Below are 272,353 nucleotides of genomic sequence, written 5' to 3' on the forward strand. Positions count from 1 at the left end.
GGCCTTCATGATTAGGGCCTTCAAAGATGAGTATAGTTGCTCTTTAAATATCATGAAAAGGGATCATCATCAAGCAACAAGTTCAGTTATCGGAGACATCATCCAGCCAATGTTTGATGGGATTTCAAGGCAATACAAACCTCGAGATATCGTGCATGACATTCGCCCTAATTACGGAGTAAACATAAGCTACAACAAAGCATGGGCCGCTAAGGAAGTTGCACTATCAGGTTTGTGGGGCACGCCAGAAGATTCATATGCAAAACTTCCTTTATGGAGTCATGTTTTGAAGAGCAAAAATCCGGGCACGTTTACTCGAATTGAAACTGATGATCAAAACAGATTTTTATATTTTTTCATGGCACTTGGAGCTAGCATTAGAGGGTTCCAGCATATGCGGAGAGTCGTAGCTGTTGATGGAACTACACTGAAGAATAGATATAGAGGTTTGTTATATATTGCATCATGTTTGGATGGGAACAATCAAATTTATCCACTTGCTTATGGAATAGGCCCTGGGGAGACGGATGCGGCTTACACATGGTTTTTTGAGAGCTTTAAAGAAGCATTTGGGGATGATCCGAATATAGCTTTTATATCGGATAGACACAAGAGCATTGCAAAAGCAATACGTACAGTTTTCCCTAATAATCACCATGGCCACTGCACATATCATCTTGGTACAAATTTATGTGCTAAGAAGTTTAAAGGTAATGTCAACGCGATTATATCAACTTTTAATGATGCAGCTAGAGCATATATTGTTGAGGATTTTGATAAGGCCATGCAGCTTTTAGAAGGGGTTAGTATTGAAGCTGTACAATATCTCAAGGATGCAAGTCCTTCAAAATGGGCTAGATCACATTTTCCGGGCAATAGATACAACATAATGACAACTAACATTGCAGAAAGCATGAACTCTGTGCTTATTGATGCTAGGGATAAACCTGTTTTGCCATTACTAGATCACATTCGTGATGTCTTGCAAAGGTGGTGGTATGAACGTCTAACTAACGCTGCTGCAATGCAAACTCCTATTACTAATTGGTTGGAAAAAATCATGCAGGACCGCTCAAATAATGGCAGAGGCTTACGTGTTATGCCAATGAACTTATATGAGTTTCAAGTTTTTGGCCATGGCATGTTCGTTGGAGTTGTTAACTTAGAAAATAAGACGTGCTCGTGCAAGGAATTTGACATTGATGGATTTCCTTGTGTCCATGCAATTGCAGCATGTAAGCATCGACATATTTCTCCATATTTCCTTTGCTCGGTGCATTACTCAGTTGACTCACTCCGTTATGCATATTCGGAAACCATATATCCACTTGGAGATAAATGTCAGTGGCATGCTCCAGATGATGTCATAAACCAGGTTGTACTTCCATCTCAAATTGGCAAACAGTCAGGAAGACCGAGAAAGAAGAGGATTCAATCTCAAGGAGAGGAGCGTCATTAATATAGATGCGGGAGGTGCAAACAGGTTGGTCACACCAGCCGATCATGCTCCGCCACCGTACCTCTTGATAGCACTAACAACCAACAGCACCACTGAAACGAACGCCCATCAATCGCATGATGCTATATTCAGACAATGAGGCCATGTTATGTGGTATGCATGTGTATGAAATGTAGTCAGGAATGCAATTAGTTGGTCAACCGCGTAACATGTGTTTTGGCGTAATAGACGTTGGCTTTATGTGTTCTTTTATTGTCAAATTCATCTGTCATATTGTTTTGATAACATATCATTCCGTCTTCAATTTTTGGTTCAGTTTTTTGTATGTTTCTTACTATTGCATGGATGATATTACTGCCCAATGGTAATGACCAATGCATCATCGGTAATTGACATTTGTACACCGTCGTAAAAGACTCAAAACAATTCCATCCGGCAACTTCAATCATGTGTGTTCCAACCAATAACATGCTAAATGTAGCATTATTAATGATAAATTCTGGCAAGGTTAGTGATCAAACGGCATTAAAAAATGAAAACATTCAATTTGTTTTCGATTCTAGAATTACCGAAGGTTTCGTCGGTAATTACCAAAACCCTATAGCAATCACATTTTACCAATTGTTTGGGCCCCACAAGTCCCCTAAGGTGTGTTGAATGCAAAAAAATGAAAAATATGCATTCTAAAATTATCCTAAGGAGAGAAAATCCCAAAAGTCCTTAAAAAGTTCTCAAATTTTGCAAAAAAATGGGATGACAGTTCCCCCTCGATAATTCCCGAAGAAACCGTCGGTAACCATCAAATTCCCACTGGAATCATTACCGACGGTTCCGTCGGTAATTCCCGACGGTGAACAGTACATAAAATTTTACCAATTTTTTGGGCCCCACAAGTCCCATAACTTGTGTTAATGCAAAACCATGCAAAACAAGGATTCTAAAATTGTACTAAGGAGAGAAAATCCTAAAATTTCATAAAAATGTATCCAATTTTGCAAAAAAAATAGGATAACTGTTCACCCTCGGTAATTCCCGAGGCAATCGTCGGTAAACACAAAAATGAACTCAGGAAAACCTACTGACAGTTTCGTCGGTAATTCCCGAGGGTGTACAGTTCAGTATATTTTACCAATTTTTTGGGCCCCACAAGGCCCCTAAGGTGTATTGAATGCAAAAACATGCAAAACAGGGATTCTATAATTGTACTAAGGAGAGAACATCCCAAAATTTAATAAAAGTGTATCAAAGTTTGCAAAAAATAAGCTAACTGTTCACCCTCGGTAATTCCCGAGGCAAGCGTTGGGAAACTACAAATTCCCTCTGGAAAATTACCAACAGTTTCGTCGGTAATTCCCGAGGTTGTACAGTTCATCATATTTTACCAATTTTTTGGGCCCCACAAGGCCCCTAAGGTGTGTTGAATGCAAAAACATGCAAAACAGGGATTCTATAATTGTACTAAGGAAAGAAAATCCCAAAATTTCATAAAAGTATATCAAATTTTGCAAAACAATTGATGACTGTTCACCCTCGGTAATTCCCGAGGAAATCGTCGGTAACCACTAAATTCCCTCGGGAATAATTACCGACAGTTGCGTCGGTAATTCCCGAGGGTGTACAGTTCATCATATTTTACCAATTTTTTGGACCCCACAAGGCCCCTAAGGTGTGTTGAATGCAAAAACATGCAAAATAGGGATTCTATAATTGTAATACGGAGAGAAAATCCCAAAATTTAATAGAAGTGTATCCAATTTTGCAAAAAAATTGGTGACTGTTCACCCTCGGTAATTCCCGAGGAAAGCGTCGGTAAACTACAAATGCCCTCTGGAAAAATTACCGACATTTCCGTCGGTAATTCCCGAGGGTGTACAGTCCATCATATTTTACCAATTTTTTGGGCCCCACAAGGCCCCTAAGGTGTGTTGAATGCAAAATAGGGATTCTATAATTGTAATACGGAGAGAAAATCCCAAATTTAATAAAAGTGTATCCAATTTTGCAAAACAATTGGTGACTGTTCACCCTCGGTAATTCCCGAGGAAAGCGTCGGTAAACTACAAATGCCCTCTGGAAAAATTACCGACAATTTCGTCGGTAATTCCCGAGGGTGTACAGTCCATCATATTTTACCAATTTTTTGGGCCCCACAAGGCCCCTAAGGTGTGTTGAATGCAAAAACATGCAAAATAGGGATTCTATAATTGTAATACGGAGAGAAAATCCCAAAATTTAATAAAAGTGAATCCAATTTTGCAAAAAAATTGGTGACTGTTCACCCTCGGTAATTCCCGAGGAAAGCGTAGGTAAACTACAAATGCCCTCTGGAAAAATTATCGACAATTTCGTCGGTAATTCCCGAGGGTGTACAGTCCATCATATTTTACCAATTTTTTGGGCCCCACAAGGCCCCTAAGGTGTGTTGAATGCAAAAACATGCAGAAAAGGGATTCTATAATTGTACTAAGGAGAGAAAATCCCAAAATTTAATAAAAGTGTATCCAATTTTACAAAAAAATTGGTGACTGTTCACCCTCGGTAATTCCCGAGGAAAGCGTCGGTAAACTACAAATGCCCTATGGAAAAATTACCGACAATTTCGTCGGTAATTCCCGAGAGTGTACAGTCCATCATATTTTACCAATTTTTTGGGCCCCACAAGGCCCCTAAGGTGTGTTGAATGCAAAAACATGCAAAAAAGGGATTCTATAATTGTACTAAGGAGAGAAAATCCCAAAATTTAATAAAAGTGTATCAAAGTTTGCAAAAAATAAGCTAACTGTTCACCCTCGGTAATTCCCGACGAAATCGTCGGGAAACTACAAATGCCCTTTGGAAAAATTACCGACGGTTTCGTCGGTAATTCCCGAGGGTGTAAGTGCATGACATTTCGTCGGTTATACCCTCTAGAAAATTTGATGTACTGTACACCCTCGGTAATTACCGACGAAACAATCGGTAATTTTCCAGAGGGTATTTTTGGTATTACCAACGATTTCCTCAGGAATTACCGAGGGTAAACAGTTGTTAGTTTTTTTGCAAAATTTGATATGCTTTTATGAAATTTTGGGATTTTCTCTCCTTAGTACAATTATAGAATCCCTGTTTTGCATGTTTTTGCATTCAACACACCTTAGGGGCCTTGTGGGGCCCAAAAAATTGGTAAAATACGACGAACTGTACACCCTCAGGAATTACCGACGAAACCATCGGTACTTTTTCCAGAGGGAATTTGTTGGTTACCGACAATTTACTTGGGAATTACCGAGCGTGAACAGTTTTCAGTTTTTTTGCAAAATTGGATATACTTTTATTAAATTTTTTAATTTTCTTTCCTTAGTACAATTATAGAATCTCTATTTTGCATATTTTTGCATTCAACACACCTTAGGGGCCTTGTGGGGTCCAAAAAATTGGTAAAATATAATGACTGTACACCCTCGGGAATTACCGACGAAAATGTCGGTAATTTTTCCAGAGGGCATTTGTAGTTTACTGACGCTTTCCTCGGAAATTACCGAGAGTGAACAGTCACCAATTTTTTTGCAAAATTGGATACACTTTTATTAAATTTTGGGATTTTCTCTCCGTATTACAATTATAGAATCCCTGTTTTGCATGTTTTTGCATTCAACACACCTTAGGGGCCTTGTGGGGCCCAAAAAATTGATAAAATATCATGGACTGTACACCCTCGGGAATTACCGACGAAACTGTCGGTAGGTTTTCCTGAGTTCATTTTTGAGTTTACCGACGATTTCCTCGGGAATTACCGAGGGTGAACAGTTATCTATTTTTTTGCAAAATTTGATACACTTTTATTAATTTTGGGAGTTTCTCTACTTAGTACAATTATAGAATCCCTGTTTTGCATGTTTTTGCATTCAACACACCTTAGGGGCCTTGTGGGGCCCAAAAAATTGGTAAAATATGATGGACTGTACACCCTCGGGAATGACCGACGAAAATGTCGGTAATTTTTCCAGAGGGCATTTGTAGTTTACCGACGCTTTCGTCGGGAATTACCGAGGGTGAACAATTAGCTTATTTTTTGCAAACTTTGATACACTTTTATTAAATTTTGGGATTTTCTCTCTGTAGTACAATTATAGAATCCCTATTTTGCATGTTTTTGCATTCAACACACCTTAGGGGCCTTGTGGGGCCCAAAAAATTGGTAAAATATGATGGACTGTACACCCTCGGGAATTACCGACGAAAATGTCGGTAATTTTTCCAGAGGGCATTTGTAGTTTACCGACGCTTTCCTCGGGAATTACCGAGGGTGAACAGTCACCAATTTTTTTGTAAAATTGGATACACTTTTATTAAATTTTGGGATTTTCTCTCCTTAGTACAATTTTAGAATCCCTGTTTTGCATGTTTTTGCTTTAACAGCCGTTATGGGACTTGTGGGGCCCAAAAAATATGTAAAATGTGATGGACTGTACACCCTCGGGAATTACCAACGAAAAAATCAGTAATTTTCCGAGGGAATTTGGTTGTTACCGACGTTTTCCTCGGGAATTACGGAGGGTGAACAGACATCCCATTTTTTGGCAAAATTTGGTACACATTTATTAAATTTTGGGATTTTCTCCACTTATTATAATTTTAGAATCCCTATTTGCCATGTTTTTGCATTCAACACACATTATGGGACTTGTGGGGCCCAACAAATTGGTAAAACTTGATGGACTATGCACCTTCAGAAATTACCGACGAAACCGTCGGTAATTTTTCCAGGGTTTATTTGTTGGTTACGAAAAAGTGTTTCTGTAATTACCGATGGTGAATCGGGAATTATCGATGCACCATCGATAATCATCTTTCCTTTAATTTTTACCACAACCGAGGGTTTTTTTTATCTTTTATCTTTTTCTTTTTTTTTCAACGGTTGTCATTAGTAAAGATAGGTTCAGCATATTAAGATAACATTAGTATAACATTAGTATAGACCATCATAACATTAAACATACGATCTACGTTGAAAGTTTATTAAAGTACAAATCAACAGCATATTTGTTTCTAAAAAACATAATGTCTTGCGGACCAAATGAAGGGTTCTCCTCACTACTCATGTATTCAATAAATTTCAGAGCGTAGACGCCACAATCACCCCTGCAGAATAGCATTAATGATTAGCATTAATGAAAACCAACCACGTGTATTTTCACACGTAACCACAATAAAAAACAGCAGCAATACAAGTTGTTTGAAATGACAACACATTCATACCCATTATCTTGGCGGGGTGCATCTTTGATCATGGTCATCGTGAATGGATCTAAAGTGGGAGACACGTCCGGATTCTTTCCGTAATATCCCCCATCCCTCAATAGGTAAGGCAGCATATACGTAAGGCATTCCGCATTCTTCAACTCTCTATTCTGGACATATTTATTTCCCATATTTGGATCATATAAATCAATATGCCGGGCCTTTAAGTCCACACATGCTGCCAACCAATGAGCGCCTCCATTGTTGACAAGGATGTACACCTGCAAATTAGAACATAACCTCATTATCCACAAAATGGGAAACTTAGTGAGAATTTTTTTCAATATATGTATGGACTTACATAATCACATATCCGCCACGACACGCTAGGTTTGGGTGACCTCCCAAGCACATAGTTACAAAGGGTCGCATCACATGAATATGTGCTACGAGATGCCCTCCATATGGGATAACGCCCTTTGATGGATGACTGCCTAATAATGAAATATATACAATATAAAATATCATCAATATAACATTAAGCAACGCAGTAACATCCCATCATCTTACCCAAAATAACACGTCTAATATGGCACAGGTGTTGGTGAACATCTTCTCATTATCAAACCGCCTTTTTCGTATGAAATACAAAATAGTATCAATATGCTGCAAAACCACATTAAAGGAAATAAGTAACAAGTACGAGGTGATAAATAAAACATCATTCCAAACGTAGGACCACAATGATTTTACATGAACATAAAGCATATAACTTACATCGGAATTCAACCATCCTTCATCGGTCAGTAGCTCAGCAAAAAATTCCTTTCCCACCGTCATATAAGATGTACACACGGTTGCTTCCTTCGGTGCCACCCTATACCACTCATCGAACGCCTTCTCCTTTGATGCATCAATAGGTCGAGTAAGATTAAATTTGACCTTCTTTTTACACAGGTCGGTATAAGGAGAGATGACGTGATGTGACTGGTGGTAAACTCCACCGAATCGCATTGTATCACCAACGTTATGCTTCCGATCTTCCACCTCAATCTCAGCTGATTGGTCATGATGTGGACTGTCAGCTGAAGCACCGATATCCCACCCGAAATGCAAAGGCCGATATGGCACCAAAGCCCAGGAATCCTCCACATAGGGTCCTCCACATACGATATGCTCAAACGGTGTAGTACAATCATCATCCTCCTTCCTACCATTGGAACCGTCTATGGGTGCATCAAATTCTTCAGCTTGCTCTCCAACAGACGGTGCCACAGGGGATGATGGTCTAACCGAAGATGACGGTGAATGGCTATGCATATGATGCTCGGCCTGCAAAACACAATGATTATTTTTGCAGTTCCCAAACTCTAACAACAAATAATTGCTGAATTACAATATGTAATTTAATAATGCTAAAGCACTAAAGTAAAGTATACTAAATTGTCTAAATGATACCTGATGCTTTTGTTGGTCAATAACAGAACTAAGCATCTTCCTTAACGCTGCCATCTCTTTATTTAATTCATCAACTTTTGCCTCCAAGCAAGCAAGCTAATCAATATCAATATCCAAAACATAAGTCAACATATATTAGTACAACATATGAAATACAAATTTGCGTGCAAGTAACAATTGCATACCCTGAAATTAGCATCTGGAGGGCCACTAGAATGCTCCTCAGCTTTGGACGCATCTTTAGAGCTAACATCTTTAGCGCCAACATCTTTAGCGCCAACTATTGGTGCTACAATTGGAGGTGACGTGTAGCAAACTTCATGTATGTCAACTGCTATTGTTCTCCAATAATCCATAGTCTTCTCCTCATCGGTAGCATCTAACCTCCAGTGCACAACATACTACATGCAATGAAGAAAGGAAAAAAAAAGTAAATTTGGAAACTGACTATGGTAATGTAACTTGAATGTAGTCGTACCATGTAGTCTAAACAAAATTTGCCTTACATTGCTATTGGAGGAGAACCAATTATGGACAGCAAAATGGTTCGGTTGCCTTGGAGTATGCCATCCAAGGATCCTCGGACAACGGGTTTCCAACCGGTCGGCAAATTGGTTACCAAAATCAAGGATTGCTTCAAACCCCCACACCTACAAAATACAAATTATAGGTTATTAAATATAAATTTTAAGTAAACGCTACATGTATTAAATATATTACCGTACCTGAAACACCAATGGAAAACCTTTTAGGTCATAATACTGTGATATATTCTTTACTGCACGTCCTCGTCCTCATTGCTGGAATGCATTGTGGAATGAGTTGATCGTCTCCTTGTAGCTCAGAATGCCCCAAGGGTAGGAATTAAACACGTCGAGATCAGCAACCAAATCAATGAATTTTTTTTTTTATTTGAACCTTCGGATCCATTCCGAGTACACCATAAACTAAGAAATATAGTAATGCAATTCTAACAGCATCCCAATCATCCACAAAAAGTGTATCCTTAAATAGTCGTTCCAGTTCGGGCGGTTTCAAGTCACTCCTGTCATCTAGCAACCTCGTGCGCAGCTCATTTCCTTTGGAAATTTGCATATCATACATCGAAGGGTACCTACAAAACTTTAACCCACTAATGAGTGCGAATTCCCACTTCGTAAATCGCACTGCAGATCCGCCGAAGTTAAACTCCAGTACTTCTGGATTGTTGGACACAACTTGTCTGCAAAGCAGGTGATGCACTAACTGACCAGAGAACCGGAGGTTCTTCATGTCAAGTAAGTGTCCAAAACATGTTTGTCTATACTTTTCGAGCTGCTCACTTGTGAGGACACTTGTAATTACTTTGTTCGCCCCTATTGGATTCCCGAATGAATGTGCCCTAACTTTATTTATATCGGCATCCTGCAACATCCGTTCCTTTGGAGCATCGATGGGTTGCAATATGAATTACATAAATGGAACTGACATCAACGATTTAATCATACCCTATTTTTCCACCTTAACTTGATAATAATAATTTCCAACTAAATCTTAAGACATATGGGTTCACATTTTTTTGCACAAGTGGTAATTACCGATGAAACCATCGGTAATCAACCTACAATGAACTAAAAAAAAAGCCCGATGGCCTATCGGCAATTACCGATGGCCATCGGGTGAAGTTTTTCTTCAGTTTTCGCATTCATGAATAAATACTGCCACATGTCTTATCATTTACCACACAAAACAACATAAATGAATATAAAACTTACCATATCAGATGGGGGAGAGGAAAGTGGAACGTGCCCTCGAAGTTTGGTGCTTTCTGTCTCAGATTTGGATTTCTGCCTAGTAGTACGTTGACGCTTAGAGTCGGGTGCTGCTGCTGTGCTACCACAGCGTCTCTTACTTTCCACCTTCTTAACTCCCTTCTTCGGTTGACATCGCAAGTTCCTCTTTGGTGCCATTATAAAGTACAACCTACAAATGTACATTGACAACATTAATAAACTTTTATCTACCTTTAACAACATTGTCAACTATGTATACATACATGTATAAATATCCGCAATCCTCAATTTCATAAGCTCTCTTCCTAAGGATATTGTGCATGCCATAACATTTACTGAACATTTAATGTATAACAGTGTGCATGCCATCTAAATCTTTCTATCTTCTTCTTCTTTAATTTTTTATTTTTTTCTTTTTTGGGGATAAAGTGTTTGCGTGTTTGCTTCTAGCTAACCATGTACCTAAAATTTTATGCATCGATCTTCTCTCTCTCTTTCTCTCTCTCTCTCTCTCTCTATATATATATATATATATATATATATCTATACCTTTAGAAAGTACTAACTCTGGAATTCTCAACTTCAATTCTAATTAATCATAAAGTATTTTTCTCTTATCTCCATGTACTGATTTTTAGTAATAAATTACCCTAGCAAAAAGGAAGAAGAAAAAACTTAAAAGAAAAAAGAAGGTCTGAAAAGCAACTAAGATTTCTAATGCAGCTATAGTCTAAAGTGAGGTTTTAATAGAGCAACCCACAATTGTGGCCAATTATGATGCTACATGCAGAAGCAGATAAAGTGAAATATTGAAATGACTGGAGAGGAAGTAGTCAATTCACCCAAAATAGAAAAACAAGAAAGTGAAGTATAGAGGTGGAAGACTAGATAGAAGCGACGCAACAAACAGATTGTTATAAGCCAATCAAAAGCAGTCCTTAGACTGTATATATACATATCATATTCATGTTATATTTAATTATTTCTTACCATACAATATATGTCTAAAAAATGTGCACAGAAAGTTGCAGACTATAATCTGAACATATAGGTTAAGCTGGACTGCAACATGTCCACCACTTCTATATGAGTATGTCAACTAATGTAGCTACATCTCTTCCCCATACTGCTTGTGTTTAACCTGATTTGGTTGTAAAAGCTCAGACCTACCGACACCTATATATGCTATACAAATCATTCACTTCATATTTATTTTATCTGTATACAAATCCAAAAAGAAATATAATTAGTTTCCTAAGGGTCAAGTACGTTTTTAAAAAAATTCTTCTTTTCAACCCACAAAAACAGTTTTCTAGACAGAGTTTGAGTATCATGCACTAGTGAGATAACACCTTTAGCTTAAGGATTTAAACTTTGATCAGGGTAAAAATCCTTATATCCCTAAGTTGTAACAAATACATATATATACATATGTTATGTTTTTTTATTACAAACTAACATTATTACAAACTAACATTATTCTTCATTAAATTCATTGATTTCCCTGCCTTCATCCTTTATTTATTTTCCATGCTCAGGGATGTCTGTAGATGGAACCCAAAAAAAAAAACATTTTTTTATAAAAATTTAAAAAAAAAATTAAAAAACGACGTGTCGTCTAGGTGTCGTTCATCCCAGACGACATGTCGTTCAATACATCTTCAACCCTTGTCCGGGTCGACCCGAACCCGCCTAAACCAGTACCGACCCGATTCTTGACCCGGTTATTTCTTTCACCTCCAGCCACCGATCAAGGCCAAACCGGTCCCATTTTTTTCCTCTCTTCATTTCCTACTAATGCCCAATATCAATCTATCCTAAATCTTCAAAAAATAAACCCGCCTAAACCAGTACCGATCCGATTCTTCACCCGGTTATTTCTTCCACCTCCGGCCACCGATCAAGGCCAAACCGGTCCCATTTTTTTTCCTCTCTTCATTTCCTACTAATGCCCAATATCAATCTATCCTAAATCTTCAAAAAATATAAACACAAAAAATATAAATAAAAACCCACTCTCCACGGCAACGAAAGAAATAAACATAAAACCAAATCCACACAAAAACAACCCACACCGATCCCACGGCAACAAATAAACAAAAAGATTCAACCAATTACCTTATTCCCTGTGCTGAGATGAGATCCTAATGTTTGGCTTTTCCACGACAGCTTCGGTTTGGTTGTTTGTATTTGTGTGTTCGTGTAAAGCCCGTTTGTTTGCTTTTTTTGTATTTTTGTATTTGTATGAAAGTGTAAAGACGTTTAGAAAAGGAAAAGTTGATTTTTGTTTGGTTTTAAAAATAAGAGGATATGTAAGTAATTATTTTTTGTTTGAAGGTTATAAGGGATATTAAGGGGTAAATCAAAAAAGAAATGAATTGAGAGGGTAAAATTCATGAAGCTCGATCCTATAGGGGTATTGGGACAAATTCTCCTTTTTTTTTTCTTTGGATCGGAGCCCATGCTATGATGGGCTCAAATGAGGGTTTTTTTTTTTTTGTTTTTTGTTAGTTATACGTGTGTGCGTGTTTGTGTAATTTTTTTTTCTTTGGATCGGAGCCCATGCTATGATGGGCTCAAATGAGGGTTTTTTTTTTTTTTTTTCAATTTTAAATTATAGATATTTGCTATGGTAGACTTCTTATGAGAAGTTTTGATCATAAAAAGAACTCTCTAATATTTTTCATCTATAGTTCTTTATTTTTGATTTATTATTATTATTTGCTTTAATATTTTTCTCGGTTTTAATTTTCTTTTTTTAATTTTTAAATTAATGTGGGACCATATAGATGGTAAACATGGATAGACCCAGCAAAGAGAAAAGAATCCTGTTGATTTGTTTACAAAAATCTTCTGTTTTCGGTAGTTAAAATTTCAACAGTTACTTGTAATTTTGTATGAACTTCGTGTCTTTCTTACAAAATATATTTTGAAAATTATGCTAATTTTATATTAAAAATTTTATAAATGCAACAATATTCCCAATATAGCAAAACTTAGAAAGATTATTTTATTCGTCTCAAATCCATGAGATAGTGCCAAATGTTTGTTCGTCTCAAATCCATAAATAATAAGGTATAGTTTTTAATTTATGACAACCATATGGTCATACACAATCAACCTAATATTTGGCAGTAGATTATTTATGTAGAAACTATTAATTTGACCATCCTTCTTCTATCTTGGCTCGTTTCAAATCTTGAAATGAGGCAAAGCAGAAGTTCCATCAAGGCCTTTATCACTGGAAAATGCAACATAGTCTCTCACTGTAGTTTGCCTGTACTTTGGAGGATTATCTTCTGATAATAACTCCTTAATAGGTCCATAGAGTTTTGTGGTTGGCAACATTCCTGTGCAAAAAAAGCTTGCAACAGATATTCTTGGACCTTCACGGTTTGCTAGAACTCTGTGTTCACTACTTTTGAATCTGTCATTTGATATTAGCTGATACACAAAGAGAAAAGAGAAAAAAGACATAAGTACTTACTAAACAAATATGTATTATTTATTAGGTTAACCTTTGTTATAAGAGTTATGTTTTGTTTTGTTTCAAATGTGTTAATGTGTTATGATGTCACTTCAATGAATAATTTATACTAAAAATTTCATGTCTGTTTTATTATAGTCTCAGGCATTAGTATAACATATGACCGTTTTAATGAAAAGGAAAAATCAGAATTTTAGTCATGTCTCAAAAACAGCATTTACAGCTAGCATGACAAATCACCATTTACCAACAAAAATAAAAATCCATATGGTAAATTATAAAATAATACTTGCCTGAAGAATATCTCCAATGTTAACGACTAAAGCACCAGGCTGATAGGTTATGTCAATCCAATGGTTGTTGCATAAGACTTGGAGACCACCTATATGATCCTGAAGCAGCACAGTGATGAAGCTATTATCAGCATGCTTGCTTACTCCCAAAGTGAGTTCTGGTTGTGAGCATGGAGGATAGTAATGGCATAAAACGGCAAGCCCTTCTGCACAATCAATGTCGTTCAAGTGGCTCGGCTTCAGTCCAAGCGCCTCCGATAACAACTCAAACAATAAAATTCCCACTTTCATTATTTTCTCCGAGTACTCCACGAGTATGTCTCTACGAGTTAGCAATATAAATTTTAAGTACATGAATAGGGTGTGCAATAGGATGTTATACTTTGGTTTTAGTATTTCCAATTTTGGGAAAAAAATAATATATTGTCTAACATTTAAAGTATACATCATGATTTGTCTTTTAATTCAATAAATTATACCAGGCATGGTGAATCATTTTTTACATATAGTACTTGGATATAATTCTAATTAGTACATTTTGTACCATGATCTGTGTAAAACTTGTCTAATAACAATTAATCTTGTGTTATTTCCAGATCATTTGTACAAGAATTATTTTGTAGGAAGAGCCAAAATTTTTGAATTTTAAATTAGCTATAGCTAGTAAGTTTCAAGCTTACAAATTGATTTGGTCTCTTATGTGCTGTAGATTAAAACCATACAAGATGTAGATTTCTGTTTAATCAACTATATATAATTGGTACAATAAACGTACATATGCATCTTTCAAAAAGGTTAGAATCTGCAGTTTGGTCTTTATACAAGTAATTTGAAATCCTCTTCCAAAAACTGTTTTCAATCAATTATATAGGATATAAAAATTGTGTTTCTATTTTCAAGTACAAAAAGTATTATTGAAAAGCATAAACTCATATCAAAACTTATCTTCTATATGGCCTAATAAAAAGTTAATTTTCTGAAAGCATGTATAACATCTAATTAAATTACCTGCAGACGTCAGGCAAGTCTTCTAGCTTTGGAGGATTAGGAGCCATTTGAATAAGAAACGTATCCCTCCAATTTGTTGATGGAGCTTTATACAGATCAAAGTTGCTGTTGTAAACCACAGGTCTCATTGGATCTCTGGTATAAAACTGTTTCTTCACCTCAGTATCTTGCTCATAAAACCTAAGAACCCCTTTCTTAATTTCCTCCATAACACTCTCAGGTATTCCATGGTTCACAATTTGAAAGAAACCCCAAGTTTCTGATGCTTCTCTTACTCTTTCAACGATCTCTTTCCGTCGAACATGATCATGTTCAAAAAGGCTTCCCAAGTCTATAACCGGAATGCTAAACTGTTTTCCATCTTCAGAAACTGAGCTCTCATCCAAGTGTTCATCATCCAGACGATAGAAAATACGAGGGATCTCTGCAACACCTGCATCAACAAGTCCTTTAACCCCTGCTTTTGTTTCATCAAAAGCTTTCACTTCACTTGCTCGATTATACTCGGTTTTCTTCAATTTCTCTGAACCTGCACTAGTATCTAATTTGCTGGTAGCCACCATTTTCTCTTCCTTAGTTTTCTCAAACAATTTTTTAGGGTATGTCTTAGATTGTTCAATTTTGATTTTATGTATGGTGATTTGAGGAAATGATCAGAGCAATATTGTTCTGTTCTTTTCTTTTTTAAATTTTCAAGTTGACAAATATTATTATATACGTAACTCGCAGAGCTCTTTCAAAGCCATCATCATGGATTTTTTTCCATATGCTGGGGTTTGGAAGGTGCTGTTTGTCACTGCTGACTAATGCTGATGACCATCAATAACCATATGACACTTGCTAATTGGCAATTATGTATTGGTTTTTTTATTCTAAATCCTAATTTAAGAATGTGAGAACAGCCAATTAAATTATGGATCCCATTTTTACATAAATCCACTGGCCCATAGGTTCTTCAATAAGTTGATTTTGACATTTTGTGCAATATTTTAGGGTGGCAATGGGATTATGGGACCAGCTGCAGAAAATTAGTACCTGATATGCTTTGGTTTACTTAAATAACGTGGCAATGCATTATTAGATATACTTTTATGAATTTGGATTATAGACTTTGTTCCACCATTAATGAATTGCCACGTTATTCCTAAACAAAATATCATGATCCTAATATTAATTTTTAATTTTTCTATAGAACAATATTTTTTTTATTATTATTATTTGAATTGATAGGTTCAATGCATTTGCGGATAAAAACATAGGCGTCAACTGGACTAAAATATACCAAGTTGCTTATGCTGCATCGTCACAACCTGTAATAGGATAGCTTGTTTGAAACTTGGAATAGATAATTAACGAGATCCTGAACCCTAATAATCCACTAAATTTCCATTGACAAGACAAATATGGTTTTTTTTTTTTTTTTTTTTTTTCAACGAGCATGGTACTGCAAGTACACATATCGGTTACATCTAACAACGTGCTAGGTATAAAATTCAATTTTATTCATTAAAAAAATAAGGACATTTCTTTGTAATTAATTTAATTCATAATAGAGAATTCTAGCCGGATAAATTAAAAAATACGAAATACAATATTCTATATTTGCTTAACCAGAGAGATTTTGAATTTTGATTGACACGTGGTAAGACCCAAAAGATTTTTCTTTTTCTTTTTCTTTTTCAAGTCATCTATAGGAGAATTTATTCTCTATTTTACTTTCTTTTCTTTCTTATTTCTTCAAAATTTTTAGGAGACCATATAAATGATAGACTAGACAAAAACCAACTATACATTTGCATAGAGATATCGGAGCCATCAATATTAAAACTTTACTTAAATCTAGAGACAACTGGGATAATTAATGGCAAGGACAAAAGAATCCTGTTATTTGTTCTCAAAAGCCTCTGTTTTCTATAAATATAATGTCTTTCAATCAAATGCAACTATATTCCAATTGTAGCAAAACTTGAAAAGATTACTTTAATTTGTCTCAAATCCATGAGATAGTGTTACAATTGTCATGGACTAGCAATATTTCATAAAAATTATTGAAAAAATATACATTCAATAGGGTATAGTTTTTAATTCAAGACAACCATATGATCACACACAAACAACCTAAAATAATAAATTATTTAATCTATCGTCACTTTCTAACAATTTAAACTTTTAGAATTAATGAAAATTTAATTTCATCTATAGGAGAAGTTATTGCCTAAACGGCAAACATATGAAGAAATTGTGAGTTTTGAAAATAGAAAATATTTTTTGGTCCTCCGATTGGTAATATGCAATTGACAATGGATTTTTTTTTTTTTCTTTCTCTGTCTTACTTTTCTTGTCTCTTCTTTCTTCTTCTTTTATTTTTTTATATTTATTTTTTATTCTTTTATAATTTTCTAGCTCATCATTTAGCTAGGTTCTCTTTTTCAGTGGTTAGTTTTTCTGCTTGGATTGGGGAGGGACCGAAATGGCTACGACAGTGCTTACTGAATGATGTATCTGGTTTATCTCTTTAATATTTTGTTTTTATTTCTTAAAAAACAAAACTAATAATAAAACAACGACAACAACAATAAATTCGCCATATCTCTGGCATATTGATCTTACTTCTATACAAGTTCACAGTAATAAATCCTCTCTTTCGTAATTATAATTTTAACATTCACTTGTAGTTTTCTTTCAAGAAAAAAATTGACATTCACTTGTAGTTTTCTAACAATTCGATGTCTTATATATATATATTAGAAATTGTGCAATTTACCTTAGAAGTTTTATATACACAACTATATCCCCAATGTAGCAAAGCTTAAAAAACAATATTCGGATTTGTCTCAGATCCATGACACATTCATCACATTATTGAAAAATTGATAGGGTAAAGTTTTTAGTTTAGGACAACCATATGATCACAGAGAAACAACCTATTTTCATATATATATATATATATATATTGGAATGGAAGGATTCAAACTCAATCTGAGAAAAACATAGCTTTACCATTGGGTTGTCCTTGCAAGATACATACAAACATAACTTTACCATATCTCTCACTGTTTTTCCCTGTACTTTGGAGGATTATCTTCTGATAACAACTCCTTAACAGGTCCATAAAGCTTCTTGATGTGAAGAAAAAGCTTGCAATGGATATTCTTAAACCTATATGGTTTGCCAATACTCTGTGCTCGCCACTTTCGAATATGTCATTTGTTATTAGCTACAACACAAAATAAAACAAATATATCAAATATTTAAAACTTTATAATATAAGGGAATCTTTTTTTAATAGCCAATGATTTGCCAAACCTTTTGATAGCGGACTAATGTTAATTATGTTGTTCCTATCATGAAATTTTAGTAAATTAGTATTCATATTTTACTTTAAAAGCCCTGTTTTTTTGGTGGTCCCAGGTCAGTTCCTATTATTATTACTTTAATATGTTGTTAAAGATGCCTAGAATGCATTTGGCTTAGAAACATTTAAAATTGGGATAGTAAAACGCCCTCTTTACAATTTAATGGAAAAGATAAAAGGAAAATGATCTCAACCTCTATAACTGGTTGAGATGCTTAAGGAAATCCACCATTTGTTTGAAAAAAAAAAAAATGTTTTCCTATGAACAATTTAATTTTCACTTATAAAACACATATATTATATTATTAGAAATGAAAAAACCTCTATATTTTGCGTCTTTAATATTGATGAATATTATGACAAACTGCATTATTTGGAAAAATAGAAAATCTTACAAGAAAAAATAAAGAACTTGCATAACATCCCAGACCACGTGCATGTGGATATTGTCCGCTTTGGGCCCAACCCGCACGGTTTTGTCAAAACGCATCCACAAGAGAAAGGTATCCACACGCTTATAAGTCATGCTTCGTTCCCCTTTCCAACCAATGTGGGACTTCACAATCCTCTCCCCTTGAGGTCCAGGGTCCTCGCTTGCACACCGATCCGGATACTAGCTCTGATACCATCTGTAACAGCCCAGACCATCCGCATGTGGATATTGTCTACTTTGGGCCCAGTTCACACGGTTTTGTCAAAATGCGTCCACAAGGAAAAGGTATTCACACGCTTTTAAGTTATGCTTCGTTCCTCTTTCTAGCCGATGTGGGACTTCACAACTTGCCTGGAGAAGATCTCCAATGTTAACAAGTGGAGCACCAGGCTGATAAACTATGCCAATCCAATGTTTGTCATATAAAAATTGGAGGCCACCTATATGATCTTATTGCAGCACAGTGAGTAAGTCATTATCAGTATGCTTGCTTGCTCTCAATGTCAATTGTGACTGTGGAGAAACGCAATAGTAACGGCATAAAATTCCATGCCCCTCTGCACAATCCATCTCATTCAGATGGTTTAAGTTCAATCAATGTGCCTCCGATAATGACAGGACCTGCCCCGGGAAACTTCCCAGGATCCTCCAGGTGGCCCTGCCTAGTGAAGTCCCACTAGATAATCCCTAGAGAATATCCAATGGAACTTCATCTTAAAACGTGGACAACAAACACAAGTGATAACAATAATACCTTAATATGTATATATAAAAAAATAAATAAATAAATCCACAACAGCGTAAAGTCTACAACCGGCTTACTGTACTACAGGCCATAACTACACGCATAAGTACCATGGCCTCTACTAAGTCCCATATCTAAAATCAAAGCATTCTAAGAGTATCAACAAAGTCTAGGAGTACAAATAAGTAATAAATAAATCCAAAAGATAACAATAGATAAAGGAAAGATAAATACGGCTACTGTCGTGAAAGGAACAAAACGATAAGCTGTGCGCAAGGTAGACTGCTACTAGCTACCTGGGCCTAGGGGAACGAATTTAAAACAATAAAACATGAGGTAAAGAAATCTCAGTGAGTAGCATAGTATAATAGAAAAATAATAATTTATTTCTGAAAAAATCTTTCTCTTAAGACCTCTCGTTTCACTCGTTTGAAAAGTTTCCCATTTAAAAATCATTTCACAAAACCCAAACTTGTATTCCAATTTACTATATCATAAAACCGATGCTCAAATATAAAATGAACGATCATTGTAATATTATAAAATGTCTCAAATCAAGATATAAATATTTGAGCATAAAATATAATAAATACAGTTCCACCAAATAAATATGAAAATGCAGAAATCACCACAATGTTTGTAAATCAACAATATGTTCAAACGTACACAATGTACCAAATGATGTACCAATCTATAACCCGTGAGAGACACCCATCTCACGACCCTCAATATACAAAAAGTGTCGTGGAAATATCAATTAACCGTCAGGACATATCCAACTTTACGGTCCGTGGCAATAATAAATTGTTGGATGATACCAATCTCACGGCACCATGGTAATAATAATAAAACGTTGGATAAACCCGACCTCACAGTCCGTAGTAATAATAGATAACCGTTGGATGAAACCAGCCTCACAGCACCGTGATAAACCCAGCGCACTGTAATATAGTACAGAACCAAACTCTGGTACTATACGGTACATCAATTTAAAATAACCAATACAGTATCCTACCGTATCATAAATCATAATTTAATATTTACACTCAACCGCTTGTCTAAATATTTCAAGAAAAACTTCAAATCATGATTTCTTACTAAAATAAAAACATACCACAGTGAAATATATTCACTATAAACCGATTTTAAGCATCTAAAAATTTATAAAATATTTGAACATGCTTAAAATCATATAATTTTTAATATGCTTTCTCCAATCGATTAATTTCCAAAGTGATTTAAAACCTCAATTCAAATACCAAAATATTTAAATACCACAAGTTCATTCATGAACTCATTAGAATTGCCAAACGTTTAAAATATTGACAAAAGTCATATAAAATGATAACACATATGTAAAAGCAGATCCTCATTTATCCATAGAATGAACATTCAAATCAAACGATAGGTATAAGTAAAATACTCAAACCACATATATATATTATACTATATACCCAAAACATTTTTAAAACTAATAACCACTCACAGTACTGTAGATGCTCACGTCTGCTCCTCTACAGGATCGCCTCCAGGCTCAACTCGAATGCCTGTAATATAATAAAATATTCCTCAGGCTCCAAACAACTAAACCAGAGACACTTGTATACAAATGTCTCAAAATGATTTACAGTACTACAAAATTGAATAAATTGAACACCAGATAGTCCAATTATACTGCGTGTCCTTAGGACCCGGTACCCAAAATTTGGGATTTTCACCCGAAGCCTAATATTTCAAAATCGAACCACCTAATGGTCCTAAATAATATCCAATTTCACTAATTCAACTCCAATTTTAATTAATTTGACCAATTTTGTCCAAACACAGTCCACAACTTATCCGAAAATTAACTAACTGATCCAAAAATGGAAAAATTATCAAACGACCTCCAAAATTAACAAACTTTATATTGACGGAAAGACCAAGAGACAAGGAACTCATCAGTATGCTCACCTTGGTCCAAAGTTTCCTCCGATGGCCGAAAAACACTGTTGAAGCTTCGGCCGAATTTTCCATTGTCGGATCTTTTAAACGGTAAGGAATCTGGACAAAATAACCATGGAAATGAGCTCAGAAGGGTCAAAAATAGTGGAAACGGTATACGGGTTGGCCTGAAATGGCCAAGAATTGAGAAAATCAGGCGACCCACCTCGCTGGCCTCCGTGGACTTCGCCGGCCCAATCTGGGCGCGTCCGACCGCTTCTTGTCGTGAAATTTCACGCCTAAGCTCACCTTCAAGTGACCTTTCTAGTTGATTGGCGCGCGTAAGTGGTTGTTGGCCGGAAATGGGCAAAACTGCGATGACCCGGTGTGACGATAAACGGGTCGAAACGACCCAGTTCGGACCCATGGGTCTGATGAGAGAATTTCTCGGGTTTTGGCGAAGAAATGGGTATTTTGGGCTTTTTTTCCTATTTGACACGCTTACCTAGGCTTATATAAAGCCTTAGATCACTAACAGATAAAAACTGGGGACTGGTTTGGACACTAATTTAAAACTTATGCTTAAAATTTCTCAAAACCATAACTTTTTATTCGTAACTCAGAATTTGGCGTGGTCCCAGTCTATGAACTCGTATCAATGAGATCTACACAATGGTACCTTAGTCAAACCAAAAAAATATTGGCTATTGAAAAAGTCAACTTGAACCCATATATTAATCACTTGGTCAAATTTAGTCAAACTTAGTCAATTTGATCAAACTTGTTTAATCATATATATTTTTTGGTACGAGGTGTTACAGATAACAACTCGAACAATAAAGTTCTCAGTTTCATCACTTCATTTGAGTACTCCATAAGTATGCCTCTACAAGTTTGTAATAATAACATAAAATTAAAAATTAAAAAATTAAAAAGAAGCACACACACACATATTAAGCTGGTTAATCCTGTCATGCTAAATTTCTTCTCTTAGTCTTGAAGAAAAAAATCAGTTAGATCTTACATTTTGGGCTTTGGCATTCAGCAGTTAGATCTTACATTTTGGGCTTTTGCATTCATCCTTTGGTTTTTGGATTGGACTGCCATTATTTGTGTTAATAATATATATATATATATATATATAGAAATTTGCTATAGTGGCCTTCTTATGGTAAGCTTCAAATACTAACGGTAAGCTTAATATGTTCTTCAAACAAACAAACATTTTTGATATTGTGTAAAAGAAAAATACAGCTTTACTATGGATTGTCTTTCCATGACACATATCCCAACATTTTCAAAATTATTGTCTCTGAAAACCATTAATTAGATCGACCCGTCTTCATGTCTCTGCTGTGCTAAGTCATTCAAATCTTGAAATGTTGCAAAGCAGAAGTTCCATCCAGGCCTTTAGCACGGAAATATGCAACATAGTCTTTAACTGTAGTTTCCCTATACTTTGGAGGATTTTCTTCTGATAACAACTCCTTAATAGGTCCATAGAGCTTCTTTGTTGGCAACTCTGCTGTGAAAAAAAAGCTTGCAATAGATATTCTCGGACCTATGCGGTTTGCCAATACTCTGTGCTCGCCACTTTTGAATCTGTCATTTGTTATTAACTAAAACACAAAATAAAACATATATACATTAAATAAGATTAGCCAAACTTTTGATAGAGCACTAATGTTAATCATATCCAAGAAATTTTGTCATGAAATTTTAATACATCAATATTAATATATTACTCTAGAAGCTTTGTTTTGCTTGGCAGTCTAAGGTAAGCTGCTATTAGAATGTACATCAGCTTCAATCCAGTAATTTTAACTAATATTAGTTGGTTTTTGGATTATTCAATCCAATACAATCCAAGTATATGGAAAAATTCAATCCAATCCAATCTTGATTTGTTTGGCTTAGAAAAATGTACAATTAGGGAGGGGGAGGCGGGGGATAAACTCTACGGTGCTATTTAAGTTAAAAGGAAAATATTCACTACCTTTGTTAATTATTGAGATGCTTAACGAAATCCACCATTTGTTTGAGAAAAAAAAAAAAAGAAAAAGAAACAAAGAGTTTTCCTATGAACAATTTAATTTCATTAATCCAAAAAAAAATTATAGTTATGAAAAAACTTTTATATTCAAAAAATTATAGAAAATCTTGGAAGAGAAAAGAAAGAACTTGCCTGGAGAAGATCACCAATGTTAACAACAAGAGCACCAGGCTCATAAGGTATGTCAATCCAATGGTTATTATATAGAATCTGGAGGCCACCAATATGATCCTGTTGCAGCACTGTGAGGAAGTCATTATCAGTATGCTTGCCTGTCCCCATTGTCAATTCTGGCTGTGGACAAGCAGGATAGTAATGGCCTAAAATTCCAAGCCCCTCTGTACAATCCATCTTATTCAAATGGTTCGGGTTCAACCCCAGTGCCTCCGATAACAACTCAAAAAGTAAAATTCCCACTTTCATTACGTGCTTCGAGTACTCCATAAGTATGTCTCTACAAGTTCGTAATATATCAAATAACAGCAACAACAACGATAATAGTAATTAAGAATTAATTCCCTGTTTCATACTTGCTTAATCAACGTGTCCTAGACATTCTAACTTGGAATTAACATACATGGATAAAAAAAAACTCAAAAAAAGGGACGAATTTAGAATTGTGGATTAGCTACTTCTAATGGCTAATAAGTGGCTTGTCAAGCTAATTAAATATTAAATTTAATTTTTTTTTTCCTTTTTTTTTTTTTTCAACCGCTTCTTGACTTCCAAAGATTTAAAAGAAAACAAGAAATTAAAGTCTCGACTATGGTGTTTTTCATCTATGTTTTATACTAAATAATGAAAAATAACAAAACAACTGTGATAATAAAGTGTGTAGCTTATAATAGCTTGTCAATCACTTAAATTACCTGCAAACCTCCGGTAAATCTTGTGGATTAGGAGTGTCAGGAGCCAATTGACATAAAAAAGTGTCCCTCCAATTTGCTGATGGAGCTTTATACAGATCAAAGTTGGTATTATAAACCACTGTTTTCGTTGGATCTCTTGTATAAAACTGTTTCTTCACCTCTGTGTCTTGTTCATAAAACCTACGCACCCCTTCTCTCATCTCTTCCATAACACTCAGAGGAATTCCATGGTTCACGATCTGAAAGAATCCCCATGTCTCCGATGCTTTCCGTACTCTTTCGACGATCTCTTTTCGTCGGATTGAATCATCGGAAACACCTCTCAGATCTATGACTGGGATACTAAACAGGGGATCACCTTCAGGAACAGAGCTCTCATAGAATTGTTCATTGGGTAGACGATGGAAAATACGAGGGATCTGTCTAACACCCGCATCAACAAGTCCTTTAACACCGGCCTTTGTCTCGTCGAAAGCTTTTACTTCGCTTGTTCGATCATACTCTGCCTTCAAAATTTCTGCTGAAACTTCAATATTATCTTTGCTGGTAGTAGTAGTGGTTGCCACCATTTTTTTTTTTTTTTTTTTCTCTTTCAGTCTCCTTCTCCAATTATTTTCTTCGAGTTTAAATAGATCTTAATCACTAATCATACAGTAAAATGAGGAAATGATGAAATGACCTTTTTTTTCTTTTCTTTTCTTGTTTTGTTTGGATTTCTCAGACAAAATTGTTTTTTTTTTTTTTTTTTAAATAAGGGAATTAAGTTGACATTTCGTACAGAATATTTAAAGGGAAATACATATTTGGACCAGCTTTAGAAAAGTATATTTGAAAATAAAATTTCAATGGCGTAGTGCCAAGTACGACAAAATTGTCCTTCATTTTCGGCTAACAATTCAGCAAAATATATATATATATATATATATATACAGGAACGGTCAATGAAAACTACAATGTATATATATATATATATATATAAAATATAATATAGAATATGTATATATGCAGTGATGTACAGTTAAAAGTATAGCTCTTGTGGCTACAAGTGTTAGGCAGTAACCTTGAATTATAAGGGTAATATTATATGTATCAAATTTTTTATCAAAATTTTAATAATTAATTATATCATAATTTTTTAATTGGAGTTAAAATTAATATTGTTATATATTTATAAAAAATTAAATTATTTAAAAAATTAAATTTTGAATATAAAAATTATGATAAAAAAAATTAGATACATAATAAAAAATATCCTCATCAACATTGATATATGTACCAACTAAAAAGTTTTAGAAGTTGTCATACATCTGCTATGCACAAGTCACAAAAAAAAAAAAAAAAAAAAAAGAAGAAAAAAAAATGCAACGAGATAAGATTTTATTGGGGAAATCATCGCCAAGCAAAAAAATTGAAAGAAACAATTCTTTGACACGTCAAATACAGATCATCTTGCAGTTTTTGTTTGTAACAGCTCTAATCTCTTTCTCACAGGCGGACCCAGGTAGGGCCCATGGGGGGCACGTGCCGCCTCAAATTCGGTTTTACAATTTTTTTTCCTTTTTTATTTCTTTCAATTTTTGTTTTCCCACTTGTTGCTTTTTTATTCTCTTTTTCTCATTTATAACCATAATTATAAAATATAGTTACAATACTTATCTACCGATTTTTAACAATATAATAGTTAATAACTACAATTTTAAAAAATAATGATTATTTAAAATTACACTTTTAATACAATTAAATCATATAATTAAAACAAAAAAATACATATTTATAAAATAATATTTCTTTAATTACTATTTTATGTTTGTTTAATTATATGGAACCAATTCTTCATTTTAATTACTAGTTTTATTGTTATTTTTTTTCAAGTTCTCAATTTATTTAGGTTAATTAATTTCTAACATGATCTGAGATAGATTTTTTTTATTTAAGTTAGTTAATTTCTAACATGATCTGAAATAGATTTTTTTTTCTTGCTTCTAGGATTATGTTTAGTTTTTAAGTAAATTTGTAATGTATTTGTTGCAAATGTCAAATCATTATTAAAATATTTGAAATCATATTGTTCTAAAAAAAATAGAGAAAAATATTGAAAACTATTCAATTTATTAAAAAATATAATTAGTTGGGTTAGCTACAATATAGGAAAAAAATGTTTTATATATATATGTCCAAAAAAATCTTTAAAAAAAAAAAGAAAGAAAAAACAAAAAACAAAGAAAAGTGTCATTACATTACATAGGGGTGCCTCCAGTGGAAATAATTCGTGGATCCGCCACTATTTTCTCTCATAAGGATAGGAAAATTATCTAAAGCTTAAAACAGGGTATTCTTTTGTGTCTATTTTAATTGAACTCATTTCTAACAAAGATATTTTAATGTTTATTAACTTATAAATTTACGTTAAATTTGAATAAACCCAAATATATATATATATATATATATATTCAATTAGTTGCACTTGAAAGTATTACTTTTATTCATCTCAAATCCATTTAGACTATTGAACTGTCAAACAAAACAAAAACAAAAACAACCTAAAATGAGCTACAAAAACATTGGAATAACCCTTTATTTCTTTTGGCTAGCTTCAAATCTTGAAATGAAGCAAAGCAGAATTCCCATCAAGCCCTTTTCCAGTGTAATAGAGCCAATAGTCCCTTCCCATATGGTCATACAAAACCACCTAACATTTGGCGGTAGATTATTATTTAGAAACCATCAATTAGACCATCCGTCTTCTATCTTGGCTAGTTTCAAATCTTGAAATGAGACAAAGTAGAAGTTCCCTCAAGGCCTTTATCAACGTAGTATGCAACAAAGTCTCTCACTGCAGTTTGCCTGTACTTTGGAGGATTATCTTCTAATAACAACTCCTTAATAGGTCCATAGAGCTTTGTGGTTGGCAACATTCCTGTGGAAAAAAAGCTTGCGACTGATATTCTTGGACCCTCATGGTTTGCTAGAACTCTGTGTTTCATTGCTTTTGAATCTGTCATTTGATATTAGCTGATAAACAAAAAGTAAAAAAAGACATTATGTATTAAACAAATATATATATATATATATATAGTCAATCTCTTATTTAATCAACTAAATATTTTATTAGGTAATTCTTAGTAATAAAAGTTATGTTCCCTTTTGTTAGGATATATTAATGTGTCAAATATATTAACGTGTCTAATACTAAAGGTGATACTTTAATTAATAATTTATACTCAAAGTCTAACTGAGTAAGTGATAACTGTTTGCATTTGCTAGTACATCAATATAAATAAATATTGGTTTAGAACATTGCTAATTTACACGAGTTAAATTTAATGCGCGAAAAAAATTTAATAAGTAGAACATTTTTTTTCTTAACTTTTATTCTATGTAAAAATATCTTTCACCCTTCAAAGACTCAAAGTTACACCTAATAAATTTCATGAATGTTTTTATTGTATTATTAGTATATTTATATAGCATATGTCCATTTTAATGGAAAGAAAATATTAAAATTCAATTCAGTATTTCAAAAACACCATGTATAGCTAGCATAGATAGGGGTAGACATGGATTGAGTTGGTTTGGTTTTGGACCAAAATACAACCCAATCCATACTTTTTGATTTATCTAATATAGAACTCAATCCAAACCATTGAAGCGTTAAACCCAAGCCAAACCAAATCATTTATGATCTATCTAGTTTGGATTGGTTAATCAGTTAAAAATTTACTAGTCTATAAATATATAATATAAATTAAAAGTTTTCCAAACATACATTATAAATAATAAATTATAGTTATCTAAACATAAAATATAATTAGAGTAATCCAATATAGAATAAAATATAAGTTTTTAATCTATAATATCTAGCAACACTCATCAATGTTAAAATAAAATCAAAAAAAAAAAAAATCTCTCTTCAATGGAAAATAAAAAAGAAAAGATAGCAACTGATACACATCATGTATTTCATTAAGTAGCAAGCATTAATAGTCATCATCTTACTCCTAGCTGGTAGTGCCGTGAGTTTTGAATTTGATGGTGTTGTGTGTGATGGTCAAATCGAAGCTTGGTTAATGGTTATGGTGGTGGTGCAGCAGCAAGGCATGTAAATGTTCAAGGTTTGAATTTCATTTGGGAATTGGGGATAGGTTAAAATATATATATATATATATATTAAAAATTAATATATAAAAAAAATAGAAAATATATAATTTTTTAATTATATAATATATTATTTGCATTGGATTAGATTTATATTTCCAACCTAATAACAAATCCAATCCAAACAATTTATGTTATTTTGAACTCAATCTAATTCATTTGATGTAAAAATTCAATCCAAACTACTAAAGATAGATTGAATTGGTCGGTTTGAACAGATTAGATTGGATTTTGCCCATCCCTAAGCATAGATAACAACTCACCATTTGTTTAAAATTTCATCAAAATTAAGTAGAGGTATTGAATAAAATTACCAACAAAAATAAAAATCCATATGGTAATAAATTCTAAATTAACACATGCTTGAAGAAGACCTCCAATGTTAACAACTAGAGCACCAGGCTGATAGGGTATGTCAATCCAATGGTTGTTGTATAGAACTTGGACACCACCACGTGATCCTGAAGCACCACAGTGATGAAGCTAGTATCAGCATGCTTGCTTGCTCCCAAAGTGAGTTCTGGTTGTGGGCATGGAGGATAGTAATGGCATACAACGTTAAGCCCCTCTGCACAATCAATGCCGTTCAAGCGGTTCGGTTTTAGTCCAAGGGCCTCCGATAACAACTCGAATAATAAAATTCTCACTTTCATTATTTTCTCTGAATACTCCACCAGTATGTCTCTTCAAGTCAGTAATATAAATTTTAAAAAGTACACGAACATGGTGTGCCATAGTGCATTATTCTTTGTTTTTAGTATTATAATTTTGATATAAAATTATTATTGAAAGAGTAAATTCAAATTGAAATGTATCCTATGTCGACCTAAATTTAGACAATTATTATCTCCAAGCATATATATATATATATACCTTCTATGAATCTAGATCTTTTGTTTTCTATCGTTATCTATGTTCACCAATAATATAATGCAACCACTTTTAAAATATTAACAAAAAAAATAAAATAAACTGTTATGAAATCAGAGAACAAAACTAAAACAATTCTAACACAAAAACACCAAGATTTATCGAGGTTTGGCAAATTGCCTATGTCCCTATTGCTCTGATAAGAGCCTCTGTTTTTCTTATTGAGTTGCTGGTTGTTACAAGCCTAGTTTCAGATCTATAATGGTGGAATCACAAAGATACCCAAAACCAACCCAAGTCCCTTTTTACGCCCTCTCTTTTTGTGTTTCCCAACTCGATTCACTCAGAACCTCACAAAGAACAACAATGAAGAACACAAAAGAAAGGAAACCAGCTTTCTGGAACTTTTTTGCTCTCTGCAACTCTGAAGGAAAAGTCAAAGCGTTCTCATCTTTTTTCTCTGGAGAAGAAGAACATGTATATATCTGGTGCCTTTATCAAAATGGTGTAGCTTCACTTAGAATGCAATAATAATACCAATACACATAGGAATCTTGTCCTACCACCTTCATTAATGATGTGGGCACCATTTTGTCCACTATCAACTTCAATTTCATTCTTCTTCTACACCAGCTCGTGTAAACCAGCAGCAAACAAAACAAACACCAGAATTTGAGGATTAATACTTCACATATCTCCACCTAATCCTCAAATTCATATTTAATAAAAACTCATCACCATCCCAGCAAACAATCAACTATTACCATATTAGCCTGCTCCAATCCGAAGCAGATTTTTGCAAGCATTAAACTTGCCAACAGTAAGCACCTTTGTACCCATATCAGAAGGATTGAATTCAGTAGGAATTTTCTTCAATTTAAATACCTGTTGAGCTATCATATCTCTAATAAAATGATATTTAACCTGAATATGCTTGGACCTCTCATGAAATACTGGATTCTTACACAAATGAATGGCACTTTGGCTATCTAAATATAACACCACTTCTTGGTCAAGAGCTTTAAGCTCTACCAGTAGACCTTTAAGCCAAATTGCTTCTTTCGCAGCCTCTGTTGTTGCCATGTACTCAGCTTCAGTTGTTGATAAAGCCACCACAGGCTGCAACTGAGACTTCTAGCTTATATAATTCCCACACAAAGTAAACACTTAAGAAGATATGGACCTCCTTCTATCCCTATCACCAGCATAGTCAGAATCCAAATATCCATTTAGTTCAACTCCATTTTGATTCCCTTTATAAACTAATCCTTCATTCATTGATTGCTTCAAATACCGTAGAAGCCATTTCATTGCCTCCCAATGATCACTACCCGGATTAGCCATGTATCTACTTAGGACACTAATGGCATGAGTTAAATCTAGCCTTGTACAGATCATGATATACATCACAGATTCTACAGCATTTGAATATTGTACAACCACCATATCTTCCTTCTCTTGCTCTGTAGATGGACATTGATCACTTAACAGCTTGAAATGTCCATCAAAAGGGACATTAGCAGGTTTTGCACCTTCCATAGAGAATTTGGAAATTACTTTCTGTATATATGATGATTATAGAAGCTTCATCTCATATTTGAACTTGTTTCTCTCAATTGAAATTCCCAAAATTTTCTTAGTTTGTCCAAGATCTTTCATATCAAATTCAGACTTGAGTAACAGATTGTATAGCTTTCCCATTTGGACCTGCCAATAACATATCATCCACATATAATAAAAGGTACACAACTTTTTCACTCATAGGATCTTTAAAATACAAACAACTATCAAAGTTGCTTCTCTCAAAACCAGCCTTCACCACAAAGGAATCAAACCTTTTATACCACTGTCTTGGTGATTGCTTAAGTCCATATAATAATTTCTTAAGCAAACACACAAGCTCTCCACGCTTTTTCTTAACCTCAAAACCCTCGGACTGCCTCATATATATGGTTTCTTCTAATTCTCCATGAAGAAACGCTATCTTAACGTCCAGCTGCTCTAACTCCCAATTAAACTGAGTTACCAAAGCCAACATGACTCTAATAGTTGTATACTTAACAATCGGAGAGAAAATCTCATTGTAGTCTATGCCTTCCACTTGTGTGAACCCCTTAGCGACTAATATTGCTTTGAATCTTACTGGATCAGATTTGGTCATGCCCTCCTTGACTTTGTAAATCCATTTACAATCTATAATTTTCTGGTTTGATGGTGCTGATACTAAGTCCCAACTCTTATTTTTATGAAGAGACTCCATTTGTTCAACCATGGCTTCTTTCCATTTTATAGCTTCCTTTGATTTCATAGCTTCCAAGTAATTCCTTGGCTCATTATCCATGAGATCTTGAAATACCACCAAGGCATAAGCTATAAAATTTGCATAGCTATACTTCCCATTTGGCTTCACTTGTCTCCTTGCTCTATCTCGGATAAGTAAATATCTAGGTGAAGCTATATTCTTGTGTCTTGGACTTGATGACTGCTGCCTTGCTTGTTCATCTTCTGAATCTTCATCAGATTGGACAAATGTATGCTTTTCTGGTTCAACAACAGCTTCAATTGATGACTTATCACTCAGATTTTCATCCTCTTGACTCTCCACCCTAGGAATTAAGTCAAAACTCCTTGTTTCCAGCTTGTTATTCACCTCATTATCTGCATTTTTAATAACTTTGCAGGGCATCGAATTTTCATCAAATATCACATCTCTACTAATAATAACTTTAAAACCATGATTTTCTTTATCCTAAAGTCTATAACCTTTAACACCTGAAGGATAACCTAAGAAGATACATTTCATACTTCTAGGTTCCAATTTTCCTTCAGATTGATGGACATATGCAGCACAACTAAAAACTCTAAGCTTGCTATAATCAGGTTTCCTACCAAGCCATACATGCTCAAGAGATTTAAAATTTAAAATAGTAGATGGTGATAAATTTACTAAATGCATAGCTGTCATAACAGCCTCACCCCAAAGCAATTTAGGCAATCTGGAAGAAACAAGCATGCATCTCACTTTATCAAGCAAAGTCATATTCATCCTTTCAGCCACACCATTTTGCTGTGGTGTGTACTTCACAGTTCTATGTCTTAGAATGCCATGAGATTTACAAAAGTCATCATATTCCTTATTACAAAACTCAAGACCATTATCAGTTCTCAAGGCTTTAACAGGTTTATTGGTTTGATTTTCAATAAGCAATTTCCATTCTTTAAACTGAGTAAATGCTTCATCTTTGGTTTTCAGCAAGTAAACCCAAACTTTTTCTAGAAAAATCATCAATTATTGACAAAAAATACCTATTACCACTTTGTGTTTGTACCTTGGTTGGGCCCCACAAATCAGTATGCACATATTCTAAGATAGATTTAGCTTTACTTGTACTTAAGTTAAAGCTAATCCTATGTTGTTTTCCCAAAATATAATTTTCACAAAATTCTAGCTTGCTGATTATGTTCTTGCCAAAAACATCCTGCTTATTCAAGTAGTACATACTTCTCTCACTAATGTGACCCAATCTATTATGCTACAAAACAGTTTTATTAATTGATGAACTAACAGAAGCATTACTAGAATTAGTCACTGTTTTACCAAGCAAAACATACAAACCATTCTTTTCCACACCTTTCATAATAACAAGAGAACCCTTAGTCACTTTTATAGTACCATTTTCAGTTTTACAAGAAAAACCAGATTCATCTAGCATACCAAGGGAAATTAAATTTCTCTTCAGATCAGGAACATGTCTCACAGAGGTAAGAGTCTTAGTAGTGCCATCAAACATCTGTAGTTGTACATTACCAATGCCAACCACTTGACATGACAGATTGTTTCTTAAAAGGACTTGACCACCATCACACTTAGTATAGGATTGAAAACCACTTAAATTAAGGCACATATGGAAAGAACAACCTGAATCTAAGTCCCATTCAGAATTTTCTTTATTAGAAGACACAGCCAATACCTCTGCAGGCTCTAAATCATTAAAAACTATGCCAAATCACCATTCTCTTGGACTTTATCTTTCTCATCTTTCTTTTTCTTAAAGCAATTTCTAATAAAATGACCCTCTTTTTTGCAGTAGTAACACCTCTTGCCTTTAGTTCTAGATTTTGATCTAGAATTCTCTCTAGACTTGCTCCTATGGTCACTTTCACCCCAATTTCTAGTGGTATTTCTACCTCTCATAGCAAGCCCTTCCCCTTTAGGCTCAGATTTTAATTCCAAGTCTCTGGACTTAAGTGCACTCACCACAGTTTCTAAAGATAGAGAATCCCTACCATATTTAATGGCATTCTTAACTTCTCTATATGTTTCAGGCAAAGAGTTTAACAATATAACAGCATGGTGTTCATCATCAAACATAACATTACAATTTGCAAGACTCGGAATTAAATGATTAAAATAATCAAGATTAGCATCCAAGTCCTTAAAGGTATCCATTTTGAAACCAAAAAATTGCTCAAGTAAAAGAATTCGATCTGGTAGAGATCTCACCAAGTAAAGCTGTTCAAGCTTTTGCCACATCTAAGAAGTATTTTTGACATCATCAACCTTCCTCAACACGTTATCAGAGAGATGGAGGATGATCGTGCTCATTGCAATTTCATCAATCTCCAACTTCTTGTCTTCGATGACATCTGCTCCATCTGAGCCATCAATTGCCTTCGCAACCTTCATCTGGACCAACACAGCCCTCATCTTCTTACGCCACAGTAAGAAATCTCCCTTGCCATTGAAGACCTCAATCTCCAATTTCATAGCCATTCTTGAAATTGCCCGAAACCAAAGCTCTCACTAAGATTCTTGAACAAAGAATCACCAAAATATCAAATGCCCAAAGCTCTAATACCACTGTTGTGAAATCAAAGAACAAAACTAAAAACAATTCTAACACAAAGACACCAAGATTTATCGAGGTTCGGCAAATTGCCTACGTCCCCGTTGCTCCGGTGAGAGCCTCTGTTTTTCTTATTGAGTTGCTGGTTTTTACAAGCCTAGTTTCATATCTATAATGGTGGAATCACAAAGATACACAAAACCAACCCAAGTCCCTTTTTACGCTCTCTCTTTTTGTGTTTCCCAACTCAATTCACTCATAACCTCACAAAGAACAACAATGAAGAACACAAAAGAAAGGAAACCAGCTTTCTGGAACTTTTTCGCTCTCTGCAACTCTGAAGGAAAAATAAAAGCATTCTCTTCTTTTTTCTCTGGAGAAGAAGAACATTTATATATCTGGTGCTCTTTATCAAAATGGTGTAGCTTCACTTAGAATGCAATAATAATACCAATACACGTAGGAATCTTGTCCTACCACCTTCATTAATGATGTGGGCACCATTTTGTCCACTATCAGCTTCAATTTCATTCTTCTTCTACACCAGCTCGTGTAAACCAGCCGCAAACAAAACAAAACACCAGAATTTGAGGATTAATACTTCACATAATGTAACAACCCATACCAAAATATATATATATACATGATTAAACAAGTTTGACCAAATTGACTAAGTTTGACCAAGTTTGACCAAGTGAATAATATATGGGTTCAAGTTGACTTTTTCAATAGCCAATATTTTTTGTTTAACTGAGGTACCATTGTGTAGATCTCGTCGATACGAGTTTACAGATTGACGGCACGCCAAATTCTGAGTTACGGATAAGAAGTTATGGTTCTGAGAAGTTTTAAGTATAAGTTTTAAATCAGTGTCCAAGCCAGTCTTCAGTTTTTGTCTATTAGTGATTTAGGCTCTATATAAGTCTCAGTAAGTGTGCCAAACAGGAAGAAAATCCCAAAAATACCCATTTCCTCTCCAAAGCCCGAGAAAAACACCCCAGACCCACGGGCCAGAATCGACCGTTTTTACCTCCAACCGGGTTTACGCCGTTTGACCCATCTCCGGCCACCACCTTGCTACATGCACCAGCTAGAGAGGAACGGGGGACGAAGGCAAGCTTGGCCGTAAAATTTTACGGCCACGGGTCACCGGACGCACCTAGATCGGGCTGGAGAAGCCCGACGGCAGGAAATTTTCTCTCTCCTTTTTTCTTGTGTTTTTCGGCCAACCCAGCTCGACCCATACCTATATCCCACGATTTTTGACCCTTCTGGGTCCATTTCCGTGGTTAGATTGCTCAAAACCCCCACCATTTGAGAGATCTCTCAAGTTCAAGTTCGGCCGAACCTTTACGTCAATTTTCCGGTCACCGGAGGAGTTACCTGACCAACGTTAGACCACTGGTGAACTTCTTGTCTCTTGGGCTTTCCGTTGACTTATAATTTATGAATTTTGGAGGTCGTTTGATAATTTTCCTATTTTTGGGGTTATTTGGCTAATTTTCAGAGAAATTAGGACTGTGTTTGGATGATTGTGGTTAAATTGGTTAGAATTGAAGTTAGATTAGTGAAATTGGATAATATTAGGACCTAATTGGGGGTTTAATTTTGAAATATTAGTCTTCGGGTGAAAATCCCCAATTTTGGGTATCGGGTCCTAAGGACACGCGATATAATTGGACTGTCCGGTGTCCAATTTATGCAATTTTGTAATACTGTAAATTATTTTAAGACATTTGGATTATATAAGTGTCTCTGGTTTAGTTGTTTGGAGCATGAGAAATATTTTATTATATTACAGGCACCCGAGTTGAGGCTGGAGGAAATCCTGTAGAGGAGCAGGCATGAGCATCTACAGTACTGTGAGTGGTTATATTATTTTTAAATGTTTTGGGCATATAGTATAATATATATATATATATATATATATATGTGGTTTAAATATTTTACGTATATATCATTTGATTGAAATGTTGTTTTATGCATATATAAATATTTGTTTTTACACATAAGTCAGGATCGGTCCAAAATTCCTCACCGGAACCCTAGACAAGCCCTGATCCCAGGTAAACCCTACCGGATCCTCCAATGGAAAATCCGGCAGAACCTCCCCTAAGGGTTGAACTTACCACAAATTTCTTGCACTGAAAATGCACTTCTATATTCATCCCCTTATTCCTCCCACAATACTACAAATTGATTCCATAAATTTACAACACTCCAAATGAATAACAGTAATCCAGTGCATAAATAATACATAAGTGTCCAGGACAATATACAGAGCTTTATGAAGTGCTATTAAGTATAGAATACAACAAGGATGAAAGAAATATTACAATTGATAAACGAAGACAAAGGAAACTTCTCGAACTATGACAGCGACGGAGATTTGGTTCGCTCCGGAAGAACGTTTACCATCCCTGGCACCCAAGGAAACGGAATTTTAAAAACATGAGATGCTAATCATCTCAGTGAGTGACCCTATCTACTGAACACTTTTAATATTAATAATATAACAAATAAAAGAATTTAATTAATACCAACAATTAAATAGATAAATAAATAATAAACAATTGAAAGTAATAATTTCACTCAAAACCCTCACTATTCACTCCGTTGGAAATGTTTCCTTTTTAAAACATTTTCACAAAACTCATTATTCGTATTTCCCGAAAACCAAGGGATCAATTAATTTAATAATTAATAAATAAATAACCCAAATATAAATAAAATGTGATAAAATATAATAAATACTTTTTGAACACTTAGGTTTGAAATTTCTATCTAAAAATTTATACTTGATGCACCACACCATATACCAGTGATGCCCTCCGATATCCAGCGTCCCGAGCACCGACTGGTGGGGAGATTAAAGAGAGAAACTTACATACGGCACTTCGGCGTCCCGACAGTACCATTGCTGAAACCGTCATCTCGACGGGGGGCGGTTATGTGCACTATATAAAACTTGCCTGCCCTCGGTCTAATGGCAACTCACGGGAGACATAATAACTTGCGCGCTAACCACATATACAACCAGAACACCAATACTGTATGAGTGCTTCTAAAACCAATTATTAAATTTCTTATTACCGTACCGATTTTCCAAAAATCACTATGGGAATTATACCAATTTTCAAATTCACCATCCCACATTTTCCTTTAACATTTCCGGTACGAAACCATCGATAACAATATACAAATAATTTTTCTCGTAACACAAAGTTCAACAAATAATATTCCACGTGCATAATTATCAAATTTAAAACCACCAATTTAAACAAATATTTTTCTTAAAATATTTAAACCAATTATGCCCAAAAAAATAATATAAAAATCCAGATACAATTAATTAATGAAAATACTTTGCTCATGTGTAATAAATACAATTAAATCACAATAAATAAAAATCGGGGATTTCTTAATAACCCAAAATTTCGTTTAGCACCAATAAACATATACGTACTTATAAAATAATATTTTTCCACAATTATAATTAAATTTTCACCACATGAGCATAATTCCAGATATCAATTTAACACCAAATAAATATAATTAATTACCCCAAAATATTTTTAAAGGTGGGTCACTCACCTGAAGCACGCAATTAACCTAAGATCCTTCATGGGATCAATTCCACAACGCACACGTGCTCCTAGAACAACAATTCACACACAGTCAAATAAAATAATATTTTATTCGGGTAAATAATACCCAGTACCCGGGGGTTAAACACAAACGTTAACCAAAATTGGCGAGTAATATACCAAATCGAAGCTTGAGTGATGAGGATTACAAATCCAGTCTTACTTCCCGGAGATCGGACCTGAGGTGGCCGGAATCTCACCAAAAAGCTTTCTCCATTTAGAGCTTCGATTCTCCCAAGCCGTAGTGAATTCGAGGAAAAGGACACCGAATTTGGATTCAGAGGGTCGGAATTAGTGGGAAGGGACCGGTGGCGCAACTGGGTACTCACCGGAATAGTGATTTCTCCGGCAAGCCGCAGCGGTCACAGGCAACCTTCGCCGGCGGCGGCGCGTCCAGTGGCCAATGGCTGAGATTTTTGGGGGTTTTGTAGATCAAGGGGAGAGGGTTCCAACGGGACCGGCGGTGAGGCAAACGGAGGCCGGACGGCGAAAAGATCTGGGTTTGAAGATTTTTGGCCCCTTGCCGGAAAATACTCCGATCTCGACGTGTCGGAGGTCCGGTAGCCATGAAATTTGGTGGGCTGGCCGAAAATGAGGAGGTGGTGAGGGATGGCTAGCGCGTGTGGCCTGAAAATGGCCGAAAACGAGTCAAACAGTGGTGGCCGATGGTGGAGGGGAAAAATTACCGTCGCTGGAAAATGCTCCGATCTGGGCGCGTCGCCGGTCGGTTGGCCGTGAAATTTTGGGGTTTGGCCAGGAATGGAGAGGCGCTCCTGCCTGGCCAGCGCGTGTGGCAAGATTCGGCCGAAAAAGTTGGCAACTCCGGCGGCCGGTCGTTTTCTCTCTCCCTCTCTCTCTTTCTCTCTCCTCCCCCGCCGTTTTGCCAAAATAAAAGCCACCATGGGTGACACTGTTCACCCACGTGGACCTCTCAAATGTCGACACGTGGTGTTTCACTGTTCACCGATTCAAAAATATTAAAATATTATGGTATTCGGAAAACTTCACACGTCCATAACTTTTTAACCAGATGTCCAATTTAAGCGTGCCGCTAGTCTATGAACTCGTATCAACTAGTACTTCACAACCATGCATGAGTCAAAGCCCAACTTTGCATGAATAAAAAGTCAACTCCGGCACCACTTGGACAGTTTGGACCTCAACTTGTTTTGCCCATAACTTTCAAACCGTAGCTTCGTTTTCAACGTGCTACTAGTCTACGAACTCGTTCCAACGTGTACTTCGTAACGGTACCTCAGTCAATCTAGAATTCCATCTGAGTCAAAAAGTAAACTTTTGACCCCTTTCGGTCAACGGTCAACGATCAACCTCGATCAAAGTTGGAAAATTTCCGTTGTACTTTGGGACGGGGTGTTACATATATGTGTTATCATTTTATGTAACTTTTGATAATATTTTAAGTGATTTTAAATTTTAATGGGTCCATAAATGGACTTGTGGTATTTAAATATCTTGGTAATTAAATTGAGATTTTAAATCATTTTGGAAACTATTTGGTTTGAGAAACCAGATTGAAAATCATATAATTTTAAGCACGATCAAATATTTTATAATTTTATGTGCTTAAAATTGGTTTATGGTGAATATGTTTCACTGTGGTATTTCTGGTTTTCGTATGAAATGATGTTTTGAGATTTTGAAGTATTTAATTTAGCGGTGGAAGTTTAAATGTTAAATTATAATTTATGATACAGTATCCTTTGGAAAAATATATTTATAATCTTACAAGATTGTTTCATGTATACTGTATTGGTTATTTTTAAATTGATGTATCATGTAATGCCAATACCTTTGATCAATATTATATTATATTATATTATCGCGCGCTGGGTTTTACCACGGTGCCGTGCGGTTGGTTGCATCCAACTGTTATCTATTATTACCACGGACTGTGAGGTCGGGTTTATCCGACGGTTTATTATTATTGACATGGTGTCGTGAGTTGGTATCGTCTAACGGTTTATTATTGACACGGACCGTGAGGTTGGGTATGTCCTAATGGTTATTTATTATTTCCACAACACCGTTCATATATTGAAGGTTGTGAGATGGGTGTATCCCATGGTTTGTATATAGGTACATCCTATGGTACATTGTATATGTTTGTATATATTGTTGAGTTACAAATATTGGGATGATTCCTGCATTTTCATATTTATTTGGTGGAACTGTAGTTATAATAGTGTATGCTTAAATGTTATATCTTGATTGAGACATTTCATAATATTACAATGATCATTCATTCATATTTTTGAGCATCAATTTTTATGATATTAATTGGGGTACAAGTTTGGATTTTGGTGAAATGATTTTAAACGGGGAACTTTTCAGAAGAGTGGAACTTGAGATCTTGAGAGAAAGATTTTTCAGAAGTAAATCATTATTTTTCTATTATACTATGCCACTCGCTGAGATTTTTTATCTCACGTTTTATTGTTTTAAATTCGTTCCCCTAGGCCCAGGCGGCTAATAGCAGTCTACCTCGCACACAGCTTACTGCTTCTTTCCTTCCAGTACAGCAGCCGTATTTATCCTTTCTTTATCTATTGTTATCTTCTGGATTTATTTATTACTTATTTGTACTCATAGACCTTGTTGACACTCTTAGAATGCTTTGATTTTAAATATGGAACTCAGTAGAAACCATAGTACTCATGTATGTTGTTATGGCCTGTAGTACAGTAGGCCGGTTGTGGACCTATTTATATATATATTTATATATTTGAGGTATTAATGTTAATGCTGGTGTTGATTATCTACGTTTTAGGTGAGGTTCCATTTGATATTTTCTAGAGATTGTCCAGTGGGACTTCTCTAGGCAGGATCACCCGGGAGGTCCTGGGGAGGGTTCCCGGGGCGAGTCCTGTCACATAAACTGAGGTGAAAAATGAATAATTGCCTTTTAAGATGTAAGATTCTATTATTAGTCAATCATGGATTGAAGATGGGAAAAAGAGGATGGAAAATCTCATCCATCAAATAATTACCTGCAAACCTCAGGCAAGCCTTCTGGGTTTGGAGGAGTAGGAGCCATTTGAGTAAAAAATGTATCCCTCCAATTTGTTGATGGAACTTTATACAGATCAAAGTTGCTATTGTAAACCACAGGTCTCATTAGATCTCTGGTATAAAACTGTTTCTTCACCTCAGTATCTTGCTCATTAAACCTAAGAACCCCCTTTCTTAATCTCCTCCATAACACTCTCAAGTATTCCATGGTTCACAATTTGAAAGAAACCCCAAGTTTCTGATGCATCTCTTACTCTTTCAACGATCTCTTTCCTTCGAACATGATCATCTTCGAAAAGGCCTCCCAAGTCTATAACCGGAATGCTAAACTGTTTTCCATCTTTAGAAACTGAGCTCTCATCCAAGTGATCATCATTTAGATTGTGAGATCCCACATCGGCTATAAAGGGGAATGAAGCATGGCTTATAAGTGTGTAGATACATTTTCCTTGAGAGGCCTTCCCATGAGGGAACGTAAAACCATGAAGGGTAGGATTGGGCTCACCACCTAGCTTCCAAAGCGGACAATATCTTGGTTGGGCCTGGGTGTAGGGGTTGGAAGAGGATTCTCCCTAACTACTGAGAGGCGTTTTAAACCCGTACGGACTGGGTTGTAAGAGGATTTCCTAGGCCCAAAGCGGACAATATCTGCATGCGGGTGGTCTGGGCTATCACAGATGGTATCAGAGCCGGACCTGGATTGGTGTGCCCCAAGGGGAGAGGATTATGAGATCCCACATCGGTTGGAAAGGGGAACGAAGCATGACTTATAAGCGTGTGGATACCTTTTCCTTGAGAGGCCTTCCCATGAGGGAACGTAAAACCGTGAGGGATAGGATTGGGCTCACCACCTAGCTTCCAAAGCGGACAATATTTCGCTTGGGCCTGCGAGGTCCAAGCCAGTGGAACTGGCAGGTGTAGGGGTTGGAAGAGGATTCCCCCTAACCACTGAGAGGCGTTTTAAATCCGTGCGGGCTGGGTTATAAGAGGATTTTTCAGATCCAAAGCGGATTATATCTGCATGCGGATGGTCTGGACTGTCACACAGATGATAGAAAATACGAGGGATCTCTGTAACACTAGCATCAACAAGTCCTTTAACACCTACTTTATTTTCATCAAAAGCTTTTACTTCACTTGCTCGATCATACTTGATTTTCATCAATTTCTCTGAACCTTCACCCATTTTTCTTTTTCCTAGCTTTCCCAAACAATTTTATCAGGCTTTCTTTTAGATTGAGCAATTTAGATTTTTATATTTATGTGGTAAAATGAGGAAATGAACAGAGCAATATTGTTACTTTTCTGTTATTTTCTTTCTCTTTTTTTTTAATAGGAATTGATAGGTCAAATGCATTGGCCAATAGAAGCATACAAATTTAAATTGGACTAGAACATACCAAGTGGACACATGCTGTATCACAATATGTGATCAAATATCTTGTAGCCAAAAAACAAGTATCTCAGTCACATGGTTTAGATCCAATAATGTATACGTGTATAGTATTAGATGAGGGGAAGATCTCGTCTTTAAAGTTAATTTTATTCGTTAAAAAACATAAGGATATTTCTTTCTAATTAATTTAATTAACATTATAGAATTCTAGCTGGATAAATTAAAATTTGAAAAAATACAAAATTCTATCTCTCTGTTTTACTTTACTTTTCCTTTTTTTTTTTTTTGGGTTAATTTCTATAAAATTAATGGGAGACCATATAGATGATAGACCAAATAAAGTGTGTGGAGATCAGAGCCATAAATAAAACTTTGCTTAAATCTAGAGGGCAACAAGCATAATTAATGGCAGAGAAAAAAGAATCCTTTTTTTTATTCTTTTTTTTTTTTTCACAAAATAACCTCTGTTTTCTGTATATATTATATTGAAAAATTATGCAAATTTACGTTTAAAACTTTTATAAATACAACTATATTCAAATGAAGCAAAATTTAAAAAGATTACTGTAATTTGTCTCAAATCCATGAGATAGTGTTACTATTGTCAAGAACTAGCAATTTATATGTGTATATATATATATAAATTCGATCTCAAAAAAACCAAACAATACGAAACGACATCTCAAAAGGAGTCGTTCGAGAGCAGCTTCAACCACAATCTCGAATCTCCATAGAGCTTCGGAGGCCGTAATTAACGTCGTCAAGCATTTTCCGTTTCCTTCCGTTAAATCGCAAAGCAGGAAGGGACTTCTTCCGAGGAGGGACGAGACGTCGGACGGTGGAGATTGTTCCACGAATTCCTCCAGGGACACGATAAGCCGTCAGATCAGAATATCTCGACTACTACTGTAATCATTCCGAGGCTGTCGACGAACAAGTACAAGCGGTAATAGCTGGGCAGCGAGCGAATTTACTTTGGATATTTTACTGTCGTCAAGTGGTAACTCAGAGAGTTCAACTGGAAACGACGTCGTGGTCCTGGTGCATGGTGAAATGGATTTACAAGAATGCTCAGCAATCCATGCTCTTTTCAAAACTCAAGGTAAGATGTTTAAAAAGCGTTTTTATTCAGTGCTTCGCGTGTGTAGGAACTACACTACATTTAACATTAGCTGCTACTGACTACTTCTTATTGTTATCAGTGACACACTACTAACTACTGTTTGATTAGACTGGAAGTAGCAAAAAGGTGGCTGGAATTAGATATAAAGGGACATGTTGGGAATTTTTTAAAAATAATATTCACATGTTTTTTTAATCAATTAGTAATATTCGTAACACCCAATGGGCATTGTATTTTCAGTAACATGCAATTGACAACAGGATTTTTTTTTTCTTCTTTTTTCTTTTTTTTTTTTTTTCTAAATTTGAACTTTCTTTTCTTGTAGTTTACAAAATTAATATGGGACCATATTACCAAAAAAAAAATAAAAAATAAAAAATAAAAAGAGTTTAATAGGGGGACCATAATTGACAGACACAACAAAACTACACAATATGTGTACCTCTGGCTTATTGATTTTCCCTCACTATACAAGTTCACAAAAATTAATCCTCCGTTTCGTAATTATTATTATATCATTCACTTGTAGTTTTCAATCAATTCTATGTCTTTCTTATAAATGTGTCTATATATATATATATATATATTAGAAATTATACAATTTATATTAGAACTTTTATAATACAACTATATCCCCAATGTTGCAAAACTTAAAAGCCATATTTTAATCTGTCTCAAATCCATGACACATTCATCAAACAAATTAAAATATTTAATAGAGCAAAGTTTTTTTTTTTTTTTTTTTGGTTTTAATTTGTGACAACCATATGATTTCATACAAACAACCTTTTTCCACATATATATATGTAGAGGGATTTGAATATTCAGGATCAAGGTCCAAAAAAACATAGATTTACCATTGTCCTTGCAAGACACGTACAAACAACCTAACATTTGCAAAATTATTTGACTTTGGAAACCACTAATTGGACCTACCGTTCTTGATGTCTTTGATGGGCTAGATAATTCAAATCTTGAAATGAGGCAAAGCAGAAGTTCCATCAAGGCCTTTATCATTGAAAAATGCAATATAGTCTCTCACTGTTGTTTCCTTGTACTTTGGAGGATTGTCTTCTGATAACAACTCCTTAATAGGTCCATAGAGCTTCTTTGTTGGCAAGAATGAGGTTAAAAAAAAATTTGCAATGGATATTCTTGGACCTATACGGTTTGCCAATACTCTGTGCTCGCCACTTTTGAATCTGTCATTTGTTATTAGCTACAACGCAAAATAAAATAAATATATCAAATAATTAAAATTTTATAATATAATGATTTTTTTTTTTTTTGGGACAATGATTAGCCAAACTTCGGATAGAGCACTAAGTTAATTACATTTTTCCTACAATGAAATTTTAATAAATTAGTTTTAATTACTTTGAAGCCCCTGTTTTGTTCTATCAAGGCATTTGGTTTGGAAACATTTAAATTGAGATAGTTAGAAAACCCCTTTACAAATTAATGGAAAAAATAAATAAAAGGAAAATACTCTCAACCTCTAATACTGGTTGAGATGCTTAAAGAAATCCACCATTTGTTTAAAAAAAAAAATTGTTTTCCCATGAACAATTTAATTTTCATTTATAGAATGAAAAAGGTTCTATATTTTATGTCTTTAATATGATGAAAGTTATGTCAAACTTCATTATTTCAAAAAATAGAAAATCTGGAAGAAAAATAATCAACTTGCCTGGAGAAGATCTCCAATGTTAACAACAAGAGCGCCAGGCTCATAACGTATGTCAATCCAACGGTTATTATATAGAACTTGGAGGCCACCAATATGATCCTGTTGCACCACTGTGAGGAAGCCACCATCAGTATGCTGGCTTGTCCCCATTGTCAATTCTGGCTGTGGACAACCAGGATAGTAATGGCCTACAGTTACAAGCCCCTCTGTACAATCCATCTCATTCAAATGGTTCGGGTTCAACCCCAGTGCCTCCGATAACAACTCGAACAGTAAAACTCCCAGTTTCATCACTTGCTTGGAGTACTCCAGCAGTATGTCTCTGCAAGTTTGTACGTAATATATTAAAACCACATAATAATCTTGTTAACACAGCTTATGAATCAAACAATTATCGTAATCAAGTAGCTTACAGTTTGTGAATCACTTAATAATTTACCTGCAAACCTCAGGCAAATCTTGTGGATTAGGAGCATCAGGAGCCAATCTACATGAAAAACTATCCCTCCAATTTGTTGAAGGAGCTCTATACAGATCAAAGTTGCTATTATAAGCCATTGATTTCTTTGCATCTCTCGTATAAAACTGTTTCTTCACCTTAGTGTCTTGTTCAAAAAACCTACGCACCCCTTCTTTCATCTCCTTCATAACACTCAATGGTATTCCATGGTTCACGATCTGAAAGAATCCCCATGTCTCCGATGCTTCTCGTACTCTTTCGACGATCTCCTTTCGCCGTACTGAATCATCAGAAACACCTATCAAATCTATGACTGGGATGCTAAACCGGGGATCTCCTTCGGGAACAGAGCTCTCATGGAATTGTTCATTGGGTAGACGATGGAAAATACGAGGGATCTGTGTAACACCGGCATCAACAAGTCCTTTAACACCGGCCTTTGTCTCGTCGAAAGCTTTTACTTCGCTTGCTCGATCATACTCTGACTTCAAAGTTTCTGGTGAAACTTCATTATCATTTTTGCTGGTAGTGATGGTGGTTGCCACCATTTTTTTCTTTTTCCTCTTTCAGTTATTTTTTCTAATTACTGCTTGGAGTCTAAATAGATCTTAATCATTAATCATATGGTAAAATAAGGAAATGAGGAAATTTTAGGGATACACATATTTGGACCAGCTTTACAAAAATATCTTTGAAAATAAAATTTCAATGGCGTAGTGCCTCAAATACTTTTTGTTTGCTTCCTCAGAGAGAGAGATTCAAAATTTGGGTTCTTAATCAACTGAAATTAAGAATACGTATATATTTAAAAAAAAAAAAAAAATGTGCATCGCACATGTATAGTCAATATAAAAAATTAAAAAAAAAAAAATACAAGATAAGGTTGGCCAAGTTTGAATTTTTGTTTGTTATCAAAATATAAAATAAGGCTAGCTTTATTGGGAAAACAATCTTCAAGCTAAAAAAAACTGAAGGAAACGATTCTCTGGACACCTCAAATACAGATAATCTTGCAGTTTTTGTTTGTAACAGCTCTGATCTTTTTCTCACAGGCGGACCCAGGTAAGGCCCAGTGGGGGGCACGTGCCCACCTCGAATTCGGTTTTACAATTTTTTTCTTCTTTATTTCTTTCATTTTGTTTTTTTCCTACTTTTTGCCTTTTTATCCATATTTTTCTCATTTATAATCTTAATTATAAAATATAGTTACAATACTTATCCACTCATTTTTAATAGTATAATAGTTAATAACTACAAATTTTAAAAATAATGATTATTTAGAATCACAATTTTAATACAATTAAGTTTATAATTTAAAAGAAAAAAAAAACTATACGTATTTATAAAATAATATTTATTTAATTACTATTTTATATTGTTTTAATTATATAGATACCAATTCTTTGTTTTAATTACTAGTTTTTTTGTTATTTTTTCAAGTTCTCAATTTATTTAGGTTGATTAATTTCCAATATAATCTGAAATAGATTTTTTTTTTCTTGCTTCAAGGGAGGATTATGTTTATTTTTTAAATAAATTTGTAATGTATTTATTGTGAATGTCAAATCATTATTAAAATATTGAAATAATATTGTTCTAAAAATAGAATTAGAGAAAAAGATTGAAACCTATTCAGTTTATTAAAAAATATAATTAGTTGGGCAAGTTACAATATAGAGAAAAAAAAATTTATATATATATATATATATATATATATATATATGTCCAAATAAATCTTTAAAAAAATAAAAAAAATAAAAAAACAAACAAACAAACAAACAAAAGCCAGTGAGAAGTGTCATTACATTGCATAGGATTCTTGGATCCCACATTGTTTTTTCTCGTTAAGGATAGGACATTTAGGGTGTTAGCTAAAGCTTAAAACAGCGTATTTTAGGCTGTTAGCTAAAGCTTAAAACATGGTATATCTTTGTGTCTCTTTTAATTGGATTCATTTCTAACAAATATATTTTTTAGTTTTATTTAATTAATGTAATTTACATTAAGTTTGAATAAACTCAACTATATATATTCAATTAGTTGCACTTAAAATATTACTGCTATTCATCTCAAATCCATTTGTTTCTATTCAATTACTTGCCTGGAGAAGATCTGTGTTTAACACAAAAGCACCAGGTTCATAAGGTATGTCAATCCAACGGTTGCGATGAAGAACTTGGAGACCACCAATATGATCCTGTTGCAGCACTGTAAGGAAGTCATTATCAGCATGTTTTGTTGTTTCCATTGTTAATTCTGGCTGTGGACATGCAGGATAGTAATGTCATAAAACCGAAGCCTTTCTGCGCAATCCATGTCGTTTAAGTGGTTCGGTTTCAACTCGAGTGCCTCTGATGGCAGCTCAAACAGTAAAATTCCCAATTTTATTCACTTACTTCGAGTACTCCACCAAATGTCTTGTGAGTTTTTAATATAAAGGTCACATTAATTTTTGCCGAAGTTTAATTGGCATCTGATCATATGCATACAAAACTTATTATAACCAAACTTACGAGAGCTAGTTAAACCATCTTTAATTTAACCAACTTAGAATTAATCAAGCACAACGTGTGCAAGAAAAAATTGACAACATTTAGAATTGCGAATTATAATTATACTTTTAACAGTCATTTTTAGTTCTGAATGAACTTCATGTCTTTCTAAAATTATGCTTATTATATATTAAACATTATATAAATGCGACAATATTCAGTGCAGAAAAACTTAGAAAGATTACTTTATTTGTCTCAAATCTATCAAATAGTGTCACTGCTATCAAGGACCAGCAATATTTCATTAGAAATAATGAAGTAAATAACTTTGACAACCATATGATCATACACAAACCACCTAACATTTGGCAGTAGATTATTATTTAGAAACTATTAATTTAGACCATCCTTCTTCTGTCTTGGCTAGTTTCAAATCTTGAAATGAGGCAAAGCAGAAGTTCCATCAAGGCCTTTATGAACGTAACATGCAGAATAGCCTCTCAGTGTAGTTTGCTTGTACTTTGGAGGATTATCTTCTGATAACAACTCCTTAATAGGTCCATAGAGCTTCGTGGTTGGCAACATTCCTGTGCCAAAAAAGCTTGCAACTGATATTCTTGGACCTTCACGATTTGCTAGAACTCTGTGTTCACTGCTTTTGAATCTGTCATTTGATATTAGCTGATACATAAACAAAAAGTAGAAAAAGACATTACATATTAAACAAATATATATATATATATATATATATATATATAATCCATCTCTTATTGATCAACTAGTATTTTATTATGTCAATCCTAATTAGAAAAGTTATGTTTTATTTTGTTAGAAACGTATTAACCTGTTAAATATTAAGGTTAAATATTAAAGATGATACTTCAATTAATAATTTAAACTAAAATTCCAGTTGAATAAACAGTAACTTTTTGCACTTGCAAGTACATCAATATCAATAAATATTGGTTTATATAAGAACAATGTTTGCTAATTTACATGAGTTAAATTTAATAAGCTAAAAAAATTTATAAGTAGAATATTTTTTTATTTTTTTTAACTTCTATTCTATGTAAAAATATCTTTAACCCACAAAGATACAAAGTTACACCTAATTAATTTTATGTGATTTGTTTTATCATAGTGTTAGTAAAATTCAAATCATGTTTCAAAAACACCATATACAGTTAGCATAGTTAACAAATCGCCTTTAGTCTAAGATTTCATCAGAATTAAATAGAGGTATTGAATGAAAGTACTAACAAGAATAAAAACCCATATGGTAATAAATTTTAAACAAATAACTTGCCTGAAGAAGATCTCCAATGTTAACTACTAGAGGGCCAGGCTGATAGGGTATGTCAATCCAATGATTGTTATATAGAACTTGGAGACCACCAATATGATCCTGAAGCAGCACAGTGATGAAGCTATTATCAGCATGCTTGCTTGTTCCCAAAGTGAGGTCTGGTTGTGGGCATGGAGGATAGTAATGGCACGAAACGGCAAGCCCCTCTGCACAATCAATGTCGTTCAAGTGGTTCGGTTTCAGTCCAAGGGCCTCCGATAACAACTCGAACAATAAAATTCCCACTTTCATTATTTTCTCCGAATACTCCACAAGAATGTCTCTACAAGTTACCACTATAAATTAAGTACAGGGAATAGGCCAGGTGTACAATTTCCAATTAATACCATATGGATTTTCTGAAAGCACGTATATATCATCTAATTATATTACCTGCAGACCTCAGGCAAGTCTTCCGGCTTTGGAGGAGTAGGGGCCATTCGAGTAAAAAACGTATCCCTCCAATTTGTTGATGGAGCTTTATACAGATCAAAATTGCTATTGTAAACCACAGGTCTTATTGGATCTCTGGTATAAAACTGTTTCTTCACCTCAGTATCTTGCTCATGAAACCTAAGAACCCCTTTCTTAATCTCCTCCATAACACTCTCAGGTATTCCATGGTTCACAATTTGAAAGAAACCCCAAGTTTCTGATGCTTCTCTTACTCTTTCAACGATCTCTTTCCGTCGAACATGATCATCTTCGAAAATGCCTCCCAAGTCTATAACCGGAACGCTAAACTGTTTTCCATCTTCAGAAACTGAGCTCTTATCCAGGTGTTCATCATCCAGATGATAGAAAATACGAGGGATCTCTGTAACACCAGCATCAACAAGTCCTTTAACACCTGCTTTTGTTTCATCAAAAGCTTGCACTTCACTTGCTCGATCATACTCGGTTTTCTTCAATTTCTCTGAACCTTCACTAGTATCTAATTTGCTGGTAGCCACCATTTTTCTCTTTCCTTAAGTTTTCTCAAACAATTTTTTAGGGTATGTCTTAGATTGTTCAATTTTGATTTTATGTATGGTGATTTCATGAAATGATCAGAGCAATATTGATCTGTTCATTCTTTTTTAAATTTTCAAGTTGACAAATATTATTATATACGTAACTCATAGAGCTTTTTCAAAGCCATAATCATGGATTTTTTTCCGTATGCTGGGGTTTGGAAGGCGCTGTTTTTCACCGCTGACTAATACTGATGATCATCAATAACCATATGACACTTGCTAATTGGCAATTATGTATTGACTTTTTTATTCTAAATCCTAATCTAAGAAAGTGAGAACAGCCAATTAAATTATGGATCCCATTTTTCCATAAATCCACTGGCCCATAGGTTCTTCAATAAGTTGATTTTGACATTTTGTGCAATATTTTAGGATGGCAATGGGATTATGGGACCAGCTGTAGAAAATTAGTACCTGATATGCTTTGGTTTACTTAAATAACGTGGCAATGCATTATTAGATTTACTTTTATGAATTTGGATTATAGACTTTGTTCCACCATTAATGAATTGCCACGTTATTCCATAAACAAAATATCATGATCCTAATATTACTTTTTAATTTTTCTATAGAACAATTCACAAATAGTGAGGCAAAAGAGAAATAATTTTAACGGTGATTATTAACCTTCACAAATGATATGAGTCCAATATGTTGTTTGCAATTTTCTTTTTTTATTATTATTTGAATTGATTGGTTCAATGCATTTGCGGATAAAAGCATATGCGTCAACTGGACTAAAATATATCAAGTTACTATGCTGCATCGTCACAACCTGTAATAGGATTGCTTGTTTGAAACTTGGAAGATAATTAACGAGATCCTGAACTCTAATAATCCACTAAATTTCCATTGACAGGACAAATATGTTTTTTTTTTTTTTTTTTTTTTCAACGAGCATGATACTGCAAGTATATATATCGGTTATATCTAACAACGTGCTAGGTATAAAATTCAATTTTATTCACTAAAAAAATAAGGACATTTCTTTGTAATTAATTTAATTCATGATAGAGAGTTCTAGCCAGATAGATTAAAAAATACAAAATACAATATTCTATATTTGCTGAGATTTTGAATTTTGATTGACACGTGGTAAGGCCCAAAAGAATTTTTTTTTTTTTTTTGGTCTTTTTCTTTTTCAAGTCATCTATAGGAGAATTTATTCTCTGTTTTACTTTCTTTTCTTTCTTATTTCTACAAAATTTTTAGGAGACCATATAAATGATAGACTAGACAAAAACCAACTATACATTTGCATAGAGATATCGGAGCCATCAATATTAAAACTTTACTTAAATCTAGAGACAACAGGGATAATAAATGGCAGGGACAAAAGAATCCTGTTGTTTGTTCCCAAAAGCCTCTGTTTTCTGCAAATATAATGTCTTTCTTGCAATATATGTATATATATATATATATATTGAAAAATTATGTAAATTTACATTAAAAACTTTTATAAATGCAACTATATTCCAATTGTAGCAAAACTTGAAAAGATTACTTTAATTTGTCTCAAATCCATGACATAGTGTTACTATTGTCATGGACTAGCAATATTTCATCAGAATTATTGAAAAAATATACATTCAATAGGATATAATTTTTAATTCAAAACAACCATAAGATCACATACAAACAACGTAAGATTTGGTAATAAATTATTTAGTTTATTGTCACTTTCTAACGATTTAAATTTTTAGAATTCGTAATTATTATTTTAACATTCACTTGTAGTTTTCAATCAATTGCATGTCTTTCTTATAAAATATATACATATATATGGATATTAGAAATTATACAATTTACATTAAAACTTTTATAAATACAACTATATCCCTAATGTTGCAAAACTTAAAAGCAATACTTTAATCTGTCTCAAATCCATAACAGATTTGAAAAATTAATAGGGCAAAGATTTTTTTTTTTTTTTAAACTTATGATAACACCTTTTTCCATATATATATATATATATATATATATATATATATAGATATATTAGGATAAAGGGGGATTTGAATATTGAGGATCAAGGTCCAAAAAAACATAGCTTTACCATTGTCCTTGCAAGACACAAACAAACAACCTAACATTTGCTAAATTATTTGGCATTGGAAACCACTAATTGGACCTACACTTCTTCATGTCTTTGATGAGCTAGATAATTCAAATCTTGAAATGAGGCAAAGCAGAAGTTCCATCAAGGCCTTTATTATTGAAATATGCAACATAGTCTCTCACTGTTGTTTCCTTGTACTTTGGAGGATTGTCTTCTGATAACAACTCCTTAATCGGTCCATAGAGCTTCTTTGTTGGCAACAATGCGGTGAAGAAAAAGTTCGCAATGGATATTCTTGGACCTATACGGTTTGCCAATGCTCTGTGCTCGACACTTTTGAATCTGTCATTTGTTATTAGCTACAACGCAAAATAAAATAAATATATTAAACAATAAAAAATTTATAATATAAGGATTTTTTTTTTTTTTTTTTGAATGGCAAATGATTAGCCAAACTTTTGATAGAGCACTAATGTAAACCCCTCTTTAACAAACTACTATTAATTACTTTTAAACCCCTCTTTTGTTTGGCAATCCTACTTCACTTGCTAGTGTAATTACTTTAATATATTATAAACATGCCTACGAAGGCATTTGGTTTAGAAACATTAAGAATTGGGAATGGTTAGAAAAACCCCTTTACAAATTAATGAAAAGAAAATAAAAGGAAAATATTCTCAACCTCTGTTACTGGTTGAGATGCTTAAGAAATCCACCATTTGTTTTAAAAAATATATATATATATTGTTTTCCCATGAACAATTTAATTTTCATTTACAGAAAAAAATAATTATAGTTAGTAATGAAAAAACTTCTATATCTTGTGTCTTTATATTGATGAATATTATGTCAAACTTCATTAATTCAAAAAGTACAAAATCTTGGAAGAAAAATTAACAACTTGCCTGGAGAAGATCACCAATGTTAACAACAAGAGCACCAGGCTCATAAGGTATGTCAATCCAATGGTCATTATATAGAACTTGGAGGCCACCAATATGATCTTGTTGCAGCACAGTGAGGAAGTCATTATCAGTATGCTTGCTTGTCCCCATTGTCAATTCTGGCTGTGGACAACCAGGATAGTAATGGCCTAAAATTACAAGCCCCTCTGTACAATCCATCTCATTCAAATGGTTCGGGTTCAACCCCAGTGCTTCCGATAACAACTCGAACAGTAAAACTCCCAGTTTCATCACTTGCTTGGAGTACTCTAGCAGTATATCTCTGCAAGTTTGTACATAATATTAAAACCACATAATAATCTTGTTAATACAGCTTATGAATCAAACAATTATTGTAATCAAGTAGCTTATAGTTTGTCAATCACTTAAGAATTTACCCGCAAACCTCAGGCAAATCCTGTGGATTAGGAGTATCAGGAGCCAATCTACACGAAAAAGTATCCCTCCAATTTGTTGATGGGGCTCTATACAGATCAAAGTTGCTATTATAAACCAAAGATTTCTTTGCATCTCTCGCATAAAACTGTTTCTTCACCTCAGTGTCTTGTTCGAAAAACCTACGCACCCCTTCTTTCATCCCCTCCATAACAATCAATGGTATTCCATGGTTCACGATCTGAAAGAATCCCCATGTCGCCGATGCTTCTCCTACTCTTTCGACGATCTCCTTTCGCCGTACTAAATCATTGGAAACACCTATCAAATCTATGACTGGGATGCTAAACCGGGGATCACCTTCAGGAACAGAGCTCTCATAGAATTGTTCATTGGGTAGACGATGGAAAATACGAGGGATCTGTGTAATACCGGTATCAACAAGTCCTTTAACCCCGGCCTTTGTCTCGTCGAAAGCTTTTACTTCGCTTGCTCGATCATACTCTGCCTTCAAAGTTTCTGGTGAAACTTCACTATCATCTTTTCTGGTAGCGGTGGTGGTTGCCACCATTTTTTTTTTTTTTTTTTTTGTCTTTTTCCTCTTTCAGTTACTTTTTCTAATTACTGCTTGGAGTCTAAATAGATCTTAATCATGAGTCATATGGTAAAATGAGGAAATGAGGAAAAGTTTTTTTTTTTTTTTTTCTCTTCTTCTTTTGTTTGGATTCTCAGATAAATTTTTTTTTTTTTTTTCGTATAAGGGCATTAAATTGACATTTCGTACAGAATATTTAAAGGGATTTGGACCAGATTTAAAAAAGTATCTTTGAAAACAAAATTTAAGTGGCGCAGTGCCACAAAGGCTTTTTGTTAGCTTCCTCAGAGAAAGATATTGAAAATTTGGGGTCTTAATCAACTGAAATTAAGAATACTAGTATATTATAGAATACGTATATATGTAGTCAAAGTATAGCTCTTGTGACTACGAAGTGTAACTTTGTAAGGTTTAATTATGAACCCCGTGGAAAATGATCCTCATCAACATTGAAATATGTACCAATTAAAAAGTTTTAAAAGAAGTTTTGTCATAAAAAAAATTAAAAAAAAAATTCAAGATAAGGTTTTGTGATTAAAAAAATAAGCTGTTATCTTTAGGTAAGGTCCAAGTTTGTATTTTTGTTTGGTATCAATATAAAATAAGGCTAGCTTTATTCGGAAAATAATCTCCAAGCTAAAAAAACTGAAAGAAATGATTCTCTGGACTCCTCAAATACAGATAATCTTGCAGTTTTTGTTTGTAACAGCTCTGATCTTTTACCCACAAGCGGACCCACGTAAGGCCCAATGGGGGACAGCTGCCCACCTCGACTTCGGTTTTACAATTTTTTTCTTCTTTATTTTCTTTCATTTTGTGTTTTTTTTTTTTTTTCCCCTACTTTTTGCTTTTTTCTCCATATTTTTCTCATTTATAATAATAATTATAAAATATAGTTACAGTACTTATCTATTCATTTTTAACTATATAATAATTAATAACTACAAATTTTAAAGAGAATGATTATTTAGAATTACAATTTTAATACAATTAAACTTATAATTTAAACAAAAAAAAAACTATACGTATTTATAAAATAATATTTATTTAATTACTATTTTATATTGTTTTAATTATAGAGATACCAATTCTTTGTTTGAATTACTAATTTTATTGTTATTTTTTCAAGTTCTCAATTTATTTAGGTTGATTAGTTTCCAACATAATCTGAAATAGATTTTTTTTTCCTTGCTTCAAGGGAGGATTGTGTTTATTTTTTAAGTAACTTAATGTATTTATTGCAAATGTTAAATCATTATTAAAATATTAAAATTATATTGTTCTTAAAAATAAAATTAGAGAAAAAGATTGAAACCTATTCAATTTATTAAAAAATATAATTTGTTGGGTTAGCTACAATATAGAGAAAAAAAAAATGTAATATATATATATATATATATATGTCCAAATAAATCCTAAAAAAAAAAAAATACCAAAAACAGAGAAAAGTGTCATTACACTTCATAGGGGTGCCCCCTCTGAAAATAATTCTTGGATCCCCCATCGTTTTTTCTCGTTAGGATAGGACAGTTAGGCTGTTAGCTAAAGCTTAAAACAGTGTATCCTTTTGTGTCTCTTTTAATTGAATTCATTTCTAACAAAGATATTTTAGTGTTTATTAATTTATGTAATTTACATTAACTTTGAATAAACTCAACTGTATATATTCAATTAGTTGCACTTAAAAATATTACTGCTGTTCATCTCACATCGATTTAGACTATTAATCTGTCAAACAAAACTTTGAAAAAAAAAAAGAAAAAGAAAAAAAGAAAAAACCCAAAATGTGGTACAAAAACATTGGAATAACCCTTGATTTCTTTCGGCTAGTTTCAAATCTTGAAATGAAGCAAAGCAGAATTCCCATCAAGCCCTTTTCCAGAGTAATAGAGCCAACAGTCCCTCACTGTTGTTTCTCTGTACCTTGGAGAATTTTCTTCTGATAACAAATAGGTCCATGGAGCTTTGTCAATGGCAGCATATCGGTGAAGAAAAAGTTGGCTACAGATACTCTTGGACCTGTTCGGTTTGCTAGTACTCTGTGCTCAATGCTTTTTAACCTGTCATTTGAAATTAACTGAAAGAGAAAAAAAATATATATATATATATATGTATATATACATTATTCAAATTGTTAATAAGGGAATTCCATATGCCACAAAAGCACCAGGTTCATAAGGTGTGTCAATCCAACGGTTGTGATAATTAAGAACTTGGAGACCACCAATTTGATCCTGTTGCAGCACTGTGAAGAAGTCATTATCAGCATGTTTTGTTGTTCCTATTGTTACTTCTGTCTGTGGACATACAGGATAGTAATGTCATAAAACTGCAAGCACTTCTGCACAATCCATGTCGTTTAAGTGCCTTGATGGCAGCTCAAACAGTAAAATTCGCAATTTCATTCAGTTGCTTGGAGTACTCCACCAAATGTCTTATAAGTTTTTTAATATAAAGGTCACATTAATTTTTGCGAAAGTTTAATTGGCATATGATCATATGCCCACAAAACTTAGGAAGATTACTTTAGTTGTCTCAAATCCATCAGATATTGTCACTGCTATTAAGGACTAGCAATATTTCATTAGAAATAATGAAGAAAAAGTAAATAACTTTGACAACGTATGATCATACACAAACCACCTGACATTTGGCAGTAGATTATTATTTAGTAACTATTAATTAGACCATCCTTCTTCTATCTTGGCTAGTTTCAAATCTTGAAATGAGACAAAGCAGAAGTTCCATCAAGGCCTTTATCATTGAAATATGCAACATAGTCTCTCACTGTAGTTTGCCTGTACTTTGGAGGATTATCTTCTGATAACAACTCCTTAATAGGTCCATAGAGTTTTGTGGTTGGCAACATTGCTGTGCAAAAAAAGCTTGCAACTGATACTCTTGGACCTTCACTGTTTGCTAGAACTCTGTGTTCGCTACTTTTGAATCTGTCATTTGATATTAGCTGACACACAAACAAAAAGTAGAAAAAGACATTACATATGAAACAAATATATATAGGATCAATCTCTTAATTGATCAATAACTATTTTATTAGGTCAATCCTAGTTAGAAGAGTTACGTTTTATTTTTGTTGAAAAAATATCAACTGTGTAAAGTACGAAAGATGACATCTAAATTAATAATTTAAACTAAAATTTTAGTTTGGTGAATGGTAACTCTTTGCACTTGCTAGTACATCAATATTAATAAATATTGGTTTATATAAGAACAATGTTTTCTAATTTACATGAGTTAAATTTAATAAGCTAAAAATTTTAATAAGTAGAACATCTTATCTTTCTTTTTCTTTTTTTTTTTAATTTTTATTCTATGTAAAAGTATCTTTAATCCACAGAAGACTCAAAGTGACATCTAATAAATTTCTTGTATCATAGTGTAAGAAAAATTCAAATCATGTTTCAAAAACACCATATAAAGCTAGCATAGTTAACAAATCATCTCTGGTTCAAAATTTCATCAAAATTAAATAGAGTTATTGAACGAAAGTGCTAACAGAAACAAAAAACCATATGGTAATAAATATTAAATAAATACTTGCCTGAAGAAGATCTCCAATGTTAACGACTAGAGCACCAGGCTGATAGGGTATGTCAATCCAATGGTTGTTATATAGAACTTGGAGACCACCAATGTCATCCTGAAGCAGCACAGTGATGAAACTATTATCAGCATGCTTGCTTGCTCCCAAAGTTAGTTCTGGTTGTGGGCATGGAGGATAGTAATGGCACAAAACGGCAAGCCCCTCTGCACAATCAATTTCGTTCAAGTGGTTCGGTTTTACTCCAAGGGCCTCCGATAACAACTCGAACAATAAAATTCCCACTTTCATTATTTTCTCCGAATACTCCACAAGTATGTCTCTACAAGTTACCAATATAAATCAAGCACATGAATAGGGTGTACAATTTCCAATTAATACCATATGGATTTTCTGAAAGCACATATAAATCATCTAATTATATTACCTGCAGACTTCAGGAAAGTCTTCTGACTTTGGAGGATTAGGAGCCATTTGAATAAGAAACGTATCCCTCCAATTTGTTGATGGAGCTTTATACAGATCAAAGTTGCTATTGTAAACCACAGGTCTCATTGGATCTCTAGTATAGAACTGTTTCTTCACCTCAGTTTCTTGCTCATAAAACCGAAGAACCCCTTTCTTAATCTCCTCCATAACACTCTCAGGTATTCCATGGTTCACAATTTGAAAGAAACCCCAAGTCTCTGATGCTTCTCTTACTCTTTCAACGATCTCTTTTCGTTGAGCAGGATCATTTTGGAAAAGGCCTCCCATATCTATAACCGGAATGCTAAATTGTGTTCCATCTTCACAAACTGAGACCTCGTCCAAGTATCCATCTCGCGGACGATGGAAAATACGAGGGATCTCTGTAATACCAGCATCAACAAGTCCTTTAACACCAGCTTTTGTTTCATCAAAAGCTTTTACTTCACTTGCTCGATCATGCTCGGTTTTCATCAATTTCTCTAAACCTTCACTAATAGCTAATTTGCTGGTAGCCACCATTTTTTTCCCCAAAATAAAGAAAAAAAAAAAAAAGAATTCTTTGTTTTCCCAAACAAGTAATTGGGTGTCTCTTAGATTGTTCGATTTAGATTTTACATATGGTAAAATGAGGAAATGAACAGAGCAATTAATATTGCTTCTTTTCTGTTCTTTTCTTTTTAAATTTCAAAGTTTGACAAATATTACATGTAGTTGTCTAATACCTCTTGAATAATTTGAGTTTGACATTTTGTAGGGGGACCAGCTGCACTAAAGTAGTATCTTTAAAAATTATAATAGCCTATGAGGGACGCAATTAATTTTCTAGGACTATCAAATTTATTGGTGGTTTTCTATTATTATTATATTTATTTTTTATGAATTTGGATTATAGTCTTTGTCAACCACTAATGTATTATCATATTATTAGCTAAATAAAATTTGATTTATAAATTTAGTAGCGGTATTATTTTTAGTTTTTGTATAGGAAAATATTTTCGGTCACAAGTTATCATACGGAAGAAAAATATTATCATACGTGATTATATATTCATCGTTATTCGGATAATATGAGTGCAATTGTTGTGTATATTACATATATATATATATATATATACCTGGAATTGATAGGTTGGACGCATTGGCGAGTAGAAGCATGTTTTTTTTTTTAACTGGACAAGAACATACCAAGTGGACTTATGCTGCAACACAATCTGTAACCGATAGCTTGTTGGAATAGATATACTAAAGCAGAATCATGAGCTCAAACAATCCATCAAATTTCCAAATGAATGCATTGACAAGACAAAAACTAATTTCTTTTCAACAAGCATGATACGCCACGTTTCTCAATTATATCCAATAATTTACTTGGTGTATATATATATAGTATTAAATTTGACTTTATTCATTGAAAAAAATAAGGACATTTCTTTGTAAATAATTTAATTAATAATAGAGAATTCTAGCTGGATAAATTGAAAAATAAAATTAGAAAATTCTCTCTTTGCTTAACCAGAGAGATTTTGATTGGCAAGTGGTAAGGCTGATAAGATTTCTCTTGTTTTTTTTCTCTTTCAAGTCATGTGTAGGAGAATTCATTTCTCTGTTTTACTTTTCTTTTCTTTTTTTTTAGTTCCACAAAATTAATGAGGGACCATGCAAATAGATGATAGATCAAACAAAAACCAACCATACAGTTGTGTGGAGAGATCCGAGCTATCAAAAAGATTTTTCTTAAATCTAGAAGTAACAAAGATAAGTAATCACAGAGACAAAAGAATCCTGTTATTTGTTCACAAACGGCCTCTTTTTTCTGTACTTATAATGTCTTTCTTACCCAAAATATATGTATATATATTTTTTGAAAAATTAAGCAAATTGACATTTAAAACTTTTTATATCCCAATGTAGCAAAATTTGAAAAGATTGCTTTAATTTGTTCAAATCCATGAGATAGTGTTACTATTGTAAATCACTAGCAATGTTTCATCAGAAATAATGAAGATAAATATTTTATTTAATAGGGTATAATTTTTAATTTATGATATATGATCACACACAAACAAGCTAAGATTTGGTAATAGATTATTTAATCTATTCTCATTTACTAATATTTGATGGAAATAACCTCAATAAAGCATAAAACTTCCAAATCAAATGGATGAACAAGACAAGAGAAATAGTTCTTTTCAACAAGCATGTTACGGCAAGTATCTCGGTTACTAGTCATTATATTAAATTTTAATTTTAGTCAACAGAAAAAACGAAAAAAACAAAAAAAGAAAGATATTCTTGGCTAATAAATTTAATAAATAATAGAGAATTCTAGCTGGATAAATTAAAAATTAAAAATAAATATCTTGCTTGACCAACCGGTGAGATTTTGATTGTCACGTGACAGTATATGACAGCACACTGCCATGTGGCAGTTTGATAATATTTGCTCCTGCTGCCAGCACAGCATTGAAAGCTTGGGGCTGATAAGATTTTTTTTTTCTTTTTTTTTCCTTCTGTTTGAAGTCACGTATAGGAGAATTCATTGCCGAAACGGCTACACAAATGAAGAACTTAATAATAGAAAATATTTTTTGGTCCTCCGATTGGAAATTTTATTAATGTATAATAGGTTTAAAATTAGTAATATGCAATAGACAATTGATTTTTCTTTTCTTTGTTGTACTTTTCTTTTGTTTACTTTTGCAAAATTAATGTCGGACAATAGTTGGCAGACCCAACAAAAAACACCTACACCTTATATAGATCTGGCTTTTCGATCTTCCCTCCATGCAACAAGTTCACAGAAATTAATCCTCTCTTTCCTAATTATAATTTTAACATTCACTTGTTTTCTTTCAAAAAAAAAAAAAAAATTGACATTCACTGGTAGTTTTCTATCAATTGCATGTCTTTCTTATAGATATATATATATATATATATAAAGCATTTTAGAAATTAGACAATTTATATTAGGCACTTTTTAAATACAACTATATCCACAATGTAGCAAAACTTAAAACAATGATCTGTCTCAAATCCATGATACATTCATCAAACATATTTGAAAAATTAATAGGGTACAACTTTTAGTTTAGAACAACCATATGACATACAAACGACCTTTTCATCTATATATATATATATATATATATATTAGAATGGAAGGATTCGAATTCAGTCCGAGAACAATATAATTTTATTTAGTTTTTGCAAAATTATTTGACTTTGGAAACCATTTATTGGACCGACCCTTCTTCATGTTCTTTGCTGAGCTAAGTAATTCAAATCTTGAAATGAGGCAAAGCAGAAGATCCATCAAGGCCTTTATTATTGAAATATGCAACATAGTCTCTCACTGTTGTTTCCCTGTACTTTGGAGGATTGTCTTCCGATAACAATTCCTTAATAGGTCCATAGAGCTTCTTTGTTGGCAACATTGACGTGAAAAAAAAGCTTGCAATGGATATTCTTGGACCTATACGGTTTGCCAATACTCTGTGCTCGCCACTTTTGAATTTATCATTTGTTATAAGCTGCAACAAAAAATAAAACAACTATATCAAATAATTAAAACTTTATAATGTAAGGGATTTTTATTTTTTTATTTTTAAATAGCCAATGATAAGCCAAACCTTTGGTAGAGCACTAATGTTAATTGTGTTGTTCCTATCATGAAATTTTAATAAATTAGTGTTCATATTATACTTTAAAAGCCCTGCTTTTTTGGTAGTCCCCGGTCAGTTGCTAATATTATTCCTTTAATATGTTCTTAAAGATGCCTATAAAACATTTGGTTTAGAAACATTTAAAATTGGGATAGTTAGAAAAACACCCCCTTTACAAATTGATGGAAAAGATAAGAGGAAAATATTGTCAACCTCTATTACTAGTTGAGATGCTTAAAGAAGTCCACCATTTGTTTTGGAATAAAAAAAAAAAGTTTTCTTATGAACAATTTAATTTTCATTTGTAGAAAAAAAAAATGGTTTATAGTTAGTAATCAAAAAGTTTCTATATTTTATGTCTTTAATATCGATAACTACTATGTCGAATTTCATTATTTCAATAATTTATAGAAAATCTTGGAATTGGAAAGAAAGAACTTGCCTGGAGAAGATCACCAATGTTAACAACTATAGCACCGGGCTCATAGGGTATGTCAATCCAATGATTGTTATATAAAATTTGGAGACCACCAATATGATCCTGCTGCAGCACAGTGAGGAAGTCATTGTCAGTATGCTTGCTTGCTCCCAATGTCAATTCTGGCTGTGGACAAGCAGGATAGTAATGGCCTAAAATTCCAAGCCCCTCTGTACAATCCATCTCATTCAAATGGTTCGGCTTCAACCCAAGTGCCTCCGATAACAACTCGAACAGTAGAATTCCCAGTTTCATCACATGCTTCGAGTACTCCATAAGTATGTCTCTACAAGTTTGTAATATATAAATAAGCACATGATTAATCTTGTTAATCCTGTCACGCTTAATTTCTTCTCATGGTCTTGAATAAAAAATTGGCAGTTTCATACTTGTTTAATTAATGTTTTACTGACATATCATCAAGTGTCACACGAAATTTATTATATGAGCTATCCATCTTTTTTTATTTTACAAAGTTTTGTTTCCAATTTGAAATTAACAAATATGGTTAAAAAAATTCAAAAAGAAAAGAGACAACTTTAGAATTATGGATTAGGTAGTAATAATAAGTGGCTTGTCAACCTAAAAGGTAAATTTAATAATTTTTTCTCTCTTTTTTTTTTTTTTTTTTTCAACTCTTCACGACTTTAGGAGATTGAAAAGATAACAAGAAATCAATAAGTCTCCTCTAAGGTGTTTTTAATCTATATTCTATTCTATATAATAAATCACACAATTATTGTAATCAATATACTTAGCCTATAGTATTTCAAAAAATACATATAACATATAGCCTATAGTTTGTCAATCACTTCAATATTACCTGCAAACCTCAGGCAAATCTTGTGGATTAGGATCATCAGGAGCCATTCTACATAAAAAAGTATCTCTCCAATTTGTTGAAGGAGCTCCATAAAGATCAAAGTTGCTATTATAAACCACTGCTTTCATTGGATCTCTTGTATAAAACTGTTTCTTCACCTCACTATCTTGTTCATAAAACCTACGCACCCCTTCTTTCATCTCCTCCATAACACTTAATGGAATTCCATGGTTAACAATCTGAAAGAATCCCCACGTTTCCGACGCTTCTCGTACTCGTTCAACAATCTCCTTTCGTCGGAATGAATCATCGGAAACACCTCTCAGGTCGATGACTGGTATGCTAAACAGGGGATCACCTTCAGGAACAGAGCTCTCATATAATTGTTCATTGGGTAGACGATGGAAAATACGAGGGATCTGTGTAACAACCGCATCAACAAGTCCTTTAACACCTGCTTTTGTTTCGTCGAAAGCTTTTACTTCGCTTGCTCGGTCATACTCTGCCATCATAGTTTCTGCTGAAACTTCAATATTATCTTTGCTGGTAGTAGTAGTGGTTGCCACCATTTTTTTTTTTTTTCCCTTTTTTCTCTTTCGGTTACTTCCTCTAATTATTGTCTTGGAGTTTAAATAGATCTTATAGTAAAATGAGAAAATGAAGAAATACTTTTTAATTTTTTTTTTTGTTTTTTTTCTTTTCTTGTTTTGTTTAGATTCTCAGTCAAAATTGAAGAGTTTTCGTTTTATATAAAGGGAATTAAGTTGACATTTCGTCAGAACATTTAAAAGAATATACATATTGGGACCAGCTTTAGAAAAGTATGTCTGAAAATAATTTTGTTTGATTCCTCAGAGAGAGCTATTTAAAAATTGGGGTCCTAATCAGCTGAAAATTAAGAAGAAAACTTGAATACGAGAAAATTGTCCAATATATAGATTATAGAATATGTATATATGTATATATGTAGTCATCAGCTGTCATGGAAATTGATCCTCATCAACATTGAAATATGTACCAACCAAAAAGTTTGAAATGCAGTACTAACAAGTTTTGTCGTACATATGAATAAGACATCTATAGTCATTATAAGATAAGGTTCTGCAATTAAAAATTATTAGTAAATGCAGCTTTATATTAAATAATTTTTGTCATCTTTAGGTTTGGTCCAAATTTGTATTTCCGTTATCAATATAAGATAGGGTTCGTCAAAATTGCTAGCTTCACTGGAAAATAATCTCCAGGGAAAAAACTCGAGGGAAACAATTCTCAGAAAACCTCAATACAGATGTCAAACTTTTTGCTTGGACAAATATAATCTTGTTCTAAAGAGGATGTGGCAGTTAGCTAAAAGCTTAAAACAAGGGATTTTTTTTTTCTTTTTGATTTTTTTGTGTCTCTTTAATTGAATCCGTTTTTAACAAAGATATTTTGTATATAATTTACAGTAAAATATTAATATGCTCAATTAGTTGTAACTTAAAAATATTACCTTTATTCATCTCGAATCCATTAGACTATTAAACCGTCAAAAAAAGTGAACAAAAACAAAACAAAACAAAACAAAAACAAACAAAAATGTGCTATAAAACTATTGGAATGACCCCTATTATCTTTTTGCTAGTTTCAAATCTTGAAATGAAGCAAAGCAGAATTCCCATCAAGCCCTTGTCCGGTCTAACAAAGCCAATAGTCTCTCACTGTTGTTTCCCTGTATTTTGGTGTATTTTCTTCTGATAACAACTCCATAATAGGACCATAGAGCTTTGTTAATGGCAGCATATCTGTGAAGAAAAAGTTGTCTACAGATACTGTCGAACCTATATTGTTTGCAAGTACTCTATGCTCAATGCTTTTGAACCTGTCATTTGAAATTACCTGAAACAAAACAAAATTGACCAAAAAAAAACTGTTTGTAAGAGATTTTTATATATGCAGAACTTGGTGTATAAACTTGCCTGGAGAAGTTCTCTTATTACCACAAGAGCACCAGGCTCATGATGTATGTCAATCCAACTGTCGTGATAAAGAACTTGGAGACCACCAATATGATCCTGTTGCAGCACCGTGAAGAAGTCATTATCAGCATGTTTTGTTGTTCCTATTGTTACTTCTGGCTGTGAACATGCAGGATAGTAATGTCATAAAACTGCAAGCCCTTCTGCACCATCCATGTCGTTTAATTGGTTAGGTTTCAACCAAAGTGCCTCTCATAGCAGCTCAAACAGTAAAATTCCCAATTTCATCACTTGCTTGGAGTACTCCACCAATATGTCTCTTCCAAGTTTTTTAATATATTAAAAAAAAAAAAATCACATTAATTTTTGCCAAAGTTTAATTGACATTGCATCATATGCACACAAAACTTATTATAACAAAACTTTGCAAGATCTAGCTAGACCATAACTTAACCAATGTAGAATTAATTAATAAAACACGATATGTTCTTAAAAAAAAATGATAACATTTAGAATTGTGGATTAGCTGGTAATAAGTAGCTTGTGTGGATTAGCTAGTAATAAGTAGCTTGTGATGCTAAATTTCCTACAAGCTGCAGTTAAGCCTTCAGGGTTTGGAGTATGAGGAGCCAATCGACACATGAACGAATCTCTCCAATTCATTGATGGAACTTTATACAAATCAAAGTTGCTATTGTAAACCACTGGTTTAGTTGTATCCCTTGTATAAAACTGTTTCTTCACCTCAGTTTCTTGCTCGAAGAACCGAAGCACACCTTCCTTCATCTTTTCCATAACACTCACCGGAATTCCATGTTTCACAACTTGAAAGAAACCCCAAGTTTCTGAAGCTTCTCGTACTCTTTCCACTATCTCCTTTCGTCGGATTGAGTCTTCAAAAACTCCTTCAAGGTCTATAACTGGAATGCTAAACTGAGCGGTTTCGTTTTCACCTTGAGGAACTTCATCATCTGGTAGAATTTAGAAAATAAGAGGAACTTCAGTAATTCCAGCATCAAGAAGTCCTTTAACACCGGCTTTTGTTTCATCAAAGGCTTTTACTTCACTTGCTTTATCATACTCTGCCTTTAATGTGGTTGATACTCCATTATCTTTATTGGTAGTCACCATTTTTTATTTTTTTTCTCTTTTACTTTTCCACAAAAGCTATGCTATCTAGAACTTATAGTAAAATGAGTTAAAAGTTTTTATTATAATGATTATTATTTTTTTTTATTAATTTTGGAGATTATCGAACATATAAGGTCAGTTGGCGTGTAAGAGCATATATTTGAGATCCTCATAAAAAGTGTTTGTCAATTGATGATAGTGGCAAAAGAGAAAAAAAAACTAACATTTTGGTCGTCCTTTATCAAACCAATAATAACCCCAAAGAAAGAAAAGAAGTAGGAAGAGAGGAGAGAGGAGGAGAGTGGAAGCATAAATCATTTTGGATTTTGGTGAATTTTTCTTTTTGATTAGTAAAATTTTCTCTTGTACGCTGTTTGTTTGAACATATTTAATCTTTTTTTTTTTCTCAAAAGGGTATTTGACGATTAATTGCAAGCTCAAATAGGGGAAATTTCCGAGTACAAAGTAGAGGAGGACTAAACTATAGTCTATTTCCATGCCTTCTTTAATACCTTTTAGTCCAAGGCAATATGATCATGTTGCAGCACTGTGGAGATGCCATTATCAGCATGTCTGGTTGTTTCTGTGAAGTCCAGCCGCACCACCACTGCACCGACAGTGTGAAGACTGCACAGCCACCATCTTTGACAATGGCTATTGCTGCATTTAACACCGAACTCCAACTTGCTCAACAATTGTGGGCTACTGTCAGAAGCTGTTGAAGATTGTGGCCATGCAACCGACCTTGTAAGACCTATAAATAGGCTCCATCCCGTTGCATGCAAGCCAAGCCAAGCCAAGAGAGCAAGCTCAATATCATCCCAAGTGAGAAGTATTGAGAGAAAACTCCGCGAGAGAGAGTGTTTAAGCTCCAGAGAAAGCTTGAGAGAAGAGTGAGCAATTCCAGAGAGAATTTGATAGTGTAGAGAGAGGTTCCACGTGAGAATCTCCACGGAAGAAGTTTTTATTTTTGTATTCTATTTCTAAGAGAGTAATAGAATTCTTTTTATTTTTCTTCTCATATTTATTCTCTAAAGTGGTCAGAGAACCACAACAAGTGGTATCAGAGCTCCAGGTCGAGAGCTTGGGTTCAAAATTTGAAGAAACAGAGCCTCTGTTCTTCAAGTTGGTATTTCGCAAAGTTGCTCAAATAATTAATTTGACAATACCAGGTGAAAGTACTCGATGAGACGAGAACAACCAAGTTCGCCGGAGAGAAACGCAGAGGCTCACGCACCCGCACGCGCCGTCTGAAATTTTCTGCAGCAGTTCACGCGCCGCATGCGCTGTCTGGAGGTTGAAGATGACCACGTCAGCAGACATGTCAGCGCACCCAGCCACGTCATTTGCCACGCGATCCGACACGTAGTCAGCCACTCAATCGCCACGTCATCTGCCACATGTTGACACATCAACACAATCTGCCACGTCATCAGAAGTTTCTGAAATTACGAAACAGCCCCTAAATTATTGGAAATTACAGATTGACCCCTGTAGTTTCTGTATTTACAGGTTGACCCAGAATTTTTGTGAAATTACATTTTTGCCTCAAAAATTCTGGTAATTATATTTTGACCCTGGAAGAGTCAAGTCCACCATTTTCGGCTGTTCCGGAAGCAACGGTTAACTCTGTTTTGCCAAATTCGGCTCCATTTTTGGTCAAGCTATAATGTCAATGGAAGAATCATCTTCGGGAGCTATGGTTAAGCTCACTGCCACAAATTATACACTTTGGAGACCTCGGATGGAAGATCTCCTCAATTGTAAGGATTTGTTTGATCCTATAGAAGCTAAAGGAGAAAACCTCGATCCCAGCAACGAAGCAGAATGGAAGAAATTAAACAAGAAAACGATCGGTCAGATCAAGCAATGGATCGACCACAGTGTCTTCCATCATGTAGCGAAGGAAACAGATGCATATGCCCTCTAGACAAAATTGGAGGACATGTACCAGGCCAAGACTGCTCGGAACAAAGCCCTGTTGCTTAAGCGATTGGTCAATTTAAAATTACAGAGTGGAACTTCTGTAGCCGAGCATACTAGTGAGTTCCAGAGCTTAGTAAATCAACTATCTGCTGTGGATTATCAACTAGGGGATAAGGATTAAGCCCTCCTACTTCTAAGCTCTCTTCCAGACAGTTGGGAGACATTGGTAGTCTCTCTCAGCAATTCGGCCCCGAATGGCAAACTTACTATGTATATGGTTAAGGATGCCCTATTTAATGAAGAGGCCAGGAGAAAGGACATTGGCATGGATCAGTCACATGCCCTCATCACAGAGAGAGGAAGACAGCAAAGAGGTGGTCGAGACAGGGGGAGAGGCAGGAGCAAGAGCAAAGGCAATCTACAGATGGCAGAAAATCATCATATAAGTGCTATCATTGTGGCCTAGAGGGTCACATGAAGAAGAATTGCAGAAAGTTGTTGAGAGAGCAGAGACTCCAAGGTAATCAGCCGAAGAAGGATGGAGAGACACTAGTCACTGTTACAGGAGAAGTGGCGCTCTGCTCCACCGAAGAAGAGACATGCCATCATATATCAACCCAAGATGTTGAGTGGGTAGTCGATACTGCAGCATCCTACCATGTCACTCCACGCAAAGATTTCTTCAAAACGTACAAAGCATGTGACTTTGATACGGTAAAGATGGGAAATTCCAGTTTCGCAAAGATTATGGGAACTGGTGATATTCAGGTAAAAACGAATGTTGGTTGTACAATCACTTTGACGGATGTCCGTCATGTTCCAGATCTTCGGCTTAATCTACTTTCGGGAGCAGCCTTAGACAAGCAAGGTTATGACAACTACTTCAGCAAAGGCACATGGAAAATGACGAAAGGTGCCATAGTTGTCACCCGAGAACATATTTGTGGAACGCTATACAATACTCATGTGAAGATATGTGTAGATAGCCTCAATATTGCAGAAGGAGAGGCGTCTCAAAATCTGTGGCACCAAAGACTCGGTCACATGAGTGAAAAAGGATTGTCCACTTTGGCAAGGAAGAAGCTTATCACTGTTTGCAAGGATGCTGCACTAGATCCTTGTAATCACTGCTTGTTTGGTAAGCAACATAGAGTCTCCTTCAGTTCCTCTGCATCGAGAAGATCAGAGTTGCTTAGTCTGGTGCACTCTGATGTTTGTGGTCCCATGGAGGTGGAATCATTAGGTGGTAACAAGTATTTCCTAACCTTCATTAATGATGCTTCTCGAAAGGTGTGGGTATATTTCTTGAAGACAAAGGACCAGGTATTGGATTACTTCAAACTGTTTCATACCATGGTAGAGCGTGAAACAGGAAAGAAGCTGAAATGTCTCCGCTCAGATAATGGAAGCGAGTATACTTCTAAGGAGTTCGATGCCTACTGCAGAAGACACGGCATTCGACATGAGAAGACGGTCCCTCGCACCCCACAACATAATGGAATAGCTGAAAGAATGAACCGAACCATTATGGAAAAGGTCAGAAGTATGATCAGTATGGCTAAGCTGCCAAAGCCATTCTGGGGAGAAGCTGTTCGTGCCGCCTGCTATTTAATCAACAGATCACCGTCAGTACCGTTGAATTTTGAAATTCCTGAGAAAGTGTGGTCGGGTAAGATTCCTTCCTACTCTCATTTAAGAGTGTTTGGTTGTTTAGCTTATGTACATGTATCCAAGGAGTTCAGACAGAAGCTCGATGCAAGATCTACATATGCATCTTTATAGGATATGGAGATGAAGAATTCGGATACAGGTTATGGGACCCAAAAACAAAGAAGGTTATTAGAAGCAAGGATGTAATATTCTATGAAAACCAGACAATGGAAGACATTGAAAAGCCTATAATGTCTCCTAATTGTAGTTCTAGTGCCGAGAATTTTTGTCCTAATCCAGCACCAGCACAAATAGCCACAGAGGATAATGAGGTGCATGAAGATATACCAGAAGCAGACCAGGAGGAAGAAGGGGATATTGAGCAGGGGGAGACTCAATCCTCTCAAGCAGCGGCAGGGCCATCACAGCGGTCAGATGATAGTACATCTCCTAAAACCAGTGGTTTACAAGTTCGGAGATCTGAGCGAGGCCGAATTCCATCAAAGAGATTTCCAGAATCTAAGTATATTCTGCTTACTGAAGAGGGGGAGCCAGAGAGTTTCCAGAAAGCTGTTTCTCATCAAGAGAAGGAAAAGTGGCTGCAAGCAATGCAAGATGAGATGGAATCCTTGCAGAAAAATCATACTTATGAGTTGGTTGAGCTTCCAACAGGAAAGAAGGCACTAAAGAATAAATGGGTGTTCAAGCTCCAGAAAGATGGCAGCGGAAAGGTGGTGAAACACAAAGCCCGATTGGTGGTCAAAGGATTTCTTCAGAAGAAAGGAATTGACTTTGATGAGATTTTTTCACCAGTGGTAAAAATGACTTCAATTCGAGTCATTTTTGGTTTAGTAGCAAGTCTAAACCTAGAGCTTGAACAGATGGTTGTGAAGATAGCATTTCTTCACGGTGATTTACATGAGGAAATCTACATGGAGGAGCCATTAGGATTTGAGGTTTCAGGGAAAGAAAACCTCATATGCAAGCTGAAAAAGAGCTTGTATGGCCTCAAGCAAGCACCAAGACAATGGTATAAGAAGTTTGACTCGTTTATGGTGAGTCAAGGCTATAAAAGGACTGCAGCAGACCAGTGTGTTTATATTCAAAAATTTTCAGGTGGAAACTTCATTACACTTTTGCTATATGTGGATGACATGTTGATCATTGGACAAGATGCAATGAAGATTAGTCAGCTGAAGAAAGAATTGTCTAAGTCCTTTGATATGAAATACTTAGGACCAGCTCAACAAATTTTGGGAATGCAAATAATCCGAGACAGGAAAAATAGAAGGTTATGGCTATCTCAAGAGAAGTATATTGAACGGGTGATAAAGAGATTCAACATGGATAAAGCCAAACCGGTCAGCATTCCACTTGCAAATCATTTTAAGTTGAGCAAGAGATTGTGCCCCTCATCCAAAGAAGAGATAGAGGAGATGACTTCAGTACCATATTCTTCAGCGGTAGGAAGTCTGATGTATGCAATGGTGTGTACCAGACCAGACATTGCTCACGCAGAAGGTGTTGTGAGCAGATTTCTTTCAAATCCTGGAAAGAAACACTGGGAAGCAGTCAAATGGATTCTCAGGTATCTTAAAGGTACATCGAAGCTGTGCCTGTGCTACGGGGGAGGTGATCCAATTTTAGAAGGCTATACAGATGCAGATATGGCCGGAGACCCTGAAAATAGAAAGTCTACATCAGGTTATCTCTACACTTTTGCAGGGGGAGCTGTGTCATGGCAGTCAAGATTGCAGAAGTGTGTTGCTTTATCCACTACTGAAGCAGAGTACATTGCCGCAGCGGAAGCGGGTAATGAAATGTTGTGGTTAAAGTGTTTTCTCACAGAATTGGGCATCAAGCAAGAAGACTACAAGATACATTGTGATAACCAAAGTGCCATAAATTTGAGCAAAAACTCAATGTATCATTCCCGTACAAAGCACATTGACATCCGTTATCATTGGATACGCGAAGTAATAGATCAACAGTTGCTGAAACTGATGAAGATCCACACAAAAGAGAATCCAGCAGATATGCTAACAAAAGTTGTTGCTCAAGAGAAGCTGAAGCTATGCAGAGACATAGCCGGAATGGATGGCAGATGACCATCAGTTTAAATGCGGCTGGAGGGGGAGAATTGTGAAGTCCAGCCGCACCACCACTGCACCGACAGTGTGAAGACTGCACAGCCACCATCTTTGACAATGGCCATTGCTGCATTTAACACCGAACTCCAACTTGCTCAACAATTGTGGGCTACTGTCAGAAGCTGTTGAAGATTGTGGCCATGCAACCGACCTTGTAAGCCTATAAATAGGCTCCATCCCGTTGCATGCAAGCCAAGCCAAGAGAGCAAGCTCAATATCATCCCAAGTGAGGAGTATTGAGAGAAAACTCCGAGAGAGAGAGTGTTTAAGTTCCAGAGAGAGCTTGAGAGAAGAGTGAGCAATTCCAGAGAGAATTTGATAGTGTAGAGAGAGGTTCCACGTGAGAATCTCCACGGGAGAAGTTTTTATTTTTGTATTCTATTTCTAAGAGAGTAATAGAATTCTTTTTATTTTTCTTCTCATATTTCTTCTCTAAAGTGGTCAGAGAACCACAACAGTTTCCACTGTTAATTCTGGCTATGGGCATAGAATAGTAATGGCATATAACTGCAACCCCCTCTGCAAAATCCAAATCTTTTAAGTGGGTTCGGTGTCTGCCCAAGTGTGCCTCTCATAAAAAGCTCGAATAGTAAAACCCCCAGTTTCCTCGCTTGCTTGGAGTACTCCATCATATACATATACATACATATATATATATATATATATATATATATTTATATATAATAAATTAAAAATAATAAAAAATAAACAAATTAATTTTGTGGCAAAGTTTGTTTGACAATTTCATGATATAAATAAAATACACACAAAACTTATCATAACCAAACTTTATAAGAGCTAGCTATCTAGCTGGAGACCATATTAATTTAACCACCTCTTGTTTCCAACTTAGAATTAATTAACACGATATATAAAAACCAAAAGCAAAAAAGAGAAAACAAAAACAAAAAAACAAAAAATTTGGATTAGCTTCATGCTACTTAATTACCTGCAGGCTGCAGGACAAAAATGTATATCTCCAATTTTATTGATGGAGCTTTATACAATCAAAGTTGCTATTATAAACCCAGCATCAACAAGTCTTTTAATATCAGTTTTTGTTTCGTCAAAGGCTTTTAGTTCACTTGCTTGATCATACTCCGCCTTTTGGCCTAAACTTCATTATTTTCAGTGATAGTCACCCTTTTTTTTGTTTAAATTTCCACTCAGGGGTAGCAGTAGCTATCTACCCAGAACTTATTAAAATGAGTTTAAAAAAAAAAAATTTTGTTTTTTTTTTTTTTTTAGAGATTATTAGTTATTTGAAGTCACTTGGAGTCTAGTAGCATATAATTGAGGTGCTCATAAAGATGATGATGATGAATGGATGATACTGAAAACAAAGAGACAGAAACTAAATTCTAGTTCATAGGAGTATCCCCAAAGGGACAATACAAGTACTGTAATAAATATGAAATATATCTTTTAAGTAATTCCAGACCATGTGCAAATGACGAGTAGTTCTTTTCTGCATGTAAGCATGATATGACCAAATACAAAATACCATCTTTGCTTACCGAGAGAGAATTTGATTGTTTTTCACCCAAAAAAAAAGAGGGGAGAGAGAGAGAGAGAGAGAGAGAGATTTTGATTGTTCACCAAAAAATAAAAAAAGAGAGATTTTGATTGGCACGTGGTAGGGCTGTACAAAAACAAAAGATTTTCTTGTTTGTCCTTTTTCAAGTAACCAAGAGGAGAATTTATTGCTATAAAAATATGAAGAAATTATGACCAATAGTAAATATAATATATATATATATATATCAACCATATTGGTATTAGGATCATTATTAGTTTTTGAATCAAATCAAAAATTAAAATTTAAAATTTAAAAATAATAAAATATATATTTAATAACATAAAAATTAAATAATATTAAAGACATAATTTAAATTTGATTGTATATATATTTTTATTTTTTATATATGTTTAAAATTAAGAAATATTTCATTTACCCCTAAAATTTAGGATAAATAGAAAAACTCCCTCAAATTTCTAATAATACCATCCACACCCCTTAGCGGAGTTTAAATTACCCTTACATACCTTTATTTTAGTTACATTACTTTCAAAATTCCTTTTTTTTCCCTTTTTTTTGTAGAAATTAATTTGAAAACTTCAAAATTTTGTTTAATTTTATTTAAACTAAGTGATAGATTTTCAATTTGAAAAAAAAAAAACGATGTGATGGTTTTAATAAGATAAATATTTTTTTAAACTAAGTTATAATTTGTCAAATATATTTTATTAAATGTATTAAAATATATTATAATTTGTCAAATATATGCAACTAAATATATTTATCAAATATATAACTTTCTTAAAAAGCTTATGTAATTAAAATTATCATTTTTTATAAATAAAATGGAAAATTTATCATATAATTTAAATAAATATTAATTAAAAATATTTTTTAAAAAATTTAGAGTTTTCAAATTGATTATTGTAAAAAAAAAAAACAAAAAAAGGGGGGGGGGGGGGGAATAAAAGGAATTTTGAAATTGATTTAACTTAAACAAGGGTATAAGGGTAAATTAGATTCTTTCGAAGGTTGGGAATGATATTATAATGGGTATAAATGAAATATTTCCTTAAAATTATTAACATACTATCGATAATGAATCTTTTTTTCTCTGTCTTTACTTTTCTTTTTTATCATACAAAATTTAATGTGGGACCATAGTTGACATACCCAACAAAAACAACTATACAACATGTAGCTCTGGAACATTGATCTTCCCAGTATAGAAGCTCATAGAATTTAATCTTCTGTTTATGTAATTATAATTTTAACAGTTTTCCATCAATTTCATGTTTTTCTTATTAAAAAAAAATTAAAATTATGCAATTTATATTAAAACAATTATAAATACAAATATATCCCCAATGTACTAAAACTTAAAACCATTACTTTCATTTTTCTCAAATTCATGTCACATTCATCAGAAAATTTTGAAAAAGGCTAAAGTTTCTAATTATGACAACCATATGATCACATGCAAACTACAAACAACATTTATTATTATTATTATTATTTTAGATATTAAGATGAAAGGATTCAAACCCAAAATTATTATGCTAACAAACAATAGCTCTAGCATAATTGCTCCCACACAACACATACATATTCACAACCTTTTTTTTTTTTTTTTTTGGGAAACACACATACAAACAACCTTAACAGTTGCAAAATTATTGTCACTAGCTAGAAACCATAAAAGGATCAAGGAGCCAAATAAAATTCGAACTCAGAATTATCATCCTAGCAAACAGTAGCTTTAGCATAATTGTCCCCATACAACACATATAAACAACCTTTTTTCTTTTTTTTCTTTTTTTTCTTTTTTTTTCCCTCTAAAACACACATACAAACAACCTTCACATTTGTGAAATTATTGTCACTAGCTAGAAACCATCGATTGAGCTGACCCCTTCTTCATATCTTTGCTGAGCCAAGCAATTCAAATCTTGAAATAAGTCAAAGCAGAAGTTCCATCGAGGCCTTTATAATTGTAATATGTGACATAGTCTGTCACTGTTGTTTCCCTGTACTTTGGAGGATTTTCTTTTGATAATAACTCCTTAATAGGTCCATAAAGCTTTGTCGTTGGTAACATTCCTGTGCAAAAAAAGCTTGCAATGGATATTCTTGGACCTATACGGTTTGCCAATACTCTGTGATCGCTACTTTTGAATCTGTCATTTGTTATTAACTAAAACACAAATAAAACAAAGTTATTAAATAACGAAAACTATATAATATAGGAGATTCTTTTTGGCTTATAGTTAGACAAACTTCTAATAGAGCACTTAATTATATGTGCATTTTATCAAGAAATTTTATTAAGTTATTATTAATGCATCACTCTAGAAGCCCTTTTTAATTTGTTTGGTAGGCTCAGGTCAAACTGCTATTATTATTGCTTTAATATATGTTTAGAGATGCCTAAAAAGCATTTTAAAATTGGGATAGTTAGAAAAATCCCTTTGCAAATTGATGGAACAAATATATATATATAAAGAAAAAAATTTCAAGCTTTATAAATGGCTGAGTGCTTGAAGAAATCCACCATTGGTTTGGGAAAAAAAATTGTTTTTGTATGAACAATTTAATTTTATTAAGCAGAATAAATTATAGTTATTAATAAAAAAAGCTTTAATATTTTATGTCGTTAATATTGATGAATATCATTCGAATCTTCATTATTTCATAAAATGGAAAATCTTGGAATTGGAAAGAAAGAACTTGCCTGGAGAAGATCTCCAATGTTAACGACTAGAACACCGGGCTTATATGGTACGTCAATCCAATGGTTGTTATATAGAACTTGGAGGCCACCAATATGATCTTGTTGCAGCACTGTGAGGAAGTCCTTATCACCATGTTTGCTTGCTCCAAATGTCAATTCTGGCTGTGGACAAGCAGGATAGTAATGGCATAGAAATCCAAGACCTTCTGCACAACCCATATCATTCAAATGCTTCGGGTTTAACGCTAGTGCCTCCGATAGCAACTCGAACAGTAGAAGTCCCAGTTTCATCACATGCTTCTTATACTCCATAAGTATGTCTCTACAAGTTTGTAATATATATATATATATATATATTAAAATTCAAAAAAGTGCGTGATTTTATATATGTTAATACTGTCATGCTTTCTTTCTAGTCTTTAACGAATATTAATTAATGTTTTTTAGACATTCTACCATATGTCCAACAAAATTTATTATAAGAGCTACACAGCTTTTAATTAACAAATTGTTTCCAAACCTGGAATTAACAGATATCGTTTTTTAGAAAATAAAAAAATAAAAAAAAAGGAGAGAAATTTAGAATTGTGGATTAATCTTAGCTAGTAATAACTAATAAGTGACTTGTCAAGGAATTAAATTTAAATTTTTTTGTTTTTGTATTTGTTTTCTTTTTTCTCACCTCTTGATGACTTCGAAAGATTGAAAAGAAAACAAGAAATTATTAAAAGACTCCACTAAGGAGTTATTAATCTATATTTTATACTATATAATATATAGATCAACACAATATTATTATAATCAAGTATATATTGTAGCCTATAGCTTGTCATCAATATTCACTTTGTTTAAACAATATTACCTGCAAACCTCAGGCAAATCTTGTGGATTAGGAGTATTAGGAGCCACAGGACATAGAAAAGTGTCCCTCCAATTTGTTGAAGGAGCTTTATACAGATCAAAGTTGCTATTATAGACCACAGGTCTCAATGGATCTCTTGTATAGAACTGTTTCTTCACCTCAGTGTCTTGTTCATAAAACCGACGCACCCCTTCTCTCATCTCCTCCATAACATTTGTAGGAATTCCATGGTTCACAAACTGAAAGAATCCCCATGTCTCCGATGCTTCCCGTACTCGTTCCACGATCTCTTTTCGTCGGAATGAATCATCGGAAACACCTCTCAGGTCTATCACCGGAATGCTGAACTGGGTGTCACCACCTTCATGAACAGAGCTCTCATAGAATTGTTGTTCTTCATTATTATGTGGATGATGAAAAATGCGAGGGATCTCAGTAACACCGGCATCAACAAGTCCTTTAACACCGGCCTTTGTTTCATCGAAAGCTTTCACATCGCTTGCTCGATCATAGTACTCTGCCTTCGAATAATTAGTTTGTGCAGAAACTTGAATGTTATCTGAGCTGCATGTAGTGATAGTGGTAGTGGTAGTGGCAGCAACCATTTTTCTTTTTTTTCTTTTTTTCTTTTTTTTTTCTCTCTTTCAGTTATTTTTCGCTATGTATTGTCTTGGCTTTATATAGATCTCTCATGGTAAAAATAAGAAAGCTTTTTTTTGTTATTTTTTCCTTTTTTCTTTTAGAATTCTCAGTCAATTTGGAATTTGTATATGGGAATTAAGTTGACATTTTATATACAGAATATATGGGGCATGTTTCACGTTGATAACCCATCAATTATTTTGTAATAAGAAAATTATGTACCTCTCCTGTTTTTATAATATATCATTACCCATCAATTATTTTGTAATAAGAAAATTATGTACCTCTCCCGTTTTTATAATATATCATTATATATAAAAAAAAATGTAAAACGAGAACCACGTTAAGAAGATCTAAGAACTTTGTAAGATCCAAGAACTTTGTAAGATCCAAAAAAAAGCGAGTGAACCAATATAAAGAGCATCCGATTATATTGTAATATGATATCTAATTAAGCAACAATAAAATCTATATAAACATTAAACTATATATTTGTAATACTTATTGACCAAAAATATATTTGTGATATTTGGTAAGCATGGGAATTGTCAATGGCGTAAAAAACCTGTAAAGATTATTAAAGTCGTTGTCTTTGTGGTTGTAGAGAATTAAATAATAAGGGCGTGCACATCTGATCAATATTGACTTATGCATCCACTGATTAATATACTCTTTTGTAGTTAGCGTCATTCAATTTTATATTAATCTCTGTTTCTTTATTTTATTTTATTTTAATCACCTTTGGAAATTGGCTATAAATTTTGGTCGTAGTGTTGAAGGAAGAAAAAGTTTTTAGGGCAATGCCAAATCAATTAAATTAGTTATTTTATCAACTTTGTTACATTTAAATTTTGTGAATCCTATTAAATATAATGTATGAGACTGTGAGTGGATCTTACTTCTACCCTTTTATATAGCCAAGTTTCATCTTCATTCTGTTAAAGAATGATGATAATTAATTCCTCGACCATATGCAATACGGCAAGTAGTTCTCATCTGCAGTATTTCAAAATCAATTTGTCGCTATAATGAACTGGAGAGTTTGCTCATCGCTTTTAGCTACTTATTAAGCAATATGATTGTGAGTAGATGGAAATAAAAAATCAATTAAAAAAATATTTATCAACTTGACTAAGAAAAATAAAAATAAAAAATTGAAAAAAAAAACCAGCAGTAACTTTTGCCACAGCAGGAGGAAAAGCCAAAGAAACCAAGCCATCGCATCAATGACCACATTATCTAGTAGAAGGAGATCCATCACAGCGTGGAACCGAATTTTATTTATTTATTTATTTTTTGGGTAATAATGTAGAACCGAATACTTGCTTAACCGATCAAACTCCAAAACTCATATATATATGTATATATCTACACGCACACACGGGGGTTCTTTTCACACTTTATCCACGGTTTTATAAATATTAAGTTTATTTAAACGCCCATTTCATCTCTTTTCTCTTTATTTTTTATATTTCTTTATTTATTTTAAGATCAAGATCTTTTTATTTATTGCTTATTCTACCACCGTTGTATTTTCAATAGCTTTGTCGTTTATACATGCTTTACCTACAAGACAATTTATTCTATGAAAAAAATCTCACCTTTGAATCAAACCAATCTTTAAATATGTGGTATTGAGTTTTATTTATCCATTAACAAGTTCTTGGAACCTCGCTCCAAAAGTTTCTCAAACTGTTCCAAATTGGTCAAGATTATCATTAAAAGTTGCAGGAAAAGCGGGAATAAAGAGAGGAGAAGAAGCAGAGGTGAAGGTGGCAGAGCATGTAATCAATAGAGCACCGAGTGTAACACCCCATCCCGAGCCATGTCGGAATTTTTGCATGTTGACCGAAGTTGACTGTTGACCGTTGACAATTGACTTTGACTTTGACCGGAGGGGTTAAAAGTTGACTTTTTGACTCGGATGGAATTCTAGGTTGATTGAGGTACCGTTACGAAGTACACGTTGGCACGAGTTTGTAGACTAGTAGCACGTTGAAAACGGAGCTACGGTTTGAAAGTTATGAGCAAAACAAGTTGAGGTCCAAACTGTCCAAGGGGTGCCGAAGTTGACTTTTTATTTATGAGGAAATGAGCTTTGACTCATGCATGGCTGTGAAGTGCTCGTCGATACGAGTTCACAGACTAGCGGCACACTTAAAATGGACATCCGGTTAAAAAGTTATGGACGCGTGAAGTTTGCCGGATACCGTAATATTTTAATGTTTTTGAGTCGATGAACAGTGAAATACCACATGTCGTCACCTGATTGGTCCACGTGGATGAATAGTGACACCACCGTGGCTTTTATTTGACAAAAATCTCGGGGAAGAGAGAGAAAGAGAGAGAGGAGAGAGAGAGAGAGAAACCGACCGGCCGCCGGATTCCGACCAATTTTTCGGTCGATTCTCGTTACACGGGCCGGCCAGAAGGAAGCCTCTCCTCATTTCCTGCCAAACCCCAAAATCTCACGACCGCCAAACGCGCCCAGATCGAGGCGCCGAAGCTCGGCGGTGATTTTTCCCTCCACCGCCGACCACCGCCGTTTGACCCCTTTCCGGCCGTTATCCGGCCACACGTGCCAGCCACCCCTCACCACCTCCTCATTTCCTGCCAGCCCACCAAATTTCACGGCCACCGGACCTCCGACACGCCGGGATCGGAGCGTTTTCCGACAAGGGGCCGAAAATCTTCAAACCCCAATTTCTCCACCGTCCGGCCTCCGTTTGGCTCACCGCTGGTCCCGTTGGAACCCTCTCCCCTCGATCTACAAAACCGCCAAAAATCTCAGCCAACGACCACCGCACGTGCCACCGCCGGCGACGGTTGCCGGTGACCGTGGCGGCTCGCCGGAAGTTATCGTTCCAGCGAGTACCCAGTTGCACCACCAGTCCTTATCCACTGTTTCCAACCTCCTGAATCCAAATTCGGCCTCCTTTTCTGCCAATTCATGACGGTTTAGGAGAATTGAGGAGTCGAATCCTGAAAGCTTTCCGCCGAGATTCCGGCCACCTCGGGTCCGATCACCGGAAAGTAAGACCGAATCCATGATCCTCATCACTCAAGCTTCGATTCGGTATATAACTCGTAACTTTTAGATGTCGTTTGTGTTCGCTCCCCAGGTACCGGGTATTATTTATCCGAATAAAATATTAATTTATTTGACTGTGTGTGAACTGCGTACTAGGAGCACGGATGAATCATGGAATTGATCCCATGGTGGATCATGGTTTAATTGCGTGCTCCAGGTGAGTGACCCACCTTCAAAAATATTTTGGGCAATTAATTATGTTTAATTGGTATTTAAATTATGCTCATGTGGTACAATTTAATTATGATTTTATTGTGATTTAATTTATTTATTATGCATGAGCAAAGTATATTTCGGTAATAATCGTATGTGGTTTTAAATACTATTTTTGGGCATAATTGGTTAAATATTTTATGAAAATATTTGTTTAATTTGGTGGTTTAATTTTTATAATTATGCCCGTGGTATTTTATTTGTTGAATATTGTATTACGAGAAAATTATGGTTTATTTATTATCGATGTTTTCGTATCGGTTTGTTAAATAAAAATATGCGGGATGGTAAGTGTGAAAATTTAATATATTTCCCGCGGTAATTTTGGAAATGGTACGGTTGGTTTAATAATTATTTTAGACGCACTCATACAGTATTGGTGTTCTGGTGTATGTACACATGGTTTATCGCGCAAGTATTATGTGGTTTAGTGCTCAAGTATTATGTCTTCCATGGTTGCCATTGGACTGTGGGCATGCAAGTTTGATATTGGCCACAGCCGCCCCTCCCTTGGCCGGGATGACGGTTTCAGCAGCGGTACTGTCAGGACGCCGAAGTGCCGTTTGCAAGTTTCTCTCTTTAATCTCCCTGCCAGTCGGTGCTCGGGACGCTGGGTATCGAAGGGCATCACTGGTATATGGTGTGGTGCGTCAAGTGTAATTTTCAGATAAAGTTTCAAACCCCAAAGGTGTTCAAAAATTATTTATTATAATTTATTACATTTTAATTATATATTGGGGTATTTATTTATTTATTAATTATCAAATGGTTTGATCCCTTAGTTTTCGGGAGATACGAATATCGGATTTTGTGAAAATGTTTTAAAAGGGGAACTTTTCCAATGGAGTGATAGTGAAGGTTTTGAGAGAAAATATTACTTCAATTGTTTATTTATTTATTTATTTAATTGTTCGGTATTGATGAATTAAATCCCTCTATTTGGTATATTATTAATATTAAAGGTGTTCAGTAGTTAGGGTCACTCACTGAGATGATTAGCATCTCACGTTTTTAAATTCCGTTCCCCTAGGTCCAGGTTGGGAGACGTTGATTGTCCGGGGTGAGCCCAACGTCTCAGTTCGTTGCCCAAAGTCCACGAAGTATTTCTTCCCTTTTTGCTCTCTATCTTGTATTACTTCTTTATCTGTCATTGTATAAATTTCACATTTATTGTATAATGCTCTGTATACTGTATTGGACGGGTAGTTGTTAATTATGCACTGAGTTACTGTTATTGGGGGAGGAATAAGGGGATGAACATAGAAGTGCGCTTTCAGTGCAGGAAATTTTTGGTTAGTCCTACCCTTAGGGGAGGTGCTGCCGGATTTTCCGTTGAAAGGTTCGGTGGTATTTCCCTGGGATCAGGGCTTGTCTAGGGTTCCGGGGAGGAATTCTGGACGGATCCTGACACCGAGAGTCTCACATCATTGGCAACTCTTCCTCTACCATGTAATATGGTATGGTGAATAGGTAAAGGAGAAAAGACGTTTTAAGAGGAAGAAAAAATCTTTAAAAAAAATAAAATAAAAGGGTAGTTTAGAAAATAAAAAATTTGGGAACTCTATTGAAATCTTTTGGTACTGTAAGTAGAATTTCTCTCATATATATATAGAGTGAAACTTTTTTATGTGGAAAATTTTGGACAATTTTCATTCTGAATACACATCAGGTAATATATTATTATTTGAGATAATTATCAAATAATATATTGTCTGATGTATATCCTAAATGAAAAGTATATGAGATTTTCTGTATAATAGAAAAATTATATATATAGAGTTCGTATGCGGACGTTCGGACGTTTTATCGTGCATATATATTGAACACACCGTTGTTGTTACTATCACACAAATACTAATATTGATGGTGATTTTTTAAAAAACTATCATCTTTATAAATTTCCGTACGATAAAAACACAAGAACATCCATACATAAAATCTTTATATATATATATATATATATATATATATATATATATATATATTGCAATACCAAAATTTCATATTGAGTATCTACAATGGCGAATTACACTTTTGCCATTGGCATTTTCAAATTTTGATATTGGTGTATCCTCCACTTAAATATGAATGTCAATATCAAATGTTGGAATTACCTCTCCAGTTGCATACGGCAAAAAACAGCATGTCAAATATATATTTTATTTAAACATATTATTATATTGGATTGGATCTCATCTTTTTTAACTTTAACAATTAAAAAAATCAAAAGATAAAAATTATATTATTTAATGGTGTAGATCCCATAAATTTTACTTTAGCAGAGCCCACTAGCAAAAAAACACTAATTGCATTTTTGAGCTAAAATAATTAATTATTTGAACAATTCATATAAATGCGAATTATTGAATCGATAAATTTGAGATTATTTTAAAGGTCTATTTACAAAAACCAAAATTAGAAAAAATTAATAAAAGAAAGTTGAAGAAAGAAATTATTGTACTAGCAAACAGTAGCTTTAGCATAATTAATAAAAACAAAGTTAATAAATTTGAGATTATTTTAAAGGATCAACCCTTCATGTCTTCTTCACTGAGCCAAATAAGATTCAAGCTTAGAATTATTGTCCTGGCAAACAGTAGCTTTAGCATAATTGTCCCCATATGACACACATAAACAACCGTTCTTCTTTTTTTTTTTTTCTTTTTTTCCCTCTAAAACACACATACAAATACAAACAACCTTAACATTTGTGAAATTATTGTCACTAGCTAGAAACTATTGATTGCACTGACCCCTTCTTCATATCTTTGCTGAGCCAAGTTATTCAAATCTTGAAATAAGTCAAAGCAGAAGTTCCATTGAGGCCTTTGTTGTAATATGCGACATAGTCTCTCACTGTTGTTTCCCTGTACTTTGGAGGATTTTCTTCTGATAATAAGTCCTTAATAGGTCCATAGAGCTTTGTCGTTGGTAACATTCCTGTGCAAAAAAAGCTTGCAATGGATATTCTTGGACCTATAAGGTTTGCCAATACTCGGTGATTGCTACTTTTGAATCTATCATTTGTTATTAACTAAAACACAAATAAAACAAAGTTAATAAATCATTAAAACTATATAATATAGGAGATTTTTTTGGGCTTATAGTTAGACAAGCTTCTGATAGAGCACTTAATTATATGTTGTTTTTTAGTAAACTATTATCAATGCATCACTCTAGAAGCCCTTTTTTGTTTGGCAGGCTCAGGTCAAATTGCTATTATTATTGGTTTAACATATTTTTAAAGATGCCTAAAAAGCATTTTAAATTTGGGATAGATAGAAAAACCCCTTTAAAAATTAATGGAAAAAATTTCAACATCTATAAATACTTGAGTACTTAAAGAAATCCACCATTTGTTCCCCAAAAAAATTTGGTTTTCCTATGATCAGTTTAATTTAATTAAGCAGAATAAATTATAGTTATTAATGAAAAAGCTTTAAAATTTTATGTCGTTAATATTGATGAATATTATGTGACACTTCATTATTTCATAAAATGGAATCTTGGAATTGGAAAGAAAGAACTTGCCTGGAGAAGATCTCCAATGTTAACGACTAGAACACCGGGCTTATAGGGTATGTCAATCCAATGGTTGTTATATAGAACTTGGAGACCACCAATACGATCTTGTTGCAGCACTGTGAGGAAGTCCTTATCACCATGTTTGCTTGCTCCAAATGTCAATTCTGGCTGTGGACAAGCAGGATAGTAATGGCACAGAAGTCCAAGACCTTCTGCACAACCCATATTATTCAAATGCTTCGGGTTTAACGCTAGTGCCTCCGATAGCAACTCGAACAGTAGAAGTCCCAGTTTCATCACATGCATCTTGTACTCCATAAGTATGTCTCTACAAGTTTGTAATATATATATATATATATATATATAGTAAAGGAAAAAAAAAGTACATGATTTTATGTTAATACTGTCATGCTTTCTTTCTAGTCTTTAACAAATATTAATTGATGTTTTTTAGACATTCCACCATATGTCCAAACAAAATTTAATATAAAAGCTACGCAGCTTTTAATTTACAAATTTTGTTTCCAGACCTTGAATTATCAGATATTGCTTAAAAAAATTTTAGAAAAATAAAAGAGAGATTTAGAATTGTAGATTAATATTAGAGCCAGTAACAACTAATTAGTGACTTGTCAAGCAAGTAGTTTTTTTTTTTTTTTTCCCTTTTTTCCGCATCTTCATGACTTTGAAAGATTGAAAAGAAAACAAGAAGTTAATAAAATACTCCAATAATTAAGAAGTTTTTAATCTAAATTTTATACTAAATAATATACAGATCAACACAATATTATTGTAATCAAGTACATATAGTAGCCTAGCTTGTCATCAAGATTCACTTTGTTGAAACAATATTACCTGCAAACCTCAGGCAAATCTTGTGGATTAGGAGTATTAGGAGCCACAGGACATAGAAAAGTGTCCCTCCAATTTGTTGAAGGAGCCTTATACAGATCAAAGTTGCTATGATAGACCACAGGTCTCAATGGATCTCTTGTATAAAACTGTTTCTTCACCTCAGTGTCTTGTTCATAAAACCGACGCACCCCTTCTCTCATCTCCTCCATAACACTTGTCGGAATTCCATGGTTCACAATCTGAAAGAATCCCCATGTCTCCGATGCTTCCCGTACTCGTTCCACGATCTCTTTTCGTCGGAATAAATCATCGGAAACACCTCTCAGGTCTATCACTGGAATGCTGAACTGGGTGTCACCACCTTCATGGACAGAGCTCTCATAGAATTGTTGTTCTTCATTATTATGTGGATGATGAAAAATACGAGGGATCTCAGTAACACCTGCATCAACAAGTCCTTTAACACCGGCTTTTGTTTCATCGAAAGCTTTCACTTCGCTTGCTCGATCATAGTACTCTGCCTTCAGATAATTAGTTTTTGCAGAAACTTGAATGTTATCTGAGCTGCAGGCAGTGATAGTGGGAGCGGTAGTGGTAGCCACCATTTTTCTCCTTTTTTTTTTTTACGTTTTTTTTTTTTTTTTTCTCTCTCAGTTATTTTTTCCTATGTATTGTCTTGGTTTTACGTTTTTTTTTGTTTTTCCTTTTTTCTTTTAGAATTCTCAGTCAATTTTGGAATTTGTATATGGGAATTAAGTTGACATTTCATATACAGAATATTTGGGTCATGTTTCACGTTGATAACCCATCAATGATTTAAAATAAGAAAATTATGTACCTCTCCTATTTTTATAAAATATTATTATGTAAAATATATATATATATATATATATATATATGTAAAACGAGAGCCACGTTAAGTAGATCTGAGATCTCTGTAAGATTCAAAGAAAAGCGAGCGAACCAATATCAAGAGCATCTGATTATATTATGATATGTTATCTAATTACGCAACAATAAAATCTATAGAAACATTAAATATTATATATTTGTAATACTTATTCACCAACAAATATCTTTGTAATATTTGGCAAGCATGGGAATTGTTAATGACGTAAAAACCTGGAAAGATTACTAAAGTTCTCTTTGTGGGTGCAGAGAATTGAATAATGAGGCCATGCACTGCTGATTATGGCCTTATGCATCCACCGATTGGCTATAAATTTTGATGTTTGTGTTGAAGGAAGAAAAAGTTATTAGTACAACGTCAAATCAATTAAATTAATTATTTTATCAACTTCGTTACATTCAAATTTTGTGAATCCTATTAAAAATAATATAAATACATGTATGAGATTTTTTTGCTCAAAACATATATGAGATTGTGGTGCTTCAAATGGTGCCTTAAATTAATCATTGTCATATAATATATACAACTATAGTATTTGCTTTTATTTTATACCAAGGATTCATAGTATTTCAAAATCTATTCGTGGCTAATAACCGGAGAGTTTGCTCGTCATTTTCTGCTACCAACTAAGCGATATGGTTGTCGGTGAAATTAAAAATCAATAGAAAACATCTGTCAACTTGAAAAAATAAATAAAATAGTCAGTCACTTTAGCCACATCACGAGGAAGAGCCAAAGAAACCAAGCCACTTTATCGATTGAACACTGACATCTAGTAGCAGGTGATCCATCAGCTACAGTGATACAGAAAAAATCTACAGTGCTATTTTTTTTTTTGAAAGAAAAAGCTGCTGTAAGGAAAATGTAAACGTAGAACCGAATACTTGCTTAACTCGGTCAAATATCAAAACATTACACGTGTGTATATATATATATATATATATATATATCAATATATGTAGAAATTCTACTATACAGATAATTTATATGCATAATTTAATATTGATAATATTTTTTTAAAAAATTATTATTATTGTTATTTTTTATGTAATATTATCTACATAATAAACGAAATATTTACATATACACACACAGAGCAAGATCCTTGTTGAAATCCTAAACAATGACCATGCCATATATACATCAATGGCATGTTGTTGAAAATCTCAGGCAATATTTATATATTATAAATATATTTTTTGCAATGCCAGAATTTTAAATTAAAATATTTTCAATGGTAAATTGTATTTTGGCATTGGATATATTTTTTTAAATAGTAAATATAAATGTTAATGTTAAATTTTGAAATTACTTTTTCAATAACATATAGCAAAAAATATAGTATTGACAAATATATTTTCTATTTAATTATATTATTATATATTATTCCATCAGGTTGGATCATGTTTTTTTTTTAACTTTAACAATTAAAAAATTTTAAAATTATATTATTTAATAATATGTATCTCACAAATTGTAGTGCAGACCACTAACAAAAAATATTAATTGCATTTTTTGAACTAAAATAATTAATTATTTAAACATTTCATATAAATGCAAATTACTCAGCAGATGAATTTGAGATTATTTGAAATGTCTATTCGCAAAAACCAAAATTAAAAAAAAATAAAAAAATAAAAAAAATAGAAATTGTTGGGCAAAAGGCACAACCGGTAACCTATTGTAGATTTTCAAGAAACAACATTACGAGTGCTGGTGCGGGTATTGTAGTAGGACCCAATTATCCAATTAGCTAGCTTAAAGTCAAGAAGATTTAACTTTTAGCTTAAAGTCAAGAAGATTTAACTTTTTTAAAATCACTTTAAATTTTATCAATTGTGACAAATCAAAAGCCAGAATTTAAAATTTGATTTTAAAAAAATAAAATTATCCTAATCTGAATTTTATCCGTGGTTCAATATCAACTAGAAAGTGCTACACTGATCCAACATCAACTTAACCAAGTGAAGTCCGGTAAATCCTACAGACATGTCCAACAAGCTCTCTCAATTTTAATCGTGTTGGCTAATTTGCCATGCCAACAATGATAATATAGATTAAAAATATATATAAAAATAAAAAATAAAACGCACACACAAACAACTGGTGTACGTGGAGCAAATCAGCAAATATAATGGGAAGATTACTTTAGTCGATTCAATTCCTTGAATACTCTGTTTCATACTAAGGTCATATATTGCTATCCCAAGCATTTGTAGAAATGATTTAGTTTGTAAGCCAGAGGTTTTCAAAAGTATGACCACAAATGTACAAGTTTCAAAGCTTACATTTTTCTCATCTCTGTAAACCATTAGCGAGAAGCTTGTTATGTCCAACTAATCCAAAGAATTAAGTTGTATTTTAGGGGTGAAATTAAACTACAGATATAAGGAAGAGTCTCAATTAGACTGCAAAATCCCCTGAGATAAGGTAGTATAAGCAGGCTTCATAAATGAGTTACCATTTAAGAAGACCCTTAATAATCTGTCACTGCCAAATATACCTTCAGAACTCAGTGGAGTGCCATCCATATACGTTGGTGTTATATATTAATATGTTTTTGTTCAGGAGTTTATGATGACATACAATGATTGAAAAATTGGCCAAATATCAAATGTGTGAAATAGTGATCAGTTAACAGGTGAGACAAGTTCTTTGTATTGTCATATAAAAGATGTAGAGCTTTACTAATTTTGTTATTAACTTGACAATTAAAATAGGATTCCAAGACTATTGAATGAATCCCAAGCAAACGATGCTAGCACTTGTGAATCTCCACCACCAGCAGCCTTGCATAGCCAAGTTTTTACAGCTTAAAATGTTGCAGTGGAGAAGTACCTTCAACATTGTGTTGAAACGAGTAGGTGACATACTCATTGACCGTGGTTTCTCTGTACACAGGTGGATTATCTTCTGATAATAGCTCCTTAATGGGTCCATATAGTCTGGAAGATGGCTGAAAACTGGTGCTGAAAAAGCATGCCACCGATATCCTTGGGCCTAGATGGTTTGCTAATACTCTGTGTTCTACACTTTTAAATTTGTCATTTTATATAAGCTGAACAAAAAGAAAATAACAAGAAGTTAAAGAACATATTTGCATTCAACAAATCTAATGTATATGATTGAATGTACATTAATTTACAATAATTCCTTACCAAACACATATCAATTAGCCAGACCCTAACCAAACAACCAAACAAGTTCAACAGAAAGCAAAAACTTGCCTGTAGAAGATCTCCAATATTAACCACTAAAGCTCCAGGCACAGGAGGGACATCCACCCACTGACTGTTATGAAAGACTTGGAGCCCTCCAATGTGGTCTTGCAGAAGCACAGTAAGGAAGTCATTATCTGTATGCTTGGTTGTTCCCAAGGTTAGCTCTGGCTGGGGACATGCCGGATAGTAATGGCCTACAAATGCAAGTCCCTCACCACATTCCATCTCCTTTAGATGGTCTTTGTTTAACCCAAGAGCCTCGGACAACAACTCCAACAAAGTAACCCCTAATTTCATGACTTGCTTGGTGTACAAAAACATCTCCTCCCTGTCATTGAACAAATTGATCAAAGACATTGTTTGCAGCAAAATTATGGTTCTTGGTTTGCTCCTGGATTTTACAGAAATCACTTAATTCATTCAAAGTGATATTCCCTGAAAAATTAGCAAAATTATGGTTCTGGGTTCTTTTGCTTTTCATTGAAAACAAACACTCAAACCATTCAAAGTGCATGCGCTGAAAAAAGCGGTAAAAATCATGGTAAAAGATATGTATATATATATATATATAGATAGATTGATAGATAGATAGATAGATATATAGATATAGATATAGATATACCTGCAAGCCTCGGGCAATTCTTCAGGGTGTGGAGGAGAAGGTGCCATATAGCTGAAAAAGGTGTCTCTCCAGTTTGCAGCAGTTGAAGTGTACAAATCAAAGTTGCTGTTGTACACCATTTTCCTGGTGATATCCCTTGTATAGACTTCTTTCTTCACCTCGTTGTCTTGCTCGAAAAACCGACGGGCCCCATCTTTTATCTCCTCCAGAACACCCACTGGGATTCCATGATTTACAACTTGAAAGAATCCCCATGTCTCTGATGCCTCACCTACTCTTTTAACAATCTCTTGGCGTTTAACTGAGTCTTTGGAAATGTCTCCGAGGTCTATAACTGGAATAATCAACTGGGTATCATTACAAACGGATTTGTTGTTTATGTCATTTGGTGGATGATAGAAAATACGTGGAATCTGAGCAATCCCAGCATCAACAAGCCCTTTGACACCAGCTTTTGTTTCATCAAAAGCTTTTACTTCACTTAGCCTATCATACCGTTGGTTGGTTTTGGATGGAACTTTATTAGTGGCCGCCATTTTGTTATACTGTAACAAGGTGGTCTAAAAAGTGTTTTGATTTTGATCTTATGCTAGAAATTCAGGCCAAAGTTTAGATATAAAAGCTATTAAAGTCAACTTTCATGATGTGAACGAAAATGAAGAAATATTAATTTTTCTCTCTTTTTTATTACTATGCTTTTTGGAGGTGAAAAAAAAAATATTAATTTTTTGTGGGATCTTTTGACATTTTCAACTACATCTTTTAACAATATAGTTGTCATTTATTGAATTATTTGTGGATGATTTTGAATGGCAGAAAATTATTGTTTTTGATATATATAGATTATGATAGTGACAAAAACCTCTTGTTTATCTTTTTCGACAACTTCCAAAATTGGGGTCTTCAAACCAAAAATAAATGCTAAAAACAAGAAAAATAGAGAAGCAAAGAAGTGGGAAAAAATAAATAAAAAAGCTTCATAAGCCATCCAAATTTATTTTTAGTAGCGGCATGAACCATGCAGCTAAAACTAAAAGGTTTAAGATTTGTGACCAATAATGAGTATATTTTTTTACATGCATAACAAAAAGTATTTTTTATTTTAATGGAGTAAAAAGAAAAAAAATTTACGAGTTTAAAATCTTCTGATTATGACTTGACTGACATAGATTAACTCTGCTTATATATTAAATTTAAATCAAGATAATCTAAATCAAGTTGGAAATGGAACCGATGGTGCAGAAAGAAAGGCAGAGAGACCTCTCTACTTTTGCAGTGAACCAGTGGCAGAGATAGCAAAGAAGTCAGTGGTCATAGGCTAGTAGATCTGGCATAAACTCATCTTTTCCTCACTTTTTTCTTTTTTTTCCTTCTTTCCTTTTCTTTTATTTTTGGAATTTATATTGAAAATTCAAATACAGAAAGGGAAAAACATAGATAAGGTTTTGATGGCCAGTATGGGAGCATCCAATAAGGAAACTACCAAATGGCCAACTTAAATACTCGGACCCCTCATGTCCTTTGTCTCTATTTTCCAGCAAAATTTGTTGGAGCACCTTTGTCTCTTACTTTTTGAATATTTATAGATTTTTGGATAGGAACTAAAACTAGATGTTTGTGCATTTTAAGCTTGTAAAAAAAATACATACATATACAAAAGCACAAACAAGCAAAGTAAATATCTCCCATCTTAACGAATCAAATAATTCATGTTCCTCTACTGGATGCTACTGTTGTCATACAACCTTTATTTTATTATTATCATTTTTTTTTTCCCCCTTTTACTTTTTGCTTCTTGCCCAAGTTATCAAAATCAAAACCAACAAAAGATGCTACCTGAAAGTGAAGGCACCAGAAAAAACAGATATCAATGGACCACGTATCTTTTCTAAACCTCAATTCAGTGGTAAACAAACTGGCTCAGTAAGAAAAACAACATCACACCTTCAAAACAAGCAAAAGGGCACTTTTTTTTTTTTTTTGGTTCCTTCTCTAAATCAATTTACCTAAATTTTTGAAAAAGAAGAGCCCCTTGACAATACAAGCATACAAAAATAGTTCCTGAATAACATTCAGGCATATTTGAGAAACTGAAAGGTCACATCACTCGACGTTCCTTCTTATGTAGTTTTCGATTTTGGGGCCGGTTTTTTCCTCAGTTGTCTTCTTGGCATAGAGTTCTTCATGCCTATGTAAAAGAGCAAAGCACCAAACAATGCCAAATTCTGCAGAAGCGAAGAAAAATACTCAGATTCTATTCAGCCAATTATTTTTTAATATACTGATTTGAAAAGATAACTAGAAAAGAGAGTGAGGAATAACAACCAGCTCTTACAGAAAAAGCATATTCACGATCACTAACCTGGGTAAACTTTGGGAAAAGTTGAGCGAACTCTTTCTTCTCGACATCATAGTTGTAAAAGTCATACAATATAGGAATGGTAATTGCCTGATGCAGAAGCTGCACAAAAAATAAAAAAGGAACACCATTTATTTGATACTTAGAATAACACGTACAAACAAAGAACAGATAGGCTGAGATCACTAACCAGTAGATAGGCTCCAAGTGAACTGTCAAAGATGAAAAAAAGGCTGCCAATGCCCTTCAAGGCTAATGCAGCAGCCACCAGATATTTAATCTGCCAATAATATCATCAAATGTCAATGAGTGAAAAAATAAATAAATACTAGGAACCAAATTATGTATGCAATCTCAATATAAACTGAGAGAGTAAATGCAGTCTCACTTCAACTTCTGGCACTTTGAAACCAGTTTGAGTTGACAGGTGACTAGAGAAAACATGGAATTTCGGCTTCAAAGCCTTTGCTGCTGGTCCACCGTCAGTACCAAATTCATTGAACCTACAAGCAGAAATAAATTGAAATTCATAATCAAGCATCTATAAATTTTATTTACCTTGTAAACTATCCAAATCACATGGGAAAACGAGTTACTGATTTCAAACAAACTAACAATATGTCACAAAATACCACTGTTTATGCATTATAATAACAAAACTAAATCAAAATGTTTCCATCCAAGAGCCTCTTGGAAAGATAACCGAAATAGAAACAAGAAAAATTGGTAGTTCATTTGCCCAAACATGTCTTTCATGACCAAACACAGAAGTTTGGGACCTAATTCCATTGTATCAAATTAATATTATAAAACCAATATAGCAGCAACAATTCAAGTAATGTTTCTTAACTAATGCCAAAAAGCATTTAACAATACACCAAAAACACATATAAAAGAAAGTCATCTGCTTTAAGTTTGCATCATATGCATACGACCCCAACCTAAAACAACCAACAACGGTATAGATTAGAGATACAATGGAACACAGGAAGTTTTCATCCTTAACCTCTCTTGGAAATTATCCACTCTGTATCACAGAAATATGCCCATAATTGATGATTCCCAACCATATTTATTATGATATACCTAATTCATATTCAAGAATAAATATCCCCAACATCTAGTGGATATACCCAGCACATACCCTGATAGACTCAGAATTAGAGAGGGATTTTTGAATACCCATACCTCAAAGATATGGCTAAACAAGAGCAACACATACAGACCTAGAATGAACACTAATCACACGTTTGTCTTTTCTTTTCTTTTTTTTTTTTATCTTTCTTTTGTTTTTTTTTTTTTCTTTTTTTTTTTTTTTTTTAAATTGAATGCCCTCGCATATTGGAGACAAGCTGGCTAAGCCGAAATTGACCTTTTTTCGTCTGGAAGCTGACACTGACACTTAAATTACCATCTTTAACATCCAATTTCTAACAAAATCATAGCCATAATTAGCTATGTACGAATACTTAATCATCATAATAAAATTGCGAACATTTAGATTCGCAACAAATAAACAAGCCATGTTGCAATAATCTAACAAGAAACTTCCATTTGCCACATAAGCCATTCACATGAGATAAATTGGTAGGTAATGATAAGATGTCAACTTGTTGAGAATATAGAGAAACATATAAGTAATAAAACCACCCTGTAAAAGGAAAAATAATATATTTCCACTTGGATTGAAAACTTATTTTCACAATTTACAAGAAAGCAAAGTGAAACTTAAATATGCTATGCCACCATACTGCCTAGTGCTTTCCACATAACATTTTTTAGAACATGAAATTTAAAATTACAAAACACATAAAAATGTTCAAAGATATGAGCTCAAACTCCCATCTTTTTGAAACCACTACCTCAACACCCAAAAGAATTTATAGAACAAAAATAAAACCGACCAACAGGATGTTAAAAAAGTTACAATCTTGGACTTAATGAAAACCAAAACTTCCAAAATATACACAAGTAAGCATCCACTTGCAGGTTGAAAAGTGAAGATTTCTAATTTAAACCAGCAATAGAAATGCTGTGAACAAGCCAAAAATATAACAAACAAAACAAGCAACTTAACTTTAAAATAAATAAATAAAATACACACAAGTAAGCATCCACTTGCAGGTTGAAAAGTGAAGATTTCCAATTTATACCAGCAATAGAAATGCTCTGACCAAGCCAAAAACAAAACAAACAAAACAAACAACTTAACTTTTAAAAAAAAAAAAAAATGTCAACCTTTTAAACATATTACATCAAATTTTTCAGGTAATCAGATCCAAGGATTCAAAAACATGTTACAAACAAGTCCCAGGAAAAACTTCCACATAATTTTCATCCCACACAATTTTCCCCATAAACCAAACAGACCCACAACACCAAACACAAAACAAGAACAGAAAAACAAAGAGTATAAACACAGACACAGAGAGAAAATAAGATCTGGGTTTTAGCTTACTCTTGCCAAGCAGAGAGAATAAACACAGACACAAAGAGAACCCTCCCAACGAAGGAAACGAAAGCCATGGATGTACGGACAGGACTCCCCGAGAAGACACCGAGGAAAAGAGAGAGAGAGAGAAAGAGAGAGATATCTATATATATATATATATATGGAAAAACAAACAAAAACCCTTTGGTTTCGGGCCGGCTGAATCTGTATATTTACAAATATACACAGTAGTAGTTAATATAGAGAGAGAGAGATTGGTAAGGCTCGGACAGCTTGGAGCGAACAAAGGTGAGCAGTCAGATTGAGGAACGGCGTCGTATATAAGGAAAGACGCAGAGAGGGAAATGTGGGTCTGCAAAAGTGAAAGGTCAAAAAAGTCAAGCGGTGGTTGTCTCTTTCACGTACTCGCTGGTTTACTCTAATTACCTGCACTCGCACTTTGGAGCGTCCTAACACGTATTATTATCCAATCATATTGCTCGGATGCTCGGATGCTCGGATCGAGAAGTTGGGTTACCACGTGGCAACATAGTGGGAGCGAGTAATTTGCTGCTGCTCAAGTCCAAGAGTAGTGGATAGGTTTTGTTGTCAACTTTTAAGGTATGGGGAGGGGCTTTTGAAATGCCTTGAGGTTTAACTATTTTTACGTTACTGCCCCTTTGTTTAAATTTTCTTTTCTTTTTTTTTCCTTTTTTTTGCTTTTGTTTTTAAGTTGAACTTCATTGATTGGTTTGTTATTATTATTATTATTTAAAGTAGAACTTCTAATTGGGAAATCTCAGAAGCAATTTATATGGTTCCATGATTTTTTTTCTTTTTTATTTTTCCGATAAAAATATGGTTCCATTATTTGCATCTACCATCACACCCAACAATTATAAAGACTATTATTATGGTAGAATTAAAATCATCTACCATAGCAATGATTGTTACATACAAGTCTGTATTCCCATTTTTAAACAAAATACATAGAAAGTAAAATAAAATACAGAGATAATGGTTCAATTATTTTTTAGTTTCTCTCTTATTCATTATTGCCACTTTCATTTATAAGAATCAAATTGTTTTGTTTTTTTTTTCCCCTCTTTTCCTTGTAAAAAAAAAAAAATAATGCAACCCATCTACTCACTAACAAAAATACCATACTATCTTTACATTATTAATTAATATACAACCAATAATTAAAAATGTAATATTAATGAAAGTCATTCAACATTATGCATAAAAATTTCCTAATCATATCAGGGGATTTCTTTTTCTTTACTTTGAATCATTTGTTGTTGGTAAATTATTTACTTTGAATGATTCATCATACAATTATGACCACAAAACATCTTGAATGCCATTTTAACTTTACCAAAATGTAACATGAAAAAACAAAAACAAAAGAGGAACAATATGTTTTCAATCTCAATGTAACTTTGCTTTATTAAATTAAATACAACATGGCAATAATGGAACTAAGCAAAACCAAACCACCCCTCACATGGAATCTGAATTTTTCTCTTTTTAATTTTTGTTATCCTCTAACAAAAGCATCAGAGGGATTGCAAAGTATATAAGATTGGTATAAGAAAAGTAGTGGGTAAAGAAAAAGCTTTTGCCAAGTCATAAGCACTTGCAAAGAAGATTTGAAGCTTTGAATCTATAAGTCAATTTCACACCAAAAACAAAAAATATATATAAAAACAAACGCAACCAGGCAGTTTAGGCCCATGTTGTGATTAGATCCACACTATTCAATTAAGGCAGGCTCATGCATGAGCATGACTTTAGCAAATTTTATAATTCTCAATTTATTCTTAATTTTCCATCTTCGTACTTTTATTGTATGCTTTGTATTTTGCCATTAAAGATACAAAGTGGAGATCAATTGTCTTACGTCTTATGAAAGCAGATTTGTAGTAGCACGTGAAATACAACTCCTATTGGATTTTATAATCAAAGTTAATCAGATTTTGTTCAACATTATTTGCCCTTTTGTTTTTTTTCATGTTGCTAGTTATTTACAATAGAGAGAGCATAGTTTTAGAACATATTAACGACTTAAATGGGAATTAATGATTTAATACAAATCTAAGTTACTTTAATGAAAGTGAAATTAATGCAAAATCTTATTTAATTCCAAAGGTAAATTTAAATACTTATTAGAGGGCTCTTAACAAACCTCTTAAATATTTTGTTATTGTCTTTCATTTAAAGTTTCATGATTATATATAAATTGCATAATTGCACATATAATTTTGTTATGAACACACTTATAAATTGTTTTTTTTTTTTTGCGTGTTTATAAGTGAATTTGGTATTGAATTCTTGACATTTTACATGACTTGAAGCTTGAAAATCGACCATTGAAAATTGAGCAACATTGTCTATATAGATTGGAAAAATTACTTATATCTAACATTAATTAGAACATCTTTCTGAAGGATTTCGGAATCTTAAAAATCACTTACTTTTATAGATCCAACTTGGCTGAAATAAAAAAAGAGTAAAAGCTAAAAATCTTACCAAATATATTAAAGGAAAAAAAAAAAATCCTCAAAAAGAAACTAGCAAAGCGGACTTGGCCTGAATTCGGATTAGAGACTATGAACAAACACGTACAACGTACTACACGCAAGAGAAACCAGTGGAAGTGGATGGCACGCTCGGTAAATGAGTCAAAGTCTACGGCCTTTTACCCAGTCTTGATTGGATCGCAAACTCTTTTATTTTTATTTATTTAATTTACTAAAAAAAAATTGGTTTTTTCAATTTGCGTGTGCGTCTCACTCACAAAATATTCCAGCTTTGATTTTGATTTTGGATTTTTTTTTTTGGTAGCTTTTAAAAAAATTGACCCATTAAAGACCCAACGACTACGCCTTTCTCTCTCTACTCTCTCTCTCTCTCTCTTATTCTCTCTGTGTCTGTCTTTCTCGTGGAGTTGAAGACCAACCAACCCAGAGAGAAGGGAGCTTTCAGAACCCCTTTTGCTGTAGTTGTTATTATTAGCTCTCTCTGTCTCTCTTTCCAATAACAAAATAATGGGGTTCTTCTCTTTCCTCGGAAGGGTTCTCTTTGCTTCCCTTTTCATCCTCTCCGCTTGGCAAGCGTAAGCTCTCTTTTTTTTCTTTCTCTATCTCTCTCTGTCTTTCTTTCAGATCTGCTTGATTAGGGTTTGTTTCTTGATTTTGTCTATTTATTATTTCTTCGATCTACTTAATTGACTTCTCGTATTGGGTTGCTGATTTCTATGTGTGTGTGTGTGTGTGTGTGCTTGTTTGTGTTTTTTTTTTTTTTTTCTAATTATATATATATATATATATATATATATATATATATATATATGGATATAGAGTTGGATATTTTTAAGTATGTTGCTTGATCATATATGCAATGGCGTGGTTCTTTTTTAATTTTTGTTTCTGGGTTTGTTTTGTTTCTGTGGAAAAGCAAAGATGTAATGTGTAAAGTGTCAAATTTATATGAGATTCTGTTGGAATGACTGGCTTGTGACTAGAGAGAGAGTATTTGATATGAAAGTTGAAAGTTGGATGTTGGAATTTTTACAACTTGAATGAGATCTATTTTAAGGGTCTTAAGGTAGGTATGGCTGAGTTTTCAATTCTCTCAGTGAGGAAGTTATTGAACTCTAACTTCGTCCGATATGTTGGAAGTAGATTAATGAAAGTCCATTCTTATGGGTATTTGATCCTTAACTTTTAACACTTTAAAGGTTCTTAAATAATTTGTTAAAAGGTGTAATAGAATTACCCTCTTCAGTTCACTAAACAATTTTGTTCAACTCAAATCAAATTATGTATGACACAAAGAGCATCAAGGTTTATAAGCTTGAGAAGTTTTTATTTATTTATTTTTATTTTATATAGAGTGATTTAATTTGAATGGAGACATGGAAGGTAAATTGGGTGTTAATGGTGTGAAATATTACGAATGTATATTTGGTATTTAGTTGGGTTGGTAGTATTTTGTTAGGTTTGGATCAAATTATTTCCATCTAAAAGTAATGGCAATAATTTAAAGAGATAATCTTAGTTTGGAAAGTATTGGCTATTATACCTTTTTCTCGGATTGTATGTACACTTAACAGCTTTCTAGCACTGATAATTCCACCAAACTTGTAACATTATTGCTGTATTTGATAGGTATCCTCCTATATCATTTACATGATAAGAAATACTTTTTATCATTATAGACATTGTATGAGAACCCAATGTGTAATGTGTCTTTTATCATTATGTCTTAAAATTAACTAGCAGTGGCTTAACATCTCTTGGTTGGTAGCCTATTATCATATCTATGCTCAATTCATGATAAAAGTTTGCAGAAAATTGTTTCAATAGATGTTAGGTAACACAGGGCTTTTATTTAGAGGAGGTAACAGAATGGCCATATAGCATACGGCATAATGTGTTATTCTCGACTAGCAATTTGTAATACATCTTTTGACTAGCAATGGCTCAGCATCTCTTGGTTGGTAGCGTATTAGTATGGCTATGCTTGAGTCATGGGAAAAGGTTAGGTAATACAGGGCTATTTTTTTTATACGACATAACAGAGGGCCATAAAGCCTCTGCATAATGTGTTATTCTTAAAGAAAATGCATGATTCGGTGTAGCTGATTGCTTGGACTATGATGCTGTATCACTAGGATATTGTAGCACTCTATTTGTGAAGCTAATGCAGCATTTTACCTTTGTATTGACAAGGCTTCTATATATTGTTTAGGTTCAATGAATTTGGTGTTGATGGAGGGCCTGCTGCAAAGGAGTTGGTTCCGAAATTTAATATTTTCAAGAAAAATCTTTCTTCCAAGCTGGGGTTTGCATTACCAGATATTGATGTAAGAAACTTTTACTTATCCCTTTTTACTTGCTAGCATCTTGTCTTACCGATCCCAATGTGGTCTTACTTATGATGTGGAAATAATATATACAGGCTAGACAATTAGTGGCAACTATTATATCTGCAAAAGCGATTGGAGGCATCCTATTTGTATTTGGAAGCTCCCTTGGAGCTTATATCCTGGTGAGGATTTCATTTCCGTATTGCTTAGTTTGAAATGGTAACTATAATAATGGCTTATGAAATACTGTCGTTTTTTTCTGGTGTAGCTTCTTCTCTTGGCGATTACCACTCCGGTTCTGTATGACTTCTACAACTACAGTCCTGAAAAGTTCCAATTCAGTGTACTTTTGAGTGACTTCTTGCAGGTTCGTGTAAATATGTACTTGTTCTGTTGTTATTTATCTCATTTGAAAGCTTTAGTTTATTGAGTTAGCCATTTATTTATTTATTTATTTTGGCAGAACTTGGCGCTTTTTGGTGCACTACTTTTCTTTATCGGGATGAAGAACTCAATTCCTAAGAGGCAAATCAAGAAGAAGGCACCCAAAGCCAAGGCGGTCTAGATATGTGAAAGAAAGCAATAGTTGGTTAAAATGTTTCCAAAGGGGTTCAACTTTTAGGGTGTCAAGTAGCCGTCCATGGCCAGCCGAACTTTATTTGTGGCCTAAGCGAGAAAAGGAAAAATAGGCCTTTGAATTTAGTCTTTTTATATAAATAATATTGATTAATGTAATGTTTACAATATATTTTTGTTTAAATTGATTTTTTAGTTTTGCTTTGAACACAATGAGAATGTTTGGTCTGAGGCCTTGAACAAGAGCTTCGGTTTCTCGTATGGTTTTTTCTTTTCTTTTTTTTTTCAGAAGAATATCGATTATAATTCTTTTTTTTTTTTTTTAAATAAAAGGATGTCAATAATTATTTTATTAATTATAGTTTATATTTTCATACAAATAAATGAATAATGTAATATTTTAAATATTAAATAGAAGAAATTAAATTAGTTCTAGAAATTAAATCTATGAAACTCAATAAAACATTAGAAAATAATAATGACCGAGTTAAATTCTACACCCTATTTTTTTTTTTTTTAAATAGTGTCATCAAACTTTAATAATTATGTAACCATATTTTTTTTATTAAAAATAGAAAAAGAAAATTGTACTTGGAAAAAGGGAAAAAAATTGGTTAATAAGAGAGCGATCCCAAAGTCCACAAAACTGTTCAAAATAGAATCCGTTTGTGCAAATTTCCACCCGTTGATACAAATTTCCAAGACGAACATATAAACAGAGAAAGACAGACAGAGAAAGACATATGTATAGACGAGAGAGAAGAGAATAAAAATAAGAGCAAGCGATTTTGGAGCTCTGCAACTTCTTCCATTGCCATGGTAAGAAACAAGAAGCTTCCTTTTTCTCAGTCTCACTGTGCAAATTCAGTCTGAATCACTAATAAGCTTCTTTTGCTAATTGCCCAGGATTACCTAAAATCCGTGGTACCTTCTCAACTCGTCTCGGAGAGAGGCTCCAATCTAATCGTCATCAACCCAGGTACTGCAATCTCTTTACCAAACCCATCAAAGATTTATTTGAACAGACACAAAACCCACCTAGGAATTCCAAAGTTGGCTTGCTTAATTTGGTTCTTTCATTGTACCCAGGTTCCACAAATATCAGAATTGGCCTTGCTTCCCAAGATGCCCCTTTTAATATTCCTCACTGCATTGCTCGGTATACCAACCAAGTGCCCAAGAAGAATGTACAAGATCAGGTTTGTTGTACTTCAATAAAGATTTTAATACTCTATTTTACTCTGAGATGGTCGTGATAATTGGTTTTCTAATGTAATTTACTTGCTTTTTTTCTGGCTTTTTCAGATGCTCAATTCGCAGGTTACAACTGCACAGCATGTGGAGAGAGAAAAGGCGTATGATGTTGTAAGTTAATGCATATTGGTATATTTAATCTTTGTCTTTTTTTTTTTTTTATCCGTTATTACTTCTTTCAATTGAATGTGGGTCTTTTGATTTTGAAGATTGCATCGCTTTTGAAGATTCCGTTTCTGGATGAAGAGGTCGCTAACAATTCCTTCCCACGCAAGGTGTGAGAATGGGTTAATAACTGAACGTATATTAAATATGGTTTAGTTAATTTGATCAATATAACGTGTTCCCCATTTGTGCTCCTCATGATTACTTTCCATTTTGTATAATAATTGTTTTTTTTTTTTTCCTTTTTTTTTTAAACTATTGGATCTTACAGTTGTTCTTTCTTTTCTTTTCTAGAACTTTTAAAAAAATGAGAATCCAATAATGGAAAAAAGAAAAGAAAATATAATAAAAATACTAGCAAAAAAGTTTGCAATGGTTCAGTTCTTAAAATTATTGAAATTGTTCGTGCAGATGGGACGTGTTGATGGATATAATCCACCAAATACCAGGAAGGATGCAGCATTTAATTGGACAGATGTATATGAGAAGAACATGAATTCAACTTCAGTGTCAGGTAACGGGCAAAATCTTTATATTTTGTATGCTTCATGCACTTTTAACTTCTTTTTTTTTTTTTTTTTTTTTTTTTCTCCCACCTTTGGCCACTTAGCTGAACGTTTTACATCAGGGAGTAAAAAGGAAAAATGGATATATTTTATTTATGCATTAACCTAAGAATTTTATTTATAATGAAATCATTTTTTTGCCCGCTTTTAACTGATCAATATATATTTATGAAAAATCCAAAATGATGACTATGTATTTTATCACCGTAATAGCTAGTTTTTAGCTTTGCTTCAGAAGCTAAGGCATTATTAGTATGTCTACCCTTGATATTCATCAGAATTTGGATACTGAGGTTGAATTTTAGTTTTTTTTCTGTTTAATGGATGCTTAGCATGGAATTGGATGGTGCAGACAGTGGTGGGACTTATAAGAGCAAGCCTGATCAGGCTGTTAACCCTGTTTTACTTTGTTTAGTGATCCACCAAGTAACCTATCAGAAACTTTGCTGTAGTTATTTTTCCGAGTGAACCCCCAATCCACATATTGCATATGATAGTTATCTTATTCATGCCCAATTGAATTAGTTTGGTTGGCCATATAGCATTTAATTTGATGTGTTCCCTTCTAGAAGCCACATAATCTGAGCTCAGTTTACATTTTCTTAAATTAGTAAATCGGTTTTGCAGAAAATTTAATGGACAAAGGCATGACTAATGAGCCCTTGGACGGCCAACATGAAGGTTCCGAACCTAAGGAGCTTCCTTCAAATGAACATAAGTTCAAAGCCTTCATTTGCGGAGAAGAAGCACTAAAAATATCCCCCACAGAACCATATTGCTTACATCGTCCTATACGCAGAGGTCACTTAAATATTTCAGAACATTATTCCATGCAGCAGGTACAGTCAAGACAATTATTTGCTTTCTACCATACTTCTAAACTAAAGATTATAATTAACATCTAATGTGAGCATGACAGCATCGTCAGCTCTGCAGGATTTATGCATTGTACATAATATGTGTGTGTGTGGACTGTCTAGTTTTCATGTTTCTTAATTTTGACATATACTCCCAGGTATTTGAGGATTTGCATACCATTTGGGACTGGATTTTGATAGAGAAACTGCATATCCCTCTGGCTGAAAGAAACATGTATTCTGCTATTCTTGTTGTGCCAGAAACATTTGACAACCGAGGTAGTTGATGTTAATTATTTCCTATAGTTCTTTCGATGGATATATCTTATTCTCTTCATTCTGCTGTTTTTATCATGCCAACTGAGGTGACTGTGATTATAATGTTCTAGCTGTAGTGTTTAATGATAGAAGTGGGAGAAAAAAAAAAAAAGTGCTCTTGATATGAATGGGGTATTATTTTTAGTCTTGCGCATTAACATCTAAAGTGTTTTTGTTCTTTTTGTGAATACAATTATTTGCTTTTGCGTATTTATTATTTTAAAATAGGAGCAAAATTTAAAATGTTTTCCTATATTTATGACAAAAAAAGGTTCATGTATTCTGTTAATAGATATACAATTTTATCATTTTAGGGTGTGGCTTAATGCTTTGAGGACCTTAATATCATGTTTCTCTGGTCTTTATCCATTTCAATGTTCTTGTATTCCATTTATGAAGTCTTCTTTCATCAATCTGACAAGAAAAGCTGACTGGGTCACTGGAAAGCTATTGTAATTTCTATTTCATAATTTGTTTAAAGCAGAAATAAAAGAGCTGTTATCTATTGTGCTGAGAGACCTGCGCTTTAGCTCAGCGGTGGTACATCAGGTGGGAAAATTTATTTCATGATTTGCATAAACTGTTATATTATGCTTCACCTTATATATTTTGATTGGATTACAACATACTTTTGATAAGTATTGATTGATATACAACATATGCTGTTGTTATTAGATATCTTGTTAAATAATATATCAGGACCTTTTAGTAGAGTTTTTATAGATTAAAACATAAGGTTATGTGGCTGTATAATTAGCTTTGTTTAATGAATAAATTTTTGTTGGATGTGGTTATAGCTTGGTTTGTTTTGAGTATTAATGAATTTATAACATTTCCTGTATGCTTTATAACACAGATAAAAATTTGGTACATTACACTTATATTTGGTATACATATAACACAGATACACTGCAAGGCTGCATTTTTCAGTTAAAATCAAAGTATTCTAAGAATGTTCCTTTGAGAGAGCTTGTTTTGCCTAGGAACTTCTGTGGGATGTATTGTAATTATGGATAATATTAATTAGGTACAAGTTTGTCTTCTGATTTTTCCCTTTATACGATGGTCTTACTCGAATTGGATCATGCAGGAAGGCCTAGCTGCAGTTTTTGGTAATGGGTTGTCCACAGCATGTGTTGTAAATATGGGTGGTCAGGTGACATCAGTTATTTGCATCGAGGTAACCACCATTGCTGTAGTGCCTAATTTGTCTTACTCTGTTTCCGGATTAATATGGTTCAAACAATGTTTGGATCTTTTCATTTTACATTTGAAATAGAAAATGAAGAAGTTCAAGTTTTGTTACTCACCTTGGATTTTTTTTTTTTTTTTTTTTTTAATGAATATCTATTTTTTAACATGAAAAGATAAAGATTTTCCTCCTAGAACAAGTAATATTTTCTGGCATTGTTTGAAGTAATAAATACCTTCAAAACCATCACTATGGTTTTGCATTATTTCTTTCCTTGAAACACCATTGCTAGATTTATCACACAGCCATTAGTACCACCAAAACAATTCGAAAGTCCATCACCATCTCGATATTGTCCATTAGCACCATCAGCACGAACACTAACTGTATGTCACCGTTATGTATATGTTCTCTAATGTGCATTTTTTTGTTTCCTCTGATACTATATGTTATCAGAATTTATCTCTTCTATATTGTCCCCAGTCCCACCACTGTTGTGACATCTGTTATAGTGTTTTAGTATAACATTTGTTACTGTAACGAAACATGTATTTCCACTTGTGGCAAAGAGAGAGAGAGAGAGAGAGAGAGAGAGAGAGAGATGGGGGGGAAAAAAAAAAGGAGATAACTAAAGTTGTGTATTTGTAGCATCACTTGGATGGTGACCAAAATTTGATGTTGGGTGTTTCTTCTTTTAATGACCAATTTCTTGTACCTTTTGCTGTTCAGGATGGAGTGGCCTTACCTACGACTGGGAAGACTTTACCTTTTGGGGGAGAGGTTAGTACTGCAATTGAACTCATTGTAAATTCTGAATTAGCAGTGAGAACTCATTGTAAATTCTGAATTAGCAGTGAGAACGCAAAGACAATGCATATCGTACTTGTTTTTTTAGTTGTCTTCATCCATGTTAACTCTATGCATATGTTATTTACTTGTTTCTTAGCTGTCTTTATCCACCTTAGTTATGAGGTTCTCTTGTTGACACACTGTTTTATGTTGTTGATTTTGTAAATTTGTTTGCCGACAGTCTTTTCTTCATGGAGTAAATGTTGTGTGCATTTTCAGGATATAGCAAGATGCCTTCTTTGGACTCAGAGGCACCACCAGACATGGCCACAAATTCGTACAGATGTTTTGTCAAAGCCTATAGATCTTTTGATGCTTAACAGACTTAAAGAGTCCTATTGTGCGATAAAAGTGAGATCATTCTTTCTTGGAGCTGATTGTGCTTCATCTTTTCAGATTTAGCTGTCTTGAGTAAAGTTTAGCTACATGTTAAGTGCAGTACAGGGCTAAAAAATGAATTAAAAAAAGTGGTTTTCTATGTGTATCCTAGATTTGTTTGAGTTATCGGATCTTTATCATGTTGTCACCAGGTTATTTGGATTTTTGTAGAGTATTGTAGAATTGTTTAACATTTAAGCATAATGAACTTGTTCCTCATGCTTCTCTGGGTTTACTTTCCTAATTCATTAAGTTTTCTGTGGCAGGAAGGGGAACTGGATTCTCTTGCTGTAGTTCATTCTTATGAAGATGGCATGCCAGCTGGCTCTCATAAGACAAGGCTAACTGCACTTAATGTGTGTTACTTGTTACGAAGTACTCTTACCTCATTAAACTTTTCTAGGCAGAACATTAATCCTTACTCCTTCTACTACATTAAACAGGTACCTCCAATGGGTTTGTTCTACCCAACGCTTTTGGTTCCAGATGTGTATCCTCCACCACCCCGCTTTTGGTTAGTATTGTCCCTCACATTTATGCTTGTATCATGAAAATAGTTGTAAGAATTATTCATAATATATATTGGTTTACTTCACCTAGGTTTAATGACTATGAGGATATGCTAGAAGAGACATGGCATATGGAATTCCCTAGAAGATCTGAGTTCTCAGATGGCTTATTTCCCAATGTCAATGTTGGATTAGCAATGTGGGATAGCTACCCAGTTTTTGCAACTAAGCCAAAGAAAGAAGAGAAGGTTGGCCTTGCAGAAGCTATCACTGGTAGCATTCTTTCAACAGGTAGGTTTGTGCAGATTTCTTCTGCTTTATTATTTATATTTGACTCTTTAAAAATACCATTGGCTGCTTTGATGACAGGACGTATAGACCTCCAAAGAAAGTTGTTTTGTAGCATACAGCTGGTGAGTTTTGGAAACATGGAATAATGTGAGTTTCAATATTTTAATTTAATAACTCTTGTTGAGTGGAAGGAGTAATATAGTTTGATGCTGTAGATTGGTGGAGTGGCCTTGACAAATGGTCTTGTTTCAGCAGTGGAGGAGAGGTTTGTTTTCCTCTTGCTTTTTACTAAACAATGTTCGTTGTCCAACTTCCTATTGTGTATATGAGCTGTTCCTTTGAGCTATAAAGTTTACAAGTATTGCGCGTGGAGTTCCATGTAAAGTATATATTTAGGAGTGAGCAAGATCTGGCTTGGAGTATTGCTAGACTGGATGTACTATCTTATATCTACTCTGAAAAGCTTGTCACTAGCTTGCTGGATCCTTTAGAACACTCTTTCTCTAGTCTCTTGTAATCTTGACGAATTTTCCACATAAATTTTAGTCTTGTGTGCACTTTATGTGAAATCTCATACTTCTTTGGGGCTCTTATAACATTCACTGAGGAGCAAAGTTGTCTGTTGGGTTTTAATATGCCTTAAGTGATCAGGAAAGAAAATTTTAAAAGATTTTCTTATTGCAGGGTCTTACATGCAATTCCTTCGAATGAAGCCATTGATACTGTTGAGGTTAGTAAACTTTCAGTTTTTTTATCAAATATGTTTAATAATGAATCTTTTTGTCAAGCTATGCATTGAATTTTGGTGTTCTTTGTATACATCATAATTTTTCCAAGACCAACCAATCAGTTACAATAAGATGGTAATGAGAGAAAACTGACGACTTCTGTAGAATTCCTAATTTCCCATTGTTTTCGTCATGAAATTCAGTCTGCTATGGTTGCACGTCTTACCTTGTCTACTATTTCTTGTCCTGTTCTTTTACCCTCACCCAATGCATCTGACATGATATGTGTTAAATAGGTTTTACAATCAAGGACGAATCCAACTCTTGTTCCCTGGAAGGGTGGAGCAGTAAGTCGAGCGCTATACGCCATTTTTTGTCTTCCATTATTTCTTGTGATTGGCTAGTTGGTGGTTCACTATGTATGTTGATGAAACCTTCTGCACATGTCTCACTTATTCTACTTGAACATTCTAATTCTCCTTGCCTTATATATATTGTTCATGACAGATTCTCGGAATTCTTGATTTTGGTCGGGATGCTTGGATACACAGGGAGGACTGGATTCGCAATGGAATTCACATTGGAAGTGGCAGAAAGTACAAGGACTCTTATTTTCTTCAAGCACAGGCAATGTGTTACATTAATTCATAAAACTGTGACAGTCTCCCCATATGCTTCACTACGTATTATGCATAACCAGAACCAAAGGTGATACCATCAACTTCCCACGATAATAATTTGTTATAATATATTCTCAATGTTTCAAACTAGTGATTATAGTTGATTCTATAAGCATTAGAAAGCTATTTATAAACACTTATATTCCATGAACATGTTGTTTACTGGTTTTACATTTGCCTATTTTCAGGTGTAATGGCAAGCCCATGCTTGGGTTGGAGTTTATTGTTTTCTTTCTTCTTCTTTATTTCTTTTCCCTTTCTTTTGTACAGCTTTCAACAACACGGTCCTAAAATTTTCATATTGCTAGGAGTCAAATTCTCACAGCACGGCTTATCTAATTTTGGGAAAATACGATAGAAGTTACGAATGTAATTTGGTAGTTGTATTCTTTTGTAGCTTTCTTTCTGTGTAAAATTTATTTCATTCCCTAACTTATTACTGTGACTAGTAAGGCCTTATTCAGATGCCATTTTATCTTTGTAATGAAGCTTTTAAGGATTTTTCAAGCCTATTTATAACCAAACAAAGGTCAAATTCCATTCTACTTAAATTGGCTGAGAAAATTTTGATTGATCCCACATCGAAAAAGAGAAAGCAGGAAGAACATCAAAGAAGCATACAAATAGAGGAGGTTGTGCAGTTCATCAATTTAAAAGGGTCGGCTGGCTAAATGTGCCACGCTCACCCTCGCATTGGTGAGTGCTGTATGGCTATCAAGATATATGGCCGACATAATTTGTGGAACCCCTTTTAGGGTTGGCTCGCTTTTGGCCGACCCTCCAATTATCGAAATAAGAATAATAATGAATACGAAAATATAATTGAAAAATTATCAAAATACCCACGAAACATTATGATAATATTTATTTATTTATTTTATATTTAATTAATTAATTAATTATTTATTTATTATTAGTTTTTGGCTGGTTCCCCCCAAAAAAAAGCAATATCACCATAATATTATATGTGGTCACTCCAAATATTCATTTACAACATATATATATATATATGTATATATAGTATGTACTATATCAATTGGAATAATTTTAAGCCTATAATACTTTTGAAACTTACCCCATTCATAACAATTATTCTCTTTTTTTTATTCTTCTTGTTAATTTCTCTATATAAACAAAAGACTTAACCTTTTATTTTGGCTATTAAAAAACTTAGGCCATGTTTAGTTTAGTACATAGAAAGATTATTCAGAATAGAAATAATTATTCATAAAAATTAAATAAGGAAAAAGAAATAGTTATTTTATTGACATGATTGGTTATTATATTGAATTTTTTTCTTTCCAAAAATATTAAATGACATAAAAATTAATTATTTATTAAATTAATAACTATTTCTTAAACTAGGAGAATATGTATTTTTATGGAATAAATAATTTTAAAATTGAAATATACTAAAAAAAAGAATAGTGAATTGTATTCTTATGGCAAATATATATTTGAACAAAAATAGCTATTTATGGGGATAAAAACGAAGAAAAAATATTAATAATTCCTATTTATATGTTTGGTAAGAATATTAAATTAGATTCAAATTTTAGCCTTTGATAAATATTTTTAAAAAATCAAATATGGTCAAAATTAATATTAAAAGTAAACTTTTATATTTATTGATTTATTTTGACTATATAATGAACTATTTAAATTAAATTTCTTTTGCAAATATATCAAAGATATATTTAAAACTTATCTAGATTATAATATAGAAAAACAATTATGAACCTTTTAATTTAAAATTATACCAAATATAAAAAAAAAATAATATTTTGGATTAGCCTTTCATTCTAGGTACCAAAAATAAATCTTTCTTTCGAAAGTAAAGGCCTTGATGTAGCCTTTTTTTTCCTTTTATGTTTTCTTTATAAAAAAGGACTTGATGTACTGGACGGCCCAGATTATAACGACAACAAATTAAAGAGTGGGCAACTATCACAAACAATAATAATATAGTTTACACTCAAAATTAAATAATTCATCTAAATTTAAGCGCATTTATTAAGTAATTAAATCTGGCATGTGCAGTTGGGGATTAAACCAGTATGTAAATCCTCTTTATTTTTTTTAAAATAAAAAACATCATTTTGGATTAATTAAATTATGCCAATGCCATCGTCAATATTAACTTGGAAACAATTTTATTAGTCACTAATTTGTGTTTATTTTCTTTATATGATTTTAAAATTAAAAATAAATTAATAAAATATGGATACCCAAAATTGAATGATCAATGGATTATTTTTAAGGACAAAACAATCACAAAATAAATCAAAATCGGAATAATATATAATACGGCCAACGTCTCCACCATTATTTGGAAACAATTTCATTGATCAGTACTAATTTCTTTCATATGATTTTAGAATTAAAATAAATTAATAAAATACAGATACGTAAAATTACATGGGTAAATGATTACTTTTAAGGGAAAAAATACAGACTAAATAAAAAATAATGTACAACATATTTTCATATTTCCATAATAATTATATTTTAACAATTTTTATAATTAATTATTTCATTATTTACAGGATAAGCAGTGTGTAGTTCCACATATATGATTTCTTCCGATTTATGAGACTGCAATATTTATTATATTCAACTTTTATTATTCATTTTTGTTGATAAAAATATTTTTAATTTTTAAGTATGACTAAAGTAATCAAGATTTAAATGCACAAGATTTCAAAGTATATATGGATGAATTCTCAAAAATTTGACGCTATAAGTTTGTTATTCAAGTACTTTGATTAAGAGTTGCAATTGAGTAACATGATTTGTTTTAACGACTAAAATTTGGTAGCTTATTTACATTTCTTATTTTATTATTTAATTATAAACACTATTAAAATAATTATCATGGAAATATATATCTTATTATTTTGATCATATATATATATATATATGTATACCTTATCAATTGGAATAATTTTAAGCCTATAACACTCCTGAAACATACCCCATTCATAACAATTATTCTCTTTTTTTTATTCTTCTCGTTAATTTCTCTATAAAAATAAAAGACTTAACATTTTATTTTGGCTATTAAAAAACTTAGGTCACATTTAGTTTAGTATAAAGAATGATTATTCAGCATAGAAATAATTATTCATAAAAATTACATAAGGAAAAAGGAATTGTTATTTTATTGACATGATTGGTTATTATATTGAATTTTTTTTCTTTCTAAAAATATTAAATTATATAAAAATTAATTATTTATATATTTTTAGTACATGATAACTAATCTAGATTTAAATATATTTTAAATATGGTAACCATTTTATCGTGGAAAGAAAGGAATATCAATTTTGAACTTTTAAAAATTAATAACTATTTCTTAAATTAGGAGAATTTTGAAATAAATAATTTTAAAATTGAAATATACCAAAAAAAAGAATAGTGAATTGTATTCTTATGGCAAATTTATATTTGAACAAAAATAGCTATTTATGGGGATAAAAACAAAGAAAAAAATTAATTATTCTTATTTATATGTTTGGTAAGAATATTAAATTAGATTCAAAATTTAGTCTTTTATAAATATTTTAAAAAAATCAAATATGGTCAAAATCGATATTAAAAGTAAACTTTTATATTTATTAATCTATTTTTACCATATAATGAACTATTTAAGTTTAATTTTTTTTACAAATATATCAAAGATATAAGTAAAACTTATCTAGATTATAATATGGAAACAACAATTATGAACCTTTTTAATTTCATTAGTCACTGATTTGTGTTAATTTTCCTTATATGATTTTCAAATTAAAAATAAATTAATAAAATATGGATACCCAAAATTGAATGACTAATGAATTATTTTTAAGGAAAAAACAATCACAAAATAAATTAAAATCAGAATAATATATAATATGGCCAATGTCTCCACCATTACTTGGAAAAAATTTCATTCATCAGTGCTAATTTTTTTTATGTGATTTTAGAATTAAAATAAATTAATAAAATACGGATATGTAAAATTGAATGGCTAAATGATTATTTTTACCAAAAAAATTACAGACTAAATAAAATATAATATACAATATATTTCCATATTTCCATATTTCCATAATAATTATATTTTAACAATATTTATAATTAACAATTAATATATATTTCCATATTTCTATAATTAACAATAGATATATATATATATATATATATATATATATCTCCTATTATTTTGATCATATTTTGTGACTGATTTTAATTTCCTTAAGCGTAATTCAATCAATTAACCATTAAATCTTGGGTAAGAGAAAATTTAGCACTAATCAAGGGAGATGGAAAGGATCTTTGTCCTTTATAAAGTCTCAAGGAAGAAGAAGAGAGAAAGCATAAAAACCTCTAGTCCTTCATTATTTTCTGTGTGTTATACGACACTCTCATTGTTACCATTTTGTTTGTGTGTCATCTTCTATTCATTTTGTTTAAAGAAAATGCCATCATTCTCTGTGTGTTACACGACACTCACATCGCCGATGCCCAAGCCGCCAAAGCCTGTTCGATCCATTACTGAAACAGAGAAGAACAGCACACACACTCAGACTAAGCTTGACAAAATTTTGAAATCAGGGGCTTTGAAGATTTACAGCAAGGTGAAACAGCCAACTCATTTCCTTAACTCTCTTTTCACCGCCAAAAAATCCAAGAGCTCGTCCTCCGCCCATGCCGTTCAATCACCTTCTGGTAGGAGTAGGAGTGGAAAACGTGGTACTGATCGGGTTAAAAAAACGGTTCGTTTCGACCCTGTGACTGTCATTGTGGATGAGAATGGTCGCTCATGCGGTCACAAACGGTCACATGAATTCCAAGTGTCCGAGAGAACGCGGCGAGTGGAGGAAGCAGCCAGAGAGGAATTTAGGAGATACTATCGTCAAATCCAGAGAGATTTTCTTTGGGATGACGATGTAGTTTCCTGTTCAAGTTCGGATCTTTTCGAGCTTGAAATCTTGAGTAAATAATGTAGCATTTGTTGTTTAATATCATACGGAATAATATAAACCAGCATTTTTTCTTCTTTTATATCTTTTCTGCTTATTATTATTGTCTTGTATTAGTCTTGTTGATGTTGTTTCATGCACTGGCACTGGCCAAAATATGAGATAACAGAAATCTAACCATCGCAACGTTTTTTTGTATTCTTCGATAATATAAATTGTGTTTAAAGCCTTTTGTATATGCCATTATTTTCCTCATCGTTTATTTTTATTTTCCTATTGATAATGATTGCTTTACATAAAAAACTAGTCAAATTTAGATTATCTATCGGCTTGTCCTCCCTTTTACTAAAACGTTGCATTACCAAGTAGGAACTCCCCAAAAAAAAGAAAAAGAAAGAAAGTAAAATAATATAAAATAAAATAATAATAAAACTATATTTTTCAAAATATTATTTTTGGGAGATTTTTAAGATTAATGCAAGTTTTATAAAGGAAATAAATTAATTTTGATTGATATACGTTTTCTTTTCAACACTGAAAGAAATTAATTTTGATTGATATATGTTTAGGTTATTATATAGATGGAATACTATTTTATAAAAGAGGTAATTGAATATATCACCAAAGAAAAAAGGACTTCATTGAATATATATGGAAAACATTAGCTGTTTTAACCCCAAAAGAAATTAAAAAAAAAATGGAAAAATTGGTTGGTTCACATGCACTCTAAAAGTAGACAGGTGCTATATATGGTTAATTCACAGCAATTGAGAGGGTATCCTGATTCGTTGACATCTTTGATCTTAAATCATATTAGCCGTATTGACAGGCGCCATATATGAACTTCATTGACTTGATTTTATTCCCTTAAAAATTTTAACTTTAAAAGTATATATATTTTTTATAAAATATCATCTTATTTATTATACATAAATTTATTTAAGTATTAAAAAATGAAATATAAATATAAATTATGTATTTTTATTAACACTAAATATATAGTCCTTGTATCTATTCCTACTTGTACCCAAGACAATGTCTTTGGCCTGGTTCCCACCCGGTCCTTTGCATGGTCAGGGATGATAGGGAAAATAGGTTAAATATAACCATCTCTATTCCCAGCCATCAAAATAATAATAAACATACCTTTTCTTTTTCTTTTTTCCCTTAACCAAAAAATCTTGGCATAATTAATCATTTTTATTACTATTTATTAAAACACATTGAAATAGATTGTCTTATTGCCTTAAATTCTCTTCTCAAATTGCTCTCATTCACCTTATTTACCTCATATTTCTTTAATTTTGGTATGGAATAAGGAAAAACTATTGAAGTAACTCGCAATTTTTTGCATTAAAAAAAACCTCTTTTTGTGATGGTCCAAAATCTTCAAAATGAATTTTTTTTTTTTTTTTTCACATTGTTTGGAGATAAATATCTTCACCAAAAGTTGTATTATTCAGTCTTTGGCTTGCTTCTTCGTGCAAAATGATGTTTTCTCCAATATCTTTTCAATAAAGTTTGGATGTCCTATGACAAAAAAATGGTACTTGTTCATAATTTTAAATTCTATGAATTTATTATTAAAAATGTGTAATATATAATAAAACAAAAACAAACCTACATTACTAAATTTTGTCATATTATCATTCGCACAACAACGGTTATGAATTCAAGAAACAACAACAACAAAAATCATCATCGATTTATATATGTATAAATATATATATATATTTAAAAGCTTATAAATTACCAACCATATTAATTTTAAAAATAATAAACTAAAAGTCAAACTCCGTTTGTGATACTAATTACTTTATACACTCGCTACTTTAATAAGCTGCACAGCAAAGCCCATATAGATAGGCAGGAGGATGAGATAACATCAAAACCAACACCAACACGCGGGCCGAGGCTCACCATTTCCACAGAACCATGTGCACCTTAGAGAAGCGTGGAAACCTCTTCTTCCTCACTCTCACCGGCGACGACGACCACCGTCTAAGTCCGGCCGTCATCGATTCCCTCATCTCCTCTCTCTCTCAGGTCGCCTCCCAAGCCACCCGCGGTTCCGCCCTCATCACCACCGCACAGGGCAACAGGTTCTTCTCCAACGGCTTCGATCTCGCCTGGGCCCAATCCGCAGGCTCCAAATCAGTCGCCACGGACCGTCTCCACCAGATGGTCGTCTCCTTCAAACCGGTTGTCGGAGCTCTTCTCTCTCTTCCGATGCCAACCATCGCCGCCTTACCCGGCCACGCCGCTGCCGGAGGATTCCTCTTCGCTCTCTGCCACGATTACATCCTCATGAGGAGCGATAGAGGCGTGCTGTACATGAGCGAGGTGGACTTGGGGCTTCCGTTCCCGGATTACTTCACGGTGGCGATGAGGTCGAAGATCGGATCGGTGTCGGCTCGGAGGGACGTGATGCTGGGAGGGATGAAGATCAGGGGCGAGGAAGCTGTGAGGATGGGGATCGTGGATTCGGCGCACGATAGCGCGGAGAGCACGGTGGAGGCTGCGGTGCGCCTGGGGGAGAAGTTGGCGTCGAGGAAGTGGGACGGTGAAGTGTACGCCGAGATTAGGAAGGGGTTGTACCCGGAGTTATGTGGCGTGCTTGGATTGGCTGCCAAAGTCATTACTCCGAAGCTTTGATAACAAAATTCTAAAAATAATAGTCTTTTCGCGTTTTTGCATTGTTAAATATACTTTTAAAAGGATATATTTTAAAAACAAGTATCAAATAACGTTTTTTTATTTTATGTATTTTTAATAGTAGTACCAAAAAATTATGTATAGTTGTGGTAGTACAAAAAATATGTGCCATAATATCATTAAGTGAAATTATCAAAACAGCGTGCTTGGGATCGAGTCTTGTTGTTTGTTTTGGGGGGCTGGGGGAAGGGGAGCCATAGGGATGTCAATTTGCCCCGCCCATCCCCGAAACCGCGGTGCACCGCCCCTAACGGGGCGGTTTTTCCCCGCAAAAACGGGGTGACGGGGCGGGCTTGGGCTTACTCTCTTAGACCCGAAGCGGAGATGGGCCGGGATCGGGTATTAAAGACCCCGGTCCGAACCCGGCCCGTATATATTACTTTTTTTTTTAAATATTTTTTTTAATATTTTGAAAATTAAAATTAAACTTATTCGATTGGTTATGGGCTGAAATTAATGGTATGAAAAATTAAATTTTATATTTTTTGTGTTTAATAATTTTTGTATTTATTGTTAACTAATTAATCTCATTTTTGTTAGCTTCATCTTCTTCACCGTATGTTGGAGCTTGTTCTTCTATTATGATTGACATAGAAATTGATGAGGAGGTAAATTGAATTTATTTATTACAAAAAATATTTATATTAAATTGTTTAAAATTTTTTGATATTATTTAATATTTTTGTCTATTTTTGTAGCAATCAACTCTTACGGAACATTTTTTCATGGAGACTTAAGGAAATGAGAAGTAAAACTTTATTATGTGTGCATGTGTATTTTTATAAATTTTATGTTTATGTATTTGGATTATATTATATTGTATTTTTTGAGAATGTATGTTATTAAAATTATAAATTTGAACTTTGATATCTTTTATTGTATTTTTATTATATTTTTGGTCATTTTATTTATATTTTGCTTATAGAAGAAATTTTTTTAATATAAATTTATCAAAAAAAATTATATTAATTATATGAAAAAAAACAAATGGGGAAACCGTCCCCGCACCGCCATCGATTGGGGAATCTCCGTCCCCGCCCCGCTTCTAAAAAAACAGGAAAAATTGCGAGGATGGGATGAAAAATCCCATATGAGGATGGGGACGAGATTTGAAAAACCGGCCCCGCCCGTTGACATCCCTAGGAAGCCAGAGGGCCCAGCCACACAGCCAAAAAAAAATAAATAATAATAATAAATTAATTAATTAATTATAAAATAAATAAATAAATATTATCATAGTGTTTAGTGGGTGTTTTGATACAGCACTCACCAATGCTAGGGTGAGCGTGGCATATTTAGCCAACCGACCCTTTTAAATAGGTCATTTGCACAACCTCCTCTATTTGTATGCATCGTTGATGTTCTTCCTGCTTTCTCTTTTTCGATGTGGGATCAATCGAAATTTTCTCAGCCAATTTAAGTAGAATGGAATTTGACCTTTGTTTGGTTATAAATAGGCTTGAAAAATACTTAAAAGCTTCATTACAAAGATAAAATGGCATCTGAATAAGGCCTTACCTAGTCACAGCAATAAGTTAGGGAATGAAATAAATTTTACACAGAAAGAAAGCTACAAAAGAATACAACTACCAAATTACATTCATAACTTCTATCGTATTTTCCCAAAATTAGATAAGCCGTGCTGTGAGAATTTGACTCCTAGCAATATGAAAATTTTAGGACCCTGTTGTTGAAAGCTGTACAAAAGAAAGGGAAAAGAAATAAGGAAGAAGAAAGAAAACAATAAACTCCAACCCAAGCGTGGGCTTGCCATTACACCTGAAAATAGGCAAATGTAAAACAAGTAAACAACATGTTCATGGAATATAAGTGTTTATAAATAGCTTTCTAATGCTTATAGAATCAACTATAATCACTAGTTTGAAACATTGAGAATATATTATAACAAATTATTATTGTGAGAAGTTGATGGTATCACCTTTAGTTCTGGTTATGCATGGGGAGACTGTCACAGTTCTATGAATTAATGTAACACATTGCCTGTGCTTGAAGAAAATAAGAGTCCTTGTACTTTCTGCCACTTCCAATGTGAATTCCATTGCGAATCCAGTCCTCCCTGTGTATCCAAGCATCCCGATCAAAATCAAGAATTCCGAGAATCTGTCATGAAAAAGATATATGAGGCAAGGAAAATTTAGAATGTTCAAGTAGAATAAGTGAGACATGTGCAGAAGGTTTCATCAAACGGACATAGTGAAACACCAAATAGCCAATCACAAGAAATAATGAAAGACAAAAATGGACTTCCAGGGAACAAGAGTTGGATTCGTCCTTGATTGTAAAACCTATTCAACAATTAAGGAAAAGCATATGTACCTCTCCGAATCGCTTTGTTGAGAAGCGAACAATGGAGTTGAATATCCCAATTGAGGTAGGATAAGAAAAATAGACAATCTCATTGTCCACCAATTTCCTGCCTCTGCTTGTTGAAAGTGCAGTGACGACTGTTCTTCCCACCAAAAACCAACCAGGCTCTTCAGGGAAATCCCCATCCTCCACTGGAAGAGAATTGAAAACTCGATCTTCAGCTCTTTCCTTCTTCACATCACAGGGTTTCTTCGAGCCTGTTTGTTCTCTGTTCTTCATAAACTTCTCACGCATCGCTTTATAATCATCAAATGGCCACGGCTGATTACTAACCGTTTCTTCCTTCACAGAGACCTTTTGCTCAACCCCCGAAGCATGTTCTTCTTTAACTGCCACAGTGGGTTTGTACTCGCTAACTGGCTCAGCTTTCACAGACACCGGCACCATTGATTCCTGTTGTTTCACCTGGGCATTTAAACATTCATCTTCAGGACCAGCTTGACTCTTTGAGACCCCTATTTTATTCCGATGCTCATTGTCATTCTCGATATCGATATCTTTTTCCTCCTTGACCCGAATCTTTTCACTCAACCCACAAAGCGATTCAGCTTTCTCCGATCCTCTAACAAGTTCTTCTTTCATCTGGGTATCGAGATATTCTTCCGTTGACATTACTTTCACACTCGTAGCCCGAACAAACTCATCGTATTCCGCCATTCTTAACTCCATTCTTGACTTTGGGCTTATCGATTTCGACCTATGAAGCAAATGGCTCTCTTCTGGTTCATCCGAGACCTCTTGCTTTACTGGGTTGAAATCCGAGCACCAGTGAGCATAATGGTTATAGGCTTAGCGTTGTTGAGGATGAACTTGATTGCCGCATCTGGGTCGTAGTGGGATTTCGATAGCGCCCCTAGAATATCCGATTCTGGCATTTCGGGACCGAAAAATGACTGGACCTTCTTGAAACTTTGTTCCTTTTCTAAGTGATCGATTTCCATTGTTAAAATCAAATGCAATACAAAACCCACAAAAGAAAAAGGTTAGAGAAATATTGGATTCATATATGAAACTAGAGGTTTGAGAGCATGAGCTTCTCTGGTTTTCAGAGAAGCAGAGAGAGAAAGCAAGAGAGAAAGTGAGAAAAATAGGAGGGAAACTGTAGGGGACGAAATGGGGTTTTGAGAATTTGGCTTTTAAAGTGGGCGAATTTTGGCGAGATCGAAGCCGTTGGAGAAGAACCTGTTGCCCTGTGCGGTGGTGATGAGGGCGGAACCGCGGGTGGCTTGGGAGGCGACCTTAGAGAGAGAGGAGATGAGGGAATCGATGACGGCCGGACTTAGACGGTGGTCGTCGTCGCCGGTGAGAGTGAGGAAGAAGAGGTTTCCCCGCTTCTCTAAGGTGCACATGGTTCTGTGGAAATGGTGAGCCTCGCCCGCGTGTAGGTGTTGGTGTTGGCGTTGGTTTTGATGTTATCTCATCCTCCTCCTATCTATATGGGCTTTGCAGCTTATTAAAGGGGAATTTGGCCCAATGTTAATGAAATATATCTTTTTTATTTCAAATGTTTTTGTTTTATTTTTTTATTTTTTAATATATCCAAATTACCCTTTTGAAAAGTGCCATGATGGAGCACGAAGAAAAGAGGAAGCGAAGATGAGAGAAAATGGGCAAAGCAGCTACTGAGAGTGCTTCAGGAGGAGGGACGAGCGGAGGAAGCTCCCTAGGCTCACTAATCAGCTCCGCCATGCCTTTCCTGGTTTTGGCCTCAGAGTCGCCGCCTTAGGCATCTACCTAGACGGTGAGCAGGTCTACAACAAACTCCTTGCTCCTTTCGCCTCCTCTTCTTCTTCTTCTTCTCATCACTCTACCCATTCCTTTGTTTCTCACTGACTCATTGAGACTAGGGGTGGGCTCGGTTCGGTTCGGTTCGGTTTTGTGAACTTTTTTAAACCGAACCGACCGGTTCGGTTTGGGTTGGGTACAAAACCGAACCGAACCGACCGTTACATTCAACCCAAACCGAATCGAACCGAATGAATATTTTTCGGTTTGGGTTGGGTTCACGGGTTGGGCCGGGTTGGGCTTTCTGATGGGCTTCGGCCCAAATTTTTTTATTTTTGGTTTAGACCGGTTTGGGCCTTATGATGAGCTTCACTTTCAGCCCAATTTTTTTTATTTTTGGTTTGGGCCAGTTTGGACCTCATGATGGATTTCGGCCCAAATTTTTTTTATTTTTACTATTTTGAGATATGGGTCGGTTCGGTTTGGATTGGGTAAATTTTTTACCCACCCGTAACCCGAACCGAAAACCACGGGTTCAATCCATATGTAACCGAACCGACCCGCTTAACAGTTAAAAACCAACCCAACCCGACCCAAATAGTTCGGTTCGGGCGGGTTGGTCGGTCCGAGTCGGGTTTTGCCCAGCCCTAACTGAGACAACTAAAACAACAACCTCATCCAATTTTCATTTTGTTTTCACAAATTTTTATTTTTTATTTTTTTGGTTTCTTTCCCATTTGGATCCTAAACAGAATTCGAAGCGGTTATTAAAATTTTCCTTTTTCCACATTTTCTCAACAACCAAACGTACCATCTAAAGATTGAATTCATCAAAACCATCATCGATTTTTGGTGCAAACTTTGAACTCGAATCTTCGAGACCGAAAATGATGCTGAATCTTGGAAAATCTCTCATTGAGCAATGAGTTACAGAAGGTAATCTTTATATTTGGTTAGATTTGCATTTCAAGCAGTTTTTTTAGTTTATATATTTTTTGTGATCAAAGTTCAATAGTCAATCAGTCATCGCCTTTCATGTTTAATGCTGTATATATATATATATATATATATAGAAATATATATTCTGAATTTGCTGAAACTATTGCAGTTGTATCTTATTGGTTTTCTTTGCATTTGAATTTATGGTTTGCTTCAGTGAATTTCAATGAAAATAATCTTTTCTGTTACACAATGTACGAGCTTGAACTTTACAATTTGGCCAATACTTAAATCTTGGTTAATTAATAATCCATAAGCAGGTAAAAAATGCATCTATGAATTGCTTTGTCTGATAGTCTATTCTATGAATTTACATGACATCCATCAGTAATTTTTAAAAATTGAGACTAATCTAGGCTTAAGAATTATTAAACATTATGTTTAATTTCTGGTTTTGGAAGATAATTGTTTTCACTAGATGTTAGGGATAAAAAGCACCCAGTTATCTTAGACTTCTTAGTGAGATAAGAACCACTAAGGATATGGTTCCTATGAGCATTGTCACACAAAGCAAGGTCATCCCAATTATATGATAACGTCTTGCGTCAGCTTCTGACATTTCCCTTATCCCTTTTGTTTCTTCCTCCAAAACATGGTCTTCTTCATTCAAGAAAAAGGATTAAACAATGCCTTTCTTTGTTACCATGAAATGTTAATATTAAATTTATGATAAATTTTGCTATATATAATTATATAATCTGGCTTTTGGTTGTAGTTTTTCCTGTTATTTTAAATCCCTTTTCATTGGTTCACCCAATTCCACTCTTTATTAGTTTTAAAAGGCAATGTACCGAGGTGGTTATACTACAGAAGTTACAAGCTTATCTCCGAAAGCAACAAAAAAGGATATTTATGATTTTTTTCACTTATTGTGGTGTAACTGAGGATGTTGAAATCATCAAGTAGAGTCCTTCTGCACAACTTCTAATTACTAATTATGATTCCTGAAATCTGCAAAATGATGGTTTGGTCATTAATTATATATGAATTTATTGTTCATAAACTCATCAAATTGTTTGGATGTTATTTAGTTTGAAAGTGGTCAAAAGATAAGAATCTTTTCTGGAATTTATATTACAATTATTTAATTTCCTTTTTTTCTTTTGTCATTTTAAATATGCATATGTCAATTAGTCCATTTGAGTGTCTTGTAAAAGCTAATTTATTCCATAAGACCCCTGCTTTAATGGATTTCTAAAGGTATATGTGGAGAATATAAAATATTTTTCTATATGTGGAGAATATAAGATATTTTTCTTTCCATCATTTGGTCAAGAGGCTAAAGCTAATATTACTGAGAAGTTCATATTCTAAAATGAGATTGAAATGTAAAAATAATAGAAATTTTAACTTTTTCATGAAAGCATGTTAGGAATTGTCTTCTCTTTCTTTATCCTTTTTTTTTTTTTCAATAAAATTCAAACTCCAAGCATGGCAATAAGTTGGGAAATTGTTTCATTATTCAATATTAATGTGATGGTTAATAATGCTCCTAACGAACAATAACTTCCTCAAGACGGTTTATTTCCACATGTAATTATCAATGTTAGACTAAGAAGACAAGATCAAAATTTGAATCTTATTTGTATAAAAGCTGAAACTTCATGGAGAAATTTCCAAATTATCATTACTTTCCTTTGCCACCTTTGCTCCCTAAAAAAAGAAAAAAAGAAAAAAAAGGCACACTTGAATGCCTTCTATTATATAGATTCTACAATTTTATGTCCTCATAAATTACGTGCTGTAGAAACGATTCCAGATTATGATCCATGTAGGGAGGTAACTATCCATCCAGTGCCATATTTCCTTTCAAATTTTTATTAACACAAAAGGGTCCTCTCTGTCCCAATATAATTTTAGAAGACCTTTTATTTGTTTGTTTCTCTTTACAGGTTAGATTAAATTGAGTGGTTATTTTTAGCCTTTTCTAACTTGCTACTCTGCACATGTGCGTAAATTGTATGTTGGTATAATTGAGTTATTGGTTTGCTGGAATACGTCTGGTGAGTATGCCTATATTGCATATGTGACATTCAAAGATGCTTATGCTCTGGAAACCATTGTCTTGCTTAGTATACCTTGTTGTTTGCACTCGTCTAAAATGAGTAATCATCTACATGAGCTAAGAAAATAAAATTGTGAGGGTATAACTGAACAGTCAGTCCCCTTGCCTTTCCTCTCATTCATTTTTGTACAATGGAGTAGAAAATAAACAAAGAATTTTTGGTTTTTTAGTTCTAGTCTATTTTCCACTTTTTCTTCTTCTTTTTTTTTTTTTTTTTCGTGTTCTTTTACACCAGTGCTTGCAAATGAAATCCATTTATTGATGACTGATGATTTATGGATTTCTCATAGTAATCCCACTTCAAAGGTTTCGAGCCTATAGTATAACAAAGTTTAGTTTTCATTAGGTGTCAATATTCCCCTTGAATTGAATTGTTGAACTGTTAAGTATTTTTAACATCAACTCTTTAATTTGACGAGATTGCTATTGATTGGAGATATGGTGGATCAATTGATTTGCTTTCTCTTTCCTTAATTCCTTGTAATGATATGCAGGGGTGCAACCATTATAAATCAGCGAGTATGCATAACACATTAGGGAATATAAACGGATGAAGATGATTGTTGGAATAGTAGTCCATGGAACCATGAGGGCAATAGTGGTTCATTGGTAACAAATCAATAGAAATAATTTCCATTGGATGGGAAAGATGGGTGCATCACTTCACAAGTCTTCGAGAGGACAGGCAATAGGGTTAAAACCTCCATACCTTATGGTAAAATTTGTTTTCAATATCCTTTTATTCTGCTTTTATCTTGTGTATACACTTATTTATATGGTGAAAATTAGACACTGACTTTTGTAGCTTGAGCATATTTCATTCTAATATAAAGAGAAGTCTACCTCTTATTTTCTACATGTACTTTTCTCTTATTTTCTGTTTCTCTTGATTATTTATTAGCATGCATTTCTTCCTCCATATTCGAAGTACAATTTGTTTGTACTTTATGTCTTGTGTCCACTGTCTTCTTAGTGTTTACTCATTGAAATTTATCTTTTAAGCATATCTTAGTTATGTAGCCCTTGTTTGGGATGTTTGGATATGGAGGACCTATTGCATCTATGCATCTAGGAAGGTATGAGTTGCACCTTCATTTGTGTCCTCATTCTGATTGAATATTCCTAAATGTTTAGTTTTACCTTTTTTTCATTTCATTGTCTTGTCGTAGGCATGCGCTTGTTTCTTCGAAGACAAAGAATTCCAAGAAAGTATAAACGTTACATCTTGAGAGAGAAGCCTTACTCGGTAGTTCTGATAGTGAACATACTTGGATGATAGTTAAGTTGCATACTAGTTTCTTGATCTATCAGAGGGCCATATTTTTTAATGCTTTTATCTGATTTCTCTTACATCTTTGCAATAGAACCACCCAATGGTTTTCAATCTCTTGTACTAATGGACAACTTCATTTCCATTTTAGACTGATGGTGGTATCAAAAATCCCTCAAAAGCTGAAATTAGGGACACACCCCATGGAAAACTACTCTGTTTCTATTATTTTATACTTTTGGCATGGTCAAATTAAGACAGTATGTGTATCAAATAAATTTATTAAGATGTATACTTTTGTAGGAGCTGTAATATTCTCTAGGAGCTGTAATATTCTCTAGTTTTTATTCATAAAACATTGTACAATTTCCTCTTGCTAATTCAGATTTTGTTTTTAGTTTTTGTACATGATTCTCGTGTCAATATGATGTGTAAGGATCCAATTTCATTATTAAATTCTCCATATTATTTGATATGTGGAAAAGCAATAAATAAGAAAGATGATAATTTAAATGGATGGTAATTGAGTTCTCAAATATTGGCTCTCTAGTTTCTGACCATTAGAACTTGTTTGAATGGTATGCATTGAAATGTAGTTAGTTTTAGATTGTAAAATGTGATTCCCAGCTTTGCAAGCTTCTTCCAATCACTTTTACATGAACGGCTCCATGGTAGTATGTCCAAATGAGAGTTGTTAGGAGGGAATTAATTGTGCACTTGTGAAAACTATTTAAATAAATGGATATAAAAGTGTAAAATAAATGTAACAGTTTCCCATTTCTCATCTACCCTCATTTCTCATTAACTATCGAATAAAGTGGAAAATATTAAAATAATTTTTTTTACCATCTTTCATTTCTCATCTACCCTCATTAACTTCTATCCCTCTCTCTTACTCTCCTTGCTACCACATTAAATGAATCATGTGTGTCTTCCACTCTCTTTCTCTTTTTTTGGTTACGTACCTTTCAGCCTTTCTTTGCATTGACGAACATTGCAGAAAACACAATACCACCTTCAGTTCAGTTCACTCTCCCTGCATACCCCCAACCTTTTGTGATAACAACAAGACTGAAAATCTTCATTATGGAGCCCATACACTTCAAAAAGGTATAATTAAATTGTACGTTTCTGCGGATCAGAGTTAAAGATTTTTTGGTATGTGTATATATATACATATATATATATATATATATAAATATGTGTACAGATATGTATACATTTTTCCCTTATATTGGATTTATTGTTTGTCACATTTTGACATGATATATAAGTGCAAGTTCTATGTTGGTGCTATTTTATGTAAAACAATCCATAAATGGTTCGGAAATTACCATTTGAAAATTACAATCTTTGTTTGTTACATACGGTCCATCAGTAATTATGAAACACTTGCTTGTTGGAAAATTTAACGGCGGTTCCATCGGAATAGTTAATTTTTCCATTTTCTAAAAGTAAACCGATTGGACAATCGAATTTGTCCACTTCTCTAATGTTATTGTAAACGAATGACATGCTAAATGTAACTATATTTATGATGTTTAACAAAATAATCCACAGAACACCACATTGTCAACATTGCATCCATTCAAGCTAACGTTATGTTATGATTTAGCACATGTGCCATAGATTTGACATCTTAATCTACTTGATCTATTATGTCTGTCAAGAGTATCTATTGTACTAGGTGTTAATATGCAGCATTTAAACAGCATTTGTACTCATTTACATAAAATGCATTAGTATTTTATCTGTACTCATTTACTGAAAATGCATTTGTATTTGTATTTAAAATGTTATTCTACTCATTTGCATTTAAAATGCTATTCCACTAGGCGTTAATAACATAATTGTTTGGCTTATTTTCTGTACTCATTTACTGAAAATGCATTTGTATTTTTTCATTACTTTTGCTTCAGGATTATAGTTAAACCTTCCAGCAAAGATTCTACGATTGCAATTATTTTTAGTCATACGACCTCACGAATTACCACAAGCTTGTGACAAGTAGATACTTAGTATGTTTTAAATTGGTAAACTCTTTGTGCTCAATGTCACAAATTTCAGTTTTACTGTTCTACGATGGAACATGGAGTGTATGTTCTAAAGGTACCTGGAGATACCAACGTCAAAGAACGAAGATTATACGTATCAAAAGGAATTGTACATTGGCAGAACTTGAAGATGTTGTCTACAACGCTTTCAACTTAGATTCTACACAACATCAATTAATCTTCAAGTTCATATACCATGTGTGTTTGTCATGTGAGCCGTACGTTGTGGAAAATGATGAAGACCTACAAAGTTTTATAGAAGAGTATAGTTCACACAGACCTCAAGACAGATCTCCACTTATTGTTGATGTGTTCTCCAGGGTTCCACAGAGTATTAATACTGCTGGATGTGTTGTGAATAGGATACCTACAAGTTCAGGATTTATGACTATTGCCCCACTATCTGCAGTTCCCGAGATAGTTATTTGTACCTCTGATGCTGACATACAGTCCCCAGCGACTGAACTTCATGTGCCGGAAACTCAACCTGGATTCTCTGAAAATCAAATTTGTGAAAACAATGTGCAATCTGTGGAACATGATCATAATAATGAGCACTTCGACATTAATGATATGAATGAATATTGTGAACATGATTATGATCAAGATGAACAATTTGAGGTTGAGGTCAACACTAATTATAGTGAAGATGGGTTATGAGACATTTGTTTGACCCAACATTCGGGACTTTCAGCTGGTGATAGTCGACATAGTGAGTCTCCTTATGGTAGTAGTCCAATTGATAATGTGAATGATGATGTGCTTACCTCTCCTCGTACCGAAAATCATTTGGACATTCGACAGGATTCTACCACAATCATGGCTGAACTTAGGGTTAACCATCGCTTCTCATCCGTCAATGCCCATGAAATCATTCGAATCAACCAACTCTTTGCGAGTAAGAATGCGCTACAGAAGAAGATTAGTCTTTATGCACTAAGGAGAAATTTTGAATTCAAAGTCAAGAAGTCAGATAGAGTTCGATATGAGGTTGTATGTGCAAACGACAATTGCATGTGGCGAATGCATGCTACCAAACTACATGGTGATAATACAAAGGCCTTCATGATTAGGACCTTCAAGGATGAGCATATTTGCTCTTTAAATATCATAAAAAGGGATCATCGTCAAGCAACAAGTTCAGTTATCGGAGACATCATCCAGCCAACGTTTGATGGGATTTCAAGGCAATACAAACCTCGAGATATCGTGCATGACATTCGCTCTAATTACGGATTAAACATAAGCTACAATAAAGCATGGGCCGCTAAAGAAGTTGCACTATCAGGTTTGTGGGGCACACTAGAAGATTCATATGCAAAACTTCCTTTATGGAGTCACGTTTTGAAAAGCAAAAATCTAGGCACGTTTACTCAAATTGAAACTGACAATCAAAACAGATTTTTATATTTTTTCATGACACTTGGAGCTAGCATTAGAGGCTTTTAGCATATGCGGAGAGTCGTAGCTGTCGATGGAACTACACTGAAGAATAGATATAGAGGTTTATTATATATTGCATCATGTTTGGATGGGAACAATCAAATTTATCCACTTGCTTATGGAATAGGCCCTGGGGAGACGGATGCGGCTTACACGTGGTTTTTTGAGAGCTTTAAAGAAGCTTTTGGGGATGATCTGAATATAGCTTTTATATCGGATAGACAAAAGAGCATTGCAAAAGCAATACGTACAGTTTTCCCTAATAATCACCATGGCCACTGCACATATCATCTTGGTACAAATTTACGTGCTAAGAAGTTTAAAGGTAATGTCAATGCGATTATATCAACTTTTAATGATGCAGGTAGAGCATATATTGTTGAGGATTTTGATAAGGCCATGCAGCTTTTAGAAGGGGTTAGTATTGAAGCTGTACAATATCTCAAGGATGCAAGTCCTTCAAAATGGGCTAGATCACATTTTCCAGGAAATAGATACAACATAATGACAACTAATTTGCAAAGAGCATGAACTCTGTGCTTATTGATGCTAGGGATAAACCTGTTTTGCCATTACTAGATCACATTCATGATGTCTTGCAAAGGTGGTGGTATGAAAGTCGAACTAACGCAGCTGCAATGCAAACTCCTGTTACCAATTGGTTGGAAAAAATCATGCAGGAGCGCTCAAATAATGGCAGAGGCTTATATGTTATGCCAATGAACTTATATGAGTTTCAAGTTATTGGCCATGGCATGTTCGTTGGAGTTGTTAACTTAGAAAATAAGACGTGCTCATGCAAGGAATTTTACATTGATGGATTTCCTTGTGTCCATGCAATTGCAGCATGTAAGCATCGACATATTTCTCCATATTTCCTTTGCTCGGTGCATTACTCAGTTGACTCACTCCGTGATGCATATTCGGAAACCATATATCCACTTGGAGATAAATGTCAGTGGCATGCTCCAGATGATGTCATAAACCAGGCTGTACTTCCACCTCAAATTGGCAAACAGTCAGGAAGACCGAGAAAGAAGAGGATTCAATCTCAAGGAGAGGAGCATCATCAATATAGATGCGGGAGGTGCAAACAGGTTGGTCACAGCAGTCGATCATGCTCCGCCGCCGTACCTCTTGATAGCACTACCAACCAACAGCACCATTGAACCAAAGGCCCATCAATCGCATGATGCTATATTCAGACAATGGGGCCATGTTATGCGGTATGCATGTGTATGCAATGTAGTCAGGAATGCAATTAGTTGCTCAACCGCGTAACATGTGTTTTGGCATAATAGACGTTGGTTTTATGTGTTCTTTTGTTGTCAAATTCATCTATCGTATTGTTTTGATAACATATCATTCCGTGTTCAGTTTTTGGTTTAGTTGTTTGTATGTTTCTTACTATTGCACGGATGATATTACTGCCCAATGGTAATGACTGATGCATCGTCGGTAATTGACATTTGTACACCATCGTAAAATAATCACCACAATTCCATCCGACAACTTCAATCATGTGTGTTCCAACCAATAACATGCTAAATGTAGCATTATTAATTATAAATTCTGACAAAGTAAGCGATCAAACGGCATTAAAAAATGACAACGTTCAATTTGTTTTTGCTTCAAAAAATACCGTAGGTTTCGTCAGTATCGAAACCCCTATGGTAATCACATTTTACCAATTTTTTGGGCCCCACAAATCCCCTTACGTGTGTTAAATGAAAAAACATGCAACATATGGATTATCAAATGATCGTAATGAGAGAAAATCCCAAAATTGCTTAAAAAGCTCTCAAATTGGCCAAAAAAATACGATGACTATAGACCTTCGGTAATTCCCGATGAAACCTTCGGTAACCAACATATACTCTTTGGAAAAATTACCGTAGGTGTCATCGGTAATTACCGAAACCCCAGTGGTAATCACATTTTACCAATGTTATGGCCCCCACAAGTCCCATAATGTGTGTTAAATGCAAAAACATGCAAAATATGGAATCTAAAATTATACTAAGGAGGGAAATCCCCAAAATCTCTGAAAAAGTTCTCAAATTGGCCAAAAATTTATGCTGACTGTAGACCTTCGGTAATTCCCGATGAAACCTTCGGTAACCAACATATACCCTCTGGAAAAATTACCGATGGTTTCATCGGGAATTATCGAAACCCCTATGGTAATCACATTTTACCAATTTTTTGGGCCCCACAAGTCCCCTTACGTGTGTTAAATGAAAAACCATGCAAAATATGGATTCTAAAATTATCCTAAGGAGGGAAAACCCCAAAATATCTGAAAAATTTCTCAAATTAGCCAAAAAATTACGATGACTGTAGATCTTCGGTAATTTTCGATGAAACCTTCGGTAACCAACATATGCCCTCTGGAAAAATTACCGATGGTTTCATCGAGAATTACCGAAACCCCTATGATAATCACATTTTACCAATTTTTTGGGCCCCACAAGTCCCCTTACGTGTGTTAAATGAAAAACCATGCAAAATATGGATTCTAAAATTATCCTAAGGAGGGAAAACCCCAAAATATCTGAAAATTTTCTCAAATTGGCCAAAAAATTACGATGACTGTAGACCTTCGGTAATTCCCGATGAAACCATCGGTAACCAACATATACTCTCTGGAAAAATTACCGTAGGTGCCATCGGTAATTACCGAAACCTCAGTGGTAATCACATTTTACCAATGTTATGGCCCCCACAAGTCCCATAATGTGTGTTAAATGCAAAAACATGCAAAATATGGATTCTAAAAATATCCTAAGGAGAGAAAATCCCAAAATTGCTTAAAAATTTATCAAATTGGCCAAAAAAATACAATTACTGTAGACCTTCGGTAATTCCCGATGAAACCTTCGGTAACTTTTCCAGAAGGTATATGTTGGTTACCGATGCTTTCATCGGTAATTACCGAATGGCTACAGTTATCGTAATTTTTTGGCCAATTTGAGAACTTTTTCAGAGATTTTGGGGTTTTTCCTCCTTAGGATAATTTTAAAATCCATATTTTGCATGGTTTTTCATTTAACATACGTAAGGGGACTTGTGGGGCCCAAAAAATTGATAAAATATGATTACCATAGGGGTTTCGGTAATTTCCGATGAAACCATCGGTAATTTTTCCAGAGGGTATACGTTAGTTACCGAAGGTCTCATTGAGAATTACCGAAGGTCTACAGTCATCATAAATTTTTGGCCAATTTGAGAACTTTTTCAGAGATTTTGTGGATTTCCCTCAGGATAATTTTAGAATTTATATTTTGCATGTTTTTGCATTTAATACACATTATGGGACTTGTGGGAGCCATAACATTCGTAAAATATGATTACCACTGGGGTTTCGGTAATTACCGATGACACCTACGGTAATTTTTCCAGAGAGTATATGTTGGTTACCGAAGGTTTTATCAGGAATTATCGAAGGTCTACAGTCATCGTATTTTTTTGGCCAATTTGAGAGCTTTTTAAGAAATTTTGGGATTTTCTCTCATTATGATCATTTGATAATCCATATGTTGCATGTTTTTTCATTTAACACACGTAAGGGGACTTGTGGGGTCCAAAAAATTGGTAAAATGTGATTACCATAGGGGTTTTGGTAATTCCCGATGAAATCTTCGGTAATTTTTCCAGAGGGTATATGTTGGTTACCGAACGTTTCATCGGGAATTACCGAAGGTCTACAGTCATCGTAATTTTTTGGCCAATTTGAGAAATTTTTCAGATATTTTGGGATTTTCCCTCTTTAGGATAATTTTAGAATCCATATTTTGCATGGTTTTTCATTTAACACACGTAAGGGGACTTGTGGGGCCCAAAAAATTGGTAAAATGTGATTACCATAGGGATTTCGGTAATTCCCGATGAAACCTACGGTAATATTTCAAGTAAGGACAAATTGATTACCGTAGGTTTCATTGGTAATTACCGAAGGCCCAACAATAATCAAATTTTTGTGCAAATTTGAGAACTTTTTCAAAACTTTGTCTTAGTCTCAACCACTTTACATCCCTCATATGTTTGACTCATGCAGCCTTGCCTCATTCCTCTGTCACCATGCAATTTTCCAAAGACTCATATACTAATGTAACATGCAAGGTCAGGAAACTATCAAATGACATATTTAACAACCAAAGAATTAAAGAGTGGGCCTTTAAATGACATATTTACCAGGGAAAAAAAAATCAAAGAGTCGTGCAAATTTATGGTTTAAATTATGAATATATTAAATACTCTAAATTATCCAGGATTGTAGAGTTTCATTAATGATGTTTAACTCTCAATACCTGGTTGACATGGAAAATGAAAATATCGATCATTTTTGAAACTTGATTCCCTTAAAAATGGTGATCTATGGAAGGAAGGACCTAAGCAACCGTATGATCATTTTTATAAACTAAAAATACTAGAACAAGCATAACAATTATGAGAAATGCATAAAAATTTGATTCCAAGTATCTAGAAGTCCAGCAATACACCAATGGTTACAGTCCATGCGCCTAAAGCCATTATAAAAGCCAGGATGTGCATCTTTTCTGAGTTGTGATAGAGTTGTTATGTCCAGCAGATGAACATGTTTTCTCATTCCAGTTAATACATCTTTCACCACATATAATTCCTTGGGCAATCCGCCTCGATAGACTGATCCACTTAGGAGTTTTGTCTCATTTCCACAGTTTGTCACCCCTAGCTCATTCCAATCCCTTGCCACTAAATATGAAAAGGAAAAAAAAAAAGAAAGAAAAAAAAAGTATCAGAGAAATTCACGAAATTAATTTTTGGTTTTAAAAAAAAAAAAAAAATTGGTGATGGGAAAGAAGTAAACTTAATGGTAGTGGGTAAGAGAAATTCCTTGGAAGATGACTTTGGTTTTACTATGATTCATAGTAGAATCCACCCACTTAGCCCATGTTGTCAAACCCTTATGAAAAGCAACCATGCAATTCATGTCTTTGAGAGTTTGATTACCATCTTGAGAATTTAAATGCTCTCTTTCAAGTCCTCAGGAACTAAAGTGAAGGCAGTTCATGGGGATGCAGATTGGACAAAATAGGAAAACAAAAGTAGCAGAGAAAAGAAGTTAATCATATGTTTATAGCAACTTCATTAAAAACTTTATGAGCAACAAAGTATTTAAATTCTTTTTTAATCATATGCTTATAGCAATTTCATTAAAAACTCTATAAGCAATAGCGCATTCAAATTATTTTCCTCTTTTGTTTTCTTTTACCTGGTATCACCTCTAACTAGACCCCATTTGTACCCAACAAGGACCGATTCCTTAAAGCCAATATTAAATCCCTCTTGCGCTACAGCTTCTTCTCTTGCTATGAGACCATCATGATATCCACTCTAGTAATACACCAATTGTTACATGAAATTCACAGAAAGGGTGTGGGGGCAACGATTATTACTTATAGACAAAAAAAAATAAAAATAAATAAACCCACAACTTCAATATGTTAAGGAGGGACACTACATCAACCTCATAACCAAGTGCATAAGGATAACGATATGCACCTGACCTAAGGCATTTTCAAGCACATTTTTGGAATTGTAACCAATAGTATGGGTTTCTCAATCAGTAAATATCAGTTTATCATGGAAGTCTTGAGTGCCATTAGCCTATAATACAAAACCACAAGCAAACTAATACCACATCTCGGCAACCAACCTCAAATTCATAAAATAGGAGTAAGTATAAGACAGTTCACCTATCCTATCCCCAACTGCATATTTGTAATCAACTTGAAAATTAATAATGTTCCACCAGCCAAGCCTAAGAAATTCCAACCTTGGCTAAAAACTAAACAGAAAGAAATTAGGGCAAACTAGACAACATAGATAGTATACCTCATGGTCCATATAGTAGGTATAACATCTTTTTTAAATATTAACTAATTGTGAAAAAAAAAAAAGTTTACTTATATAATTCGCCATAGAACATATAACTAAAAGGATACCATAAGAATCACTTTGGTCACATCGGGCACTTGGCATAAGATCACTTTCTATTTGATGCTGCAAACTTTCCAAGTAAAGCTCCTCTGCACAACTACCGCTCACCTTCATAACCATAAACAAGAAACCAACATAGAATCAAAATAAAGTTATGTAATTAAATTATGATATCTAGCAAGATGGTGAGTGTCATATAAACAAGAAAACAAATGATTCAACATTTGAAGCAGATTTTAACCATAACCGCTTTCAACTTATTTTTCAATTTTGTTTTGTTGGGTTTTCTTTTCTTTTAATTTCCTTTGATATTCTGTTGCAATTAGAAAATTCAACAAACACTCATGAAGTGTTTCTAACCTTAAAGCAATATAGAAACCGATTTCGACTAGCTCACTCGTAATATTTAATTACCCCACTAAATTGTATAACCTACTACTACTGCTACTACTACATGATTTCGACTAGTTTCCTCCATTCCAATCATCGTCTTCGCCTTTCGCCAATCAAGCAAAAACCCAAGCTAAAAAAAAAAAAAAAAACAATCAAAATACACAGATCCTTACCTCAAACGTAATTTTTCCTTAGTCTTTCATATGTTTGCAAGAGAAGAGGTAAGAGATGCAGGGAGATGGAGCATGGATTTTTTTTTTTTCTTAATGAGATTGTGTGTGGGTTTTCTGGGGGATGAAGAAAAATAAAAAAAGCAAAGTGCAGAAACTAAAGACTTTGGGTTTCTCGGACTGAAGGAATGAAGAAAGGAAAGTAGAGTAATTTTTTACTTTCATTGGGGATAAAATGGGAAGCAGAGGGCTGATTAAAAAAAACTAAAAAATGAGGGGTATATTTCATTAGAGGCTTTAAAAGAAAGGCATTGGGCCAAATTCCTCCTCATTAAAGTAGCGAGTGTATAAAGTAATTAATATCACAAACAGAGTACCACCAAAAAATATCACAAACGGAGTTTGACTTTTAGTTTATTATTTTCAAAATTAATATGGCTGGTAATTTATAAGCTTTTAAATATATATATATATATATATACATATATAAATCGACGATGATTTTTGTTGTTGTTGTTTCTTGAATTCATAACCGTTGTTGTACGAATGATCATATGACAAAATTTAGTAATGTAGGTTTGTTTTTGTTTTATTATGTATTACACATTTTTAACAATAAATTCATAGAATTTAAAATTATGAACAAGTACCGTTTTTTTGTCGTAGGACATCCAAACTTTATTGAAAAGATATTGGAGAAAACATCATTTTGCACGAAGAAGCAAGCCAAAGACTGAATAATACAACTTTTGGTGAAGATATTTATCTCCAAACAAAGTGAAAAAAAAAAAAATCATTTTGAAGATTTTGGACCATCACAAAAAACCGTTTTTTTTAATGCAAAAATTTGCAAGTTACTTCAATAGCTTTTTCTAACTCCATACCAAAGTTAAACAAATATGAAAGATACAAAATGAGGTAAATAAGATAAATGAGAGCAAGTTGAGAAGAGAATTTAAGGTAATAAGACAATCTATTTCAATGTGTTTTAACAAATAATAATAAAAGTGATTAATTACGCCAAGATTTTTTTGTTAAGGAAAAAAAAAAAAAAAAGACAAGGTATATTTATTATTATTTTGATGGCTGGGAATAGAGATGGTTATATTTAACCTATTTTCCCTATCATCACTGACCATGCAAAGGATCGGGTGGGAACCGGGCAAAAAACATTGTCTTGGGTACAAGTAGGAATAGATACAAGGACTATATATTTAGTGTTAATAAAAATACATAATTTATATTTATATTTCATTTTTTAATACTTAAATATATTTATATATAATAAATAAGATTATATTTTATAAATATTATAATATTTTAAAAAATATATATATACTTTTAAAGTTAAAATTTTTAAGGGAATAAAATCAAGTCAACGAAGTCCATATATAGCACCTGTAAATACAGCTAATACGATTCAAGATAAAAAAGATGTCAACGAATCAGGATACCCTCTCAATTGCTGTGAATTAACCATATATAGCACCTGTCTACTCTTAGAGTGTATGTGAACCAACCAATTTTTCCTTCTTTTTTTTTTTTTTAAAATTTTTTTTGGGGGTTAAAACAGCTAATGTTTTCCATGTATATTCAATGAAGTCCTTTTTTCTTTGGTAATATATTCAATTACCTCTTTTATAAAATAGTATTCCATCTATATAATAACCTAAACGTATATCAATCAAAATTAATTTATTTCAGTGTTGAAAAGGAAACGTATATCAATCAAAATTAATTTATTTCCTTTATAAAAGTTGCATTAATCTTAAAAATCTCCAAAAAATAATATTTTGAAAAATTTAGTTTTATTATTATTTTATTTTATTTTACTTTTTTTTTCTTTTTTTTAGGGAATTCCTAGTTGGTAATGCAACGTTTTAGTAAAAGGGAGGACAAGCCGATAGATAATCTAAATTTGACTAGTTTTTTATGTAAAGCAATCATTATCAATAGGAAAATAAAAATAAACGATGAGGAAAATAATGGCATATACAAAAGGCTTTAAACACAATTTATATTATCGAAGAATACAAAAAAACGTTGCGATGGTTAGATTTCTGTTATCTCATATTTTGGCCAGTGCCAGTGCATGAAACAACATCAACAAGACTAATACAAGACAATAATAATAAGCAGAAAAGATATAAAAGAAGAAAAAATGCTGGTTTATATTATTCCGTATGATATTAAACAACAAATGCTACATTATTTACTCAAGATTTCAAGCTTGAAAAGATCCGAACTTGAACAGGAAACTGCATCGTCATCCCAAAGAAAATCTCTCTGGATTTGACGATAGTATCTCCTAAATTCCTCTCTGGCTGCTTCCTCCACTCGTCGCGTTCTCTCGGACACTTGTAATTTATGCGACCGTTTGATTTTCCATGCAGTAGGAGCAATCACAGGCATTAGAGTCGAGCCGACTTCTTGTTCTTCTGGTTCGTGCAAGCATTTGTGACCGCATGAGCGACCATTCTCATCCACAATGACAGTCACAGGGTCGAAACGAACGGTTTTTTTAACCCGATCAGTACCACGTTTTCCACTCCTACCAGAAGGTGATTGAACAGCATGGGCGGAGGACGAGCTCTTGGATTTTTTGGCGGTGAAAAGAGAGTTAAGGAAATGAGTTGGCTGTTTCACCTTGCTGTAAATCTTCAAAGCCCCTGATTTCAAAATTTTGTCAAGCTTAGTCCGAGTGTGTGTGCTGTTCTTCTCTGTTTCGGTAATGGATCGAACAGGCTTTGGCGGCTTGGGCATCGGCGATGTGAGGGTCGTGTAACACACAGAGAATGATGGCATTTTCTTTAAACAAAATGAATAGAAGATGACACACAAACAAAATGGTAACAATGAGAGTGTCGTATAACACACAGAAAATAATGAAGGACGAGAGGTTTTTATGCTTTCTCTCTTCTTCTTCCTTAAGACTTTATAAAGGACAAAGATCCTTTCCATCTCCCTTGATTAGTGCTAAATTTTCTCTTACCCAAGATTTAATGGTTAATTGATTGAATTACGCTTAAGGAAATTAAAATCAGTCACAAAATATGATCAAAATAATAAGAGATATATATATTGTTAATTATAGAAATATGGAAATATATATTAATTGTTAATTATAAATATTGTTAAAATATAATTATTATGGAAATATGGAAATATATTGTATATTATATTTTATTTAGTCTGTAATTTTTTTGGTAAAAATAATCATTTAGCCATTTAATTTTACATATCCGTATTTTATTATTTTATTTTAATTCTAAAAGCACATAAAAGAAATTAGCACTGATCAATGAAATTGTTTCCAAGTAATGGTGGAAAGGTTGGCCATATTATATATTATTCTGATTTTAATTTATTTTGTGATTGTTTTTTCCTTAAAAATAATTCATTAGTCATTCAATTTTGGGTATCCATATTTTATTAATTTATTTTTAATTTGAAAATCATATAAGGATAATTTAACACAAATCAGTGACTAATGAAATTAAAAAGGTTCATAATTGTTGTTTCCATATTATAATCTAGATAAGTTTTACTTATATCTTTGATATATTTGTAAAAAAAATTAAACTTAAATAGTTCATTATATGGTAAAAATAGATTAATAAATATAAAAGTTTACTTGTAATATTGATTTTGACCATATTTGATTTTTTAAAAATATTTATAAAAGGCTAAATTTTGCATCTAATTTAATATTCTTACCAAACATAAGAATAAGAATAATTAATTTTTTTTTCTTTGTTTTTATCCCCATAAATAGCTATTTTTGTTCCAATATAAATTTGCCATAAGAATAGAATTCACTATTATTTTTTTTGGTATATTTCAATTTTAAAATTATTTATTCCATAAAAATACATGTTCTCCTAATTTAAGAAATATTTATTAATTTTTAAAAGTTCAAAATTGATATTCCTTTCTTTCCACGATATTACCATATTTAAAATATATTTAAATCTAAATTAATTTTCATACACTAAAAATACATAAATAATTAATTTTTATGTAATTTAATATTTTTGGAAAGAAAAAAAATTCAATATAATAACCAATCATGTCAATAAAATAACTATTCCTTTTTCCTTATGTAATTTTTATGAATAATTATTTCTATGCTGAATAATCTTTCTTTATACTAAATTAAATGTGACCTAAGCCTGTTTCATAATATAGATGTGGCATAAATTATTTCGTGCCTTATGTTTTTATATATGTATGGATTGTATGAGCATATGTATATGTATTTACACACAATTATATATATATATATACACAATATAAGATAAATTTAATTTGGTAGCTAGGTATCCTATTTTAATTTGGCAACTCCATTTGTGTTTTTTTTTTTTTTTTTTGATAGGGATGGGTAGCAAGAATGGCTGTTGCCATCTTGACTGCGACCTCGGCCCCACTCCATTTGTATTTTATAATATATATATATATATATACACACAGGCATGTATTTTTTAAGTGTTATATATAAAAAATATAATTTAATTATAAAACTGATATTCATTCTATATCTATAACTAAAGCAAAATAAATATTTCAATATAATAAAAACCCTTATTTCACCTTTTTTTTAATTAGCCATTTTTGTTTATTTAACTAAATAAAACTATAATAAATTTATATAATATAATTCAAAACTAATACTATTTAAAAACAAAAATAATCAATAAAATTTGATAAATTAATAAATATATATCATTAATTAATCAAATATGTGGATCTTCTTTTTTTTTTTCCGTTTAAGTTAGAATCTTTTAATTCTTTCTATTAAAATTTCCCTTTATTTTCTATTCCTACAATATTTTTTTTACTAAATTATATTGCTTTTATAAATTTATTTACAATTTATATTTTCTATTTTAATTAACAGTAAATGAACAACTATCACATACTATTGTTTTAGAAATAAATAAACTATTATTAAATATTATTGTTTTCTTCATTTTAATTAAAAAACAAATTAGCATTACTTTCTTAAAAAATTTTAAAACTGGATTTGCATTCTTGAAAAAGAAATAAATGGCATTTTCGTAATATATACTAAATTCCATGGCTTTTGTTTTAATTAAAATATGCTTCGGTTTTATAAAAGGTAGAAGACACGTGGTAGATGTAGGAAAGGGCAAGTGCATGAGCGGAATGTCCAATTTGGCCATTTATCCAACTTGCAATACAGTGTTAGAATAATGCAATTTGAGAAGGAAAAAAATGGTACATCTGTATTTTCAAAGGGGGCCGGGAAAATTGGAACAGTGTTGGAGATTGCGGCTCATATATATATATATATATATATAGATATATTAGGTATGGGCCTACTATGATTTAATAGTGTTAAATATATATATTTTTATTTAAAATATATTTTTAATTTGTAATGATAATTTTAAATTTTGAATTTTATTAAAGTTATGTAATAACTATTATTTTGAAAAATATATTAAATATGTTAAAAAAATATATGAAATTACTTAAATGAGAATATCCTCATGGTCATGGTAATGAAAATGATTGCTATATATATAAATATATACATATATATATATATATATATGTAATTTAAAAATGAATATAATTATGATACAACTTTAATAAGAATAGAATATCTGCTCAAAATGTATATGTAATTCCATATGTATATGTAACTCCACATATGATAACCATAATAATAATAATACTTGAAAGAAACTACTTTAGTCCCTGTAAATGTAATTTCCAGAATTCTTATCACAGCTTTATTGAAGGCAAGCCAAATTGGACAAGAATTCATCTTTCTAGTGGTATTCATTGAAATATAATTTTCAGACAAGGCAAGAGAAGAGCTAAAGAAACCCCCAATGATCCTAGTCCCTAGGGGCGAGGAGCTTCAATTATAAACTTTATAAACCCCCGAGTGCAAAGTACAGATTTAGATTTAAAACTTCAAAATTTAATTTTGTTTGTCAGTATATATATTTTTGTATATGTAATAGAATATAATTATGTAATTTTGTCAGTAGATGACAAAATATATATTCATTATTGTATAGTTTTGCTTGTCCAAAACCTACTATAAAAAAACCTTTTTTAGAATCCTTTAATATTATATAAAATGTAACAAAAAATCTAACTCACTTTCTTATCTATAAGTGCTAAAAAAAAAAAAAAACAAAAGAATGTAAAGGAACAACCAACCATCAGAAAGAAAAAAATAATAATTAGACCATTGAAGATAAATTGGAAATAACAAAAGAAAACCAAAATCGTAAGAAAAAAGGAAAGAAAGTGATAAAAAACATTAAGGTAAAAAAAATGGCCGAGAATGTGAAAAGAAAGATTCGAAGAAATGGAACTTTACACCACCATTTCTAAGAATCCCATTACAATCCAAAGTAACACACCACACTATTAAATACCAATATGCAAAAATTTCAAATACCCATCTGTTCAAAACATCAGAAAACCCTAATTAAATCAAAAAATAAAAATAAAAAATAGAGTGAAAATTAAAAAGGAAAAAGATTTACCACTGAGCCTAACTGCCTCTGTTGCATCGAACCCAGACTCCATTGCATGGTAAGGAAGGAACCAGAAGATCCCAGAAAGTAAAATAGAGAAGCTCAGAAACAAATCAAGGACGCATCTGAAACTGAACTCTTTTGCCAGTCTTGTGAGAACCATCGAACATCCCCCGTAGATGAGTCCCGAAGAACTCACTTTCTCTGTCTACAAGTAACCACAAAAAAATAAAAAAATAAAAAAATAAAAAATAAAAAAGAAGAAAGTAGATTGTAAAGGAACAATCAAACATCAAAAGGATAATTAGAACATTAAAAATAAAATTGGAAAAAAAAGGAAAAAACATGAAAAAAAAAAACCACAAATTAGGTCAGAAGCCAAATACAATTATACAAGCACAGACAATCTAAAGACAACAAATGCAATTAAAATTGAAAATCAAAGTTTCAAGGAAGAACCAAAGACATACACAAACCAAGTTCAGGAAATTCTCTTCTTCTGTTCCAAAAAAACAACGGGAGCAAAAGAAGTAATGCAACCAAATAAATAAAAAAATCTGAAATTAAAACCATACCATAAGTATAAATCCAATTCCAAAATTTCATGGTAGCAGGTAGATCCATTTCAGTAGAAGCCATGCCTCACGGTAGACTATTCAGCTTCCCTCTATCGCTAGCCCCTCTCTCTCTCTCTCTCTCTCACCAGTGTGGTTGTTTTGAAGGCCAATCATCCACAGTTCCCTCAACATTTACAGGTTCTATTCCTCCTCCTTCCCATTCTCAAATTTCCATTTGCAGTTTTTATTTATATATATATATAGTTATAGACTAAGCATGAGCCACGTGCATTGCACGTGGACCATCATTTAATAGTGTTATGTATTATTTTATTAATTTTTTTTATACATAAAACTAAACATTCAGTATTTATAACAAAAAATTATCAATATGGGGTTTATTTATAATTTATATTTTAAATACTTTAAATTATACTATCCATCTTAGATCTCTCAAAAAATAAAAAATAAAAATAGATATCTATTATCAATATGACATATTTATTATTTAAAAAAACATATTTATGCGTATTAATATTATTATTATTTGCTAGCCTATTTATACTGGAGGCTTAATAATATGAAATTTATCGTTGTTAAAAAATAATTTATTTTATATATATGGTAAAAAAAAAAAAGATGAGAGAGAAAGTAGAGAGGGCGACACTCTTTCTCTGTCTTCATAGTTAGCAGTAGCACACATGTCAAGCAGGGGAGAGAGAGAGATAGAGAGTAGTGAGTAACACAAATACATATACAGGCTAAGGAGGCATTTCAGTAAAAGCTGGTGGATAATTTGGTAAATTCAAAAGGGGCTCGAAAAGTTGTAACAGTATAGGTGATTCCGGCTTTTATATACAGCTATAGATATTTTTTAAGGTTAATTACATTGCATCCTTTTCTAGTTTTTTTAATCATCAAAAATATTCTGATGTATGTAGTAATTACAAATCAATCCTTAAGATTATCGTATTGACGTTAAAATTAACGAAAGAAGGGTATAATAGTCATTTAACAGCTATTCTAAAAAACAAATTTAAAAAAAAATAACAAACATAAAAAAGATTTTTTCCATTGTTTTTAAGTTTCACCTTCATACCCGATAAGGGTTTTCATCTTCATGCCTAATAGGGATCTCAAATCTCATTTCTTCGACGGACAAATCTCGAGCAAATCTTAGTTCTTGGAGTCCAGGTTTCGTTCTCTTCTCTTCCTCCGATTCTCTCTCCATTTCTCTCTCTCTCTCTCTCTCTCTCTCTCTAATCCATTTCTTTGGCTTTGTTATATTTTGATTTTCTTTACCCAATTACAAAGCAGAAAATTGGAACTGAAGGACAATAATCACAAAGAAAGAGAGAGAGAAAGAAGCAGATGAAGATGATGGATTAAGTATGTGTTTGCTGTTTATGCTTAATTTAAAAAAAAAAAAAAACTTTACTAAGTTGAAAGAGGGTCTGATTGGTTGAAAACCCTTTTGAATGTTCTTTTCTTTTATGGGTTTGAACTAAATTGTCAGTTTTTTTAATTTTTCTTTTCCATTAAAATGCAAAAGAAAGGAAAGTGAGTACTAAGTTTTGCCATTTATGTTGAATGATGGTATGGTATTTTCCGATTACACATAACAATGAGACTTTTGGCACGTTACTATGCCTTCTCTTTTTTGTGATACGTGTGAGGCAATCAGCTCTTTCAATTTAGTTTCAATATAAATTTTTTCAGAATTGTGCCAAATTTAGTTTCAATAAATAACCCAAAAAGCATTAAATGTGCCAAATGCCATTTTCATTCTCTGTTTTCTGTTGCAGTTTAATAGCTTTCATTTTCTCTCTTTCTCTCGCTCAGGAGTTTCGATCTCCGAGGTTTTTACTTTGTTTTCTTAGAAGAAGTGGGTTGTTGATCATCTCTGTCATTTGAAACTTACTGCTTACTGCATCATTATTTTTCTGGGGTTTTGTTTTTGTCCTTAATCTTTTGTGGTTGCATTTGGCCTGTTTTTCTTCAATAAGAATTTCTTGTTTCTATATGTGTGGGTTTTGTTACTGATATGGGTTTGGAGATTTGATCATGGGTTTAAAGATATTTAGGAAAATATTTGGCATTTAAGCTGAACAAAGTGTTCAATACTCAGTTAATTGCTGTACTATGAAGACATTGATACTAAGAGGTGGTGGATTTTGTTCGCAGGCCATTGTATTCTCTTTATTTGGACACCTTTTGATCTTGTCGTTTCATCTTTGATCTCCTTTTTTTCTCACTTCTCATGTACTTTTTTTTTTTAGAATCTTTTTAATTTGTTTTTTCAAGCATTTTTGTGTTTGTGTTTGAATAATTGTCGTTGTGTATACGATCGCTGGAACTAAAACTGGATTGTTTGTTTTTATTATATTTGACAGAGTCATGATTTTTGAAATAGTTATTCATTGTTTTGAGCAACAGTTTAAGACTTTTGAGGTAAGTGAGGATCGATTTAGATTTGTGTCTGTATGACAATGTAAAGTTCATTACACGTAATGAGAGGTTGATTTTAGGGGAAAAGCCCTTAATGAATGCTAAGGTTAAGTTACCCTGGACAAGAGGGGCTTTGTTCCATGTAAATAATGATCAGGATTTGCTAGAACTGTTCCAAGAATTTAGTTAACACAATATCAGTATTATCCACTTCCATTGCAATATGTTACCCGTGGCTGAGATGTAACCTGAGGTTATGGACCCTATAGAATCAGACCCACCTCAACCTGAACCTAAACATCAACCTCAACCAAACTCTCCTGTCAGTCAAGTTTCTACTCCTCCCCCACAAACAAAACCTCATCCCAACCCTAAATAAAAAGAAAACCTGAATTTGATAGTGATGGAGTGGAAATAAGTGATGAGGATGATAACGAGTGGCAAGGGGAAGACTCAAACAATGAGGATGGTCAATTTAGTAGTGATGAAAAGGATGAAAGTACAGTTGCAAAGCTGTCTAGGTTGATGAAGAGGAACCTGTATAAGCCTTTACCAGATGGAAAACATCATTTGCAAATAGGACAAACTTTGGAGTGTGCTGCTGAGTTTAGAAAAGTCCTTACTGAATATAGCATACAGGAGAGGTTTAATGTTTATGGAGTGAAAAATGAGAAGAATAGGGTTACCTGTGAGTGTGCAGCTACGGGCTGTGGTTGGAGGGTTCATGCATCCTTCATGGCTGATAATATTACATTCCAAATAAAAACACTTCGAGAGGATCATTCTTGTACAATGTTGTCTAAGAATCCCATGGTCACTTATGAGTGGCTTTCTAGAAAAATAGAGAATAAAGTTAGATGCAATCCTGGTATAAAAATTAAAGACCTGCAAAAGGAAGTTAGAGAGATGATTGGAGTTCATGTTTCAAATGCTAAGCTGTATAGAGCAAAAAATAGGGTGTTAGAAAGGTTAAGTGGGGATCGTGGAGCAAGTTACTCTAAGCTCCATGATTATGGCAATATTTTATTGTGCAAGAACCCGGATACTATGCTACAAGTCAAGTGCTATAGGAATTACATATCTGAGAACCCTATTTTTCAACGGTTCTTTTTGAGTTTTCTAGCACAAAAGGATGGCTTTTAAAAGGGCCATAGGCCATTTATTGGGATAGATGGTTGCCATCTCAAGGGGCAATTTGGTAGAGTGTTGTTGACTGCAGTAGGTGTGGATGCAAATAACAGCATTTTCCCATTGGCTTTCTCTGTGTGTGAAGGGGAAAACTATGACAGTTGGATTTGGTTTCTCAATTTGATAAGTGAGTACATAAGAGTCCATGAAACAAGAAGGATTTCTTTCATGTTTGATAGATAGAAGGGTCTGTTGAAGGTAATTAATGAGGTTTTCCCGAATGCCTTCAATTGATATTGTGTAAGGCATATCTTTGCCAACTTCAAGTCTCATTTTCTTGGTGTGAAGGTCAGGAACTTGTTTTGGACAGCATCTAGATTAACAAATATTAAGGATTTTCATGTTGCAATAGAGGGCATTAAGGCGGTTGATTTGAGTGCATATACTTGGTTGAAGGACATTACAGTGGATAGTTGGAGCAAGCATGCATTTAGGACTGATGTTAAAGTGGATCATGTAACTAACAACCTTACAGAATCATTTACTAGTCAGATTGATAGTATTAGGAACAAACCGATTGTAACATCCCATCCCGAAGTACATCGAAAATTTCTCAAATTTGACCGAGGTTGACCAAGTCTGACCATCACTGACCGAGAAGGGGTCAAATGTTGACTTTTTGCTTCCGGTGGAATTTCACATTGACCAAGGTCCCGTTACAAAGTACACATTGGCACGAGTTTATAGACTAGTAGTACGTCGAAAATGCAGCTACGGTTTGAAAGTTATGAGCAAAACAAGTTGAGGTCCAAATTGTCCAAGGGTTCCCGATTGACTTTTTATTTTTGGGGATATGAGCTTTGACTCATGTACGAATGTGAATTACTCCTCGATACGAGTTTGTAAACTAGCGGTACACTTGATTTGGACATTTTGTTGAAAAGTTATGGACCTATAAAGTTTTTCAAATATAATATTATTTTAATATTATTTTTAAATAGGTGAACAGTATGCCACGTGTGACTTAATTAAGGTACCATGTGCCACAATGAGGAAATGCCACATGTCAACCATATTAAATATTATATTATCTTAATATTATTTATTTATTTTATTATTTTGTTATTATTATTATTATTTAAAAAAAAATTCTTTTTTCCTCACGTGGGGAAACATCCACGAAATTTTTTTTCTTTTTCTTTTCTTTTTCTTTTCTTCTTCTTCCGTCTACCTTCTTCCTTCCTTCTCCCTCTCGGCTTCATCCCGTTTCTCTTTTTTTTTTTTATCATATGAAGCCACACGCGCCTGATGGGGAGGAAGAGGGGGAAGATTTTGGCTAGTAGCCAGAAAATGGCGCCAATCATCACTGGATGCGGCCGGATCGGGCTTCATTGCTGACGACGGTAAGATTGGCTCCGTCAGCGATCCGGCCACCACCGGGCCAAATTGATACTCCTTTCCATCTATTTTGGACCTCTAGAGCTCGATTTTGAGGTCCATTCAGCTCAATTCCCTGCCGTTTGGGAGACATGACAAGTTGAAGTTCGACCGAAAGCTTCCGTTCACTTTCCGGCCACCTCCGGTCGAGTTGAGTCCAACGGAGATCAGTAACATATTCTTCATCCCCTTAGCTTTCTGTTGATACCTTATTTATGAATTTTGGACACCGCTTATGTTAAACCCCCCAGGTACTGGATATTATTTATCCGAATAAAATATTAATTTATTTGATCCTGTGTAATATTGTTGTTTTAGAAGCATGTGTGAACCGTAGAATTGATCCTATGGAGGATCTTGGTTGGATTGCGTACTCAAGGTGAGTGACCCATCTTCAAATTAATTTTGGGAATAAAATTTGTGAATATTTTGTATTAATTGAATATTTGAAATTGATATTCTATGTGATAAATATTTAGTAGATTTATATTTGGAAATTTGATGCTCAATTGAGTGAATCAAAATATTTATATATTAAGAAATATTTTGATCCAAAGAATTTTATGAAATTGAAATTGAAATTATTAATTATTAAATTAATTTATTGGAATATTTCATAATTGAATATTTCAAAAATATGTTTATGTGTTCGATATTATGAGAATTTCTATCTAGAATTGTATTGCCAATTTATAATGTTTTTAATATATGTTTTGGTGCCAAAAGAATATATTTGGGAATTTATAGAAATTGTGGTTTTGATTTATTTTAATTATTGCTATGGTTATTATTCAATTATTGTTAACAATTATATGAATTAATTATATATGGAATTTACATGGTTTTCATATTATTGATTTAAATTGACTTTTGAGAATTTGAGAAAAATATAGATTTAAATTATTATGTTTCCAAAATATTTATGCATTGAAATATTAATGGCTTGACCTTATGCCATTGAAAATTTTGTATATTCAAAATTGATGGATTTGAACTTGATACATTTATAATAATGATTTAAAAGAGAATGTGGAAAATTACGGGTTCAATTGGATGGAATAACCCGATAATATTTATGAAATTTTAAGATTTTGAAAAATATTGATTTATGATTTACGAGTTTTTAGATGCACCATACACGTACTGGTGTTCTGTGTATATGAATGTGATTAGTGCGCACATGGATATGATTAGCGTGCAGGTGGGTGTGAGTAACGTGCAGGTGATTTATGGGGTTGTCCTGTGGTTGCCATCGGATAAGGATAGGCCGCCCCTCCATGGCCGGGACACCTATTAGCAGCGTCACGGTGGGACGCCACGCGATTGTATGCCGATTTCTCTTTTTAACCTCTTGTCTGGCGGTGCTCGAAACGATGGGTACCATTGGCGCCACTAGTATATAGTGGGTGCATCAAGTGGTTTTCGAAACATGATTTTTAAAATAAATATTTTGAAATTATTTTTAAATTAGAATGTATTTAATGTTGTTTTTATTATTTATTTCAATTGGAGATTTTAATACAAATTTTATGGAATTTTATTATGTTTTTAATTACCTATTTATATTAATGTTTTAACAATGCAGTTTATCTTGATTTTACTATTTACATTGATTTGATGATTTTAAAGAGATCATACTATGTTCTTACCATTTATTTTAAATGGAGGTTTTAATTTGGTTTAATTATTCCTTTATTTAATTGTTCAATTAATTAATTCATTCTAATTATTTTAATTATTTCCTTAATTGTCTTAATGTAAGTTTCATTAACATTTTTGTATTATTTGTTTATGACATTTATCAATCATTTAGTAATTGTTACAAAATTATTTTTATTTTTATTTCTATTTTATTTTCATTACAAATTTTAGATCCTTGATTTATTATACTTTATTTGATATTTAGTTGACTAATTGTTTCCTTAGTTTTCGAGGCATACAAATAGTGAGTTTTGTAAAACGTTTTAAAAAGGGGAATGACTGAAAATTTGATTTGATATTTTTTAGGATCTGATTGTGTGTGTTTTTTTTACTTAGGAACATCCAATAGTTGATGCCCAGAAAAAAGAAGAGGTTCTGTGGTTTTTTTTCGTTTTTTTTTTTTTTTTTTGGTTAAGATGATAAATAAATTATTTTTTTGGCTTTGTGTATTAATTTTTGTCACTTTGTTTGATAAAAGAAACCTGCTAAAGTTAATGTTGCCTAAGGAACTTCACAGGTAAATATTGCTACCCAGGAAAATGCACAGATATTTTTATATGTTGGAAATTATATTGTCTGCATTTTTTTTGTTAAAGAACTATCTTGTATGCATGTTTATATTCATTTTTTCTGATTGCCTATTGTCCAATTAATTAAGGAACTTCTTCATCCCAGCCTCAAGGCTCATCATCCCAACCCACTGTGACCCGAGTCCTTTGGTTTTCTCAGATAGCGACTGCAGCAAGTCCACAGCATCAAGTTCAATAATATTTTGATAAACAGTTATGGATTTTGATATCAAGTTGTACATTGGGAGCTTTAGCACATTTAAATGCTTTTTGGTTGTATTGAGGAATGCAATTTGTGGTTGAAATTAGATGCAAATTATTTCTTCAATGCAAGTTAGTTATAGGAATATTCTGATAGGTGTACATGGTGATTTTCATCAAGTAAATGTACATGAAGGCTAGGGTACATATAGTGCATAGCATAGAGGGCTATGTCACCTCTTTTTTTTTTTTTTTTTTTTTTTTTTAGAATAACACATATTTAGATGTGTACAAAATATTAGTCCAATAGGATTGAAACCCTGTTACTTTTTGTAGAGACAATGGCTCTTATGACACTTTGAAATATATTTTGTTACACCTGAAAATTTAATGAAATGCTATTACAACTATTGAACTATAATTCATCAATTTTCCAAGTAACAGAGGGTGCGCATGTCATTCATCAAATTCCCGTTGCACTTTCTCTATTTATGTTTTAAACCTTTCAAGGGGTGACATTGAAAATTGATAGTTACTTTTCAAACAAATCAAAATCCATTTAATTAATATATAAGGGTATTTCAGTAATTTTAATTGCCACATAAGAGAGAGAAAATATTTTTATGGATGAATTTTAATGGCAAGGGGTACGGATATAATTATGGTAAATCTGAAGGTATTTAGTTGTAATTAAGAAAAACCAGAGGGGGGTGCAGTGTAATTAACCCTATTTTTTATTTATTGATTAAAATATTATAAAAAGTAAAAATACCAAATAACTTAAATTCATTATGGTAAATTTTATTTTTGGTTTGGTATGCAATTAATATTTACATTAAAAAAATTACATAATTGATAAAAAAAAAAAGAATTGTATATAAACGATTACAAATATATATCATAAAGACTAATTTAATAAAGTATTATTGTACTGATTATTTTGAAAAGATTAACATGTGCATGCACCGCACCTAATCCATTATAGGTTCATGACATGTTTAATCAAGTATGTGTTTCATATCACAGACTTATGTCATGATCCATTATGTGCTTCGTCAAAACTTATTATGTATTCGTATTTAATTTTAATATGTTATGTTTTCACTGTCAATTTTATTTTGACAACTTAATTCTTATTTATCAGAATATCATAAAATAAAAATGAGCTTCTTATTATAAAAATATATAAAAATGATAAAAGAAGGAAGATGTGTAAGGATGAGAGGGTATTCAGTGCATATTATGTAGAGGAGGAGGGTCTTATTCCAGTATCTAAATAAAAGCAATTAAAAGTAGATAATTATCTTAGATAAAAATAAGACAAATAACAACTCGTTTCTAGATAAGAAGCATCCACAATTAATATTATCATGTCACTTAAATAAAATTTTTTTTTCTTTTTGAACAAATCAGCTTCAATATTTGTTTTCACGTTTAGATTTGCATAATCAAGCAATGTCGTATTTCCATCCAAAAGAGTCGTTTTTTCAATTTAATTTCTTGTCCATTTCAAACGACATTGTATTGGAAAAAAAAAAAAACATGCTTTCCTTGTGAGAAACTTGTCAAAATTTTTTCTTGTCCATTTTATTTTACCAACTTAGGTGGAAAAAAACCGCGAATTCAAAGAAATGTAAATTTGTCTGGAGCCAAAATTCGCCCACTTTAAAAGCCGAATTCTCAAAACCCCATTTCATCCCCTACAGTTTCCCTCCTATTTTTCTCACTTTCTCTCTTTCTTTCTATCTCTGCTTCTTTGAAAACCAGAGAAGCTTATGCACTCAAACCTCTAGTTTCATATATGAATCCAATATTTTGCTAACCTTTTTCTTTTGTGGGTTTTGTATTGTATATGATTTTAACAAATGGAAATCGATCACTTAGAAAAGGAACAAAGTTTCAAGAAGGTCCAGTCATTTTTGGGTCCCGAAATGCCAGAATCGGATATTCTACGGGCGCTATCGAAATCCCACTACGCCCCAGATACGGCAATCAAGTTCATCCTCAACAACGCTAAGCCTATAACCATTATACGGACTGTCACTAGCACAGGTGCTCGGATTTCAACCCAGATAAAGCAAGAGGTCTCGGATGAGCCAGAAGAGAGCCATTTGCTTCATAGGCCGAAATCGATAAGCCCAAAGTCAACAATGTAGTTAAGAATGGTGGAATTCGATGAGTTTGTTCTGGCTACGAGTGCGAAAGTAATGTCAACGGAAGAATATCTCGATAACTCCGGGTAATGACTTTGGCAGCCAATCCAAGCACGCCACATAACTCCGAGTACAACCCCTTCCCAATCTCGGCGTACAGTTCACCATCCCACTTCCTCGATGCCAACTTCTCCCCCAGGCGCATAGCAGCCTCCACCGTGCTCTCCGCCCTATCGTGCACCGAATCCATGATCCCCAATCTCACAGCTTCCTCGCCTTTGATCTTCATCCCTCTCAGCATCACATCCCTCCGAGCCGACACCGATTTGATCTTCGACCTCATCGCCATCGTGAAGTAATCCGGGAATGGAAGCACCATGTCCACCTCGCTCATGTACAGCACGCCTCTATCGCTCCTCATGAGGATGTAATCATGGCAGAGAGCGAATAGGAATCCTCCGGCAGCGGTGTGGTCGGGTAAGGTGGCGATGGTTGGCATCGGAAGGAAGAGAAGAGCTCCGACAACCGGTTTGAAGGAGACGACCATCTGGTGGAGACGGTCTGCGGCGACTGATTTGGAGCCAGCGGATTGGGCCCAGGTGAGATCGAAGCCATTGGAGAAGAACCTGTTGCCCTGTGCGGTGGTGATGAGGGCGGAACCGCGGGTGGCTTAGGAGGCAAACCCAGAGAGAGAGGAGATGAGGGTATCGATGACGGCCGGTGAGAGTGAGGAAGAAGAGGTTTCCACGATTCTCTAAGGTGCACATGGTTCTGTGGAAATGGTGAGCCTTGGCCCGCGTGTTGGTATTGGTGTTGGTGTTGGTTTTGATTTGGGGAATTTGGCCCAATGCCCCCATAGGGATGAGCTTCACGATTTCTACCCTTCATTTGCTATATTTTTTTTTCTACCCTTCAATATCTATTTTAACCTTAAAACAAAAAAAAAATGACTTACATATCATGTTATATTTTAAACAAAACAAAAATCTACTTTTTCTAAACAAACTTGTTTTTACACGAATACACACAAATACAAAAAACCAAAGTTGCTGTGGAAAAGCCAAACAAAAGTTCATCTCATCTCAGCACTGTCCGAGGTAATTGTTTGAATATTTTTGTTTATTTGTTGCCGTGGGACCTGGTGGGTTTGTTTTTGTGTGGATTTTTAGCCTTGCCGTGACTGGTGTGGATTTGTTTTTGTGTTTATTTGTTGCCTTGCCGTGGACTCGTGTGCGTTTTTATTTTTTATTTTTTGTGTTTATTTGTTGCCTTACCATTAAATACTTACAAATTTTGTATAATGTGAGACATTGAAACTTGTGATTTGTGTTTAGAACCGATTAAAAATGTGGAATTTTTGAAGATTTAGGTTTTTGTATGGAAGTGATTATAACCTAGGTTTTAGGATAGATTGATATTGGGTATTAGTAGGAAATGAAGAAAGGAAAAAAATGGGACCAGTTTGGCCTTGAACGGTGGTCAGAGGTGGGGGAAACAACCGGGTCAAGAATTGGATCGGGACCGACTCAGGCAGGTTCGGGTCAACCCGGACAAAGGTTGAAGATGGATCGAACGACATGTCGTCTAGGATGAACGACACCCAGAGAACACGTCGTTTTTAATTTTTTTTAATTTTTTTGGGTTCCATCGACATCCCTGAGCATGGAAAATAAACAAAGGATGAAGGCAAGGAAATCAATGAATTTGATGAAAAATAATGTTAGTTAAAAAAAACATAATATATGTATATATATATATTTGTTACAACTTAGGGATATAAGGATTTTTACCCTGATTGAAGTTTAAATCCTTAAGCTAAAGGTGTTATCTCACTAGCGCATGATACTCAAACTCTGTCTAGAAAACTGCTTTTGTGGGTTGAAAAGAAGAATTTTTTTAAAAACGTACTTGACCCTTAGGAAACTAATTATATTTCTTTTTGGATTTGTATACAGATAAATCCTTGACCCTAAACTAATTATACAGATAAAATAAATATAAAGTGAATGATTTGTATAGCATATATAGGTGTCGGTAGGTCTGAGCTTTTATAACCAAATCAGGTTAAACACAAGCAGTATGGCGAAGAGATGTAGCTACATTAGTTGACATACTCATATAGAAGTGGTGGACATGTTGCAGTCCAGCTTAACCTATATGTTCAGATTATAGTCTGCAACTTTCTGTGAACATTTTTTAGACATATATTGTATGGTAAGAAATAATTAAATATAACATGAATATGATAAGTATATATACAGTCTAAGGGCTGCTTTTGATTGGCTTATAACAATCTGTCTGTTGCATAGCTTCTATGTAGTCTTCCACCTCTATACTTCACTTTCTTATTTTTCTATTTTGGGTGAATTGACTACTTCCTCTCCACTCATTTCAATATTTCATTTTATCTGCTTCTGCATGTAGCATCATAATTGGCCACAATTGTGGGTTGCTCTATTAAAACCCCACTTTAGACTATAGCTGCATTAGAAATCTTAGTTGCTTTTCAGACCTTCTTTTTTCTTTTAAATTTTTTCTTCTTCCTTTTTGCTAGGGTAATTTATTACTAAAAATCAGTACTTGGAGATAAGAGAAAAATACTTTATGATTAATTAGAATTGAAGTTGAGAATTCCAGAGTTAGTACTTTCTAAAGGAATAGATATATATATATATATATATATATATATAGAGAGAGAGAGAGAAGATCGGTGCATAAAATTTTAGGTACATGGTTAGCTAGAAGCAAACACGCAAACACTTTATCCCCAAAAAAGAAAAAAAAATTAAAGAAGAAGAAGATAGAAAGATTTAGAAGTAAACACACTGCTATACAGTAAATGTTTTGTAGATGGCATACACAATATCCTTAGGAAGAGAGCGTGTGAAATTGAGGATTGCGGATATTTATATATGTATACATAGTTGACAATGTGGTTAAAGGTAGATAAAAGTTTATTAATGTTGTCAATGTACATTTGTAGGTTGTACTTTATAATGGCACCAAAGAGGAACTTGCGACGTCAACCGAAGAAGGGAGTTAAGAAGGTGGAAAGTAAGAGACGCGGTGGTAGCACAGCAGCACCCGACTCTAAGCGTTGACGAACTACTTGGTAGAAATCCAAAGCTGAGATGGAAAGAGCCAAACTTCGAGGGCACGTTCCACTTTCCTCTCCCCCATCTGATATGGTAAGTTTTATATTCATTTATGTTGTTTTGTGCGGTAAATGATAAGACATCTGTCAGTATTTATTCATGAATGTGAAAACTCAAGAAAAATTTCACCCGATGGCTATCGGTAATTGCCGATAGGCCATCGGGATTTTTTTTAGTCCATTGTAGGTTGATTACCGATGGTTGCATCGGTAATTACCACTTGTGCAAAAATGTGAACCCATATGTCTTAAGATTTAGTTGGAAATTATTATTATCAAGTTAGGGTGGAAAAAGAGGGTATGATTAAATCGTTGATGTCAGTTCCATTTATGTAATTCATTTTACAGCCCATCGATGCTCCAAAGGAACAGATCTTTCAAGATGCCGATATATTTAAAGTTAGGGCACATGCATTCGGGAATCCAATAGAAGCGAACAAAGTAATTACAAGTATCCTCACAAGTGAGCAGCTGGAAAAGTATAGACAAACATATTTTGGACACTTACTTGACATGAAGAACCTCCGGTTCTCTGGTCAGGTAGTGCATCACCTGCTTTGCAGACAAGTTGTGTCCAACAATCCAGAAGTACTGGAGTTTAACTTCGACGGATCTGGAGTGTGGTTTACAAAGTGGGAATTCACACTCATTAGTGGCTTAAAGTTTTGTAGGTACCCTTCCATGTATGATATGCAAATTTCCAAAGGAAAGGAGCTGCTCACGAGGTTGCTAGATGACAAGACTGACTTGAAACCACCCGAACTCGAACGAATATTCAAGGGTACACTTTTTGTGGATGATTGGGATGCTGTAAGAATTGCATTACTATATTTCTTAGTTCATGGTGTACTCGGAATGGATCCGAAGGTTCAAATAAATAGAAAATTCATTGATTTGGTTGTTGATATCGAGGTATTCAATTCCTACCCTTGGGGCATTCTAAGCTACAAGGAGATGATCAACTCATTCCACAATGCATTCCAACATAGAGGACGTGCAGTAAAGAATAAATCACAGTATTATAACCTAAAAGGTTTTCCATTGGCGTTTCAGGTACGGTAATATATTTAATACATGTAGCGTTTACTTAAAAATTATATTTAATAACCTATAATTTATATTTTGTAGTTGTGGGAAACCCGTTGTCTGAGGATCCTTGGATGGCATGCTACAAGTCAACTGAACCATTTTGCTGTCCATAATTGGTTAACCTCAAATAACAATGTAAGGCAAATTTTTTTTAGACTACATGGTACGACTACATTCAAGTTACATTACCATAGTCAGTTTTCAAATTTACTTTTTTATCCTTTCTTCATTTCATGTAGTATGTTGTGCACTGGAGGTTAGATGCTACCGATGAGGAGAAGACTATGGATTACTGGCGAACAATAGCAGTTAACATACATGAAGTTCGCTACACGTCACCTCCACTTGTAGCACCAATAGCCACTGTTGGCGCTAAAGATGCGTCCAAAGCTGAGGAGCATTCTAGTGGCCCTCCAGATGGAATTTTAGGGTATGCAATTGTTACTTGCACGCAAATTTGTATTTCATATGTTGTACTAATATATGTTGACTTATGTTTTGGATATTGATATTGATTAGCTTGCTTGCTTGGAGGTAAAATTTGATGAATTAAATAAAGAGATGGCAGTGTTAAGGAAGATGCTTAGTTCTGTTATTGACCAACAAAAGCATCAGGTATCATTTAGACAACTTAGTATACTTTAGTGTTTTAGCATTATTAAATTATATATTGTAATTCAGCAATTATTTGTTGTTAGAGTTTGGGAACTGCAAAATAACTATTGTGTTTTGTGCCGAACATCATATGCACAGCCATTCACCATCATCTTTGGTTCGACCATCATCCCCAATGGCACCGTCATTTGGAGAGCAAGTCGAAGAATTTGATGCGCCCATAGAAGGTTCCAATGGTAGGAAGGAGGATGATGATTGTACTACACCGTTTGAGCCTATCGTACCTGGAGGACCCTATGTGGAGGATTCCTGGGCTTTGGTGCCATATCGGCCTTTGCATTTCGGGTGGGATATCGGCTTCGGCTGACAGTCCACATCATGACCAATTAGTTGAGATTGAGGTGGAAGATTGGATGCATAATGTTGGTGATACAAGCCGATTCGGTAGAGTTTACCACCAGTCACATCATGTCATCTTTCCTTACACCGACCCGTGTAAAAAGAAGGTCAAATTTAATATTAATCGACATAGTGATGCATCGAAGGAGAGGGCATTCGATGAGTGGTATAGGGTGGCATCGAAGGAAGCAACCGTGTGTACATCTTATATTACGGTGGGAAAGAATTTTTTGCTGAGCTACTTACCTCTGAAGGATGGTTAAATTCCGATGTAAGTTATATGCTTTATGTTCATGTAAAATCATTGTGTTCCTACGTTTGGAATGATGTTTTATTTATCACCTCGCACTTGTTACTTATTTCCTGTAATGTGGTTTTGCAGCATATTGACACTATTTTGTATTTCATACGAAAAAGGCGGTTTGAGAATGAGAAGATGTTCACCCACACCTGTGCCATACTAGACGTGTTATTTTGGGTAAGATGATGGGATGTTACTGCGTTGCTTAATGTTATATTGATGATATTTTATATTGTATATATTTCATTATTTGGCAGTCATCCATCAAAGGGCGTTATCCCATATGGAGGGCATCTCGTATCACATATTCATGTGATGCGACCCTTTGTAGCTATGTGCGTGGGAAGTCACCCAAACCTAGCGTGCTGTTGCGGAGATGTGATTATGTAAGTCCCTACATATATTTAAAAAAATTCTCACTAAGTTTCCCATTTTGTGGATAATGAGGTTATGTTCTAATTTGCAGGTGTACATCCGTGTCAACAATGGAGGCGCGCATTGGTTGGCAGCATGTGTGGACTTGAAGGCTCGACATATTGATTTATACAATCCAAATATGGGAAATAAATATGTCCAGAATAAAGAGTTGAACAATGCGGAATGCCTTATGTATATGCTGCCTTACCTATTGAGGGATGGGGGATATTACAAGAAGAATCCTGACGTGCCTCCCACTTTAGAGCCATTCACGATGACCATGATCAAAGATGTACCCCGCCAAGATAATGGGTATGAATGTGTTGTCATTCCAAACAACTTCTATTGCTGCTGTTTTATTATGGTTATGTGTGGAAATACACGTGGTTGGTTTTCATTAATGCTATTCTGCAGGGGTGATTGTGGCGTCTACGCTTTGAAATTTATTGAATACAAGAGTAGTGAGGAGAATCCTTCATTTGGCCCGCAAGACATTATGTTTTTTAGAAAAAAAATATGCTGTTGATTTGTACTTTAATAAACTTTGAATGTAGATCGTATGTTTAATGTTATGACACTCTATACTAATGTTATCTTAATATGCTGAACCTATCTTTAGTAATGATAACCGTTGAAAAAAAAAAAAAGAGAGAAAAGAAGACCCTCGGTTGTGATAAAAATTAAAGCAAAGATGATTACCGATGGTGCATCGATAATTCCCGATTCACCATCGGTAATTACATAAACGCTTTCGGTAATATGAATTAACATTTTTTTTTCTCCAAATACTCAGCTAATGGGGTGTTTCCGGCAACAACATGCAAATTATACATTCATTAATGCCCCCAAACATCAAAACCCCAAATGTTCTGAAAACATTCTCCAATTGGAAAAAATATTTAATTACCGTACGTTTCGTCGGTAATTACTGAATCCCCTATGTTAATCACATTTTACCCTTTTTTGGGCCCCACAAGTCCTCTGACGTGTGTTAAATGAAAAAACATGCAACATACGGATTATGAAATGATCTTAATGAGAGAAAATCCCAAAATTGCTTAAAAGCCTCCAAATTGGCCAAAAAAATACGATGACTGTAGATCTTCGGTAATTCCCGATGAAACTTTCGGTAACCAACATATACTCTCTGGTAAAATTACCGAAGGTTTCATCCGGAATTACTGAAACCCCTATGGTAATCACATTTTACCAATTTTTTGGACCTCACAAGTCCCTTTATGTGTGTTAAATGAAAAAACATGCAAAATATGGATTCTAAAATTATCCTAAGGAGGGAAAACCCCAAAATCTTTGACAAAGTTCTCAAATTAGCTAAAAAATTACGATGACTGTCGACCTTCAGTAATTCCCGATGAAACCTTCGGTAACCAGCATATACCCTCTGGAAAAATTACCGTAGGTGTCATCGGTAATTACCGAAACCCCAGTGGTAATCATGTTTTACCAATGTTATGGCCCCCAAGTCCCATAATGTGTGTTAAATGCAAAAACATGCAAAATATGGATTCTAAAATTATCCTAAGGAGAGAAAATTCCAAAATTGCTTAAAAATTTCTCAAATTGGCCAAAAAAATACGATGACTGTAGACCTTCGGTAATTTTTCCAGAGGTGGAAGTACAACCTGGTTTATGACATCATCTGGAGCATGCCACTGACATTTATCTCCAAGTGGATATATGGTTTCCGAATATGCATCACGGAGTGAGTCAATTGAGTAATGCACCGAGCAAAGGAAATATGGAGAAATATGTCGATGCTTACATGCTGCAATTGCATGGACACAAGGAAATCCATCAATGTCAAATTCCTTGCATGAGCACGTCTTATGTTCTAAGTTAACAACTCCAACGAACATGCCATGGCCAACAACTTGAAACTCATATAATTTCATTGGCATAACACGTAAGCCTCTGCCATTATTTGAGCGCTTCTGCATGATTTTTTTCCAACCAATTAGTAACAGGAGTTTGCATTGCAGCTGCGTTAGTTCGATGTTCATACCACCACCTTTGCAAGACATCACGAATGTGATCTAGTAATGGCAAAACAGGTTTATCCCTAGCATCAATAAGTACAGAGTTCATGCTCTTTGCAATGTTAGTTGTCATTATGTTGTATCTATTGCCCGGAAAATGTGATCTAGCCCATTTTGAAGGACTTCCATCCTTGAGATATTGTACAGCTTCAATACTAACCCTTTCTAAAAGCTGCATGGCCTTATCAAAATCCTCAACAATATATGCTCTAGTTGCATCATTAAAAGTTGATATAATCACATTCACATTACCTTTAAACTTTTTAGCATATAAATTTGTACCAAGATGATATGTGCAGTGGCTATGGTGATTATTAGGGAAAATTGTACGTATTGCTTTTGCAATGCTCTTGTGTCTATCCGATATAAAAGCTATATTCGGATCATCCCTAAAAGCTTCTTTAAAGCTCTCAAAAAACCACGTGTAAGCCGCATCCGTCTCCCCAGGGCCTATTCCATAAGCAAGTGGATAAATTTGATTGTTCCCATCCAAACATGATGCAATATATAACAAACCTCTATATCTATTCTTCAGTGTAGTTCCATCGACAGCTACGACTCTCCGCATATGCTGAAACCCTCTAATGCTAGCTCCAAGTGCCATGAAAAAATTTAAAAATCTGTTTTGATCGTCAGTTTCAATTCGAGTAAACGTGCCCCGATTTTTGCTTTTAAAAACGTGACTCCATAAAGGAAGTTTTTCATATGAATCTTCTAGCGTGCCCCACAAACCTGATAGTGCAACTTCCTTAGCGGCCTATGCTTTGTTGTAGCTTATGTTTACTCCGTAATTAGAGCGACTGTCATGCACGATATCTTGAGGTTTGTATTGCCTTGAAATCCTATCAAACGTTGGCTGGATGATGTCTCCGATAACTGAACTTGTTGCTTGACGATGATCCCTTTTCATGATATTTAAAGAGCAAATATGCTCATCCTTGAAGGCCCTAATCATGAAGGTCTCTGTATTATCACCATGTAGTTTGGTAGCACGCATTCGCCACATGAAATTGTCGTTTGCACATACAACCTCATATCGGACTCTATCTGACTTCTTGACCTTGAATTCAAATTTTCTCCTTAGTGCATAAAGACTAATCTATAGTGCATTCGTACTCGCACAGAGTTGGTTGATTCGAATGATTTCATGGGCATTGACGGATGAGAAGCGATGGTTAACCCTAAGTTCAGCCATGGTTGCAGTAGAATCCTGTCGAATGTCCAAATGGTTTTTGGTACAAGGAGAGGCAAGCACATCATCATTCACATTATCAATTGGACTACTACCATAAGGAGACTCACCATGTCGACTATCACCAGCTGAAAGTCCCGAATGTTGGGTCCAACAAATGTCTCGTAACCCATCTTCACTACGATTAGTGTTGACCTCAACCTTAAATTGTTCATCTTGATCATATCATGTCCACGATATTCATTCATATCATTAATGTTGAAGCGCTCATTATCATGATCATGTTCCACAGATTGCACATTGTTTTCAGAAATTTGATTTTCAGAGAATCCAAGTTGAGTTTCCGGCACATGAAGTTCGGTCGCTGGGGACTACATGTCAGCATCAGAGGTACAAGTAGCTGTCTCGGGAACTGCAGATAGTGGGGCAATAGTCATAAAGCCTGAACTTGTAGGTATCCTATTCACAACACATCCAGCAGTATTAATACTCTGTGGAACCCTGGATAACATATCAACAATAAGTGGAGATCTGTGTGAACTATACTCTTCTATAAAACTTTGTAGGTCTTCATCATTTTCCACAACGTACGGCTCACATGACAAACACACATGGTATATGAACTTGAAGATTAATTGATGTTGTGTAGAATCTAAGTTGAGAGCGTTGTAGACAACATCTTCAAGTTTTGCCAACGTACAATTCCTTTTGATATGTATAATCTTCGTTCTTTGATGTTGGTATCTCCAGGTACCTTCAGAACATACACTCCATGTTCGATCATAGAACAGTAAAATTGAAATTTGTAGCATTGAGCACAAAGGGTTTACCAATTCAAAACATACTAAGTATCTACTTGTCACAAGCTTGTGGTAATTCGTGAGGTCGTATGACTAAAAATAATTGCAGTCGTAGAATCTTTGCTGGAAGGTTTAACTATAATCCTGAAGCAAAAGTAATGAAAAAATACAAATGCATTTTCAGTAAATGAGTACAGAAAATAAGCCAAACAATTATGTTATTAACACCTAGTGGAATAGCATTTTAAATGCAAATGAGTATAATAGCATTTTAAATACAAATACAAATGCATTTTCAGTAAATGAGTAAAGATAAAATACAAATGCATTTTATGTAAATGAGTACAAATACTGTTTAAATGTTGCATATTAACACCTAGTAGAATAGCTATTCTTGACAGACATAGTGGATAAAGTAGATTAAGATGTCAAATCTATGGCACATGTGCTAAATCATAACATAACGTTAACTTGAATGGATGCAATGTTGACAATGTGGTGTTCTGTGGATTATTTTGTTAAACATCATAAATATAGTTACATTTAGCATGTCATTCGTTTACAATAACATTAGAGAAGTGGACAAATTCGATTGTCCAATCGGTTTGCTTTTAGAAAATGGAAAAATTAACTATTCCGATGGAACCGCCATTAAATTTTCCAACAAACAAGTGTTTCATAATTACTGATGGACCGTATGTAACAAACAAAGGTTGTAATTTTCAAATGGAAATTTCCGAACCATTTATGGATTGTTTTACATAAAATAGCACCAACATAGAACTTGCACTTATATATCATATCAAAACGTGACAAACAATGAATCCAATATAAGGGAAAAATGTATACATATCTGTACACATATTTATATATATGTATATATATACACATACCAAAAGATCTTTAACTCTGATCCGCAGAAACGTACAATTTAATTACACCCTTTTGAAGTGTATGGGCTCCACAATGAAGATTTTTAGTCTTGTTGTTATCACAAAAGGTTGGGGGTATGCAGGGAAAGTGAACTGAACTGAAGGTGGTATTGTGTTTTCTGCAATGTTCGTAAATGCAAAGAAAGGCTGAAAGGTACGTAACCAACAAAAGAGAAAGAGAGAGGAAGACACACAGGATTCATTTAATGTGGTAGCAGGGAGAGTAAGAGAGAGGGATAGAAGTTAATGAGGGTAGATGAGAAATGAGAGATGGTAAAAAAAAATTGTTTTAATATTTTCCACTTTATTCGACAGTTAATGAGAAATAAGGGTAGATGAGAAATGGGAAACTGTACATTTATTTTACACTTTCATATCCATTTATTTAAATAGTTTCCACAAGTGCACAATTAATTCCCTCCTAACAACTCTCGTTTGGACATACTACCATGGAGCCGTTCATGTAAAAGTGATTGGAAGAAGCTTGCATGCTGGGAATCATATTTTACAATCTAAAACTAACTACATTTCAATGCATACCATTCAAACAAGTTCTAATGGTCAGAAACTAGAGAGCCAATATTTGAGAACTCAATTACCATCCATTTAAATTATCATCCTTCTTATTTATTGCTTTTCCACATATCAAATAATATGGAGAATTTAATAATGACATTTGCTCCTTACACATCATATTGACACGAGAATCATGTACAAAAACTAAAAACAAAATCTGAATTAGTAAGAGGAAATTGTACAAGTGTTTTATGAATAAAAACTAAAGAATATTACAGCTCCTACAAAAGCCTCTGTTGGTATCAACCCCGAATTGACCCAACGTTCCCCATCAATGTCAAAATCTCGAACACCAACTGGCACCACAATTGGTATAATGTCAAACTTTAGTGACAGCATTAAAAGCATACGGGGCACCTCCATTAAAACGGAGACCGATTTGATACCTAGATGAAATCAAACGAAATATCTGCAGTTAGTTACAATATTTAGCATACAAGTTTCAAAGAAAATAATTAAATACCTAGAGTATCCATAAAGAAGTATAAAGATTCAACCTCTGCCAACCCAAAGTGCAGCATCAAATTCATCCACCAGTAATCTAATAAGTACAAAACATGTAGCAGAGAACAAACTAAACATCACAGATGCAACAAGTCAAACAAAACATCAACATGATCAACATTCAACAATGCTTTGGAATGCCAATAACCAAAAATTAATAAAAATAAATAAATAACAAACAGTAGACGAATAAGAAAAAGCATACCATTACACAACACAACTACGGTAATAAAAAGATAAGCAATGGCACCAGGCAACTAAGTACAGCAAAGACATACATTAAATAAGTATCACATGCAACTACGTAAAGCAATAAATTAAATAACTATCACATGCAAAACCATGACTAATGAACAGTCAAAGTTTTACCCTTGTTTTGCAAGAGCTCATTTGTTCTATCTATGGAGAAACCACAAACATTACTTAAATTTAATAGCATCTAGCTACCATTTTTAGAGTTGTCAAGGAAAAGATTCATACAAATCTAAAAGACCCAAGTATCCATGCAAAACAACGTACACCTACATGCAGATAAAAAAATTGCCACTACAGTATGCATCGTATTTGCAATACCAAATGCAAATTATCAAACACGCAGGAACCTTAAAGGCAACAGATTTTGCATCATAATTAGATGCATAACCATAAGCAACTAACCATCATTACTTAATCAATTTTTCATACCAACCACAAATTTCCAATAAATGGACAAAATTATTCTAAATTTCATAAAATGTTTTAGAGCCTTTAGCATATATGTTGAAACATTCCTTACATAATTGCCAATGAAGAGTTCACATTAATATTCAATTTCATTTCTGCCTTGTCATTTTCCAAATAGACCTTTCAACAAAATAACTAACAAATCTTGGGTTCTTATTCAACACATATTCTGCTTGTTAGCCTAAAGCCACTTAAAAAAATGATTACATAACCTCCTGCACCTCGATGTCAATGGAATAGGGTAAGTCGTAAGTCTCAATAGCTCCAAAATTGTCCATGACCCTCCAAATAGAAGTTTGAAACATCCATCTTTCAGACTAACTATTCAAAGGGCAACCTTTTCTTTTATGGAGTTGGGGAACCGTATTACAAACCCCCAACTTTAACCAGTTCAGCCATCAAGCTCAATAGGAAAAAAGGAACTCTTGTCCTAACAAAGTTAAAATTACTTTTACATATATATATATATATATATATATATATATAATGAATAACAGACAACAAACAACAAAAACCAAATGCAACCCCTAAATCATCATAGGAGACGCTTTTGATGAGGGAGAAATAAGATATACGAGAATCTAAACCTTTTGCTCGTTGTCTTCTCTCCTGAGATAGAAGAAGAACTCCGTGTAAAGTGAACAGCAGACCCAATTCCAAAAACTCCAACGGTTTCATTCACATACAATCATGATTTTCTGTTTCCTTCGACATAAAAATAGAGGGAAAACCTCGCAAGACTCTGACTAACAGGCAAACCAATCCAAAGCTTTCGCACTGGAAGGCACAGCGACCTTTAGAAATCCTCACAGAATCACATATGAAATGAAAACCAAACAAAACGACATAGTATTAAAACAGCAAAGTGAAACGACATAGTGTGTGAAATGAAAATCACATACGGAATTTTCCAGTACTTGAAACCGAAAGAACCCATTGGAGGTAGAAGGAGGATTCAGCTTCAACTTCCCCACAGCATCTTTGATACTCTCTAATCCCTTCTCAAGCATCAATGCCGGGGGTAGAGTATATGTAATGCAAGTCTCCACCACAAAATCCCCATCCTCCATTCCCGAATCTTGCCGATTTCCATTATCAGACCTTCAAATCGCACACCGAACACTACCTAAAACAAAAATTACAAAAGCATAAGGAAAAAAATTACAGAAATAGCAAAAACAAAAAAACATAACCCTAATTTCGATTCCAACTTATCCCAAAAGCAATCAGAAAAAAAAAAATACACCCCACAAATGTTTTAAATAAACCCTTGAAACCACTCAAACCAAAAAGTCAAAGGAAAAATAAAGCAAACAGACCATGCATTTTATCAGAGAGGCCAAATGAAACAGCAAGCTTACGCATCTGCTTCCGCCATGCAGTACCACCCTTGAACTTCGTATATAAATCCACATCCTCCTTCTTCACAATACCCTAATTTCGAATTCCAAACCATCAATTTCTTTCTTTGTATGGAATTTTGGTGACCGGAGAGACGAAACGGGGCTGCTTGGCAAAACAGCAACTAGGTGAAGAAAGCTTGATGGATGAATGAGAAGAGATGAGCCAGCTTTAGGGAAGCGTGATGAAGGAGAAGAGAACAGTCGGGTGAAAGAAAAGAAAGAAATAACATAAAATAAAAAAAATAAAATATTTAATTTGGATATAAGGGTATTTTGGGATTATTAAAAATTGAAAGGGTAGAAAAAAAAAAAGATAGCAAATGAAGAGGTAAAAATCGTGAAGCTCATCCCTATGGGGCATTGGGCCAAATTCCCCTTTTGATTTGGATGTTATCTCATCCTCCTGCCTATCTATATAGGCTTTGCTATGCAGCTCATTAAAGTAGCGAGTGTGTAAAGTAATTAATATCACAACCAGAGTATTACCAAAAAACATCACAAACAGAGTTTGACTTTTCGATTATTATTTTTAAAATTAATCTGGTTGGTAATTTATAAGCTTTTAAATATATATATATATACATATATAAATCGATGATTATTTTTGTTGTTGTGCAAATGATAATATGACAAAATTTAGTAATGTAGGTTAGTTTTAGTTTTATTATATATTACACATTTTTAATAATAAATTCATAGAATTTAAAATTATGAACAAGTACCATTTTTTTTTTTTTGGTCATAGGATATCCAAACTTTATTGAAAAGATATTGGAGAAAACATCATTTTGCATGAAGAAGCAAGCCCAAAACTGAATAATACAACTTTTGGTGAAGATATTTATCTCCAAACAAAGTGAAAAAAAAAAATCATTTTGAAGATTTTGGACCATCACAAAAAGAGGTTTTTTTTAATGCAAAAAATTGCAAGTTACTTCAATAGTTTTTCCTTATTCCATACCAAAATTAAAGAAATATGAGGTAAATAAGGTGAATGAGAGCAATTTGAGAAGAGAATTTAAGGCAATAAGACAATCTATTTTAATATGTGTTTTAATAAATAGTAATAAAAATGATTAATTACGCCAAGATTTTTTGGTTAAGGGAAAAAAGAAAAAGAAAAGGTATGTTTATTATTATTTTGATGGCTGGGAATAGAGATGGTTATATTTAACCTATTTTCCTTATAATCCCTGACCATGCAAAGGATCGGGTGGGAACCAGGCAAAAGACATTGTCTTGGGTACAAGTAGGAATAGATACAAGGACTATATATTTAGTGTTAATAAAAATACATAATTTATATTTATATTTCATTTTTTAAAACTTAAATAAATTTATATATAATAAATAAGATGATATTTTATAAAAAAATATATATACTTATAAAGTTAAAATTTTTAAGGGAATAAAATCAAGTCATTGAAGTCCATATATGGCACCTGTCAATACGGCTAATACGATTCAAGATCAAAGATGTCAACGAATCAGGATACCCTCTCAATTGCTGTGAATTAACCATATATAGCACCTGCTACTCTTAGAGTGCATGTGAACCAACCAATTTTTCCTTTTTTTTTTTTTTTTTTTTAATTTCTTTTGGGGGTTAAAACAGCTAATGTTTTCCATGTATATTCAATGAAGTCCTTTTTTCTTTGGTAATATATTCAATTACCTCCTTTATAAAATAGTTTTCCATCTATATAATAATCTAAACGTGTATAAATCATAATTAATTTATTTCAGTGTTGAAAAGGAAACGAAAATGGAAAAGTTGCATTAATCTTAAAAATCTCCAAAAAATAATATTTTGAAAAATATAGTTTTATTATTATTATTATTATATTATATTTATGTTATAATGTTTTTGGGGAATTCCTAATTGGCAATGCAACGTTTTAGTAAAAGGAAGGACAAGCCGATAGATAATCTAAATTTGACTAGTTTTTGATGCAAAGCAATCATTATCAATAAGAAAATAAAAATAACAATGAGGAAAGTAATGGCATATACAAAAGGCTTTAAAACACAATTTATATTATCGAAGAATACGAGAAAACGTTGTCATGGTTAGATTTCTGGTATCTCATATTTTGGCCAGTGCCAGTGTGCATGAAACAACATCAACAAGACAAATACAAGACAATAATAATAAGCAGAAAAGATATAAAAGAAGAAAAAATGCTGGTTTATATTATTCCGTATGATATTAAACAACAAATGCTACATTATTTAAGATTTTCAAGCTCGAAAAGATCCGAACTTGAACAGGAAACTGCATCGTCATCCCAAAGAAAATCTCTCTGGATTTGACGATAGTATCTCCTAAATTCCTCTCTGGCTGCTTCCTCCACTCGCCGCGTTCTCTCGGACACTTGGAATTCATGCAACCGTTTGATTTTCCATGCAGGCATCAGAGTCGAGCCGACTTCTTGTTCTTCTGGTTCGTGCAAGCATCTGTGACCACATGAGCGACCATTCTCATCCACAATGACAGTCACAGGGTCGAAACGAACCGTTTTTTTAACGGCATGGGCGGAGGACGAGCTCTTGGATTTTTTGGCGGTGAAAAGAGAGTTAAGGAATTGAGTTGGCTGTTTCACCTTGCTGTAAATCTTCAAAGCCCCTGATTTCAAAATTTTGTCAAGCTTAGTCCGAGTGTGTGTGCTGTTCTTCTCTGTTTCGGTAATGGATCGAACAGGCTTTGGTGGCTTGGGCATCGGCAATGTGAGTGTCGTGTAACACACAGAGAATGATGGCATTTTCTTTAAACAAAATGAATAGAAGATGACACGCAAAAAAAAAATGGTAACAATGAGAGTGTCGTATAACACACAGAAAATAATGAAGGACTAGAGGTTTTTATGCTTTCCCTCTTCTTCTTCCTTGAGACTTTATAAAGGACAAAGATCCTTTCCATCTCCCTTGATTAGTGCTAAATTTTTTCTTACCCAAGATTTAATGTTTAATTGATTGAATTACGCTTAAGGAAATTAAAATCAGTCACAAAATATGATCAAAATAATAAGAGATATATATATTGTTAATTATAAATATTGTTAAAATATAATTATTATGGAAATATATTGTATATTATATTTTATTTAGTCTGTATTTTTTTTGGCAAAAATAATCATTTAGCCATTTAATTTTACGTATCCGTATTTTATTAATTTATTTTAATTCTAAAATCACATAAAAGAAATTAGCACTGATCAATGAAATTGTTTCCAAGTAATGGTAGAAACGTTGGCCATATTATATATTATTCTGATTTTGATTTATTTTGTAATTGTTTTTCCCTTAAAAATAATCCATTAGTCATTCAATTTTGGGTATCCATATTTTATTAATTTATTTTTAATTTGAAAATCATATAAGAAAAATTAACACAAATCAATGATTAATGAAATTAAAAAGGTTCATAATTATTGTTTCCATATTATAATCTAGATAAGTTTTACTTATATTTTTTATATATTTGTAAAAAAAATTAAACTTAAATAGTTCATTATATGGTACAAATAGATTAATAAACATAAAAGTTTACTTTTAATATTGATTTTGACCATATTTGATTTTTTTTAAATATTTATAAAAGGCTAAATTTTGAATCTAATTTAATATTCTTACCAAACATAAAAATAAGAATAATTAATTTTTTTTCTTTGTTTTTATCCCCATAAATAGCTATTTTTGTTCAAATATAAATTTGCCATAAGAATACAATTCACTATTATTTTTTTTTTTGGTATATTTCAATATTAAAATTATTTATTTTAAAATTATCCTAATTTAAGAAATAGTTATTAATTTTTAAAAGTTCAAAATTGATATTCCTTTCTTTCCACGATAAAATGGTTACCATATTTAAAATATATTTAAATCTAGATTAGTTATCATGTACTAAAAATATATAAATAATTAATTTTTATGTAATTTAATATTTTTAGAAAGAAAAAAAATTCAAAATAATAACCAAACTATTCCTTTTTCCTTATTTAATTTTTATGAATAATTATTTCTATCCTGAATAATCATTTTAATACTAAACTAAATGTGACCTAAGTTTTTTAATTGCCAGAATAAAAGGTTAGTCTTTTATTTATATCGAGAAATTAATGAGAAAAAGAAAAAAAAAATTGTTATGAATGGGATAGGTTTCAGAAGTATTATAGGCTTAGAATTATTCCAATTGATAAGGTATACATATATATATATATATGATCAAAATAATAGGATATATATTTCCATGATAATTATTTTAATAGTGTTTATAATTAAATACCAAAATAAGAAATGTACATGCCCAACTGGTTTAATCCCCAACTGCACATGCCAAATTTAATTACTTAATAAATGCGCACAAATTTAGATGAATTATTTAATTTTGAGTGTAAACTATATTATTATTGTTTGTGATAGTTGCCCACTCTTTAATTTGTTATCGTTAAAATCTAGAACGTCTAGTATATCAAGTCCTTTTTTATTATAAAAAAGAAAGAAAACAAAAAAGGAAAGAAAAAAAAAAGCTACATCAAGGCCTTTAGTTTAGAAAGCAAGATCTATTTTTGGTACGTAGAATGAAAGGCTATTCCAAAATATTATCTTTTTTATATTTGGTATAATTTTAAATTAAAAGGTTCATAATTGTTGTTTCCATATTATAATCTATATAAGTTTTAAATATATCTTTGATATATTTGTAAAAGAAATTCAATTTAAATAGTTCATTATATAGTCAAAATAGATCAATAAATATAAAAGTTTACTTTTAATATTATATAGTCAAAATAGATCAATAAATATAAAAGTTTACTTTTAATATTAATTTTGACCATATTTGATTTTTTAAAAATATTTATCAAAGACCAAATTTTGAATCTAATTTAATATTCTTACCAAACATATAAATAGGAATTATTAATTTTTTTCTTTGTTTTTATCCCCATAAATAGCTATTTTTGTTCAAATATAATTTTTCTATAAGAATACAATTCACTATTCTTTTTTTTGGTATATTTCAATTTTAAAATTATTTATTCCATAAAAATACATATTCTCCTAATTTAAGAAATAGTTATTAATTTAATAAATGATTAATTTTTATGTAATTTAATATTTTTGGAAAGAGAAAAATTCAATATAATAACCAATCATGTCAATAAAATAACTACTCCTTTTTCCTTATTTAATTTTTATGAATAATTATTTCTATTATGAATAATCTTTCTATTTACTAAACTAAACGTGACCTAAGTTTTTTAATAGCCAAAATAAAAGGTTAGTCTTTTGTTTATATAGAGAAATTAACGAAAAGAATAAAAAAGAGAATAATTGTTATGAATGGGGTAGGTTTCAAGAGTATTATAGGCTTAAAATTATTCCGATTGATATAGTACATACTATATATATATATATATATTGTAAATGAATAATTGGAGTGACCACATATAATATATGGTAATATTGTACAAAGCTTGTTTCATAATATAGATGTGGCATAAATTATTTTGTGTCTTATGTTTTTATATATGTATGGATTGTATGATATACATGTATTTACACACAATTATATATATATATATATACACACAATATAAGATCAATTTAATTTGATAGCTAGGTATTCCATTTTAATAATGAGAATAAAAATCTAAGCTAACACTGGCATGCAAAATAGTTATTTTACGTTTAAAAAAATCTAAATCTAGGCACGATTATTATTATTATTATTATTATTATTATTATTATTATTATTATTATTACAAGGCATCTGTTTTTGTGGATATGCATATATATTTTGTTACTCTTAATAAAGCATCTATTATAATAATAATATTATTATTATGATATTAAAATGAAGTATATATTTAATTAGGAATAGGCCATTTTGAAGAAGTGGGGAAGGGGGAGGAGTAAACTTCATTTAATCCAATAATAGTCCAGATAATTCTTTTATTCCGAGTAAAATCTATGCACTAAAAACGAAAAAGAGTCCTGGATACCTATGTTTAGAAGAATGAGAAAAGAAAATAAAAATGTGGAGGAGGATGATGGCTAAATTTCTTTTGGTAGACTTAAAATGGCCCCATTTTGATATGGTAATGTTGATATTTTATTTTTGTTTCCTCTTTTTTAACTGTCATTCCCAATCTTATTTTTTGGGTAATAGAGCTTAGATGTTCAAAGTTAAACATAGCCTTTAATCGTGGGTTATTAGCGCCCTTGTTTTAACCTTAATGCTTCGGCAATTCTTATGCAACGAGCCCGTAAATTTTCACGCTTTAATCATGGAATAATTTAGTGAGGAGCCACCTCTATGTCACTCTCTCTATGTCACTCTCTCTCATGTGCCTCTTTTCAATTTAGAGGTGTTAAATGGATCGGATCCTGTTGGCACAATTTCTATAATAGCTCATTTTTTATGGTGTCATACTTGTAGTGGCACATTCTTTCTCATGCTAGTGTGTCTCATACTTGTGTCAATACTAGGCATGGTCATATACATTGCATGTGGACCACTATTTAATAGTGTTAAATATTGTTTTATTAATTTTTTGTTATATATAAAATTGAACAATTTGATATATCTAATAAAAATTATTAGGTTAAATAATAATATAAATCTAAAATATTACAAGTGATACTATCAATATTAAAAAGATTTGATCCAAAAAAAAAAAATAGTATAGAGACTAAAATTAATATACATAAATCTATGTATGTATTAATATTGTTGTTATTTTTTATTGATAAAATTTAAACATTTTTATTTGGAATAGGATAAAATAATTTTAACCTTTCTTCTAAGAGAATGAGACTATTGGAACGGGGATAAGCAACTCCATTTGTGTTTTTTTTTTTTTTTTTTTTGATAGGGATGGGTACAAGAATGGCTGTTGCCATCTTGACTGCGACCTCGGCCGCACTCCATTTGTATTTTATCATATTCATATATATATATATATATATATAGGCATGTATTTTTCAAGTGTTATATATAAAAAGTATAATTTAATTATAAAACTGATATTCATTCTATATCTTTAACTAAAGCAAAATAATATTTCAATATAATAAAAACCTTTATTTCATTTTTTTTTAATTAGCCATTTTTGTTTATTTAACTAAATAAAACTACAATAAATTTATATAATATAATTACAAAACTAATACTATTTAAAAACTAAAATAATCAATAAAATTTGATAAATTAATAAATATATATCATTAATTAATCAAATATGTGGATCTTCTTTTTTTTCCGTTTAAGTTAGAATCTTTTAATTCTTTCTATTAAAATTTCCCTTTATTTTCTATTCCTACAATATTTTTTTTACTAAATTATATTGCTTTTATAAATTTATTTACAATTTATATTTTTTATTTTAATTAAGAGTAAATGAACAACAATCACATACTATTGTTTTAGAAATAAATAAACTATTATTAAATATTATTGTTTTCTTCATTTTAATTAAAAAACAAATTAGCATTACTTTCTTAAAAAATTTTAAAACTGGATTTGCATTCTTGAAAAAGAAATAAATGGCAGTTTCGTAATATATACTAAATTCCATGGCTTTTGTTTTAATTAAAATATACTTCGGTTTTCTAAAAGGTAGAAGACACGTGGTAGATGTAGGAAAGGGCAAGTGCATGAGCGGAATGTCCAATTTGGCCATTTATCCAACTTGCAATACAGTGTTAGAATAATGCAATTTGAGAAGGAAAAAAATGGTACAACTGTATTTTCAAAGGGGGCCGGGAAAATTGGAACAGTGTTGGAGATTGCGGCTTATATATATATATATATATATATTAGGTATGGGCCACGTGCAATTGTACTATGATTTAATAGTGTTAAATATATATATTTTTATTTAAAATATATTTTTAATTTGTAATGATAATTTTAAATTTTGAATTTTATTAAAGTTATGTAATAAATATTGTTTTGAAAAATATATTAAATATGTTAAAAAATATATGAAATTACTTAAATGAGAATATCCTCATGGTCATGGTAATGAAAATGATTGCTATATATATAAATATATATATATATATATATGCAATTTAAAAATGAATATAATTATGATACAACTTTAACAAGAATAGAATATCTGCTCAAAATGTATATGTAATTCCATATGTATATGTAACTCCACATATGATAATAATAATAATAATAATACTTGAAAGAAACTATTTAGTCCCTGTAAATGTAATTTCCAGAATTCTTATCACAGCTTTATTGAAGGCAAGCCAAATTGGACAAGAATTCATCTTTCTAGTGGTATTCATTGAAATATACTTTTCACAGACAAGGCAAGAGAAGAGCTAAAGAAACCCCCAATGATCCTATGTCCTTAGGGGCGAGGAGGTTAAATTATAAAATTTATAAAACCCCAAGTGCAAAGTACAGATTTAGATTTAAAACTTCAAAATTTAATTTTATTTGTCAGTATATACATTTTTGTATATGTAATAGAATATAATTATGTAATTTTGTCAGTAGATGACAAAATATATATTCATTTTTGTATAGTTTTGCTTGTCCAAAACCTACTATAAAAAACCAGCAAACAATCTCTATATTTTCTTAACCTTTTTTTTTCTTTTTTTTCTTTATTTATTTATTTTTTTTTTTTGTCTATTTGATCATTTGATCATCTTTTTTAGAATCCTTTTATATTATATAAAATGTAACAAAGAAATTAACACACTTTCTTATCTATAAGTGCTTAAAAAAAAAAAAAAAGAATGTAAAGGAACAACCAACCATCAGAAAGAAAAAAATAATAATTAGACCATTGAAGATAAATTGGAAAATAACAAAAGAAAACCAAAATCGTAAGAAAAAAGAAAAGAAACTGATAAAAAACATTAAGGAAAAAAACAAAAAACTGGCCCAGAATATGAAAAGAAAGATCCGAAGAAATGGAACTTTACACCACCATTTTTAAGAATCCCATTACAATCCAAAGTAACACACCACACTATTAAATACCAATATGCAAAAATTTCAAATACCCATCTGTTCAAAACATCAGAAAACCCTAATTAAATCGAAAAATAAAAATAAAAAATAGAGTGAAAATTAAAAAGGAAAAAGATTTACCACTGAGCCTAACTGCCTCTGTTGCATCGAACCCAGACTCCATTGCATGGTAAGGAAGGAACCAGAAGATCCCAGAAAGTAAAATAGAGAAGCTCAGAAACAAATCAAGGACGCATCTGAAATTGAACTCTTTTGCCAATCTAGTGAGAACCATCGAACATCCCCCGTAGATGAGTCCCGAAGAACTCACTTTCTCTGTCTACAAGTAACCACAAAAAAATAAAAAAATAAAAAATAAAAAAGAAGAAAGTAGATTTTAAAAGAACAATCAAACATCAAAAGGATAATTAGAACATTAAAATAAAATTGGAAAAGAAAAAGGGAAAAACATTAAAAAAAAAAAAACCACAAATTAGGTCAGAAGCCAAATACAATTATACAAGCACAGACAATCTAAAGGCAACAAATGCAATCGAAGTTGAAAATCAAAGTTTCAAGGAAGAACCAAAGACATACACAAACCAAGTTCAGGAAATTCTCTTCTTCTGTTTTTAGAAAAGCAACGGGAGCAAAAGAAGTAATGCAACCAAAAAAATAAAAAAATCTAAAATTAAAACCATACCATAAGTATAAATCCAATTCCAAAATTATAACAAAAAAATAAAAAAATCTAAAATTAAAACCATACCATAAGTATAAATCCAACCATAAGTATTTATAACAAAAAATTATCAATATGGGGTTGATTTATAATTTATATTTTAAATACTTTAAATTATACTATCCATCTTAGATAAATAGGATCTCTCAAAAAAAAAATAGATATCTATTATCAATATGACATATTTATTATTTAAAAAAACATATTTATGCGTATTAATATTATTATTATTTGCTAGCCTATTTATACTGGAGGCTTTGATAATATGAAATTTATCGTTGTTAAAAAATAATTTATTTTATATATATGGTAAAAAAAAAGATGAGAGAGAAAGTAGAGAGGGCGGCACTCTTTCTCTGTCTTCACAGTTAGCAGTAGCACACATGTTAAGCAGGGGAGAGAGAGAGAGAGATAGAGAGTAGTGAGTAACACAAATATATATACAAGCTAAGTAGGCATTTCAGTAAAAGCTGGTGGATAATTTGGTAAATTCAAAAGGGGCCGGAAAATATTTTGATGTATGTAGTAATTACAAATCAATTCTTAAAATTATTATATTGATGTTAAAATTAAGGAAAGAAGGGTATAATAGTCATTTAACAGCTATTCTAAAAAACAAATTTAAAATAAAAAATAAAAAACATAAAAAAGATTTTTTTCATTGTTTTTAAGTTTCACCTTCACTGAGCCAGATTCACCTTCATACCCTACAGGGGTTTTCATCTTCATGCCTAATAGGGATCTCGAATCTCATTTCTTCGACGGACAAATCTCGAGCAAATCTCAGTTCTTGGAGTCCAGGTTCCGTTCTCTTCTCTTCTCTTCCTCCGCTTCTCTCTCCATTTCTCTCTCTCTCTCTCTCTCTCTCTCTCTAATCCATTTCTTTGGCTTTGTCATATTTTGATTTTCTTTACCCAATTACAAAGCAGAAAATTAGGACTGAAGGACAATAATCACAGAGAAAGAGAGAGAGAAAGAAGCAGAAGAAGACGATGGATTAAGTATGTGTTTGCTGTTTATGCTTAATTTAAATAAATAAATAAAAAGAAAGAAAACTTTACTAAGTTGAAAGAGGGTCTGATTGGTTGAAAACCCTTATGAAATTGGATGTATCATGTCCTTTTCTTTTATGGGTTTGTACTAAATTGTGGGTTTTTTTTTATTTTTCTTTTCCATTAAAGTGCAAAAGAAAGGAAAGTGAGTACTAAGTTTTGCCATTTATGTTGAAAGATGGTATGGTATTTTCCGATTATACATAACAATGAGACTTTTGGCACGTTACTATGCCTTCTCATTTTCGTGATACGTGTGAGGCAATCAACTCTTTCAATTTAGTTTCAATATAAACTTTTTCAGAAATGTGCCAAATTTAGTTTCAATAAATAACCCAAAAAGCATTAAATGTGCCAAATGCCATTTTTATACTCTGTTTTTTGCTGCAGTTTAATAGCCTTCATTTTCTCTCTTTCTCTCTCTTAGGAATTTTGATCTCCGAGGTTTTTATTTTGTTTCTTAAAAGTGGGTTTTTGATCATCTCTGTCATTTGAAACTTACTGCTCACTGCATCATTGTTTTTCTGGGGTTTTGTTTTTTTCCTTAATCTTTGTGGTTGCATTTGCCCTGTTTTTCTTCTATAAGAATTTCTTGTCTCTATATGTGTGGGTTTTGTTACTTATATGGGTTATGGAGATTTGATCATGGGTTTAAAGATATTTAGGAAAATATTTGGCATTTAAGCTGAACAAAGTGTTCAGTACTCAGTTAGTTGCTGTACTATGAAGATTTTGATACTAAGAGGGGGTGGATTTTGTTCATAGGCCATTGTATTCTCTTTATTTGGACACCTTTTGATCTTGTCGTTTCATCTTTGATCTCCTTTTTTTTCTCACTTCTCAGGTACTTTTTTTTTTTTTTTGGAGAATCTTTTTAATTTGTTTTTTCAAGCATTTTTGTGTTTGTGTTTGAATAATTGTTGTTTTGTATATGATTGCTGGAACTAAAATTGGATTGTTTGTTTTTATTAGATTCGACAGAGTCATGGTTTTTGAAATAGTTATTCATTGTTTTGGGCAACAGTTTAAGTCTTTTGAGGTAGATGAGGATCGATTTAGTTTTGTGTGTCTGTATGACAATGTAAAGTTCATTACATGTAATGAGAGGTTGATTTTAGGGGAAAAGCACTTAATGAGTGCTAAGGTTAAGTTACCTTGGACAAGAGGGGCTTGGTTCCATGTAAATAATGATCAAGATTTGCTAGAACTGTTCCAAGAATTTAGTTAACACAATATCAGTATTATCCACTTCCATTGCAATATGTTACCTGTGGCTGAGATGGAACCTGAGGTTATGGACCCTATAGAATCAGACCCACCTCAACCTGAACCTGAACCTAAACATCAACCTCAACCAGACTCCCCTGTCAGTTAAGTTTCTACTCCTCCCCCACAAACAGAACCTCAGTCCTAAACCTAAACAAAAAGAAAACCTGAAATTGATAGTGATGAAGTGGAAATAAGTGATGAGGATGATAATGAGTGGCAAGGGAAAGACTCAAACAATGAGGATGGTCAATTTGGTAGTGATGAAGAGGATGAAAGTACAGTTGCAAAGCTGTCTAGGTTGATGAAGAGGAACCTGTATAAGCCTTTACCAGATGAAAAACATCATTTGCAAATAGGACAAACTTTTGAGTGTGTTGCTAAGTTTAGAAAGGTCCTTATTGAATATAGCATACATGAGGGGTTTAATATTTATAGAGTGAAAAATGAAAAGAATAGGGTTACTTGTGAGTGTGCAGCTACGGGCTGTGGTTGGAGTGTTCATGCATCCCTCATGGCTGATAATATTACATTCCAAATAAAAACACTTCGGAGGATCATTCTTGTACAATGCTATCTAAGAATCCCATGGTCACTTGTGAGTGGCTTTCTAGAAAAATAGAGGATAAAGTTAGATGCAATCCTGGTATGAAAATTAAAGGCCTGAAAAAGAAAGTTAGAGAGATTATTGGAGTTCATGTTTCGAATGCTAAGCCGTATAGAGCAAAAAACAGGGTATTAGAAAGGTTAATGAGGGTCATGGAGCAAGTTACTCTAAGCTCCATGATTATGGAAATATTTTATTGTGCAAGAACCCGGATACTATGGTATAAGTCAAGTGCCATATCAAGTGCCATAGGAATTACATATTTGAGAACCCTGTTTTTCAACGGTACTTTTTGAGTTTCCCAGCACAAAAGGATGGCTTTTTAAAGGGCTGTAGGCCATTTATTGGGATAGATGGTTGCCATCTCAAGGGGCAATTTGGTGAAGTGTTGTTGACTGCAGTAGGTGTGGATGCAAATAGCAGCATTTTCCCATTGGCTTTCTCTGTGTGTGAAGGGGAAAACTATGACAGTTGGATTTGGTTTCTCAATTTGATAAGTGAGTACATAGGAGTCCATGAAACAAGAAGGATTTCTTTCATGTCTGATAGACAGAAGGGTTTGTTGAAGGCAATTAATGAGGTTTTCCAAAATGCTTTCAATTGATATTGTGCAAGGCATATCTTTGCCAACTTCAAGTCTCATTTTTCTGGTGTTAAGGTCAGGAATTTGTTTTGGACAGCATCTAGATCAACAAATATTAAGGATTTTAATGTTACAATAGAGGGTATCAAGGCGGTTGATTTGAGTGCATATACTTGGTTAAAGGACATTCCAGTGGATAGTTGGAGCAAGCATGCATTTGGGACTGATGTTAAAGTGGATCATGTAACTAACAACCTTACAGAATCGTTTAATAGTCAGATTGATAGTATTAGGTACAAACTGATTGTAACACCCCTTCCCGAAGTACACCGAAAATTTCTCAAATTTGACCTAGGTTGACCAGGTCTGACCATCACTGATCGAGAAGAGGTCAAATGTTGACTTTTTGCTTCCGGTGGAATTTCACATTGACCGAGATCCCGTTACGAAATACACATTGGCACGAGTTCATAGACTAGTAGCACGTTGAAAACGGACCTACGGTTTGAAAGTTATGAACAAAACAAGTTGAGGTCCAAATTGTCCAAGGGTACGGGTTGACTTTTTATTTTTGGGGATATGAGCTTTGACTCATGTACGAATGTGAATTACTCCTCGATACGAGTCCGTAAACTAGTGGTATACCTGATTTGGATATTTTGTTGAAAAGTTATGGACCTATAAAATTTTTCAAATACAGTATTATTTTAATATTATTTTTAAATATGTGAACAGTGTGCCACGTGTGACTTAATTAAGGGTGGCATGTGTCATAATGAGGAGATGCCACATGTCAACCACATTAAATACTATATTATCTTAATATTATTTATTTATTTTATTATTTTATTATTATATTATTATTATTATTATTTAAAAAAAAAAAAAATTTTCCTCACGTGGGGAAACATCCACGAAAATTTTTTTCTTTTATTTTCTTCTTCTTCTGTCTTCCTTCTTCCTTCCTTCTCCCTCTCGGCTTCACCCCGTTTCTCTTTTTTTTTTTTTTTCTGATCATATGAAGCCACATGCACCTGATGGGGAGGAAGAGGGGGAAGATTCCTGCCAGCAGTTGGAAAATGGCGGCCAATCGTCGCTGGATGCGGTCGGATTGGGCTTCGTTGCTGACGACGGCAAGATTGGCTCCTCGGCGATCCGCCCACCACCTGGCCAAATTGATACTTCTTTCCACCTATTTTGGACCTCTAGAGCTCGATTTCGAGGTCCATTCAGCTCAATTTCCTGCCGTTTGGGAGACATGACAAGTTAAAGTTCGGCTGAAAGCTTCCGTCCACTTTTCGGCCACCTCAGGTCGAGTTGAGTCTAACGGAGATTGGTAACGTATTCCTTGTCCCCTTAGCTTTCTGTTGATACCTTATTTACGAATTTTGGACACCGTTTGTATTAAACCCCCCGGGTATCGAATATTATTTATCCGAATAAGATATTAATTTATTTAATCCTGTGTAATATTGTTGTTTTAGGAGCACGTGTGAGCCGTAGAATTGATCCTATGGAGGATCTTGGTTGGATTGCGTGCTCGAGGTGAGTGACCCACCTTCAAATTAATTTTGGGAATAAAATTTGTGAATATTTTATATTAATTGAATATTTGAAATTGATATTCTATATGATAAATATTTAGTAGATTTATATTTGGAAATTTGATGCTCAATTGAGTGAATCAAAATATTTATATATTAAGAAATATTTTGATCTAAAGAATTTTATAAAATTGAAATTGAAATTATTAATTATTAAATTAATTTGTTGGAATACTTCATAATTGAATATTTCAAAAATATGTTTATGTATTCGATATTATAAGAATTTCTATCTAGAATTGTATTGCCGATTTATAATGTTTTTAATATGTATTTTGGTGCCAAAAGAATATATTTGGGAATTTAAAGAAATTGTGGTTTTGATTTATTTTAATTATTGCTATGGTTATTATTCAATTATTGTGCACAATTATATGAATTAATTATATATGGAATTTACATGGTTTTTATATTATTGATTTAAATTGATTTTTGAGAATTTGAGAAAAATATGGATTTAAATTATTATGTTTCAAAAATATTTATGCATCGAAATATTAATGGCTTGATCTTATGCAATTGAAAAATTTGTATATTCAAAATTGATGGATTCGAACTTGATGGATTTATAATGATGATTTAAAAGAGAATGTGGAAAATTATAGGTTTAATTAGATGGAATAAACCCGATGATATTTATGAAATTTTGAGATTTTTTCAAAATTGATTTATGATTTACGAGTTTTTAGATGCACCATACACGTACTGGTGTTCTGTGTATATGGATGTGATTAGTGCGCACATGGATATGATTAATGCGTAGGTGGGTGTGAGTAGCGCGCAGGTGATTTATGGGATTGTCTTGTAGTTGCCATCGGATAAAGGTAAGCCGCCCCTCCATGGCCGGGACGCCTGTTAGTAGCAGCGCGATGGGACGCCACGCGACCGTATGCCGGTTTCTCTCTTTAATCTCCTGTCTGGCGGTGCTCGGAACGTTGGATACCATTGGCGCCACTGGCATATAGTGAATACATCAAGTGGTTTTCGGAACATTATTTTCAAAATAAATATTTTGAAATTATATTTAAATTAGAATGTATTTAATGTTGTTTTTATTATTTATTTCAATTGAAGATTTTAATACAAATTTTATGGAATTTTATTATGTTTTTAATTACCTATTTATATTAATGTTTTAACAATGCATTTTATCTTGATTTTACTATTTACATTGATTTGGTGATTTTAAAGAGATCTTACTATATTCTTACTATTTATTTTAAATGGAAGTTTTAATTTGGTTTAATTATTTTTTTATTTAATTGTTCAATTAATCAATTTATTCTAATTATTTTAATTATTTTCTGAATTGTCTTAATGTAAGTTTCATTAATATTTTTGTATTATTTGTTTATGACATTTATCAATTATTCAGTAATTGTTACAAAATTATTTTTATTTCTATTTCTATTTTATTTTCATTATAAATTTTGGATTCTTGATTTATTATACTTTATTTGATATTTAGTTGACTAATCATTTTCTTGGTTTTCGGGGGATACAAATAGCAGGTTTTGTAAAACGTTTTAAAAAGGGGAGCATTTCTAATAGAGTGAATTGTGAGAGTTTTGAGAGAATATTATTTCAAATATTTATTATAATTATTTATTTAATTGTTTGGTATTGATTAATTACGTTTCTTTTATTGTTATATTATTAATATTATAATTGTGTAATAGATTAGGTCACTCACTGAGATGATTAGCATCTCATGTTTTTAAATTCCGTTCCCCTAGGCCTAGGTTGAGAGACATTGATCGTCCGGGGCGAGCCCGACGTCTCAGTACATTACCGAAAGTCTAAGAAGCATTTTCTCCCTTTTTCCTCTCCATCTTGTATTGCTTCATCCGTCATTGTATTAATTTCATAATTATTTGTGTGATGCTTTGTATAAACGGATTGGACAGATATTTGTTTAATTGCTTACTGATTTCCTATTATTATTTTGGAGTGCTGTAAATTTGTGGAAACAAATTGTAGTAAGATGGGAGGAATAAGAGGATGTTTTTAGAAGTGTTTTTTTAGCAGAAAATTTTTGTGGTAAGTCCAATCCTTAGGGGAGGTTCTGCCAGATTTTTCATTGGAGGGTCTGATATAGTTTCCCTGGGATCAGGGTTTGTCTAGGATTCCGGTGAGGAATTTTAGATGGGTCCTGACACCGATTCTGCAATTGGTTGAAAGCTTGAGGAGAAAAGTAATGAAAAAGTTTAGCAAAAGGGAACAAAAAGCTAAGGACTAGCTGACAAATCTTCCTCCATCAGCTCAAGTTAAGGTCAACAAATTCCAAAGGGAAGGAAGGTACATTCAGGTTATTCATGCTGGAAATTCAGAGTTTGAGGTTTTGCATAAATCTGTTACAGGTATTAATTACATTTTTTTTAAATTATGTAAATTTTTCTTTCATTTTCTAATTATTTATCTGTTCTTGCAACGTGTGATAGTTTTGGTGGATTTCAACAAGGCCACATGTGACTGTGGAGTCTGGCAGATACATGAAATTCTCTGCAAACATGCCATGGCATGTATCACTCACTTAGGGGTCAGCCCTATTCCATAAGTGGCCAGTTGCTTGTCAAAGGAAGCTTATATGTCGACCTATGCAGGGAAGATTCATCCAATATCTGATGAATCATCCTGGCCACAAATGGAAGGTGACAAAGTCCACCCCCCTGCAAACAAAAAGAAGCCTGGCAGACCCAAACTTGTAAGGAGAAGGGAGTTCAATGAGCCAGCCTCACATAAAAGATCATATGTTCTAAAGTGTGGGGTTTGCAAAGCCATGGGTCATAACAAGAGGACATGCCCTAAGGTTCCTTTACATGCAAAGAAGAAGAAAAAATCAGATGTAAGAATTTTCTTATTTTTGGATAACTTTTTTTTTTTTAAGTTATATTTTTCATTACTTTGTACATTAATTACATTTTCTTTATTGATGAAAAGAAAATTCTGTGGTGTTTTTTTAATTTGGTGTGTTTTTCCAAAGATTATTAATTTCTTTCCTTTGCTTCATTTAAGGGTACTGCTACAGGTGAAGGAAGCCTTATAAATGCCCAAGTATAATATCTCTTCTTTTAAATTTATTTTTGGGAAATGATTGAAAATTTGATTTGATATTTTTTAGAAGCTGATTGTTCGTGTGTTTTTTACTTAGGAACATCCAATAGTTGATGCCTAGAAAAAAGAAGAGGTTGTGTGATTTGTTTGTTTGTTTTTTTTTTTTTTTTTTTTGGGTTAAGATGATAAATAAATTATTTTTTTTTGGCTTTTTTGTATTAATTTTTGTCACTTTGTTTGATAAAAGGAACCTGCTAGAGTTAATGTTGCCCAAGGAACTTCACAGGTATATATTGCTACCCAGGAAAATGCACAAATATTTTTATATGTTGGAAATTATATTGTCTGCATTTTTTTTGTTAAAGAACTATCTTGTATGCATGTTTATATTCATTTTTGCTATTTGTCTATTGTCCAATTAATTAGGGAACTTCTTCATCCCAGCCTCAAGGCTCATCATCCTAACCCACTGTGACCCGAGTCCTTTGGTTTTCTCAGATAGCCACTGCAGCAAGTCCACAGCATCAAGTTCAGTAATGTTTTGATAAACAATTATGGATTTGGATATCAGGTTGTACATTGGGAGCTTTAGTACATTTAAATGCTTTTTGGTTGTATTGAGGAATCCAATTTGCAGTTGAAATTAGATACAAATTGTTTCTTCAATGCAGGTTAGTTATAGGAATATTTTGATAGGTGTACATGGTGACTTTCATCAAGCAAATGTACATGAAGGCTAGGGTACATATAATGGATAGCATGGAGGGCTGCATCACCTCTTTTTTTTTTTTTTTTTTTTTTTTTTTTTGAGAACAACACACATTTAGATGTGTACAAAATATTAGTCCAATAGGATTGCAACCCTGTTACTTTTTGTATAGACAATGGCTCTTATGACACTTTGAAATATATTTTGTTATACCTGAAAATTTAATGAAATGCCATTACAACTATTGAACTGATAATTCATCAATTTTCCAAGTAACAGAGGGTGTGCATGTCATTCATCAAATTCCCGTTGCACTTTCTCTATTTATGTTTTAAACCTTTCCGGGGGTGACATTGAAAATTGATAGTTACTTTTCAAACAAATCAAAATCCATTTAATTAATATATAAGGGTATTTCAATAATTTTAATTGCCACATAAGAGAGAGAAAATATTTTTATGGATGAATTTTAATGGAAAGGGGTACGGATATAATTATAGTAAATCTAAAGGTATTTAGTTGTAATTAAGAAAAACTAGAAGGGGGTACAGTGTAATTAAGCATTTTTTTTTTATTTATTGATTAAAATATTATAAAAAGTAAAAATAACAAATAACTTAAATTCATTATGGTAAATTTTATTTTTGGTTTGGTATGCAATTAATATTTACATTAAAAAAATTACATAATTAATAAAAAAAATTGTATATAAACGATTACAAATATATATCATAAAGATTAATTTAATAAAGTATTATATATATTGATTATTTTGAAAAGATTAACATGTGCATGCACCGCATGTAATCCATTATAGGTTCGTGGCAATGTGTAGCATTTGATCCATTGTGGTTCGTGGCATGTTTAATCAAATATGTGTTTCATATCACAGACTTATGTTATGGTCCATTATGTGCTTCGTCGAAGCTTATTATGTATTCGTATTTAATTTTAATATTTTATGTTTTCGTCGTTAGTTTTATTTTGACAACTTAATTCTTATTTATCAGAATATCATAAAATAAAAATGAGCTTCTTATTATAAAAATATATAAAAATGATAAAAGAAGGAAGATGTGTAAGGATGAGAGGGTATTAAGTGCATATTATGTAGAGGAGGAGGGTCTTATTCCAGTATCTAAATAAAAACAATTAAAAGTAGATAATTATCTTAGATAAAAATAAGACAAATAACAAGAAGCATCCACAATTAATATTATCATGTCACTTAAATAATATATATATTTATTTTCTTTTTGAACAAATCAGCTTCAATATTTGTTTTCACGTTGAGATTTGCATAATCAAGCAACGTCGTATTTCCATCCAAAAGAGTCGTTTTTTCAATTTAATTTCTTGTCCATTTCAAACGACATTGTATTGGAAAAAAAAAAAAAAAAAAAAAAAAAAAAAAACCTGCTTTCCTTGTGAGAAACTTGTCAAAATTTTTACTTGTCCATTTTATTTACCAGCTTGGGTGGAAAAAAACCGCGAATTCGAAGAAATGTAAATTTGTCTGGCGCCAAAATTCGCCCACTTTAAAAGCCAAATTCTCAAAACCCCATTTCGTCCCCTACAGTTTCCCTCCTATTTTTCTCACTTTCTCTCTTTCTTTCTATCTCTGCTTCTCTGAAAACAGAAGCTTATGCTCTCAAACCTCTAGTTTCATATATGAATCCAATATTTCGCTAACCTTTTTCTTTTGTGGGTTTTGTATTGTATATGATTTTAACAAATGGAAATCGATCACTTAGAAAAGGAACAAAGTTTCAAGAAGGTCCAGTCATTTTTCGGTCCCGAAATGCCAGAATCGGATATTCTACGGGCGCTATCGAAATCCCACTACGACCCAGATGCGGCAATCAAGTTCACCCTCAACAACGCTAAGCCTATAACCATTATGCGGACTGTCACTAGCACAGGTGCTCGGATTTCAACCCAGATAAAGCAAGAGGTCTCGGATGAACCAGAAGAGAGCCATTTGCTTCATAGGTCGAAATCGATAAGCCCAAGGTCAAGAATGGAGTTAAGAATGGCGGAATTTGATGAGTTTGTTCGGGCTACGAATGTGAAAGTAATGTCAACGGAAGAATATCTCGATACCCAGATGAAAGAAGAACTTGTTAGAGGATCGGAGAAAGCTGAATCGCTTTGTGGGTTGAGTGAAAAGATTCGGGTCAAGGAGGAAAAAGATATCGATATCGAGAATGACAATGAGCATCGGAATAAAATAGGGGTCTCAAGGAGTCAAGTTGGTCCTGAAGATGAATGTTTAAATGCCCAGGTGAAACAACAGGAATCAATGGTGCCGGTGCCTGTGAAAGCTGATCCCGTTAGCGAGTGCAAACCCACTGTGGCAGTTAAAGAAGAACATGCTTCGGGGGTTGAGCAAAGGGTCTCTGTGAAGGAAGAAACGGTTAGTAACCAACCGTGGCCATTTGATGATTATAAAGCGATGCATGAGAAGTTTATGAAGAACAGAGAACAAACAGGTTCGAAGAAACCCTGTGATGTGAAGAAGGAAAGAGCTGAAGATCGAGTTTTCAATTCTCTTCCAGTGGAGGATGGGGATTTCCCTGAAGAGCCTGGTTGGTTTTTGGTGGGAAGAACAGTCGTCACTGCACTTTCAACAAGCAAAGGCAGGAAATTGGTGGACAATGAGATTGTCTATTTTTCTTATCCTACCTCAATTGGGAAATTCAACTCCATTGTTCGCTTCTCAACAAAGCGATTTGGAGAGGTACATATGCTTTTCCTTAATTGTTTATCCAAATTAATATTGTTTTTCCCAGAAAGTTATGTATAGTTTTCCTTTATTGGTGAACTACGATACGATTTAAGTTATGGGTGCTTTATCATTTAGGACTTGCAAGTGAAGTTTTCCTATTTGCATTAATTTTCAGATTGGTCGACTTCCAATGGAGTGGACAAAATGTGTTGTTCCTCTTGTAAATTCTGGTAAGGTTAAACTTAATGCGCGTTGTGTAGCCGCGCCACCAGTTCTCTTCATGATGCAAGACATCATGTTGTATGTGAGGTAAGAGTTTTGCTTTGTTATCATTTAGCACCTTGATTTCCAAGTTTACCTTTAACATCAACCCTGTTTTGTCGCTCTGGTTGTTTTGATTGTTATGCTTTTTGCAGCTTTTATATTCACCATTCAATATTTACGGATGTTGACAAGTATTCTTGGAAGCTAAATGCTTCGAACATCGACTCCACGGTTTATCCTCTCCTCACTCTCTTCAGATTGCTGAAAATAAGGCCGTATCAGAACGTACTTTTTAATTTTCTATTCGTCAAACACTTTTTTTTTTACTTTTTATTTTTTATTTTTATTTATCTATTTGTCTTGCTTTAAAATAATGTTTGTGTTTTTCTCTAACCAGGCTGAGTTCACCCCAGAGGAACTTGATTCTCGGAAGCGTCTACTAAATTTAGAAGTATGTGGAGCTACTCTCTTGTTCATTTTACATTTCTCTTCGACATTATAATCTGTGTAGTTTAAATGAAATGCTCTTGCCTTCCGGTGTTATAAAGGTTGAATGAATGAATGTATATCTTTTTCTTTCAGTTCTATTTATTTTGCACCTCATGATAGAAACTTAAACAATCGTGGGAATGGACTTTTGTTTTATTTTTTAAATCAAAACAGGGTGATCAAGATGATGCTGCATCAATGCTGCCTATAGTGAAAAGAAGACAGGGTTGCCAGCAGTATCCAGAGCAAGGCAAAGATGAGCAAGCTATTTCAGAGTCATCCCTGAATAGACTTGTTGGTACGGCAGATATATATAACTTAGAGGTATGGTAATTTTATGACATAGCTATTTGGTTAAAGAATTCAAAGTATTATAGGTCATCACTGTTCTCCTTTTTCTTTTGAATCTCTCTCAATCTTTATTTCTTTCCTAACATTTTAGGAGATGGAACCCCCAAGTACACTCATGTGTGATCTAAGGCCATACCAGAAGGAAGCTCTTTATTGGATGACGGAACTAGAGAAGGGAATTGATGTGGAAAAAGCAGCAAAAACTCTTCATCCCTGCTGGGCAGCATATCGTATATGTGATGAGTATGTAGTTTTTTGAGGTTGAAGTGTATAAAAGTCTAAAAGGGTGGATAAAATTTTTCCTTCTTGCCTTTTGAATTACAGTCCATTCGTTGAAATCCATAAAGCTAATAAGTAACTCAATGAACATCCTTTTGATCAGGAGGGCTTCCTCAATCTATGTGAACCTCTTCTCAGGGGAGGCAACCACACAATTTCCAACTGCAACACAGATGGCAAGAGGAGGAGTGAGTTATTCCATAGATTAGATTTTCTTTGTAGCACATAACTAGGGTTTCATTTTGTGTGCTGTTAGGGGTTATTAATTTGCATATTTACTACTTAAAATGTCTTTAGATCCTAGCAGATGCAATGGGACTTGGGAAAACTGTGATGACAATTGGTCTAATTCTTACAAGACCAAACAGAACTACTCCTGGTAACCAAGAGCTTATTGGAGATGCTACAGTTAATACTAGAAACCAAGAATATCATACAGATGCCCCATTTAAACCAAAGGGTGGCACTCTTATTGTTTGTCCCATGGCTTTGTTGAGCCAGTGGAAGGTGAATCTCACTTCTCCCGTATTGAGTAATTTGTATACCATGCTGAAGAAACCTTTTTTCCCTTGAATGTTATACTTGCTAATACTCCAAAAAAATTTATATAATGCCCGATTATTTATTTATTTATTTATTTTTTTGTTAAGTAATTTATTGATCCTCTTAAAAATTTCCAGGATGAGCTTGAAACTCATTCAAAGCCAGATACTATTTCCATTATGGTTCATTATGGTGGGGAAAGGACCAATAATCCAAAAGTAATTTCGGAACAGGATGTGGTATTGACAACATATGGGGTCTTAACTTCCGCTTATAAAAATGTAACAAATTACTTAACCTAATTCATGCATTCTATTATTTTAGAGTTTTAATATCCTATGAAATGAAATAGTTCCTTATTCCTTGTTCAGGAGGGAGAGAACAGCATTTTCCATAGGATTGACTGGTATAGGGTGGTGCTAGATGAAGCCCATACTATTAAATCCGCAAAAACACAAGGTGCTCAGGCTGCTTTTGCTTTGTCCTCACATTGCAGATGGTGTCTCACAGGAACACCTCTTCAGGTCTTTCATTCTCTCCATGTAGAATTTGTATATTGGCAGGGGATGTAATGGATCTGTGAAACAATGGCTTTTGTATGGAATTTGTCGCCTGTTAGTCTTCCAACTTCTGGAAGTTTTAGCCCGTTTGCTAGCCTTAAAGTTCAGAATCAACATTATTGATGAAATTCATTTTCCACCAATGTGTTGCAGAATAATTTAGAGGACCTCTACAGCCTTCTTTGTTTCTTGCATGTTGAGCCATGGTGCAACTGGGCATGGTATAACAAAGCATATTAATACAAGCTTTAGAATAGAGCTCAAGTATATAGCTTCTCGGTTTTCCTACTTCTGCCTTCACATTTGTAATATAATATCCTACATGCAGGTGGAACAAACTGATACAAAGACCGTATGAGAATGGTGATCCAAGAGGGATAAAATTGATAAAGTCTATTTTAAGGCCGCTGATGTTGAGGAGAACAAAGGACACTAAGGATAAAGAAGGAAGGTGATAAAATTCTTACTTTCTTTGACTCTTTTTCTTCCTTCTTGAATTTACCGCGATGAGAACTCTTTTATGGCATCAATTTAATGTCTTGTAAATGTGAAATCAGGCCCATACTTGATCTCCCTCCAGCAGACATTCAGATCATCGAGTGTGAGCAGTCAGAAGCTGAACATGATTTTTATGATGCCCTATTTAAAAGATCTAAAGTAAGTTAAAGCCCAGTTAAAACTCTTGGCTCACCATTTTTTGTCAGTCTCAATCTGTTAGAATTTCAACCAATGGTTAAATTCATTGCTTCTACATTTCAATAGCATTTAAGCAACTGTTCTGCTTTCATTACCAGCCTCTTCAGCAATTGATTCTGTCAACCATGAAGCTTACCATTTTTTGTTAACAGGTCCAATTTGACCAGTTTGTGGCACAAGGAAAGGTTCTTCACAACTATGCTAACATCCTTGAGCTGCTACTTCGACTGAGGCAGTGTTGTAACCATCCATTTCTTGTTATGAGGTGGGAATGCATTTGCATATATCAATCAAAGTGACATTGTTTTGCCTTCCAAGTTCATTTCATTTGATGGCTTCTGATATTCTTTGCTGAATTATGCAGTCGATGTGATACCCAAAAGTTTGCAGACTTAGAAAGACTTGCTAGAAGATTTCTTGAAACAATTCCTGATTCTGCTCCTTCAAAACAGGCTGTCCCCTCAAGAGCATATGTTGAAGAGGTTGTTGATGGCATCCGGCGGGGCGAAAATACAGAGTGCCCAATATGCTTGGAGTCTGCAGATGACCCTGTACTTACACCCTGTGCTCATAGGATGTGCAGGGAATGTCTCCTTTCGAGCTGGCGGACATCAACAGTTGGGCTGTGTCCTATCTGTCGGCAAGTGGTCACAAAGAACGAGCTTATAACATGTCCTTCAGAAAGCCGGTTTCAGGTTGATGTTGAGAAGAACTGGAAGGAATCATCGAAGATTATAAAACTCTTGGAGTGCTTGGAACGAATACGAAGCTCAGGTTCTGGTGAAAGGAGCATTATATTCAGTCAATGGACTGCATTTTTGGATCTCTTGGAGATCCCTTTGAAGAGAAGAGGAATTGGGTTCTTGAGGTTCGATGGGAAGCTGATGCAGAAACAAAGGGAGAGGGTTCTGAAGGAGTTCAATGAGACTAAACAGAAAATGGTATTAGCTACTTCGAGCTCTATTATTCTTTGCTTCTGTAAGTTTGACAATTTTTGGCTTTGACTATAATCTTGTGTGTTTTACAATTCAGGTATTGCTAATGTCTTTGAAAGCTGGTGGTGTGGGCTTGAATTTGACTGCAGCATCTAATGTCTTTGTAATGGTATATCTCTATCTTTGTTCTCTTGTTTTCATTCTTTTGCTCCACTTACAAAAACCAATCTTTTCTCTTGAATCTCATATTATCTATGTTTTACACATCCAGGATCCATGGTGGAATCCTGCAGTCGAGGAGCAAGCAATCATGCGAATTCATCGATTCGGCCAGAAACGTAAAGTTTTGGTTAGAAAATTCATTGTCAAGGTAAGGTTGTTGTCACCAGAGTTCTTCAAACTATCTAGAACTGATTCAAGTTTCTAGAAATGATTAGTAATAGAATGTGTCAAATTTGACCTGGAGCTTCTGAAACTCGAAATTTTTGTACCCTTAAGAATTCCTAACAGGTTGACTGGGCCAATCAAAGTATATGCTCTATGAAAACCAAGATAAAATAGTTTCCACATCAAACTTCATTCTTAATGTCAATACACTTATAGGTTGTTGGTACTTCTACATTATTCCCTTCATTTGACAAATGGATTTAAACCAATGTGGACAGGACACCGTTGAGGAGCGGTTGCAACAGGTTCAGGCAAGGAAGCAGAGGATGATTACTGGAGCACTCACCGATGAAGAAGTTCGCTCTGCTAGAATTGAGGAACTCAAAATGCTTTTTAGATGAAAACCCAAAAGCCATTCTGGTTTTCAAGCTTTTTGAAGGTAGGCTTTTCAAAAGTATTGTATCTATGTCATTCAGCCTGGGGCTTTCCTTGTGTAGTCCCAAGGAGCCCAATTTTGTAAATTTTGGCATTACTAGTGGTAAAAAAAAAAAAAGGTTGAAAAAAAACAAAAAACAAAAAGCCAAAATTGTGTTTTGAATTTTTAGACATTTGACTAGCAACAGTGTATTATTCCTGCTAGCATCTACAAATGTAAAAGAGAAGGTATAAAAAAATGAAAGCACTCGAATATTCCCTAAACGACGGTTGTACCCTTGACTAAAAAGCTCCAGTTTTTTGACGGTTTTAGTCTCAGCCGCAGCTTTTCATTGGCCTAGCTGTCACTGATACATAAATAATAGCCAAAAGACAATAGAACATGACAGCAAATATGGACCTTACACGTGTCCATCGGATCTGGGTATTTTTCAAGGTGTATGATTGACCACGTAACTCAGATATGAGCCGCTGGATCTGACTACAAACTATATTAAAACTGGGGCAGGAATTAGGAGGACTAAGATGGTGCGACGTGGCGACCATCGGTTTAAACGTCACCGTTTTATGACGTCGATTAGAAGCAATTTTTTAGTTTCCGTGTTTCCGTTTACGGGGTCAAAAACCCACGGTGAAGTTAGAAAAGTTCCTAAAAAGATCCCTACTCCACGGTTTCAGTTGGGGCGGTGGGACCGTGGGTAGTGTGGGTCCCACTTCGTCGAAAACTCTCAGCCTTTGACTGAATATTAATATATATATATATATATGATGCTCTTTGTTGTGTCCTTTTGGTTTTTATTGGTAAGACTCTCGGCTTCAGCTGGCTAATGAATTTCCTTCTACTCGGCTTCAAAATTAAAATTCAACTGTATCCCAAAGACTCATAAAATTCTAAAACCACCCACCATGTTTCCAAACAAATTGGAGAAGTTTCAAGATTTTCTATCTTCAATCTAATTTTTATTAAAATTAATGATTAGAATGTTTTAAGAGGATGTAAGAACTATGAAGTCTTTTTTTCACATGCACTAAATGTGATGAATTATTTATGTTTATTTTAATTTTTAACCTTGTTGTTTGTTGGTCAAAAATATCAATTTGGTTGAAAGTAAAGATTTATTAAAAATGAAATTATGTATTTTGATTTAATTTATTTGGACTAAGATTGCTAAACTTGCTTTTAGGTTTAAATCTTTGCCAAGGTTATTCTTTACTAATCCTATTCACATTTCATCTTCTACGATAATTAATAACATAAATTAAAAAATTGATTTTAGAATTGGAAGAAAAATTTACGGGCTAATTTATGTTGATGAAATTAAAAATGAATTTAATAATTAGTTTTTTCTTACTAAAAATTTTGTTCTTATAATTTTGTTCCGATATATGTGGACAAGCACATATAACTTTTATATTAAGAAAAATAAAATAACCTGACATTGTTTTTGTTTTTGACCATACTGACAAAAAATTGTTCCACCCACAAGTTAAAAAAAAAAAAAAAAAAAAAAGACAGAAAATTGTAGTTGAAATAATTTGTCTTGTTTTGATTATCATCATATGAACCAAGCGTTAGCAATCATTTACATTGAACAATTTACCCTTAAGCCATAAGTAATCAGAACTTTATTTTTCTAATAAAAATTAGAATTTTGGCACTAATATACTATTTAGTTCAAGTTTTAATATTTTTACACTTTTTTTGTTTTTACAGAATTGATCCTATCATATTAGCTAAATAAAATTTTCAATTTAAATATGCCTTATTCAAAAGAAATTTTTTTCTTTTTATGTGAAATGTGCATCTTTCATAGTTAAAAAAAGTCATGTAATGAAAATTTTAAAGCTACAATTTTACAAATAATATTGGCATTAATTCAAAACTATAGAGGTTTTTTTTTTTAAAATAAGAAGTTAAAATTATAAAAGGCATTGGTGCCAAAAATGAAAAACCATAAATAAAAAAAAAAAGACGTTATAAAAATTGATTGATTGTTTCTAATATGAGAGAAAACAAGTTGAAAATTTGATCAGAATTAATTCAATGCATAAAAGACAGGAATAATAATTAGGTAGATAAAGCAAATGAAGAAAGAAAGGTGAAAAAAAAAAAGTTAGAAAAACCAGATAAAAAAATCGCGGCTGATAAGCCAGCCAAGCCGTGTGACAACACAAAAATCCAATACCAATTCCAACCAATCTTTTATCTATGACTCTTTTCATCGGGGACCTCCATACACGTGCACACCACATGCCAGCCCAACTCTCTTATAATTCCCAACCCCTCCCTTCCTCTCTTCCACATCTCTCTCTCTCTCTCTCTCTCTCTCTCTTCTCACAAAACATACCCAAACCTAACCTTCTCTCTCTCTCTCTCTCTCTCTGTGTTTCGCCGGAGCTAGGGTTTCCTCAATCTTAAAATCCATGGCTGACTCATCCAGAACAAAGGCAGCTACGGGAACTTGCCGACCACCGAGCCGGCTTCAGCGTCGAGCTCCGGCTTCCCTCCAAATCAGTCCAGTTTCAGATTGGAACATCGCGATCCCACTCCTATCTCCGCTGGTATCTCCCACGTCGCCTAAGGCCATAGAACGGACGGTGGAGATTAAATCAAGGGAGGAGCATCGGCATCATCATCAGAGCGCTGAGCCGGAGAAGCCGGCGGCAACGGCGGTGGCGTTCAAGAAGTGGCAGCATCCGGCAGCTCCTTTTTGCTACGATAAAGCTCCTTTGATTCGGCCATTTGTACCGGTTTAGATTTTAGAGGGATTCCGGATTTGATAATGTTATTAGGCTGTGATTGACATATATTTTGTGTAAAAAAAAAAAAAATGTTGATTATTATGATGGAAAAAAAAAATTATATAGTAATTAGATCTGACGGTGGATGTTGAACGAGTTTAGTCACCAAACATGCACATGAATTTTTTGGGAATTGTATCTATTGCACGAGAGTTTCTGATTTTATGCTCTTTTTTTTTTGTTTCTTTTTTTTTTTTTCAATACACCTTTTTCTTGCTGATTATCGAAAATAATAAGAAAAAAAGGCGTTGAAAAAAGGTTCTTAAACAGAATTTTCAGTTTTTGGTTCATGTTGCTTCTGGTCTGGGCTTTATTTTGAGTTTCTGAATTAATTAGAAAATTGTAAATTTTTTATTCCAAAATAAAATTTTCTTATTTGGGTAAACAAACTATTATAAAAGGAAAAGAAATAAAAAAATTAAACCGTGATACCAAACTTTAATATATCATTGAGCTATGATTAAAAACTAGCCGATGATTAGAAGGCGTGGTTAAGTGGGTGAGTGATAATAATGATTAATATGAGGAGTAAATAAAGAAAAAACATTATTATTCTTAAAATTTATAAGCATATATATATATATTTTTATGAGATAAAATTGTTTGAAATTATAAGTTAGAAAAATGGATTACATAAGAATATTCATGAAAACAAAACAATGGTTTGGTACTTGGAAACTTTTTTTGTTTTTCTTTATTTTTGATGTGTTCCATTTGATTTTTATCTGGCTCACACATTTAAAACTTTGCATTGTATATACATGCTATATTATAATAATAATAATAATAATAATAATAATAATAGTAGCAATCTCTGTTATATAAAAATGTGAAAAAGCAGTCTAAATTATACGAGTTATATGGCCACTTGCCAAATGGTCAAACGGTCAAAACACCGACAGGGCGTATATTTTTTAACAGTCAAACAGATTGATTGTTTATACAATGGGAAATGAGTGGTCATACAGCCAAAAACCATTATAGAAAAAAGGGCGAAAAAGATGGATTCCAAGATTTTAAAGGGTTTTTTTTTTTTTTTTTTCCATTAAAAAAAAATACAATTCAAAAAAGCATATAAAATAATTGGATGCTTGCATAAGGAAAAAGACAATTTTGATGTGATTTTCAGATGGTTTTTAGTAAACCAAAACCAACAAGAATGGTCCTCATTATTATTTTTATTATTTCTATGTGCGTGAAGTGTTTTACAAACATCAACGAAAAAAAGGCAACAAAACAGGAAAAATTAATTTTGTGAATTAAGATTGCATAGTCAAACACAAACAAACTTCTTTTTTCAGTATTTAATTTCTTTCCAATTCTTAGGATTTAGCTTCAAAATGCAATTAGAAAAAAAGTTAAGGGGGAAAAAAAAAGAAAAAAAAAGGGAAACATATAGAAGGATAAGGATTGGTTTGGGGTTTTGGACCATATGAGCAACGGCACAATAAGTAGTCAAATATTCTAAGAAGCAATGATATTTAATTACTTTTTGTTGTCAGATTTTCTTTGGATTAAAATTCAATCAACCAAATGTATGAAGGGTCAGTGACTATGGGCCACCCACCTTTGAACTTATATGGATGAAGATAAAACCAGCTTAGGTGTCATTTTTGTTCTGGCAACATTTCTTTGCTTTATCATTCCATTTATTTTGTTTTCTACAACACACCAACCAAAAAAAAAAAAAAAGAAGAAAGGAAAATAAAATTTTTTGAGCAAGGAAAACTTTGTGCTAGTTTTTAATGTTAAACATGGTGGTTGAAAATTATGGTGGAAAATCGTTGAAGATTATTGAAGATTTCATTTAATTCATCTTCATGTTTTTAGGTTTTTTGGTAGGAAAATAATTATTCAGTTGTATGGTCTGCCATAGGCTAACAGGTGTGACATTTCTTTATATAAATGCAACATACAGTGAGACCACTTACAATTCCATGATCTACAAGTAAAGATTCTCTCATATTTAATAATAGGGTTGTGATTTTTGTGGCTATTAAAATTTGGTTATTTTTCTAGCATTTTAGTTTTAAATTTCATTAGAAAAAACAAACAAAACAAAGTTCAATAACATCCAACCAGTTCTATAAATATGAAAATTAAAATACTAAATAATGTTGCCTATGTTGGTTTTACTGTAAGGATTATACATACGGTCCATTCAATTAAAATCCATCCTAACCATAATAATTTCTAAGAATTTGGCAATACCACAAGAGTTGTTTATATTTTCTAATTGATGATCATGATCATTGTCAATTTATCATTACCTCATCCTCCTTTACATTAAGGTTGTTCATCAAGCTGTCTTTAGTTCTTGGTGGTTGGAAACTCCCACGTCATTGAAATGGAGAATATCTGAAATGATTTATGGGTTTCGATTTTTATATTCAAATTAAAAAAAAAACAAAAAAAAAAAGAAATAAATGATACATACATGATTGAATAGTTTTTTAACATCACAAAAGGTGCTGACAGTCTTCAATTTTGAAGAAAATCTTTCCTCCAGGATCAATTAATGAGGCGTCCCTAAGAGAGACCTGGGATTTATAGCATGGAAGACACCCCAGCACCATTTTTCAAGTCCTTTGATGATACTATTTTATTTTATTTTATTTATTTATTTATTTATTTTTTTGAGAGGGTGAAATTGAAAACTTAGTGACAGCATTTCAGGTCCCGTATTCGAAACCAGAGACAAGAAAACACTAGGTCATAGTGAAACTAAATGTTATAGAGGGAGAGAGAATGACTAATATCAAAAATTCCTCCAATACAGCAAAACACAATCAAAAAAGATAATAGTAATTTGGCCATTATAGATCTTAATTCTTTAGGATGAAGGTGAAATCTAAAAGGAGTTTTGAGGAGGAAGTCTAACTCTTCTGTAATTTAAAGTAACAAAGCAGGACTAAACAAGGTAGATAGAAGTGTGGTTATATCATATATTTATTGAATATTATAGTAATTTGTCCATCTTATAGATCTAAAACTATTATAGGATGAAAGTAGAGTATACTTGAAAGAAGTTTTGAGAAATTCCAACTCTTCTGTCAATGAAAGGAAATATAGCAGGTCTAATCAAGGTTCGTAGAAGTTTGGTTATATCAAACTTTATTAGAATTTATTGTTTAATAAAAGTGTAAGCTAATATGGCAATAGTCCTTATGTATATGTTAAGGGCATATATATATATATATATATATATAGATATATATCATATATGAGTTACATTTTTTAGTTTTAAATAAAAACATATATGAGTTACATAAAAGGGTTTAAAATGGCAAAAATATTATAATAAACTAGGTCCTCTGGATTCCTGGTAATAGAGTTTGCGATTTTCAATTCATTTTTACAAAATCCAAACTAGAGAAAACAAATAAGCTTGTGAATTGTGCTGAATACTTGAATATGACAAGAAAAAAAGGGGGCAAAAAATTCCTATTAGACCTGTCCATCTGAAGAAAAACCTTGCAAGCAGTGCTTCCCTCTCCTTTTTTTTGAAGGCATTATGGAATCCTGAAAATAAAAATACTGAATATGAAATGCATTTAATAGAAGGTAGAATTACAATTATTTTGAAATACTTAGTGATATATTCTCTCTTCTTTCTAATTTGTTTCACACACACACACACACATTCTTTCTAATGATAGAGAAACATAACCATAGTAGAATATTAAAACAAACTTAATTAAACCTAAGAGCAGGATGTGCCAAAATTTTTAGAAACAAAAAAAAAAAAAAAAAAAAAAAAAAAAAATTGGTTACGAAGTTTAAAATATACATTCCCATTTGTAAGAACAAAGGCATAAACATCATGGCATTAATATCATACTCTACAGTTGTAGAAAGTAGGAAACCTACTTAAAGACAAGTAATGTGTTGAACATGTAGAATAAAAGAGGTAAATTGGAAGAGTTTTTTATTTTGCCATTTATGACAGAAAACTTAATTTACATTGGGGATATTGAGAAATATAAAAGCCAAAAATCTTTAACTCTTGGACCATAAACAGCAAAGAAGATAAACGTTTACAATATTGTCGTTAATCATGTCTATTATTTTCAAAACAACTTTTAGTCAGCATGTTTGGTACTCTATAAGGTTACCAAGTAGGCCACTTATAAAACAGATATTCAAAACCCAATCATACTGCCAATGCCATGGAATTACAAATGTACAGAAGGAAAGCAAAACCATGTTTATGTTTGTCAGTCTAATCTGTCAAGTGCAAGCGGGAACCAAAAAATTAACTGCATTGACTGAGAAAAAAGGCTATATATATATATATATATATATATATATATATGTATACATACATATATACATAATAAAAGAAAGCTTACCTTCATTGGAGCCTGTTGTTCAATTGGACATTCCTGATCCTCCCTTGTTCTCTTAGAAGCTGCAAAAATTGGAAAAATAATTAAAGAGGAACATATCTTGTAGTATCAAAATTCTATAAAACTCATGAAGTCATTCTTACATTACAGAAAATTTTGAAATACAAACCCCAAAAGCTTACCAAGATTTGTATCATGATCAACACCAACAGGGTTAAAGAGTAGCCAAGGTCGAGAAGGGCCAGAGGATGACTGTCTCTGAAAATGACATAGATAAAACAGCATTGGAAGTCTAAGAAAATCAACATATATATATATATATATATATATATATTTTATAACCATTAATAATGCACAAAAAAGTCCATGCATGATACTTAGGGAATAAAATTAGTTACCATGAAAGGAGGAATTCTTCTGCATTTCATATCTGGTACCAATTCCTTATCATTAACTTGCTTGGCAGGGAAGCAATGAGATTTTCGAGAACTTGTTTCCAATGGAGTTGGCTTTGGCATCTTTAAGGGTACGTTAAGATCAAAAACAAGGGGTTGAACAATTTCAGAAGTAGTAGTGCTTTTTTCACTTGGACTTTGTATAACTCCACTTTCTACCAGTTTGTTCCTCCATAACTGGAACATTTATTAGGTATTTAAATAATCAGACTGTAATCAAATTATAAGCACTTACATTTAGAAAAATATATACCAAGAAAAACTTAATTACCTGCTGAAGAAGATGAATAGAGTCGGAACTACTTTTTTCACTGAACACTTGTTGCATTTTTTTACCAACCTCATCAATCACTTGGTTATACACTTTATTGGTCTTTGCCATTTTCAGAAAACAGAGAGAATTGGGTTTTGAGTTTTGAGAGAAAAAAAGAAAAAAAGTGTGCCTGACTTGTGTGTGCCTAACTTATAAGTACTTATAGCTTCCCTTTGTTTAGTTAGTACAAAGGTAGACACTTGTTATTAATCAAGATTCTTGAAAAAAATATAAAAAAGAAAAGAAAAAAGAAAGATAAAATAATTAAATTAATAAATGAAGAAAATAATGAAAGGAATAAAAAGAAGGATAAAATATGAAAGGAATAAAACTTCAAGATGTCCTGTAAAAAAATGCATCATTTCTATCCACAACAAAATTGTGGTAGTTTCTATTTGGCAGGAGTGTTCCTAAATACACCTTATAGAAAAACTGTACATTCGGAGAAATGAAATAAATAAAAAGAGAATTAGATGACTGGAAGATTATTTAGCCATGTTTTGGAATTTGTGAAGGTGCTTTTTTTTTGGTTTTGTTTTGTTTTCTGTTTTTGGGGAAAATTTGTGAAGGTGTTAAATGTTGAATTTTGAAGACCCATAACTAAACGGGCTTTTTTGTTAACAAAAGATAATGGGCCTTTACAAGAGAACTTGGGCTTCAGCAAAGTTGGTCTATTAGGCCGATATCACTAACCGAACCTAATGATTCTTGAACGACCCACGAGAACAAAATGGGGAATAATGAATAATAACTTTTTTTTTTCCCCTAACAATAATGAATAATAACTTAATTCCCAAAAAAATTATTGCCCAAAAATCAAAATTAATGAAAAAAATAGTAAGAATTGCAAAACCAAATCTCAAAATTATACTGTTTAAAATATTCATTAAATTTATTTATCACATGTGATAAAATAATATAACAGCATTGAATTAATTTTTTATTTACTTATTTATTTTAATATTTATATAAATATATCAACGAATAATATATTGATAATTATTTGATAAATATTTTAATATCAATAGCATTTTTTGTCTCCAATATTTTATACAAATATGCTATGAATTTACATATCTACCATTTTTGTGAAATAGCTATCCTTTTTGTGCAAACAACATAGCTACCCGATATGATATTTAGTTAGAATGAACATATTCTACAAAGAAAAATAATAATAAAAACAATTATAAAAGATCATAAAAAGCAAGTCGTCCTTGATAAAAGACGTAAAAGAAAAAAAGAAAAAGAAAAACCATCCATGATAAAGATGAGACAAAGGAGCACAAGTGTCAATGGAGATTGTGTCAAATTCAATGGTCCATATAGAATAAATGACCCAAAACTCTAGATCAAAGCAATACCTTCACCTTCTACATCTCAATGAAAGTGACATTGTTTTTGCAAAGTGTTTTTTTTAAGTGACTCAAAAACGTAATCTGTGAGTGGGGCAAAAAGTTCAACCGCTCTTCTCAATCACATATTATTCACCTAAAATGTCACTCCAAACACTAACTTACAGCCAAACGGCGGGAAATTGTAAAATATCACCAACTAATCCCTTTCTTTTCTTCCTTCTCATGCTTACTTGTGACAAAAAAGAATTCCATATAAGTTTAAACGGATTTTGACTATACATGTATATATATGCTTTTTAAAAATACATATTCATTGAATCTAATCAAGCTTAATATACTTTATACTATCAACTTAGTCTAACATTTTTCATGGTGCACTTTCACACTTTATAGTTTTGTAGTTTTGCAACTTAAATCCTTGGTTATACTTAATTCATATAATAGATAACTCTGTTTTGTGCTTTTACGATTAGAAAAGTAAACTATTATAAAGTAATAGTCATAGCCACAAGATGCCAAGCGTCAATTAGACGCCTGGTTACTAATTTTATATGAGGACCAGTTGTCATTCCAACTAGTTCATGAAATGTAATTAATTATTTTTTTTCTTTGACTTATCTCAAATTGGTTTTTTATGTGTGAAGGAAAAAAAAAAAAAAATTGTTCCTATGAATGAGTATGATTTTGATCGTGATATACCTTTACTAAGTGTGTGGAAAAATGATTTAGATGAAAATTCTCTTACAAAATGACCATTGGCATGTATAAATTTGAAGTTGACAAGAAAGAGGCAAATTTGGTAAATATTGGTCCTGGTTGGTTTCTGGCTAAGCGATTGGGATTTGCGCCCCCTTTTTTTTTTTTTTTCAGTGAAATAAAGTGGAAAAACTCAAGTCAGCCTGAGGAAATAAAAAATTCCATTTAAAAATTATATGTATAACATATTTGTAATGCATCTTTGTATGATAATAATTAGGATAACAAAAAGGCACATAGATTGATGGATGGGTCAAAGAAAATGCAGATGCCCTAAATGATAGACAAAGGAAAAACGTGGTCCTCTGTTTTCCTTTCCCTAAAGTGCTTTTGGTCCCCTTATTCACTTTCCCTTTGGACAAAAGTACTCAATTTCCTTTGAGAATTTTCTAACAATATAATCTCTGAAACGGCTCTGACATATATTTTTATTTTTTGAGAGTTAGTCACTCATAGAAAGTTTCAGATTTATATGTATAAAAATATTTCTGATTAATAAGGTTGGCTGCATATGGGCACCACAATTTATCTTATTTTAGCCACACAGAGTTGAATGCCTCAGTGGTAAGAACATGGGGTTTCTCCTAGCTGTGTTGATTCTTCATGCCTCCACATGAAACCATTTTGCCATGTTTCTTGCAAATTAGCCTATGGAGATGGCTCTACCAACATCCCAACATAGATTATATCTAAATCTCATTTTGTAAAAGATCATTATATCATACTTTTAAAGAATTTGAGTATCATATTTTCATATGATCTTAAAAAAAATTATAATAATACCCAAATCACAAATATATATATATATATATATATATATTTCATAAGTGGATCAAACTTGTTTATGATTGAAGAGTTTGGGAATCCAAAGTACCATTAAATTTTTGGTCTCACAAAAGTTAAATCCTTTAATATTGAGAGTTACTATTCTAAATTTACCATTAAATTTTTGGTCTCACAAAATTTAAATACTTTAATATTGAGAGTTACCATTCTAATTTTTGTCAGCCTTTTCAATCTATATTATGTGATAAAAGATAAGAACAGGCCCTGTTAGGTTCTCTATCAAACATGATGCAATTATCTTGGAGGAGAAAAGTAAAAGCTAAAACAATAATTTTCCTAATTTTCCTTCACTAAACCAAACCCAATAATCTATATAAAAGGTTGATAGGTGTATTGATTTTGGCTATCTTTCTTTTTGTCATTATTTGCTTGCTCTATTATGCGGTGGATTAGCATGTGGGGTGGGGATGTTAGACCCTTAAGTAACTTCTGTCTCAAAAAAACAAGCTACCAAATCCCACTTTGTTTTAACTTTTGACAAGTTCCACCCTTTAGTTTGGTCAGGTTACATCCATGAGCATCTTTATTTCCAATTATCAAGTTCATAAATCTAATCCAAAGTCACATATTGCATACTACAAGTTTGACAAAGACATTATATTATATATATGAGCATTTTATTATTTTCCTACTTTCACATCGTCTTAAAATTCTTAAGATTTACAAGATTCTCACCCTTTTTCTATTTTCCATGATAGCAAAGGAAGAAAAGGAAAAGGGTACAAGAAAAAAGAAATGGGGAAAAAAAAAAAAAAAAAACAAAGAAAGGAAAATAGAGGGTTAGGCTTAATTGGGTATTATTAGTTTTTTACATGTTTGAACTTTCAAAAGGCAGAGGTAGTACCAAAACTGAAAGAGAAGCAGGTAAGATCTAAATCAAATCAAGTACTCCATTATCAAACTAGCAAAGCAAAAATGACCAAATGCTTATATTTCTGTAACCCATAAACAAAAAGGACAACATCTCACCTTTTTAAGTTTCAACCCTTTTTTTATTTTTATTTCCATGCTTAGAAAACATACTAGGACCTCCAAATAATGCACACAAATTAAATGTTTGAACTGACTCTACAGAAAGTGAACTTTTTCTCTACAAGAAATCCCATTTTGCAATTACAGCTTGCCTACTATTTGACAATTGGAATTCCTGAAGTGCTTTTTCGTTGGACAAGTTAAGAAGAAAATCTAACTTTGAGGTTGGTTGTGTTAGAATCAATTTCTTAATTAAATGGAGTATTTCATTAAATACATCTAGTTCTAAGGGTATTTGAAAACAAGAAATCTTTCTTACAAGGGTCTAATGTGATATGTGTACAATTGGGATTTCAATGGTCAGGTTGAGGGTCAGAGTTCTTTTTTAAGAAGGTTTCCTCTTTTTTGTTTTTTTATTGGTTTCAAGTCAAAACCACTTCTTCTTGGTGAAATAAATAAGTTGCTACTTTTGTTGGCTTGTGGCCCTGTAGGATGTCCTAAAAAATTGAGATCCAACTGCAATGAATTGTGTCAATTAGTCTTGATGAGTGTCCTTTGGTTTACCTGTACCACTCAAGTTTGAAACTAAAGCTACCTCACATCTTTTTTAAGTTTGACTTTGATTACAGGAAATTTCTCCTCCTGTCTTTTTACGCTTTTAGAGATCATCATGCCCAAATAAACCTTCTTAGTTGACAAATTTCTAAAAATTATCTTCTAGTTTTTTTTTTTTTGGTCACTTTTCCCAAAAAAAAAAAAATGTTTCAAGTGCAGAATCTGTTAATTTCAAAGTTAGTTTTTTTTTTTTTTTTTTGGGAATAACACATTATTAGTTTCCAAATTTCATTGAAAGTCAAAAAAGAGAAAAAAAAAAAGATAATTGACTTTTGAAACTCAAATCAAATCAAATTAAAGAAAAATGATTTGAGAATATGGAGGATAATTTGGTAAAATCAGAAGAGTAAAACCTAATACATTCAGAAAAGAATATATTAATTCATCAAAAAAAAAAAAAGGAAAAAGAAAAAAGAAAAAGAGAATATATTAAAAACAATAATAAAAAAATTTATCGGAACCAACATTCAAATAGCAATTCCCCAATTTGAAATCTTTCACTCACACTTCAAAAATGCAAAACAGCTAGGAAACGAGGGCGTCCCAGAAGCATTGTCGCCTCTGCTTCTGATTACCTTTTTTCCCTCCGCACACACCACCACAAGCACTCTTTTTTTCCCTCCAATCAATTACGCATTCTCATTTGCTCAACCACGCCAAAGAACCCCTCTCGCACGCGAGGGCTTTGCTTCCCCACGCCAACTCTCCTTCTCTCTCCCTCTGTTCGTCCTCTTTCAGCTTTTTTGGGCACAATCCCAGGTACTAATTGATGATTGTATATATAGTTTTTTGCACGTTCCGAGTTAAAATTCATAGCTTTGACCACTTCATGCTTAATGGGTATTTTGCAGATGTTGCTGAAATCTCAAAATCATCAAGAACTTAGCTCCAAATCCGACAAAGATTCTATCTTTTCGCATTTACTGCGATTCTCGGATAAACCCATTCTTTTTGAGCTCCGGATCTTGTGGGTTTTTGTCTTTTGAAGCTGTTTTGCTGCTGTAGAAATGGTGGCAGAGCCTTGGATTTTGAAGATGGGGAACCAAGTCAGTGCCAATCTGAAGCACGCTTTTCTTCTCCAACCTTCAAAGAAGAAGAACAACCCCAAAAACCCAGATAGCAGAAATTTCCAAAAGAAGAAGCAGAGTATAGGAATTCTCTCTTTCGAGGTTGCTAATGTGATGTCCAAAACCGTGTACCTCTACAAGTCCTTGACTGACTCCGAGATCTCCAAGCTTAAAAATGAGATCTTGAGCTCTCAGGGCGTTCAGAATCTAGTCTCCTCCGACGAGTCCTACCTTCTCGAGCTCGCTCTCGTCGAGAAACTCGACGACCTGAACCGGGTCGCCGCGGTGGTTTCTAGGCTGGGCAAGAAATGTGCCGAACCGGCTTTGCAAGGGTTCGAGCACGTGTATTCGGATGTTGTGAGCGGTGTAATCGATGTGAAAGAGTTGGGTTTTTTGGTGAAGGATATGGAGAGTATGGTGAGGAAGATGGAGAGGTACGTGAACTCCACGTCGAATTTGTACAGCGAAATGGAGGTTCTGAATGAATTGGAGCAAGCAACGAAGAAGTTTCAGAACAACCAGCACGAGGAGAGCCGCAGAGCTTTTGAGCAGAAACTGATATGGCAGAAGCAAGATGTGAGACATCTTAGGGAGATTTCGCTTTGGAACCAGACATATGATAAGGTTGTCGAATTGTTGGCAAGGACTGTCTGTACGGTCTATGCTAGGATTTGTGCTGCGTTTGGAGACTCTGCCTTGAAGATGTGTAAAGTTGGCCTCCTAAATAGTGAAGGTTCTTGTACTCCTAAGAAGGATGAGTACGGTCAAGTTTCGAGTCAGGTTGATTTGCGGAGGCATTCTCAGGTGGGTTCTGAACCGCCATTGAAGAGGGTTCTCAGTAGAGGTGATGGGTTTCATTCAGGACCTGTTGAGAAAGCTGTTATGCAGCTCAAAAGGGGGTCGAGTTTTAAGCCTCAACTTGAATCTCGTAAAGGCGAATTGGCTTTGTTGCGAGCTGAGGATTTTAACTTCCCTTGTGGAACTAGCCCTGGAAGGCTTTTCATGGAATGCCTTAGTTTAAGCAGTTCAGTCTCCAAGTTTGATGGTGATGATGGTGGTGGTTATCATGAAGATAGAAGTACAAGAATTTCAGAATGTTACGGTGTTGCAAATGGTGGTTCAAGGAGAGAGCAAAGGAATCATTCTGTCTGTATCAATCGAGCCCAAATAGGTATTCCTTTCAGTGGGGATCAGACACAATCCAAATCCGGTGTAGTGATGAATGGTGCAGGGTTTGGTCCTAAGTGTAGGCTAATGGTTTATGCTCCTCCTTCAACTGTGGGAGGTTCTGCTTTGGCTTTGCATTATGCCAATGTCATAATTGTCATTGAGAAGTTGCTTCGCTACCCTCATCTTGTTGGTGAGGAAGCTAGGGACGATCTTTATCAGATGTTACCAACTAGTTTAAGATTGTCTCTCAAGGCTAATCTCAAGTCTTATGTCAAGAACCTTGCAATATATGATGCGCCACTCGCGCACGATTGGAAAGAGACTCTTGATGGCATATTGAAGTGGCTTGCCCCATTGGCTCATAATATGATCAGATGGCAAAGTGAACGTAATTATGAGCAGCAGCAAATTGTTACTCGGACAAATGTTCTACTGCTTCAGACATTGTACTTTGCTGATCGAGAAAAGACCGAGGCAGCGATATGCCGGCTTCTTATTGGGTTAAATTATATATGTCGTTATGAACAACAGCAAAATGCACTGTTGGATTGTGCGAGCAGTTTCGATTTTGAAGATTGCTTGGAGTGGCAATTGCAATGCAGAGCTGCTTTTGTTAATTGACTACAAATATTGGTTGGGTTGATGAGGATGGTGGTAAAGCATTTTTCTTGATTTACTAATATACTTATATGAAGAAAGATATAATAGGATGTGAATATCTGAGCTTTGCAAAGTGAAGAGATGTTGTTCAAGAATTGAGTTGATTAATGTAATTCATTGCAAGGTATGGGAGGTTTTAACTTATTAAAAGTACATAATTCCAATTGTCTGTGGAAAAATGAGTATTTTTCTTCTGTAGATTGTACATATCTTCGTGTACAGCTGGTAGTTCTTTTTTCTTTTCGAAATATCTATGCAACTTTTGCAGTTTATAGTTTAATGCAGAGTTTGATTTTACAATGAAAATGGCTAATGTTAATATCTGCTAATCGCGGACGGTTCCTTCATGCATTCCCTGGTCTTGACTCTAAACTGGTTTTCTAACATTTGCATTTGTGATATCCTATTGTCCAAATGGTAGTTTATGGGATGTATGCTAGACCATGAAAGAAAGTCATAGAAGTTTTAGATGCATGTTACATTTATTAGGACGAATTTTAGTATAGATGCAGTTTAGAGTAGGGGACTCCTTTTCGATTGCAATGTGATTCTTTGGAAATGAAGCGGAACATGAACTTAGTCTTTTGAACGCATATTGGCTTCACTTTCAAGCATCATTAAAGTTCAGAACTTTTCTGCATAAATTACCCCTTAGATAATAGTTTTGGTACATGAACTTGGAGTAATATACTGTTTTTACTCAAACAAAATGCATATTGACTTGATAAGCAAGCATTTGTACTTGGTTCATTTTGTCTTATACTACAAATTCCATTTCTCAGATCTCCTTCAGTGGAGATGTAACTCACAATGGTCCGTGATGTGGTCTATAGTTATTGAATTGACAATTACGCTGCCGCAAAGTTGAACATTCATGGTTATTTTGTTGTTTTAAACAAGGAATCAAATATTCATGTTAATTTAGGCCTAGGTATCATCACTGGGTCTCTGCTACTGACATCTTATTTATTTTATTTAAATATTTGTTGGGTGAGGACCAGCTTTTTAATTTGTAATATAGTTCCTTGCTTTGGCATTTATTCATTGTATCTAGTATCTATGATCATATGGGAAGGTAATCATGTGTCTAGATCACCTAGCTAAAGCTAAATCATATTATCTGTATTGATTTCTCTATCAAAGATAGAAAATCACAAAATCTATGGTCTGAAGTCCATCCCACAATCAATTTTTCCTTTTTCACATACCCATTATTTGTCATTTCTTTATTGAGGTTCTCTTTTAATTATAAATTATGATTATTGTGGAACTAGAAAATACAGGATACAGTTCTGTGAGATTTTAATGGGTATTTATTATGGGTAATTTATTATATTATTTGTTTTCTGAGGTCTATATTAGACCCATCTGTGTTTTGAATTACAATGACACCAGTGTGGTAAGAGTGTAATACTGAGAGTATTTCACTGCTGATGTAATACCCCTGACAGTGTCTTTATAAATTGCAGAACAGGCAATAATTGTATACACATTTGGTGACTCTACGTTTTGCCAGAGTGTTATTGAAACTTAAATAGTTGGCAAATCTTTTGTTAGATGGGCTTGTAAACTTAAAATTGCATCTTCAATTGAATTGTGTTTCTAATATTCTTCCAGATTTACAACATAACCAAAATGAATTGCATAAGAGTTCTGTTCTATCCCCTTTTTTTGCTGGAGGTGTGAAAAAAGTTGTGGAAACAGGATCTTCAAGTGTTTCTGTGTATGAAATGAAAATTTTGCAGGTTTATATACATTGTAAAACAGCTTGCTTTTTTGATTGTTTCTTTTTTAGGGAAAATGAGCAGGGTCAAAGTGGATTTGTTAACCTCCCTCCATACTGTCATTTTTGGTATTTTCCATGGAGGTAAAAAAGCTTTTATTCCACAAAACTGAGAAAATAGGGACTTTGATCATAAGGGGTATGGTATGTCAGTGAGGCACAAACAATGAATAAGGATTTTACAGCTACATCCAATAGGAAAGCTGGCTGTCATGTGACATTAAACTGGTGGGTAGATGAGGGCATTGAGTGTGGCATTAAAAGAGCCTTCAATTTATATGAAATGTCCAACCATTGAATTTAAAGTGAGTGAGGCTGTTTCGAGCAATAGTCACTTCTGTTGCAGTCATTTATAAGGAGCTCACATGATTAAAATCAACCATTCTCAACAGAAATTGTACCCTGTTTGGAACTGTTCAAATTTTCAAATTGGTCTCACTTGTATTTACCAACAAATGGGTTTTACTTTTTGTACTCTGTATATTGTTTTCGTGTTGTAACCCAAATGAGAAGGGTCTATTTATTCATGGGTAATGATGGATCGAATTAAGTTGGGTCCAGCTATTTACTCAAAACACAGGATGATGAATTATGTTTTGCATTTATTGTAGATTATATTAATAAAATAAAACAAAGAAATTTGATATAAAATCCAAATGAAAATAGTTTCAGAAAATTGATATAATGAACAAATAAATTTACTTGAAATAAAATTTCTTGTTACCTTACATGTTATATATATATATATAGATATTTGTACAAATAAAATCAAAGTCTTCTTAATTTATATGTGTTTTAGTCTTTTAGATAATATTATTGAATAATGATGTTATATATGTGCACTTAGAAAATATAACAAAATCCTAATTGAATACCATAACCTAATGATACTAGCCATTTGAATTTCCTTTTTTTTTTAAAAAAAAAAAAAACAAATAAGAATAAGTTTCCAACTATTTGTGCAACTATTTAGAGAAAACCAAATTATGGCTTTCTTTTATGTTTGAAGCAATAACAATAATAATCTCATTAAAAAAAAAAAAAAAAAAAAAAAAGCTCGACATAATAGTAAGAAGTAAGCTAAGCGGGCCCATCTTTTTTTTAAAAAAAAAAATAAGCGGCCCCATCATAATGAACAATTTGGTCCAATGCAGGTCTAAAGTCCACGGATCAATCGGGCTTACTTTGGGCTACCTAGTTCGAAGGCCCAAACATTGGGTCTGCATCTGACTTGTCTCTATTATTTTAATAATTTATGGAGCTGACGTGGATGTTCATCGAGTTCCCAGTCCTTCTCATTGGGTACCCTTCCAATTTCCATTTTGTTTTCTCGAATATTTTTATTTTTATTTTTTTGGGGTTTCTTTCCCATTTGGATCCTCAACGGAATTCGAAGCGGTTATTAAAATTTTCCTTTTCCTACATTATCTCAGCAACCAAACGTACCATTTAAAAGATTGAATTCATCAGCACCGTCGCCGATTTTCGGTGAACTCTCTGAATTCGAATGTTGGAGACCGAAAATAACGCTGAATCTGGGAAAATCTCTTCATTGAGCAATGAGTTACAGAAGGTAATCTTTATATTTAGTAAGATTTGCATTTCAAGCGGTTTCTTTAGTTTATATATTTTCTGTGATCAGAGTTCAATTGTCAATTAGTCATCACTTTTCCATGTTTAATGCTGTATATATATTCTTAATTTGGTGGAACTATTGCAGTTGCAGGTTTTTGGTTTTTTGCATTTAAATTTATGGTTTACTTCAATGGATTTCGATGAAAATAATCTTTTTTATTACACAATGTACGAGCTTGAAGTCTGCAATTCGGCCAATGCTTAAATCTTGGTTAATTATGCAAGGAGAGAGCGTTGGATTAATTTTGTGCTAGAACATATTTGTACCATGCAGACAACTATAAGCGTGAGAAACGTGAGGGGTTTCCGATATTTAGAATGTCTGAACTTTTTTATTGATTATGTGTTTGCAATGCAAGAGTTTATAACAAATGATGATAGGTCTGTACTGTTATTTTTCCTCTTTAGTTATTAATTATTCCGTGGAGTTTCATTGCTTTTCTCTTTAAGTTAAGGGTTTTTCTTTAGGCCCGCTTCAAGCTATACTGGCCAAGGAGTTCATGAAAAATGATGATTCTCAAAATTCCTTGTTGCTTATCTCCTGGTCTCCAGATAAAAAAATCCGAAAAATAAAAGAAAAGCTACACCCTCTTATTGGGATTTGATAATTTTGTAAAATGTTCTCTTTTTTGTGCAGCCGTTCCTCCAGGGCAGCTCTCTTTGATGATCTTGAGGAAGGAGGTCTTAGAACCAGCTCCTCTTACTCCCGTGACATTAATGAGCGTGACAATGACAAAGCTGCTGAAAGTCTGCATGAAAGAGTTACTTTTCTAAAGAAAGTGAGTTCCATCTCAGAAGATCCTGTCTTGTTACTTAAACAATGGATTTATTCCTTTTGCGTTAGAAGTAAATATTTGTATATCTCTTTACATGTAGTTGTAAATTTTACATGCTATTACATGAGGAATCATTTCATAGATTGTATATTTCTCAAGTGTGATATCTTCTGCTCTTATGGACAGTGTTGGTATCTTTGGCCAGTCATCTCTGGACTTGTGCATCATTTTTGTTTTTAGTGTAAAATAATCATCCTATCATTCATATTTTCTCTGGTACACTAAATTTTGTAAAAACAACTTATCTATATGCATAAGCAAGCTTGCGTATTCTTGATGGCATTTAGGGGCATCTACCCTTCTTTAAGGTTGCCTTCTCCGTGATGTTTCATTTCATTTATCATCTCCATTAAATGCCTGGCCAGTAAGTGTATGAAAGTCTCTAATTTTGCTGTCGACATCACTGTAAGCTATTTTTATGTAGTTAGTATCATGCATATATATTTCGTGGGGCTCAATAGTGAAAACTTGCTGACATTTGCTGGGAATTGTTTGTGTTATTGGAAGCTAATATGGAGTTGTAGTAGTTGAATTATGTAATTACAATATTGTTGGGTTGTTTTTGGGCTGGTTGTGAGTTTAATCTTATTATGTGGAAATGATACTTCTACATTCAAGGCAAAGAATTAATGCTTTATTTATTTACTGACAGTTAACAGGTGACATACATGATGAGGTGGAGAGTCATAATCGATTGCTTGACCGAACGGTGTGTAGGTTTCAGTTTTTTAATTCAGGCATTCTTGTTGCTTAAAATGATTTGCAATTAAAAATTTGTACAATGATTTTTCTGATTTGATCATGCTGTAAAATCAGGGAAATGACATGGACGCATCAAGAGGTATTATGAGTGGAACCATGGATCGGTTCAAGATGGTAGTACACTATATTCATCTGTTAACATCCCTCATTGTTATCTGTTGGCATGCAGCTGAGTTTGGTTAAGTTGCTGTTATGCAGGTATTTGAGAAAAAAACAAACCGGAGAATGTGTGGACTGGCAGCAAGCTTTGTGGTTTCTTTTTTGCTCATATACTATCTCATTAGGTAAAGCATTAATTATAGTTGCTGGTTTCAATTGTAACAAATCAATATAAATAATTTCCATTTGGATGGGAAAGACAATTTTGTTCCCACCAAATTCTAAAATTATTCCATTTAGGGATCTCCATTTCCAGGATGTTTTGTTTCTGGGATCTTAGTGTTTATGAGGATATATCGGCATCACTTATCTTTTATTCAACTAAAGCACCCGATTTCTAGAGTATTCTCTCTTTAGCTATCTAAAATTCTCTACATTGTAAAACTTACAACTGAAATTGCTACCATGTTCTGTGCTAGATTCCAGCATGCCATGTATCATTTGACTAGTATTTTTAGGTTTAAGAACCGAAATTGTTGTAAAACCCCATCCTCTTAATGAATAAGAAACTCAGGTTTATTCTTGTGATGAGCCTGGATTTTCAATCCGTGATGCCTCTTTCTCACATTATGGGGATGGAATTTCACTCCATTTTAGGACATATTATAGCTATCTCTTGATGAACTGCACTTGCCATATCAAGGATTATGAGGAAGTTGATCTATTAGCCAATAGCTATTTAATATAATAATATGGATATGTCTTGATCAATTAGTGAAAAATATAGGTTCTCAACTCTAAAGTGCATGCAAAAGACTTGAAAAATGAAAAAGTAACTAAGAATATCTTAGTCATGCGTTTCTTGCTTAAGTACTGCTATTTGTAATAGTCAGTCTTTTTGTTTGCAGGGTCCTCAGATACTTCACTCAGAGTTGAATGGGAATTAGAGAGTTTGTTTGCCGAAATCTTCAATTTAGATGATGGATTTTGAGCCGTATACAGTAGAATCATGTGGATGTCATTCATTTACCAAGGAAGTGGCACAGAACATCTCATCTTCTCAAAGCATATCTTGCTAGAAATATTCATCATTTCTCAATACTCTTCGACGCTAAATGGGCCATTAGTTAAATCCAGGCTGCATATCCTGGTGGGTAATGATGGATAATAGGATTAATGTTACTCTCTTTTATGGGTTTCGTGATTTGTTGCACTTATAAAGATGAATGAAACATACACTCTTCATTGAAAAAGGCTAGATGCAAGGCATCTTTCTTGGTTCCAAGTCTAAATCACAACTATGCATGTGAAATCACCAACACATGTGAGAGTGTACAGTGTACACTCTCACATGTTTTTATATTGTTCATTTTCCTCCTTTTGGAAAGCTGATATTACAGGGATGCCACTGAATTAGAGATGCTTATTTGAGGGGGCAGATTGGCATGGGCTAACTTGGCTAAGTTTTTGATGCTGCACAACTCAGCCTCTCAATTTGCTGTCTGGGTCCTAGGCATTTAATATGATTGTTGGAATCCAGACAATGGGGCCCATCTGGGTTTCTATCTCTAATTTGGAATGTAGATATTACCCTATTTTATCAGAAAACTTCCCAATCATGAAACCTGATTAATAGGGACCGATGTTTCATGATCCTTAGCCAAACATGGAAAAGTATTTTACTGAACATTTTGGACTCATGGGCTGTATGGATAGGTGATGGATCTAATGAGAAATGTAGGGACTTAAGCAGACAATTTGTGAAAAACCAGCAAAGAGATCAATATCCTCCAAGTTCCACTATGATAAACTGAATGAGACACCTTGCTATGTATGCATACATATAATATCATTATTAATGTATACAAATGATTATACAGATGGAGATGGAGTAGATATCTGCAACCAGAAAAAGGGTGATAAAGAGGATTAGGATGTTGAAATCTGCATTAAATTACTGGAGAAATGCTATTTTGTCCTGGTTCTCCATCTTCAATGACGACAATATCATGGTCTCATTGACGAAGGGGTTCTAGAGTATTTGATTTGGGTCATAATAATTGAATGATTATGCAAGTAACAAAAGAAATTCTGTGTTTCAAATTAATTCATAATTACACACCAGTTTATATGGTTTGTCATATTACTTTTTTACTGAAATTGTAGAGGTTAAAAAAATACGTACTCCATGATTGAATACTAAAATTAAGAACATTATGAATGGGGATCTTCTCCTAATAAGAGTATTTTTACTCATCTACAATATAAACGTTATTTAAGACATGATTATTCTTGAATTATGTGGTAATCATTTAGTTTATTTTCTTTTTACTAGAAAAACTACTAACAAATTAACTGAATATTAAAAGAAATTTTAATTATAATAATATTCCAACACACGCACTGGAATAGCTAAAGATACGTTTCAAGTTGACAGATATTAAGTGTTCCATGTGGTAAAAGGATTTTATTGTTGACCTACCCACCAGAAAGTGTCACCCCCTAAACTTTGTCTTTTTTTTTTCCTTTTCTTTTTTGTTGAAATCAATTTCCACCCCTAAAATATGTATTTAAATCTATAGGTTATATATGATTGAATATCCTTCCAGGTTCACTGCAATGTAAGGTATCATTAAGAGGACTTTAGCCAAAAAAAAAAAAAAAGGTATCATTAAGAGGACCTTTATATTGAAAAAACAGACAACTTCCATGAATTTGATGGGACTTTGAAGAAGACTGCCATATATATTCAATTTTTTTTTTTTTCTTTTTCGCTTCAAGCGATATATATTCTTGCTTTGCCTGTAAGTTGTTGCATTTATCACCGATTCCAATCAACTCAAATTTTTCAATGTGACATATTTGCGTACCCTTGGAAATTTGTTCGCCGTTTCCAAATCAACATTAATTTTCGGATTTGACATATTTTACATCCTTGGAAATTTGTTCGCAAACCTGAAAATTTTTCCACTAACTCTCTGTATACATATATGAAAATCCAGCGAAATATTTGATGTAGAGGAGGCAAAAATTTGTCGAGTTCAATTAATAGTTGGAACATCAAAATTGAAATGAAATTATAGCTATGGCTTATCCACCACTCCACGGAAACAGATTCATATATAAACAAACTTGCCAAAAAATATGAGCTGTAAGGTAGGCCATAGCTTTATTAAGTCTCTGAGCTCTGAATCTTTGCCTACTTCCTCCAGAAACAATTAATTTTGTGAAACCGGGAAGAGTTTAATCAATAAGTAGTAAGTACAGTATATATAAATAAACTGAACCAAGAGCATCAATTTTTTTGGGAACCAGAAGTCGATTTCTTAAAGATCATAGACCTGGTGTGGATAAAGAATTAAAAGAAGCACTGTTCTATATGTATTGTAAATAATGAATGAAGGGGATATTATAATTAGTTAACCAACTATATCACCAAATGTAATGTTATGAATATCAATTAATATATCCCTATATTCAGCAGAGAGGTTCACATCATATTACATGATATTTTTTTTATATTGCTTTAAAACGAAATTTAAAAATGCATCAACGATCATATGAATTTATAAGTGAAATACTACAATTATATTTGGACAAAATAAATCCTATGTTGATTTAAATAACTATTTATATATTTTCAAATCTCAATCTTTAAAGTAATAAAATAATAAATTTTAAAAAATCTTGATGGTAAAATCATTACTTCTTGGTAGATAGGTGAAGCCATTATGTTGATATTATGTGAGCTTAGATCTCTATATATCCATAAATGAGTATGTATAGAAATGATATGAAATAAGATCTAATGTATATGGAAGCAGTTTTTCAAAGTCCCCTTTACCATATCAAAACTATGAGTTTGTATATATTTATATGAAGTTTTGTACCTTGAAGCTTCCAATTTCTACAGAGAATGCTTATGAGTTTGTAGATTTTACAAATGTGATTGAAGTTTGATCTCTAGCCATAATAAAGATAATTTAAATATTGAATTCATGACCTTTCAAATTATAAAGATTGGTCTTACATCTTAGATATTCAAATCCATAACCTTTTGAATATAAATGTGAGTGTTTTATCTGCCGAGTCAATTTTATTTGACAACAACAACAACAACAATAATAATAATAATAATAATAAAGAATTCAGCATCCCTTAAAGATTTTATATTTATATCATAGTTTATATTTTAAAGAGTTAACATTTAAAAAAAATTATTATGTGAATTTTTTATTATAAAAAAGTAGTTTTGACTCTCTAAATGTAAATGCAGAGAACCAAATCTATTATTTATTACAATATCATATTAATTGAATTCAATATAGCATAAATTCTCATGTCACTATATAATATTTGAAAGATAATTTATATGAAAAAAAAAAGAGTAAATATAAGTAGAACAATAAACATTTTTAGAGAAAAGAAGAATAAAAGAAGTATTGCTGGAATGCAAATCAAAATTTTACTATTTATAAAAAAAAGATATTCTTTATTGAAAATATGCTATTTATTTTATATGGCCTATTTTGGATGCTCTAAAGGAAGAGAATATAGAAGAAACTATTCAATTATTTTAACCATAGGCTTTAAGGGCGATGGATGTACGGATCTGAAATTAAATAAAATGTCATCACTAAATTATTTAGAAATGAGGACGGATTAGCAAATAAATGTACTAATCTATCCGTGAATTTGACTAGTTGCTTTTCCTGTATCTTTAACGTATAGAAACAAAACAATCGATATGACTTGGTTAATTCATTTGCTTAGTAAAAGATATTCACCAAGGAAAAAACAATAATGGATGTAAAATTAATGTACATTTTAATTTTACCTGCTATATAACAGGGTTGACATTTATGAAGTTCAAATATATTGAGAAAAGTTAGAAATTGCTATAAGCCCTTTTCTGGCTTTCACGTAATGGGTTGAAAATTTTGTCATCAATGAACAGAAGCAATAATATTGATTGATTAAGAGATGTGAAGAAAGCAACATAATAGTGGTCCGTTAACCAGTCAATTAAGCCATCTATATTCTATCTAACAAAAGGATTCTATAAACATCCAAAAAGGATTGGATGCTATAAAAAAATAGTCTAAATTTTATAATTAGCTTGTCTATTAGCCTATTAATTATGCTGTTATAATTTATAAACAATATAATTAATGAAACATTGAAGTTGAGTAGCGGTGTATATATATATATGTGCATTTGAGCGTAGGTTGTAGGGGAGAAGAGAGATAGATTCAATAACTTCAACAATAATTGTGGAAGACAAATCAACAATAATGGTGATGCAAAGATAAACATGATCAGCCTCTGTGTTAGTGATCCTTCTATTTTTGTAACTTTGTTGGGTTTCCGTTGACACTAAGCCTTCATACATATATCTATATTTATATATATATATATATATATTTATTACGAACATATATAATCTCTTAGAAACTCTATTTAAGTTTCTTTAAAAAATTCTAATGGGTAGGTAGCCCATCTTGTGGTAGGACATTGAAGATTAAAATATTAATTAATATGTTCCCCAAAAAAGACTGATAAATTTGCAGATTTTTAACTTTGGAATCATGTACAAAGTTCTTTTTACATATTGCCAATATTTGCAGGTTGTAATTTTGGCAACACCTTATGTGTTCAGTTTGCAATATGAATAGTAAGTGGAGTGTAATGTATGGTGTTGTCATAAGTTATGATTTAGTATATCAATCACACATAATTAGTTACAAAATGCAATAGCTATATATAAGTCCCGTTCTCACAACTATCTTCCAAGTTATGTTGAGAACATACACAGGTAATATATGTTATGAGTGTCACACTAGTTAACATTTACCATTTCATCATGTTTTCTATTATAATTATTAAATAATATTTCTAACAATTAAAATATGTACATACATAACATTTATATGGATATATAATATACTATAATGCTATGGATTTTTTCTTTTCTCATTTTAAGATAATTTAACAGATTACACAGTATCTCTGGTATTATTTCATTTTTAGTGATATTAAAAAAAAAATTAATGATGATTATTAACTCATAGTTTTGAACATGCCCCCCCCCCCCCCCAAAAAAAAAAAAAAAAAAAAAAACACACACACACACACACACACACACACACGCAGAGTTTTGAAGTCAATTAAGTTGTGGTCCTATAAGTATCACTCATCCTATATATTCTATTAGTATTTATTTCATTGGTAGAATCTATGAATTTATGACAAAATATTAATTAATGAGTTAGAAAACAAAACAATGTAATATACATTGCACCCATGAACCAACAGTAACTCGAGACAATATATTTTTCAAATAATAATAAATAAATAAAAAGCTCGAGACAAAATAAACAGTAAGTCGGTAAGGAATTTTATAGATAAATACCAATTACTTATATTAAAACACAATTATTGTTCATATTTCTCTATCTATATTAATGAAAAATTTCTACGTACCGACAAAAAACGATTTCTACAACTGTTTCAATATTTCTATTTCTATGATTTCCATATGAATTTGAGTATCATTAAAAATATTGTCTTTACTTTATCAAAAAAATTACTATTGCTTACCATATAATAAAATGTAATTTATATCTCTTGGTTCTCAAGGGGTATCATTAATTAAATATAAAACATCAAGTTGCAGGTCATGTGCAGCACATTAAATCCTTCCAAAGTATATGCGACTATACAAGTCCATTGTCCAAATCATATATTTTATATATGATGGAGAATACATATAACCAATGTTCTCATTACCCCAAAAAACAAAAACAAAAACAAAAATAAAAAAGAAACGAAAAACAATGTTCCATTCCAACCTTGTTGCTTACAGTCCCATGTTTAATTACAACCACTAACTACCCAAAATATATATCATTTGGCACCTAATTCTAGATTGCTACTAGTTTACCACCACCACCAATTAATACTAGAAAACATCACCTTTAGCTACAGTCCCTTTTCTTTTCAGATACCATAAGTACTCCTTATAATTATTAAGATATCGAAAAGTAATAATTTAATTTGCCAATTAATTTCCATTCATTGAAGCTTTTTGCTTCGTAAAGATATTAGTCTTTATTATTATTATTATTACTATTTTTTTTTTCACCCTTCTTTTTGAAAGTCCCATAACTTGCTTCTAACCAAGGTTGGGGTCCAGTAACTTCAACCCACTCCATATCAATTCCTTTAAGGGGACAGTAATTTCATCAGTTGTTTCTAGTACCTGCTTAGGGAAACATATTATAGATTAATTGTATGAATTTAATTAATCATCCATCATAAAAAAAAAGTGATTACCATCTTTAATTTTGGTATTTAATTAATGCACAAGTTTAAACATGGTTTTTGCAGTCAATAGAAAAGACTGCTTGACACCAAGCCAAAAGTGCAGGGAATAGATTCAAATGATTATGAATGAAAAACTAGAAAGGAAATATATGAAAAACCCATAATCAACTAGCAGCAACAATGTTTATGTGCTAACAAATGTATTAACAAGGAATTTGAACTGATTAAAAAAGTAGTGATTTAGATGTCATCATTATTTGATTTGATCAATACAAATAAATACACCGTTTAAGATTAGAGGTCCTCCAACATTTCAAATTTTATTTATGAATTTTATTATTACCACTAATAGTATAATTAACATGTAATGCATTTACCAAAAAAAAGAAAAAAAAAACATGTGGTGCTATGATTGTTCTTGAAACTATTGCTCATTAAAGTAGTGTATTTATTAGTTATATTTAATTATTATTTATGTTTTATTCTAAAAATTGTAATTTGAAAAAGTAAATATTTGTAAACAACCAATTAAGTTGCCATTCCACATCAACGGAGACATAATAATTTTTTTCTTTTTTTCTTTTTATAATTTATTTGCCTTTGCGAGACAGAGAACACAGAAACACAAACACACATACACATACGTTGATACGTTGGGGCCCGAGAAAAGTACGTGCTCCCCCCACCTGCCCACGCTCACGCGACCCCACGAAACCCTAATTTCCAAGACCCTCTCTCAAAATATTAAAAAAATAATAATAATAATTATAAATACTTACTATATATAAAGACTAGCAAAAATAAATTTAGAAACGTTTTTTTAAAAAAAAAAAAAAAAAAACAAGAAAAAAAAATTCTTAGCTCCCCAAATCACAACAAGGCTAAAACAACTGTTGTTCCTTGTTCTGTTTGGAATTACTTATTATATATATATATATATATATATGTATGTATATAGTGTCAAATTTCTTTTCAATCTTTCTGTGCTTTGGTTTATATTCTCTCTCTCTCTCTCTCTCTCTCTCTCTCCCTCTCTCTTTCTTTCTCCTCTCTTTTCTCTATTTTCTCTTTCTTTCTCTCTGTGATTGATTCTATCAACGAAGGGTTTTTGCATCTTGTTCCATATTCGGTCCACTGGAAATTTCTCAAGTCTCTATGCCTCTTTGATCCAATCTTTCAGATTCATTCTCAATAACCTCTTAATTCTTCTTCTTCTTCTTTATTGGGTTTCCATCAAGAAAAATTTGAATCTAATTCTCTCTGCGTCATCATCGATCTTGCTCCCACAAAGTTCAATTTCTCAGACTTTTCTGTTCAACTTCTACTCTCTTTCCTTTTTTCTCTGTCTCTCTCTGACTCTGACCCCAAAAAAAAAAAAAACAAAAAGAACAAAAGTTACATAATTAGGTCAGTCATATTTGGAGGCTTTTCTTTTTTTCTTTTTTTTTTTTTTGGGCTTTCTTGCTTAGCTGTATATGGAGATCAATTTCATATATAATCTGTAGCAAGCACCCCAAACACCAAAATTGAGAGCTGTTAATAGTTCTTTTCCACTTTCCCTTGTATCTTTGATCTTTGTTCATTGAATTTTGACATCTAAATAGCTAAATCTGGCTAATCCGTGGTGGACCAATCAGGTGGGGCTGCCGGGAATGGACCCGGCAGCGAATTCACCTGTTCTCAACAAACATGACCTCTCTATCAACGAAAGCAGCGGCGGCCGGAGTAGCGGCGGAGGCGGTAGAGCCGACGAAGAAGACGATAGAGAGCAAGGCGACGAACCTAAAGAAGGAGCAGTCGAGATTGGGAACAGGAGACCAAGAGGCCGACCACCCGGATCCAAAAACAAACCCAAACCTCCCATCTTCGTAACCCGAGACAGTCCAAACGCACTCCGAAGCCACGTCATGGAAGTCGCCGGTGGAGCCGACGTCGCAGAGAGCGTAGCTCAGTTCGCCCGCCGCCGCCAGAGAGGGGTTTGCGTGCTGAGTGGGAGTGGCTCGGTTGCCAACGTAACCCTCAGACAACCTGCGGCTCCGGGAGCTGTGGTAGCACTCCATGGGAGGTTCGAGATTCTGTCGTTGACCGGAGCATTCCTGCCGGGACCCGCGCCTCCTGGATCGACGGGGCTCACGGTGTACCTGGCAGGTGGTCAAGGACAGGTAGTTGGAGGAAGTGTGGTTGGATCACTTGTTGCAGCTGGACCAGTTATGGTGATAGCTGCAACTTTTGCTAATGCTACATATGAGAGATTGCCTCTTGAGGAAGATGATGAAGCTGGTAGCGGTGGCCACGGCGGTGGAGGCGGTGGTGGTGGAGGTTCGCCGCCTGGTATCGGAGGAAGTGGAGGGGGACAATTGCAGGGTGGATTGCCTGATCCATCTGCACTGCCTGTTTACATGCCACCAAACATGGTACCTAATGGTGGTCAGCTGGGGCATGAGGCTTATGCTTGGACTCATGGAAGACCACCTTACTAAATTAGAAACAGGTAAAAAAAAAAAAAAAAAAAGAAAAAAAAAAAAAAGAAATATTTTATAAATATTGGGTGGAGGAATTTGAATTTCCATCAATCTTCCATTTTGTTGTATTTTGAAGCAGCAGAGAGAGATTAATTGGTAAGAAGTAGAATAGAGAGATATTTGGAACAATGAGAACAATGCTCTTGGTGTTCTCAAATGTATATTATTTAAAAGCTTTCTTTTGTCTTTGCTTCCCCCCCTTTCAGTTTGGTAATAAAAAGAGATGATTATTAGTCTTTGATAATTGGTTTCTAACCACAAATTTTATTAGTTACTTAATATATTCTCCCTCAATATTTTTCTTGGTGGGGGTATTGTGTATCTCTTGCTTTTAGGGGTTTATATATATATTTTTTTGGCATGTTAATTACTGGATTATAGTTATCTGATATGATGGATTAGACTTAGAACATTATATATTTATAGAAAAAAGAAAACTATGGTAGGTGGAAGTGTTTTTCTCAAAAAGGTTTTTTCGGTGTGTGGTAATCAATTTAAGTGCTTCTTCTTCATGGCCTTTTTGAACATCTCAAATTTTACTCAGAAGTCAGAAGAGAGGAGAGCCTTAGATATGATCAAAAATCGGGTTTTCATGACCAAGCTAGGTTTTAGATTTTTGTGATCAAAAATCTGATTTCCATACGAATGACAAGTGGGTTTAGTCAAATGACACATATGCATATATTATATATATTGAATATAAATATATTGAAGGTAATATCTGAATTAGAGCTGAAAGTTTATCCTCTTGGGCAGCTGTCCATCAGGGTCCAAGAGTAAACGTCACATATCCATGACACTTTATTGGCCATTCTGCAGAGAGAGAGTGCAGAGAAAATTATGAATGTGAAGGAAAAAAAAGAGGGGCTTCCCATTCTCTGTATTGATATATACAATTCTCTTTTTAGTCAAAAAGCTGAGATCTAGGTTTTATGTGTGCCTTCGTGATGAAAATAATTAGTTAATTAGGATATATTTCACATTGGAGATTATTTATTTCTATGTTTAAAAGGGTCATCAGTGGCATGCATTTTTTAAAATTTTTTTTAATATTTATGCGTTTTATTCAATACTTTGATGTATTCTACCATATATTAAAGTGTTAAAAGAAAGAAAGAAAAGGAATATAAATGTGTTGAAATTCTAATTCATCAAATTTTTGTTTCTAAAACAAAGATATCATATAATTTCTTTTGCCAAGAAGAATTGGAAAAATATGATACATATGATCAGTCAGAGAGACATTCCTTTTGTCCCTTCTCATACATATAGGGAAGTACTTCTCTATAGCCACAATTTTAATTTGTAAATTGTTAATTTCTAAGCCATGCACAGCAATATTATTGTATATAGCGCCATGCTTTCTCTCTGTATTCTTCATTTAGTTTATTTTGCAGATTCTTTAGTCCCCCCCACGTGCTATACACCAAATGGATAGCCTCTCAAGAAAATCTCTGTCTCATTTAAAACATTTAATCAGAAAGTTACTCTTCGATCTGTACAGGTGGGGAATTCTTTTATCATTTTTCCAATCGTAAATTAAATTTTTCATGGGGAGGTGTACTCTTGGTTCAAGATATATATCCATTAGGGTCATATATGCTGTTTTTTATTTTAATATTTGAAAGAGATAATATATATACTAATTAACATCTACCAATTTGAACTTGACCTGATGAAGTGTCTAGCAAGCATATGTTTTTTCCAAATGTACTTTCCGTTCTTTCGAGGAAAAACCAAAAAAACAAAAAAACAAAATGCATTTACCATGAATATATCTTACTATTTATAAACATTTAATCGTCATAAGCACGTTTTTAATTCAATTAAGAATGATTAATATTTGTAAAATTATAGAATGCATAATTAGAATATTTGGAAGTTTGCATACTTCATTTGTTGCAACGATTGGTGAAACAACAAAAGAGAAAATAAAACGGCGATCAAAACAATATCGACAAGTGGGGAAAGAGAGATGGTAGTGGAATAATAACAAACTGCCTCGTTGGAGTAAATTTTCCTTACCAATACATTCCAAGCCAATTAATAAATATGATATACGTATTTTCAACGAAATATTCACCATTTAATGATGATATGTAAGGATAAAACAATGTGGACGAACAGAATATTTAAATTAAACTTATGTCCAAAATGATTTTTTTTTTTTTTTTTTTTGATCATCAAAATGAATGAATTAAGAATGCAAGAATCCATTAAAAGTCTAACCAAAATTGATATGTATCTTGGTCAATGCCAGATTAATATTAATAGTTCACACTTGACATAAACAAATATATAATAAAATGCAATTAACCAGCACCTTAATATACTCAAAAAAGGCATACTTTTAACGTTGGTTATTATTTTATTGTTAAGACCTTCAGTATTATATAAATCATTTTAATAATTTTTTGAAGATTTTACCTAATCCATGTATGATTCTTAAACAAATAATAAAACCAATAATTTTAAGAATTTATCAAAAGTTACTTTTAAGTTCTTTTCTTTGCTTTTCTTTTCTTATATCATTTTAAGATATGTAGCCTAAGAAGTGCTAATTTTGGTTTTAGTAACTGTTACAGTTAATTAAATGGATACCCATATGGGTCAACCAAACTATTCAAGGAATAACAGAATATTTCTTTCACTGTTAAAATTTGGTGCATTCTCAATCCATGGTATGACCTTTTGGTTAAAAAAATAAAATTAAAAAAAATAAACCAATTATGATTAAAAACAAAAAAAATAAATAAATAATAGGACGAACGAGAATAATTTTCAATATTTCACTTCACCCCATCCACTACTTTCACTTTTCATCAACTTCAAGATTTGGAATTTTTCAAAGGTTATCATCTTTTTTATACATCTCAGCCATCTTGTTCAATAAAAAAATGTTAAAGAAGGGAAGTTTGTTTTTGCTTACTTGATCTCATTTATAATGTTTATATAACAGATATTATAATTATATTCTTCCTCGAATATAACTCAATCATATATATAATATATATGTAAAGTTATTTACTATTTTCCCATATAAAATTTAGGTGTAGACTATCATCGGCTATATTTTTAAATCCGAATCATTTTAAATCTTTAATTAGTAGATAACAATTTCTATATACATTTATATATATATATATATATATATATGATAATGCATAGTAAACCTATTTTATAGATATTCACTGCTTTGTCTACTATAGTACTATTTTTGTATTTTAACTAAAAATATAATTAATATTCAATTTCAGTCTTTAATTTGTCCTTTTCAATGGCAGTAATTTGCACATTTGATTACCTTTACCTACCTCTATCCATGTTTTTGTTCTGCTGTATACAACATATATATAAATATAGTTGATAGTGCATACTTTAATTTCGTCACGAAGCATCAAATTAATTATATATTCAATACTTCAATCAATTATTCGCACGTTGTCTAGAATTAATATTTTAAATTCACGGAAAGTTGACAATTACGTAGATTTTCTTTTTGAGTTTTGATGAAAGTTTTTCAAGTTTCCTACTATAGATTAGAGAATTGCACAGCCTTTAATTTGAAAGTATAGTTTGTTTTGGATGAAATTCATTCATTTTCACTCACGCATATCACATGTTTATTAACTTAGAAAACTTACCTCTGAAACTCAAGTGAATTGCACGAATTTCTATTGAACTAAAGACGTTAAAGTACTGCTTTTACGGGTCAAATTTTCTTGCTCTTGCCAACCAAGATTTATAAAAGTAAACGAAAGTTAAGTGAAACTTTGATATCCTAATAGTAACTTAAGCAATTTTCTTAAAAAGGATATGTTCAACCTACACTCAGAGTATCCTAGAGGGTGTGTAGCAACATGGAGGACCCTCTTCACGTGGATCGCACGTTGTAGTTAAACACCTTAATTATAAATTATTAGCCACTTGGATACTACGTTCCAACACTAAAGTCACAAGAATTAACATTAATGGACCCCCACGGGTTCAATAATTACATGCTCTATTGATTAAATAATACTCATTATTATGACAAATATATTATGATTTATTTTAGTTTTGCCTGTCCAAGTGTATGTAAGCTAATTAGCACTTACATGGGAGCTCATATGGTGTAGCTATTGAGACATTTGAGAAGCCATTTAAGTAAACATATCTTTTGAAAGGGAATCCACTAAGTTTTTTTTTTAATTAATAAAATAAAAACCGTCCATTAAGACCTTGTGTTAAAAAGTCAGTGAAAGATTTAATAAGGTGGTGTGGATGGTGGGGCAAGTTGCAAACATCATCCAAGAGAAATCAAGGAACATGTTGGCTTGGATTCTAAAATTCAATTGTGCTATACGCTTGTCGTGGAGTACACGTCGATTTTTTCATCCAATGATTATTAAGTTAACCTAATTTTTCAAAAGCTAATCTATTCCCATATGCTTCTTTCTTGACAGTGAAAAGGCAAAGTTTACAGTAATTAAAAAGATGAATTAGTTCATAAAAATAAATGTTTTCACCAATGGCCTTTTTTTTGTTTAGTATCAACAAAATGAAGAAGAGTAAAGTTTTGCTCTCTCATATGTATACGTAGATGGAAAACATTTTATCATTGCGCTAGATTTCAATTAGGCAAGACCTACTTGGTAATTCATTATGTCACATTAGTAGATGACTTGGACGGAAAAGTGATGATTCTGTCGAGTTTAACTAGCTGTTTCGGCAAACCAAGCTGAATGATTACTAGAAATATTTAAGAAATGTTGATTGGGTTAAGATGAGAGAGTTTACAATTAGTAAATGTTCAATCTTTTTAAGAAAACATGATGCTATGTATACATGAAAGTTGACACATTCAATGAGAAGTATGAAATGATTCATTTCGCTTCTAAGCAGATGACTAATTACCCCTATAAAATAATCCAAAATGCTTGACATAAAAGAAAACTTATCTTATTAACGACCCAAAAAAAAAAAAACAAAGGGAAAAAAATGTTACGATTCTATGGATGCTAGCTAGTAGATTTTACACTCACAAATTTTACTGGTATCATGTAAATTCTATGTGCGAAATGGGATAATCTCTGACATTTCGCAATATAATTTATAAAAGATATATACATATATATATATATATATATAGAGAGAGAGAGAGAGAGAGAGAGAGAGAGAGATTTCCTGCGGGCTAGAATATTATGGAACATAAAAGAACCATTATGTTAAGCTTGATTGATTGGAGAAAATATTGAAATGTCCAATATCAAATCCATAATTAATTCAAAAGTTAATTAAACATTATTTTAAAATTAAAAGTCATTTTATATGTAGTTTTGGAACTTTCTTTTTTTGGTAATTGATTTCATTATCTATTCTTTAACTTACCAAAAAAGACACAGAGAGAGAGAGAGAGAGAGAGAGAGAGAGAGAGAGAGTGGAAACCGTGTATCTTCAGGTGAGTTTCAATGGGTTCACACACATATATAGTATGTCTTGTCTATTTTTTTTTTTTTTTTTTTTTTTAAAAAGACCTTATCACTTCATTGATTAATTAGAAAAAGACAGAGAGAGAGAGAGAGAGAGAGAGAGAGTGGAAACTGTGTATCTTCAGGTGAGTTTCAATGGGTTCACACATATGTCTTATCTACTTTTCTTTTTTTTTAAAAAGACCTTATCACTTCGTTGATTAATTAGACATGAGGTGTATTTTTACTTTGTATTTGTGTTATTATGATTGTTTATTTATGATGCGCCTATTCATAACACTATATACACATACAACTAATTTTGTGTGTGCGTGTATATATATATATATATATATGAGATTTTTTTTATTAGGATATTTTAATGTTGTTTTCATTAAAATTTTACGTTTTAGTTTTTAAATTATTTAAAAAATTAAAATGTAATATTTTTTTAGAATTTTTTTATATCACCAAATTTATTTAGACTATCAAAATATTTTTAAATTTTAACATTTAAAATAATTCAAAAACTAATAATAAAGATCCTAATAATTTTTCTATCAAAATATCTTGATAAGAAATTAACTATAATATATATATATATAACTTAGTCTTAACCAATAATTAGATTTGCCATCTAATTGACCAAGGAATTTAATACACATGGTTCCCATAACCAAATATTCAAAATACATACATAGAAAAATGGAATAGACATAGAATTGAGATGTAGTTTTTTTTTTTTTTTTTTGGTCAAAAAAAAATTAACTTATTTAATGTTAGAGCTTCATCAAAAAAAAAAAAAAAACCTTATTTTAGTGCTCTATATATATATATATATATGATGAAGGTTTAATTTTGTAATATCAAGAATTACTATATACATATATATGCCCGCCAAGAATTACTGTGTATATTAAGTTCCAATTAGTAAATCATAATCATATGGTAATTTTATTTGTTGAATATGCCTTTAATTAGAGTATATCTGGCAATTCGGGTTGGTTGGTCGTGTTCGTGTCAACCCGTTTAATAATCGGGTCAAAAATGCCTAACCCGAACACGACCCATTTATTAATCGTGTCAGGTACCTAAAACACTAACCCGACCTGTTTATAAACAGGTCAACACGACACGACCCGTTTAACACGATTATTTTAACGGGTCGTGTTGACCTATTAACCCGTTAACCTGAAATTGACCTATTAATCCGAAAACTAACCTATTAACCCGTTAACCTGAAAATTAACCTATTAACCCGAAATTTTTTTTATTTTTTTTTTTATTTTTATGTTTTTGTTTTATTAAAGATGTATTTTTTGTTTTTAAAAAATTAGTAATAGAAAATTATTTTTATAAAATTTTTAATTTATAATATTTTTTAGTTATTAAATATTATATTAGTGATAAAATATTAATTTAAAATTAAATTTAAATGGGTTGTAATAGGTATATAATCGTGTTAAACAGGTCAATCCGAAAATGACACGATTAATAAATAGGTCGTAATGGGTCAATTTCGAGTTAAACAGGTAAACCCGAAAATGACACGATTAATAATCATGTTAAACGGGTTGACCCGATTATGACCCGAACTCATTTATAATAAATTCAAACTCATTTATTCCGTGTCATTTTCGAATCATATTGCCGTGTCATGATCCAAATTGCCAGATCTAAATTAGAGCTTTGAGGCACACTCAAAATTAAATTCATATTAGAGCACATTCTGGCTTCTGACTCGACTAAGTCAGCTTCTACATAATTTATAATTATTTGATTGTGTGTGTGCACATTAATTAATTATAACAATTCTTAAGGTTTTCATTTTTTCATTTTTTTTTTTTTTCCCCCTCTAATGTTGTGGTTTTTTCTTCTTTTTTATCCCCCAAAAAAAAAAATTAAACAAAAAAAAAAGAAAAAAAAAAGAAAAAAGTAGATGAAATGGACAATTAAGACACCAGTTCCCAAGATGGTATGGGACCCACAGCTCTCTTTACCTTTTCAAAATGGTACATCGAAACGGGTCACTTGATCAGTTTATTCTTTCAGATGCTTACACGTGGCAAGCAAGCACACGAACTCTGCAGTTCCCACAAATCTGCGCGTTTTTCATTTTTCTCCTCCCGTCAAATGCGGAGGCATGCGTGTATTTTGTCGCCACTTTAGAGTTTTTGATTTTCTTTTTTTGGGTACAATTTTTTCGGCTTTTTTACTATTTATTAGTATTTGCACCAAAGCCCTTAACATTTTCCTCGAAAATTTATATAACATTCTATTTTTTAATAAGAGTATAAAAATTCCATGGTTTAAAGACTTTTTTTATTAAGCAAAACAATTCAGCAATGGTAATTAATAATTAAAGAACAATAGCAATTAATTAATAACATAAAATAAAATAGTATGTGTACATTTAAGATTTGTCAAAAAAATATCAAATATATTTATTAAAGTTTAATTGTCAAATAAAAGCACAGTTAGTCTCAAGTTTCTTATTGTTAAAATGTCTTCCGTCAACACAATAAAAAAAGCTATAATAAATTAGTATTTAAATTAGAGATTAGATTAGAGCATCAACTTGAATTGGTAAGCAAAGAAGAAAAGACAGAGAGTAGGTCCAACATAGCACAAGCCGGCAATGGGTTTATGATATATTTTATAAAGTTGTGGCTGGGAACTTTGGTTTAAGTGTGAGAAAAGTGAGTTGTGAAATTGTGAATAATTAATATTATTTTGATTTCAAAGTCCAATCTGACAATGTAATTACCAAGTCCTTGAGGACACATCGGGTTGGCTAGAATTTCTTAAACAAATTTATATAATTTTTTTAATATAATATTATATTATATATTGTATATCATCCGTGATCACATTTTACAACAGCTTGGTTGCTATTTACTTGTCAATATGGACCAATAATTACAATTTAGATTAGACCTTGAGCTTGAGGAGCGCCATTGACTCTCTCTCTCTCTCTCTCTCTCTCTCTCTATATATATATATATATTTACTTGTATGTTTTCTCTCCCAAAAATATATATATATATATATTTGTATGTTTTCATCAGAAAAAAAAAATTGTATTTAATTAATCGTGGAAAATCTTATATATTTACCAAGAAGATACTCATTCTGGTACTTATCAAATACATACAAGGTATATCTATGATCAAATATTTTATATATATTTATATATATATATATATATAAATATATATATATATATAAATATATATATATATATATATGTATGATCTGTGACTTTGATTTGGGAACAAAAAAAATTGTATTTAATTAATCGTGGAAAATCTTATATATTTACCAAGAAGATACTCATTCTGGTACTTATCAAATACATACAAGGTATATCTATGATAAAATATTTTATATATATTTATATATATATATATAAATATATATATATATATGTATGATCTGTGACTTTGATTTGGGAACAAAAAAAATTGTATTTAATTAATCGTGGAAAATCTTATATATTTACCAAGAAGATACGCATTCTGGTACTTATCAAATACATACAAGGTATATCTATGATCAAATATTTTATATATATATATATATATATGTATGACCTGTGACTTTGATTTGGGAACAAATAACTACCTTTTAATTCCAATGCTCTTTTGACATCTTTATGTATATCTTTAATTAGCTTCTGTTTGACACATATACGAATTTATGTTTCTGGCCAAAGACGATATAGATTTGATTGACCATCATTTTTACTGATGAAATTAATTGAACATTTGTAAACCAATTTTCATAAAATAAATATTAAGAAATTAAATTTTAAAACATGATTTGGAAAATCTATAATACTATGTTATGAAATATTTCTTTAAAAGGAAGTTATAAACTGTACTTATATCCTTTCCTATTTCGATTTTTACTCATTTGTTTGTCCCTTTCATGGTTGTTTGTTTTTATTTATTGATGAGTTGTTTGTTGATAAAAATTCAAACTTCATACAAACCCTACGTCTTAATCCATTTGATCCCTTAAATAATAAATACACGTGAATCAATATTAAAATATAAATAATAAATGTACCAATTATTTGATTACAACTTACAAGAAAGCTTTATCTCAACTAACATACAATTTTTTTTGGCTCCCCTCGCTCCATTATTGCTACTTTGTTTCACTATTTTTTTTCTTAATTAACAATTTTGGTCAATGAGTAACCCCTAATTTTTCTTGTCATTTTGCTCCTCCATGATGTCATCTCCCTATCCTACATAGTGTTTTTTTTTTTTTTTTTAAAAGAAAAAAAGTCACAACACCGCGTTTACTTATGGAAAGAATAATATACTAATATGAGTTTTTAACTAATATATAGAAATTACTTGGAAAAATAAATTCAAAATAGAATAAGCCACATAATTCAAAAAATATACTAATTAATTAAGCTGTATATAAATCAGCAAAACTCAAATCAGGAGAGTCAACTTTAAAAAAAAATAAAATAAAAAGATCATAGCATTGTAAAAATAGATTCAAAATAGAATAAAGCCACATAATTCAAAAAATATACCAATTAATTAAGCTGTATATAGATCAACGAAACTCAAATCAGAAAAGTCCACTTTAAAGAAAAAAATTTATAGCATTGGATTCGAATTATAAAATAATTTAGCAAACTAAGACAATTAGACTCGAAGGTGGACCTTCTCCGTAAAACAGATCAAATTTATAATTATCAAAATGATTTGAATTGTTTCATATGTCCAACATGCATTTTTGTGTATTATACTTTTTTGATATAAATATCAGTTAATCTACCATATTTTTTTAATGACAGAAAATAAAAAAAATTGGCTCTTGTGCTCGTATTCATTATGTGAATTCCAATCAAGCAACCAAGTCATGCGTGGACTTTTTTAAACTAGGGAAAAACAGGAACTTAAATATATAAATTCAAGTTTTTAAAAGGGTTATAAGACAATCCCATATTTATTAAAGAAGAAACCGAAGAAGGATATATATAGATTATGAGACTATACTGGGCCTTCAAGGAATAGTCCATAAAATTAAAATGTGAAGCAAAATAAATTTGGAAAGGAATTTCAATCACATAACTAATAAGAAAATGTTAATAATATAACATATAAAATGGTATCATTGAATTACTTCTGAATTTTCTTTCGATGGGCTGCTTTCTGGTCGTTTTTAGTCATCCGAAAGGGCCAAGGTACTTGCCGAAGACAAAACAGCATACCTTTATTGTGGATTTTCTTGGTCATGGGTCAAATCAAGTGCAATACATATCAACAAGACATGCCTATAATGTCAAAATTTTAGATATCAAAACATTAATGTCTAATATTAATTTAGAGAAATTCTTATATCATATACATGGAGAAATAAATGATAGTTGCATTTAGCTATTCAGTTTGGCTAGTTTTTTGGCCTTTTTTTTTTTTTTTTTTTTTTTTTTGGGCTTGTTAGTTATATTAAAAGACATCGCATTAGTGAATGGAATTCATTTTCTCACCACTTTCAGGTTTTGTCATGGGTCGCATCAAGTGCAATATATATCGATAAGATACGACTTTAATGTCAAAATTTTAGACATCAAAACATTAATTTCTATTTGGGAATTCAGTTTGACAGGTTTTTTTTTTTTTTTGGGTCTTTTTTTTGGCAAATAAGTGTTTTTTTTTTTTTAAATCTTGTTAATTATAATTAAAGATGTCACATTAGTGAATGGAACTCATTTTCTTACTACTTTAAGATTTTGTCATGGTTTAGTCATTGGGTCAGCCCAACTAAGCCTAAAGCCCTTTTTTGGGTTGAACTACCTTGAACATGGGCCACGTTTAACTTATCTAAATGGGAGGCACTCTCCAATCCATCTTGTCTGGCCCAAAAACAATGCAACCAATATACGACTACAAATTCTCAGTCCCAAACCCTTATTTATTTATTTATTTATTTCTACTTATTTGTCTATCTCTGTAGGGACTCTAGGTCTCGAACGTAGTGGGACTTTTTCTTTCTTTCTTTTTTAAATAATATCTACCCAACCAGTGCGGTTATCAAGCATCTTCTCTTTAAGACACAGTCCATGATAGAGAGAAGGTTTTTCTGCTACCTTGTTCTTTTTTCTTCCATGAAACCAAAACCTGGGTATGAACAAAACTTTTTTTTTTTTTAAATAATTATATTTTCTTCATAAGGCCAATCAAATCCGCAAACTCATATGGGATATATGCAGTCCAAGGAGGTTCCAAAGAACCCCTCAAAACATTTTTTGTTTAACAGAAGAGTTGTTTTTCTTGGTAAGAGATCTCCAAGAAGTCAAGCCTATTTTTAATACTAGTCATTTTTGTAGGACTGGAGAGACATTTTCTTTGGTACATTAAAAAAATTATAATAACTAATAAAATAAACAATTCTTCGGGTTTCTTTTGTCTTGGGCTAGTTGGCTGCCTTATACGGCCCAAAAAATTGAGATTTTTGGGCTCATCATGGCCCATGGACAAACTCATAACAGTATAATTAGCCCAAAAAACTTCACAAAAAGCCCAAATTTTATTTTGATATCTAAACTCTTTGTTGTTGTAATCATAGCCCACCCACTTGACCACGGGGCTAGAAGGTTTGGGCATTTTGGGACTAAACTCTTGTAACTTCATTCTCTGGATGTAATTTATAAATATGTTTTTACAAGGCTGATTAGTATAAACTTGTCCTAGTTTAAGTCTCATATAGCTAATTATAATTATTAAAGAAATCCTAAAACTTTTTAACCATAACACTTTTCAAATATGCAAATATTCAAAATGACTTTGGCAGCATCATGGCCTTTTTGGAGCAGCCAACAGTCAACATCCAAAATTAATGCCTCCCAAGTATATGGCGTTGTATATTAATTGCAATTGTTTAGAGAAACAAATTGAATAAACAAACTTTCAGTTGTTATTATTATTTTCTGAAAAACCAGTATCAACTATTTCAATAGGAATAATTTCTCAGTATGTTTGTATTTCTTCCATCATTAAGATTATTAGAAGCAACTTGTTATTATTTAAAGTCTCCATGTGTTTATTGAAATTAGATGCACACTTGTTTAATTTTTGTATTAAAAACATTGTACTATTTTCAAACCAAAAAAAAAAAAATTATTTATGTAACTTGCTAGCGAGTCCCAAAATGACTTATTTTTAAATATAGAAATTATTTATTTATTTACTTATTATATGCTCATGTGAAGGGCTTCTCATTTTATAATATAATATATGCTGAGCCATACAACTATTCCTTAAAATTATGACAACCTAAGCTCATTTAAAATTATGACAACCTAAGCTCATAGGCCTTGGTAATGATGTTAGCTAAAGTTGATTATTATTAATTTATTAAGCAAATAACTAGACAGCAAAGTCCAAAACACTCTATCCATGCAACATTACTTCTTTTGAGATACTTGCCAAACTTTGAAAGCTCAAAAGCGTTGGAATGGGAGCAACTTTGTACTATATTTTTATTTTCTTTCTAGTTATAGGAAACACTAGATCTTATAATTTCTTAATTAGATGCTAAAACAAATTGGGATCTGCTTTAACTCTTTGTAATATACATATATATATATATATACCAATTATTTTATTTTATGGATATTGCTTCCTTTAGACGTACAGATTAATACTTAGTGATTAGGAATCCTATGAATTTCAGAAGCACTGTCTCATCCACTGTTTGTCTTATCAAGATCCTCCCAACGCTAATCTCAACCTGAAAAATTTTAAATAAAAATCCTCTTTTAATCCCAACTTTTTTTTTTTTTCTAAATATTCGATACATAAGAATTAAAAAAATAATAATAAATCACTGTCATGCTATATGGATTTTTGCGAGATGGTTAATAACTTTATTTTACAGTAAGTGGGTAGGTAATTAAGAACCCACCAGCACCAGAAGGGGTGGAAATTCCAATTCATATTTATGTCTATAAAATATATACATGAAAAGCTGAAATTAAAGATAAGAGTCTTCTCATGTTTAATTAAAAAAAAAATGAATCATCACGCTCTTTAAAAACTTAATTTATTAAAGAATGGGTCATAACTATATTGACAAGTTCGATCATATTTTGGCTTAATTTGGATCTTTATACATGTATTTTTTTATTTTTTAACAGTTGTCAAAATTTGAACACAAAACCACATACATAGATGTGTGGTTCTAAGCTTTTGAGAAAATTTTATCATACATACATAAACTAACATGCATACATATGTAGTTCATGCATATTTATAATTATATATATATAAATAGAGAAAGAGAGAGAGAGAGAGAGAGAGACATAATTAATATCCGTTGTACTTATATTATATACAAGGACGTTGCTTTCAAGAAAAAAATAAAAAAAAAATTTGACATCTTGCTAGATTCAATTCATGCAATCCATTGTACATCATGAAAAGTCCTACTTTATCCTGTAATTATTTTGGGGGATGCAGAGCCCCTGGCACAAACACTTTTCCCACAAGAATAATAGAATATATCAAAAGCCACCTAGATCCTCTACGGAAATAATATTTGGACAACTTGGTGTTTTTTTTAATTGAATATACACCACCATTACCTATAGCTTTCACATATTTTGACCCAACTTGTTGCTTTCCAAGAGACAGTTTCCACTTGTGAGAGCTCCCTATCATTTTGAAAATAAGAAAATTGGAGTTTTCTAAACACTTGGGCAACATGGATTATTCATATTTATATATACACAGGTCAGGCCCAACTGTGTACATCCACCTAGAGTTCGGCTATTTACCAACCACACGAGTCGCTTTCATTTTATGGACTTCGTTGGTTTAACCATTAATTGCATTAAAAAAGAAAACGATTCTCATGGGAATTTATAACATGATATGTAAATAAGAAGAAAAGGGTTGGACTCAAAAACCAAAAAAAAAAAAAAGTTATATGGTCAAAAGGCTATAACCATCATAAGATTTTACTAAAGTGGGTGGTGGGTGTGATCCATTGAGAGTGATATGCAAAAGATGCATCCTATAATGTTTGACAAGGAGATGAGATATTACCAAAAAAAAAGACAAAAGGATGAGAAGCCTATGAATGATTTTTAATTTTCCTGAGCGAAAAACCACCACCCAATAATCCACTTTCCCAAGAAAAAATATAGTACAGATTCATAGGAAAAAGTTGATTGAATGACAAATAAGAAGAATTTAGTGAAGCGAATTTAGTGATAAATTCCAAAAGGATCTCAACGTCAACTGCTCCAAATATAATAATTGAGGGGGTGTCAATATAGAATCAAGTAGGCAAATTTTTTAATCGAATATTAAAAAAAAAAAAAAGTAGTAAAATTTTGTTTTGTTGGGGATGAAAATAATAAAGTAAGAGGCAAGGTGTTTTTTTTTTTTTTTTTTTTTTTTTTTGAAACCAAAAAATAATAATAATCAAAACCCAAGTTGAGGGTGGGGGTTTTGTGGGGAAAGAATATATTAAAAAAGGGGTGGTGGTCCACGTGATATGATGTTGAAACAAAATTAGAAAAATAAATAAATAAAGCAAAAGAAAAGAAGTCCATGTACGTGTGCTCTTAGATTCATGCATGGTTTTAAACAACAAAAGCTTCATTGACCCATACTTTTATGTAACTTTCTGATTCCTTCCCCTTTCACTTTCTCTGCAATTCTGATTTCCATCACATAAACGCCACTCCGGCTTGTAAGTTATAATCACAGTTAGATTCAATGCATGGTTTTAAGTTCCCTGTTTTTTTTCTTATTTAAATATCTTCTTTTACTATTTGATAGATATTTCGAGAGGCACAGAGAAATACTCGATAAAAAACTTTTTTATCCTTTTTTCTTTTTTTCTTTTTATATACCAAAACATTTTTTTAGAACAAAACAAAACAGCTAGTGAATTCTTCGAAGTAAAAATCCCAATCCACGTAAAAAAAGATTACATTCAATTGATATTTCCTGAAAATAGTCTTAACCGGATCATCACGGGGTTTAAAGATTGTGATCCGCTATGTTTCATTGTAGGATAGATATGTTTCTATTCTTTCTTTTTTTCTTTTATCCTTTCTTAAATACATTCCAACAATGCCAAAATCCATAGGAGATTCAAGAAAATTTTCTTGTTTGTATAAATAAATAAATATCCTAAAGGAGACATTATTTACAATTTGAAATATCCATTTTTTTTATTTTTTATTTTTAAATAAGAGAACTCTTGAGTTATGTATGAGACATTACTGGTGGATGATTTATTCATATGATCTAGCAAGCACAAATTCAGAGAGTTGACAATTTGAATATAACAATTTCCAATAATAATGTTGCAGAGTTTTGAATATTAAAACTTTGCAGCCTAAAAATGGTAGATGTAATTAACACCATATTATTAGGAAACTTTTTCACTTTAAAGGTGAAATCCAGCTAAGTGGGTTTTGCCAAAATACTATTGCATCAGAAAATTAAAAAATGCCAAGGGCAGGAAAGTAAATAGCACCATGATGTATAGACTTTACAACTTCCTTTAATATGAAAAATAATATTAAAGTAAAATGCTTTTTCTAATATGAATAATATCATATTATCTAAAAGTTCCTCAAATTGTCAAGTTATTCTGTAGTCTATTTTGCTTCTCATTTGCTCTACATTCTTGTATCAAAAACTTTGCATTCTGGGTTCATAATTTTTCACCTTTTTTTTTTTTTTTTTTTTAAGAGTAATTAGAAGTATGTGTTGAAGAGGCTTTTGATTACTGTATTGAATTTGAAACTATCTATGCAATTAAAGATAACAAAGCTCAAACACATGAAAGAAAAAAAGGAGTTAGCTTTGTATACCATGCTGACTTCCTTGTGTGTAACATTTCTCAAGGATGGAAACTTGGTGGGGGATTGAAAGCGCCAAATGTAGACTTGTTCTAGTTCTATAGACTCCCCGGAAATGGGTATGAAAGAATTCTTGCTGCTTGCTGAGTTCTACAATGTACAACAACCTGTGCCTTCACACAACTTTGTTTGCCTGCAGCATGACCCTTTGTAACTCGTTTGCAATTCCTTGCAACACAACCGGCTTCCGGATTACTCCATTAATTCCAATCTGCCGACATCTTTCCCACATATCTTCGTCAGCACTAGCTGTTAACGCAATGATCAAGGGCCAACTATGGCTTCTGAACTTTCGAATTCTCATTGCAACCTCAAAACCATCCAAATCAGGGAGGTGAAGATCCAGAAGAACAATTTGGATGTTGGATCCAGCTGGGCCAATAGCAGCAAGGCATTCAAACCCAGAAGAAAGAGCAGTTACAATGCATCCCAGTTTCTCAAGCAGTTTCTTGGTTACGGCCCTGTTCACATCATCATCATCGGCTAATATAACTTGCAAGCTTCTGAAAAGAGAGTTGGAATTTGGATGTTCTGATAAATCCTCAGAGATGGTCAGTGCAATGGATGGCCGACGTTGAAGCCGAAGAACTAGAGCCATGCTTTGAGCAAATCCTTGAGAATTTGGGACCACCCAAATGTTACCTTGCATCATCTGCCAAACGAAAATGAATATCAGAAATACTAGGAAATGAAATAGTACAACATAAAAAATCTTAAAAAATATAAAAAAGGCAAAGTTGCTTCCACAGTGTTTATAATGAAAGAGGAAGCCCAGATAAAATCAACCAAGACATTATACCAAAATATAGATCATAGCAATTGTTCTGTATGACCAAAAACGTCCAACTACAAGTGATGGTCAAGAGTGTGGTGATCTGTGTCCTAACTAATATAATCCATTTAATTGATAGATGTTTTAAGTCACAATAGAAATTAAAGGCACAATTGTTAAAGCCATAAACCATGCCATCTAAATGTATACTTCTAACAAGATGAAACATCAATATACAAGGAGATTTAGTCAAGGCCAGGTCCAAAATATGTGGTCCATATGTGTATGCAAATAATGTGACTTGGCTTTTTACCCTATTCAAAATGTAGATCACCAAACATTATAGCATGATGAGACATAAGGACACTTACTTAGTTTTATGAAAATGTCCAGCTCAAAATTTATAACAGACCCTAACAGTTCGTGTTTTTCTCAGTAAATGCAAATGGCTAATTCTAAACAAAGTCGCAAATTAAATCAAGATTGTTACAGGCTGTGGACAATGTTAGCTAATAGTATCTTAAGGCAGAGTCTAGCTTCATCAACGTGCTATCTCAAATACCTATAGCATATGGGTGTTTCCACAAAATTTCTAGTATTTCAATTCCGGCTTTACTTAATATATATATATATATATATATAGCACATACACACTATTTACCATTCCCACCTGAACAAGTTTTTTGCAAATGCTGAAGCTCAAGCCCTCCTCAATTCCATCACTGGTGTATCTCCTACCAGCAGGATGCGTTGTAGTTGAAATGGCGCCCTCTGATTGAGAACCACTATCACTGATCGTTATCTCAAATCTGATATATACCTCCCCATCAGAGGATTGTCTCCAATTTGCCCATCTTTGATCATTCCTTCCCTGACTACCAGTCTCCGAAAATATCCTAAGGATGACAGTCCCTCCGTCCTTCTTGCCTTTTAACAGGTTACCAACCATATGCAAAATCACCTGAAAAATCCTTCTCTCATCTCCCATAACATTATCAGGCAAGGATTTATCGACCTCAACTGCAAAATCAAAACCCCTATACAAACATAGGCACTTGGCAAGGCAAGCTGCTTCCTTTATCATGGAATGTAAATGAAAAGATCGCATCTCCAATGGAAATCTTCCATTATCCTTTGTTGAATTATCCATCATATCATCTACCAAGGTCGTTACGACACTGCTAGTCCTCACCATTGTATCAACAAGAACTTGTTGCTCATTGCTCAAATTTTCATCCTGCATCATCGAAAGCAAACCCAGAATTGAGTGCATTGGCCTCCTCATCCCGTTACTCATTACCTTCTGGAATGAATTTCTTGCCTGGCTAGCCAACATAGCATTCATTTGCGCCTGATGCAAGGCTCGATTCTGCTCAACCAGTTTCTCCCTCATAAGCTGGGACTCTTCAAGAAGTGCAGCATGGGAAAGAGCCACAGCTACCTGATCAGCAACCACCTTAATGATCTCAAGCTCCTGACAACTCCAAGTTCTAGGCTGTCCACCCGGGAGGACCAAAACCAATATTGAATTATAACAAGCCTGGATAACCTCAGGAGTTCCCCCTTTGAAATTGCAAACCCGAAGCATTGGCATACGAATACCAGCTACCGGACCTGGCTCACCAAACTCTCTACAACTTGGAGGAACAAGTGCTGAATCAGGCGTCAGAATATTCACTTCATCACTCCCTTTGACCCTAACAACATCTGGTTCACTAATAGGTATAGAGATATCATACAAATTCGAAAAATTCCTACCCTTCAATTCATGAGTCAGGATCATCTCTGACTTATTCTCATTAGGCATCCAAACCGCACAATACTGCAAACCCAATGTCTCCGATAGCTCGAAAAGGGTAGTGTACAATATGGTATGCCTATCAAGCGATTTCCGAATCTCCCGTGTAAGCATCCTAACATGCCATCCAGCCTCTTTCTGCTTCATTATCATCCCGACCTCGCGTCCGAGGTCCCGAGTCTTCTTCTTCAACATGAATTCTCTCACCTTCACTTTGAGAAGCAAAGGGATCAGAGTGATGAGGGTTATGGCAGTGGCACAAGAAACCAGTGCGGTGAGGATTTTGAAAACGGTGAGAGCCAGCATTAGCTGAAATGGGTGAGGTCCATAGGTCCACCCATTGAGCAAATGAGTTAGCCCACATAGCACAATGAAAGCAATGAACTGAAAAAGGACCCATTTGAATGGTATGTTTGAGCAGCTAACAAAGTAAAGCAGCTCAATGGGGATCGAGAAATAGGCCACAGCGATTAAGAAATCGCTAACCCTCTGGCATTCTAGGATGCTCTCAATGGTCCACAAGCTACCTTCGTCGTCACAGTTGCATCGAGGAAATCCATTATCAGCAGAAGCAACAGATATCAAAAGGGAAGATATCAATAGCCCAGATGCTAATGTTTGTAACAACATTGCATCAGAGGATTGCTTTTCCTCAATCCATTTAATCAGAGTAAAGTTCGAATCTTTCAAACCCCATTAACATAATAAAGTTTTGCAGCAAATTTGTGTCAACTATAATTGTAAAACCACTAAAAACTTCAATTCTCATTTCCTGCGAAAAAGGTATTCAAAACCCATTTTAGAATTTTTAAACAGGGAATTTAATAGCAACAAACATTAGATCTAAAACAATTAGCAGGTAAGAAAATAAAATGACAATTACTGCATATTTATCAAATTCCCTTTCGAGTACACTTTTATTTTTGTTAATTATTAGTTATTTTTTCTCATATTTAAGAATTTGGGAATACCACAGTGATGAAGAAGACGACATTTTTTTTTTCTCAACCGAAAAAAAAAAGAAAAAAAAAATAAAATAAAATACCCAAAGAAAACAATGCTATGCCAAAACACACACCCAAAAAAAGGAAAATAATAAAACCCGGATTCAAGATTGATTTTAAAAATAGGAAAATCCACCAACCCAACTTCTTACGCCCAAAAATAATAATAATAAAAAAAAAAAGAATCAGAAATTAAAAAAATAAAGAAAATGCAGGCCGAGTAAAAACCCATACCTGAAGAGACACACTAAGACCATGTAGCCAAAAATCCAAAGATTTTCAAATAATCCCAACTTTAGATCTTATCTTCATCCCCCCACACATGCAGAGAAAAACACTGAGCAACAGTGCTTCACAGCCATCTTCCATTAACCCACTAATCCAACCTCATAAGGCAAAAGCAAATTAAAAAATAAAAATAAAAGAAAATAAAGAAAACCCAAAAATAAAAATAAAAATAAAAAAACTAACCAAATCCCATTTATATATAGGCAACTAGTAAAGGTACAGCTCCCCTCATGATCCTCTCCTACTAGAACTCTACCATTGGAAACAAACAGAGAAAACCCAACAACAATCCCAATAAAAAAAAAAAAAAAAGTTATTTACAAATTAAAACCAGTACCCAGAAGAGGAAAAAAAAAAAAGTACGTTTTTCAAGATAGTAAACCGGCTACCTCGCGCCGTGTAAACCGCTGAAAACACACTGAAAAAAAAAAAAAAAAAAAAGACTGTAGGAGTGAAGGAAGCGGTGGAGCACAAAAACCACAACTTTGTTTTCTTTTTTTTCTATCTACCCAAGTTTTTCAGCTACCCCTTATAGCAACCAACAACAACAAAAATAAAGATAATAAATCAAAAACTAGAAGAAGAAGAAGAAGAAGAAGAAATATAAAAAATAAAAAAATAAAAATATCTCCCTTCACTCTCTACAATGCTTATTTCAAATTTCAAACAGAGAAAAATGGGGATATGAAAATGGAATTTTAAGAGAGAGAAAGAGAAACACGGACAGAGAGAGAGAGAGAGAGTTTGCGCCGTTGTTTCGTAGAGGGAGCAGAAAGAAATAAAAGGAAGAGAGAGAAGGAAAGAGAGAGAGAGTGGGACCCACATTCTTACATGAAGAGAACTTGGACGCCCTTTTGCAAAAAACGTCCTCGTCACTCCCTAAAACATTTGTTTTATTCTCTCTCTCTCTCTCTCTCTCTGTTTTTATTTTTTATTTTTTATTTATTTATATTTTCTTGGAGGCGGACTCTAAAAAACCAAAGCCTGTTTTTCGCTTCGCTTTTTTCCAAGTGTATGTATAAAAAATGGTTTTTCGGACAAAGTGAGCTGCCACGTGGCGTCCACGGGAAGCTTTTCCCTTGGTAATTCCATGTTTTTATTTTCTAGCGCGTGGTTCAACTTATCATCTTAATATTACATATATTAAAAAATAAAAAAATAAAAAATTGGTAGGAATTTTAATTAATTAGAACCCAAAAAAAAAATTTTAATTAAATATAAAAAAAATCTACTTCCTACTGCCTATGTAGGTTAATTAAATAATTAAAGAATTTGTTCTAGAAAAAGTCATTTCTTGATTACAGTCTATATCTTTTTTAATAAATAATTACAAAGCCTTTTTGCATATATTATGGATTATGTTACCCGTTAATTAATTTTTAAAATTTTTAATTTTTGCCGGAAAATAGACAGTAACATAGCACTGATAATTGGTTGATATGTATTTATTAGCCATAATTGTTATCATGTATTGTAACAATGAAAATTAATGAATATTTAAGGCAAATTAAAAGTGTACTTTTTAAGTCTTAATATATTATTAATTTTTTTTTGGGGCCTCATATTGTTATTTATTTTAGTTAACTTTTTTTTTTTTTTTTTTTTGGAATAACCTGTGTACCTTAGCTTGATTTCAATTTTGTTATTTACTCTTACTATTAAATTTGTTTAATTATGGTCAATAATGCCTATGCCATTTGTTTTATTTACAATGTTAAACATAAATACCAATAAGATAACACTATTGTCTATTTTGAACTTTATCTAATTTCAAAAAAATAAAAAAACAGTATGTAATTTTCACTTTTGGATATATGGAAAGGAATTTGAACTTTAATAATTTAGCAAGTTTTGAATTTCACTCAATTCAACACTAATTCATCAAAAAATGTTTAAATCATTACTTTCATATAAATAGTAATGCTAAAATGATTAAAAGCAAATAGTTGTGGTAAAATACAATGGACATGCACATAATATGATAATAGTCATACATTAACAAGAGTTAGATATTATTTCAACATTAATATAAAATCAGGATTAAATATTCATTTTATGATTTAGGTGAAGGGAGTAATATAAAATAGGAGTGCTATTAGTAATGCAAATAATAATAATAATAATAATAATATAAAAAAAAAAGAGTAAAAACAAAGGAGTACTATCAGTAAGAATTGGACAGTAAAGCCATAGGTTTATATTTCCACATTTTATTCTAAATAAATTTTAAAAATTTTTATAAAAAAAAAGTTCAATCATAAAATTATTGTTTTCTTAAACAGTCATTTTTAATTTAGTAAAGTGTTACCTCAAATAACATTTATAATCATACAAATTAGAAAATATCACTGTAATATTGAAGTGTAACAATATTGTCTACGAGGACAATAAGTAACTCTCCTCACACATTGTCTTTTCAAGATCAAATTTCCCAACTCCAATAAAAAATATAAAAAAAAAATCAAAAATTTTAATTAGTAAGTAACTTGAAAAATCATACTATAAAAAAAATATATAATATAACAAATAAAATATAAAAGGAAGAGAAATCAATAGCTTAGTTAAATAATAGAAATATAATAAATATTACTGTTTTTAACCTATTTTGAATCCAAAACGAGTTTTTTTTTTTTTTCTTTTTTTACAATGACATTTAATCATTAAACTTATACTTAAAAGACAGCTCAAGATGCTCCATTGTTAAACGGTCGTGTTATCAAGAAGATATCAAAGAGCCTAATCGTGAGTAGCCTCTTTTTCTATGTGCTGGTTTTAATATTTTTAATATCAACTAATTTAGTCTTTTTTTTTTTCCAATAATTACTACAAGTTGAATATCCAATTGAAATCTAATACAAAAAACATAGTAATTTAGATAAATATTAAAGATACCAAACTTTGATGAAGACAAAGCTAAGGTAACCAATTCAGATAATTACAAAGACTATTAAATCAAATAATTGTAAACTTATTAATTTATATATTTCCTTTTAAAAAATAATAGATTTTGTGGGTTGTTCATGACTTAAAGTATACTAGTTCATCTAACTAGACCGGATTATACCATGCTTGAAAGCATAATATCGAACCTACTACAATTTATTTTTGATTTTTTAATTTTGAAGCAAAATGAGAAAAAAGAGGAAAGTTTGACTAACGTTATCAACACGCGCTTAGAAGACTGACTGCCAAATTGGAAATTAGAGGAGAATTTGTAGAAGCCAAATACAGACGACGTTAATTAGATTACGTAATCAAAAGCCGTCCTCAGCTCCAAATCTTATTTATATATTTATTTTTGGCCATTTTATTATTAAAATATTACAACAAAATTTTAGTTTTTATTTATTTAAATTCTTCATTTTTACCGATTGATGTGTTGTTTTGAAGAATTCAATTTATTGAAAAAAATATTTTAAATTAAAAAACAAAAAGAAAAAGTATTCTCATAACTTGGTTTTGCATTTTTGACCGTCATGCTAAAAGCCAACGCTTTTATTACAATGATCAAATTAGAATTCTTATACCTTTAATATATAAAGTTACTTTCATATGGAAATTCCATGTTAATTTTGACCTGGATTCCAAATTTTATTAAGTAAAACTTGTTTCTAGATGGAAAAAAATTATATATAAAAATTCTATAATAGATGTGAAGATGTCCATTTTTATACATCTATATGTAGTAGTACGTAATTTTTTTTTTTAAAATGCCCTATTACATGTGGATAGCACAAAAAATGATAACAACATTATGGTAGAAGATTTATGTCCACGATAAAATTTTTATAATAAATATAATTAAATATTAATTAATCAAATAATGATATTATGCACTTGTAAAATACTTTAATAAACTAAATTGTACCCCTAATATTATTTAATTTATATATAAATAGTATCAGTAATTGCAATAAATTAAATAGAAATTTTTAAGCAAAAAGTGAATTAAATTAAATAAAATAGCTTGCTAATTTTGTTTGTTCCATTGATTGGCAGCAATTGGATGGTCGTATTGAAAGTATGTTTATTGCAAGGCAACCACAAAGAAGGAAAAAAAAAAAAAATGAAGGAAACATAATTTTAATTTGTATTTGTTTCTTGAATTAATTTTTTATTTTAAGTTTCATGGAAAGAACAGCAAATTTATTTTTATTTATAACTAATTTACAGTATTTAACAAAATATATGGAAACAAGCTGGTCGATTCAATTTTTCATCAGAGGCATCAGAAAGCAATCCAGGGCAATGCCTTGTGGAATCTTTTACCGAAAGGACAAAAGCTCCAAACGAAGTTGAACCAAAAAAAAACAACAAAATATATCCTCTAGGTGTTGTGGTCCTCCCTCTTTCTCTCTGTCTTTTTATTTGGTTACTACATAAATTCAATGCTTTCTCAGCTTTGTGTCCACATTCAAATATCCATTTTTCGCATCCATGGGATGGTCATTGGATAAAGATCTAAGATATATATATATATATATATATTCTTAAAAAAAAAAATTGGTCTTAAAATCAAGAACAAATAATGGAAAAAAAATGTGGTTTCAATGTTTTCGACTTCTTGATAGATGAAGGATAATTTTATATTCATAAATTTTTATTAATCAAAATTTGAATCATTGATAAGTTAATATTGTTTCATTTATTTTTTGTCTCTTATAATTATAAAGTAGTATTAATATATATATATCTATTAATAAAAAAGAAAAATCTAATTTATTTCATCCAATATTTTCCAAATCTACAAAGATTCCATCAGCACACGATCAATCATAATTATTATATATAGATATATATGTATTATTCAAAATTATTTATCAAAAACACCCAAAAAAACAAAAAGCAAAAGAGAAAGGATTAAGGGAAGTAAAACACGCGCTTCGGGTTGATATAGAATTAAAAAAGTGTGAGCGCGTGAAGAATGTGGTGTGTGGAGGGTAGATTTCGTTGGGGGTGTGTTTATGTGAAGCAATCTAAAAAAGGGAAAAACTCGCTCAGTGAATATCAAAGATCCAAAGCCTTCTATAAAAGGAAAGTGTTAAAAATTCGACCACCTTCACTTTCATCTTACATATGCTAAACTAGAACACCATGTAGAAGATCTTAGCCTTTTACTTCATTTTTATTTATTTATTTTATGTATTTATATTAAATAAATAAATTCTCCATCATAAATAAATTGATCGGTAGAATCTAAAATCAGATGCCCCCATTCTTTCATGACAATCACGTGCTCTCGCTTTGCATTTGCCCCCTCAACAAGTCAGATAAGCCATGCAAGAAAAAGGAGTGGAAGGGAGAAGAGAACCTTTTTTTCTTTTTTTCTTTTTTTTTTTTTCTTTTTTCTCTAAATTCAACACCATTTTCCTTTACATGTGCTTTGTCTTTTTATTTGATTTTTTTCTTTTAAGAATTTTTTTGGTGTGGAAAATCTTAATTTTTTTTTATTCACGAGATTAGTAGTATGGTCTTTATATTTATTTAATTAATGTGTTTTTTTTTCTTTTTTTTTGCTATCGAGAATGTGTATTCCATAAAAAAGAAATCTAATGTTAAATATGTGTATTGATTGGTGACCGTAAGGGATGATTAATATGAGATTTTGGAGTAATGGGGGAAAAAAAACCTTCAAAGATGCAAATGCAAACGATTTGATTTATTCTTTTATAGAAGCTTGTGGGAACTCTCTGCTAATTAGACTGAAACTTGTTCAAAATTTTGTCGTATAGATCATAATTGTAAGCAGGAACTTGTCTTTGAAAGTTTTATGATGTAATTTGAACATATTGTTTTTTGAGTTTTTTTACAATTTTCAGTTTGACTTTCCATTCTACTGTTGAGCTTTTCTGTTGAATTGTGAATGGTTTTAATTTACATTGTCCTCAAGCGAGACTGTGAGAGTAGTCAAATTAAATCTTCATCTCCCACAAATTGAAAATAAATGAAAAAAACAATTTTGCTGGGGTAGATATATTGTTACGAATTATATCGAAACTGTGTAATTTTGTTAATTGTCATTTTCCATAAATGTGCTTGTTAAATCGAATTTAGATCGTACAATAAAAATAAAAAAATAAAAACAACTGTATCAAGATAGTGTTTGAAAAGCTTATGAATCTTGTAAATTGGCGTCTTTTAACTAAGCACGGTTAAACTGAATGTACATGCACTAAAGAAACATAATATATATATACATGCATATATATATATATATATATATATATCAAAATTGTTGCAAAAGTTTATGAATCTTGTTAATTGGCTTTCCCTCAAATGACATAGTTAAGTCGAATCTATATGCTACAAGGATTGATGTCAAAGATTGCGCGAGAAAGTTTGCTCATTTTAAGTAAAAATAGTTACATTGAATGCACAAATTATCAGAAATATTTTCAGGGATTTTATCGGAAGAGTTATGAATCATATTAATTGACATTTTCCTTGAAAGACAAAAAGTTATGTTCAACATACATGCAAAGTTGAAAATGAATATCAACTTTATCATAATAGCTACAAAAAATAGTATCGGAAGAGTTTGTGAATCTTATCAATCAGCGCTTTTCTCTCCTATAAAAGGAAATAAACCATGTATGGAAAGCATGGTGGATTGAACAATTCAAAGATGCAAATGCAGACTATTTGATTTATTCTTCTAGAGAAGCTTGCAGGAACTTTGCAAATTAGACTGAAACTTGTTATAAAGTCATGTATGGAAAGCATGGTGGATTGGACAATTCAAAGATGCAAATGCAAACTATTTGATTTGTAGGAACTTTGCAAATTAGACTGAAACTTGTTATAAAGTTTGTGTGTCACGATTCTAAGCTCAACTTGTCTTTGAAAGTTTATGGTCTAATTTGAACATATTATTTATATGTTGGTTGGGGTCGCCAAACAAACGTCGAAAATGCTTACCTTTTTTAAATAGTCATTCCCCCAAAATTGAAAATAAAAGGAAAAAAACAATTTTTCTGGGATTGATATATTTTTATGTATTATATCGGAAGAGAGTATAATTTTCTTAATTGTCGTTCACTGTGAATGGGCTTGTTAAAAAATAAAAACAACATTTATCGAGATTGTGTCAAAAAAATTTATAAATCTTGTAAATTGGCGTTTTCTCAACTGAGATCGCAGTTAAACTGAATATGCATGCTAAAATGAAAAATAATAACTAAATAAATAAAATAAACAAATTTACCAAAATTGTTACAAAGAATTTTGTTGGAAAAGTTTATAAATCTTGTTATAATGCATATTCCTCAAATGAAATAGTTAAATTGAATTCATAATTTATCAGAATTGTTTTCAGGTATTTCGGAAGAGTTGGTGAAACTTGTCAATTGGCGTTTTTTCCTTGAAAGAGAAAAAGTTCCATTCAATATACATGCATAGATGAAAATAAAAATCAACTTCATGATAATCATTAGAAAATATAGAGTATCAGAGGAGTTTGTGAATCTTATAGTTTTGCATTTTTCTCCAATCAAAGTAGGTTAATTGGATGTTCATGTTGCAGTTGCAAGCAAAAAGCAACTTAAGGGGAATATGTTGACAGAGTGCTTAGAGGTAGCTAGTGCAAGCTTTAGAAAATAATATTATCAACAAAATCTGAAAACCAATTTGGAGAGTTGGATTATACTTTTTTGCTTTGCTTAATTATGTTAAAAGAGAGATTCTAATTACCATCATCAAGTGGTTAATTAAGTAATTATTTCTCTGTATGCTTTTTCTCTCGGATTTCCTGGCATATATGGGAATATAATTGCTTACCCTTCATATAAAATTAGTTACATAACAATTCTTCTTTTATAATGCGTTATTCTCTGTGTAGGTTTTTCAAATGAGTTAAATTGAAGATCTCTTTTTAATAATTAATCAAATTCTTTTTTTTTTTACGGTAAAAAGTAATTTTTTAAAGAATAATAAAAAATGAATGTGCCATATTTAAGAATTAAAAAAATAATTAACCACCTCTACTCTTTTCCAAGCTATATTTGATATCACATATATTAGCATCATTACATATAGAACTACAAATTTTCTTCTAATTAAACTATCGAGTGACTATTACCCATATATATTTCATTTTAAACTTCCAATTATTTTATAGACAATTATATCATTATAATATAATCACAATTAAATGGTTAAGAATTAATAACATTTTTTTTTCTTTTACAACAAAATTTTCAACTTGAAGAAGCCAGCAACATTGAAAAAAGTCACAACCATGTGAAACGAAAGGGTCAAAAATTTTTTAATATACTTTTTCTTTATATATCACGCGACTGACAGCTATTTGAGCATGAAAACAATGCGTAAATGTTCTGACACATTTATGGAAACTTTGCTTTCCCAAAACTATCACATGAAACTGGTTGGAATTCCTCTAATAGTGAATTTTACAAGTTTGGAAGTACTTTCGGAAGTGGAATTGCTTTTTAAAATAGAATTTCAGCTGCTTAAAAACTTTTACCCCAAGCAAAGTGCGCCTTTTGAAATTATATTAAACAATACAAAAACTATTTTGGAAAGAAAAAAAAAAATAAAGGGAAAAAAAAAATACTGAGAAAGACTTTTTGGACCCTTGTTTTATTTTATTTTATTTTGGTACTAACTTTTTGACTCTAATTAGTTGAGTATAACGCCTTCAAAGTAAGAAAATTTTCTTCTTCTTTTGACAAAATATCCAACAATTTATATATATATATATATATACACATATACACACACATATTTTTTAAAGGCTTTTGAGTCCCTTTAACCAAAACAAGAAAATTTTATATAATTTGAATTTTTATTTTCAAAAGAAAAACCTATTGTTTATGGAAAAAAGCAATGAATTGTTATTTCTTTTTTTTTTTTTTTTTTTTTGGTTCAAACCTGCTTTAAGAAATAAAAGAAAAGAAAAAAACTTTAACTTGTTTCGGCTAACTACGTATCTTCTATGAAAAAGAAGAATTACTGCAAAAGGAATAAAACGTATTTGGTTTAAAAAGGTTTTGAGAAACAAAATTCCTTTAAATGGGAACAATTCCTTTAAATGGGAATAACATGGTTTTTCACCAAAAGGAACTTGTTTATCATTACATAATTCTTACAAAAGTAATATAAAATATTTCTGGCTGTATGTTTTGAAGGATCAATTTTGTAGAACTATAAAGAAAATTCAAAAAATTTGAAAATTTTTATTAGAAAACTATGATATATATCCAATGTGCAATGAAAAAATAAAAATAAAAAATTCTATCCATCATCTGTAAAGGTAATCATTCAAATAAAAGTGGTCGGATATGCATTTAAATAAATTATTTGTTTCCTTTCTTTAATTTTTTTAACAGTTCCAACAAGATATTTGATTCAAACAATTATACATGTAAGTTGTCAAACTTTATGTCAAATATTAATTTAATTCTTCAATATATATAAACAAAAAGTTTCAGATAACACACTAAAAACATAACTCAAATTTAGTGTTATATATATTTTCCCGTGCCATATAACATGAAAATTGTTTTTTTTTTTTCTTTTTTGGTTTTGAAAAACTAACAATTGTTTAAAAAAAAAAAAAAATCATCAACAGGACTGATGGCTTAGAGCAAAAGTGGGAGTCTATGATAAGTCAAAAAGAGAGATGATACATTGCACTATGAACATAATTTGGATGGTTAACAGGGGCACTTGGTATATAACTTTCCTCCACGATAATCAAAATTCTAACTAAGTCGTCTAATCATGTAGAACTAGCCTTTGCCATTTTCAACAAGTAATTAGAAAAATGATTTTGCACTGTTTATGACAAGACTTGTCCTAGAACCCTTTCAGAATTTTCCAAGGTCCTACCTAATGAAATTCTATTGGATAATATCTAGAGAATATTTAATGGAACATCATAAATAAACAACACACACAGATATCAAATAATATCTCAATATATAAAGATAGAGCTACAATACATGTAAATTTACAATTATGGTCCATAATTCTATTCCGTAAAATTACAGACCATAATTACACATAATAGATTACTACAGTGTCCAATATTTAGGTTAGAGCATGTAATTTATAAAGATAAAGCCGCAATAGCATGTAAATTTACAATTATGGTCCATAATTACAGCTTGTAAAATTACAGACCATAATTACACATAATAAGTCACTACAGTGTTCAATATTTAGGTTATAGCATTCTAAGAATATCTGTAAAATTTAAAAATATAATTGATACGAATAAGTCTAGAAAAAAAAGATAACATAGAAAGATAAATACTACTGCTGTTAAGGAAAACACGAAACAACGAGTGATGTGTCAGGTAGACTATCAGTTAAGCCTAGACTTAGGAAAACGAATTTAAAAATAAATAAAATGTGAAATAAAGATATCTCTGTGAGTTTATTTTGTTTCTATAAAATTTTCTCACAGGTCCTCTAATTCCACTCTTTCGAAAGATTTTCGTTTATAATCATTTTATAAAATCTAAATTTGTATCCTAAATCAATATCACAAAACCAATACTCACATAGTGTAAAGTTAATGACCATTAAAATACTATAAATTCAATTAATCATGATATAAATATTGAGCATAAAATAATATAAACATAATTTCACAAAATAATTATGAAAATGCAGTAAAATCATAAATAGATAGTATACAAAAAAACATAAACAATATATCATACGATGTACCTAACACTACCAAATGATACAATACATCCCTAAACGCCACTGGACAGTAAAAGAAAGAAATCTATTGGGTGAACCACTCACGACCCTTAGTATCTTAAAGGCATTGTGGTCTGTGGGATGAACTCGCCTCATGACCTTTAGCGTACGAAAGATATCGTGGTAATAATGAACTTGTGGGATAAATCCAAACTTATGACCTTTAGCATACGAAAGATATCGTGACAATAATGAACTTGTAGGATAAACCAAACTTCATAACCTTTAGCATACTATAGGCATCATGACAAATCTGCACTATAATATAATACCAAATCGAGACACTAATACTATATGATACACAACTTAAAAATAACAATATAATATCTATAAAACAATATTTGTAAAATTATATATTTTCAAACAATATTGTACTATAAAACATAATTTATATTCAAATCCAATCATTTATTTAAATATTTTAAAATTTTAAAAGTATCATTTTATACAAAAATATAAATATTATAGTGAGATATAAATCACCATAAAATTTTTTTAAGCATTTAAAAATATAAAACACTAAAACATGCTTAATAATACATATTTTTCAATCTATTTTCTCATAATCAATTATTTTTCAAAATGATTATTACTTCAATTCAAATACTAAAATATTTAAATATCATAATCTACAAATTCACTATGAACTCATCAAAGTTTGGAATCATTTAAAATCTTGTTAAAAGTAACATAAAATGATAACAGATAGATGTAAAAGCATATATTTATTTAAATGATATATACGTTAAATATTCAAACCATATATATATATTATACTGGCATATCCAAAACTATTTAAGAATATTACCACTCATTGATGATACTACGGATTCTCACTCCTACTCCTCTGCAGGGTTGCCTATAGGTTTAATACAGGTGCCTATAATATAATAAAATAATTCTCAAACTTCAATGACTAGACTAAAGATATTGTTATGTATTAAATATCTTAAAATAATTTATACAATTATAAAATTACATAAATTAGATACTAAGCGATCCAATTATTCTGTGAACTGTTAAGATCTGGTTCCCAAATTGGAGTTTTTTACCTAAAGGCCAATTTTATGAAGTTGAATCTTCCAATGGATCCAATTAATATTTAATTACACTAATCAAATTTCAATTATATCAAATTTGATTAATTTTTGTCTAAACACATTCCAATTTTATCCGGTATTTAGTTGATTTAAAAAAGAAAAAATTATCAAATAATATCCAAAATTTTCAAACTTTATATTAATGAAATGCTTGTAGAATGGGTAAGAAAAATCTAACCTCATCTTGGTCAAATTTTTCATTGATAGATCTCTTAAATCATGAAGAATTTTGATATGGAGGTTGAGAATTGATTCAGAATGTTCAAATCTAGTAGACTAGGTGGTCCCATGGTTTGAGATCTAAGTTAGTTGGAATTTCTCACCGTCGTCAATAAACTTTTCGATTTTGAAAAGTTGGTGGTTTCAATGGGCTGAAATTTAAAGGTTTAGTCGGAATTCAATGGGAATCCATTTGTATGGTGCATGTAGCAAGATTGGCTGGAATAGTTGTCAAAATCCAACGAAATAGTGGATGATTTATGTCGTCTTTGGATCATCATTTTGGGCGAGTCCATCAGCCATTCATCGTGAAATTTTGGTTGGAGATTAGATTTTTGGTGGGCATTATGGAGGATTGGTGCATGTAACATTTCATAGATGGAAAATAGGTCAACTCAAGTGGGAACCTTGACTGCGTGAGGCATAGTTTCCAAGGTATATATAAGTTATTGAGTCCATTAACATATATAAATTTAGAATTAGTTTGGATATTGATATAATACTAACGCTCGAAACTTCTTAAAACAACAACTTTTCAACCATAACTAGAAATTTAGTGTGCCATCAATCTATGAACTTATATCAATATGCTTTACATGACAATATATTGATCAAATTAAAACATTGATTATATCATATAAAAAGTAAAACTTAAAATCCACAAATGATCCAGTTAGTTAAATTCGATCAAAATTTTAAAAATTTAGATATTTTTTAGGACAAGATTATAGTTTATGAGAAAAAAATCACCTTATTAATGATAAGTTTAGAAGTGAGAAACAAACTACTTATCGTTCAAACACTATTAGTAATTAAAAAAAAAAATAGTGAAATTAAATATCAACATCTTCTGCAGATAGTCATCAAAATGTGAAACACAGGTGTTAAAATACATGTTTCTCGAAGTAAATCAGAACAAAACAGGTTATCCATTATTGAAAATGTCTCTTTCGGAACTTCCTAATATAAATTGCCATCCACACATTCCGAGAAAAAAAAAAAAAAAGAAAGAAAGAAAAGAAAAGATGATGATGATGTTTTTACATTATATCCATAATATATTAATAGAAAAGGCGTGGAAATTAAACTATTCAAAATTACTAAGATTTAGATGTTGAGTCAACATAGGAATGTTCATGTAAATTGACACATTCATGCATAATCTAGCATGAATTTGGAAAGAACTTGGCATGTTTTTGACACAATTCTTTTTTTTCTTTTTCTTGTTTTTTACCAAATTAATGAAAACTTTTTAGTGGTTAACCTTTCAATTCAAACACCAACATATTTTACTTTTTCATACTGCATACAACTGGCTATATATGAAGTAGAATTACTTTTAAATATATATATATTTTTTCTGAATTCTTATTTTCCCATTATTGCTTCTATGAATATGAAAATGATCTGTAAAATGTTCATATATTGCCAATTAGATATAAATACCGGGTGCAAACAGTTTTCTGGTAGTCAAATGGATAAGCTTAAACTATTAGAACAGAAGAAGACAGAGAGAATTCCATGTTTGGCAGGAACTTATGCACTTAAATTTTAGAGTCCCATAAAGCAATGATTTAAATTTCTAGTTTTGGAAATTATATACTTTGACTGAAAAAGAATTAGATCATGGTTATGATAGTTATTATCTTCCAGATGATGTTGCTCAGTCTCTTAACCAATGGGCTGTGTCTCTGAGTTTTGAGTGAGATGAATAGCTGGTGGTCACCTGTTTAAACCAAATTATTACCCCAAAAACTGATTTGATGGGGGGAGAGAGAGAGAGAGAGAGAGAGAGAGAGAGAGAGAATGAATTATTCATGCCATTCAATTTTTATTTTTATTTTTATTTGTTTGTGTTTTTTGGAATTACATTTCCTCCAAAGGACGACACCCCCACAGCATTTGTTTTTTTTTTTTTTTTTTTTCTCTGTCTCTCTTAAAACAGGGGACTGAAAAAAACCACTCACCCATTGTTTCTGACTTTGCCCATGGGTTATGCTGCTCAATCATCCCTCTTTTTTACAGCCATAATAATGAACCTTTGCAAAGGAAAATTTTCACCTCAATAATTTTTTCTCTCTTTTTTTTTTTTTTTTTTTTAAACCATCTTTCTGTTTTTGGGTTTATTAAAACCCAGTTATAAATTCATGCAGAGGAGTAAATGCCACTTCTCTTCCACATCCAAAGTACTAATTAAACTTTTTATAATCTTTTTTTATTATTTTTTTTGGGTTTTTTTTTTTCTGTGTTTTATAAATCTGTTTTTCTTTTCTTGCTTTTAAAACAAGAATCAAATAAGATTATTTTTTTTTTTTTAAACCATCTTTCTGTTTTTGGGTTTATTAAAACCCAGTTATAAATTCATGCAGAGGAGTAAATGCCACTTCTCTTCCACATCCAAAGTACTAATTAAACTTTTTATAATCTTTTTATATTATTTTTTTTGGTTTTTTTTTTCTGTGTTTTATAAATCTGTTTTTCTTTTCTTGCTTTTAAAACAAGAATCAAATAAGATTTTTTTTTTTTTTTTGGATTTTAAAACTAATTTTTCAAACCCTTGAATGTATAATAAGCCATATCATCTTTCTCTGAATCTCACTTACCTCTCAATTTCTTTATCTTCTTGAAGTATAAAGTACCTCTTTATTTATTATATTGGTAAGTTTAAAATTTCCTTTCAGCTTCCCTACCAGACACATTTATCTAATTTTAAGTAATTCAATTTATTATTATTATTATTATTTGTAAATAAGTAACTCAATTTATGACTATTGCTTGATATTGGAAGAACACTTGGAGGTTGGGTTTAGAAATATACATAAAAATGTTATAATTATTTGTAAATAAGTAACTCAATTTATGATTATTGCTTGATATTGGAAGAACACTTGGAGGTTGGGTTTAGAAATATATATATAAATGTTAATATTCTATTAGGAAGTTAAATATATTCAAAAATATTCATATTCTATTAGGAAGTTTTGATTTTTTTTTTAATTAAAATCTTTATTCTTAGCTTTTGGAATTGTTTTAACGATTAAAATTCAAAGATTAATTAATAAACTATATAAGTTTAGTGATATATTAAAATTTAAAAAAAAAAACTCTATAGTGTATCGTTTAAACTCCAATTATATTTTTGAAAATAATTTAAAAATTGATAAATAAAATTTTAATGAAAAACCATTAAGGCTTCTTGATAGGAAAAAATTTAAAAAAAAAAAAAGAAAAAAAAAAGCAGAGAATACAAAAATTGAAAAGTTTCGAAGAGTTAGACTACTTGGCAAATAGAGTTTCAAATTGGGAATACAAAATTTTCAAAATGCATTTGATATTTTCCTTGAAGAAGTAGTGGGCGGCAGCAGCCACGTAATGGCTGTTCATAGAAGCTATATACATATATATATATATATATATATATATAAATACGTCTCAAAAATGATAGCTTTGGTGTCAAAGGTTTGGGCCCTTTCGTGGCATCAACCAACCAATTAAGCAATTTTTGTTTTTTTTGATCAATCAGCCAATTAAGCAATTTGCTTTAATACACTCCCTTTCAAACTTATTCACCAAAATGGCTCTGTCATATAATTCTTTGTTAGAAAAAAGTAACTTTTGTCACCCGTTGGGAAGTCACTTAATTTCGCTCCATTCAATATTTTGTTATTTTGCTCAACACCTAAAATATCAATGTCAATTGGTGCATATAACTTTTCCATATATACATATACATAGGAATGCAAAAGTCATTGTGTTACTTGGAAGTGGGAACAATATTTTTCTTGACCATTTCGATTATATGGTGACCATTTATCCACCCAAAGCTGTAATGCGGTGAACAGTCACTGTTTTTTGCCTAATGAATCTCTTTGACATCAAATAAAGTTGAAATTTTAAGTTTTTAATTCTAAGTGAAACTGAATATCTTTTTTTTTTTCTAGTTCTTTCATAAAAGTTCCCACGCGGTTCAATCCTTTGGATTCTTATTTTCCCTTGATGAGGGAAGCAAATTAACTAATGTTGGACGAGTCTAGTGTGTTTTTTTTTTTTTTTTTTACAAAAAAATTTCTGGATAATAAAGATGGAAGATTCAAAGTTGGGACTTCTGGCAGTGAAATAAATCCTCGGATATGAAATCAAGAAACAAGACAATAGATGAATACTCAAATTCAGACTACACTAAGGAAAATACAAATTAATCTCACATCTATTAATTAGATAGTGTTAATTTGTACTTATAATGGCGTGGAGGAAACTTCTGGGGAAGAAGGATCCTAAGAAGGGGACAAAATTGAGGAAACAGTTTGGGTTTAATGAAGGATAGGATATTATTTGTCCTTCTAGCTCTTATAAACCCAAATACGAAATGAGAAATTAAATTTACAAGAGGGGAATGAATCATAAGATTTAAAAGATTTATTACTCTCTGTCGCCCCTCCAAAGTCATAAAAACATTTGTACCTACAAATAGTACTGAATTGAAATAAAAGCTAGCTTCCACAGAAAAGACTCACTAATCTAAAGGGTATGTATATATGTAATGCTGCTTCAATTACAAAGCCAATCAGAAAGGTTCATGAACGTGAAGTTTATACAAAAGAAATTGAAATAAAAGCTAGCTTCCACAGAAAAGACCACTAATCTAAAGGGTATGTATATTTGTAATGCTGCTTCAATTACAAAGCTAATCAGAAAGGTTCATGAACATGAGGTTTATAGAAAAGAAATTCATTCTCTCTCTCTCTCTCTCTCTCTCTCTAGGTTATTAATTAATATGTAGGCCATGTACTAGGCAAAAAAAGGAGTTTCCAACTGTATGAGGTGTTGACCTATTGAACCTACTCTATTTTTTTTTTTTTTTGGTGAATAGAATCTTGCATAAAGCACAAAAGAGCCTCAGGAAAGGGGATTACAAACAGGCATTCTTGCCCAGACAATCAATAGCACACAAGTTTAAAATATCTCTTGGCAAGACATCTACATTACAACTAAAATAAAATACAGAAGAACCATATAAATTTTTCTTTGCTAAAGAGTCAGCTACACCATTGGCAGGTCTAGCATTCCAATTTATAGACCACTTGTGCTTCTGGAATCTCGCACGTATCACTAACATCTCAGAATAGGTAAACCAGCTGAGAGGAAAGGCTGATTGGTCAGCTATTTCATAAGGTTCCATCCTATTGAACCTACTCTCATCCACGCATTTTTTTCTCTAGTCGTATGGGCAAAAATTTCCCAAATGAGAAAGTATGATTACTGCTTTGGTTAACTCAAATTCCCATAAATTTGTTTTCCGAATTATGATATGGGTCTTAGCAAAAGCTTGAACAGAGAACCTCTAAACGAGAAAGTCGGCCCATATGTTGTTGTAAATTGGCACATCATCTGAGGGAATTACAAAAAAAGGCCACATTAATGTCCAAAGTAGTATTGTGTCCTAAGCTTAAAATGGAAGAAGGATAAACTTTATTTAGCCATTTTATTTTTTAAAATTTAGGCAATGGTCTTTTTTTAACTTTTAAAATAATATTTAAAAACCATTTTTTTGAATATTATCATTAACTTCATTTTAGTCAACGAATATTTATCAAAACAAATTTATTTATAATTTTGTTAGCTTTTTGTTAATTTTGTTGGTTAAAAGTAAAGAAAAAAGGTTAAAAATAAATATTTAAAATTTAATAACATTGTCAACTTTTAATGGGTAAAAAGGGCTAAAAAGCTGACATATTGATTTATCTTGATAGATATAAAATATTAAAAGAAGATGATTTTCTCAATAAATGGGGTATTAGGATGATAAATTTTTTTCAGATTAAAATTGAGTGATATATCTTTTTATAGAGAGTATAGCAGCAAAATTAATGTTTTTCCAAAAAATAATTTCAATTTTCAATTTTTTATATATTTCATAATGGAAAAAAAAAAAAAAAGAATTGGGTGCCATAAGTGCACAATTGAAAAAAAAACATAGGGATAGATAAAGAAAAAAAAAATGGAAAAATCATGTATGTAAAGCATGGTGGATTGGAAAATGCTTAGTATTATGGGAGCAAAAGATATAATTGTGGTTTGGTAAAGTCAAAATGGTACAAAAAGGCTTTTTCTTTCTTCCAAATGCATGTGCATAACTAGAAGTAGATGTTTTGAAGAAAAAGCTGGGTGGAGTAGAGGGGTCACTGCACAAATGCACATGCTCAATACAACACTCCATGTGTTGGAAATAAAAGGGCTCCATACCTATATAACTTCTGAAAAAAATAAAAAAAGTAAAAACAAAAATAAAAGCTTGCGACTAGTATTCAACTATTTTGTCCTTTTTTATTATTTTCCAGCTCAAATTCTGAAAGCTCATAAGTTAAAAAGCACACAAATTCAGTAGCCAAAAACATATTTGGACCCACTTCCTATTATGTGTGGTACATGTATAAATGAAGTTATTATTTTCCTGTGTTTTAGTTCTAGATTTTTTTTTTTTAAATGTCGAAAAATATGAAAAAGTATGCATTCCCCTTATGAAGCCCACGGCGAGAAGAGAAATTAACCAATGACCTTTTTTTTTTTCTTTTTTTTTTTTTTTAAACTTTTGCCTTCCCTATATTGATATATATAAGCTCCTTGTAAAATTGATGTGATAATTTTATATAAAGATAAGTGAGTCCAATTAACGAATTCAAGCAAATTCAAAGACTATAATTGTAGTTTTGAAAACAACGTCGTAGAGGAATGATTATAGAAATTATGTGGAGTTATAATCGTAGCTACGCTATATGTGTGAGCTAAGCTCAAGGGTAGGTTCAATGGAAGTCGGGGCGATGTTAATTGTTAATTAGTAATTTGAATGCAGAAGAAGGACCACGTTGAATGGATTCGAGAGACTCAAAATTTTTAAGTAGACAATTTTTATTTGGCAAGTTTGCACTTTTGTTGTCAATGTAATTGGGCCACGTTGGGTTTTTGTTTCTTGCAAATTTGTTTCATGATCATGTATATTGTTGGTCCAATTCATTTAATGCAACTACTTTTGTGTGACAGAGTCCACTGTGGCCCATTTAAAACTTTGTTTCAATTAGGTCTGTATACTTTACACATCCAACAAATTGGGAATACAAATTAGGAGAATTTTGCCCCGTATCCCTATTTGAAAACCTTTAATGAAATATATCCCTCTTTTCAAGGTTTTTTGTTTTACCCTTTTATTTTTTAATATTTGTAAACTATCCTTTTCAAATATCAAAAGGAAAAATACACATGAAATGCCCAACGAAAAGAGAAAAGGAAAAATGAGAGAATGGCGAAGCAGCTACCGGAGAGTTCTTCAGGAGGAGAGACAAGTGGAGAAAGCATCCTAGGTTCAGCAATTAGCCCAGCCATGCCCTTCTCGGTTTTGGTCTCGAAGTCCCATCATTGACATCTACTTGATCGGCGGGCAGATCTAGAGCAAACTCCTTGGTCCTTCCTCCTCCTCCTCTTCTGGGTCTGCTTTTAATGGTGTGGTCTTTCCTGGGTTTTTAAAGAAATCTTCAAAATGGAAAAATACAATTAAAATCCTATCGTCGGAACCCTAGCTTCGTCTTTGTCATAGGGACTTGCCAAATGGAAGTTTATTTTGGAAGCCACAACAGGAGGAATCATCCATGGTTAGATTCAATTGTGCTATACTTTTAATCTTTTTCTCTTAATTTTATTACTTGTCTTGCTTGAGTAGGGAGAGAACAAAAAAAAAAAAAAAAAAAAGAAGCGAAAATTTGTTTTAAAAATGCAAGACTTTAGCAGTTAAGTTTTGTCAAGTTTTCTGAATTCTTGACTATATATATTTTTATGATAAATTTTTAGGTGAAGTATTCAAGAGGGCCTAATCCTACCAACTGTGAGTAAGTAATTTTTCCATCCTCTTTTTTTGTTTTAATTGTTGTTGTTGATTTATAGAATTTTGTTGGCCGCCAAGAAAATCTTGGAAAAGGGAGGAGAGAAGTTAATTTTTTGAAATATCAAATTCGTATTTTTGAGCAAAAGATATTGATTTTTCTTAGTTAATTATATTAAATTTTGGTCTAAAACAAGGCTTTTCGCTAGGGATTTTCTTTAGTGTCTAAACAGAAGTTAGATTAGTTAAACATGGTTTTAGTTTTGGAAAATTTATTATTAATGTTGTTTTTTATGACCTTAATGAGCCTGCAAAGCCAGGGGATCAGACCTATGAGTTCATTTTAAGGTATGCTTGTTCAACTAAATTGCCTTATTAATTGCTTTTATGTGGTTGGTTCTGTACTTTGTGATAAACAATAATTCTACAGATCACCATCTGTTCTTGAAAGCCTATTTGATTGGTGGACCTATAAGGTATATTTTTGGGTTCATTGGAACACAATAATGGATGTTGTATTGAGTTGGGACAGATGAAGGTCCTATGCTGGTATTGGAAGATAGAATTTCCTTTTTGTTCGCTTCCTTCCTTTTACTATGGCTTTATGTACCAAAGTGTCTTTGAGAGTTAAGGTCTTGGTATGCATGATAGACATGGATATTTTTTCCATGGGCATGTCATTTCTTATTTTGATTGAATCTTGAATCTATGCTTACAAAATTTCTCATTTGTAGGATTGCTACATTGACATCTGCTCCCCAGAGGTTCTAATAATTTTTACTGACAATTTTGATTACCAACATCTATGGTGCCATTTTGTCAAGGGATTGCTTGTTGATGATGTATGTATTTCAAATCAACTATCTATTGTGTTAAACCAAATTCAACCTATCAGTTGGATTTACATTTCCATCTCATACTTATATATTGTATTACATAAATGGAGGCACAAATACACATACATGATGCTCATGCCTCTACCAACATGAATTGTGCATAAATTATTCAAACTTTATGTTTTAAAATGTAAACAGAACTCTCTTTGATTAGAATGTAGTAGAATTATTTCAGATCACATATTAAAACTGTTGAACAAGTTTACACAATCAATAAAGATCATGAAACCTGCCAATTACTCACTAAATCAAACATCAATCAACATATAAAAGATGGTTACAAATTCATGCATATAGGATTAGTTCAAATAGGAATCAAACCCTTAACTAAGTTAGGAACCAATTCATCTATACTACTGTGTCTTAGAGACGCTAGCTTTAAAAATTTTTAATCAAAGTGTCTTTGGAGTTATAGAAACCAGTTTATGTAATGGTCCTGTTCATTTTGACTGTTATCCCAATTTTCCAGTCAGTTTAACAGACCCATGCATATTAAAGGTCTTAACTCTTAATTTAAAAACTTCGGGTTATCACTTCGACGAAGGTCGTCAACCCCTAGCCTTAATTTACAGAATTCATTACAAAGTCTCAGGAACTAATATGAACTTTAAAGCTAAACAACATAATGCTAAAGGTCATACTATGTTAATACAGAGTCAATATCAAGATTTAAATATTCAAATTCCTAAATTAATCAAATGGTCAGATGTTAATTTACCCTCTGATTGGGTATTAACTGATGTCCGAAGTCCAACACCTATTCAAAATATATTAACCAACACTGAGTTCATCTCACAATCTGATGATGGATCAGTTCGAATCTCCTTTGATAGAAATCCTAGATCTAATCAACCCTTAGGAGAACCCTCATCCCAAAGATCCCTTAATCACCCAATCATCGAGTCAGTCTCTTCTGATAGTATATCTCGAAGAGATCATGAAATAGAAAAAGATTTACAAAGAATTAAAATTCAAGAATTAGAACAACAACTACACAAATTAAGATTAGAAAATGAACTTAAACACCTTAGATTAAAATCAATTCACCACACTGGACAAGTTAGTCAACCTCGTTACAGTGATGAAGAAATCCAATCCACACAATCACCTACAGCTTCAGATTTTATAGATCCCCAATTAAACACATTAGATACACCCTTTAAACCACACTGGAAACAATTAAATCAAGAAATGATGTCTGATAAAAATCAAGACAAACTAATCAAATATAGACAATCACACACTAAAGATCAAAAAGAAGAAATTTGGCAAACTTGGAAACAAACAATGTTGCAACTCAAATTTGATATTAAATTTTTCGATTTTCTTGAAAAATTTTATTATCCCTTAAACAATTTAAAAACTTTAACAAAAGAAAAATGGATTAAATCAGATAAATCCACAGTCCTGTCTAGTCATCCTCCAGTTGAAAAAATAATCATTCCCCATTTAAATAATCAAGTCATAGCTTCACCCTTTAAAACTTCCACAAATGAAAATAACGATTTAATTAATGAAACTAGGAAAGTCATTGAACAAAATAATTACACCAATCAAAGTCTAATTACAATCGGTAAACAGTTAGACAAAATAGAAACTAAAATTGAAAAATCCTCTAAAGAAGAAATTAAAACTCAACCACTAATAAAATTTCCAGATATTACAAAAGTTCCAACTCTTCCAACTAAAACTAATCAACTGAGTCAACTCTTAAAAGAATTACAATTAAAAACTTCTAAAAATGAAGCCTCTTCTTCTAATCTAGCTACCATCAACAATAAATCTTCTTCTGATACAGAATCAAATCAATCTTCCTTAGATAATCATATTAATAGACTTAAAAATCACAAACCAAGATTTAATAATTTAAAACAATGGAATAACAAACCATTACCCCCCGAATTTCAAGAATCCACCTCTAAAAATCAATTCTCTGTTAGTTCTGATAAACTATACGAATGGAATATATATGGTTTAAAAGAACAAGAAATATTAACCAAATTACACCACATGTCCATGGTTGCTAATAGTTATTTTACTAATCAAAACCTTCCCCAACCTGAAATTGTTGAATTACTAATCACAGGTTTTACTGGTACTTTACACTACTGGTGGGAAAAACATTTAACAGATCAATCTAAATCAGAAATCATTCATGCCGTCAAATTAGATGAAGAAGGACTCCCCATATTTGATGAATCAATAGGTTAAGGTGTCCCAGATGGTGTCAATACCTTGTTAGCTACAATAATTAGACATTTTATAGGAACCCCTACAGCTGTCACAGAAAGAATTCATAGTCAATTAACCAATTTACACTGTCCTACTCTTAGTGATTTCGAATGGTATGTCCAAACATTTACCACTGGAATCATGATGCGAGATGATAGTAATCAACCTTTTTGGAAAGAAAAATTTATTAATGGTTTACCCCAATTATTTGCTAGAAAAATCAGAAATGTCTTAAGTAATGATAGTGGTCACATAGACTACGATTCATTAACTTATGGAGATATAGTCTCAATAATCAAAAAAGAAGGATTAAAAATGTGCACTGATATGAAAATAGCTAATCAACTAAATAATGATAAAAAGAAAACTAAATACGAATTAGGAAACTTTTGTCAACAATATGGTCTATCTACTATAGCACCCTCTAGGCAAAACAAAATCAAAAACAAATCATACAAAAACACTCTTAGACATAATAAATATTCACATTCTAAACCTTATTATAAATCTCATAAGTTCAATAAATCTAATCCTGATCAATTCTATAAATCAACTAAACATAAAAAAGATTCAAAAGATAATACTAAAATTAAATGTTTTAAATGTCATAAATTTGGTCATTTTGCTAATAACTGCAAAGCTAAGCAAACAATCAAACAATTAGAAATACCAGAAGAACAAAAACAAAACTTAATCAATGTCTTAGGTCTACACAACACAGATAGTGAACATAGTGAAAACAATATTTACGCTGAATCAAGTTCTGACGAATCAAGTATTCACACTGAATCAACTAGTGACACAGATACCCCTAAAATTACTTTAGGATGTTTAGATGCTTGTTGTCTAGATACCTGCTGTAATCAATCACTTAGTGTCTTAACCACTTCTACAGAAGATGAAGATATCATTTTAGAATTACTTAGTAAATTAGAAAATCCTGATGAAAGGATAGAATACATGAAAAAATATAAAAAGATAATCACTGATAATCACAAAGAAACAAATCAACATCATAAAAGTACTCAAAAAATATGTTTAACAGAAGCCTTGCAAACATTTAATAAATCCAAAAATAAACCTATAACTTTTCAAGACTTACAGTGCCGTTCTTGATCAAACCTCTTTGCATGATAAAATATCTTTTGAATTTAAAAACATATTATACACACTTTTATAAAGATTATATATATATATATATATATACATATTTACAATTGAACAGATCTTGAAGAGAGTGGGGGCTCTGGAATATCTAAATAGGGTTAATGAATATCTAAATCCATATATTATATTGCTTCTAATATATATATATATATATATATATATGTCCCATCCCATACATGAACATATAATATGTGCATAACTAGTGACTAAATCTTTATAGACCTACTAGAACTCCTATTCCAAATGTACATTGGCCAAAGCATGCCATGTAGACAAATCAGCTGGAAACGAGATGTAAGGCAATCAATGTATCGTACAAGTTCACTTATTTTACTTCAGTATCAATATTAACGTAGCTATAGGACATTTGTAGTAAAAATTATTGATTGCAAGACCTACGTACCAGCATATGTGACAGCCCAGAACCGCATGCGATATTGTTCTCTTTGGGCTTGGTGAATCCTCTTACAATTCAGCCCTCAAGGTTTAAAAGGCCTCACAAGGGAAAGGTATCCACACCCACTTATATGGAGTGTTTCGTTCTCCTTTTCAACCGATGTGGGACTTCACAATCCTCCCCCCTTGAGGCCCAGCGTCCTGGCTGGCATACCGATTGTCACGGCCCAGTACCACCCGCATCAAGATATTGTCCTCTTTGGCCCAGGTTCACTCCCTCTCTCCCCCCTCGCCTCAAGGTTTTGTCAAAATGCGTCTTGAAAGAAGAGGTATCCACAGCCTTATAAAGACCACTTCGTGCCCCTCTCCAACCGATGTGGGATGTTACAATCCTCCCCCCTTGGGGCGCAGCGTCCTTGCTGGCACACCGATCCGAGTCTGGCTCTGATACCACTGTCACGGCCCAGTACCACCCGCATCAAGATATTATCCTCTTTGGCCGAGGGTTCACTCCCTCTCTCCCCCCGGCCTCAAGGTTTTGTCAAAACGCATCTTGAAGGGAGAGGTATCCACAGCCTTATAAAGACCGCTTCGTGCCCCTCTCTAACCGATGTGGGATGTTACATCTATCCGGCTCTGACTCTGATACCATCTGTGACAGTCCAGACCACCCGCATGCGATATTGTCCTCTTTGGGCCTAGAGAATCGTCTTACAACTCAGTCTTCAAGATTTTAAAAGGATGTGGGACTTCACGCATAAGTTATTTTATTTAATTTTCTCATTGTGGATTGCATGTTTTTGAATATTTATTTGCTAATTACATGCTGATTGTATTAGTCTGCTGGGTTTGTATAGCATTCTAAAATTAGTGAAACTTGATGCATTCTAACTAGATCATCTTTTGCCTTGTGCAGTGTCTTTATGAGTCTTTTGAGGAAGAAGCTGGATATTTTCAGTTTGCTACGACAATAACATCGAATGATATTGATGAGATATAGAAGTTTCTTGATGCTGCTGTTGATGCAAGGTATTCACTTTTTAGCTTTTAGTAAATTAGTTATTCTAGTTCCCTTGATGATGACCCAAATAGCAATGAGCTCTTCTTTTTACCCCCAAGTCCAGGTGGTTAGGCCTAGAGCATTGGAAAAAAAAAAAAAAGGATATTCCAAACATGATGTATTGGATGAAACAATTTTAATTATGTAAATATGGTAATCCTGCATTTGGATAGCATAAGTGATGCTAATTGTGTAAAAGTTCTTTTCACCAATGACGAATTTATGTTGTTTGCATTAGTTTCTCTGAATTACATTTAGTCTAGAATATTTGTAATTAATTTTTCACTGCTAGTTGCATCTTAGTGTATAATCATTATTATTTTCCCACAGACTTTATTATTGATTTATTGCACTATTTATAATCTTAATTGATCGTAGTATACAGTTGTGAGGGTTTGATTATTAAGACTTTGAATAAAGATGCTACATATGAGCCTTCCAAGCGGTCACTAAACTGGCTGGAATTAACAAGAGCATTGTCACACAAAGCAAGGTCATCCCAATTATATGATAACATCTTTCATCACATTTCCCATATCCTTTTTGTTTCTTCCTCAAAAACATGGTCTTCTTCATTCAAGATAAAGGATTAAACAGTGCCTTTGTTTGTTACCATGAAATGTTAACATTAAATGTATGATACATTTTGCTATATATAATTATATAATCTGGCTTTTGGTTGTATTTTTTCCTGTTATTTTAAATTCCTTTTCTCTGGTTCACTCAATTCCACTTTTTGTAAGTCTCAAAAAGCAATGTACCCAGGTGGTTATCTGCAGAAGTTACAAGCTTATCTCCAAAAGCAACAGAAAAGGATGTTTATGATTTTTTCACTTATTGTGGCACAATTGAGCATGTTGAAATCATTGGTAGAGTCCTTCTGCACAAATCAATAGTAGTCCATGGAACCATGAGGGCAATAGTGGTTCATCAGTAACAAATCAATAGAAATAATTTCAATTGGATGGGAAAGACAATTTAGTTCCCACAAAATTCTAAAATTATTCTGTATAAGGATCTTCATTTCCAGGATGTTTTGTTTCCAGGATCTTAGTGTTTATGAAGATTGATATATGGGTATCACTTATCTCTTATTCAACTAAAGCGCCTAAATTTCTAGAGTATTCTCTCTTTAGCTATCTAAAATTACTAGGTTCCACCATGTCATGCCTGCTAAAATGATCATAAATTGAATGGAAGTCAACTACTTGCACTCGATAATGTATTTGCACAATTTCGATTGTGTCATACATATTATGTATTGTCAGGACCCGTCCAGAATTCCTCCTCCGGAACCCTAGACAGCCCTGATCCCAGGGAAATACCACCGAACCTTCCAACGGAAAATCCGGCAGCACCTCCCCTAAGGGATTTACTTACCACAAATTTACCTGCACTGAAAACACACTTCAAAAATATCTCCTTATTCCTCCCACAAACTACAAATTGGTTCCACAAATTGCAGTACTTAAAAAAAATAAATACAGTAATCCAGTGCAAAATAAATACAACAAGAGTGAAAGAAATATTACAACTGCAATAAAAGAATAACAGGGTACTGCCGAACTAAAACAGCGAGGAAGATCAAGTCCGCTCCGAGTGAACGCCGACAACCTGGTACCTAGAGGAACGGAATTTAAGAGTGTGAGATGCTAATCATCTCAGTGAGCGACCCTACTACTATACAATATAATACCACGGTAATAATAAATAATAATTATTTGGAAATAATAATTTCTCTCAAACCCTTACAATTCTCTCAGTTGGAAAAGTTCCCCTTTTAAAACATTGTCACAAAACCCTTTATTCATATTCCCCGAAAACCAAGACATCAAATAAATACCAGAACAGTAATAATTATATTTTTAATTCCAATACGGTTTCCAAACATTTTATTTTTAAAACACAGTTCTGAAAATCAGTTGATGCACCCACTATATACCAGTGGCGCCAACAGTACCCAGCGTCCCAAGGTACCGCCAGACAGGAGGTTATAGAAAGAAACCGGCATACGGTCGCGTGGCGTCCCACAGCGCCGCTGCTAACCTGGTGTCCCGGCCAAAGGGGGGTGGCCGCCCTCTCCGATGGCATCCACAGGACACCCTCATAATATCAACCGCGCGCTACTCACACCCACCTGCGCGCTAATCACATCACCTGCGCGCTAATCACACCCACCTGCGCGCTAATCACAACCGTGTGCACACTAACCATATCACATATACCATATCACATAATCAGAACACCAGTACGTGCACGGTGCATCTAAAAATCATAAAATCCATAAATTTAAATCATAAAACAAATTTCACATTTTTCATAAGCATAGCGGGCATAATCCATCCGCTTGAACCGGGAAATTCTCCACAATTTCCTTATAATCCATACCATAAATTCCATGATTTTCAAATCCACCAACTCCCAAATCCATCAATTCAAATATCCATATTTTTCCAAGCATAAATAATTTCTCGAAATATCATAATCAAATCCCATAATATTTTATGGGCATATTTCATAAAAATTGAAATCACCAACATAACCAAATATTTTCCTTGAAATATTTGAAAATCAAATCGTGCCCAATTTACCATTAAAACCACACCAATTTCAAAATCCTCAAAACCATAAAATAATTCCACACGGCATAAATTTGTAGAATTCGCATTTTCTTAAATCCAATAAATTCATAAATAATTCTACAATAAATCCAATAAATATTTGGCACATAATATTTAATTCACACATAATATATTCATCAATTAAATTCCCCAAAATTAATTTGAAGGTGGGTCACTCACCTGGAGCACGCAATTAACCCATGATCCACTACGGGATCAATTCTACGACTCACCGGTGCTCCTAGAACAAAATTCACAGACAGTCAAATAAATTAATATTTTATTCGGGTAAATAATACCCGGTACCCGGGGGGTCAAAACACAAACGATAACTAAAATTTACGAATCATATACCGAATCGAAGCTCGAGTGATGCTAATCACAGATCCGGTCTTAATTTCCGATGATCGTACCCGACGGGGTCGGAATTTTATCGGGAAGCTTTTCGGGTTTCGGCTCCGCAATTCTCCCAAACCGTCGCGAATTGGTGGAAACGGAAGTCGGATTTGGGTTCAGGAGGTCGAACACTGCGGACTGGAGCTGGCCGGAATTTTCGGGTACTCGCCGGAACAGTAATTTCCGGCGGGCCGCCACGTCACCGGCAACCGTCGCCGGAACAGTAATTTCCGACGGTGGCCGTTTGCTGTGAAATTTTGCAGATTTGTAGATCGTGAGGAGAGCAATCCAACGGGACCGACGGTGAGCAAAACGGAGGTCGGACGGCGGAGAAATCACCGTTTGAAGATTTTCGACCCCTCGCCGGAAAACGCTCCGATCCCGGCGCGTCGGTGGTCCGATGGCCGTGATTTTTGGTGGGTAGGCCGGACTTGAGGAGAGGATGCTGGGTGTATGGCGCGTGTACTGTATATCGGCCGGAATAGTGCCGATTCGCGGTGGCCGGCGGTGGAGGGGAAAAATCGCCGCCAAACTTCGGACGTCCGATCCGGGCGCGTCCGGCGGCCGTTCGCCGTGAAATTTGGAGGTTTTGCCGGAAATGAGGTGGGCAATCTGGCTGGCCGGCGCGTGTACAGTAACTAGGCCGGAAAAACGTGAAAATGGCCGGCGGCCGGCGGGTCCTCTCTCTCTCTTTCTCTCTCCTCTCTCTCTTTCTCTCTCTTCTCTCTCTTTCTCTCTCTTCCCCGAGAGTTTTTCAAAATTAAAACCCTGCGTGACACTGTTCATGCCACGTGGACCAATCAGAAACTGACACGTGGCGTTTCACTGTTCACCGACCCAAAAAAAATATTAAAATAATACGGTATCCGGTAAACTTCAAACGTCCATAACTTTTTAACCGGATGTCCGTTTTGAGCGTGCCGCTAGTCTGTGAACTCGTATCGACGAGCACTTCACAACCATGCATGAGTCAAAGCTCAATTCCCCATAAAAAAAAAGTCAACTCCGGCACCCCTTGGACAGTTTGGACCGCAACTTGTTTCGTCCATAACTTTCAAACCGTAGCTCCGTTTTCGACGTGCTACCAGTCTACGAACTCGTGGCATCGTGCACTTCGCCACGGTGCCCTAGTCAACTCAAAATTCTCACCGAGTCAAAAAGTCAACTTTTGACCCCCTTGGTCAACGGTCAACGGTCAACCTCGGTCAACGTGCACGGATTCCGGTGCGATTTGGGACGGGGTGTTACAGCCTTCCCCCCTTACAAAAATTTCGTCCTCGAAATTTCCACGCGTCACTGGAACAAACAAGGGTTCTGATCACGCACCTGCGCTTCGGGCTCCCATGTCGCTTCCTCGACTAAGTAGTTCCTTGCCAACTAATCCATGCCCAACACTACTTCAAGTCTGGATAGATCCAACAGGATCAGGTCTGTTTCCATCACTTGATCTGTGAAATCGTCGGGCGTAGTCCTGGCTCCCTGCTGCGTCATAGCAAACACCCGACCTTGACTTGTCTGTTGGGGTCTCCTTCCTCTACCTCGACTCGATCCTGCAGACGGCTGGACTGATCCCGAAGAAACTTCTACTGGCTGACTCCCCTGGGAACTCTGTCCTGGAAATATCCCCGTATGCTG

The 272,353-nt window shown here is 32.7% G+C and overlaps 24 protein-coding genes, 6 long non-coding RNA genes, 1 other non-coding gene and 3 pseudogenes across 39 annotated transcripts; 13 read left to right on the forward strand and 21 right to left on the reverse strand.

Annotated features, from left to right (window-relative positions):
- Positions 1-12,913: 12,913 nt before the first annotated feature.
- LOC125423379 (1-aminocyclopropane-1-carboxylate oxidase homolog 3-like) lies at positions 12,914-15,456 on the reverse strand. The gene is made up of 3 exons (XM_048477242.2): positions 14,698-15,456; positions 13,690-14,011; positions 12,914-13,353 (listed from the first exon to the last, which is right to left on the reverse strand). Exons 1-3 carry the CDS (start codon positions 15,258-15,260, stop codon positions 13,102-13,104), a joined length of 1,137 nt encoding a protein of 378 aa, XP_048333199.1. The 5' UTR covers positions 15,261-15,456; the 3' UTR covers positions 12,914-13,101.
- Positions 15,457-22,301: 6,845 nt separating this feature from the next.
- Positions 22,302-24,793, reverse strand: LOC107422933 (1-aminocyclopropane-1-carboxylate oxidase homolog 1-like). Its single transcript, XM_016032441.4, has 3 exons — positions 24,076-24,793; positions 23,339-23,660; positions 22,302-22,772 (listed from the first exon to the last, which is right to left on the reverse strand). The coding sequence occupies exons 1-3, from the start codon at positions 24,642-24,644 to the stop codon at positions 22,521-22,523; spliced, it is 1,143 nt and encodes a 380-aa protein (XP_015887927.3). The 5' UTR covers positions 24,645-24,793; the 3' UTR covers positions 22,302-22,520.
- A 2,041-nt stretch (positions 24,794-26,834) lies between these two features.
- LOC107422946 (1-aminocyclopropane-1-carboxylate oxidase homolog 3-like) lies at positions 26,835-41,817 on the reverse strand (annotated as a pseudogene).
- Positions 41,818-43,958: 2,141 nt separating this feature from the next.
- LOC125423375 (1-aminocyclopropane-1-carboxylate oxidase homolog 1-like) lies at positions 43,959-46,074 on the reverse strand. Its single transcript, XM_048477233.2, has 3 exons — positions 45,273-46,074; positions 44,834-45,155; positions 43,959-44,362 (listed from the first exon to the last, which is right to left on the reverse strand). Exons 1-3 carry the CDS (start codon positions 45,839-45,841, stop codon positions 44,111-44,113), a joined length of 1,143 nt encoding a protein of 380 aa, XP_048333190.2. The 5' UTR covers positions 45,842-46,074; the 3' UTR covers positions 43,959-44,110.
- A 1,965-nt stretch (positions 46,075-48,039) lies between these two features.
- On the reverse strand, positions 48,040-50,345 carry LOC125423391 (1-aminocyclopropane-1-carboxylate oxidase homolog 3-like). Its single transcript, XM_048477261.2, has 3 exons — positions 49,524-50,345; positions 49,092-49,413; positions 48,040-48,466 (listed from the first exon to the last, which is right to left on the reverse strand). Exons 1-3 carry the CDS (start codon positions 50,084-50,086, stop codon positions 48,215-48,217), a joined length of 1,137 nt encoding a protein of 378 aa, XP_048333218.2. The 5' UTR covers positions 50,087-50,345; the 3' UTR covers positions 48,040-48,214.
- Positions 50,346-52,175: 1,830 nt separating this feature from the next.
- Positions 52,176-54,145, reverse strand: LOC107422925 (1-aminocyclopropane-1-carboxylate oxidase homolog 1-like). The gene is made up of 3 exons (XM_048477236.2): positions 53,548-54,145; positions 53,111-53,432; positions 52,176-52,564 (listed from the first exon to the last, which is right to left on the reverse strand). The coding sequence occupies exons 1-3, from the start codon at positions 54,114-54,116 to the stop codon at positions 52,313-52,315; spliced, it is 1,143 nt and encodes a 380-aa protein (XP_048333193.2). The 5' UTR covers positions 54,117-54,145; the 3' UTR covers positions 52,176-52,312.
- Positions 54,146-56,652: 2,507 nt separating this feature from the next.
- On the reverse strand, positions 56,653-58,837 carry LOC107422939 (1-aminocyclopropane-1-carboxylate oxidase homolog 3-like). The gene is made up of 3 exons (XM_016032447.4): positions 58,130-58,837; positions 57,703-58,024; positions 56,653-57,105 (listed from the first exon to the last, which is right to left on the reverse strand). Exons 1-3 carry the CDS (start codon positions 58,690-58,692, stop codon positions 56,854-56,856), a joined length of 1,137 nt encoding a protein of 378 aa, XP_015887933.3. The 5' UTR covers positions 58,693-58,837; the 3' UTR covers positions 56,653-56,853.
- A 2,360-nt stretch (positions 58,838-61,197) lies between these two features.
- On the reverse strand, positions 61,198-64,028 carry LOC107422915 (1-aminocyclopropane-1-carboxylate oxidase homolog 1-like). Its single transcript, XM_060815622.1, has 3 exons — positions 63,137-64,028; positions 62,278-62,599; positions 61,198-61,703 (listed from the first exon to the last, which is right to left on the reverse strand). Exons 1-3 carry the CDS (start codon positions 63,703-63,705, stop codon positions 61,452-61,454), a joined length of 1,143 nt encoding a protein of 380 aa, XP_060671605.1. The 5' UTR covers positions 63,706-64,028; the 3' UTR covers positions 61,198-61,451.
- Positions 64,029-64,775: 747 nt separating this feature from the next.
- Positions 64,776-66,225, reverse strand: LOC107422924 (1-aminocyclopropane-1-carboxylate oxidase homolog 1-like; annotated as a pseudogene).
- Positions 66,226-75,063: 8,838 nt separating this feature from the next.
- LOC107422923 (1-aminocyclopropane-1-carboxylate oxidase homolog 1-like) lies at positions 75,064-77,669 on the reverse strand. Its single transcript, XM_048476921.2, has 3 exons — positions 77,064-77,669; positions 76,202-76,523; positions 75,064-75,664 (listed from the first exon to the last, which is right to left on the reverse strand). Exons 1-3 carry the CDS (start codon positions 77,666-77,668, stop codon positions 75,413-75,415), a joined length of 1,179 nt encoding a protein of 392 aa, XP_048332878.2. The 5' UTR covers position 77,669; the 3' UTR covers positions 75,064-75,412.
- A 5,853-nt stretch (positions 77,670-83,522) lies between these two features.
- On the reverse strand, positions 83,523-86,100 carry LOC125423392 (1-aminocyclopropane-1-carboxylate oxidase homolog 1-like). The gene is made up of 3 exons (XM_048477262.2): positions 85,390-86,100; positions 84,541-84,862; positions 83,523-84,043 (listed from the first exon to the last, which is right to left on the reverse strand). The coding sequence occupies exons 1-3, from the start codon at positions 85,992-85,994 to the stop codon at positions 83,795-83,797; spliced, it is 1,176 nt and encodes a 391-aa protein (XP_048333219.2). The 5' UTR covers positions 85,995-86,100; the 3' UTR covers positions 83,523-83,794.
- A 2,699-nt stretch (positions 86,101-88,799) lies between these two features.
- LOC107422934 (1-aminocyclopropane-1-carboxylate oxidase homolog 1-like) lies at positions 88,800-90,841 on the reverse strand. Of its 2 annotated transcripts, none has more exons than XM_060815624.1 (3): positions 90,143-90,841; positions 89,458-89,911; positions 88,800-89,357 (listed from the first exon to the last, which is right to left on the reverse strand). In XM_060815624.1, exons 1-3 carry the CDS (start codon positions 90,676-90,678, stop codon positions 89,349-89,351), a joined length of 999 nt encoding a protein of 332 aa, XP_060671607.1. In that variant the 5' UTR covers positions 90,679-90,841; the 3' UTR covers positions 88,800-89,348. The 2 variants fall into 2 exon arrangements, with proteins under 2 accessions (XP_060671607.1, XP_024931254.3); XM_025075486.3 differs by having other exon boundaries at positions 89,527-89,911; positions 90,143-90,837.
- Positions 90,842-92,005: 1,164 nt separating this feature from the next.
- Positions 92,006-95,117, reverse strand: LOC125423384 (uncharacterized). Its single transcript, XM_048477250.2, has 5 exons — positions 94,960-95,117; positions 92,890-93,004; positions 92,692-92,781; positions 92,505-92,603; positions 92,006-92,367 (listed from the first exon to the last, which is right to left on the reverse strand). Exons 1-5 carry the CDS (start codon positions 95,025-95,027, stop codon positions 92,263-92,265), a joined length of 477 nt encoding a protein of 158 aa, XP_048333207.1. The 5' UTR covers positions 95,028-95,117; the 3' UTR covers positions 92,006-92,262.
- Positions 95,118-97,803: 2,686 nt separating this feature from the next.
- Positions 97,804-100,642, forward strand: LOC125423385 (uncharacterized). Its single transcript, XM_048477253.2, has 5 exons — positions 97,804-98,050; positions 99,688-99,802; positions 99,898-99,987; positions 100,074-100,172; positions 100,269-100,642. Exons 1-5 carry the CDS (start codon positions 97,983-97,985, stop codon positions 100,368-100,370), a joined length of 474 nt encoding a protein of 157 aa, XP_048333210.2. The 5' UTR covers positions 97,804-97,982; the 3' UTR covers positions 100,371-100,642.
- Positions 100,643-100,986: 344 nt separating this feature from the next.
- LOC125418205 (actin-related protein 9) lies at positions 100,987-108,952 on the forward strand. 2 transcript variants are annotated; one of them, XM_048477227.2, is made up of 21 exons: positions 100,992-101,200; positions 101,288-101,360; positions 101,471-101,580; positions 101,687-101,746; positions 101,845-101,910; positions 102,212-102,314; positions 102,994-103,205; positions 103,382-103,502; positions 104,026-104,090; positions 104,632-104,721; positions 105,463-105,513; positions 105,802-105,933; positions 106,227-106,316; positions 106,404-106,474; positions 106,561-106,760; positions 106,839-106,882; positions 106,976-107,025; positions 107,445-107,490; positions 107,785-107,835; positions 107,996-108,196; positions 108,357-108,952. In XM_048477227.2, the coding sequence occupies exons 1-20, from the start codon at positions 101,198-101,200 to the stop codon at positions 108,137-108,139; spliced, it is 1,782 nt and encodes a 593-aa protein (XP_048333184.2). In that variant the 5' UTR covers positions 100,992-101,197; the 3' UTR covers positions 108,140-108,196; positions 108,357-108,952. The 2 variants fall into 2 exon arrangements, with proteins under 2 accessions (XP_048333185.2, XP_048333184.2); XM_048477228.2 differs by lacking the exon at positions 108,357-108,952 and having other exon boundaries at positions 100,987-101,200; positions 107,785-107,907; positions 107,996-108,136.
- On the forward strand, positions 108,820-108,951 carry LOC125423649 (U11 spliceosomal RNA). The gene has a single exon (XR_007242358.2). It is a non-coding gene; the product is annotated as a U11 spliceosomal RNA (small nuclear RNA).
- Positions 108,953-112,670: 3,718 nt separating the features above from the next.
- Positions 112,671-113,153, forward strand: LOC125423255 (protein BIG GRAIN 1-like A). The gene has a single exon (XM_048476922.2). It carries the CDS (start codon positions 112,671-112,673, stop codon positions 113,151-113,153), a length of 483 nt encoding a protein of 160 aa, XP_048332879.2.
- A 1,758-nt stretch (positions 113,154-114,911) lies between these two features.
- LOC107422949 (enoyl-CoA delta isomerase 2, peroxisomal) lies at positions 114,912-116,003 on the forward strand. The gene has a single exon (XM_016032454.4). The coding sequence runs from the start codon at positions 115,068-115,070 to the stop codon at positions 115,785-115,787; it is 720 nt and encodes a 239-aa protein (XP_015887940.1). The 5' UTR covers positions 114,912-115,067; the 3' UTR covers positions 115,788-116,003.
- Positions 116,004-117,268: 1,265 nt separating this feature from the next.
- On the reverse strand, positions 117,269-119,622 carry LOC107422948 (DNA repair protein RAD5B). Of its 2 annotated transcripts, none has more exons than XM_060815558.1 (3): positions 118,185-119,622; positions 117,787-117,968; positions 117,269-117,544 (listed from the first exon to the last, which is right to left on the reverse strand). In XM_060815558.1, exons 1-2 carry the CDS (start codon positions 118,902-118,904, stop codon positions 117,825-117,827), a joined length of 864 nt encoding a protein of 287 aa, XP_060671541.1. In that variant the 5' UTR covers positions 118,905-119,622; the 3' UTR covers positions 117,269-117,544; positions 117,787-117,824. The 2 variants fall into 2 exon arrangements, with proteins under 2 accessions (XP_060671541.1, XP_015887939.3); XM_016032453.4 differs by having other exon boundaries at positions 117,269-117,626; positions 118,185-119,621.
- Positions 119,623-119,793: 171 nt separating this feature from the next.
- LOC132803222 (uncharacterized) lies at positions 119,794-124,817 on the forward strand. 4 transcript variants are annotated; one of them, XR_009638249.1, is made up of 3 exons: positions 119,794-119,984; positions 120,713-120,896; positions 123,519-124,817. It is a non-coding gene; the product is annotated as an uncharacterized LOC132803222 (long non-coding RNA). The 4 variants fall into 4 exon arrangements; XR_009638251.1 differs by lacking the exon at positions 119,794-119,984 and adding an exon at positions 121,755-121,861 and having other exon boundaries at positions 120,590-120,896; positions 123,541-124,817; XR_009638248.1 differs by lacking the exon at positions 119,794-119,984 and having other exon boundaries at positions 120,076-120,896.
- A 7,366-nt stretch (positions 124,818-132,183) lies between these two features.
- LOC107422937 (uncharacterized) lies at positions 132,184-134,571 on the reverse strand. The gene is made up of 3 exons (XR_009638176.1): positions 134,340-134,571; positions 133,779-133,881; positions 132,184-132,525 (listed from the first exon to the last, which is right to left on the reverse strand). It is a non-coding gene; the product is annotated as an uncharacterized LOC107422937 (long non-coding RNA).
- Positions 134,572-136,544: 1,973 nt separating this feature from the next.
- On the reverse strand, positions 136,545-137,099 carry LOC125423250 (protein BIG GRAIN 1-like A). The gene has a single exon (XM_048476912.2). The coding sequence runs from the start codon at positions 137,097-137,099 to the stop codon at positions 136,545-136,547; it is 555 nt and encodes a 184-aa protein (XP_048332869.2).
- Positions 137,100-140,536: 3,437 nt separating this feature from the next.
- LOC112492373 (uncharacterized) lies at positions 140,537-141,633 on the reverse strand. The gene is made up of 2 exons (XR_009638375.1): positions 141,433-141,633; positions 140,537-141,065 (listed from the first exon to the last, which is right to left on the reverse strand). It is a non-coding gene; the product is annotated as an uncharacterized LOC112492373 (long non-coding RNA).
- An 857-nt stretch (positions 141,634-142,490) lies between these two features.
- Positions 142,491-149,119, forward strand: LOC132803073 (uncharacterized). Its single transcript, XR_009638206.1, has 3 exons — positions 142,491-142,608; positions 142,732-142,803; positions 148,804-149,119. It is a non-coding gene; the product is annotated as an uncharacterized LOC132803073 (long non-coding RNA).
- A 1,969-nt stretch (positions 149,120-151,088) lies between these two features.
- Positions 151,089-151,846, reverse strand: LOC132803149 (enoyl-CoA delta isomerase 2, peroxisomal-like; annotated as a pseudogene).
- Positions 151,847-167,441: 15,595 nt separating this feature from the next.
- Positions 167,442-167,933, reverse strand: LOC125423249 (protein BIG GRAIN 1-like B). Its single transcript, XM_060815408.1, has one exon. It carries the CDS (start codon positions 167,931-167,933, stop codon positions 167,442-167,444), a length of 492 nt encoding a protein of 163 aa, XP_060671391.1.
- A 6,032-nt stretch (positions 167,934-173,965) lies between these two features.
- On the reverse strand, positions 173,966-174,937 carry LOC132803329 (uncharacterized). Its single transcript, XR_009638468.1, has 3 exons — positions 174,797-174,937; positions 174,341-174,539; positions 173,966-174,256 (listed from the first exon to the last, which is right to left on the reverse strand). It is a non-coding gene; the product is annotated as an uncharacterized LOC132803329 (long non-coding RNA).
- A 10,411-nt stretch (positions 174,938-185,348) lies between these two features.
- Positions 185,349-192,042, forward strand: LOC107422965 (DNA repair protein RAD5B). Its single transcript, XM_016032468.4, has 18 exons — positions 185,349-186,556; positions 186,720-186,853; positions 186,961-187,093; positions 187,206-187,259; positions 187,472-187,621; positions 187,740-187,891; positions 188,031-188,115; positions 188,225-188,434; positions 188,608-188,751; positions 188,842-188,994; positions 189,184-189,251; positions 189,359-189,481; positions 189,588-189,687; positions 189,879-189,991; positions 190,091-190,667; positions 190,759-190,830; positions 190,933-191,031; positions 191,327-192,042. The coding sequence occupies exons 1-18, from the start codon at positions 185,552-185,554 to the stop codon at positions 191,447-191,449; spliced, it is 3,495 nt and encodes a 1,164-aa protein (XP_015887954.4). The 5' UTR covers positions 185,349-185,551; the 3' UTR covers positions 191,450-192,042.
- Positions 192,043-193,787: 1,745 nt separating this feature from the next.
- Positions 193,788-194,448, forward strand: LOC107422976 (uncharacterized protein At4g14450, chloroplastic). The gene has a single exon (XM_016032483.4). The coding sequence runs from the start codon at positions 193,908-193,910 to the stop codon at positions 194,238-194,240; it is 333 nt and encodes a 110-aa protein (XP_015887969.2). The 5' UTR covers positions 193,788-193,907; the 3' UTR covers positions 194,241-194,448.
- A 9,948-nt stretch (positions 194,449-204,396) lies between these two features.
- Positions 204,397-207,126, forward strand: LOC107408657 (protein PSK SIMULATOR 1). The gene is made up of 2 exons (XM_016016066.4): positions 204,397-204,708; positions 204,801-207,126. The coding sequence occupies exon 2, from the start codon at positions 204,957-204,959 to the stop codon at positions 206,805-206,807; it is 1,851 nt and encodes a 616-aa protein (XP_015871552.3). The 5' UTR covers positions 204,397-204,708; positions 204,801-204,956; the 3' UTR covers positions 206,808-207,126.
- A 2,792-nt stretch (positions 207,127-209,918) lies between these two features.
- Positions 209,919-213,246, forward strand: LOC125423420 (bet1-like SNARE 1-1). 2 transcript variants are annotated; one of them, XM_048477509.2, is made up of 6 exons: positions 209,919-210,202; positions 210,902-211,043; positions 211,753-211,809; positions 211,917-211,941; positions 212,047-212,146; positions 212,870-213,246. In XM_048477509.2, exons 1-6 carry the CDS (start codon positions 210,189-210,191, stop codon positions 212,895-212,897), a joined length of 366 nt encoding a protein of 121 aa, XP_048333466.1. In that variant the 5' UTR covers positions 209,919-210,188; the 3' UTR covers positions 212,898-213,246. The 2 variants fall into 2 exon arrangements, with proteins under 2 accessions (XP_048333466.1, XP_048333465.1); XM_048477508.2 differs by having other exon boundaries at positions 209,926-210,202; positions 211,917-211,976; positions 212,061-212,146.
- A 7,005-nt stretch (positions 213,247-220,251) lies between these two features.
- On the forward strand, positions 220,252-222,176 carry LOC107422966 (AT-hook motif nuclear-localized protein 20). The gene has a single exon (XM_016032469.4). The coding sequence runs from the start codon at positions 220,940-220,942 to the stop codon at positions 221,765-221,767; it is 828 nt and encodes a 275-aa protein (XP_015887955.2). The 5' UTR covers positions 220,252-220,939; the 3' UTR covers positions 221,768-222,176.
- A 15,838-nt stretch (positions 222,177-238,014) lies between these two features.
- On the reverse strand, positions 238,015-242,781 carry LOC107422981 (ethylene receptor 2). 2 transcript variants are annotated; one of them, XM_016032486.4, is made up of 4 exons: positions 242,214-242,781; positions 241,977-242,118; positions 239,611-241,510; positions 238,015-238,820 (listed from the first exon to the last, which is right to left on the reverse strand). In XM_016032486.4, exons 3-4 carry the CDS (start codon positions 241,366-241,368, stop codon positions 238,284-238,286), a joined length of 2,295 nt encoding a protein of 764 aa, XP_015887972.3. In that variant the 5' UTR covers positions 241,369-241,510; positions 241,977-242,118; positions 242,214-242,781; the 3' UTR covers positions 238,015-238,283.
- A 19,282-nt stretch (positions 242,782-262,063) lies between these two features.
- Positions 262,064-267,781, forward strand: LOC132803060 (uncharacterized). Its single transcript, XR_009638177.1, has 3 exons — positions 262,064-262,298; positions 262,685-262,792; positions 267,558-267,781. It is a non-coding gene; the product is annotated as an uncharacterized LOC132803060 (long non-coding RNA).
- Positions 267,782-272,353: the final 4,572 nt, after the last annotated feature.

Source organism: Ziziphus jujuba, chromosome 3 (genome assembly GCF_031755915.1).
Source record: "Ziziphus jujuba cultivar Dongzao chromosome 3, ASM3175591v1".
NCBI classification, from domain to species: Eukaryota; Viridiplantae; Streptophyta; class Magnoliopsida; order Rosales; family Rhamnaceae; genus Ziziphus; species Ziziphus jujuba.

Bases quoted from the DNA above. Each gene is read 5' to 3' on its own strand.
- LOC125423379 (XM_048477242.2), bottom strand. From the start codon at position 15,260: ATGGTGGCTACCAGCAAATTAGATACTAGTGCAGGTTCAGAGAAATTG. The intron at 14,012-14,697 runs GTAATTTAATTA...GCTAACTCGTAG, and splicing joins GACTTGCCTGACGTCTGCAG to AGACATACTCGTGGAGTACT. The intron at 13,354-13,689 runs GCAAGTATTATT...TTTGTGTATCAG, and splicing joins ACATTGGAGATATTCTTCAG to CTAATATCAAATGACAGATT.
- LOC107422933 (XM_016032441.4), bottom strand. From the start codon at position 24,644: ATGGTGGCAACCACTACTACTACCAGCAAAGATAATATTGAAGTTTCA. The intron at 23,661-24,075 runs GTAATTTAAGTG...ACGAACTTGTAG, and splicing joins GATTTACCGGAGGTTTGCAG to AGACATACTTATGGAGTACT. The intron at 22,773-23,338 runs GCAAGTTCTTTC...TTTGTGTTTTAG, and splicing joins ACATTGGTGATCTTCTCCAG to TTAATAACAAATGACAGATT.
- LOC125423375 (XM_048477233.2), bottom strand. From the start codon at position 45,841: ATGGTGGCAACCACCATCACTACCAGCAAAAATGATAATGAAGTTTCA. The intron at 45,156-45,272 runs GTAAATTATTAA...ACAAACTTGCAG, and splicing joins GATTTGCCTGAGGTTTGCAG to AGACATACTGCTGGAGTACT. The intron at 44,363-44,833 runs GCAAGTTGATTA...TTTGCGTTGTAG, and splicing joins ACATTGGAGATCTTCTCCAG to CTAATAACAAATGACAGATT.
- LOC125423391 (XM_048477261.2), bottom strand. From the start codon at position 50,086: ATGGTGGCTACCAGCAAATTAGATACTAGTGAAGGTTCAGAGAAATTG. The intron at 49,414-49,523 runs GTAATATAATTA...GGTAACTTGTAG, and splicing joins GACTTGCCTGAGGTCTGCAG to AGACATTCTTGTGGAGTATT. The intron at 48,467-49,091 runs GCAAGTTATTTG...TTTATGTATCAG, and splicing joins ACATTGGAGATCTTCTTCAG to CTAATATCAAATGACAGATT.
- LOC107422925 (XM_048477236.2), bottom strand. From the start codon at position 54,116: ATGGTGGCAACCACCACCGCTACCAGAAAAGATGATAGTGAAGTTTCA. The intron at 53,433-53,547 runs GTAAATTCTTAA...ACAAACTTGCAG, and splicing joins GATTTGCCTGAGGTTTGCGG to AGATATACTGCTAGAGTACT. The intron at 52,565-53,110 runs GCAAGTTGTTAA...TTTGCGTTGTAG, and splicing joins ACATTGGTGATCTTCTCCAG to CTAATAACAAATGACAGATT.
- LOC107422939 (XM_016032447.4), bottom strand. From the start codon at position 58,692: ATGGTGGCTACCAGCAAATTAGCTATTAGTGAAGGTTTAGAGAAATTG. The intron at 58,025-58,129 runs GTAATATAATTA...GGTAACTTGTAG, and splicing joins GACTTTCCTGAAGTCTGCAG to AGACATACTTGTGGAGTATT. The intron at 57,106-57,702 runs GCAAGTATTTAT...TTTGTGTGTCAG, and splicing joins ACATTGGAGATCTTCTTCAG to CTAATATCAAATGACAGATT.
- LOC107422915 (XM_060815622.1), bottom strand. From the start codon at position 63,705: ATGGTGGCAACCACTACTACTACCAGCAAAGATAATATTGAAGTTTCA. The intron at 62,600-63,136 runs GTAATATTGAAG...ACAAACTTGTAG, and splicing joins GATTTGCCTGAGGTTTGCAG to AGACATACTTATGGAGTACT. The intron at 61,704-62,277 runs GCAAGTTCTTTC...TTTTTGTTGCAG, and splicing joins ACATTGGTGATCTTCTCCAG to CTTATAACAAATGATAAATT.
- LOC107422923 (XM_048476921.2), bottom strand. From the start codon at position 77,668: ATGGTTGCTGCCACTACCACTACCACTATCACTACATGCAGCTCAGAT. The intron at 76,524-77,063 runs GTAATATTGTTT...ACAAACTTGTAG, and splicing joins GATTTGCCTGAGGTTTGCAG to AGACATACTTATGGAGTATA. The intron at 75,665-76,201 runs GCAAGTTCTTTC...TTTGTGTTTTAG, and splicing joins ACATTGGAGATCTTCTCCAG to TTAATAACAAATGACAGATT.
- LOC125423392 (XM_048477262.2), bottom strand. From the start codon at position 85,994: ATGGTGGCTACCACTACCGCTCCCACTATCACTGCCTGCAGCTCAGAT. The intron at 84,863-85,389 runs GTAATATTGTTT...ACAAACTTGTAG, and splicing joins GATTTGCCTGAGGTTTGCAG to AGACATACTTATGGAGTACA. The intron at 84,044-84,540 runs GCAAGTTCTTTC...TTTGTGTTTTAG, and splicing joins ACATTGGAGATCTTCTCCAG to TTAATAACAAATGATAGATT.
- LOC107422934 (XM_060815624.1), bottom strand. From the start codon at position 90,678: ATGGCGGCCACTAATAAAGTTCCATCCAAAACCAACCAACGGTATGAT. The intron at 89,912-90,142 runs GTATATCTATAT...TGTAAAATCCAG, and splicing joins GAATTGCCCGAGGCTTGCAG to GAGCAAACCAAGAACCATAA.
- LOC125423384 (XM_048477250.2), bottom strand. From the start codon at position 95,027: ATGGCTTTCGTTTCCTTCGTTGGGAGGGTTCTCTTTGTGTCTGTGTTT. The intron at 93,005-94,959 runs GTAAGCTAAAAC...TTCTGCTTGTAG, and splicing joins ATTCTCTCTGCTTGGCAAGA to GTTCAATGAATTTGGTACTG. The intron at 92,782-92,889 runs GTGAGACTGCAT...TATTATTGGCAG, and splicing joins TCAAAGTGCCAGAAGTTGAA to ATTAAATATCTGGTGGCTGC.
- LOC125423385 (XM_048477253.2), top strand. From the start codon at position 97,983: ATGGGGTTCTTCTCTTTCCTCGGAAGGGTTCTCTTTGCTTCCCTTTTC. The intron at 98,051-99,687 runs GTAAGCTCTCTT...TATATTGTTTAG, and splicing joins ATCCTCTCCGCTTGGCAAGC to GTTCAATGAATTTGGTGTTG. The intron at 99,803-99,897 runs GTAAGAAACTTT...TAATATATACAG, and splicing joins TTGCATTACCAGATATTGAT to GCTAGACAATTAGTGGCAAC.
- LOC125418205 (XM_048477227.2), top strand. The intron at 103,503-104,025 runs GTAGTTGATGTT...TGTTTAAAGCAG, and splicing joins AGAAACATTTGACAACCGAG to AAATAAAAGAGCTGTTATCT. The intron at 107,026-107,444 runs GTTTGTTTTCCT...TTCTTATTGCAG, and splicing joins GTTTCAGCAGTGGAGGAGAG to GGTCTTACATGCAATTCCTT.
- LOC125423255 (XM_048476922.2), top strand. From the start codon at position 112,671: ATGCCCAAGCCGCCAAAGCCTGTTCGATCCATTACTGAAACAGAGAAG.
- LOC107422949 (XM_016032454.4), top strand. From the start codon at position 115,068: ATGTGCACCTTAGAGAAGCGTGGAAACCTCTTCTTCCTCACTCTCACC.
- LOC107422948 (XM_060815558.1), bottom strand. From the start codon at position 118,904: ATGGAGTTAAGAATGGCGGAATACGATGAGTTTGTTCGGGCTACGAGT. The intron at 117,969-118,184 runs GTACATATGCTT...TTTTCATGACAG, and splicing joins CAACAAAGCGATTCGGAGAG to ATTCTCGGAATTCTTGATTT.
- LOC125423250 (XM_048476912.2), bottom strand. From the start codon at position 137,099: ATGCCCAAGCCGCCAAAGCCTGTTCGATCCATTACCGAAACAGAGAAG.
- LOC125423249 (XM_060815408.1), bottom strand. From the start codon at position 167,933: ATGCCCAAGCCACCAAAGCCTGTTCGATCCATTACCGAAACAGAGAAG.
- LOC107422965 (XM_016032468.4), top strand. From the start codon at position 185,552: ATGGAAATCGATCACTTAGAAAAGGAACAAAGTTTCAAGAAGGTCCAG. The intron at 189,688-189,878 runs GTAAGTTAAAGC...TTTTGTTAACAG, and splicing joins CCCTATTTAAAAGATCTAAA to GTCCAATTTGACCAGTTTGT. The intron at 189,992-190,090 runs GTGGGAATGCAT...TGAATTATGCAG, and splicing joins CATCCATTTCTTGTTATGAG to TCGATGTGATACCCAAAAGT.
- LOC107422976 (XM_016032483.4), top strand. From the start codon at position 193,908: ATGGCTGACTCATCCAGAACAAAGGCAGCTACGGGAACTTGCCGACCA.
- LOC107408657 (XM_016016066.4), top strand. From the start codon at position 204,957: ATGGTGGCAGAGCCTTGGATTTTGAAGATGGGGAACCAAGTCAGTGCC.
- LOC125423420 (XM_048477508.2), top strand. The intron at 211,044-211,752 runs GTGAGTTCCATC...ATTTACTGACAG, and splicing joins GAGTTACTTTTCTAAAGAAA to TTAACAGGTGACATACATGA. The intron at 212,147-212,869 runs GTAAAGCATTAA...TTTTGTTTGCAG, and splicing joins CTCATATACTATCTCATTAG to GGTCCTCAGATACTTCACTC.
- LOC107422966 (XM_016032469.4), top strand. From the start codon at position 220,940: ATGGACCCGGCAGCGAATTCACCTGTTCTCAACAAACATGACCTCTCT.
- LOC107422981 (XM_016032486.4), bottom strand. From the start codon at position 241,368: ATGTTGTTACAAACATTAGCATCTGGGCTATTGATATCTTCCCTTTTG. The intron at 238,821-239,610 runs GTGGGAATGGTA...TTCGTTTGGCAG, and splicing joins TTTGCAAAAAACTTGTTCAG to ATGATGCAAGGTAACATTTG.